We start from the raw sequence: 288,358 nt of genomic DNA, 5'->3' as shown, positions 1-288,358 counted from the left end.
TATTTTAGAGTGAATCATTGTACTAAGTTAGTTGAGGAAAAATACTAAACTACAAATATTTCACTTTTTAAAGGAACATTGACAAAAAACACGAAGGAATAGAAAATTACGCATCTTTCAATATAAAAAAGGGGATTTTGAAATTTTATTTTAATCTAATCTTAGACATGCATTAAGGTTTTTATTGACTATTATCAAAAAATTTTCCAGTTCTGAACATTTGAAAATAACAAACAATAGTCAAAGTACCAATGTAATCATTTCACAGTCCTTGTCAATTGATTTTTTTGCCATGTGCTCCCAAAAAAGCTGGACTCATGCAATTTTGTCGCGGAAAGGTAAAAAATCCTGGCCAATTTATAGCCTGGTTCATAGCTCGGACTCTCGGAGATTTCCGCCGGAGTTTATTTTGAATCGAGCCGAATTTCTAATTTTTCATAACGGAATCCATAAATCTCGTCCACACACATGGGGGCAAAATTTGCAGACAAGTTCCTAATGTGTGAACTAGCCTTATTTATAAATGAGGCGGATTTATAAATTATTTTTTTCATGCCGTCCTTTTTTTGTACAGTGGATAATTTCGAAATATTCAGAATTATTCAGAAAGACTTTGCATGATTCGAAAAGAATCAATTGATTGAACAACATGTGGAAACGCAGATTTGAAAAAAAATAGCACCTACTTCAGAAGGTAAAAAAAATGGAAAATAAACTTAATCTGAAAATTAGAATGTCTGTCCCTGCGCTTCATTTTATTGACGTCGACGTGTGACTTGATTGTAAGGAAGTACTTGTCCAGCATGTTACTAATTCCGGAATAAGCAGAAAAAATCATTGATTGTTGAAAAATCTCCCGGAAGAGTACCTGTTGTCATTAACTATTAAAAACCTTAAGAAAAGTCGATCAATGTAATATACAAAACGGTATAGATAGCATTCTTTTAGAAGCAACGCTAATAACATTACATCTCACACTTTTTTTAATGGTCCAATGGTTTAATTCGTCCACTTTTTTTGTTGAGAGATGAGCCACCCGAGGGCTGTAAATCTCTCTAAAAAGGACGCCAAAAAACACTTTCTATGCATGATCAATGTAGAATAATTGAAAAAACTAGGTTAAGGACAAAAGGTCGAAAAGACAAAAGGTCGAAAGACAAAAGGTCGAAGGGACAAATGGTCGAAAAGAACAAAAGGTCGAAAGGGACAAAAGGTCGCAAGGACAAAACTTCGAACGGGACAAAAGGTCGAAGGACAAAACGTCGAACAGGGCCAAAGGTTGAAAGGACAAAACGTCGAACGGGACAAAAGGTCGAAAGGGAGATAAATTTGAAATTGACAAGAAACTGAAACGGAGAGAATCAATCTCGCATCAGAGTTGCCCTACACAGTTAGCAAAAACTCTGCTCTTTTGTTTTTACAATTTTCAACAATTAAATAAAATTCATTCAATAAGTACCACTAATAGATGGATGTTTGAGTTTTCTAAATGTCACTTCGATCAAATACGTGTATTATACGGCGGTGTGTTTTCAATGTGTGCGCCTACGTGACTGCATCGTGCACTATTTTGACAGATCGAAGTGACATTCAGAAAACCTAGATATTCATGTATTATTGATTGGCACTCATTGGATGTATTTTATTTAATTGTTAAAAATAGTGAAAAATAAAAGAGCATTTTTGCCAACTGTATAGGACAACTCTGACTCGCGAAATACAAGATTTATTCATTTCTAATTAACAATTTTTTTCATCTCCTTCAGAACTATCTAGATATTTATAATATTGTCTTACAGTAATTACTCCTTTTTTTGAAAATTGCTCATTATTCAATTTTGATTGATTAGATGAGTGCGCTATTTCTTCTTGTTCTTGATTAGACCTTTTGTCCCTTTCGACCTTTTGTCCTTTTCGGCCTTTTGTCCCTTTTGACCTTTTGTCCTTTTCAACCTTTTGTCCCGTTCGACCTTCTGTGTTTTTAAACCTTTTGTCCTTTTGACCTCCTGTCTCTTTCGACGTTTTGTCTTTTCGACCGTCGCTTTTGTCCTTTCGACCTTTTGTCTTTCGACCTTTTGTCATAGTTTAGAAAAAACGAGACAAATTGAGGATTTTTCAGATTACGACGGAACAGCACAAAAGGGTCTAAAAAACGGGACTGTCCCGTTATTACCCGGACGGTTATGATTTTCCATCTCTAATCTTCATCACAAATCCTCCTCTTTTTTGTTCGGTGTTTTCTTTCCATATATCTCTTCTCCATCGCATTTTGTAATCATTTTTCTTATCTTATTGTTTTATCATTTTTCTGATGACCTTTCTGTTGTTCCTGTTGTTTCTGTTGTGTTTTTATTATTATTTGTTTATAAGCTCAATTTCAAGTTTTCGGGGTAATGACATTCGAGGTAACGCCGTTGAATCTTTCATCCGAATTGCTCTCGGTTTTCGTGAAGTTCTTCATTACGCTGACTTCTCCGTGATTTTTCGTCCGCGTAATCAATAAAACTTCCTCCGGTTTCAATCCTTTACATCCACCCTCCACCCGCACCGTTACCAATGGCTAGCGGACAAAGCTTTTGAGATGTAGAAACTTTTCGATTTTTATTGTTATTTCGAAGAGGAAATAAATACTCAAACGGTTGCTACCGGGGAATGAGTGGTTGGTGATGTTTGCGATGAAAGGATGCTTTGTGGCAATTGCAAAAAGGGAAGGTGGTCACAGGTAGACGGTCTTATTGAATAAAACAATATCGATGAACATTGTGGATTGTGCAACGGTTGGTTGAAGCCGGTGGCCACAAAGCGAAACTTTGCTTTGACGGAAAACTTCTTTCGCCGAATGCCGTTGATACTGATGAGGCAGAAAGGAGGGTTCAGTTACCTTCCGTTTGCAGTGCTTGGTTTGCCAAAGCAATTTTATCGATTTTTGTTTTTAATTAAAGAAACTGAGAGCCAATTAATTTCAAATCTATAAAAAATTAAATAAAAACAAATATGAATGTTTAATTTCCGGGTAATTGAAATTTCGGGTCATTCGTCCATGTATCGTTCTTTGTTTTCTATCAAAAGTCCAATAAATTGAAAACAGTCCAAATAATTCATCACCCATGTGTCACCATGACAAACCGCGTTGAGTAGCAAATCAGAGACTGAATTTGTGGACCTATCAAAACCAGACGATGGCATTTTTCTGCAAACCAACGTATGGGAATGTATATTTTTTCCTATCAATCCATTGCGCGGTGCCCCGTGGCTTTACGAGAAGTGACCAAATAGGCAGTTGACAGAGTGCATACAGAAACCGTGGCGTAGCTGGCGTGGGACCTCGTGTGAGCCTCAATCAGGCCCCGCGAGTAGAAACCTCCTTGCTACATCAATGATCGCTGGGTGCCCGTCAGACTGTACCTACAACGCATCGCTGCCATACCAATCGGATGGCCGTCAAATGGGCAGCGGCAAACAAACAAATAAACAAATAAAGGGACTCGTTCGTGATCGTCGTCGGACTCCTGTTCTGTTCCGGCCCGTTCCTTGCGCTGAATTTATGGTGGGTGCGGGCTCTGGTAACTGGATTTGACTGTCTGGTGCATTTTATGGTGATGACGTTTCGTTGCATCCTGACCACCGCAGGTGATAGTGGTTGAACATGTCGATTGGCGATTTTAATCGATAACCACTTTCCGGTTTCTGCTTGGGCCGATTTTTCCAACGGATGAGGTCCCGCTGTGATGATTCGAAATAATCGAACATGTTATTGTAGATAATTTTGAAAAATCGCATTTTAATATTTTAATCCATTTCAATTTAAAAAGAGCGTGTAACATCTGTTCGCTATTCACGATTTAGATTAATTGGCAATTCGATGAATAAATACTGTGTAGTGGAATAGTGGCTTATGGAAGAAAATGTATGAGCAGTTATGCTTAGATTTGTGAATGCAATTAGGTTGTAAGGTTGTCCATAAACCACGTAGATCGAAATTACACATTTTCAAAACCCCCTCCCCTTAGTAGACTTTTCACATACCCCCCCCCTCCCTTTTGGAGAGTCTACGTAGACTCTCCAAATTTCATTTCAACAAAATATCATATGTGATGTGCATTTAAACAATGATGACGCATTACGAAATACCAAGCGAAATTTATTATATGGTGATTAATCACGTGTTAAGTTATTTAAATTCATTTAAGTATAGAAATAACAAAACTAAATCTAACTAAACAAAATCTATCAAATTAAAATCAATTTAAAACAAAATCGAATAATTTCCCTGTCTGCGGCTGCTGAAACCAGATCTCGTAGTCAACTAATGAACTTTCTGGTGGATTCAATTCCTTCTAGAGCTAAGTGTGGACCTATTGATGAATATAGGCAAGCGGGAGTTTGCAGGAAAACTATCACTCCAGCCTGCGAAGGTTCACCACATACATTTGACTGGCGGCGAATTGTCAACGATTTCTTTGATTAACAATTTGGTGGCTCCCCGTTGTAGTTCATAAAAAGCCATACTTAGATGTTTTTAAATCTATTGGATATTGTTTCCAATGTTTTTTTTTTATTATTCACACCACTCGCTCAAATATTACACACTTGGTCAAATTGTTCAAAATAGTTTTGGAGTACGGAGAAAACTAGCAATATTCAATGGTTGATTGTTCTATCTATAAACTTTCAAAATTCTCTAAAAACGACACATTCTCGTATCATAAACTCGTTATCACATCCGAGCGAGTTGGCACTAAACAATTGTAGCAACAGAAGCACTTATTTTATCGAACTCAAATTCATTTCATAAAACAGGCCATAAAAAATAAACCACATGAAAGTCAACTTGCCACAAAGTAATTGGCTAAAAGGAGGATTTCCTTTAATCTTCCCTAATGGGCTAGCGAATGATGGTGATCATTCCATCATCGGGCCCATCCTGCTTCCTCTACGTCACCGTCACAAGATCGACTATCCACCAATTACCCTCTGTCAATATTTAATGCACTGCGCGAATTGTCATCGCTCAGTCCATAATTATCTGCGATATTGCACCAATTAGTTGCGATAAATAATGTACACGAAGGGAAACCGTACGCGGAAAGCTGGAACTTGGCACTGGCGATAGCCGGCTAGGCTACGAGGGATGTCATCAGAAAGCACAGCACACATCGATTGGAGCACCCTCCTGTGGATACGATGGTAGGAAAAAATGGCGCACCATCAAGGATAAAAGCTGCTGATTAGCAGCTAGTGACGTTGCCCCTCCCTAGACACTCAATGCTGCCTGTTCACATGTTTCCAAAGTAAACCAACTAAGTTTCACAGTAGGAACGCATTCACAAAAATGTGATGTATGTTGAAAATGATCAAAAAAGATACAATCAAGTGGTGGAATTAAATATGATAGTACTAACTCGTCGTATTTATTTCTTCAGATATTCAAAATTGATTGTAAAAAGATTTAAACTTTTCTGGCTTAACTTTTCAAAAGAAACCAAGTAAAAACTGTTTTCATGAATTAATCTGAGTACCGCAATAAAAAGCAAAAAAATATTGGTCTGTTGATTGCATTATTCAAATTAATATACTCATATACTTTTTGTTAACTGCCAAGCTTCAAATCTTTTGTTCATGGTTATATGATAAATCCTTGAAGTAAGGCCTAAGGGTCTACACGAGTAACCAAAACTCTATCGTCGTTTCAAATGTGATATATGCTCGTGATCCGAAAAATGCCGTCATGGTCTTTTTTCAAGAAAGGAATACTTTATTCGCTGACTCATCACACGTGCTATGAAGGTTGCAATTTTCTTCTTCGTTTGAGATAGATAGAATATTTATAAATTTGCAAACATTTCCACTGCCTACCGGTAGGAACCTGACGGCGTCCCGTCACATATCGTGCGGGACAAAGCCGAGCGCTACTACACTTAGACGCAAAGCCATACGGCTGTAAAAACAAACATGCTTCGATACTACACCAGAAAGCACATGATTGAAAAAAAAGTGTGATGAGTGTGATTGAACCGCAATTGCCTTAAGTGATTCTTCGAACTTCCTTAATTTTGAATCGGCGTGGAAAATTATAGTCAATGAGAAATTTTAAACGGGGGTGAGCCAAAAACTGTCGGCGGCGGGGCACACCTTTACTCGCAGATTCAGTTCTAAGTGATCAATTACTTTACTCATTTAAAACGTTCTTCCCTCAGCCCTCTAGAAATTGCTTCCTCTATTTTACTTTATGCTACCATTTTAAAACCACACCTCCACGAAAATTCTTCCTGATAAGCTAAATATTTTACACGGGAATGCCCAGAGCCTCTGTGCGCGCAACTTCGCGAAGCTTGATGAAGTACGTGACTTATTGTCTGCATCTAAAGTTGAGACAGCATGCTTTTCCGAATCTTGGCTTACGTCTAAGCACAGCGATCGTAGTATTAGCATCTCGAGCTACTCAATTGTGAGAAATGATAGGATATGTAGGGCTGTTGGAGGTATAGCTGTTTACTATAAAGAGCAACTAACCTGCCACAAGGTTTTCTGTACAACAGCGGTTCTCAACCTGGGGTACATGTACTCCTGGGGGTACCTTCGCTGCCCCTAGGGGGTACCTTGGACAAAAATGTGTAATTTCGATCATATTACAATTTCATTGATTCATTCATTCATTTATTTAGTTTACATCTAAACAGATAAAACTGAATCAACAATTTGACGCCACAATACACGGTTTGAGGCCGCATCTCTCCATTCTCGAATACGTCCCACGCTTGCCAAGTTATTTTGCACCTGGTCTGCCCATCTCGCTCGCTGCGCTCCACGCCATCTCGTACCTGCCGGATCGGAAGCGAACACCATCTTTGCAGGGTTGCTGTCTGGCATTCTTCCAACATGTCCTGCCCATCATTCCCTTCCGGCTTTAGCTAACTTCTGGATACTGGGTTCGCCGTAGAGTTGGGCGAGCTCGTGGTTCATTCTTCGCCGCCACACCCCGTCTTCTTGCACACCGCCAAAGATGGTAAAATTCATGGATACGGTTCTGATAATTGTGTATATTCTATTTCAAAAAATTATATTGTACATAATATGTAATGCGATCAATAAATTCCTAATGAATCCTGCCTTCCTTAACCAGCACAACGTATGAAAGGCTGCGGAACAAAAGATGAAACGAACAAAACGTCGAATGATAAAATTATATTTTTTTTCACTAAAACTCGGTTGCTTCGTTGCAAGAGGATTAGAAGCATCCTTTTACGCCTCTCGGAAGCCTTCTTCCAAGCAGCTCGAAGGCTTCCTTTCAAGAGGTTCGGAAGCCTCCTTTCAAGAGGTTCGGAAGCCTCCTTTCAAGAGGTTGGGAAGCCTTCTTTCAAGTGGTTAGGCCGCCTTTTTTCAAGAGGCTCAGAAGCCTCCTTTCAAGAGGTTCGGAAGCCTCCTCTCAAGAGGCTCGGAAGCCTCCTTTCAAGTGGTTAAACCGCCTTTTTTCAAAAGGCTCGGAAGCCTTCTCTCAAGAAGCTCGGAAGCCTCCTCTCAAGAGGCTAGGAAGCCTCCTTTCAAGAGCCTTTCTAGAGGCTCGAAATCCTCTTTTCAAGAGGCTCAAAAGCCTGCTTTCAAGAGCCCCCGAATCCTCTTTCAAGAGGCTCGGAAGCCTCCTTTCAAGAGGCTCGGAAGCCTCCTCTCAAGAGGCTCGGAAGCCTCCTCTCAAGAGGCTCGGAAGCCTCCTCTCAAGAGGCTCGGAAGCCTCCTCTCAAGAGGCTCGGAAGCCTTCTTTCAAGAGGCTCGGAAGCCTCCTTTCAAGAAGCTCAAACGCCTTCTTTTCTAGAGGCTCAAAAGCCTCCTTTTGTAGAGACTCAAAAACCTCCTTTCAAGATGCTCGGAAGCCATCTTGTAAAAGGCTCAAAAGCCTCCTTTCAAGAGGCTCTTAAGCCTTTTTCCAAGAGGATCGGAGGCTCGGAAGCCTCTTTTCAAGAGGTTCGGAAGCCTCCTTTCAAGTGGTTAGGTTGCCTTCTTTCAAGAGGCTCTTAATTCTGTTTTCAAGAGGCTCAGAAGTCTACTTTCAAGTGGTTCGGAAGCCTTCTTCCAAGAGGCTCGGCAGCCTCAATTCAAGAGGCTCGGAAGCCTGGCTTCAAGAAGCTCAGAATTCTTCTTTCAATAGGCTTGGAAGCATACTATCAAGAGGCTCAGAAGCGATCTAGCTAGAAAACTGCCTTCAAGAGGCTCGGAAGCCTACAATAAAGAGGCGCGAAGCCTACTCTAAAGGAACTCAAAAGCTCAACGGAGCTTCCATTCAAAGGGCTCGGAAATATGTTTTCAAGAGGACTGGAAGCCTACTTTTGAAAGGGGGTACCTCAAATCATGCAAAAGTTCGAAGGGGTACCTCTCAAGAAAAAGGTTGAGAACCGCTGCTGTACAACACTGATTCAGAGGATAATACAGAATGCTTAGCGTTAGAGTTTCGGGTTGGCGAAAACAAAATTCTGCTGATACCCATCTACAACCCCCCAAACAACGACTGCTCGAATTTCCTGACGGAAAAACTCACGGATTTCGTATTTCATTACCAGCATCTTATGCTGGTCAGTGACTACAACACCCTAGTAGCAGGAGTGCAACATTTATTTCGATGCTCCAAAATTTTCCTTGATCTTGACCTTGAGCTTGATCTCGTTCTCACCAATAACACAGACAGTATCTTGCGATTTGGACCGGTCAGTTTTCCGAAGTTGCTTGTCATGACCTAATTTTTGTCTCGATAGACTTCGACATATGTCGGACAAGCAGCTTACACTACTATAGGGACTATACCAAATTCGAACCACATGCTGTGGAGAATGCTATTCTATCTATTCCATGGAACGTTTTTTACCAAATCGAAAACCCCGATAAAGCAATGGAATTTTTTAATTTGCACGTTAAAAATACGCATGATTCATCCATCCCTCTCCGCAGAAGTAGCAGTCGCTGTTGGCACAACCCATGGTTTTCTGAAAGTGTGAAACTATCACTTTTAGAACGGGACTTGGCGTACAAGGACTGGTTGCAAGCACCAGTGCACTTGAAGGATGTCAAGCGCCGGGTGTACAAGACGTTTAGAAATAGAGCCAACGCAAAAATCGCTCTATCCAAGCGACAGTATCTGCATCGGTTACTGGACAGTAGGACACCACCAAATACTCTTGCATTTAAGGAGGCTAGGAGTCAGTAAGGATAAATCCTCACAGCCATGTGTGTTTGATCCGAACGAGATAAACGACACTTTCGCAGCAAAATTTTCAAACAACATGCCCAATAAAGCAAGGACTTTCAGAATACCAGCGCCATCATCGCATAGTTTTTCATTCCGCTCTGTGCAATTCTGGGAAATAGTTAACGCCATTCGGGATATCAAATCAAATGCTCATGGATTTGACGGATTACCGATTCTTTTCATCAAGATAATCCTTCCACTGATCGTGCAACACATAGAGCATTTATTCAACATGTTCATGAGAACGATCCAAGCTCGAAATGCTGTTCAACTTTTCTTCTACTGCCCTAAGCCTGATAAAATCGTATCTATATGAAAGAAAACAAACTGTTTTTTGTGGCGATCGATGCTCAAGGAATGCTGATGTGTTGTCCGGTGTACCTCAAGGTTCAGTGCTGGGTCCTCTTCTTTTCTGTTGTCATACAAACGATCTACCGATGGTGCTACGGTACTGTTCCATTCAAATGTTCGCCGATGATGTGCAGACGTACGTGTGTCGACATGGTCCTTGCACACGTGACCTAATCAGAATGATAAACCATGACCTGGAAAGTGTGGCAGATTGGTGCAGACGCAATATGCTCCATATAAATAAAACAAAGAGTTAAGCGATGTTTATTTCGAGTCGAGGCCAGAGAGTTAGCAGCTTCGCTCCACCCGAAGCAGAGATTGTGCTAGCAACATAGGATTCATCATTCATAACGACCTGCAGTGGAATGGATTAATAGCACAGCAATGTGGTAAAATTTACGCCATTTATTCCGTTGAACTGTTGTGTGCCTTATGTTTATGGTTTAGGGCGTTATGACTATGTGTGCCACCTCCCATCAACTCTCATTAGCTGTCCTCTTCAGCATTTTTAAGCATACCGTTCCTGCATTTTCCTGCGTAAATTGCTTTCAACAAAATCTGCAACTTCGCTACATCGGAGGCTAATACAAACTCGGGGCCGACGTCAACAGAATCTAGTTATCCCAGCAAACAACAGTCTATGCCAGTTCTTTGCTCGTTCGAGGTATGGTATATTGGAACTTATTACATCGGAGGCAGTATTCAAGAGTGGTTGCATTAATTTTTGGAACCGAGTGTGATAATAACCCAGTCAACATTTTGGTACCTATATCTCTTGATATAGGTTATTATTTAAGAACCAACTTAATCGTATATAATGCACAGATTGGCTATATTCGTACCAAAGTGGAGGCGATATAGGTACATACGAGTTTTATTATACGATTTTTCCTGATATCATGATAAAAGTATTACGATTATACATAAAAATATTAAAAATAAAAAAATCCTCACCAGCGCCAAGTCTCGAACATGTGATCTTTGAATATGCAGGCGGATACTCTACCACTGCACCATACTGCACATCTTTAACTGATTCGGATTTTGTCCAACATAAACTACACAATTTATATCTTTATACCTTTTTGAAACTTCAACGTTTGGACTGAAGTGGTTTCGATTGTATTACGATTCACATTCACATTCGCACTCATATAGGATATTGCAAGGAGTATAAGTCATTACGAGTTTTTATTCACACAATTACGATTGATTTTCACTACGGTAAAAAATATCGTATACGATGCATTCAGTACAACATCCTTTGACAATAATCTGACAAAGTTTGATATACAATACGATTCAGATTTTTGATGGACGTAAATGCGACTTTATTTGCTGTTTGTTATACGATATGTGGTTTACTGGGAATACGATATTGAAACAACCTTAAAATAATATAATAGTAAGTTGGTATTTGTGTCTATTGTGTTACCGTGGGTAGTAATTTAAAAAAAACTTGTATCTTACGCTACTGGGCAATAAACAAACAATGCCTTAAGCTAAGCTCTTTAGAACTACCGACGACCCGCATCCGTGGATGTCTATTACATTACCAACACTATTCTTTCACTTGGTCATCAAATTCATAGATCAACTCAAATCCTAAGCAGTGCCGAGATCGGTTCAAAGATTGGAGATAGCTTCCGTTCCATGGTGCCTCTATGACCCGAGGGTGGTACATTCGCAGGCCACGATCTACTCAACTAATACCCGGCAGTGGAACTAGCCTGCTCCGAATAACCGATCTCCCATGCCCTTGAGATATTAGATTTCCTGCTTTACCGTTGAGCCATTCAGCTCGTGCTTTGATCGCTGACTACTCGGATAGTCCTCGGCGGTGGATCAACACTAGTCGGATGGGGAGTTCCCCGACGTCGGAAGTTTCCTGGACCTGCCTCAATCGATGCGTTCGCACGAAACGATGTACTCAACTAGTCCCCAGCGGTTAATAAACTCCGATGACCGATTTCCAATGCCCTAGAGCAGCGGTTCTCAACCTGGGGTACATGTACCCCTGGGGGTACCTTTGCTAGCCCCAGGGGGTACCTCGGACAAAAATGCGTAATGGCGGACTTAGTACATTCAAATCAAAAATATTGCTAATGTTCTGATAATTGTGTATTTTTTTATTTCAAAACATTGTCTTGTACATAATATGCATAGCGAAGCCGATTGAATCCTGACCTCCTCAACCAAGGGCTACGGTTACAAAAGCTTGAACGAATGAACAAATTTAAAAAACTCTTCTATGCAGTTTACTTCGAAACCAAAACAAAATGTTGAAGAATATATTAGGAATATGCTTCTTAACTAAAATCTAGAATTTAAGAATTCGGAAGCCTTCGTTTGAGGGGCATGAAGGTTTTTTTCGTTGCAAGAGGATTGGCAGCATCTTTCTACGCTTCTCGGGAGCGTTCTTCCAAGCTACTCGAAGGCCGCCTTTCAAGAGGCTTGGACGACTCCTTTCAAGATGCCTGGAGGACTCCTTTCAAGCGGTCTGGAAGCACCGTTTTAAGGGGCGGGGTGCCTTCTTTCAAGAGGCTCGGAAGGTTCCTTTCAAAAGGCTCGAAGGCCTTTCTAAAAGCCTCCTTTCAATAGGCTCGAAAGCTTCCTTTTAAGAAGTCCGACAGCCTCCTTTCAAGAGACCCAGTTGCCTCGTTTTAAGGGGTCCGGATGCTTCCTTTCAAGAAACCCGAAAGCCTCCTTTCAAAAGGCCTGAAAGCCTCGTTTTAAGGGGCCCGGACGCTTCCTATCAAAAGGATTGGAAGCCCCCTTTCAAAGTATCCTTTCAAGATGGTCGGGAGGCTTCCTTCAAGAGGATTGGAATCCTCCCTTCAAGAGGCTCGGAAGCCTTCTCCAAGTTGTCCGTAAGCCTCCTTTCAAGAAGCCCGGAGGTCTACTTTCATGAGGCCCGGAAGCCTTCTTTCAAGAGGCCTGGAAGCCTCGTTTTAAGTGGCCTGGCTGCTTTTCTTCAAGAGGCTTGGTCGGTTGGAGGTTGGTTTTAGAGGTCGAAAGTCTTCTTGCAAAAAGCTCAAAAGGTTCTTTTCGAGAGGCTCGGGAGGTTCCTCTTAAGAGGCTCGGAAACTTCTTTTCAAGGGCTCGGAAACCTTCTTTTAAATGGATCGGAAGTCTCATTTCAAGAGGCTCGGAAGCCTCCCTTCAAAAGGTGCAGAAACCTACTTTCAAGTGGTTCGGGGCTCAGAAGCCTCCAATAGTTCTGTAGGAAGCTTGATGGTTAAACTTAATGTGAATTGAAAAGTTGCACAGAATAATAAAAATTTCAGCCAACTTTATGGATAGCCGTTAGGGATATATGATGTTAGTTAACTATCAGATATATGCCGTTAGTTTTCAGGTCCATTTTCAGTTACGCTTATTTTTATTCACACCAAAAAATTGGGGGTACCTCAATAAATGCAAAAGTTCGAAGGGGTACCTCCCATGAAAAAGGTTGAGAACCGCTGCCCTAGAGTCATTCAGCTAACATAGGCGTTGAGCCATTCAGCTCCCGCATCGCACTTGGGAATAGGTGGTGCATCCATCTGCCATTAGTCGAGTATGCGCTGCCGATTCTCAGGCATATTATCCTATGAGAACTCTGCAGCTTTTGAGCGTTACGGTTTGTGCGCAAAGCCTCAGATGCCTCGTACCGCAGTATTGAAACTAGAGGAGACCCTAGAGGGTGATGCACTGTTCTACTGTTCAATATAGCGCTCGAGGGAGCGATTAGGAGAGCTGGTATGCAATGAAGCGGTTCCATTATCACAAGATCGCATATGCTCCTGGGATTTGCGGACGATATCGATATTATCGGGATTGATCGCCGTGCCGTGGAAGAGGCTTTTGTGCCTTTTAAGAGGGAGACAGCGAGGATTGGACTCACGATCAATACCAGCAAAACGAAGTACATGGACGCTGGCGATCAACGTGGGTTCATTAGTAGTGGTGGTAGCGAAATGGTGCTAGATGGTGAAAAATTTGAAGTGGTGGAAGAATTTGTGTATCTTGGAACATTAGTGACGTGCGATAATGATGTTACCCGCGAGGTGAAGAGGCGTATTGCAGCTGCAAATAGGGCTTATTACGGACTTCGTAACCAGATTAAGTCCTGTAGTCTGCAAACGAAAGCAATACTCGCGCTGTATACTACTCTGATTCTTCCGGTGGCTTTATACGGCCATGAAACATGGACGTTAAAGGAGGCTGATCGGAGAGCTTTCAGAGTATTTGAGCGTAAGGTGCTGTGGACAATACTCGGCGGTAAACAGGAGAATGGTATCTGGCGGCGTCGCATGAACCACGAGTTGTACCAGGTGTATAAAGGGCTGGATATTATTAAGCTTATACAACACGGCAGACTACGTTGGGCTGGTCACGTTGTTTGTATGCCAGAAGAACGTCAAGCGAAGATAATATTTAGTAGAGAACCCGGAAGTGGCCGCAGGCTTCGTGGGAGGCCGCGTACACGATGGCTTTTTGCAGTTGAAGAGGACCTGAGGGCGCTCAATGTTCAGGGCGACTGGAAGCGATTGGCCCAAGATCGAGTCCAGTGGAGAAGGATACTCCATTCGGCGTAGGTTCATCGAAGAGCTGTAGCCCATCAAGTATCAAGTAAGTCCTTTTCCTACTGGCGGAAATACACTCATCGATGTAAAACTTTTTCACTAAAATACTTACTTGATGAGCTACAGCTCTTCCTCGATGAACCTACTCCACTGGACTCGATCATGGATCAATCGCTGCCAGTCGCCCTAAACGTTGAACGCCCGTAGGTCCTCTTAAACTGCAAAAAACCATCGTGTAGGCTAGAAGGAAGCTAGAAGATGTGAATAAGACAACCATGCAAGAATTGTGAAAATCGCTTAAAAGACGCCCGGGAACCTAATGTTTGAAATCATGATTCTAATGACTTCTTGATCGCAGTATTCGATATGTTAACCAAGAACATGTACTTCCCAACATGCATTTTGATTCAGGTTTCCCAGAATACAAGTTCCATACAAATGCAACGCATAAAATCGCGAATACAAATTTGCTGTCGACCAGTGTTATTATTTTGCTTTTCTTTGAGATCCAGATTAACAATAGTGTTTACTTTCATGAGCCTCGAATACTAAAAACGGACATTGAAACTCTATATTTTAATAACTTCCGACGAGTTTACCCCTCTGTGTGTCACTAGGCGAAATCCCAGTACCGGTCGGTTCCGAGCGAGCGGTGCGGTAACCCAAGTGATAGTCATCAATCAACTCCACGGAATCCTGCAATCGTGCTGCACGCTAGTCGATGTGAGCTCAGTGAGTCAAATCAACAAAGCTCAAACATATACATTCCCCACGCTACACCACTGTCCTGCCCGACTATTCTAACTGTTGGGTGGTCATTTGAACACTGCCACCAAGCAAGCACGGGGAACGCAGAGCTTTGATTGAGAGTTGCTCCCCACAACGGAGGACTTCCAACGCCGCGCCGGCCGGTCCGCCTGCCGACGAGACACTGCACTGGGGGAAATCCTACCGAGAGCAATTAGGAAATGGCTAATTGCTGCTTGAAGTTCAACTGAGCAATGTGTTTGAAATATTTATGCGATTTAGAAATGGCATTTAGTGTTATCAGGGCGACTCATGGTCGGAGGGAACTTTTCTGCGGCTAGTGCGCATGAAATTGCAACCTAGTTTTATTCCCCCCGGGTGGACCTCGACATCGTAACGTGTATTGCGTGATTGTGAACCGTGACGTGTGACTTACATGGAAAAATGGTTGGTTGTATGTCCGCAAGGAATAATTAGCAGAACAAGTGTGTTCGCAATCGACGCCAGTTTGCTGGATTGTGGGTTGTCATTTGAGTGAAGGTAATGAGTTTTTAAGAACTGAAGTGATTACGTTTAACCGCACCTAAGTGAAAACTTTGCTTGACGATATTTTCAAATGGGAGCAATTTTCCTTTCCTTTTTCAAACGAAAAGTTATACTATTTAGCGGTTTAAATACCTTAAAAATTGATATCATCAATACTAAAAAGCACATACAAAACATTTGTGAAAACGGTATAAAATGTATAAAAGATCGTGGGCTAAACACTGTTAGCGAAATTAAATAAATCGGTTCTCCTGATTAAATTTCCTGATTGATCCACCCAATGGTATATTTAACCAAGAAATAAACTTATATCTACACCCAGCCAGCGGATGTTAGTTTTTCCAACAATTCTGTATAAGAATCTACCAAAACCTGTATAGGAACTGGGCATATGCGAAAATCTTAGACTCTTATACAAGTATTGTATAAGAATCCAACAATTTTGAAAACTTTTCTAACAATATTTGTTTGAGAGCTTACATTTTTTGTATAAGAATCTAACAATTTCGCATATGCCCAGTTTTTATACAAGTTTTGTTAGATTCTTATTCAGAATTGCTAGACAATCTGACAACCGCCGGTTGGGTGTAATTATGCTATGAATTTCACCATGAAATTATAAGCTCGAACGGGTGCGTTAACCATATTTAACTCATGGCTGATTCGATGGTTATGATAATCGACATAAATTGCTTTGAAGCTATTATAAAAAAAAAAAAAACTAATGAAATAATGGTACTTTCGGACTATCAATCCCATTTTTATGCATAGGCGTACCTCTCCATACATGCACACACTTTTGCTACAACTCGTAACCATTCCGGGAACAAACTCGACTCAACTTATCGCCCGTTTGTTACACTCTTTTGGAATAAACATGCTACCTCTCAAGCCCAGAAGCTCGTTTCAATATCCACCGTTTGTGCATACAACTTTCCTACTGGCGGTGTTGCAAATGAATCGTCGGAACCTAAAAGTTAAACCAAAGCTCACCCAAACAGACGGGGAAATGTACGCTCATGCATGTTTGTTCCCGGAACGAAAGTGAAAATCGAAAGTATTTCTATTCTGGCGGACTCATCTCAACTCGAGATCGGCGGAAACAGAAGAAGTGGAAAGCATGTTGCCACTAGTAGGGCTGCCCCATGTTGGGAAGGGTGTTTCCAGATGTTTGTGAATAGGAATAGAAATGCCCCGAAGAAAAGCTGCGGTCGATCTGGTTGCAGCGATGCCAAATGTACTACCATGGAACCATAAAGTTGCATAATATTTATTATATCACTCATTTGAGTGCTTATATTTTACTTAACTGGGCTAGTTGAGTGGCCAAAAAGTGTGTCTCTGGCTTCGTGTAGTGTAGAATTGATTCTAAAATTCTTCAGCTTTCGTTTCATAGAGCTTTCAATTACCTTGCACATCTCGGGATCTAGGAAACGCAGATTATTCGGTATACCAATTTAATAATTAAGCATAAACGTAGCTTAAGTAGTTAAGATTGAAGCATTGTTGACTTAAATGATTGAATTGATATCAATTATTCGTCGTTGCCAAAGAAAACGTATGTGACTCGTTATAGATTCATCCTACCGTGGAACATCGAAATCCGTACATTTAAGCACCTCAGTATATTAAAAAGTCTCTAGAAAATAGGAATCGAATACAATTGAAACGTTTATTGTTGATACAGGAGCACGGAGGACTCTACTTTTAAAGTGTACAAAAAATATGATAGAATAATGTATTAAATCAACACCTGTCAAAGGATCAAAATCCATACAGAAATTTTTAACTAAATATTTAAATTGAAACAGACTAATTGACTAAACTACCACTGTAAATAGTATTTAGTAAATAGTAGATAAATTGTTTGTAATAAATTTATTGTTTTAAATCCCTTTTAATTTATTGATATCTCTTAAGGTGGACGGGTTTCGGTCCCCACGGTACCTGTGAATGATTTGATATCAGCCGAGCGGCTGTCACATGTCTTCAATACACGGTGGTCAGAAAAAGAAAAGAAAGTGAGGTCAGAGTCGCGGCCTACTGAGATGAATATATTCAAATGGCACTCCCGGCCGTACAGCTTCCTACTTAACTGGTACCAAATAGTTTTTCGTGGGAGTTTTTACTTTTAAGAAAACCAGCGTTAAATGTCTTCCGCCATACACATTTCTGGTGGTTAATTGTTATGTATTTATGATTAAGGAAGGGTCAAAATCCCACCGTAGGAGGATAAGTCCTGTTTTATTTTAAATCCGAACAACTCTGCACGCGTGATTTTGACCACTTCTTGATAAATACAGTTTTCAAATCCCGTAAAAAAGTTGGCATCACTGCGGTGGCAGCGGTTTGGCACATGTGAACGATGTTTGCTGGAATTTCACCGCTTCCAGACGACGTGTTTATGCATTTTGCCAAGCTTGTGGCTTGTCTGGCAAAGACGACGACGACGACGACGGCGGCAGTCTGCGGAACGGAGCCAGTCCCACGAGCTTGCGTATGTGTTTGTGTGTACGTAGGGTTCGTATGCATCCCCATCGGTCGGCTCAAGTCTTACTTTTTTCGGGTGGAAAATGGAAGTCAGGCACCGTACCACACAACAGGAAAAAGCGGAAAACAAGACTTGGCACATAATTTCAATACTCATTCTGGTATTTCTCATTCCTGTGGTTCCTGTGGAGGAAGAGCGTAAAAAGCTGCTATAGTTTTACGCTCGCATAGTGTACGTACACACGTGCTTGAGGCGGAGGGCGCAATCGAGGAAAGTTTGAAATTTTCCGCCTCTTTGTCGTTCGATGGGTAAGGGTGGTTGAAGTGAATGCCATTCCGGTGAGGTTAAATGTTTACTCGATGTTTGGCATATGCTTTACAATAAATTGTCTGTGCTTACTGAGGGAATATCAATGGTGATGGCGTACTTTTCATTATTGAGCTTTTTGGTCTCAATACATGAATGATAGTTTGTAAACTTGAAGATATTTTTATCATCATTATTCCATTTCAAAAGTACTGCTCTTGCTTAAAAATTAGCATGAAGACATTGCTGTAAATGGAATTATGGTTGGCCTTGCCAACTGGAGGGGATGTCTTCCGAAAGATTTAACCACCACAGGGAGTTAGCGGATAGTTGAAATTTCATTTAATATGAATCATGGTCAGTGTAGCAAAAAGAAATAAATCACATTCGCTTACGTTTAGTGCCTCCTATATCTTCTAGCACAACTCGGTTGTATCAAGCCTCCTGCTAACTTAGATTCAGCTGCATGTTTCAATTTAGGATAACAAATTTTATGATAGGTTTTTGATCAATTCCGGCTGTTCGGCCACATTGAGAGTTGACGTAAAGTCAATGTCAACTTCTCTTCCCGAACAGCCAAGATAGCTGTGTGGTGTCGGCAGCCAGTTATCTGGCTAAGAATAACGCTACAGATTGCCTGTTCCGGTGGTAGAAGTCCACCATACAGGTGACCCCAAATTCTTGGTGTGATGCGGCTTTATGCTTACCGTGCCTACGAATGAATGGTTAGGGGGGTCTAAAAAGAACCTAACCGCTAACGGAGCCTGTGAAGCACCAGGGCACCCTTCACAGTATCTAGCCCTTACTGCGCTAACCGGAGCTATGGCGTAGTTGACTTTTTGCTTCTCCGAAATAATCGGCTACTCTTATTCAATCTCAACTTGAGGTTAAATAAGGGTGGGATTATGAGCATGTTTTTATTTAGTTTTTCAACAAATTGTCACCTATATGGATTCGCTTTATGCGTTATACACATTGTACTCTGTGTTTCGTCTTTGACTTTCTTGATAAGATACCAATTTGGTTTCATCGTTACTGTTCATATTAATGCTGAAGTTGTGGAGTGCATTATCTTAATTTGCAATGGCTTCAGTTAAGATAGCTCAAATAAATCTTCAGCATAAAAGAACAGTAACGATTAATCTTTGTAGACTTATGCAAAATGGCAAATCCCAAGTGGCTTTGGTGCAGGAACCCTATTTTCGCAAGGGTAGCTTCTACCTAGGTAACCTAGTGAACCCGGTTTTTGCTGCTTTCAGTAAAGAAATGGCAAACTCTCGATCAATGCCGCGTGCATGTGTGCTTGTTAACAATGCTATTGTTGCTACACTTATCTCTGAACTAACAACCAGAGATGTATGTGCTGTCACAATTGATGCAACTGGCGGAACCCCCGTCAGGAAATACGTCTATTGTTCGGTTTATCTACCACATGATGAACCATCCCCTACGGATGCTTTTAAACGAGTTGTCATATATTGCACTTCAAAAGGCCTTCCGCTAATTGTCGGCAGTGATTCTAATGCTCATCACATCATCTGGAGTAGCTCGGATATCAATCTGAAAGGCTCCAGCTTGATGGAATACTTAAGTAGTACCGAACTTAGTTTACTTAACATAGGCAATCGCCCAACCTTTATGGTATCTAATAGAGCAGAGGTGTTAGACATAACCCTTTGCTCCAATAGAATCAGTCACGAGTTGACGAATTGGCATGTGTCAGATGAGGAATCGATATCTGACCATCGCTACATCTACTTTGATCATTTGAATGTTACTTCGCAGACCTTGCGTTTTAGAAATCCTCGTTCAACAAACTGGGATCTTTACACAGAGTTGCTCTCTACCAAATTTCATGGATATCTACCTTCTATGGAAACTCCTACCGACTTGGATGATGCAGTTGATACTGCAACGTTGCACATCGTGGAAGCTTTCGAAGAAGCTTGCCCTTTACGTTCTGTAAAAACCTCAAGAGGAACCCCTTGGTGGAATTCCGATTTGGCTAAACTAAGGAAGCAGTGCAGAAGGAGTTGGAACAGACGCCATTCAGCAGGGACGGATTCTTTCAAGTTGGCTCGCAAAGCTTACAAGAAGGCTCTACGATCTGCTGAACGATCCGGCTGGAAAAACCTTTGTGCAAATGTTTCCAATTTGAGTGAAGCCAGTCGGTTGAATAAAATTCTTGCGAGATCCAAGGATTTCCAAGTTGGCGAAATTCGCAAGCCAAATGGCGACTACACTTCTTCTGACGAAGAAGCGTTAGAGCACTTATTTGATACACACTTCCCTGGATGTGTAGATATTGCATCTTCGGATGTTCCTGATGTCTTTTCATGTAGCTATGGGTCTTGGGCTCAAGCACGTAGAATCATAACTACTGAATCGATTCAATGGGCACTTAACAGTTTTGCTCCCTACAAATCTCCAGGGGAGGATGGGATTTATCCCGTTCTACTTCAGAAAGGTTTTGAGCATATCAAACATGTTTTGAAAAAGCTTTTAGTATGCAGTTTTGCTACTGGGTATATTCCCATATCCTGGCGGGATGTCACTGTAAAGTTTATCCCAAAAGGAGGACGTGCTTCGTATGAAGAAGCAAAGAGTTTTAGACCCATCAGTCTGACCTCATTTCTTCTGAAATGCTTAGAACGTATTATCGATCATCACATTCGTGATGACTGTTTGGCAAACATGCCTCTTCATGTTAATCAACATGCTTACCAATCTGGAAAGTCCACCGTGACTCTCCTACACAAGGTTGTGTACGATATCGAGAAAGCATTCGCTCAAAAGCAATCGTGCTTGGGTGCTTTCTTAGATATTGAGGGTGCTTTCGACAACGTGTCTTTCGATGCAATATTGGAAGCCGCACGTTGTCATGGGCTACCTAATATTATTACCAAATGGATTCACCAGATGCTTAAAAACCGACATCTCTACTCGACATTACGTCAAGCAGCGATTAGGAAATTAAGTGTCTGCGGATGCCCTCAAGGGAGAGTATTATCACCACTTTTGTGGAATCTCGTTGCAGATACGCTATTGAGGTTACTCAATAATGGCGGTTTTCCTATGGATTTGCCGACGACTATCTTACATTGATAGTGGGTTTGTGCATTACTACCTTATTCGACCTGATGCAAAATGCTCTTCAGGTAGTTGAAAGTTGGTGTCGCCAATATGGCCTTTCGGTCAATCCGAATAAAACATCTATTGTTCTTTTCACGGAAAAACGTAATCGTAATGGTATTCGTCCATTACATCTTTTTGGCTCTGAAATCAATGTAACTGATCAGGTAAAGTATGTGGGACTAATTCTGGATTCAAAGCTTTCCTGGACTCCTAACATTGAGTTCAGAATCAAAAAGGCGTGTATGGCTTTCGGCCAATGCCGACGAACCTTTGGTAAAACTTGGGGTCTTAAACCCAAATATATCAAATGGATTTACAAAACAGTTGAACGACCAATTTTGGCTTATGGATGTCTTGTGTGGTGGCAAAAGGGGGAAGTGAGGACAATTCAGTCTAAATTAGGCCATCTTCAAAGGATGTGCCTAATGGCAATGACTGGTGCGTTCTCTTCAACTCCCACGGCTGCTCTCGAAGTTCTCTTCGACGTGGCCCCACTACACATACATCTCAAACAAGAAGCATTTTCTTGTACTTACCGACTATGGGTACTCGGTTTTATGGAAAAGAATCCTGTAAACCGCAGTTCTACACACACATTTCTTTGTTACCGCTTATGGTTAATTGGGACAAAATTTTCCTTGCTCCAAGTGATCTCACACACGTTAGTAGTTTTCCTTCTAGGACATTTTCAACACAATTCCCCTCGCGGGATGAGTGGACATCTGGCTATTTGGAGAGAAGTATGTCGGACAGCATTGTTTGTTACACTGACGGCTCCCTCCTCGAAGGTAGAGCAGGTGCAGGCGTCTATTCGCGTGAGCTGAGATTGGAACAGTCACACTCACTGGGTACACACTGCACTGTCTTTCAAGCGGAAATATTTGCCATCATGTGTGGAGTGCAATGTGCACTGCAGCAACGCATTATGGGCAAAGTAATATACTTCTGTTCAGATAGCCAAGCAGCTATTAAAGCTCTCGCCTCGGCCAACTCAAGGTCGAAGTTAGTAATCGCATGTCGAACTCAAATTGAGGAACTGAATTCAGTTAATACTTTACACCTTATATGGGTACCTGGCCATTCTTCCATAGCTGGAAACGAATTGGCTGATAAGTTAGCTCGTAATGGAGCATCGCATGACTTTATTGGTCCTGAGCCAGCTATTCCAATATCCAAGTGTTGGGTGAAGCTTTTGATCAACCCTTGGGCTGTCACTCAGCACAAATGGCATTGGAGTAGTCTGGATTTATGTCATCAAACAAAATTGTTCATCCGGGAGCCATCTCCAGTAGTAGCAAGCTATCTAGCTAATCTGTCTAAACAGAATTGCAGTGTCTTAGTCAAGGCCTTGACAGGTCACTGCCGACTGAACTATCACATGGCAAATATTCAACGCGTTGAATCATCTGTTTGTGATAGTTGTGAATCCGATTATGGAACTTCTTATCATCTAATATGTAACTGCCCAGTCTATGCACAATTGCGCTTCCAAATATTTGGTAAACACTTACTTAGTGAAATTGACTTCAGAAACCTGAACCTTCAGAGTATTTTGTTGTTCATAACCCGTTGTGGTAAGGAGTTATAAGCTCTTGTACGCTTATGCGTTGTATGCCCTCTTCAAGGGCCCTTTTCCAAACATTCCCTTTGTTCTCCCATCCACATTCCTTTTCTTTTTGTTCACTTCCTTTTCCGTCAGGTGTGTGATGAAAAAGGCTGTGAAGGCGATGGCACAAATCTCCCAAATTGAGGTGAACGTGCCCCTGGAGCCGACGTTCTGATACCTGATACCTGATACCACAGGGAGTTAGCGGATAGTTGAAATTTCATTTAATATGAATCATGGTCAGTGTAGCAAAAAGAAATAAATCACATTCGCTTACGTTTAGTGCCTCCTATATCTTCTAGCACAACTCGGTTGTATCAAGCATCCTGCTAACTTAGATTCAGCTGCATGTTTCAATTTAGGATAACAAATTTTATGATAGGTTTTTGATCAATTCATTGCATATGGTAAATTTTAGGGCTTACCCTTTCAAATTTTAAAAATCACTTCGTAGGATAGAAAATTGTGGAATGATCAATTCATGCAATCAATTCAATACAGCTTGTAAATCAGCGGTCTAAATGGCAATAGGAAATAGTTAAAAATTGGCAAATTCAATATTTATCAGCTCACTATTAACTTGTTCGGTGGAACAATTGATTAACCTATTATCTAAGAGTGGTAATAATATTCTAATATCAAGTTGATTTAGCACGATTTCGCAGCTAACAGTTCACATGTTGATGAATTCGCACTTTTTGCTAGCTGTCATCGCTGCTCTCTCTCCAGTAGATGCAAACATCATTCGTTAAAGCAATAGATCCGTACGTCAGTTGTATCGACGTTAGTCGTAGCAAGGTTTTGAGATGGTTGTATGACATTCGCCAGAAAGTCATTTGCCAAAAGGCTTTTTGCCAGAATCAATTTGCCAGAATGTACCATTCCCCAAAATTGGTCATCTCCTAATTGCCATTGGATGTGATCCCTTCGTTAGAAATAGACGTTTGCCAGGACTAAAGCAATGGTGGATATGGTTGGGGCTCAGCCAAACCGCACCAAGCGGCTTTTCGACTGACTTTTGATATTTTGTTCGTTCAAGAAAAGTTGTTTCATATCAATTTAGGCATACATTTGCAGTAGGATATCCTCAGTTATGGGGTTGAGGGATATCCAATACGATTTGCGATCAATTAAATCTGATAAACGAAAGTTTGAGCAGAAACATCGGTAATTTTTCGTTGGCGCTTGGTGTGCTTTGGCTGAACCCCGACAATATAATCCCTTCTTCAAAAGAAGGCGCTTGCCCGAATTAAGGCAATGGTGGATGTTACTCCTTCTTTAAAAGTAGGCGCTTGTCCGGATTAAGGCAACGGAGGATGTGACCCCTTCTTTGAAAGTAGGCGTTTGCCTGGATTAAGGTAATGGAAGATGTTATCCCTTCTTTTAAATTAGGCGCTTGTCCGGATTATGTGACTCCTTCTTTTAAAGCGGGCGCTTGGTCGGATCAAGACAATGGTGGATGTAATTCCTTCCTTAAAAGCAGGCGCTTGTCCGGATTAACCCTTTCAGGACGGATGTGTCATATATCCCCAGCGCGCTGGTGAAAGGGTTAAGGCAATGGTGAATGTGATCCCTTCTTTGGAAATAGTCGTTTCCCAGATATGAAGCAATGGTGGATATGATTCTTTTTGTTAAAAGAATGCGCTTGCTCTGCTTAAGACAAGGGTAGTGTTTGTGCCCGTGTTTGAATATGGCAATTGTGGATATGATTCCTTCTTTAGAAGTAGACATTTTGCCTAGACTACAAGATATAACTTCTTCAATGAGGGCAAATAGCTGTCTAGTATGAATTAAAGTGAAATTATCCAATTGTGGGTATGATTTAAATGAAGTCAGCGTCTGGAATGAGGCAATAAAATATGATATCCATTCGTAAACAGTTTGTTTGATACTAGACAAATATGGATATATTTTTCTTGATAAATAGTATCCATCTTTCTGAAAAATGTCAATATGTTAAATAATCACTATTATGAAAATAATTATGTATACTGAAAACCCTTCCATTAGTAAATAATGCAAAATTAACTTCTTTATATAATTCTTTTCTGTTCTATTAGCCATCACAAATGATCGGAATTTCCAGTTTTACTATTTCTGGGGAATGGTACTTTCTGGCAAATTTCATTCTGGCAAATGGTCTATTCTGGGAAATGGCTTTCTGGCAAAAACCATTCTGGCAAATTGGTTCTGGCAAATGTCATACAATCAATGCAGATTGTATGACATTTGGCAGAAAATCAATTTGCCAGAATGGTTTTTGCCAGAAGCCCATTTGCCAGAATGGACCAAATTCCAGAAAGCCATTCCCCAGAAGACCATTTGCCAGAATGCAGTTTTTCAGAATGTACCATTCCCCAGAAATAGTAAAACTGTAAATTCCAAATATAAATGGACTTGATTTATTGGCGCAAATGTCTTTTGTAGCGAAAACGAAAACGTAAGTGGTAACACCTCATTCTTATCAGCCAAAAAAGTAATAGGTATTATGGTTACACATTTTTATTTATGACGCGGAGGCCGTGAAAATTCCAACACTATTTTTCGTACAGTTTTACGTAAATTCTTACTTTACCTTCTTTTGTATAAAAACCTTTTTGGAGGACAACATCCTCAAAAATGGCCGAAATAAAGAAGAAATAAGCAGAATCAGAAATTAGAAGTAGCGTGAAACCAAACACAAATATATTTATTTGCAACGTTTGGTTTTCGCCCGCGATGTTAGCGTACGTGGCAAAGTAAGGATTGTGATGTCCCCGACTGAAAGCCAGTCGAGTGGCTTCAGCGGCCGATGAGCCATGTTAATTCCACGGTTAGAGAATCAAAGTCCATCCAACTGGGAACAACTATTCGACTTCTTGATTCAGTTGACCTCCGAGCAGTTTGCTCAATGTTAATAAAACGACACAAATTATTATGGCAAATACCATCAATTTCGAATAGCTACGTAGTCCTACGTCACCTTTGCGTACAACCCGATTGGGCTGCACCTTTGAGTTTTAGTTGAATTTTGCATCCATGTGCAATATTTATTTTCGCATAAACTTTCTGTATCCCAAAGAGTAATATATGGTAGGGTCTGTCCCGATTTAATGGACAAACAACCTAAAAAATGTCCCAATAATTGTAAAATAATTAAAATATATGAAAAAATCGATTTATTTTCCCACTCCCTTCACATCCCACCGAGATTTTATCTCGGATAGAATCTTTGGGTTGTAAAGAATGTAATGGAGGTAAATTTGGTTGCAGAAATTAGCCGTAACTCTCATTTGTTTCATTTGTTCAACTGAATGATTTTGCGCTAAATTGAATATACGCCACGAATTCCTTGAAAGCAGTCCTACCTTTGCTATCATTCATAGAGCCATGCAATAGAAATTTTATGCTGGTACTATACTTTTCTTAAAAAAATATTTATTTATCGTTGACATACCAACTGTTTATGCTGAACATAATATAAACACAAAATGTTCTGTTTTAATCATCAAAGAACTTAATCATCTTTTTTCAGAACAGCTGTTTCATAGTCTCCGGTGATGTTTCATGAGAGCCCATTTTCAACGATTTAGTGCTTGAATACGGAAAAAGAATATCGCCAAATATACTGATAGCAGATGGTATTTCTGACGAATCTTATAAAACACACATTTTATTTTTTTTATGATTTGCACACTCCTCGAATTAGACATAGATTTATGAACAACGTTATTTAATTTACGTTTTGATATGAACTAGTCAGAACCTGTTAAGAATATGGATAAAATAAAACCTTTCTGTTTCGAAATCCGTCCAGAGTGAACTAACTTTAACTTCAAGGGAACCAAATATGTAGTGCCATTTAGTGATTTCTCAGCTAAATTCCAGACCAACATGTTTTAAAACAATACTGCAATACAAAATAAACGAAGCTCAAACGCGACTCAGAAAGTTTATGTGCTCATTATAATATGAATTTTACGGCCTACTTTGATTGAATAAGTGACAGGTTTCCGTCAGACACATGCAGAACTCAATGAATAATTAGGCACTGTGGAAGATTTACGGCAAATTTCTGCAACGGAATTCACGTCCGTTACATTCTTCATAACCCAAAGATTCTATCCGAGATAAAATCTAAGCGGGAAGTGGAGGAAGTAGGAAAATAAATCGATTTTTCATCATATTTTTGAATATTTTACAATAATTAAGGCGTTCTCCAAGTTATTCCATTGTCGAATCGACTTAGACACTACTAAATATCGCTCTCCGCGATACAGAAAAATTATACGAAGATGAATGTTTCACATAGATACAAAATTAAACTAAAAATAATCTAATTTTGGATAAACTCACATTTTTTAAATGAAATGCATTGTATCTCAGAATCAAAAGTCTTTTCAAAGATAGTTCCTTCACAAGAGTTGCTCATAATACTGAATCCTGGATCTTTGCTGAAGATACCATCATCCTATCATGCTCATATAAAAAGTTAGCTGAAGCGCCGCCCTAGCGGGAGAGTTCCGAACTATATGTTTATCACCATACGAAGGCCTACTTATCATGCAAAAACTTTGTGGAAGACACCAAACTTCTATGATGCAACCCTAAGGAGTTATTCATTGATGCCATGATTTCATGATATCCGTCGACGGGCACAAGAAGGCGAGACGTCCAAATAGCTCTTTTTGATCATTTCCGATAAATAGCATGCTCTCAAATGACCTATTTGACCAACAGACCAGTTCGGTCAAACGACATGTTTGGCCAAATGTCGATTTCATTGAAATGACTTTCGCCCAGATGAGTTTCGGCATAATGGTTTGTTCGGCAAAATGATATGTTCGATCAAACAAATTTTGCCCAATAGGTTTCCAGCCAAAAAATGGCCAAAGTTCACTTACTTGTTCAAAGTGGCCAGGGGACAGAGTGTAAAATAGGTTTCTTCATGCAGTATTGGAGCACAACAAAATAAATCGTTTTGTCAACATACAAAATTTTAGGTGATTGTGTTTGTATTTTAATTTAGTAAGCGAAGGAACTGTTCTTACATGGCAGGTACAATGAATACCCTATGCCCAGGAAGTCAAGAATATTATCCACCCGAAAACATCCCAGACTGGACCAAGAATTGAGCCTGGCCTTCTACGAATTTACAATCCAACGCCTTTGCTCACAATGCTCACTGGAGAGCCCCGTAACTGATAGATGGCGAAAGTTATTTTAAAATAATCGTTAGTATTTTTCCGTATCATTTACAAGAAAAACTGGAAGAACTTTAAAAATTTTACATTGTGACAAAAACGGATGAAAAACGTGACAAATCTTCTGTTGGTTTAGTAAAACTGTTTTGGTTTGGAGCAAACCAAGCGCAAAACATTGCTATTCATTCTCATATCGAACAACCTCAAACCGATTGATAGTCACTCGATGTCCATTACAACCCTCATTCACATCGATGTTTATGGCCATGATGTGATCTGACCTACTTTCCCCCATGGTGCTTACTCTTCGCCACCATCTTACCACGTGTGCACCGTATTCTTCTCATCAACGATGTTTTGTTCTCGGCCCAACGCCTCTCCAATCTTGCTTCAATTATTAATAGTAATTATCTTCTATACCACAGCGGCGAAACGGTCCCATTTCCATCTGCCTGTATCAAGTCAGCATTTTCCGGCCCCAAATGGTAAGAACCATTTCAGTACTATTTTGGTTGCCATTCCCATCGGCTCATTACCCAATTGTTACATTACACGCATACAGACAAACCTACAAGTCGTAAGGCTCACGCCGAATAAGCAAGAAGTTCGGAAACCCACGGACTATTTCGTTATAGTACCTCAGGGGGGAAACCGGAAATTATCGACAGTCTTCGCCTTGGTAGGAAACATTATACCACCGAGCCATTATGGGTTTCTTGACTTTTCTTCCGTGATGCCGTGCGGTCGTTTTGACAAAATGCGTGCTACCTAGTTGGATACTTAACAGCCCGTGGATAAGATGGAACGGAGCAAATATCCCTAATCTAATGGAATCCTTCGTTAATTAGATAATGGGAGAAAACTAGTTCAGTGCGAGGCGATTTGATGTGTAGCTTGATGGGGGATGGGATTATTACGAAAATATAATTAATAGGTCATTGACTTGGAAAATACATTGATTCGGTTAGGTGGAAAGGCACTCAAGTATCATTTAGGTCTTGGGAAAACTTCTCGAATGAAACAAAATATGAACCAAGTTCAATCATCCTGCTCCGCACCGATACTCATGGTGGTAAATCACTTCAATCCACTTCAGCTTTCATCATTCTTCGCAATGTTGGGATGGAGTAGACTGGATGAACTTCTTCGCCATCTATCTAATTATATTATTCTGCTTGCTCGATTGGAAAAGTTCTTAACGCAATCGTTATCGGATTCACTGCTGCCAAGAGATGGATAGGTGCTTCTAAGATGAGGTAGCAGCATATTTTGGTTTTCGATATAAGACGTATGGGAATAGCATTGGTTTGGTAGTGGAAACAGTTGGCAAGGTGTCGAATCGTAATGCATTCATGCGCAAAGAATAAAATTATATGAGTGAGCAAACAAATAAGTTGAATTAGTAAAAAAATCAGATTTACGTGCATTTTAGCACGAAGCCAGTTCTTCACTGGAATGGATAAATATCTTCTAAACATTAAACGAATTCTCATATTCCTACAAAAATATCCACAGAGAAAAATCATTCAATTATTGAGACTAACTTTGGTTTCCCAGAGGCCTTTAAAAATTCTCAAATGAGTTTTCAGAAACCATAATGATCCACACAATTTCCAAAGCGATAACTACATCATACTTTTAGAGACAAGAACATGAAACTCAATCGTTCAATTCTCTACAAACGACTAATTAGGATGATGTTGGGAACTTTATTTGAGCTAAACACCCACAAAAACCACAAAAATTACGAAAGAAATCCCTCTTGTAACCCCTTGGCAACCAAAACGAACGAGAAGAAAAACACTCGTTAAAAAAAGTGAAAATGATCGCTTCCATCGGCTCGATTGGAGCTATGAATGCCCATCAACGAGTTAACCCAACTAGAGAAGACTGAATCTTACCGTCTGCATTTCCTCTCGACGGTACCCTTGGGAAATTAAAAGCAGAAGGAAGAGAGAGAGTTGGTACACACTTGAATCAAGCTAACCGACTGACTACCGACACTCCGATACTAAATGCAGCCCCGGCAAACACCGAGGCTACAAACGATGTGGTTTGAGGTTTCTTCTCCATTCAAATCGTTCGTTCGCGAATGGTTAGCCCTCCTACTCGTGGCCTTCATAGATGTGTCTGGACTGTTTTCGAATGGAAACAGATTTGTCCAATAAACACTTTACATCCATAGATTGTATAGCACTCTTGTTTCCTCGCTATGTCACATGAACTTTGCAGTTGCCAAAAAGGTGACAGGATAATATTTATGATTACAACTTGCGAAAGTTTCTTTTTAATTTGTAGAAATTCGGTGACTTGAGCAATTGCGTTTTCTGCCATTTTTTAAAGCTAATCTCATGTGAAGTTGGACATTGGATTTGATTATGATTATGCATGTGCGTCAGGAAAAAATTGCTCGGTTGAAATATTTCAAAGCACGATACAAACGAGTGCGGTCAGACAAAACTCGATTTTTCGAAGAAAAAAGTGCCAGCAGAAATATCGAGACTAAGAAGAGACGGAGCAATTTTACTACGCCAATAACTCACGGAAGTTCTGTGAGAAGTTGGATCGTTCACGTAAGGGCCCCATACATGTGTAATGACATAAACGGATATCTTCTCACGGACGAGTGTGAGGTGATCCAAAGGTGGTGGCTGCACTACGAAGAGCACCTGGATGGCGATGTGGCAGACAACGATGACTGCATGGTTGCAAACCTGAACGCACGCGCGCTAGACATACATTTTTCAGCTCCGAATCTTCAAGAAATCCAGGAGGAGATTGGCCGGCTGAAAAACAACAAAGGCCCTGGGGTTGACCAACCAACAGGAGAGCTATTTAAACAGGTTGATGAGGCACCGGCCACAGCGCTGCGCTGGGTGATTACCAACATTTGGGAGGATGAAGTTTTGCCGCAGGAGTGGATGGAAGGTGTCGTATGTCCCATCTACGAAAAGAACGATATGCTGAATTGTAGCTACTACCGTGCAATCACATTGCTGTACACCGCCTACAAGATACTCTCCCAAATTTTATGTCGTCTATTAACGCCAATTGCAAAAGATTTTGTGGAGGGATTCATGGGCGAACGCTCTACCACAGACCAGGTGCCGTACGCCAGATATTGCAGAAATGCCGCGAATAAATCGTGCCCACACATCATCTATTCATCGACTTCAAAGCCATGTTATTGGTTGGGACAGGCTATGGCAGCTAATGCAAGAATACGGATTTCTGGATGAACTGATACCGTAACCGGATCAAGGTGACGATGGATCGGTTGATGTGCGATCCAAATCAAGATTGCCTATTGCAAATTTCAATTTTGGTCAAAGCCAGTAAAAATTCCAGATGTAACCAATCCCGTTCGTGCATTCCCAATACGAACATCAGAATTATGTATCACGGGCCTTTTGATGCGTCGCTAGATTTTCTTTATGTACCTATAAAATAGGCAGTGCCTGCAGTGCGCGAGCCAATCACTACACGCGCGTCGAACCGAATGAACCGCACCGGACCGAAACAAAACGAAGCGAGGCAAACCGGAGGCATGGCACCAAAGCTGGTGGCGGCAAGGCAGCGAAAAAAAGACGGAGATGGTGATAGTTGCAGCAATGGCAGCGGGGTGACGCAGCAAGACCGGAGAACATCGTCAATCCGGACAACAGTCGAAGCGAAAACCACAGAGGGAGTTTACAACATCTTCGAGCGCATCTCATCCGAAGCACATCGTCTGACGCACTACAACACAAGCTCAACAATGACCAGTGCAAAATTCAGACCTGCGTCTGGTCTAGCACGCCGTCTGAGGGAATCAAAGTCGTCACTAAGTACAACTGCCACCAAGTACACCAGTCGGTATCTTCAAAGAATTTCCGTCGGAATCCTTAAAGGATTCCCGTAGGAATCGCCGATGTGTACATGTTGGAATCCCCAATGGATTCCCATGTTGGAGTAGAAAAATTCCATCGATTTCTCGAAAGGCTGCCCGTTGGAATTCCAAAAGGATTCCGGTCGGTATTTTAAACAGCTGCACAAGAACGTCGACGAAAGGTACACGAAAAACGGCTCTTTTCTGGGACACATCCACACTTGCAGAAGAGAGGGTTCTCGCACACGTACCACAAGCCAGATATGATATGCGGATATAAAGGTTATTTGTGTGTTGGTGATTTGTGACAAGTTGGTGAAGAGATTTTAGCGATGTGTTTTTCCTTAATGAAATTCCTATATTCCATCCTGTATTGATTGTACCTATATCTGTTTTTTTGCTGTTATTGATTCGAAAGGAGCATTATTGGAAATTAATCGGTTCTTTTCAGGACCACTATTCTAACAAGAGAGGGCGGAGCCGGGGGGAATTATTTTCAAATTGTAAATCAATCGCTTGGCGGCGGCAGTCAGTTGCCATTCGTAACAGAATCACGAACGGGCGTCGAAGGGAGGCACTGCAAAAATGTTTTCGAATGGATGGCTACAAGCGAAATTTTCTTTCAAGATTATTATTTGGGTTTTGTTGCTTGGAAAGGCGCTTTGTGGAAAATAAACCACATGTTTGTAGAAGAGAAAGTTGAGTAGAGAAAAGTTTTCATTATTGCGCAAATCATGATTGTTTGGCGACAGCGTGAAAAAGGTCTTCGGTAGCAGAATCACAAGTACACGTCAGAAGGAGCCCCTGCAAAAATGTATTCGCATGGATGGCGCCAAGTGAAATTTTCTCTCAAAATTCTGATTTTGGGTCTGTCGCTGACAGCGTAAATGGCAAGATTTGACAGAAACTATATGGGTTAACTGTCAAATCCTGTTGTTCCTGTCGACGTTCTGCTGCATTGCGTAGGGGGCTTTAGTGATTGGAAATTCGCATCAATTAAAATAAATCCATTCTTTACAAGACAATATAATCGATCCGAGTAGAAATTTATTTAAAATAACGCGTGGCGACGGCAGAAATGTCAATAGGAATGTCCTTACGTTGTCAAACGTTTACCTTGCTGTCGTGTCTTGTACATAACCCATCTGATTTTTTTTTTTCATTTTTTTATTTTAAGTTTCTTATCCCCCCCCCTTACGTTTCGGAGACCAGTAGGATATAATTTTAATTAAATATTTGTAACGGCCTTACTGTAAATTTTCACGTCGAACGCAATTTGTTGTAAGTAAATCCGATGAGTAGAAGTGCCAAAAAAGGGATTTTCCATATTTAGTATAGTAAAAGGAAGAGGAAAAACTCCTTTGAATGAATTTTTTGAAAATTATTTCCCAAAGGAGTCACAAATTCTATTAATCGTTAAAACGTTACAAAATAATGCTTAAAACTGAAGGCTCACTCAAATCTATTGAGGAGCCAGGTACCTCAAACGAGGATATTATAATGTTTCATCATTCTTCAATTCCAAAAATAATCCTGCCAAAATAGCTGTGATAGTGCTTTTCCAGTATATTATTAATTGTAACATAAAAATCACATATAATAGGTCAAAATTTCTTTCAATTTACATTAACCTTCTTCAACCGAACTTTTTGATTTCGCTCAAAATCAACATTTTGCTTTCTTAAATCGATCTAAACACGGTTTGCTCATTAAATTTTTTTAATTCATGATTTAATCAATTTCACATTTTGATTTTTTAGAATTTTGATTTGAAAGTTTTTTATACAATAACATCATTTCTTGAATCTATTATTTTTTTTTGATTTTTCATCATAATTAGAGTTTGAAAATTCCTATTAAATGCTGACTTATTGAAATTTTTCACTTTTTAGTGTTAACTTTTTATTTTCCGTACAAAGAGTTGGATAAATATTTTAGAGTGTAACATTCACCACTATAACATTCTATTGAATAAGGTTAGTTGTAGAAAAATACTAAACTACATATACTTCACTCTTCAAAGGTATACGAGCGAAAACAAGGAGGAACAAAATATTACTCAATTTTCAATATTTTGTTTATAAATGTGTAGAACTTTGAAAATTGTCTTTAAACCACATTTAAACATGAATTGAAGTTTATATTATTGATCAACATCAAAATCTTTCCAAAATCTGCTCAATTGAAAATTACAAAAAATAATCAAAATACCCCGTCTAAAGGCGGTCTTGGGCACTAGAGGGTTAATTTGCCGTAATTTGAATGCATTGCAGAAGTTTAAAAAAATCGATTTTGAAAAAAATATTTGCAAGGATCCTCGTGAGGAAAAAGGAAGGGAGGAAGCCAAAGTAGTCGGCCTCATTAACCCATTTCACAGTCGTGCCATTGAGGATGATTTTACAGTCCCAGGCGAAACATAGGGGATTTAAAGTGAGGAAAAATTTTGACCTGGGTCTTCGTCACGTTGATACATTTGTTTTTATACTTTATTTAAGTGTCGCGTTGATACAGATCTTCCAGCTGTCAGAGCATCCAGGACTTGTTGGAGTTTTGCCACTAGCGCTCTGATAATTCTACCTTGGTAGACGAAAGAGGTGTCATCTGCGAACAGAGACAGAATGCCGCCTTCAGGAGGTTCTGGCATGTCGGAGGTGAACAGATTGAAAATCAGGGGCCCGAGGGTAGTGCCCTGGAGGACGCCTGCGACGATGTTGACGCTCCGTTGATTGAGACACGGATTGCCTTGCTGATAGAACTGCTGATTTTAAACAGGTGGCTGGGAAGAATGTAGCGTTGTAGTTCGTACACCAGGCCATCATGTCATACATTGTCGAATGCGTTCTCGACATCGAGTAAGGCAATGGCGGATGTTTTTGAGACAAATTTGTTCCATCTGAGGACGTTGGTAACTCGGGTCAGTTGCAGTCCTGTAGTAGGGGGAGGTCACGGTTAGTCGATGACTAACAAGTTTGTCCGGGTGATTTTCTTTTTCAAGACACTACATTTTTACAAAAATACTTTTCTAGTTTCTCTCAGGTACTCTATTGGCGGAATTGAGAAGAGTACCTGAGAGGAGAAAACTGACGAGAAAAATTACGTAATCGATGGGTTGTGATTTGGGTGGTAGAGATTAGCGATAAAGGAAAGAAAGAAAAATAGTTTTGTTTACTAAATTAATGATTTCGTGTGTGTTACTTCTACGTGAAGTTAAACGATTTACAATGATATGGAAATGCTAATATCATCTTCCAAACTTGGACGTACATGTTCATGATAGCATTAGAGGCGAAAGTATAGAATTGATAGTTCCGTTAGGATACGGCAGGCATGAAGAATGTTTTTATAGAAGTCGATTTGAAAGCGAGCGGAGGGCAATATTTGTGGCCAGTGGAGATATATCAGCTTCCACACTGATATTCTTCCCTCCCCCTTCATACGGGAGCTTGGCAGAAGGAAGGTCGTGTGATATGTGCCATCACAAATATTGCCCTCCGCTCGCTTTCAAATCGACTTCTATAAAAACATTCTTCATGCCTGCCGTATCCTAACGGAACTATCAATTCTATACTTTCGCCTCTAATGCTATCATGGACATGTACGTCCAAGTTTGGAAGATGATATTAGCATTTCCATATCATAGTTTTGTTTGTCTGACTGAACAGCTAGGAGGTTGTCAGCTAGTAGTAGGGGAAGAAAGGGCAATATGCCCTAGCTAAGCAAACACTGCTTTATTGTCTTATTTGAAACGCTATTCATGGGTATTTTTACATTGTGCATCAGTTAAACAAGATAGCTAGTTGATGCCATTCAAAAATTGTCAAAAATCTCAATCATATTGATAATATTCACATTTCAAAAAAGTGGTGATATTCTGTTGCCGGAAAACTCATGAGGCGAAACGCCTTTCAGCTGGCAGCTCCTAGGGAACGAAGCACCACGCGTCGGCGAAACAGCATTCTGGTATGGATAGCGCGTGGAGACGCAAGTTCGTTGTAGGTTAGTGCCAATAGGGCGTTTTGCCTCGCCAAAATGTTAGATGTTTCTTCAAAATGTGAACATTTTCGGTTTTCCGACCTTCCCATACACTATTTTGAAACTTTTTTCACCTAACCTACATAATTTTAGATCTAGTTTTGTTACGCACATCTTAATGACGGTAAATATGAGGGAAACCACAAAAGGCCTCGGAGGGGTGTTTTGGGGCCTCTTCCCCTTAGTGTATTTTGTTTGAATTATTGTTTGATTGTGAAAATTGTAATAAATGTGATTTTAGGCGCCTATTGATGGCTGAAGCGTAGTAAGCCGAAACGCGTAACGCTGAGTTGCTGTTTTGATTCAATTGTCACCAAAAAAAAGCCAATTAAAACAACAAATAAGTGTCCACGGGATTAAACCCCAGTCAATTTCGAATAATTGGGAATGGTATAAAATTCGGGCCTGATGGCTTCACAACTGGAGATCAAATAACGAGCTCCATCGTCGGTGTCACCAGAGGCCGATACCAACGGAAATTCGGGATCGGAAGTGGGGCTGGATCGATTCAAAAATTTAACTGGAATTTTAAGCGCCTTTAGAAATTCTTTTAGAATTTACATGGAAAGCTCTTTTAAGAATTCTTTCAGGCATCTTTTTTAATCCAGATTTAAGAATTCCTTCGAAAATTACATATTGAAAATTCCTTTAGGATTTCCATAGAGTTTGTCGATGTGTAATGAATTTACGAAAAAACCCTTCCAAAAAATCCCGGATTTAATCCTGTAGGAATTGCGGAAATGATTTCTTAGGAAATGCTATATGGTTTACTAAAGGAATTTTCGAACGATTTTCTGGCGAGACTTACAAATGAATTTCCGAAGGAAACAATGCCCAAGTGATTGAAACAATGTCCAAGAGTGCAGAAGGAGACTCAAAAAATATTAAGTAAATTTCCGATAAAAATTCCCTGAAATCTTCAGGGACTACTTTAGAGATTTCTTCAGGAACTTGTTCAAGATTTTTTACAGAAAACTCTGTAAGATTTCCCAAAAAGAAGAAAACGACGGAGCGGAAATTCAAAATATCCAATTTGGTATAATAGGCAAATAAAAATTTAAAGAATCGCAAACAAAAATTACATAAAACTTACAAGCTAGACAAGACGAATGAAAATTTGGAAAAATATTTGAACATCTGCGATCAATTAAAATTAGCAATTGATGTAGCATTTGAAGAACACAACACGAAAACAGAAAACGAAATAAAGTCATGTCCAAAGAACTTCTGCCATTACGTAAAATCAAAATTAAAATCAGACAATTTTCCGTCATACATGTATTTAGATGATCTGTAATCTTTTCGGAGATTTCTTATATACACCATCTTTTCGGAACAAGATCGCGACCTAGATTTTTTTGCGCCTATCCCAGAGTTCGCTAGGGATATCGGTGTTAGTCAGATCACGAACGATATTCTAAACGCTTTAACTAACTTAGATGCATCTGAAGGCCCTGGTCCTGACGGTATTCCACCGATATTTAAGAAGAGTATGGCTAAAGAGCTGACTGCACCTTTGTTTTGGCTCTTCAGATTGTCATTGGAATCCGGAAATTTTCTCAGGGTATGGAAAAGCTCCTATCTTGTGCCTATCTTCAAATCAGGCAAAAAATCTGACATTCGTAATTACCGCGGAATAGCCATTATCTCTTGCATTCCCAAACTTTTTGAATCCATTATCAATGAAAAATTATTTTCACAACTTAAAAACAGAATTACGAATAAGCAGCATGGATTTTTCAAAGGTCGCTCTACCGCTACAAATTTAATAGAATTCATTGACTATTCTCTTAATGCAATGGATAATGGTAACTACGTGGAAGCTCTATACACCGACTTTAGCAAGGCGTTTGATCGCATTGACATTCCAATGTTACTCTTCAAATTGCAAAAAATTGGAATTGAGCCAGGACTCCTTAGATGGCTTGAATCTTATCTCACAGACCGGCAACAAATAATAAAATTTAACGGAAAGAAATCCAATCCCATTCAAGTCACTTCAGGAATTCCACAAGGCTCTCATCTTGGCCCTCTTTTATTTATATTATATGTAAAATGACATTACCTTCATTCTCAAAAATATAAAGATTTTAATTTATGCCGATGACATAAAGCTATTTATGGAAATAAAAATGAAGACGACATAATCATATTCCAGAATGAAATACACATGTTCTATACATGGTGCAGAAAAGCCTATTGCAACTGAATGTTAAGAAATGCAACATAATATCATTCAGCAGAAAAAGAATAACACCAAATACACAAATTGTATTAGGGAACAATACTGTAGAAAGACGCGAAAGAGTTAGGGCTTTAGGAGTGATTTTAGATTCGAAACTAACTCTTGTTGATCACTATAACACAATCATCCACAAAGCTAATAATATGCTAGGCTTTATCAAGCGTTTTTGCTTCAACTTTCAGGATCCCTACACAATCAAAACACTATATATTTCATATGTACGATCTATACTGGAATATTGTAGCATTGTATGGTCGCCTTATACAACCACACATGAAGAAAGAATAGAGTCAGTACAAAAACAATTTCTATTATACGCTCTTCGTAAATTAGGTTGGACGTCATTTCCTCTTCCATCTTATGAAGCACGTTGCATGCTTATAAATATACAAACTTTGAAAGAGCGTCGAGAATGTGCAACGGTTTCATTTGTTAACGATATAGTTTCTCAACGTGTTGATTCAACTGAAATTTTATCGAAATTTAACATTTACATACCTTCTCGGCTACTTCGACATAGAACATTATTTTTAACCAACCACTGCCGAACAAATTACGCCAAATTTGGGCCTCTCAACCGAATGCTGGCCGTTTACAATCAACACTGCGAAACTATTGACTTAACAATGTCTCGGCATAACAAAAAAATCAAAATTATACATCACTTTACTAAAAAAAAACCTATTATTTAATTATACTATAGCATTACAAAAACAAACATGTATATGTATATGTACTAGTCTACGTTGGTTGACGAAATAAAATAAATAAATAAATAAATTATGGATAATCATAATCTTTCCAGGAACATAATTTGCTATAGTACAAGCTATTTTTACCCCTTTTTGCCTTTCTCGTACAACTAAGTTGTACCGAAAGGCTATCATTTCACTCCGAAGTCGAACTTTTTATAGAAGCCTGAGACCCATAGTATTATATACCAATCGACTTAGATCGACGAGCTGAACACATGTCTGTCTGTCCGTGTGTATGTGTGTGTGTATGTGTGTGTGTATGTGTGTGCACAAAAGCTATAAAAAACATTAGACAACTTTTCGTATAGTAGTCCTTAACCGATTTTCTCGCAACAAGTTTCATTCGACAGGGGACAAAGCCTTGTTGATCACTATTGAATTTCATCACGATCGGTCAATCCGTTTAAAAGTTATGAAGAAAATGGTACATCGGACCATATAAACCCCATATAAGGTTGGTGTCTTAACTAAATGCGAGAAAGGCACCACCAACGCTAGGTGGATTAATCTGGGTTTTTTTTTATACACGAATGCAGCAATAGTAACTTGGCTTAGAAATCTCACAGTTAATAACTGTGGAAGTTCTTAATGAACATTGAGCTGCGAGACGACAATGTCCCAGAGCGGGATGTAATGCCAATGAAGAAGAAGAAGAAATGGCTATTGGAAGTAGGAATAATGGGGGAGGGCCGTTTGGCCGAAGCCACTAAGTCGAACCAACCATTAGGCCGAAACCCATCTGCCCGAAAGTCATTTGGCGAACAGTCGGTCATCTGGCCGAATAGGACATTTTTCCAATTTATTCGGAAAAATAACCTTTTCGGTCAAATAACCTATTCAGCCAAATGTCCTATTCGACCAAATGACCCTTTCGGCAAAATGACTTCCAGACCAATGTCGGTTCGGCCAAACAACTATCAGCCTAGTGGCCTTCGGCCAAATGGCATTCGGCCGAATGGTATTCAGCCAAACGGTCCTTCCCTCTTTTTATCAACTATTGTAGAAATGGAATAACACCTACGACCTCTATCACTATCGTGACAAGACAATCTCCAAGTATTTTAAGAATATTGTCCTAGTTTAACAAAATATTCAGAGAATAAAATATTACGATAAAAAACTACACCATAAAGAACACTCAATTAAGGGTATGCGATAACACATTTTTTCCTGACGAAACGAAACGAAACGAAATTAGAAATGCAATTCTCGCATAACTTTTCAAAAGGACCTAAGTAACATTTTTTTCATGAATTAATTTGAATAGCGCAATCAACAGAACAACATGAAAGCTTTTGATTGCAGTACTCAAATTAATTCATGAAAAAAATGTTACTTAGGACCTTTTGAAAAGTTAAGCGAGAATTGTTGGTTCGAAACGAAACGAAACGAAATTCAGATTTACTTCGAGACTTCGAAACGAAACGAATTTTCAGCGGAATTTTTATTGAATAGTTTTTTTTTTCATTGTATACATAATGCAAAAAACGACAAAAAAAATCCGAGTGGAAAGTTTTTGTTTAATATTTTTAAAGTGAAATATTGTTACCCAGATGCCATAGGGAGAATCTAACTTTATTTTTCAAAAGGTAACATATCAGTTTGGACCTGTTCACCGTTTTCAAAAGTATGCCTCACACCATAAACAACGTAAAAATATTCCTCGCTTAATATTTTCACCATATTGCAGTAGAAAACTCGACTATTTCTGAATATTTACTGAGGTATGTTATAATTATTAATCGAGCATTAGTTTGGTTATGGTGAGGGGCATTTTTTATCCTACACTTCTTTCTATGAAGTTAGTCAGAATTTTTCTGATTGTTTTCACAAAAAGTGAGTGAGAGGCGAAGCGATGAAACGAAAAAAGGTTTCCATCTAGCAGTCACAATTTTCGTTTATCTTTTGCATTAGCTAACGAAAATCGTGACTGCTAGATGAAAACCTTTTTCGTTTCATTGCTTCGCCTCTCACTCACTTTTTATGAAAACAATCAGAAAAACCTTAACAGTTTCACTAAAAGTACAAAAAAAAAACTTGGAAGTGGCAGTCAGCGCAGTTTCTAAGCATAGGAAAGTTACCACCGAATTCATCTGCTGAAGTCTCTCTCGAAGAAAACCGACATCCGATTGCATTCAAAAATCGTGCAGCATCAAACTTGCAGGAAGTCGAGTGCCTTGGAAGATCAGATTAAAAGGTCCTATATGTAGACAGTTAGTCGGTTCATGTCAGTTACAGGTAAGCAGCTTTAGGGCACATGGAAAGGTGAGTACACCTTCTATTTTACTATTACATAGCAAGTCAATTATATACGTATGCCAATTAAAACGCAGAAATCCGGTAAGGATATTTCTGCGTTCATATACAAATATACATCTCATAATATCCAATAATATCCCAGTTCCGGTTGACAAGAAGCAGTAGATGATTTTGTTCATGCAAATGGTGTGGCCGGATTATGTGTTTATAGAAGTATTTCCATACATTTTTATACATTCTGTGATAATAATAATTTTTCAAAGAACACCTTTTTCTTAATTTTTTATATATGTTGACTTTCAACAACCACTATTAAGGGGATTATACAATAAAGCCATGTTGTGAATTTCAAATTCACAACACGGTTTTCTACTCATATTATCAAAACTTCAAATCTAGCGTAACAATGTTCGTACAATGCTGAAATTAAAGTCGATTGTTTAGCATAAGTAAGCAAACGATCTACGGATGTTTCATCTCCATGGGCGTTGTGGTTCTTTCAATTCGTGCTCTTGAAAAATTACTAGAAAAAGCACGTGGTTTCCAAGATGGCCGATTTGTGGCTTTGTTGTATAACCACCTTAACTATATATCAAGGCAAAATATAATCAAGGTAGAAATCATAAATTTTGAATAAAAAAAATATTTTTTATATTAAAAGCATTTGATCATGGCTCAAGTTCGAATGAATCTTTTATTCTATCTTTCATCTCTTCAGAGACTAAAATACAGACGGGTATACTAGTGTAATTATCACATTTGGTTATTCTCATTTATTTTATTTATTAGTTTATTTTAGAGGTATTCATTCATCTCATTAATTTTATTCTTTATTTATCTTCATTATATTCATTATTTCCATTCAATGCAATATTATTGATAATAACAATTATAAAGTGAATTCATTATGTTCTTTAGCTAGATGAAAATTATGGTTGCTCTTATTGGTCTAATTTATATCCACCCTATTTGATGGTCCTTTTAATATTGAGTTATAGTGTATTCAGCGTATGAGCTGTGTCATGTAATGTAAAGAAATTTGATGGTAACGTTATATACCTTATTCCAACTAAAATAGAGTTGTTGGAATTTTACCTTCAAGTCTCTCTGTATTAGTAAATTCAGGATTCATTATATTCATTATATGTATTAAATATTTTCAGTTGATTCTTTATATTACTACTTTAATTTAAAAATATTCGTTGAGATTACTATTTCCATTTTTATTTGTATTTATTCAAATCATATTTATTTTATTATATTTCAATACATAATTATTTTATTATCAATGAAATAAAAATTCTGGATTTTCTAATCAAACTCATCAATTCCGGAATAGAAATATTAGGCCTTTGATTGCTTTTGGAGACATCATATTAGCTGTATACAATATATTCATCACCTATTCCCAGAGAAACAGTCGTCTCACTCAGCACATGTACCATCGTTCACCTTTTTAACGGTGGATTCAGTTATTTGTAGGTGGTCGATCGGCCACTGAGGCATTCCACGGGGGCATGTCAGTCGATCCTGAGCGACCATTTCGAAAATATTTGAAACTCTGCACAGTTTTTCAATTTCATCTAAATCGTCATTTTTCGATATCAAATCTTCATATTGAGTCACGACTAACTTTTCAAAAGGGTGTATGTGAAAATGGTTCAAAAATATTTAAAAAGCTGCACAGCAAAAACGGAATGTTCGATTGTTATGATTTTTTCAGCAAAGTTAGACAACTAAATGGCGATTCTTAAGAAAATGTGCACAGTAAAAAATTTTTTTGCCTTTAAAATATCATTTTTGTCACAAAACTCAAATATCTCAAAACCCTATCTTTTCGAACGTAATTTTTAGGAAAACGGTCCATTTTAGCTATCTACCATAAAAATTTGGTGATGGTAAACTAATAAACAAAAAGTTATGACATTTCAAACATTTCACAATTTTCACATTTAGTAAAAAAATTTTTTCTGTGTAAGTTATTTCGAGAATTGCAGTTTGATGCAGATTTTATTGTTAAGGGACGTGATTTAAACAAGTTGTTTTCATGATATTTTGATTTAATTATTCATAGCATCTATAAGAAACTTAGACACGATCCAGTGTTGTGATCAAAAGTATTAATAGTGTCATAATTTTCATTGCACGTGACTGGCGAAAAATTCTTTTAATAGTGTTGAAACCTGTTGATAATAACGTTGATAGAAACATATCAGAAATGTTATTTTTAAGACAAAAGCTGCAAAATCAAAGATTTATATACACGTGTACGTCTATAGTTCTAGACCAACATTTGAAAAGGGCGTAACAGCCAAAATTTGATCTCTCCAGCATTTTGTCTATGTATATAGCTATGTATGTAGATACGGAATCCGAAGGAATAAATTTTGGCTGTTACGCCCTTTTCAAATGTTGGTCTAGAGTTTACCTGCAAAAAATATACCTCTTAGAGAATAGACTTTATGATCGGGAGGAAACGGGTATCTTCAACAACAACAAATGCATGATAGGTACATACCATGACAATGCTCACGAAAAAGCAAAAAAATTACTACTACTAAGGTTGTTAAAGATCTTATAGTAATTTTTTTCTTCAGTCAAGCAAATGACACCAAACTAGTCAGTAAAAACTTAAAAGTGATTTTGTTTATTGAAATATTACGAACAACATGAGTAGCCGCTTTCTCAACTGTTGTAGGCCGTTTGATGGAAAAAAGTGTTCAAAAGAGTTACGAAATCTCACCGAAAGCACCATAGATAAACTGAAAGCGACTGGTTATGCTCCAATGTCCACATTGAATACAAATTTACGCATTTGCACGTCCTGCCGTCTAAACGTTGACAAAAGAGCAATCTGTATATCATCGGTTGAGCAGAGCGCAGGAAGTTCGAAAACGACAGCAACTGAGGAATTGCCAGATGTATCGACAACAACTGAGGAATTACCAGAAGTATTAAGTGCTGAGAGCCTTGCCACCGTACCATCAGCGAAATCTGTTTCAACAAATCAATCGGAAGATGAGTGTATCCAAAAGGTCAACATCGAACGCTTTAACGAGGGCATAGCTGGGATAAAAGTGACTTCGATTAAATGGAGTAAGATGGACTACGTTTGTTACCCGGAGAAAAATACCGTGAAATAAACGAAGCTGTACGAAGAAACCTCTTCAAATTAGGACCTGATGATGTGGAAAATACAGACTACGATGAGGTAATTATAAATATGAAGGAAAGGTTCTCGAATGCAGCCACGACAAGGAAAGAAAAATTATTGATTTTGTCGATGCTGCCAAGTTCGTGGTCTATTCAGGATGCCATTGATGAGTTCAAAACCAATAGAAATACAGTAAAAGAGGCAAAACAATTGAAGAATAACTGTCTTTCAACCAAAAATACTAGGTCTAGTACTGCATTAACAGATGAGACAAAAGAAATAGTAGTTCAATATTTTGAAGATGATGAAGTAAGTCGAGCTATGCCTGGTCAAAAAGATTATGTATCAGTAAAAAGATGGAAAGCGTCAAGCAATCCAAAAACGATTAATGATGACGACTTTGAAAGAAGCGTACACACGCTTCAAGGAAATTCACGATAATATTAAAATAGGTTTTTCCTCATTTGCAAGCCTTCGGTCAAGGCAATGTAAGCTTCTTTCCAATTCAGGAACACATAATGTGTGTGTGCACAACCCATGAGAATATTAATCTTATTTTACATAGTTTGAAAAGAATCAATTTAACAAAGGATATTAAAATGTTAACTGGTAGTCTTTTGTGTGAAAATACAACATCAAATTGCTATCTACCATCTTGTTCGGATTGTCCAGATTCTTCATCATTGGAAAATACTTTATTCGCTGAGTTTGAAGAAAAATATATTGATCAGTTATCATTCGAGCAATGGGTGACCACGGATAGGTGTGACATAGAAACTATTGTAAAACCTGTAGATGAGTTTGCGTCATATTTTTGCTTGAAATTAGAAAGTTTAATCCCTCACGATTTCATTAAAACAGAACAATCCAGCTTTTTAAAAAGTACGAAAAATACATTACAAAATGGTGAATTTTTAGTCATTTGTGATTTTTCTGAAAATTACAGCTTTGTATTGCAAGATGAAGTGCAGTCCCATCACTGGAACGTACAACAAGCTACAATTCATCCATTCGTTATTTATTTTAATGGAAGTACGCAAATTGAACACTTAAGTTTTATTATAATTTCCGAAGATTTAAGACACGATTCAGTATCCGTAAACTTGTTCATTGAAAAATGATTAACTTTTTACGCGTTGATAAGCATAAAGAAGTCAAAAAGATATATTTCATGTCTGATGGAGCAGCGTCGCAGTACAAAAATCGTAAGAATTTTTCGAGCCTATGTCAATTTAAATCAATGTACGGAATTGATGCAGAATGGCATTTTTTGCTACATCACATGGCAAAGGTCCTTGTGATGCTATTGGAGGAACAATAAAGCGCATGGCCACAAGAGCAAGTTTAGCCAAAGAACGTGAGCATCCAATTAAAACTGCGAAAGAACTTTTTGATTGGGCAAATCGTAGAAAAGAAAAAATTTAACCAAATTATCATTTTGTTTTACTACTACTGAAGAGTACGAAATAAAGGCTTCAGAGCTCAGCGAGCAATTTAATAACGCGAAAACGATCCAAGGAACCCAAAAATTTCACTGTTTCATTCCATTGTCGGAAAATAAAATTAAAGCAAAACTATACTCAAACTGTGCTGATAATAATTCAAAAGTGTTCGATATTTTTAAAAATTTGAATAAAAATAAAAAAAAATAAGTATTAATAAACTGTTTTCATGATATCATAACCCATACCAAAATTCAAACCCAAAACTCTTAGAGTTTCTATAACAACATTGTGTAACTGCCACATTTAATTTAATACTTAGGATAATATTAATTCATTTTTATTTATTTATACATATAATATTTATACATATAATATACATAATATCGATGAATACATAAATATGGAATATCATACAAACAACTTGTTTAACTCACGCAAGGCCCTTAACAATAAAATCAGCATCAAACTGCGATTCTTGAAAAAAATACACGGAAATTTTGTTTTGTTTACTATTTGTGAAAATTGTGAAATGTTTGAAATGTCATAACTTTTTTGTTTATTAGTTTACCATCACCAAATTTTTATGGTAGATAGCTTATATAATGGACCGTTTTCCCTAAAAAATACGTTCGAAAAAGATAGGGTTTTGAGATATTTGAGTTTTGTGAGAAAAATGATGTTTTACAAGGCAAAAAAATTTTTTTTTCTGTGCACATTTTCTTAAGAATCACCATTTAGTTGTCTAACTTTGCTGAAAAAATCATAACAATCGAACATTCCGTTTTGCTGTGCAGCTTTTTAAATATTTTTGAACCATTTTCACATACACCCTTTTGAAAAGTTAGTCGTGACTCAATATGAAGATTTGATATCGAAAAATGACGATTTAGATGAAATTGAAAAACTGTGCAAAGTTTCAACTCAATAGAAAATCATGAATTAAAAATTTTCCTAAATTTTGATGCTGTTGCTTGGAATCGCTCCACTGCACTGATGGCGCTTTCATATGATTTGCTAGTGTTTGCTCATTACAGCCATCTGGTCGCTGCTTGTCCAAACATCGTTCTTTTGTATTGGGCGATAATGTTTTCGTGGCGATGATTTTGATTGCATTTTGTTCTAGGTGCGACGTCTGTTTCTCTGTTACCTATTCATCATATTCCTTCCAATTATGTTCATAATACTCCGCGTAAACAAAGTAAGTACTTTTAAATTATTTTTTTTACACGGTTGGTATTAATTTTTTTTTGTTAACCTGAACTTTCACAGATTTTCAAATACCATCTCAAGGTCATGATCGACTAAAAACCAACCATGTAAAAAAGAACTGGGTGTATGCAGTTCACTAGTAATGTTTACTATACTATACTTTTTATCCATTTTGTCAGATGGAGGCGTTTTCAGCGAAGTAACCAATTCCTTGTTGGACTAATTGTAGTTATCAGTGTATTCGTTATATATATTGAATAAACTCATTTTGCAAATGTATTGCCTATATTCGTTGTGCAGTTACTCATAAAAAATCATTATTCATATTAAACTTCTAAATATCATTTGCAGTGGAAATATTCTTAGATTATATTTATTGTTACATGGTGCACAATGCGTTTTTGGTAGTTGAACCTAATATTTAAGTTTTACTCAGTATTATATTCCGAATTCTATTGGCAAACTCGATGATCCGCAAATTTGAAAAATAAATTCTTACTGATAATCGGACTTCCCGTAAAGCGAGCCGCACAAATGGTATTTTTTGTGTGCGCTAAACAAATGATATTAAACTTAACAATAATGGAACCCTGTTCTCACGTTTTTCGCATTGACTTTCATTCATTGCTCAAAGTTATTTTCAACATACGTTACATTCGTTAAATTCGTAATCTATTCATATTCGTTGGAAATCATATTTAACATTATAGAATGGAGTATAATTATTCATTCATTTATTTAGTTAACATCTAAACAGATAACACTGAATCAACAATTTGACGCCACAATACACGGTTCGAGGCCGCATCTCTCCATCCTCGGATACGCCCCACGCTCGCCAAGTCGTTTTGCACCTGGTCTACCCATCTCGCTCGCTGCGCTCCACGCCGTCTCGTACCTGCCGGATCGGAAGCAAACACCATCTTTGCAGGGTTGCTGTCCGGCATTCTTGCAACATGCCCTGCCCATCGTACCCTTCCGGAGTATAATTATGTACATTGTAAATAACATTTTTTTTTGTTGTGCTCACTTTTCATAAGTTTTCTAAATATTTACAATGGAACAATGAAATCTTAATTACATTTTGTCAGTTGAAACTTGGTGTACGAACTTTGATAGTCAATTGGTCATGCAAATCGTAACAGTGCTGTAGTTCTTGGTGTTCAATTTTTACCTGGGGAGCATACACTTGAAATTGTTCAAAAAATTGGTTATTGTAATGGCTTGAACATTGAGCACAGTGCAATTATATCAGCCTTCAGATTAGCTGGGAAAAACAATTCGAGACACTCTTTGGTTCCTATCCGTGTTATTTTCAAGGATAGTTATACAAAAGAAATAATATTTGCGAAGAAAAAGGAGTTTGACAAACTTCCTTCTACTTCAGTTGATTCGGAGCTTGTCATTAATGGAAACTGCACCACAATTACAATGCGTCTTTGGAATTGTTGAATGAAATGCGTTTAAATCAGCAGAAACTTGGAATAAAGCATGTGTGGGCTAGCAAAGAAGGGAATATTTTAGTTAAAAAATCTAAGCAATCGAAGCCACAATTAAAAAAAACTAGAAGTGATTTGCATGAAGTTTTGAACCGCTACAATAACCTACTCTCAAATAAATGCGCAACAAGTCCAACAAATGTTAGTGCAAACAGAAATATTAATGTTAAATAAGGTATTAATTGGCATCTCACATATTTGTTGTTCCTTTTAAATATATTTTCACAAATGGCTAATTCATTAAATTTTAATCATGATTGTATTGATGATTTCAATCTTAATTACACAGAAAATATAGCCAATCATTTTCGAATTGCTCAATGGAATATAAGAGGAATGAACGATTTGCAGAAATTTGATTCGAATTCCCTGTTTTTAGACAACATAAAGGTCCCTATTGAAGTGTTGGTAATTGGTGAAACGTGGCTAAGACTAAATAATTGTGCATTGTATGAAATACCAGGTTTTTAATTCAGTTTTCTCTTGTCGTGAAACGTCTTTTGGTGGTCTTGTTGTGTATGTAAAAGATGGATTAAATTTTAATGTGTTGAAAAATGTAACATTTGATGGGTTCCATCTAATTCATATTGAAATTGAAAGGAATGGATTATTTTATGAAATTGTTGGTTTATACAGACCGCCTTCTTTTGACTTTAACAATTTTATCAATGAATTAGAAAATATATTAATGATCCATTCTACACGCCCACGATTTTTTGTAGGTGATATGAACATTCCGATAAATTTGTGTAATAATTATATTGTCAAACGTTATATGTATTTCTTAGAGTCCTATAATTATTTTTGTTCAAATACGTGTGTTACTCGTCCACTTAGCAGTCATATTTTAGATCATTTTGTTTGCTCTAATGATGAATTTGATCGCGTCAGAAATGACACTATTTTTTCGGACATAAGTGATCACTTAATAATTCTTTATTTATTAAGAATAAATAATCCCAAAGAATTCATAATACTAACTTAAAAAAATATTGACAAAAACATACTAAATGAACTATTCACAAACTATTTGGATGATTTCGAGTGCAATGAAAAGATCAATGATTCTATCAGCAATATCACTAAAGCTTATGATAGAATAGCAACACAGTGTATTAAAATAAAAAGTTAAAAAATAATATGAAGTCTAAGCACCGTCTCTGGATCAACTACTATGTATGGCAATGGATAAAATCAAAGCATAAATACCTGGAAAAGTGAAAATGATCCCCACAATGTTGACTTGAGAAACATGTTCAAACATATATCTGCAAAAACAGATGAGGCCAAAAGAAGATGTAAATCCGATTATTATAAACAATTATTAGATAACACTTGCCATGCAAAAATGTGGAAAAATTTAAATGAGATTATGGGACGTTCTAAACCTAAAACTAGATTAGAGCTTAAAACTGATGGAGGTAAAACTTCTAATAACACAGCTGTTTGCGAAATTTTCATCGATTACTTTTCTCAAATTGGAATTAAACTTGCTGAAAAAATACCAAAAATTAATTTGAATCCTTTGAATAATATTTCTCAAATAGACCGTTCAATTTTTCTTAGACCAGCTAGTGAAAATGAGGTGGGTGAAATTATTAAAGAATTAAATATAAATAAAAGCAGCGGTCCAGATGGGTTTCCAAGTGTGGTAATTAAGTCCAATGTTGGAAAATTTTCGAATATCCTTACTTGTCTTTTCAATAGAATGTTGGAGCAAGGATCTTATCCGGATTGCCTAAAAATAGGGAGGATAACACCTGTGTTTAAAGGTGGTGATACGTCCGATGCCTGTAATTATCGACCTATTTCAACTATCTCTGTTTTAGCAAAATTTTAAAAAATTATTGGTTAACAGGTTGGTAAAATTTATGAGTAAACATAATATCCTATACAAATTTCAATACGGCTTCAGAAAAGGGTGTAGCACAACTACAGCGATAGTAGAACTTGTCGATTTCCTAATAAGTGAAATCGACAACAAAATGTCATAGGGGATCTATTTTAGACTTAAAAAGCATTTGACACACTGGACCATAATATACTTTTGAAAAAACTGGAATACTATGGGGTACGTGGTTTAGCAAACGACATAATCCGTAGTTATTTGAAAGACAGGCAACAGTTCGTATCTATTGAGAACTCACAAAGTCGAATGCGAACATTCAACATTGGTGTTCCACAAGGCAGTAATATCGGGCCTCTCTTATTTCTCATTTATATAAATGATCTTGGAAATTTGCCACTCCATGGAATACCAAGATTGTTTGCTGATGATACGGCTATTTTCTATCCTCATGGAAATACTTCTGCTGTTATTTGTAGCATGAATATGGATCTACGGCTTCTGATGGATTACTTTAATTCTAATTTATTGTCTTTGAATTTATCCAAGACAAAGTACATGTTGTTTCATTCCCCTCGGAAGAAAATTGATCCACTTGCGAATCTTTCAGTTGGGTCGACTGTTATAGACAAAGTTTTTAATTTCAAATATTTAGGACTAAATTTAGATCCTGTCCTTTCATGGATAAATCATCTAGATAGCGTGCAAAGAAAAATTTCGTCCCTGTGTGGCTTAATATATCGTGTGAGACAATTTGTTCCTAGAACTGCACTACTGAAATTTTATTTTGGGTGCATTCATTCCCAACTTCAATACCTCATTATTGCTTGGGGGCATGCTTGTAAATCTAAATTAAGGAAACTTCAAGTTCTACAAAACCGATGCATAAAACCATATTTTCTTTACCACCTTTGTTCACTACACTTCAACTATATACGCAGCTTCCACACAACATACTGCCGATTAAAGGGCTGTGCGACCTACAAGTTTGTTCGTTTATATTCGATGTTATGAAAAAACCTAACATGCATTGCAACTTGGTTTTACCTTCAAGGAGTCACGAGCACAATACAAGACAGTAATTTATTGAGATGTAGAGCTTTAAGTAGCTTCGGCCAAATGCGAATATCATTCTACGGGCCTTCTGTATACAATATAATTATAGAGCGATTTAAATTAATTAATAATAAATTATTGTTCAAAACCAATTTGAAACGTTATTACAGATCCAAAATCAGTTCATTTTTAATCTAAATTTTATATTGCCAGAATAATCTCCAAATAACTACCTTACCTTACCTAATCATATTAATGTAAAGTTTTGAATATGATTTTTTTTTGTAATTTTAAATATTGGGATCCCTTTAAAGGAACACAGTTCCACTGGGAATCCCTCGATTAGCTTATTTTTGTTCAGGTTCACCACTTCCGCACACACACTAATATTTCATGTTTATATGTAATTTGTAATTGTTTTGTTCTGTCCTAGAAGAGTCCACTGCCAGGGGGCTCAAAAAAAACGAAGAGCTTTTTGGTGTGGGGGTAGCGGTGGGCCATTAAAAAAAAATTGCTCTGAAGAACTGCTGAATAATCAATGCAATTGTACTGTAATCACTTTATACATTATTTAATTAAATATGTTCAATATATTCTTGTATTCACTTGATACACCATATTCATTTACTCTCCACATTCATTCATCAAATTTATTATATACATGACACTCAATAAATTTATGATATTTATAATTTTGTTTTTCAACAAATTATTATTAAACTAAGCAGCTGGGACCGGACCAAATATCAGCTTCTTATCATACATATATTCATTTTAGTAATAATACATATGCCATATGATATACATCTATAATTCTTTTTAGTGGATTGATGAACTTAGGCCGTCAGAGATATTTTTCCGAACAGGCCCAACGTCCAGTGATAGCGGTATTCTTCAACCAAATCACAACCATTCTACGTTGTGCTTACAGGAAGTAGTTATTTGTAACCAAAATTTACTATTCAATTGATGTTTCGGAGTAAAGTATAGGATCACAGTGGCTTTCCAAAATCTACCATATCACTATTGCATATATTCTATAAACGTGCCTATATTTCCACTATAATATTACTGATTTGACTGTATATATATATAAAATGGGGTTGGGAGGGTGCATCAGGGCATCAATGAAGTTACAACTGGACAATGAAGTGGTAGCCAATCGGAGTCAAGGAAGGAGAGTATTAGTCGTTCTCGCCTATTACTTTTATCTCCAACAGTTGTAAACCAGTTGACGCGCCTTTCTTTAAACAAACCATCCCGTGGAAAGCTTGGCAAGTATTGCAAATTTCATTATTCAATTTGTTGGATCATTCTGCTGGAAGGAGATTCTCATTTCCCCGTGGGTTTCGTGTAAGTGTCTCTGCTTACAGGTCCACCGCCCCCATTTTTGGCCCTTCATACAGCAATTTGTTGAATTCAAAATGATATTGAAATTTAATCTTACTGTCAAGTGGAACCGCATGCAGAGCAAGACTCTAGCCAGGATGGTGGCTTACTACATACATACATACATACATACAATCAGAAAAACCTTAACAATAATAGCCGTGGGGTGCGCTTACTCTAGCAACACCATTACGCTATTTGTATACAGGCATTAGGTAACAGTGGCCAAACGTCTCGGATTATGCGTGACAGTCCCGGGTTCAGCTTTCTTGCCTCACATTGCCTGGCACCCCGGAAAACATTCTGCCTTCCATGATAAATCTGTAAAAATCTGTAAACAATTTTCTCAATATTAAAGAATACACAGTCAGGTTTTATTTATACAGCCCAGCAAAATAAAGAACAATCTTCCGTGAAAAAATACGGTTATTTGCTGATTTTCAGTAAACTATTTGCTGTGTTTCAGCAATAAAGCGTCACAATTCTTGGAAAAATACCGTTTTGACTCAAATCCCGAACATGACTCATATTCCGAATACTGACGTTTAAGCGCCCTAAAACTAAAGTTTTCAACGGTGAGCATCAAGATTACAAAAGAATTGAAGCTCCTATCGAGAAAATTACATAAATAAGTCCAAAATGGCGAATATTCGAAATATTAGGCATGTTCGGAATTTGAGTCAAAACGGTACGTGTTTGCTGGAAGCCAGGAAATGCTTTGAAAATTCAAACGAGACTGCCTTGTTACTATTCTGTCGGTAGCTCTGACGAGGTGGTCGCCAGTGTAATCAAATTAATTTAGTACAGAAACTTCCTAACAATTTGTTTCAAAACTCAGGTTATCTTCCTTTCTATCCATTATTTATGTAAGAGAAGCAAAAGATTCAAACACAAAAAAAAGACAAACAATGAATATAATGCTTAAAATCAACAATTATGAATCTTTGCAGACCTTAATACATAAGTCTTGAGCTATTAAATATAAAATAATTGTATGCCATCAATCTCGAACGCAGGCATTTAAGTTTATTGATAAATATTAACTTTTAAATCCAGCAGCACGTCCAAACTAACAACAAACCGCCCTACGAAAAACGCGCCGCACCGGTACGATTGTGACAGAAAATTGATATTATTTTGAAGCATTTGAATAATCTTTATCTGCAGGATCTAGAAAATGTGGAAAATTCTAGCTTTCTATGATATACGGAATCAAAAATAACTGAAGGTAAAAGTTTAGGTCATGACAATGATCTCAATCGGAAGGATCTGAATCAGTTCCAAAATCTGAAATAAATGAGATTTCAGAGAATGCCTCAAATCTGAAGCATTCTTGAACCTTATTACTATTATTTATTCAGACTAAAGCCGCAGTGGCCTGTGCGGTATATAAGAGTCTTCTCCATTCGGCTCGGTACATGGCTACACGTCGCCAACCACGCAGTCTACGGAGGGTCCACAAGTCATCTTCCACCTGATCGATCCACCTTGCCCGCTGCGCACCTCGCCTTCTTGTGCCCGTCGGATCGTTGTCGAGAACCATTTTCACCGGGTTACTGTCCGACATTCGGGCTACATGCCCGGCCCACCGCAGTCGTCCGATTTTCGCGGTGTGAACGATGGATGGTTCTCCCAACAGCTGATGCAACTCGTGGTTCATTCGCCTCCTCCACGTATCATCCGCCATCTGCACCCCACCATAGATGGTACGCAGCACTTTCCTTTCGAAAACTCCAAGTGCGCGTTGGTCCTCCACGAGCATCGTCCAGGTCTCGTGTCCGTAGAGGACTACCGGTCTAATGAGCGTTCTGTAGATTGTCAGTTTGGTACGGCGGCGAACTCTATTCGATCGGAGCGTCTTGCGGAGTCCAAAGTATGTACGATTTCCAGCCACTATGCGTCTCCGAATTTCGCTCTGCTGGTATCATTTTCGGCAGTCACCAGTGAGCCCAAGTACACAAATTCTTCTATCACCTCGATGTCGTCACCACCGATGCAAACTCGAGGTTAGTGGCTCACATTGTCTTTTCTTGAACCTCTTCCTATCATGTACTTCGTCTTCGACGTGTTGATGACTAGTCTGATCCGCTTGGCTTCCCTCTTCAGTCTGATGTAGGCTTCCTCCATCTTCTCAAAGTTACGTGCCATAATATCTATGTCGTCGGCGAAGCCAAATAGCGGGACGGACTTATTGAAAACCTGCAAAGATCTAAAAATCTACTAATTCAGGAAAATTTCCGAAACATCACTATCTTCATTTCACTGTTTCAAAACGATGGTAGTTCAAACTGAATACTTTGAAAAGGCAACAGAAAACGGACAATACTCAGTAGACTAGTAAGGAATATTTCGCCTAATAATGTCGCCTCGTAATACATTACATATTACTTACACAACTCATTTAACTTGAATAAAAATAGAGCATACCAAAATGATGAGATGTACAAATTATGTTTACGTCACTTAACAATATTATTCAAATCCATATATGCCTTACGTTTTATACTTTATTCAGCGGCGCAGCCGAATTTTTTTATGATATGAAAATTTTAATTATTAAAAAATCATTTCGAAATTCCGCGAAATTTCGTTCAATTTCGTTAAACGTATGATTTTTCTGTCGAAATTTTTGAAACTTAACGATACGAAACGAAATCAGAATATCAGATTTCGCCTAACTCAAATTCCGCGGAATTTCGTTTCGAATGCCCTAAAACGATTTTTTTTCGAAATACCGCATATGCTTACACTCAATTTACCTTAACTATCGGCTTGTTTATTGCCGTAAATTTTACAATGACTAGGAACCCGAACGAGCTAGTTTATAAAACCTTCCAAATGTAAATTGACTTAAAATGTATAGACTTGATCGCATTAAGACAACTTAAATTAACAGAACATACTACAAAAAATATCTGGTGAACATTTCTTAATTACACTACATGCAAAAAATTAGGCAATTAGTCCAACAATAAATATAAAACATGGAGCTTGATCGAAGTTTGTAATATAAACCTCAAAACCTGCAATATCTAAAGTTAAAGACCCATCCGAGAGGTACAATTTAATGAAATTTAATCCAACAGAAGAGGTGCTTCATGAAGTGTTAACTCGGAATTCACGTGCTTCGGTTTGGGCCTGGGTTTTATGAATTTTTACCACACTCACACCGATATTCTGCAGCACACGAGCCAGTAGTCCACCACGTGAGGGTTCTTCCAAAGCTCGTATTTTCAATATCCGGCTTTCCCATCATTGTTTTTCACCGGGTCTGCTGCCGTTGAAACGTGAGAATAGGTTTGGAAGCTCGTTCGGACATGCTACTATTGTGGACCGTTGAGGTATGTAAACAGTTACAACATATTTAGATATGTTTACTGGCATCGCAAACCCTCTCAACTTAGTAGAAATTCATAAGGAAGAACTTAAGTCATTAGACGACATAAATTCATCCCTCTATGGCTGACGTATCGGTAAGAAAAATCTATTAAATGTGAAATTTATTCTATAATTCTCTCTTCTTGGTATAGCCCTTAAAATGTGGTGTCCAAAATTACCAAATAATACAAAACAATCATATGCTACATAAATTAATGCAAAAACGAACAGTGGGTAATGTCTGTGACATAACCGCTAAGTGGACGTAGGACTTGACTTGACCATGCCTTTAAGATACATAATATGTCCAAATTTCTCACATCAACTATTTTGGATAAATAATCGACGTTGCATACCATTTCTTGGCAAAATCTTCTCATCAAACCGACACAGAAATCAAATCTACCTCGAACAAGAATCATCAAAAACAATTCAGGATGTATCTGTCCGGTCCCGGAATATTAGCCTCGACAGTGGCAACCTTCCCACTGAAGGACTGCCTGAAATAAGCCACAAGTTGGCCCAACAGGGGATGTAGGGCCTCATAATCCGTGCGATAGCGACTGAAGGAGAACATTATTTTTAACTCTTAGAGCCTTGAAAAAGGCTGTTTGCTTCGGCTAAGTCCAAAAAGTAAGGAAACGATCTTTTCAAATAACCGCGAATTTCTAGTGGTGGTATAAAAAAGACTGAATGCTCTGCGAGCGAATGCACTTTTCTTTTATACCTTATTTTGAATCTTCTCTGCTTCCCAATTAGGTTCTGCAGCATGACGTCACGAATGAATTCGGTCCTCGTCGAATGAACTTTTTTGACAGTTCAGTAGTACTTTCGACTGACTCCGACAAGGGTCGAGTTCGTGATTGGTTGGCTGCCCCTGAGTCCATCAAGAAGTACTACTGACCTGTCACCAGATTGAGGTTACGTTCAGACGCTGCAGAACCTAATTGGTGGGCCAATCAGTGAGTGTCTTGTATCCCGCTTCTTTGTCAGCCAAAGCATCATCATCATCAACGCGTTCGAGAAGGGCTTCTTCGTTTTTACGCTTGTTGCTCGCTGCTGGCGTCTATTTCCTAACGGGACTTTTCGCTTGATACAGGCCAATAAGCCGGGCAAGCGAGCTTAGAATTGCAGTTCAGGTGAGAAGTACGTGTTCTTTTCTGAGACAACATTGTTAGTAGTAGATGGAAGGAAACACCCGGACATGGGATTTCGGGTGATAAGATTTAGAATTGGTAACATGGGACGATCATTCAGTCACGTTTGCTTTGTGTGCGGTCAGTATCAAACAATGTTTATCTAGATATTTCTTGATCAATGCCAAAAAATGCAACATTTGATGAAAAATCGATTGATGGTTTATTAATGTTTGAGCTGTTATCGGTTTTTTTTTTTTAATCCAAATATCCAAATATTATGTGAGAGATTAGGACATCTTATGTTTTTATTTAGGCATGGTCAAGCGAAGTCCTTCGTCCACTTTGCGGTTAAATCAGAAAAATTATCCGTTGTTAGTTTTGACGCTATTTATGAAAATCATGCATAAAATTTTATCACTAGAATATTAGATTTGTCACCAAGTACAATTTCTATCCCGAAGGGTATTGAAAGCTTTGATATTGATCTCTATTATTGGCTCTCTGAAGAACCGTTTGTTTTTAAGACATACATGCTGCATCATGTGGCTTTTCTTCAGCCTGTCTCGGCTCATCACCGATGCCGGCCGGTCTCGACTCTGCTGCTGCTGCCGGTATTGTTCAGCATTGCTGCTTTGTCGGGTCTGCAGGGTGGACTGCTGCTGTACTGGCTAGGTTTCGGCTGATGATGGTGGCTTCGATGGTGTCGAGCCGAAAAAGCGGCCGGTGCAGACTTCATTCCCTGCTAAAAGGTGTGAGTGCTGTTCAATCGATGATGCGGTTGCTTCGCTTGTCCCGGTCAGAATGAAAGGAAGGAAAAAATCGCGTTGCGCTATTTTATGACTTCTCGGCAGACCCAGCGGCTGCTAATTCGCTGGTGTCTGCACCAATGAGAACGTGGTAATGGAATGATGCAAGAATTATACGGTACCCATATTTATAGGTTCCTTTTTTTTGACGTTTTAACCCCTAACGGTCATTCACGTCTGCTTTTATTTAACAATCCAATACAGTTTCTTACAAAAGTTTAACTAAGTCTAGTTTTTTCACGAATTGTATTACCTTATCTTCTCGTTTTTCATCATTTTTCAAAATGCTTTTCAAATTACATTCCAACAATATGTGCGTGATGGTTAATACTTCATTACAGTTAGAGCATCGAGGACGATCCTGATATGGAGTTATAAGATAACTATGGGTTAACCTACTATGACCTATTCTCAACCGAGTAAGAATTTTTTGTTGGTACTGATCACGTCTGTCTTTCCATTTCCTAACATCTTCTTAAATTTTTCCTAACTGAGTGCCTGGGTTTGCCGAATTCCACTCCAACTGCCAAGCTTCCCAAATTTTTCTTTTGATGAAGTGATTAGCATCGCTTCTTCCTAATGTATCATATACAATATCTGAAGATATCCCTTTATTTGCTAATGAATCGGCGGCCTCATTCTCAGGGATTCCAGTTTGTCCTAGAACCCAGACATCTTTATCTGACAAGCATTTTCGCAAGCTTGAATCCATGGGTTTTTTGAACACCCAGATCCCAGGGCCTTAAGGGTGCTTGCACTGTCTAAAAAAATACAGCCTTGCGATTGTTTTCAATGTTTCGAATAGCCATGCATACTGCCATTATCTCAGAAGAGTACACTGAACATTCATCATTAATTTTGCCGCATATTTCGAAATCCCTGGAGTACACACCGTATCCTGTTCTTCCATGTCTCTTAGAGCCATCTGTGAATATATGTTGGTGTTGCGAATATTTGTCATTTAAAAGTTTTCTATAGAATACTGCTACTTTACTCGAGCAATCTCCAGCTCGAACTTTAGACTGAAGTGACCAGTCTATCTTCAAGCTATGTTGATTCCACCGAGGTGGTCCCATTCTCCAAGTGCGAGTGATTTTGGGGAAATCCGAATTTGCTATCATAGAGAACCATCTTCTTGTCCTTTTTACAATTGGCAACTCGTCAGATATTCTTTCCATTTCCAGTAATCGTGTGACTGTTCTGGCTTCGACCAGGTTTGCAAGATACTCCAGTGGTAATTGTCCTACTTCACACATTATTGCTTTGATAGGACTTGTGGCAAATGCTCCAGAAGATATTCGTATAGCTTTATTGTATATCGGACTAATAATTGGTAGTAATTTATCTCTGCTTCTAGCAGCTAAAGAAAAGCCGTATAGCAAACGAGGGACTAGGAGACTATGAACGAGTAATGCGACACGATTTCCACGTTTTTCCCCCGATATTATCTTCAGAAGATACAGTATTCCTATAGATGATTGTCTTCTGTTCTTTGCAAGGTTTTGGAAATACAGTTAACTGTCTAACACAACTCCGAGAATTTTCATTTGCCTTAAATACAATACGTTTTCAAGTTTTATATGTTCAATTGATCCACGATGTCGTCGATTGCGACATGCATGCAGCAGCTCACATTTGGGCACAGATACTTCGAACCCGACGCGTGACAACCATTGGAAGGCACAGCTAGCAGCACACTGAATTTTTGCACGTAAACATTTTCTATAAGACCCGTAAGCAACTAAAAGAATGTCATCAGCATAGACAAATATCTTCACATTTTTAGGAATAGTTGAAAATATCGGATTAATGGTAATCAGAAACAGTGTTACCGAGATGACTGAGCCCTGCGGGATTCCACGTGAAGTATGGCGAGTTGTAGATTCTACAGAACCAACCCTAACTTTAAAAGTTCTGTCACGCAAAAAGTCGGTGAGATAGTTGAGCATTCGCCGTCCAAGTTTTAATTTGCTCAGGTTGTCTATTACCACATTTCTATTCAAAGTGTCGTACGCTTTCGATATATCTATTGAAAGAAATTCACTATGGGAGTATCTATGTACGTTTCCAGTTCAGCAAAATAAACATCCGTTCCAAGACCTGCACGGAATGCAAATTGCATAGGATGTAAAAGTCCCCTCTCTTCTAAGTCGTATACTAACCACCTGTTAACCAGTCTTTCGAGTAGCTTAGCAATACAGCTTCTTAATGAGATTGGTCGGTAATCTTCTGGATTCTGTGCTCTCCGATTAGCCTTAGGAATCGGAATTATAGTTGCATTTTTCCAACTATGTGGGATTTCACCAGATTCCCATACCTTGTTTAGCGTTGCCAGCAAGGAGCATTTTCCTTTCAAATGCAAATTTGTTAGAAGGGGATATCCTATCTCATCTATTCCAGTTCCTTTACTTTTACATTTACCCAAGGCCCAATTAAATTCCTCTAGTGTAAACTCACGATTAATTTCAGATATATCATCGGATTCGGTTACAATAACCACCTGATCAACGCTGTTATATGGAGACTCACATGAGGGGCTGTGTTGGGGTGTATTAGGATTAGAGACAGACATGTAATGGTCGGCTAGAATCTCGGCTATTTCGCTTGGGTTGTCGGTGGCGGTGCCATCGGCATTAATGTGAAATTTATGCACTCTGTATCGGCCCTGTAAAGCACCAACTTTTCTCCAAATATCAGATGCTGAAGCATCACTATTTATACTTTCGACAAAATTTGTCCAACTTTCTTGTTTAGCTCGCTGAATTACTGCACGTGTTTTATTCCGTTCAGTCCTAAATGCTTCAAGTGCTGATGGAGTTCGAGGGTCATCCACGCCCATCCTACGTAAAGAACGTAAGGCCTTTCTACGTTTTTTTATCGCAGTAGCCACTTCATTGTTCCACCATGGAACCCTCTTCCCTGTTATTCTACCGGATGTTTGTGGAATGCAAGATAAAGCAACATTGTAAATCAGGTCTGTAATTTCCTCTCCCGAATAAGTTATATCAGGATTCAAAACCAATGAGATTCTGTTTTGATATTCTTTCCAATCAGCATCACGATATTTCCATTTACGAATTGTTCTCTGAGATATACTGGTAGAAGGTGTTTTCAATACAATAGGAAAATGATCACTTCCATGCTGATCATCCATAGCCTGCCACAGAGTGCTAGAGCAAGGTTCCGAGGAGATTGTCAAATCTACCGATGACTGTGCAGCATTAGACAAGCTAAGAAAAGTTGGTGACCCATCATTTAAAAGGTCTAGGTCATAATGACCCAACATGGAGACAACTATACGCCCCCTCATATCTGTTTTCGAACCTCCCCAAATTTCAGAATGCGCATTGAAATCACCCATAATAATAAACGGTTTAGGAAGTTGCTCAACCAATTTAAATAATTCTTCTTTCAAACAATCATTTTTGTAAGAAGGGTGTATATATAACGAAACAAAAGTCTTCGTAGTTGGAACTTCTACCGTTACATCGATCGCTTGGAGGTTAGTTTGTAGCGGTACTACCATGAACTGTAAGTCTTTCAGAAATCCAATACCTACTCCATCCCACCCAGTTTGCCGGGTGGTTTGCATATAAAGGTATAGTCAGGAGAGAAGCTTGGATAGTTGGCAGTGCATATTGTCTCTTGTAGACACACAACATTGGTGTATGCTAATTAGATGAGCTAGTTCGGCTTTTCTTGCACGGTACCTCCTTAGGTTCCATTGTAATGCGAGAGTTTTGGATGTTACTTGTGGTAGTTGAGAACATATTTGTAGTCTACCTGTTTCAAAACTGGAGTTAGATTGTTGATGTGAGGTGTTATTATTTTTTTTAAAAGTGGAGGGATCGAATGTGTGTTTTGTGAGGTAGGAAGGTAGACTTAGGATTAAGTTAGTGAAATTTAGCTTTAGTTAATATCACGAATAGGTGATATGTCTGTCCGTTCGAATTCCATCATCTTAGCCTGAGGCGGTGCGCCAGAGTCAATTTTGGTCGAGTTTATGCCGTGCTCAAGTAGTTTCTTTGTTGGCGGTGCCATACGGTTTGCATTTGGAGAGGTTGGGTTCGAATTAGATCGCCTTTTTGTGCTTTTTAAATCCTGTTTGACGTCGGTTTCCATTGCATTAGTCATATTTACTGCTTTTTCCTTCTTCAGGTCGGCGACTTCGTTAATCAGCTTCTCAAGTAGCTGCCTCAATTTTCCGATTTCTTCATCCTTCTGTTCTAGCATTTTCAGTAAATGGTCCACTTTAGGGTTGTCAAGTCTCTCTTGGACACATGAATTTTGCAGTCGCGAATCATAAAGTCTTCGAGCTTCTGGATATGATACATCTTCGTCAATCTTTATGCGTACTATACACATTTCCGCTTTTTTCACCGAACATTCCCTTGCTCGAGAGCTATGCGGTCCTTTACAGTTTATGCAATGGGCAACAGCCAGGCAAGGTGTTTTAGGCTCATGCTCTAGTGAGCATTCCGAGCAGATTTGCTTTTCTTTGCAGTTTCGCTTCGTGTGAGAGAATCGATGACAATTCGCACATTGTAGAGGGCTTGGATAAAACGGTCGAGTCCTGACCCTAATATAACCGAAGTGGAAGAACTCTGGAATCATAGTTCCTTGAACCGTAATGAGGCAAGTTGACGTAGGTATCAGGTTATCTTTATTTTTCAGATCCTTCCTTAGGAACCGTTTGAATTCGATCACGCGTTGAGATCGCAGTTCTTCCAACATTTCGTTGTCCGACATCGACAGTCCATACGGGCATGATACCGTGCATTTCCTTACGTTCAAAGTTTGGTGAAAGCCAACTGACACTTTCGTCCCGTCAACTAATTCGCTGAGGTTGAGTAACTTATGTACTTGCTTGGCTTGCCTAACCTTTAGGACGTATCTTGAACCTTTGGCTTCAGGCCGGGCGTCTTCGATGGGACCAACCGCTTTCTCAATGCTTCTGCTGATCAGCCATGGATTATCTGGTAGCGTATTTCCTTCAACCGGGGCCATAACCAATATGGACAGCTCTCCATTCACCGGGTCCATCCATTCTGGTAGACGCCTGCCCGCAAAACTGCCATCCACCGATTGATTTACGGCCATCCCGTGTTCCCATACAAATCCGGGGGAATATATCCATCTTCTGCCCCAGGAGACGATCCCGAGGCCATCACGCTGAATATGGCACCTAGATGCCTTCTATTATCTTTTTAGAACCACAAAAAAACAAGATCAACCACTTGTACTATTGTTCGTTCTTTGTTCCTCAACAATACAGTCCACTCTCTGGGCAGCTGGTTGAAATTGAAACAAAAGTTGCACTCACAACACCCGATAAAAGCAACACCGCGCGCGTCCTACCGGTAAGGTAGTCAGGAGTGAACTGATAGGTTCGCTTGATCGCAATGTTTTTCATTGAAAACAGTTTCATGCCTATTGAAACAAGTTTTTCGGGTCTTACCAAGCATGGACATGAAAGGCATACTTGAAATCTGTCGATTGAGGGGCTTATATCATAAATTCGTCCATTGAGACGATCGCTATTAACGTTTAAAATCTTTCAACACAGCGTAACGCGGTCGATTTGAATATTTTTGAATGACACCCGGTATAGTAAAGAGAGACGTAAGTCCTACGTCAAAAATTGAGCTCAATTTTTCCTTTTATAAAATACACATCACAGCGATGCATACAAATAACATTTGCTGGCACTAGGTCCAAGAAGTTTACTTTACATTTAACAACATTATTCCAGTCTGATTTTGTATGCACTCTGCATCGGCCTTGGTCTGGATTCGCTCTTGGCGCATTAGCAAAATTAGAATCCATAAAAATTCGAGAGCACGTCTCAAACGAAAGATGATGGGTGCTGTGCTGTGGTCAAGAGCAGCAAGAAGATTCCGACAAGGGAGCACGTGAAGCTTCTTTTTAACACCTCCGTGTCGGAATTCAACCGATTTGGCCAACCATCCTGCCAGGATGGTGCGGTTTTGCCCATCCAGCCTTGCGGCGACCCGACAACTTGTTGGTATGACAGCACCCACCAACCGAACGAGATGACATTCAGATTCCGTACCATGCCTTATTATTTATTTATGAGTGGCGTATATAAACACACATATATTACGTTTTTATGTATGACCGCACCGTGTACAACGACCGACGAGAAGATATTGCCGGAACACTCGTGCTTTTACACCGGCAAGGATCCCAGAAGCAGGATACTTTGCTACAGCCTCTACTGCTGCTCAGAGCAAAAAAAAAAATAAAAGCTGCGACCAAACGAAGGACGGAAGACATGTGATGTTCCTACCAAAATAGCCGACGAACGAATTGTACGTGCTGTGAAATTGTTACCTTTTGTGACTGCTCCATGCACACAAAGACACGGAATGAAGAATGGAAAACGGGACAGAAGAAAGCTCATTCAATAGTACTTACCATCCGTTCCATGTGGTGTGGCTCTGGGGAAAGGGGCAGAAATGTATCGTCCTTGCGCTTGCTAATGCTTAACCAAAACTGTCTCGTCTGTACACCTTCCCAGTCAGTCCCCGACAAAAGTTACTGCCAAGGAGACAGAAAATAACGTCGGTCCGACCTACCCATGTCGCTAGGTTTTACTTAAAGCTGAGTCAGACTCTTGAAGATCCGGAAGGGCCCGTATGAACTATTCGGGAGGGCTTTTCGTCTGAGTGGCACTTGAAACTTTCGTTTTCCGTTTTTTGACTTTGGATACCTTTAACATTTTCCATAGTTCATAACTTGTCTGTCAAGAATTTTTATTCTCTGCAGTTTTTGGAAATGATGATGAATTCCAAAATTTAACGGTTTAATAAGATTAATCAGCTAGCATGATTTTTGCTGTGACTTTATGTTGACTCTAGAAGTGTAATTTGAAAGGAAGATCAGGATAAATTTTTACTTATAACATTTGATTTGATTCCATATTGACTTCTATAGCATGATTTTTTTTCTAGACGCATCTCGAAAGTCGGTAACAGTATTTTGCAATTATCACACTGCATGTCCCTGATATGTCACTGTCTATTATCCCACGTCAAAGTGATCTACTCAGTGTTATCTATACGACTGCAAAAAATTTACAAATTTATTTAACAGATACATTTCCAAGTTTTCACTATTATAAATTTAGGACGACCAATCACTAGATATGAAAACTTCTTTGAAAACTATGTTTTAATCCAGAAATGGGCTTTCCTTGGCTAAATACAAGAAAGGTTGTATAACCACTAGGCAGATCGATCGTGTTTTGATCAATTCCGGCCACACATCTTCCTATTTATCTTCGATCAAAGTCAAACCGTCTCCTTCCAAACGTTCCCTGCTGTGCCATCCGTGCAAATGGTCAGTTCATTGATTTTTCCCGGCTCGACCTTTTCAGTGCAAAACAGTGTTGCTATTCACCAGATTTCAAGGGCTTGAACAAACATATCCTCCCGCATAGTGTGGGTCCACATGACACAGAAGTCGCTCATATTACAAACGACACACACTACCCGGGGCACGCCACGTTGACTGACGACGATGCATCTCGCAGGCGACGGATCGTCTCTGCCGGAGCGGAAAACGGCCACCGTTTTTGTACTACATTCAACATCAATCAGCAGCCGTCATCGTTGGGGTCGTTTTCTATGCTCGAAGTATGTATACATAGCCGGTTGGAAGTTATCCCACATGCACGCTTCGGTCTAATGTACTACAGAGAATAAATTGGGAAGGTTTTGTCCATGCCGGAAAAGGAGTCGGGCAGTCATCAGTGTCCAGCCGACCGGGTCAAGTCTACCGTCCGTCCGTCAGCGTCGGCGTCCCCACTTGATGGATTTCGTTTTAATTGACCGTCGACGTGAGGGCAAACAGAGAACCGGAATCGTCCCAGTTCCGAGAGCCATGAATGGAAATGAATGCATAAAAGGGGTCGGCGGCGATGGTCAAAGCGAATGAATGATGTCTAGTCGTAAAATACTTGAAATGTATACAAACACACGCAAACAGGTGGGGGCGAGGGCTGTACGAGTTAACGAGGCTACACTTCCGAGTGGTAGTTTCTGCGGAATCATTAGTCGGTAGTATTTGGAAAACGAACCTCTACCAAAGCACGAACTTGGTAGAAGTTAATTCTTAAAGCACCCTTTTTATAAAGAGAAATGAATTAAATACATCCCCAATTCCCAAGCCAAAAACAGGGACTAAGGTTTAAATTAGGTAAACATAGCGGGAGCTGCTAAGGAAGGTGGGTTGCTACAGCTTTGACTGACCAGTTCCGAGGGTAAAAAACGGTGCTAGGAGCGACTATCACGAAAGGGATGGAGGTCAAGCTTGTGCGTGAATGATTCCAGAAAAACCCAATTTATACGTCGTTTAATTAATGGCTCCCTGTTACTTGAAACGTAGGCAGGGCAATATGAAGTGGCAGTTTGTTGAAAATTGATGTGTTCGTGACTTTTAGCCATCCGGCAGAAGCCTGATTACTTTGTCCACTTAGTGGAGTCTTCTCTGCATTTTGCAATGAAAGATCAGTTGGTATTTGGGATTAATTAGTGTTTGGAACTCAAGGAATTTAATTATTTTATTTGCAGACTAATGTTTATCGTAACGTTTTGTACCCATATCTTCAATCAAAATCGTGAGCTAACCAAATGGATTTTCCCATCGATTGATGCGGATCGAATAAAAATTGATTGCGTCTTGTAATGTCCCACAAAAACAACGCAGAAGCACGAATAATTTAAGGGAACGACTTTTAGTTTGCTACTCTAACCTTAACCTTAACAAATCACGGTGTGCCTGTGACGGTTATTAACGAAAAAAAATGTCCATCCATTCTGAACTCGCCTTTCGAAAGATATAATATTCAGGCGTCCGCTATGAAAATTTCAAAATATTTCATCTAGGGAATCGAAAGTTATAGCAGTTACAAATTTAATGATTTTTGCGTTCGATATTTCACTAATATGCAACCATATATACCGTGAATTTCCTCCTGATTACATCCAAATAAATTATCATCAAATATGCAATTTGCAACCTCAACCAACTATAACCTAAAACCTATTCTTTGAATAATAGAAAAAAATAACAAAGGATGTTAGAGATAATATTGTTCTAATGTCAATGACAAAATAGACAATACAACCACAATACAGTATTCAAATTACAGAATTATTACACTTCAATCTCCTAATCATACCAAAGTGTGAATATTGTCTATGACAGACAAGTAACTACACTCTGTATGATGATTCTGCTTTTATTAAATATGATAATAGTTGGTAACATAGAATACCGCCCGGAAACAATTTTGTCTTCCATGGGTACTGGGTAGTTAGTAAGACTAGTATAACTAACAACAATGTGCATGATTTGTTGTCAGTTATACAACCATCATCCAGTTCGATTCAAGCAGTAGTACGAAAACGAGTTCCATTTGGAAAAAAAAATGGGAAAGGCTAGATCACACGAGGAAAACCGCCTTTTCCGAGAACGGTAGACGGAAAGAGCATATATGCTCCACTTCAGAACGTCTCAACAATTTAACTGACTTGTTGAGCTACGATGCATTTACTTCATAAATTAATGCATTTACTACATAAATTAACTGACGCAGGGAATACTAGTATCCGACTTAGAACTAGAAGAGAAAAACCAACGCGTTTCCATAAAGCCAGGTAAGAAAATGAGAGATTTCAGAAGACTGAAACTATTTAAGAAATATTTCACTGTCATGAGACGAGTTTACTACAATTCCATTTAATTCCACCAAATCGTATTACTTTTACATATATGTTTTTCGACCTCAACTGTAAGGTCGTCTTCAGTGTCTCGTACTTGACTCGACTCAAGTCTGTTGACTTGTAAAGTCGTCTTCAGTGTCTCGACGTGAGTCGAGTCAAGTACGAGACGATCTCACACACTTAATTTTTTTAACCGGGATCTCAGCAAAATGGTCAACTTTTACCGAGATTCGCACAGCTGTGCCCCAGCAAACATGTTGTTTGCCGATATTTCTGTCAAAAGTGCTGAAAATCAGCAAATGATTTGCCAAAAATCAGCTAATAAACATCATTTTTGCCGGAATATCAGCTTTTTATTTTGTTAGCGTACGGCTGTGCGGATTTTTGCCGAGCTGCAGAAATAAAAACTAAGTGTGTACAGTTAAGGTCGAAATACGTATATGTAAAAGTAATACGATTTGGTGGAATTGAATTGAATTGTACTAAACTCGTCTCATGACAGTGAAATATTTCTTAAATAGTTTCAGTCTTTTAAAATCTTTCATTTTCTTACCTGGCTTTATGGAAATGCGATGGTTTCCCTCTTCTAGTTCTAAGTCGGATACTAGTATTCTCTGTGTCAGTTAATTTATGTAGTAAATGCATTAATTTATGAAGTAAATGCATCGTAGCTCAACAAGTCAGTTAAATTGTTGAGACGTTCCGAAGTGGGGCATATATGCTCTTTTCGTTCTACCCTTCTCTGAAAAGGCGGTTTTCCTCGTGTGATCTAGCCTTTCCCATTTTTTTCCAAATGGAACTCGTTTTCGTACCACTGCTTGAATCGAACTGGATGACGGTTGTATAACTGACAACAAATCATGCACATTGTTGTTGGTTATACTAGTCTTACTAACTACCCAGTACCCATGAAAGACAAAATTGTTTCCGCGCGGTATTCTATGTTACCAACTATTGTCGGCGTAGCACCAAGTTAGAATTCTGAAATCGGGACTTCCGAACCGAACTTTCTTCCGAAGTTTTATTTGTCAAACTAATTGATGCGTTGTTTAGCGCATCTTTAGGCGAATCCAGCGCACTACTTCCGAAGTTGGGAAAGTTGCATGTATCTGGAGAAAAATCCAACTTCGGTATAAAAAGCGGTAAAAATTTATTCCGGATAGACAATATTATCATATTTAATAAAAGCAGAATCATCATACAGAGTGTCATCATATTTGATGATAATTTATTTGGATGTAATCAGGAGGAAATTCACGGTATATATGGTTGCATGCATATTAGTGAAATATCGAACGCAAAAATCATTAAATTTGTAACGGCTATAACTTTCGATTCCCTAGATGAAATATTTTGAAATTTTCATAGCAGACGCCTGGACATTATATCTTTCGAAAGGCGAGTTCAGAATGGATGGACATTTCTTTTCGTTAATAACCGTCACAGGCACACCGTGAAATATTATAATTTTACGATCGTTACAACCGAGTGAGTGCTTTCAATGTTCTTATTCATAATTTTATATCATCTATAACCAATAGTTTTCAAAGAAAATAATTATATGTATTGTGTTCTGCATTGCGCGGCCGGTAATAAAGTTAATCAATTCAGTGTGTGTTTTTTCAGAGTAGCCATCGAGCAAGCGTTGTGCAGTGCGTGCGTCAATCACGACTAGCAACTACGATGGGTACAGTCAATCAAGTTAAGCTAAGCTAAATGGCTGCAAATTTTTTTGGATCAATTTTCGTTTTATACAAATTGACAAAATTTTAATAAAATTACCAATTTCTGTGATTTTTTACATTTATTTTAATTAACGTACAAATAATATGGACATATTGCCGCAAGGCTTCAATACCAAGCAAATTTTTTTCTATAATCAATTCAAATTTGATCAAAATGTCACTTAAACCCCTATGCTTCTAAAATCTACACCTTCAGTTCAAAAAATAGAATTATTATTATTATTGTCTTTATTTTAGAGGCTTTCAGCCCTAAGCTGGCTCACCTCTTATTAATAGAAATTAAAAATCCCGGTTTTGTCATTTATCCTATCTATCACTCCAAAATTCACTTGCGGCTGAGAAAAACGAAATGTTACTGATGTAAGAGAAAGGAATTAAAAATCCTGCAATTATGATTATGACTGAGGATCTAGGCTCAAGATTGTTGTCATATTTTGGTAAATATTGGGGATGGAATCGATTTGTTGAATTCCGAAATAACGGTTTCGTTTTTATTTGGATGCCAAACCAAAATAGAACAGTGACGTAGTGACGGTTTCGTTTTTATTTGGATGCCAAACCAAAATAGAACAGTGACGTAGTATTATATAGAATTCAATATTTAAATCATGCAATATTAGCGTCTGTTAAACAAGTCCCGTGTGCAAAACCCGGAATCTGATGATACGTCAAATATCAAAATTATTACTCACTTTTTACAGGTTGATCGCTACTCAAACATTAAAACAAGTCAACAACATCCAATTTAATGTTTTAAGAACCCTAATAGCCATCCTTTTCCTAACGTATGTTTTCAATGTTTAATCTCGAGTCACCCGCGAGTACATCGGTTACCCAAACTAGTTTTATTCAGAGATGAGACGGCCTAGGGCTAAAAGTCTCTATAAGATATGAGGGAAGGGAATCTCTCTTTGTGAGCAAAAATCGCACTATTTGACCCACCAGAATGGAACTGTCAGTGACGCCGAAATTATTTCATCATTGCTTGAGAATTTGCAGTAAATGGAGACCAATAAGGACTAGCAACAATAGGGAATAAATGGTGTCAGGCCATTTGGCCGAATGGTCGTTGGGCCGAACGGGCATTAGACCGAATTAGCAAAGAGAAAATGAGTGAAAAGTGAAAAATGAGTGAAAAAGTGAAAAATGAAAAGTTCTTTCTGCACCTCACCCCTTCTTCCTTCTCCCTTCTTGCATCTTCCTTCTTCTGTCTGTCTTCTTCTTTCTTCCTTATTCCTTCTGCATTCTTCCTACTTCCTTCTTCTATCTTCCTCTTTCCTTCTTCCTTCTTCATTTTTCCTTCTTCCTTTTTCCTTCTTCCTTCTTCCATTTTCCTTCTTACTTCTTCTTTTTTCCTTCTTCCTTCTTTCATTTTCCTTCTCTCTCCCGTCTTTAAAGACAAGAACACTGTCTTCGATCAGAGGTCGTACAGACTGGACACTTAACACCTAGAAAACGGACAGGACACATAACACCCAGTGGACCGGTGGAGAATTTTGCGATCACGAAAAGTTTTCTCCTTACCGGGGCGGGAATCGCACCCACGCTCCATAACCCATGCGTCTAGATTATTGACGTCTTCCGGCTTCCTTCTTCCTTTTTTCTTCTTCCTTTCTCCTTCTTCCATATTATTTTTTCCTATTTCCTTCTTCCTTCTATTTCCTTCTTCCTTCTTTCTTTCTCCTCCTTCCTTCTTCCTTCTTTCTTTTTGATTTCCTTCCTCTTTCTTCCTTTTCCTTTCTTTTTTCTTCTTTCTACCTTCTTTTTCCCTCCTTCTTCCTTCTTCCGTTTTCCTTCTTTTTTCTTCCGTCTTCCTTCTTCCTTCTTCCTTCTTCCTTCTTCTTTTTCCTTCTTCATTCTTCCTTTTCCCTTCTTCTTATTTCTTATTTCTTCCTTCATTCTCCCGTCTTCCTTCTTCCTTTTTCCACTTCCTGCTTCCTTCTTGATTCTCCCTTCTTTCTTCTTCCTTCTTCCGTCTTCCTTCTTCCTTCTTGCTTCCTCCTGCTTCCTTCTTCCTTCTTGCTTCTTACTTCTTCCTCCTTCCTTCTTCTTTCTTGCTTCTTCCTCCTGAGACAAATAAGACAAATAAGACAATTAAGACAAATAAGACTAATAAGACAAATAAGACTAATAAGACAAATAAGACAAATAAGACAAATAAGACAAATGAGACAAATAAGACAAATAAGACAAATAAGAAAAATAAGACAAATAGGAATTCCACTAGATATTACTCTATGAATTCGCCCAGATATTCCTATTGATTTTCCTCCAAAAATTCCTTTGAATATTCCTCCGGATATTCCTTTCGGAATCCCTCCGGATTTGCCTTCAGGAATTTCTCTTGATATTTTGCAGGAATACCTCTGGATATTTCTTCAAAAATTCATCCGGATATTTCTTCACGAATTTCTTTGGATATTTCTCCACGAAGTTTTCCGGATATATCTCCAAAAATTCCTCTGGATGTTCCTCCAGAAATTTCTCTCCTTCTGGAATTCTTCCGGATATTCCGCCACATATTCCTGGACGGAATATCCGAGGGAAATCCTGGAAGAATATCCGGAGGAATTTGTGGAAAAATATCCGGACAAATTCCTGGACGAAAATCTGAAAGAATTTCGGGATGAACTTCTGAAGGAATATTCCGACAAATGCCTTGTGGAATATCCGGAAAAAAAAACCTGGTGGAATATCCGAAGAATTTCTGGAAGAATAAATCTGTGGAGTTATATCCGAAGGAATTTCTCGAAAAATAACTGAAGAAATTCCTGGAGTAATACCCAAAGGAATTTTTGGAGTTGTTCCTAAAGGAATATCCGGAAGAATTCATTGTGAAAAGTTCGGACGAATTCCTAGAGGAATATCTGGAAACACGGAGAAATTTCTGGAGCAATATCCAGACGAGTATTCAGAGGATTTTCTGGAGATGTATCCGAAGGAATTCGTGGAGGAATATAAGGAGGAACAGAGTGTAAAATAATCGAATTTTTTGGTGAAGACCACCTTTCGTCACTTGTCAGCTCACTTCCAGGCACATTCATTTTCGGCTCTGGACTGTCAATATTCAGTTGAATATTAGTCATTGAATATTTATGCACATTCTACAAATCGATAAATTATCTGAAATCTGAACACGTTTTTATTGAGTAAAGTAATTTATCACACAAAACTGAATCCGATTTGCATCCGCGAGGCCCTTTCAACGGTAAACATCAATATAAACAATGCTAATTTTGTTTTTTTCTGCACATAGTAAGCACACTCAGTGACAGTCGAATGAATGAGTTGGTGCAGCAGTCGTTTGACTATGTCATTCTATGTTTTGAATAATCATGCGATGTTTGTCAAAATTCGGACTGAAGTTGCTTCATGAAGATGAATATTTTATGCTCTGAGGAGGAATATCAGGAGGAATATGGGAAGGAATTCCTGGAGAATTATCCAAAGGAATTTCTGGAGAAATATCCCGAGGAGTTCTTGGAGGACAATCCAGAAAAAATCCTGGTGGAATGTCTAGACGAACTCCTAGAGGAATAGCAAGAGTAATATCTGGATATTTGGAAAAATATCAGGATGCACTCGTGGAGGAATATTCAATGGAATCCATGGAGGAATTTCCGGAATTTCTTAAGTAATATCTGGAGGAGTATTCGGAGGAATTCCTGGAGATATATTAGGAGGAATTCGTGGAAGAATATCCTAAAGGATTCCGGGAAAAACATCCGAAGGAATATTTGAAGGAATATTCGGAGGAAGTTCTGGAAGAATATCCGAGAGAATTCCTGGAGTCATATCCGAAGGAATATCCGGAAGAATATCCAGAGGCACACGTGGAGGAATATCCGGAGGAAATCCTGGAGGAATATCCGAAATTTTCTGGACATATAGCTGGAGGAATATCAGGAAATTATTTTTTAGTTTTTAGTTCTATTTGTCCAATTTGTCTTATTTGTTTTATTTGTCTTATTTGTCTCGCCCTTTCCTATATTAGATTTCAATTTATATACATATTTGTTAACTGAGTTTTTGCAAATGTGAATACGATATTTTTTAGTGTCACGCTAGACACAAAATTGATCGCTCTCATCGCCGTGCGCCTTCCCAATTTTAATACAAAAATAGCGCTCTACCCTCAGATCTTAAAAAGGACGCAAAAAAATATAAGAAGTTTTGGAAACTGTTATATCACCAAGACGCCGTGACGCCCAAAAGCGAATGAGTCAATTAAATGAACGAAAGGCAAAGTTCCCATTCATGTTTCTTCCCATCTCTTTCTTTATTCGACTTTAATTTCTTTTTACTGAGGCTTTTCATTTCTCATAATAAGAAATAAAAATTGTTATTTCAATAAGCTCCCAGTTTTTATTTATTTACTTTTATTTTATATTTTGCTACTAATGTCCTACTTTTTCTCACTTATCTAACTTTGCTCCTTTTATGTCTTATTTTCCTTTGTCTAGTGTTAAGTTTCCATTTTTGCGAACTTTTGTCGAAGACACTAAGTACTTTATAAGTTTCGTTTCTTATATGTCACTATTCATATTTGACTTCTTCTGCTTGCTAAGGCTGACCAACGCAAAACTGCCTCCAATTCATTGCCTTTTCGTTAAAAAAAATAAGTTAATGATACTACTCCAAATTGTACTTCGTAGATTCGACACTATGGTGCTACTCATGTTTTTCTTTCGAAATCCGTATTCAGATTGCTATCAGAAAACAAGATGGGTGTGGACCTTGATTTCAATCTAGGAAGGAAATCACAAAAGAATGAGAATTACTACTCCTGGCCACGCCCTTCATCACCGTCACTGAGAAGGAAAGGAAGTGTTGATGTAGTACTTACTTAATGAGACTCAGCGAAACCCTAATAAGTACCAAGAAGGAAGATATTGGGTCAGGATTTGCCTGTATCTTACATTATGACCATGGTAGATCTTACACCGTAATACACCAAGAAAAGGTGTATACTCAGCGTTACGGGGGGTTCAATACATCATGATTTCATTAAAGTCAGAAAGAAAAACCTCAGACAAACAGAGGTAGGTAATAGCTAGAACAATTTTCTAAAAAAATCCATGGCTCAGTTACTTTACCACCATCTTGCGTACATTTTGCACGAAATGTCGTTTAGCAACAGATGGCGCTAGTGTGGGATGTCGTTTAGCATAGAAGGCGCTCGTGTGGTATATCGAATGATAGAGGTTGAAGTCGTGTTTTTGGGTCAGTGACAGGAGATGTCATTTCGCTGTCATGGGACTAATTGGTTAATTTTTTTTCACATTTACAAATGGGTTTTTTTTAAATAAACATGTAGACCTAAAACTTTTCATATTAGGTCATTTATCTAAATATGAAATTGGTGGCGTGAGAGCCTAATTAGTGTCAAATGACATTAATGTCATTATGTACATTAGTAACAGCAATCTCATGACATTTTTTGACAATGTCTATCACTACTGCCTTGGGGCAGGCATCAGGCATCAGCTTCCAGGGCCACGTATCAAACTAAACGAAATTCCTATCCCTAACTGGAGGATAGTGCAGGTCCTTCAGGTGTCGATCGCCCGAGGCCTAATGTTCCTGCCCCACTTCCGGTCTGTTAAAGTTAATTGTTGTACTAGAGTCAATCTAATTAAGACATTCTCTAGACCAGACAATAGGGGTCTATTTCTACAACTTGGACAAGCAATATCTGATTCGTCCATCATATCCTGGTATACATCCTGTCAACGACCTTCAACCACTACGTTCCAACTGCTTCCGGTCTCCTCCCATCTACACCAGTCGACACTACTTCATTCGCCACACCAACATCAGAGGAATATATGATCCCTCTTTCTGTTGAAGAGGGTCGGATCATGCTCAGGGTGGCCGGCGTCGGTCTCCATCCAATGGCACGAGTCCACTGACATAGAGCAAGTAGCTGACACATCTCCGTTCCCCCAGAAATAACTCCATAGGTCCTTCAAATGTTATTGCCGATTTGTTCGGTACCAACCAACTCTACCATTGCAATCGTGGCTCTCCACAGCAACCACTTTTGGCTGGGGCGATCACCAAAGTACACGATTTGCCTAAACGAAACCTACGGAGAGCAGCACAAAACTGTTATCAAACAGAGTATTCTATTAGCAATTCCTCAGTTATTAATTAGAAGATTTTTTATGCCCACCATTATTGCATGAGTATGTATCTTGTTTGGCAAGTACAATGGACACAATGCCCAGGGTGTCGAGAAAGTTTCCAACCCGAAAACATCCTAGACCGACCCGAGAATCGAACTCGACATTTCCGGATTGGCAATCCTACGCGTTTGTTCGCAATGCTACTGGAGACCCAACACGAATTCATTTTTGCAGTGACCATAAAGTTTTTTCGTTACACCATGGTGGAAAAAATATTATGCCACTTTTCTAATCTCAGAATTAGTATTGTGGTAATGTTGAGTTCAGATATACGTGAATAGCATTTCTATAAACGTGGTTTCTGAATAAATATTACGGAAATAACGTACATATTCACATATGAGTTTCCATAACATTGTAAATTAACGTCCAAGTCGGGTGGTTTAATCCCCGGAAATAGGCAATTAACTTTGATTGAACTGAACTTGAGTTGCGTGCTCTTGCCTACGCAATGCGGTCGGGTCTGAGCTTGACGACCGACTGGCAAATGCTTACACAACCTCACTTGATCAGTACCGTTGCTGATGAAGAATGTGTATAGCCGCCAGACATTCTAAATACTCACGCTCCTCTAATGTGGACGTGTACAATACACATGTGGAAGTATTGGCTTGAGAAATGGATTGCGAGTGATTTGACTATGCGTCCAATTTGGGAATCTCGAGCTCGTTCAGTAGCCGCTAGGTTGCGAAGGCCGACGGAGGTCCTTCGTAGCTTAGTTGGTTAAAGCACCAGTCTAGCGTACTGTAGGGTCATGGGTTCGAGTCCCATCGAAGGGAAAGTGGTTACCTCCAATACATTTTTCAAATCAATATCTTCCACATAACGTACATATTCACATATGAGTTTCCATAACATTGTAAATTAACGTCCAAGTCGGGTGGTTTAATCCCCGGAAATAGGCAATTAACTTTGATTGAACATTACGGAAATTGCAAATAAAGATTATTGGCCTAAAACATTTTAAAAAAATCAAAGTTGAAAAAAAGGGTGGTACATAATCGTTTCCAATGCTCTTTTTCTGTCGCGAACATTGAACCTTTACTATTTCCAATCTTTCTCTCATTTCTATTCTATTCATGATTTTATGAATGGCGTTATCAGTTGCATTTTAAAATGTTTAGTAACAAGATTTTTTAGTAAACTATTCGTTAAATGGATTATTTTTCGGAAAATTATCATTCTGAATTTTATCCTTCGAGGTAACTGCCATTTCAAATTGTTCATGAAAGTGGCCCTTCCGTGAAACTCCTCCATTTGTATAGTTTTGTCTTTTCCGAGAGAACGCCTCACTTGAAAGATTTTCTAATCCTTCTCACATAAACACAGTTCTTCACTCTTAGCCCCCTTATAATAACCGCCCATTATCATCCAGTTTCGTCAACGACAGCTAAGACAGCTCAGCCAGAAGATTAGTGAAAGTTTATCTAGCTCCATCCGGCCCGGGTGCTGTGATAATAAATTAAAAGGTGATTTACATAATATTTTATGTTATAATTCATTTTCATTGCCTGCACCCTCAGCAAAGCCAGCCGTCATCGCCCTCATAATCATTGCCAACGCTCTGCTAACAATCTGTTCTGCACCATCCAGAAATAGAAATTACTTCTATGTGGGCGGGAGGCGCGCTGCACAAACCGGTTCTTACCGAGTTGAGTTCCCTCTTTGGCTCGTGGTTAGAGAAAGGTAAAACGCTAATGAAAATCCAATAAATCTTGCAAACATGCAAACCGGTACAATTCAAATTAATATTCATCGTGCGTCTCCACCGACCGTCGTGACTTTTTTGCCCGCGTTTTCATTTCCCTCTTGGCCGCATTTGGCACGCTAAAGCTTCAGCTGACTAGAAAAAATAGTGTTGCCACCGGCTTTCTCGTAGACACTTGGACTTTATAGACGAGAATCATTTAAAATTACTTGACATATGTGGTTAATTACAAATTATTTATAAGCATAGAATCTGGGGAAGTGCTCAATTGTTTGATCGGATCTTAGTCCGACCAGTCATGGTCGATTATTTACCGTTTACAAATGTTGAATTACGACGTCTCAAACTGTATGGTTTTGAAAGATCATCTTTATGAGAAAATGTACTTTAAAAAATTGGTCTAATTATAATTAGAAATTGGGTTTATTTAAAAAAAATCGATTAGGCGGCGGCAATAAATTATTATTGTTTTCTATAAAAATGATTTTATTTCTCACCAGTACCTTTTTAAATTTCAAATGGGAGCACTGAAAGCAAATTGCCTCACTGTGGCAGAACGAGACTAATAATCATTCCCGACGAGTGCTGGCAATAAAAATGAAAATTGTTTTAGAATTTCACTTAAAATCTCCTCTCGAATGTTTATTCTACTGGGTTCCGGACGAAGCGAGTCGGCGTGATGTCCTTCACGGAAACGTCCCGCCTCAACAGTTGGTCTTGGCGGTGGCGGCGGCGGTGGTGGCGATTTCGTCTGTCTCTGTGTGGGCAATATATTTGTGCCCGAAAGGGAACGTGCTGTTTCGTCGGATGCTACTTCGGTGATTTATTATCCTTCTCTTTAGAGTTGCCGAGTCGTCGGTAGCGGTTGACTGGTGGCGCGTTCGCAAGGAATTGATCTTCTCGGATTCACATGGTACCTACACCTAAAACCCACAACGTAACGTCGCCGAATGCTGACTTTTCCTTTTGACTGGTCGAGCCGAACGTGATGACATAATTAGAATCAGGAACGTGATTTATTTTCTTGGTGTACTCCTGGCTTCGGTTTCCAGGACATACCTTGGAGGCGGTTTGGTCAGCAGTGATTTGTGCTGATTATGAGATGTTGATCACGGGGTCGGAAAGCTGCGTTCTTGCTGCAGAAGATAGTCCACTCTGTTCCGTTCGGTATTCTATGCGGAGTGCTAAGTACAGAAACTGCTAATTTATTTCGATCACAAACTCTTCGTGACTTTTTTCTCAAAGCGAACCGTTTGATCTAGCATTTCTTGGTGGAAATTTGAACTAATAAAAACGATGTGAATTGTTGTTTAATGAGTCAAAGCAGTGTGATTAAGTTCCAGGAATTTAGGTTCACTGTAAAAACTTTCAAGTAAATGCTTAACTTCCTATCTTATGCAACATTCTTTTTGCGGAATTTTCTCCATCTCTATTAAATGAACACCCAATGGGAATTCGCTACCTAACAGTGAAACAGTTGCAAACAACGCGACAGTGCAGGCTTTAGCTAAAGTCTTTTGAATATAGAAGATGTTAGAGCACAACCCCGCCATACACAACGGCGAAGGGCTGTGTACAAGACACGAGCGCAAGGTAAACGTTGGACAACGTAAGTTCATTGTTCCGTTTGATTTTTCCGCTGTCGCCAAGCGTTTGTGTTTTATACTTTGCAGCAGTTTTTACTCGGCTATGTTTTGTATATAATAATAGTTTTAAAAAAAAGGATTTATTTTCATTGACGTGAACTTCCAATCAAAAAAGCCCCCTACGCAATGCAGAAGAACGACGACGGAAACGACAAGATTTGACAGTTAATCAAAATAGTTTTTGTCAAGTCTTGCCGTTTACACTGACAGCGACACACCCAATACAGAGTCTTGAGAGAAAATTTCACTAGCTGCCACTGACGCCAGATCAATGCGAATACATTTTTGAAGAGGCTCCTTCTGACGTGCACTTGTGATTCTACTGCCGAAGGCATTTTCGCACTTTCGCTAAGCGATCATAATTTGCACTTTAAAGAAAATTTGTCTCTACTCAGCCTGCTTTTCTACAAACATGTGATTCTGAGAAGAACCGATTTATTTTCCTTAATGCGCCTTTCCAAGAAACAAAACCCAAATTATAATCTTGAGAGAAAATTGCACGTTACTTCTACTGATGTCATCCATTAGAAAACATTTTTGCAGTGTCTTCCTCCGACGCCCGCTCGCGATTCTGTTATGAATGGCAACTTTCTGCCGCTGCCTAGCGATTGGTTTAAGGCTTCCCCAGACCTAAGCGATTTCATCGCCGCGACGGCGACAACTAGTCGTCGCGAATCAATCGTTGTGTCGCTGCAAGCAATGTTCTATTTACGTTTCCATACCAATGGCGACAGAATCGCTGTCGCCAAGCGATAGAATCGCGTCGCGACTGTCGCATCGCGTGTGTTTGGGGGAACCTTTACACTTTGAAGAAAACTCTCCCCGGCTCAACCCTCTCTTGTATAGACTAATGGTTCTGAAAAGAACCGACTACCTAATATCCAATAATGCGCTTTTCGAATCAATAACATAACAGCAACAAAATCAGAGAAAGAATAAGTAGAGAATGAAATTTAGGAATTTCATTTAAGAACGACACACCACTAAAACATACGTGTACGAAAACCCTTTCTTCTGCAAATGTGGTTGTGACCCTGAAAAGAGCCGTTTTCGTGTATCTTTCGTCTTAATTCTTGTTCAGTTGTTTAAAGCCGACCGGAATCCTTTAGAAATTCCAACGGGAAGCCTTTAGAGATACCGTCGGAATTCATTTAGGTGCCCCATGGGAATCCATTGGGGATTCCGACATGAATCCATCTGTGATTCCTACTTGAAGATACCGACTGGTGTACTTGGCAGTTTTACTTAGTGACGGCTTCGATTCCCTCGGACGGCGTGCTTGACCAGACGCTAATCTGAATCTTGCACTGGTCAACGTTGAGCTTGTATTGTAGTGTGTCAGACGGTTATGCGCTCGTTTTCGGGCTTGATTATGTTCTTCGGCCTTGCTGTGTCGCCCCCGCTGCCATTGCTACAGGCATCATCATTGTCGTCAGCTTTGGAGCCATGCCTCCTGTTTGCCACGCGTGTAGTGATTGACTTTGCGCACTTTATATTATTAACTTAAATTCGTTTGTTTCTGATTTTTGTTTGTTACATCATTTTCAACATTTCAAGTGGTTGGCCACTCGGCCCTTCATCTTTGATTTTGTTTCATAGTAATAGTTGGAATTCAAAAGTAATTTATAGTATCTAATGTATCAGAATAACCTTATGGATGTATTGATTATTTTGGAAAATTTGATAACCAAACTACTATGTACACTAATATTTACAATAAAAATTTGATAGCCTAGATTGGAACTAGCGCCCTAATTGGAGCCAGATCCGAATACTTTTCTTTACACTCACCGAAGCGTTCATGTCAGGTTTTTATCCCGGCCAGACGGTGGACCACGGATTTTTTTGTCCTAGGAGGGGTGTAGAGGATCATCCTCAGGAATTTGTTTGGGATCCGTTGAAGTTTGAGGTGGTGGGTTTTAGCGCAGCTCTCCCAGACCGGCATGCCATATTCGATCACAGGGAGGATGATATGCTTGTAGACAGCAAGCTTATTTTTCAGGTATAATGACGATCGACGGTTGATCGAAGGGTACAGTAGTTTCAACAAAACGCTACTTTTCGTCACCGTCTTGTCAACCTGTTGCCTGAAAATAAGCTTGCTGTCGAGGGTCAAGCCAAGGTAGTCGGCCTCATTGGCCCATTCCACAGTCCATTGAGGATGATTTTACAGTCCCCAGGCGTCACATGTTTAGGGGATTTGGAGTGGGGGAAAATGATGACCTGGGTCTTCGCCGCGTTGATACAAATCTTCCAGCTGGTGAGGTACTCTGTCAGGGCAACCAGGCCTCGTTGGAGTTTTGCCACTAGCGCTCTGATCACCTTACCATTGTAAACGATGGAGGTATCATCTGCGAACAGAGACAGAATGCCGCCCTCTGGAGGTTCTGGCATGTCGGAGGTGAACAGACTGAAAAGCAGGGTCCCGAGAATACTGCCTTTGGGGACGCCTGCGACGATGTTGTGCGCATTGGAACTCGCTCCGCAAGGTTACAATCTCAACAAATGACAGTCATTCGTCTTGAATGTGGCTGTTTCGTCTTCATGGAAATTGTTACTTTCCTACGATGGAAAATGTTACTATACGTAACAGTTGTAAATAATAGTGGAACACGGCGGAACAAAACAAAACATTAGGGGTATTCTCTTAACAGCATAGGTTGCTGCGTATCTGATTATAGAAATGTTTCACGCACAATCACAAGGAACATATTTCAAATCGCCTATGAAACATTTCTATAAACAGATACGCAGCAACCTACGCTGTTTAGTGAATACCCCTATTGTGTATTTGGTAGCTTAAAGCCTAATCTTCCAGATGGTGGCTGTTTGGCTTGCCGCCTCTTGCCACTTTTCATGGTGTTTTGATGTGAAAATTGACTATTTTTTCTAAAGATTTCTAAATAACTTTGACAGGTTCCAAGATAGATCAAAGTAATCTTCTAGACAAACATGTTTTTTTGTCAAGGGGCAAGAAACTCTAAACTTTACGATAATATCACTTATTAGGGGTATTCACTAAACGGCGTAGGTTGCTGCGTATCTGATTATAGAAATGTTTCACGCACAATCATAAGGGACATATTTCAAATCGCCTATGAAACATTTCTATAAACAGATACGCAGCAACCTACGCCGTTTAGTGAAAACCCCTATTGTCTCGCAATATTATTTCGTGATATTTCTAGTATCCACGATTTTCGTCAAACAATGAAACGGTTGCTAGTTCGGTTGCTATGGCGTTTGTCAGTGAGGATGAAAAACAGTGCTCCCCCGTATAGGAAACACCTGATTTATACCTTCCACAGATTCTAGAAAACTTTAAAACCGCATTTTATGTTTCTAATACCATCAATCCAAAACGTGGGTCCTAAAGATTGCTCAAAAAATAATAGTAATAGAATTAGTTTTTCAGTGATTTTTTAAGAATTTAACGGAGACTGAAATCACGTGTTGCCTAAAACTGAGTGGACTGTATCGACTGGGTGACATTGTGTTTCATGCTTTCCCAACCAGGGCTGTTTGATCAATTTACCGTAGATAGGACGTAGTTTTTTGCTAGTATTTGTTAGTATTTTTGGATACTGTCGAAAGTTTAGAGTTAGTTGCCCCTTGTTTTTTGTCATTATGCACAACTTTCTAGAACAAACCATTCTGTCAAAACCATTTTCAAAAAGTTATGCTCAAAATATGTTTTTGGGGGTCATTCATACAAAACGTGCTCTAACTCGTTACCAAACCGTTATTCGAATATGGTGTCTTCAGAAAAGATGTTTCAATTCACATTCTCTATAACATTGCAGAGGACAACCCAAGTAACATTTTAAGTTTTATTCCGCTCTAAGAATGGTTTTCAAGATCAATTTATAAGATCTAACAATAAAACAGAGTAATACACGGCAACCTTTTGATCACCACTATAAGAGTAAGATATTGCCAAGTGGCCCTGTCCAGATAACCACTATAAACCTATTATAAGAGCATTTAGAAACCCTTTTTAAACCACCCGCAAAAAAGGGAATTTGGCTGCGGCAGCTGTCAAAATGTTGCATTAAAAACCCAGATTAATCCACCTACAGTGAGATTTTGACCCTTCCTTAATTAAAAGGAAATATTTTCAGACTCCAGTATTTAAAACGAGATAAAACTACTCAACCTCCCACGGCGATTGAAAGTGTAAAGACAAATTAATTGCCTACCAAAAGGCGGATTCCATGGGTTGAGTGACAACAAAACAAATGATTCCGTACTGTACGTCAGGTTGCCTATCTATCAGGCGCTCGTCGGATTGAATAGCTATTGTAACATGTGGTAACATGGTTGGTTAGATACTATCGTAACGCTGGCAGCATGTATACTCGTAATTTCCAAAGACCTTGATATTAATTAATCCAGAACTAACTTAATCAGTCATTGATCTGAACGAAACTCAATAGCGTTCAATAATAACATATATTTTGCCTTATGGCTGCCTAATTTTGTAAAACTAATGATGTTTAATACCTTAAAAATGAGCGAGATTTATATGGTAGTAAATTTTGGAATTTGCACTCATACGCACACATACATGCATATAAGTGGTCTATTAGTATCTCAAAACATGCTCACATTTGTTACCTAGCTTCCACTAAAGAAATTTTTGAAATCCCTTCAAATTTTTACGTTTTTGCTTTTCTGAGAAGGTTTTGTGGTACATGCTTCTATCTGTTCCTCAATTAAAATCAATTGTTTCTTTGAAACAAATCCGAAAAATAAGCATATTTTCATATCATATCACTTGTTGTAATTATATTTTCAATATTAAAGTGAATTTGTTTCAAATGCCATACATTTTATTTCATAATTCATTAAATTTATTAATAAATTAATACCTAACACGCCTGCGTAACGCATACAAAATAAAATTATAGACACTTCCGAAGGAAGGGTCAAAAAGAGAAACAAATCTTTGCAGAAAAATAATAACAAAATGGATTGTTGATTAAAATTATGAGGATGACAACAAAATAATATTTTATTTCAGGTTGTATTTTCGATTCAGTACCATTGAAAAGAAGTGCGCTTCCGATTTTATGGTCCAATGTTGTGAAAAAAAACCCAGATTAATTAACCTAGCGGTGATGGCGCCTTTCTCGCGTAAAAAGGTAATAAATGTAGCCTTTACGCTTACACCTCGATGATGTACAAGAAAGGCAAAACAGTTACACCGTCTAATGTTATGATAGAAAATTTACACTAGTAGACGACAGATGGCGCTGCCAAAAGTTTCTCGAATTTCCTATGTTCGAATTTTGACTTTCGGACAATTTCATGGTACTATGAAACTGAACGAAGAGCATACTTACGCCTAAATGCGTGCAACACGAGCATCTTTATAGTACGATGAAACTCTTAATGGGAGCAAGCCACGGATAAACTTCATAAATATTCATAGATGCAAGGCATTTTTCATAACACATTATTGTTCTATGTGACTATGTCTCATCATTATTTTAATATTATCTATTTTTTGCAATTTGCAATTATTATGAAATTCAATAGTGATCAACAGCGTTTTAGTCTCTGTCGGATGCAACTTGTTGCAAGAAAATCGGTTAAGAGTTTCTATGTGAAAATTTGGCTAATGTTTTTTATGGCATTTTGTGCACACACACACGCACACACATACACACACACACGCACACACGGACAGACAGACATTTGTTCAGATCATCGAGCTGAGTCGAATGGTATATAACACTATGGGTCTCCGGGACTTCTATCAAAAGTTCGAATTTGGAGTGAAATGATAGCCTTTCGGTACAACTTTGTTGTACGAGAAAGGCAAAAAGGTTTAGCACCACGCGCCGGTCATATAACGTAGTTCAGGGAAATAAATCGAAAATATTGATTACCAACACATCTAGGATATCCACTAAATCGATTAGTTTTTTTGCCCAAACTATTAATTAATAAAATTATTTATCGGAAAAAGTATGATAAGCGGTGAAAATTTCGTTAAATCATGCATTTCAGTGATATATTTCACTGACTGCGAAATGCTTTTCCGTTTTCAATATGGCCATCATGGAATTTGATCAGAAAAATTTTGCTTTTATAAAACACCGTCCTAAACTCTTCGCAATACAAACATTCTTATGGGGGTAATTCATTTGACCACATTATGACCAAAAATTGTAGCTTTATTCGAGCGTTGAAAATTGGATTTATTACGCTCTTCATCACTACAATAGATCTGTTCATATGGTTAATATGCATTTGACGTTTGAAGCATTTTTCAGCAGATTTATGGGAAGTTTATTGATAGCAATAAGAGCGCCAATAAAACTGAGCAATCAGCTTCGTGATTGCTGTCATAAGTCCGCAATAAGAATTAGATAAATCCAAGAAGCATGGAAATTGTTACTTGGGAACCACTGCTTTTGTACATCTGCGTAATTTTTTATTTCACACCGCCCTTTCAGGTGGATAAATCGTTGATGTTTTCTTATCAATGAAAGCCCAAGAAATATCCTTCAACTCTTCTGAAGACATCATGACTCTAAAATGTAGTGTTCAGGTCGAAAACTAAAAAACGCACGTTTTGGGGGCTTTTGAACCAGTGTGCGCTGGTTGAGACCCGGAATGTCCTTGCCGACAGGTAATTGTTAATGATTTTCACCAGGTAGCTGGCAAGATTGTAGCGTTGTAGTTTGTACATCAGGTCATCATACATTGTCAAATGCCTTCTTGACATCGAGTAAGGCCATGGCGGATGTTTTTGAGACAAACTTGTTCAGTATGAGGACGTTGGTAACTCGAGTCAGTTGGTGTACAGTTGACCGACCGCGTCGGAAACCAAACTGTTCCTCGAGCAAGATGTTGAGATTTTCGGCAGACTCAAGTAACCGGCGATGAATAGCTTTTTCGAATAGCTTGGATAACCCTGAGAGGCTGATGGGACGATAACTTTTGGGGGAGGAAGAATTCTTCCCAGGCTTCCAGATGGGGATGACTTTCGCTGACATCCAGGACGATGGGAAGTAGCTGAGCCGGAGACACTGATTAGAGATCAGCGAAAGATGCTCAAAGAACGGAGCACTTATGTGTTTGAGCTCGAGATTCAGGATGCTGGGGCCTTCATGTTCTTCGATGATTTGATATAGGCCGTCAATTCGCCTGCTGAGATCTCCAACTCCTCCGAGAAGTCGTTGGGAATAAAATGGATGTTGTTTGCATACTCGTTGACGGCTGCTTCGTGTGGACTGACGATGTTCTGCCCAATATTGTGTGAGCTGACGAAGTGACGACCTATTTAAGCGGCCTTCTCTGCAGGAGTTATCAATCGATCCTTAGAACCATTAGTGTCTAGTGGGATCAAATGTGGAATGAGCTGAGGCTTGGATTTTAGTGTTTTGGTCATTTTCCAGAACGGCTTTGCATAATCTGGGAAAGTGCGGATCTTATTCGAGAAATCGTTATTTTTGAGGTCCACCATTCTGGCCTTGATAATTTTAGTGATTCGATTGCAACGTGCCTTAAGGTCAGGCAGTCGAGTACGCTGAAACTGCCTGCGAGTGACATTTCGCAATCGATTCAAATCTTTGGTGAGTGTATCGATGTTTAGGGAGTTGCTTACCTGCCTAACCGTCGGTACAGGTTGTTCCAGGACCACCGAAATGGCCTCCTCGATGGAACGTAGCTGCCGATCGATTACTTCAGCAGTTACCGGCCGCGCCTCGTTCTCGACGTTGTTGTCCACGTACCTTTAGAACCGGTCCCACTCGGCTCGGTGGTAGTTTCTCCGGAACTGCTGATGCCGATTGACCGAGGAGACCACTTCCGTCACCACCGAGTAATGATCCAAGCTGAGCTACTGGTAGACGACCGGCTGGGAGATATGGTCGTTCATATTTGTGATGTATAGGTCGACTGTGGAATGGGCGCCGGACCGACTCAGCCGAGTGGGGGAATCCGGTCTCAGGATCGTATAGTGACCTTCGTCCATGTTGTTGCTCCAAATGGTTCCGTTTTGATTGCAGCGACTGTTGTCCCAGGCTTGGTGCTTGGAATTCAGGTCGCCGGCAATGATGAACTAACCTTTTCTCCGCGTAAGCTTGATGATGTCCCTCCGAAGGGCGGCCGATGATCCATCGCCGGATTTGGCTAGCGTTGTCAGAGGCGTAACTAGAGTCTCGGTCTAGGGGGGGGGCATGGCACCAACTGGTGGGATGTAATTTTCAAAGGCGATTTAAAGCACTGTGCGCATGGATTGCAATAGAAATTGTTTGACTAAGTTCATCGCTCATTCGTCCTAGAGCTAACATAAAAAAACGCGAATAATACAATTGATTTCCAATGAAGCTGTGATTTCTTCAAAACGCTGTGTCTGTGTCAACTTGTCTTCTCCATGTTACTAAATGTGGATAAGTGTGAAATCTAAGATTCAAGAATTTTCTTCGAATTATCTATAAATGAAATTCGATATGAGTATATTTCTGAAAGTTTTCAAGCATTTCCATGATTACTTAATGCATAAAGATCTCGATTTTTTTGAAACTTGAAATTTTTGAAACTCTTTAGATGTGGAACAAATTCCACGAAATTTTGTCATAATCGATTTAAGTATTCATGCAATTTCAAAATGTATGTTATGTGCTGAAATAGTGAAGTACCGATGAACACAAATTTGGAATCCTTAAGTGTTTTTTATGAGTCATAAATTCCATGAGTCATAAAATTATGAGTCATAAATCAAATTCCAGAATAACATAGGGTTTTTGTATTGTCTATCCGGAACAAATTTATACCGCTTTTTATTCCGAAGTTGGAATTTTCTCCAGATATGCAACTTTCCCAACTTCGGAAGTAGTGCGTTGGATTCGCCTAAAGATGCGCTAAACAACGCATCAACTAGTTTGACGAATAAAACTTCGGTTCGGAAGTCCCGACTTTCGAATTCTGACTCGGTGCTACGCCGATTATGGTTTTCTGAAAAGGTGAGAGATTTCTCTGCAAAAATCAAAGAGACTTGAGAAGCAACCAAATCGATCTGAATTGTGCTGCAAAAGAAATCTTTTCTGATACGAACTGATTTCTAAATCTAATTTTTTTTATCCTAAAAACAAATTCTAACTAATGCAGGCACAAAAGAGTTTTCCGATGATCCTTATGAAATCGACAAAAAAATAAATGGAACAAGATCCCCCCGGCCCCCCTTATTGACGCCAATGTGCGTTGTACAGTACGCCGCGATGAGAGTGATTGTGTGATGCTCAGCTGGAAGCTTGGAAGCAGGCATCAGTTGATCTTATAATGAAGTGCGATGGCCACACCACCTCCCCTGGACGGCCGGTCGAGTCGCACGATGCGGAAGTTCGGGATGTGGACGCACACCTCCGGTTTAAGGTGCGTTTCAGTGATGAACGCCACGTCGATCTCCTTCTCCTCGAGGAGAAGGAGCCAGTTCTATGATTTTGATAAGAAAATTATTTTGAGCTTTTTAGTGGAATGTTTTCACCTGTCATAAGACGAGTTTAAACAATCCCATTGAATTCCACCACTTAATTGTATCCTGACAGATACGTATTTCGACCTCAACAGTAAGGCCGTCTTCAGTGTCTTGTACTTGACTCGACTTGAAGAAAATGATCGCAGCTTACACTATTTATACTGTGCGTAGGTATAATAATTTATCTAGGTACTTATCTTACTACGGTGCTTATTTCTACTCGCTTGATGCGCTTAATGCTTAGGTATAAACTTGAAGAGCCAGGAGCTACCATTTCCTTGATCTTTATTCAACAACCGCGTTTGTACCTGTCGGTAGATTGGAGGACAACCTAGAGGAACAAGGAGTACTACCCGAGAAGTGGTGGAGATACGTGGACGACATTTTCAGCATCATCAACCGGAAAGATCTACCCAGGATTTTGGAAGCGATAAACAACGTGCATAAAGACATCAAATTCACCCACGAGGAGGAAAAGGAAGGTAAATTACCTTTCTTGGATCTACTGGTTATCAAGGGAACAAATGCAACATTAGACTTCGAAATCTACAGGAAGCCCACCAACACCATGAGAGTCATCCCATACACATCAAATCATTCGTATCAGCACAAAATGGCAGCTTTTCATCACATGATCCACAGGATGCAGACGATTCCCCTGAGCGAAGAAGGAAAACGAAGGAGCTACAACACATCTTGGAAACAGCGAGGATCAATGGATACAAGGAAAGAACAATACAAGCAATCATCAACAAGAAGCAGAGGAACCTACGGAAAAACGAACTGACAACACTAACACCGATCGATGAACCGCTGAAGAGGGTATCGGTCCCCTATGATCGACACATCACCCACCAGCTACGCCATCGACTGAGGAAATTCGGCATCGATTTAGTATTCTCCAGCAGAAGCAATCAACTGAAGACACTGTTGGGCTCCACAAAGGATAGAGTAGAAATGTTAAATAAGGCCGGGGTTTATCAAATTAATTGTTCACAGTGTGATAAAGTATATGTAGGTCAAACAAAAGATCGTTAGATGTAAGGTTCAAAGAACATATTGCAGAAGTAAGTAAGGCTAAGAGGGAAACTGATAAGGGATTAAATTATGAGTTTAGGTCTAAGGTAGCTGAACATGTATATCAGGAAAATCATTCAATTACGACATCAAACATTAAAATTTTAAGAAATGTCTCTTCTCCGTGGAAACTTGATGTTGCTGAGAGCTTGGAAATCTACCGACAGGTACAAACGCGGTTGTTGAATAAAGATCAAGGAAATGGTAGCTCCTGGCTCTTCAAGTTTATACCTAAGCATTAAGCGCATCAAGCGAGTAGAAATAAGCACCGTAGTAAGATAAGTACCTAGATAAATTATTATACCTACGCATAGTATACATAGTGTAAGCTGCGATCATTTTCTTCAAGTCGAGTCAAGTACAAGACACTGAAGACGGCCTTACTGTTGAGGTCGAAATACGTATCTGTCAGGATACAATTAAGTGGTGGAATTCAATGGGATTGTTTAAACTCGTCTATGATTTTGCTTTTGAGCGAACAAGCATTCCAGTTGACCAGCCTAGCAGCCATTTTCAATAATGAACATGCCAAGCGGACAGGATTGGTTACATCTGAAATTGTTTAGTGGGGGTTTGACAGGCCGCAGCAAACTGCCAAAATACTCAGTCTACAACCCATAAAAATCTAAATATTTGAAAATTGAACTTGCGCCAAAAAACCATTTTGGTTTCACCGCAATATTTTTCCTCCTTTGAATCAATATGGGCGAAATCTAGGCATGGTGTAATTAAATTAACATCTGAACAATGGTAAAATTTCCAGCAGAATCGGTGCACGAGCAACCGAGAACGAGATCTTAAATGTTGGTAACTTTATATGAATATGAGAGAAATCCTAGAACTAGGCCAATGTGGCCAGCTTAAGCCAAATCGATTCCTGGTGGTCACTTTCGAGCTCCTAATCGCAAAATTATTACATATTATGTGTCGCAAGTCATATTTGGAATTTCCTTTCCAATTTAGCCATCACGGGATATAGGGTCACAGCTATCACAGTATATTAGGTAATATTGACAGCATAGACTAACGATTCAGTCGGCCAGACTCAGTAGAAATTCTAGACGCCAGTAAAAAATAACTACCCCAGTACAATCTGGAATAACTCCGGGACCAAGTGGCTAATTCTAATTTTGAGAAATAATCTAGAAACCTATCTGGTTCTTCTGCGAAAAAAAAAACAAATTGGTTAAAAAACGCCAGAGATATTCAATTTTAAACCTAATTTTTACCCCTACCGTCAGATGCAGAACGTTAACGTATACCTTATACGTTGATAAACGTTAACAATCCTGGATGGAACCCATATTTACATCCAGTTACAAGTTTTCTTCGTTTCAGATGATTGTGAGCACTTTATCAGCGGAGAAAAGGTCTACCATCAACATCGCCTTGCTTCTACGCTGCAAAATAGAGGCGTGTATCGAGGAACATGATGATGATTCACTTGCCGTACTGCAAGTCAAACATGGCATGAAGGATCAATTGAATAAGAGGTTCCCGATTACAGACATCTTGCTTGCGGTGGTTTTACTTGATCCTCGTTTCATCAAATTGAAATGCGTTCAGAGTGCCCTAGACGAGAAATCTATCAGGAAAGCAAAATTTCTAGCGCAAATAATCAAAAGTGATCTAGGGGAAATCGATATTGCCCGGCCATCTTCCTCAACCGTGTTCACCAACAATAAAGTTTACTAGCCAGGAGGAAGAACTTAATTGCTAGCATCAGCTGTGAAGCACTCTAACGTTACTGACACAACTGATTTCATCATTGACTAGGAATATCAAGCACATTTATCCATGATATCCTGTCATTTTGGAAGGAAGGTCGTGTGCAGTTTTCGTAGCTATCGATGGCGATGCCTTTCTCGATTCAATCGTTTGGTTTCGCCTTAGGGTGAAACACATAATAAATAATTGCCTACATTACGGCTTTTGTAAACGCTGTAAAGCGAATCAACCAACACACCATTTCTCGCTTAACTTTTCAAAAGGACCTAAGTAACATTTTTTGATGAATTAATTTTAATACTGCAATCATTAGCTTTCATATTGTTCTGTTGATTGCGCTATTCAAATTAATTCATGAAAAAAATGATACTTAGGTCCTTTTGAAAAGTTAAGCGAGATTTTCTTCATAACTTTCAAACGCAATGACCGATAGTGATTTTATGCATTAGTGATGAACTAGGATTTATCCCCGGAATGCAACTTGTTGCGAGAAAATCGGTTAAAAAGTTCTATATGAAATAGTGGTAAATGTTTTTCAGTTTGCGTGCACACACGCGTCCATAAAAAGGAAGTGGCCCTATTTATGTGGAGATACAAGCTACAGCTAGTAGAATCATCCAACTCTTACTAGTGTTTAGAGTTCTTCAAAAAATTGTGATGGCGTTTCCGACTGGGTTTAGTTAACTCTATGAACTTGGCTTTCCCACAGATTCAAGAACGATTTTATGGTTACATTCCCGACGTTTCGGCCAACTGGTTTTGCCCTCTCTCGAGGGTCGCAAGATCTATCGCCCATCATAATTTTTGGTTCTCCACATCAGTTGCTCGGAGAGCTTTCCTATTATGCCCGCAATTTTTCAATAATTATGTTTGTGAAAATCGGAGACCGTCATGGAAATATGATAGACTTTGAACGTTAATATTAGGGGCCATCCAGAAACCACGTGGTCATATTTTTAAAGATTTTTAACCCCCCCTCCCCCCATGTGGTTTATCGTGTTCATTTGGCAGACCACCCCCCTCCCCTCGTTGACCACGTGGTTTTTTTTCAAGTATTTTTTTTTAAAAACCTTATATAACTAAAACATATGGTTAATCCGATCAATTTTGAAGATGGACAATTTTAACTGATTCAAAATCAAACTAAACCCAGCATGGAAATTATAAATTTTCATGAATTCGAACATTTTGATTATGTTATCAAGTTGTAATGTGTATCAGGTATTAGTATATCTAGAACTCGCACACCTTCGATGCATCAGGAGGAAACAAAAAAATGTGGACTCGCGAATATGTTATAAAAATTTGTAATGGTTTAGAAATATTCCAAAATATCCCTATATATTTTTTTTTATGTCTTTATTGGTGATTTTTTTAAAATAATTCAAGTTCAACACTCAATATCCCTAAGAGTATTTAGGACATTCCGTAGCTCTGGAGGTACTGGAAATTCTTAAGATATATTAACCTCAGCGAAGCATCTGAACTGAACTGAAGGTTTTTCTAAGGGCATACAAGTTTTATTCAGAAAAAAAACTCTCTTCATTATGCCAAGATTCTATGATTCTAATCAGAACCGTAACACAGTGTCCTTAATATTCCTTTGCCTGAATTATACAGTTTTGGCTTAAAATGCAAGTTTTCATTTTAAATCTACAGTCTTTAAGATCTTTGGGTTCCTTTTGGTATTCTAGAATTTATTGTCATATTTTGGTATTTAACCCTCTCAGGACGATTTTTAATTTTAGATTTAACGTACATATTTAGGGTTTCCACTCGATCTTGCCAAAACTAGTATAGAAAGAACTAAAAGTCGTACTTTTTCGGGTGTCATAGGCCAAACTGCTCTGAAGTACATATCCTCGAAAGTATCAAAATCATGACAAGAAACAAAATGTCCTAAGACATGATATTATGGAGTTTTGAAACGACCGATCAACCAAGTCCTGAACGATGTATCCGTGCATCGCTAAGCATCCAAGCAGGTCCATTGAGCCAATGCGATTTCATTTATTACTTTCAAGACCTTCCATGAGTCGATGTTCTAAGATACAATATCGACTAAAATGAAAACTCAGCCTAAAAATTTTTAAAAAATTTCCATAACAATTAGGAAATTTCCAATAAAGAAATCATGGAATTAGCAATAAAAAATATCAAATTTTCTACAAATAATGCAAAATTTCCATAAACAATTAAGAATTTTCCACAAAACAAAAATAAATTAACACTTTTAAAACCAAAAATTACAAACATAAAAGAAGAATTTTCCATAAAGAAATCAAAATGTTCCACGGAAAAAATACAAACATTCCATAAATAAATCAATATTAGAAAAAAAATATTACAAAATTTTCAACAAAATAAATATTTTTTAACCAAAAATTAAAACCTTCCCACGAAAAATCAATAATGAGCATTGAAAAAAAGGAAATTTTCTATCAAAGAATATAAAAAGCAATAAAATTAAGCATTTTTCCATAGATTAACCCTTCTTTAAAAGCGTTTGAAGTTCATGGAAAATTTTATCAATTTGGTTGCTTTTCTTTCTTATTTGCTTATTTTTTATTGCTCTTTATTGATGCGAAAGAAACCCAGCATTGCCCAGGTGTTGCAAATGTCACAATGAACTATTTGCAGCACCGCACTCTAGATCAATTTCCGTGCGTTTGTTTTCTTTTCCTCAACAGCTGACCAAAAATTGTATTTTAATGACTTTTCACATTTCCCCGTAAAATTCACTAACTTTTTGTATATACAAACATTGCGGATCCCAAAATGAATCAATTAGGGGAAAATCTTGCAAATCGGTCAACCGGTTCGCGAGTTAAATCGTCAAGAAGGAAATCTCAACTCATTTTTATTATATAGAGATTATGTGTAGATAAAAATATTTATTTTGTGAAATTTTTTGTAATTGTTTATTGCTAATATTGATTTATTCATGAAAATTTTGTATTTTTCCGTGGAACATTTTGATTTCTTAATGGAAAATTCTTATTTTACAATTGCAGTTTTGCTCTCAAAAGTGCTAATTTATTATAGTTGAATTTTTTTCGGAATTTACGCTGGAGTTGTTTTGTTTTTCATTAACAATTTGTAGCAAAATTTTCAAGCAAAATTTTTCACAGAGAATTGTTCAAAAATCATTCGGAATGCCAGCACTTTATCAGGATTGTATGAAGTAAAGTCAAAGTTTTTACATGGAATTTCTTTACTGGATTTTTTTGAATATCCACAAGAAATTCTTTTGAAGTTTTTTTCTTGGATTATTGTAAAAACATGAACATTTTTCAAAATTGTAGCTGCAGTCCGCTAATGCAAAAGTGTCAGCGGCGTGATGCCAAAAACCATCTGCGGCGGTGGCGCGGCGGATTTTTTCTTTATATTTTCCCATTTTTTCTTTCCAATTTTTTTTTGTGGAAATTGAGACTGAATCGCAACCTGTTTTTTCGTTTATTTTTTTTTATGGGAATGGGCTAAGGCTAAGATGGTCAAATAACGCAGATACGCATCGACGTTGCGACCGACGCTGCGTTACCGGTTATTTTCGATGCACACCTACGTCTTTTCAACGCTGAGTTGAAAAGACGCTACTTGGGCATCGGTTCTAAGATACGCTTTGCGTTAATGATTTGTATTTTTTACATCGCTATTGTTAATCACCAAAAACTTTCCGTATAAAAAAAGACCACGTGGTTCGAGAGCAACACCCCCCCTCCCCCCATGTGGCTTATCGTGGTCATTTTGCAAACCCCCCCTCCCCCCATATATGACCACGTGGTTTCTGGACGGCCCCTTACAACCGTTTGCCGATGGATTTACATTTTTTTTTTATTATTCGATGAAGGACGAGTCAACGCTTCTTTGTTCTGAAAATACTGATTAATTATGGATTGTATCGATTATCGATTAGTATCGATATAGTAAAAAGTTTAAATCCCGCACCACCAGTGGCGATGCTGAAAATTCATTCCATATCCTTGCGTTGCCACTCGACTATTTTGGTTTGGATTCAGTAAGGAAAGGCGCATTGGGGAAAGAAAATTAGTTCCTCTAAGGACCAGCATTTTCTAATAAGAAAGGGTTGATGAACTGTTTCGGTGGCATCGGCGTGGTAGCTTGGTTGCTGTTAGAGATTCCATCCATTCAAACAAAATTATTGCATCATCTACCTCCGACGTGCGCTTGTGACTCTGCATCGAAGGGCAACTTTCTTTCTGGAAATTGGCAAAAAAAAATTGGAATTCGCTTGCGAAAATGTCAGCCGAAATAGGACGTCATTTTGTCAGCTAGTACAACCTAGGACGCAATATTGTCTTACTTATTTACTTATGGGTCCTGTATACCTCTGGTGGTGCAAAACGCCGATTTGAAAGATCTCTGAGATCCTGAGCGATGTCCAGCTATCGCTTCAACCTGTTGCCAAGTTATATTTCGGTCGACTTCTTTTATTTCTTCATTGAGGATTCGCCGCCATGAGCCTCTGGGTCTGCCTCGCTGCGATGTCCCGCTGCCACGGTGGAGTAGCTAGAACAAATGGCTGGCCAAAAACCTTTTCTCGTTTTTCGAACTTTTGCATAGTATTATATTTTTAGAATATTCTTCAATATTATCTCCATTATGTGTCATTGAAATTTTTACGTTTGTTTCTTATTAGTATTAATGACAACCTATCAAAAATCATGTTAATTTGATGGTTTTTAGCGTGCCGTAAGACAAAGATCAGTTACCACTGCTGACTAATCTAAACAACACATATAATGTTAGGTTTATAGTACACAAAACATCATTTATAGACTGCACTTGGACCTCCATGAGTTGAAATGAATTATATTGAACATTAAGATATTATTTCATAAACATAAATAACATGGAGTTTTTGACATTTTTTAACAAACTTCATTATTAAAAAAGTAGAAGTACTCCCTCGTATTCCGCTACGAGATTGTACACACATGAAAATATAGGCTTTCATCTTTCCATTGCGGGTTAAAGATCATCCGCACTCGTCCGCAAACGAATTTGCGAGTAACTTCAAAATAGGTTGTTTTCATATTTTCCGCCATTGTTTTCAACAGTATATATGCAGAAAAATTCCGCAGATAACTTTTTCTGGTTTTCGAGGCGTTTGACACATAGACATGATTGAATACAACAGTAACATACTCTGTTTTTTGTTATTCATTCGTTCATTTGGCAGGCTCAAATGCTGTAGAGCGTTACGGAGCCGATTAAAAAAAAACTTTTTAATACAATTTTGTAACCTAACCCTCAAATAATAATGTTAGTTTGGGGCATCTGCTGCTCATTTAAATCTCTACAAAGCATAGCGCATGCTCTATTATCTTTCATCTCCTTCCCACTAACCAATCTTATGAAAAATCTAAATATCAATTGTATTGAATTTGGCGATTGCATTGACAACAGATATATAAATCTCGATATAATTTAAATACATCATAGTTGATATTATGTAGACAAGTTGAAGCAAAGAAATAATATGGGGTAGGGGATAAAACGGACAAGTGCCACTTCAAGCTAAATAGAAATAATTCGAATAAGCAGTCTACTTGGTCTTAAGTGAAGTAACCACTTGAGGCAACCTTGTACATAGGACCAAAACAGGAAATAGAAAGAAACATTTCCTCTCCAAAAATAATCGATCCTATGTTATTGTAAGATGAAGATGTTTTAAGCAAAAAGTTTATGAACGACCCATAAGGGTGCAAAAACAATAGCCAGACAAACAAAAGTCAATTTCAAATTTTCCGATGCAACTAATGTTATGCGTGAGTAATCAGTGTTGATTGTACGTTCTGGGTAGCTTTCGCTGCTAAAAATATAATAAACTTGTGAAATGGGAGCTGAAAATCTAATGTTTTGTTTTGAATCGATTAATGTTTACCTTTCTGTAATAGGCCCTTATCAAATGCTACGCGAGATTTTTTATTTTCCACGTTTCCCACGCGAATTAAGGACAAAAGTGTGTGAAAAAATGAACTGTCATGGAGATGTCGCTTCTGTATCAGTTTATAATTTAATTTTTGAACATATCAAGAAAGGTCATTTCTCACTGGTAGGTGAATTTGCATCTGTAAAAATGTTCGAAAATCGATTGTTACTATGTTTTTGCATCATAAATGCAAAACCTACCAGAAAACGCCGAAATATAATTTTGGCCAGGATTTTGGTCCAGTTACCCCTTAGTGCGCTGGGTTCCATTCTAATACTTGTTTACAGATTTCGTTTCCGCCCCTACGTAGAGTGTCGCTGACCCAGCCCAACTTCCGATCCCGAATTTCTGTTGCTTTCGGCCTCTTGTGATAACGATGATGGAGCTCGTTGTTTGAGATCCAGTAGTGAGGCCATCAGGCCCGAAATTATATACCGCACCTGCAGACGTTGAGTGTTCTCCACTGATACACACCATGTTTCGCTAGCGTATTACAGCACAGATTTCACCGTGCGGTGTCCCAGATATTATGAAATAAACGATGCAGTAGTTGAGTGGATGTCAGTCAGCTTTAAGCATCTCGCCTTATATGTAATCGACCCCGGGGCTTTATTCGCTATTATGCTTTGGATGGCTGTTTGAATCTCTAGCCGTGATGGAGCTTCGGTATTAACGCGTGTTATTCGTCGGATCCTAGGCAGATCATGCCGAGGTGGGGGTGGCCTGGCCGGCACTTGAGAAAGTTGTTCGAAGTGCTTCGCGTTTCAGCTGGTCAGTTGGGTCGGTCAATAACTGATCATTCGCGTCTTTCACAGGCATCGTTGCATTCATCTACGTCCCGCTTAAGCGTAGCGTAGCTTAATCGTAGAGGAGGCGAATGTCCTCGGTTGCTGCGGCTCCTTCTCCTTCGTCGGCCAGAGAGTGCGCCTACGCTCGCTTGTCCCATCGACATGAGCGTTTTACTTCCTTCTCCAGAGCCGAGTATCGTTGACGGGCTAAGACTTTGGCTCCTCTGGTTTTGATCGCTCTATCGCGGTTTTTGCTTCTCTTCACTCCTTTATCTTCCTCCAGATCTCATCGGTGATCCATTGTTTTCTCTGGGTGCGCAGTTCGCCCAGATTATTCTCGCTGGTGGCGATGATGGCGGTCCATTGGTCTTCCACGCTGCCACCTTCCGGAAAACCTGCAGCACGCGTCTCCAGTTCTTCAACGAAGGACCGTTTCACCGTGGTATCTTCCAGTCGGCGTGTGTTGAACCGTCGTCCAACTCTCTCCTCCTGCCGACGAATCCGCGCAATGCGCAGGCGTATTTTGCCGATGAGGAGGTGATGATCAGACGCGATATTGGCACTACGTTTATTCCGTACATCAAGAAGGCTTCGTTTCCATTTTTGGCTGACGCAGATATTTTCGATTTTATTTTCTGTAAAGTGGTCACGGGATACCCACGTGACCTTATGAACCGGTCGATGAGGGAAGAGCGATCACACGATCACCATGTCATTATTACCACAGAATTCAGCGAACAGCTCTTCGTTTTCGCTCATTTCTCCGAGACCATGGCGTCCCATAATGCGCTCATGGTTCTTGTTGTCAGATCCGATCTTCGCATTTTTGGGCATGTGAAGCTTCATATGAATCCCAACGACAGTGGAGTTTTAGATTTCAGCTACTGACCTGTCGACCTATATTGAATCATCAAAAGAGTTGAACGCCCAGGCTTCGGCAACATCTAAAAATCAGGTTGGCATCCAGAAGCCTTAGAAAAACCCGTTCTCTCTTAAAAGCTATTTTCCCCTCTGCATTTTCAGGGTTACCCAAGCTGTATGAAAAAGGGATTCTTGAGTCTGCTTACGATCATCTTTATCGAGGAACAGTTAGGTGTACGAACTGACCCGAGTTACCAGCATTCTCATATGGAACAAGTTTGACTTCAAAATATCCACATGGTCTTACTCGATGTCGAAAAAGCATTCAACTGTGTTTGGTAATATGGTCCAAAGTACAAAATATAGTTCTACAATCTTCTCAGTTATTTGGTGAAAATCATCCACGTTAGTCTTAAGGACAATAATATATTACTACTCAGTGACGGGAAATGTCATATCGATGTCATGGGACTAATTTGTTAATAACTTTTTTCACAAGTAATTTACAATCGTCTGTTTTATATAAACATAAAGCACTCAAAGGATACTAAAACTTTTTCTAATAGGTCATTGCTCTAAAACTGAAATTGGCGGCGTGAGAGCCGAATTAGTGTCAAATGACATTAATGTCATGACATTCCGTGACATTTTTTTAAATTCGTTATCATGCCTCGCACGGTATATTTAGAACAATGACCTGTTTGGCAAAGTTGTAGGATCCTTTAAGCATTACATGTTAATAAAAAATCCGAGTTGTAAAAGACTTTTGAAAAAAGTTATTAGCAAATTAGTAATAGCAACCCCATGACATTTTTTTGACATTTCCCATCACTGATTACTACTGCCTCAGAAGTTCGTAAACTGAGATGAGTGTTCATGATCATCCTCAGGAACTTGTTGTGAGCCCGTTGGATTTGTAGGTCATGATGTTTTGCGCAGCTCTCCCATGATGCCTTATTCGAGCACGAAGGTGATAAGTTGTTTGTAGACGGCAAGCTTATTATTCACGTTGTTGATCAGCTGATCAGAGGAAACAGCTACACTAGTCACTGTTTCATTGTTGTTTCAATATGTTGCCTGAAAAAAGCTTGCTTTCTAGGGTTGAACTAAAAAGTCGGTATTGTTATCCTTTTCCGATTTACGCCATAATGGATCATTTTTCAATCCTCAACTGGCAAAAACAGCAGCTTTAGAGGGATGTTCCCAGCATGTAACATATATCGAAACATCACAAATTACAATAGATGTTCAATGAGCAAAGAATCGGTACCATTATCACAAAATCACATATGCTCCTGGAATTTGCAGACGATATCGATGTTATCGGGATTGATAGCCGTGCCGTGGAAGAGGCTTTTGTGTCTTTTAAGAGGAAGACAGCGAGGATTGGACTCACGATCAATTCCAGCAAAACGAAGTACATATATGGTCGCTGGCAATCAACGTGGGTTCATTAGTGGTGGTGGTAGCGAAATGGTGCTGGATGGTGGAAAGTTTGAAGTGGTAGAAGAATTTGTGTATCTTGGAACATTAGTGACGTGCGATAATGATGTTACCCGCGAGGTGAAAAGGCGTATTGCAGCTGCAAATAGAGCTTATTACGGACTTCGTAACCAGCTTAAGTCCCGTAGTCTGCAAACGAAAACTAAACTCGCGCTGTATACTACTCTGATTCTTCCGGTGGCTTTATACGGCCATGAAACAAAGACGTTAAAGGAGGCTGATCGGAGAGCTTTAGGAGTGTTTGAGCATAAGGTGCTGCGGACAATACTCGGCGGTAAACTGGAGAACGGTATCTGGCGGTGCCGCATGAATCACGAATTGTACCAGGTGTATAAAGGGCTGGATATTATTAAGCTTATTCAACACGGCAGACTACGGTGGGCTAGTCATGTTGTTCGCATGCCGGAAGAACGTCAAGCGAAGATGATATTTAGTAGAGAACCCGGAAGAGGCCGCAGGCTTCGTGGAAGGCCGCGTACACGATGGCTTTTTGCAGTTGTAGAGGACCTGAGGGCGCTCAATGTTCAGGGCGACTGGAAGCGTTTGGCCCAGGGTCGAGTTCAGTGGAGAAGGATACTCCATTCGGCGTAGGTTCATCGAAGAGCTGTATCCCATCAAGTATCAAGTAAGTTCAATGAGCATCTTAAGCTGTTCGGCCACATTGAGAGTTGACGTAAAGTCAATGTCAACTTCTCTCCCCGAACAGCCAAGATAGCTGTGTAGTGTCGGCAGCCAGTTATCTGGCTAAGAATAACGCTACGGATTGCCTGTTCCGGTGGTAGAAGTCCACCATACAGGTGACCCCAAATTCTTGGTGTAAAGCGGCTTTATGCTTACCGTGCCTATGAATGAATGGTTAGGGGGGTCTAAAAAGAACCTAACCGCTAACGGAGCCTGTGAAGCACCAGGGCACCCTTCACAGTATCTAGCCCTTACTGCGCTAAACGGAGCTATGGCGTAGTTGACTTTTTGCTTCTCCGAAATAATCGGCTACTCTTATTCAATCTCAACTTGAGGTTAAATAAGGGTGGGATTATGAGCATGTTTTTATTTAGTTTTTCAACAAATTGTCACCTATATGGATTCGCTTTATGCGTTATACACATTGTACTCTGTGTTTCGTCTTTGACTTTCTCGATAAGATACCAATTTGGTTTCATCGTTGCTGTTCATATTAATGCTGAAGTTGTGGAGTGCATTATCTTAATTTGCAATGGCTTCAGTTAAGATAGCTCAAATCAATCTTCAGCATAAAAGAACAGCAACGATTAATCTTTGTAGACTCATGCAAAATGGCAAATCCCAAGTGGCTTTGGTGCAGGAACCCTATTTTCGCAAGGGTAGCTTCTACCTAGGTAACCTAGTGAACCCGGTTTTTGCTGCTTTCAGTAAAGAAATGGCAAACTCTCAATCAATGCCGCGTGCATGTGTGCTTGTTAACAATGCTATTGTTGCTACACTTATATCTGAACTAACAACCAGAGATGTATGTGCTGTCACAATTGATGCAACTGGCGGAACCCCCGTCAGGAAATACGTCTATTGTTCGGTTTATTTACCACATGATGAACCATCCCCTACGGATGCTTTCAAACGAGTTGTCATATATTGCACTTCAAAAGGCCTTCCGCTAATTGTCGGCAGTGATGCTAATGCTCATCACATCATCTGGGGTAGCTCGGATATCAATCTGAGAGGCTCCAGCTTGATGGAATACTTAAGTAGTACCGAACTTAGTTTACTCAACATAGGCAATCGCCCAACCTTTATGGTATCTAATAGAGCAGAGGTGTTAGACATAACCCTTTGCTCCAATAGAATCAGTCACGAGTTGACGAATTGGCATGTGTCAGATGAGGAATCGATATCTGACCATCGCTACATCTACTTTGATCATTTGAATGTTACTTCGCAGACCTTGCGTTTTAGAAATCCTCGTTCAACAAACTGGGATCTTTACACAGAGTTGCTCTCTACCAAATTTCATGGATATCTACCTTCTATAGAAACTCCTACCGACTTGAATGATGCAGTTGATACTACAACGTTGCACATCGTGGAAGCTTTCGAAGAAGCTTGCCCTTTACGTTCTGTAAGAACCTCAAGAGGAACCCCTTGGTGGAATTCCGATTTGGCTAAGCTAAGGAAGCAGTGCAGAAGGAGTTGGAACAGACGCCATTCAGCAGGGACGGATTCTTTCAAGTTGGCTCGCAAAGCTTACAAGAAGGCTCTACGATCTGCTGAACGATCCGGCTGGAAAAACCTTTGTGCAAATGTTTCCAATTTGAGTGAAGCCAGTCGATTGAATAAAATTCTTGCGAGATCCAAGGATTTCCAAGTTGGCGAAATTCGCAAGCCAAATGGCGACTACACTTCTTCTGATGAAGAATCGTTAGAGCACTTATTTGATACGCACTTCCCTGGATGTGTCGATATAACATCTTCGGATGATCCCGATGTCTTTTCATGTAGCTATGGGTCTTGGGCTCAAGCACGTAGAATCATAACTACTGAATCGATTCAATGGGCACTTAACAGTTTTGCTCCCTACAAATCTCCAGGGGAGGATGGGATTTATCCCGTTCTACTTCAGAGAGGTTTTGAGCATATCAAACATGTTTTGAAAAAGCTTTTAGTATGCAGTTTTACTACTGGGTATATTCCCATATCCTGGCGGGATGTCACTGTAAAGTTTATCCCAAAAGGAGGACGTGCTTCGTATGAAGAAGCAAAGAGTTTTAGACCCATCAGTCTGACCTCATTTATTCTGAAATCCTTAGAACGTATTATCGATCATCACATTCGTGATGACTGTTTGGCAAACATGCCTCTTCATGTTAATCAACATGCTTACCAATCTGGAAAGTCCACCGTGACTCTTCTACACAAGGTTGTGTACGATATCGAGAAAGCATTCGCTCAAAAGCAATCGTGCTTGGGTGCTTTCTTAGATATTGAAGGTGCTTTCGACAACGTGTCTTTCGATGCAATATTGGAAGCCGCACGTTGTCATGGGCTACCTAATATTATTACCAAATGGATTCACCAGATGCTTAAAACCCGACATCTCTACTCGACATTACGTCAAGCAGCGATTAGGAAATTAAGTGTCTGCGGATGCCCTCAAGGGGAGTATTATCTCCACTTTTGTGGAATCTCGTTGCAGATACGCTATTGAGGTTACTCAATAATGGCGGTTTTCCTACCTATGGATTTGCCGACGACTATCTTACATTGATAGTGGGTTTGTGCATTACTACCTTATTCGACCTGATGCAAAATGCTCTTCAGGTAGTTGAAAGTTGGTGTCGCCAATATGGCCTTTCGGTCAATCCGAATAAAACATCTATTGTTCTTTTCACGGAAAAACGTAATCGTAATGGTATTCGTCCATTACATCTTTTTGGTTCTGAAATCAATGTAACTGATCAAGTAAAGTACGTGGGTCTAATTTTGGATTCAAAGCTTTCCTGGACTCCTAACATTGAGTTCAGAATCAAAAAGGAGTGTATGGCTTTCGGCCAATGCTGACGAACCTTTGGTAAAACTTGGGGTCTTAAACCCAAATATATCAAATGGATTTACAAAACAGTTGTACGACCAATTTTGGCTTATGGATGTCTTGTGTGGTGGCAAAAGGGGGAAGTGAAGACAATCCAGTCTAAATTAGGCCATCTTCAAAGGATGTGCCTAATGGCAATGACTGGTGCGTTCACTTCAACTCCCACGGCTGCTCTCGATGTTCTCTTCGACGTGGCCCCACTACACATACATCTCAAACAAGAAGCATTTTCTTGTACTTACCTGTAGTATCCTATTAGAATCGTTAGTTGGCCATGGGTTTCTGGTACGTTCTAGTTAGGAGTTGGAAACAGAATACTGTAGAAGACAGTTCAATATATGGTGTTGGTAAAGAGTTGCTCTTTGGCGTTCATTAAGGAAGATATCCGAATTCTCTGAATTTAACCAATTATTACATTGGCGACGAGGAGAAAATGTGAGTATTCAGTAATAATTTGAAGTGAATTATCGGTGCAATTATTTAAACAAAAGTGCTACACATCATCAAAAAAAAAAATAAAAAATTTTGCAAACTGTTATTTTGAAAACGAAAATTCACCTTGGCAACCTCGGTGAAATGTTTCATTCAACCCTCGGAGCTTCGGAAAAAGCTCTTCTATGTCAAAAATCTAAACGTCAAAAAAAAAGGAGAACAAAAATATTGATTTGTCAACAGAAAAAGTAAAAGTGAAACGTTGGTGAACTAGTGATTGCGGAAAATTATCTACGGCACGGAAATTGTGTGTGCTATTACGGGCTATATTCTGGTAAGTAAATCGAATTACGATGGTGACGGGTTGTGAAAACGAGAAAATATTGAGTATTGAGTGAATAAAGAGAAAATCTAAAAATACATGCAACGTACATTGTTTCTTAAGAAAACAGCTGTTCTTTAGAGATTTGTGAATTACAACAAAACTATTTTTACAAATAAGAATGTGTTTGTGTTTATAAAAAAAAGAGGAACGATCAAAATTTGCAAGAGGATTTCGAAAATGCAAATGTTAAGAAAATGTTGGAAATATATGTTGGAATATTTTTTAGAATAGGCTGGTACATAAAAAAAAAACTTTATGATTATCTTTACAGAAAGTGCGGGTTCGCAATAATTTTGGTTAAAAAAAACTATAGAGAATGTTCATTGGTGGGTTCGCTATAAATAATTGTCGAGAATGCCAAAGCGGGTTCGCTAGGATCTAATGAAAACATGAACAAGCGGGTTCGCCAAAACAAGTTTTATAAGCGGGTTCGCTTAAACAATTTCCATACAAAGAACAAGCGGGTTCGCTTAGAGAGTATGAAAGATTCTAATACGAATGAATGTATAAGCGGGTTCGCTAAAACATAATGTAAATAAATGAACAAGCGGGTTCGCTTACTGTAAAACAAGAAGTGAATAAACTAAAATTGAGAAATCACATATTATATTTGATGATGGAGATTGATTTATAATGGACGAGTTTGTCATAAAATTTATATGAAAGAAACAAAAATTAAATGATATAGGATTGATGTGTAGCCAATGTTTAAATAATTAACACATTTTTGAATTGTGATCATTGACTTTTTTACATTTGAATGGCTGATTAATTCAAAATAGGGCCAGCGGTGAAATACGAATCAAGACTTTTCAAACCAATCTGGATTCGTCACAACTTCCGTTAGCATGGGCTAAGTGGAAAAGGGACTTGGAATGTTATTTCGAGTCTGAGAAAATTTGTTCTCAATACGATAAACGATCAAAACTTCTATATCTCGGTGGCTCGGATCTCCGTGATATTTATGACAACCTACCAGAGGTCGAGAACATTTCATATGCTTTGAAAGATCCACCTTATTACAATACAGCAATTGCCAAACTAGATGCTCATTTTGAACCATACCGGCGACGTACGTACGAGCGACACCTGTTTCGGCAGATAGCTCAACAACCATCGGAACGATTTACGGATTTTGTTTTGCGATTAAGGACACAGGTAAAGCGATGCGAATACGACAAGCCAGAAGAAATGATTTTGGATCAAATAGTGGAGAAATGTACGTCAGAAAAACTCAAGCAGAAGATGTTGAAAAGGGATATGCCGTTAAGTGAAGTTGAAGGATTGGGAACAAGCCTGGAGGAAAGTCAGCGCAAAGTAAAGGAGTTTCGAAACGTGTCTCAAGGTGATCAGATCGGTAGCGTGACGAAAAAAATAGTGGATGGAAATTACAACAACATAAATAGAAACCGTATCAACTTCAAAGGAGTCGTGAACCGTCAACAATTTGAAGGAAGGTACCAAAAGTTCGTCCATAAGGGTGGCTCTGTCGCTGTTTGTTTTTCATGTGGCAAACGAGGCCATGTGAAGGGAGCCGATATTTGTCCAGCAAAGAATAAATCATGTCTGAAATGCGGTGGAGTGGGACATTTTGCGAAGCAGTGTATGAAGCGAGCAAACACTGAAGAGAGAGCTGCGGTAGCTCCTAAGCGGATTCGAGCTGTACATGAGGATTTGGAACCTGATACAGAAGAGGATTACATATTCTATGCTATGGGAAAGAATACGTTCCTATTCAAAGTAGGAACTGTGGAAATCCCAATGATTATTGACTCGGGTGCAGCAGCAAACATTATTAGCCAAAAGGCTTGGGAACGAATGAAACAACTGAAAGCACATGTTTGGGATATGTCCACTGTAGTGGATCGAAATTTCACTTGTTATGCATCAAACAAGCCTATGGAAATAACGGGCTGTTTCATGGCGGAAGTAGAAGCCGGTGGAAGAAAAGTAGATGCTAAATTCTACGTTGCTAAGGAAGGGCAACAGTGTTTGCTAGGTGATCAGACTGCAAAGTCACTCAATGTGCTGATGGTAGGATTTGATATCGCAAGAGTCACACACGCCGCTCGAACTGAATTTCCCAAATTCAAAGGGGTAACGGTTGAGATCCCAATTGATGACAAGCCGGTTCAGCCGGTACAGCAGGCGTATCGTCGGGTTCCGTACGCTCTAGAGAGGAAGATAGATGAGAAGCTACAGATGCTACTAGATCAAGGAATCATTGAGAAGGTTACGGGATCATCGCCATGGGTGTCTCCAATGGTACCCGTGCTCAAAGACTCAGGAGATGTTCGTTTATGTGTGGACATGCGACGAGCAAATCAAGCTGTGATTCGTGAAACTCATCCGTTGCCGTTGGTTGACGAAATCCTGGGGTCAGTAAATGGGGCGAAGTTCTTCTCCAAAGTGGACGTAAAGGACGCTTACCATCAACTCGAGTTATCTGAAAGATCTCGGCCAATCACAACGTTTGTTACCAAAAATGGTCTATTCAGGTAATAAAATTAATTTGAATTTCAATAAAAAAAATTGCTGATGAATACTTGTGTTTTTATGATGATAACGTTCTAGATACAGTAGGCTTATGTTTGGAGTTAGCTGCGCTCCAGAAATTTTTCAAAAAATTATGGAAACTGTGCTAGCTGGTCTGGAGGGAGTCATTGTGTATCTAGATGACGTAGTCGTTTTTGGTTCAACAAAAGAAGAGCATGACAGAAGGCTGGAAGCGCTCATGAGACGTATGGAAGAATATGGAATTTTATTGAATTATGAAAAATGTACTTTTGGCACCGAGGAGATAGAATTTCTGGGTCACGTGATGAATGAGAACGGTATTCGTCCAACAGAAAGTCGGATTGCAGCAGTGAAGAATTTCAGAGAACCGAAAACTATAGCAGAGTTGCGGAGTTTTCTTGGACTTATCACGTATGTTGGTCGCTTCATTCCAAACCTGGCCGCGAAGACAGAACCGTTAAGAAGATTACTTCGTAATGGATCAAGTTTTCAGTGGAAAAAGGAAGAAAAAGAAGCATTTAATTCCATCAAGGACACTATCTCTGACACCAAATATTTAGGTTTTTTTGATCGTAAAGATAAAACCAAGTTGATTGTCGATGCTAGTCCGGAAGGTTTGGGAGCTGTTTTACTACAGGAGGGCAAGCAGTGTTGTCCTACACTCAGTACAAAAAATTCTGCTCTTTGATTTTACTCCATCTAAACGATTGTATAATTGCAACTAAGTAAGTGTAACTAATAGAGGGATATTTGAATTTTCTAAATGTCATGTCAAACTATTGAAAAAATGCACACCAGAGCCTCAGGAGCGCGCGCACTGAAAATACACTGGAGTGTTTTCACTGGAGTGTATTTTCAGCGCGCGCGCTCCTGTTGCTCTGGCGTGCATTTTTTTGACAGTTTGACATGACATTTAGAAAATTCAAATATCCTTCTATTAGTTACACTTACTAAGTAGAGACTATAAAATCGTTTAGATGGAGTAAAATCAAAGAGCAGATTTTTTCGCACTGAGTGTAGGACAACACTGAAGGCAAGGATGGTCAACATAGAATTATCTCATTCGCCAGCAAATCGCTTACGGATTTGGAACGTAAATATTGTCAGACAGAGCGTGAAGCATTGGCAATAGTATGGGTAGTAGAGAAATTTAATTTATAAATTCTTGGATCGAAATTTCAACTCATCACCGACTGTAAAGCATTGAAGTTTTTGTTTAAGCCGCGATCTCGCCCATGTCCGAGAATTGAGCGTTGGGTGCTGAGAATCCAGTCGTATAGCTACGATATCAAGTACGAACCAGGAGTCACAAACCTAGCGGATGCTCTATCTCGGCTATCGATATCTGAAGCTTACGATTTTGACATACCAGTAAATCGTTACATCAATCAACTTTTGGATCATTCGATACCCAAAGCAGTTACTCTAGCTCAAGTGTATGAAGCCACGAAACATGACGATACCTTACTAGAACTTGAAAATTCTCTCCTGACCGGGTCGTGGACGGATGGATTGAAAGATTTTAGGCCGTTTAAGTACGAAATTTATTTAGCTAATGGTGTTTTGATGAGAGGAGATCGGCTGATTATTCCTGAATCACTCCAACACACTGTTCTCCAGTGTGCTCACGATGGACACCCAGGCATGAGTTTGATGAAGCGACGGTTGCGACAAAAGGTTTGGTGGCCACGAATGGATAATCAAGTCGAGAAGTATGTCAAAAGTTGTGGTTCATGCATCTTAGTTTCAGCAGTAGGGCCTCCAGAACAAATGCAACGTACAAAGATGCCAGAAAAACCTTGGACGGACGTGGCTATCGATTTTCTTGGACCGCTACCTTCAGGACACTTCTTGCTTGTATTAGTTGATTATTTCAGTAGATTTACTGAAGTAATAGTATTGAAACAAACAACATCCGAATTGACTATCAATGGACATTTTTAAACCTTCAGTCGGTTTGGAGTTCCAGAAACATTAAGATCAGATAACGGACCACAGTTCATCAGCGAACAGTTCAAGGCTTTTTGTGAGGAATACGGGATAAATCATCAGAGGACAACTCCATATTGGCCACAGGCGAACGGTGAGGTAGAACGTATGAACAGCACAATTCTGAAACGACTGCGAATCAGTCAAGAAGAGAAGAACAGACACTGGAAGTGGGACTTAAGGAGCTTTTTATTAATGTATAACTCGACTCCACATACTTTGACTGGAATGGCACCGTCGGCTTTGATGTTCGGACGGGTTTTGAGGGACAAAGTACCAAGCGCAAATCTTTCAACAAACGTTCTATCAGAAGGAATAAGGGATCGTGATTGGGAGAAGAAATTGTTAACAGCAGAAACATCCGACGCTCGAAGACATGCCTCGAAAAATGAACTGCAAGAAGGAGATGTCGTGGTAGCTAAACGTGTCAACAAGGAAAATAAATTGGCTACCAATTATGGATCGGAGCTATTTGATATTGTGAACAGGAACGGATCAGAAGCAGAAATTCGGTCAAAAGAATCAGGAAAGGTGTATTACCGAAATGTTGCCCATCTGAAGAAATACATTAAACAAATAGATGAGAGTGCGGAGACAAGTGAAGTAACCAACCAAGCAGAAATTAACGGTAAGGAACCTTCGACTGATACAAGACATACAGGGGATGAAGAATCGCCAGTAGTTCGTCGAACTCGTCGTGAAATGAAGGCTCCACATTATCTTAAACACTATGTAACTTGATTAGAAAATAATGATTTGTTTAAGAATAAGTAAAGGGGGGATGTAGTATCCTATTAGAATCGTTAGTTGGCCATGGGTTTCTGGTACGTTCTAGTTAGGAGTTGGAAACAGAATACTGTAGAAGACAGTTCAATATATGGTGTTGGTAAAGAGTTGCTCTTTGGCGTTCATTAAGGAAGATATCCGAATTCTCTGAATTTAACCAATTATTACATTACCGACTATGGGTACTCGGTTTTATGGAAGAGAATCCTGTAAACCGCAGTTCTACACACACTTCGTTGTTACCGCTTATGGTTAATTGGGACAAAACTTTTCTTGCTCCAAGTGATCTCACACACGTTAGTAGTTTTCCTTATAGGACATTTTCAACACAATTCCCCTCGCGGGATGAGTGGACATCTGGCTATTTGGAGAGAAGTATGTCGGACAGCATTGTTTGTTACACTGACGGCTCCCTCCTCGAAGGTAGAGCAGGTGCAGGCGTCTATTCGCGTGAGCTGAGATTGGAACAGTCACACTCACTGGGTACACACTGCACTGTCTTTCAAGCGGAAATATTTGCCATCATGGAGTGCAATCTGCACTGCAGCAACGCATTATGGGCAAAGTAATATACTTCTGTTCAGATAGCCAAGCAGCTATTAAAGCTCTCGCCTCGGCCAACTCAAGGTCGAAGTTAGTAATCGCATGTCGAACTCAAATTGAGGAACTGAATTCAGTTAATACTTTACACCTTATATGGGTACCTGGACATTCTTCCATAGCTGGAAACGAATTGGCTGATGAGTTAGCTCGTAATGGAGCATCGCATGACTTTATTGGTCCTGAGCCAGCTATTCCAATATCCAAGTGTTGGGTGAAGCTTTTGATCAACTCTTGGGCTGTCACTCAGCACAAATGGCATTGGAGTAGTCTGGATTCATGTCATCAAACAAAATTGTACATCCGGGAGCCATCTCCGGTAGTAGCAAGCTATCTAGCTAATCTGTCTAAACAGAATTGCAGTGTCTTAGTCAAGGCCTTGACAGGTCACTGCCGACTGAACTATCACATGGCAAATATTCAACGCGTTGAATCATCTGTTTGTGATAGTTGAGAATCCGATTATGGAACTTCTTATCATCTAACATGTAACTGTCCAGTCTATGCACAATTGCGCTTCCAAATATTTGGTAAACACTTACTTAGTGTAATTGACTTCAGAAACCTGAACCTTCAGAGTATTTTGTTGTTCATAACCCGTTGTGGTAAGGAGCTATAAGCTCTTGTACGCTTATGCGTTGTATGCCCTCTTCAAGGGCCCTTTTCCAAACATTCCCTTTGTTCTCCCATCCACATTCCTTTCCTTTTGTTCACTTCCTTTTCCGTCAGGTGTGTGATGAAAAAGGCTGTGAAGGCGATGGCACAAATCTCCCAAATTGAGGTGAACGTGCCCCTGGAGCCGACGTTCTGATACCTGATACCTGATACGGTGGGCTGGTCACGTTGTTCGTATGCCGGAAGAACGTCAAGCGAAGATAATATTTAGTAGAGAACCCGGAAGAGGCCGCAGGCTTCGTGGAAGGCCGCGTACACGATGGCTTTTTGCAGTTGTAGAGGACCTGAGGGCGCTCAATGTTCAGGGCGACTGGAAGCGTTTGGCCCAGGGTCGAGTTCAGTGGAGAAGGATACTCCATTCGGCGTAGGTTCATCGAAGAGCTGTATCCCATCAAGTATCAAGTAAGTTCAATGAGCATCTTAAGTGGTATTTGATACAGGTGTGACTGCTGTAAGCTTTGCACAAAATTTTAAATTGAAGAAAGACAAACATTTTGATACTTCCATAGAAGAAACAGATTAGGTGAGGATGTCGAGTATCTATTAGTCAAGTCGTAAAACTACTTAGTGAAGTAGTATTAACTCGTGTTATAGACCAATTTATGTATTATCTAGTACCGATTGATCGCTGGAAAATAGTGTCGTCATCTTTAATACTCGTTTTCAACAAAGGGTATTCAATATTCAAACAAAAACTTCTTTTCCAGTACCAGAGAAATAAAAATGAATTTTCCCGCACCAGAGAAAAATAAATGAATAAATCTATGATAGTTGCTTTATTCCCGTGAAAGACGACGGAAAGTTGATAAATTATTCCTGTCAATCGTGACTGAGACGAGCATGACATGATACTGCAGCATTCACCGAGAAGACTTTCCGGCCGAAATATGAAAGCTAGACAGTGATACGCTTTTCAAGCAACTACATCCTGCCGGTGCGGTGCTGGTGTCGAGCATGTACCGTTGACTACTCCAAGGTTGGAAAGAAATGAAAGCACATCCTGGTCGTTTACGACGGTTGTCAAAAGGGGAAACTTTTATGTTGAACAAAACGTAAAACTTTGACAACTGCATGTTCATTTATCTGTCTGGCCAAGCTAATGGATACTTCGCTTTTTAAGGTGCTCCACGAGAGTAATGGATGGGAATTGAGAATGGTGAGAAAATAGGATGGTGCATCTGGCGAGGAAATTTTATTTGAATTTTAGAAAGATTATTAAAATATCTAGTGATACGCATTTTTACGGGTATCTTTACGTCATTCATCAATATAGCTATCTGATGTCATCTTAACATTGTAGAAAATCTCAACCGTTTTGATGATACCGTGGGGCATCAACATCCGTACAGTGAACCATCTTACTATATGAAAAAGTCACTAGAAAATAGAAATCGAATGCAAATGAACCGTTTGTCATTGACACTGAAGGATGAAGGCTTCTACTTTTGAAGTGTTTCACATTTACACATAAAAAACTACGCACCTTAAGAAGCGCATCCTTCGGTTTGTATTCCCCTTATCTTATTAATGATTCGCAATTAGCAATTGAAACACAGTTACTTTTGGTGCAATTATGCTCTTCCCGCAAAAAAATGGCGGCACAAACTCCGCCCTTAGTGGGTGGCGATATGTTTTTAATTTTTGTTGTTTTAATTTCAAAGCCAGCTTTCCATTTCAATGCCCTAAAAGCTTGCTGTCAAGCATCTGAACAGGATAAGATAAATTATTTCTAAATTAATTACATTTACCTTCCTTTAATTTATTGATATCTCATGAGATGGACGGATTTCGGTCCCACACGATATTAACATTTCCAAAAAGTGGTGATATTTAGTTGCCGGAAAACACATGTGATGAAATGCCTTTCAGCTAGCAGCTCCTAGGAACAACGCACCACACGTCGGCGAATCAGAATTCTGGTATGGAAAGTTCGTGGAGACGAGTGGTACATTGTGGGATAGTACAACTAGAGCGGTTGTTTCTTACCTTCCTTTCGATTATTTTGACACTTTTTTCGCCCAACCTACTTATTTTTGGGTCTTGTTTTGTTACCAACATCTCAAACACAGGAAAGATGAAGGAACACCAAAAAGGCGTTTTGCATCGGAGAGCGTTTTGGGTCCTTTTGCCCTACACGATGATCTTTCAAAATCGTCATCCAGGCTATTCCCTTATGAAGGACAACTAATGGTCACTTCGGTAATGACCATGGCTGAGTTTACTTTCGGATTTATGTAGCTTATCATCAATTATAATTTAACATAGTTTAACTACACCACATTTTAATTTCAAAATTCACATAGAAGTATGGATTAGGCTTTTGGAATACAAATTAGGTCAGTCTCCATTTTTCAAACACACATTTCAAAAACATTACATATTTGAATCATTATCGGTCAGGCAACTATTAATCGAACAGTTCAATTATCGATTGAATGATTCTATACATAGTGAGCGATACATGATTGTGAGATCAGTGTACATTTGCTTTGCTTTTATCCGTTTTTTATGGGATAAACGATGGTGCACTGGTTCATAGCTTCACGAAAACATAACACAAAGCTTAAAACAAAACTGATAACATTTTCCAGGATTTTTACTCATGCTGAAAACAGTTCCTGCATTTATGTTTATAGATCCATAAAAATTCAATCTGGGCATTCATTTAAATTAGCAAACTTGTAGTTCGGATATCCCGTACTTGAAATCCGTCCACAAACATCCCGCAGTCAAAACCCCAAATCTGCTATTCTCGTCCCTCGGCATCGACGGGTTCTCGAAATTATTCGCTTAATCGCTACTCCGGGCGGCAATAAAAACTGGGAGAGGAGCACATCGCATATCTCTTTTTCCATTCCAATGGGTTCTCAAAATCACCACTTAAAACTAATGGATTAAAATAAATCCCCCACTTTTTCGACAATCATCGTCGTCGCTTCCTCTTCACACGGCGACCACGGGAGGGGCATGGAAATCGTTTTGGTGTCGGCAAGAGTGGTACTCCTGATACAGGATAGTTTTCTATTGAGGCCAAAAATCTCACTCACCAGCTCCGGCTGGGTTGAGCTGGTCTCAGCACTTTGCTGTGCGGTCTTCTTTGCTACCGGAAGTTGCCCGGAATGTGTGCGGATAGAAATGCTTTACGTTTATTGCGAGACGACACACCAGAACTTTGTAGACAACTTCCGAGCCGATGCGTATGTGAGACATGCCTCCACTGGAGTAGAACAAGCCAAGATATATAAATCTCATTGGCATTTTACAAATGGGCCATTGCTTTTTGGAAAGATGTATGTCTATTCTTTCCTTAACTATCTGGCTGATTTTTTAGTGGAAAGGTTTCGATGAAAATATGTTTTTAAGCATATGATCTTAAAAATCATTGTTACAGTAAACTAGCTCTTATAAGACGCATTTTGCTACACCTCAATGATTTCGAATTGAAATACTTAATCTACTGTGTTTGTATCACAAAACAAATTAGAATAATTCCAAAACACATACACTTTGTCACAATTATGGAACACTTTTCCCAAAAACAATAATTTCACGATCAAATTCACTATTTCTAATGGTAAATGAATGTCTATCAGCAAAATTAGTTAACTATCTGTTAACCCATCAAAGTTTTGACTAATTTTAATGCTTAAATTGCTTTACATTTGATTTATTTGATTAAATACTATTTGATCAGGGTTTCATAATTGTGACCACGACAATATTGTCCCACAGTTATGGAACAGTTAAGACTTTCCAGGGCACCTAGCAGGGCACTTGACTCAACCTTTTTCGGTTACCTGACCAGTTACCCGACCAGTAGATAGTAACAGATTTATATCAGACCTTGTTATTCTGTTACAGCAGTTTTTTATAACAGCGGTTGTTATAAAACATGTACCATTAGTAGTTAAAATAACAAAAATTGTAACAAAATCTCTTCTAGTTTTAACAAAATTATTACTAAATATGTTATCAATTGAACAAAAATATAACTCGTTGTGTTACATAAAAAGGGGTGAAAATAGCTTGTACTATAGCAAATTATGTTCCTGGAAAGATTATGATTATCCATAATGTAGGCAATTAAGTTTGTCCAGCTGGTTCAACTTTGGATGTAGATTCAAGTTATACTGTTGGTGGTACCTCACATTTTCCAATTCCTATCTACCAAAATGTAGGCAATTTTTTTAGGTAGAAATAAACATATTATGTTATAATCATGTTATGACGATCATGAAACTTTCTTTCCTCCATCTTTGGCAGAGAATTTATAACAAAATAATTGCAAGTTTTGTTATTTGTAACACATATTGATATAATTGTGATAAAATTTTGTTATGACTAACCGACCCGTTAGTCATAACCCGACCAGTTAGTCATAACAAAATTTTATCACAATTATATCAATATGTGTTACAAATAACAAAACTTGTAATAATTTTGTTATAAAATCTCTGTCCTAGATGGAGGAAAGAGAATTTCATGATCGTCATAACATGATTATAACATAATGTGTTATGTTTATTTTCGCCGAAAAAATAAATTGCCTACATTTTTGGTAGATATGAATTGGGAAACAAAACGAAGGTACCACCTTCAGTATAGAGTAAATGATGTATCTTGGACAAGCGTAGGACATTCATTAGAAAATATATCGGGATTGAATAGTATAAAACAATTGAAAACCACTAGGTTCATCCAAATACATAACCTATGATTGGTCTTGCGTCTCCATTGCCCAATTTTTGAGTAAATTACGTTTACTAGGTGTAAACTGTGATATACTGCGAACCGAAATATTTTCTTTTTGGACATCAAATATATAATTTCGACATGGAAAATGCATATATTTTGGACAGAGTCATTTTCTCCTAATTTAAAAATGGCCACCTACAGATCTCAATGGTATGACTTACCTACACGTATCCACATTCATTTAAATGCATTTATTTGCTTAACTGACATAGATTAAACCAGAAATTAACATTGTTTCGCAATCTTATCGATATCATTGAAAACAGCCTGAAAGTTGGCAATTAATGGTTCATCCATGTACTGTACATGGGGTGACCAATAAATGTCTGATGCATAAAAACATAACTTCATTTTGGTCACTCCTTTTTCATCCGTCTCAAGTTCATGTTAAGCGATTGGAATATGTTAGTATCTGAATTACAATTAAACTTTGGCCGCAGGACCTCAAGATTGCCGTTTGGACCAATTTAAACGTGTTTCAGGTGCATGTTATGAAGAGTCCTATAATGCATATTCTCCTGCATACTGGCGTCCAGCAGGCACTTTGGTGGAAAGCTTTACATTTTAGGTAATTTTAAAGATAAATAATAGTTGATTTGTGAATTCTCATCAGGAGCCGCTAGAGTTGAGGTAAAAGTATACAATGATCATATTTTCGATAAAAATTTTCCTACACATTATCTAAAATTGATCGAAGAAGCTCAGGCTTGTCCAAAATATGTACATGTCCAAAATATATCATTTACCCTAAACCTACATTCAAAGTTGAACCAGCTGAACAAAGTTAATTGCCTACATTAAGGATAATCATAATCTTTTCAAGAACATAATTTGTTATAGTATAAGCAATTTTCATCTCTATTTATGTAACACAACGAGTTATATTTTTGTTCAATAAATAACACCTTTAGTAATATTTTTGTTAAAACTAGAAGAGATTTTGTTACAATTTTTGTTATTTTAACTACTAATGGTACATGTTTTATAACAACCGCTGTTATAAAAAATTGCTGTAACAGAATAACAAGCTCTGATATAAATCTGTTACCATCTACTGGTCGGGTAATATATGGCTGGGGTTCTGCCAAATCGCACCAAGCGCCAACAAAAAAATTACCAATTTTTCTGGTCAAGATTTCGCTTAGCAGATTTAATTGATTAAAAGTCGTATTGGATTTCCCACCACCCAGTAACAAAGGATATCCTACAGCAGATGTGTGGATCAAATTATATGAAATGATTTCCGTTTTACTTTCAGGATCAAAATATCACAAGTCAGTCAATAAGCCACTTGGTGCGTTTTGGCAGAATCCCGACCATATGGGTTTTGGGGTGTTGGTTCATTCGTTCTGAAATGTTGCCTTTTCAGCAACAGAATTCGCTCCCCCTGAAATATGTCTTAAAATGTCTCAAACACAAAAATATAATTTTTACTGACTCAGATTATGCCCAGAATTAATATAACATCGGTTCATGTATTCTTGACCGATGTACTATCGTTTGTAACCATAAACGAAATAGGACTTTAGGACGCCATTCTTGAGCTTGAGCTTGAGCTTGATTGACTGCTCGTAGTTGCTACTCCATTATGACCAGATCAGCTGTTCTTGCACAGGGAACCAACAGATGTTTGCTTGGGACTAGCACACATCTTCAATGTACAAGTACTGGTGATCTCATTTGTTAGGTCATACTGGCGCCTGCCACGTCAGAATGCAAGTCAATGTAGGGAAGGGGAGGAAATGATGATGCAATCACTCGCCCACTGCAAGCCGAATATACCTCTGCACTTGCCACGAGTTCATGCGGAATTTGTTGGAATTTCTGGGTTATGTTGGAGAGGCAGAGGTCCGTCTTGGTTAACGAGCTGCCAATGTGATAGATAGGAGAAGGTAACTGATGGAATTTCTAATTGGATGTAGGAAACGAGCTCTATAAGTTCATTTCCAATTCTAGCAGATTACTGTTAGAATACTCAAATTGAAGGTATAGGAATAGTAATCGAAACGGTATGGAAGTCCATTTCCAGTTCTAGCGATTGCTAGAACATGAGAAATAAAGAGAAAGATACAAAGTAGGAGAATGGAACGGACCTAGGATTGAACCCACGACCTCCTTCGTATGAGGCAGATGCAGTAGCCATATGACCACCAAGCCCGCCTCGAAACAAGAGAGATCACGCACTGAACTGATTAATTTTATTACCGGCCGCGCAATGCAGAACACAATAATTCGGCCGACCACTCGATCGTTCTGCTGTCCGAAACATGAGAGATCACGCACTGAACTGATTAATTTTATTACCGGCCGCGCAATGCAGAACACAATAATTCGTCCGACCACGCGATCGTTCTGCTGTCCGAAACAAGAGAGATCACGCACTGAACTGATTAATTTTATTACCGGCCGCGCAATGCAGAACACAATAATTCGTCCGACCGCGCGATCGTTCTGCTGTCCGAAACATGAGAGATCACGCACTGAACTGATTAATTTTATTACCGGCCGCGCAATGCAGAACACAATAATTCGTCCGACCGCGCGATCGTTCTGCTGTCCGAAACAAGAGAGATCACGCACTGAACTGATTAATTTTATTACCGGACACGCAATGCAGAACACAATAATTCGGCCGACCGCGCGATCGTTCTGCTGTCCGAAACAAGAGAGATCACGCACTCAATAGGACTTTAGGACGCCATTCTGATCAAAATCTCAAAAATGATCATTCCGAGAGTACAAAAAAATTCCGATTGGAAACCCAAATATTTCCGATCGAGCGGAGCGGACTTTTTTAGGGCTTACGAACGGCGATCTTTTGGGATTCCGAATGGAATCCTTTTTGAGTTTTTGAAAGAATTCCGTTCGAAGGACCAATAGAACGGAATGGACTTCTTTTGGACTTATAGACGGAGATTTTTTGGGCTTCCAAACGGGATTCTTGTGGTCATCTTAGATGGAAATCGCAGATGGATTCCGTTTGGAATATCACCGGAATTGAGATAGAAAGACCAAATAAGAATCCCAAACCAGGATTCCATTCGGAAGCTCACAAAAATTAACACCAGGAGCCGAAAACAGTTACATTCGAAAGCCCGGCCTTAAACGGAGCGGATTTTTTAAAATGACATTCCTTTGGAATTCATTCGAGTGCCCTGTTGTCAGGGCCTTGCGGTTAACAGCGTCAGTCGTCTGGGCGTATTTGCGTACTGTGGGGTGTGGGTTCTTTTCCCGCGCACCTGACAAGGAAACTTTTCGTAAAGCGGAAAATTCTCCAATAGTCCACTGGGTGTTGGGTAAATGTTTCATCCGTTGTCTAATACTAGGTACAATTCATTTAGTCTGTGCGACCTCTGGTCGAAGACGGTGATTCTGTTTTTTAAGAAATTCTGAAAGGATTATGATCGAGAGCTCAAATAGAAGCCCATTACAATTGAACCGTTTGTTTGATAAACTGCATGTGTAACATTTTTATATATTCTGAATCCTCGTCCAAAAATACGTATTCTGGCAGAAAATACGAAAAAAAAATTTTGTTCAGGAATGTATGGAAAATTTTTCGTTTGTTTGAGAAACTACATATGTCCACGTACTTTGAAGAGCAAATGTGGAGTACTGCTTAGATTTTTTGCACTGAAAATGCCTCAGGGTGTTAAGTTTTGCCAAAACTATTGATCTGTATCGAAGAAATCGAAAGATTCGGTGCAAATTTGTTCAAAATACAGTTTTTTGTTGTTTTTTTTCGAAATAGTGTAAAATGGACTTATGCAGTTTCTCAAACAAATGATTCAATTTCGTTCGAAAGCATAAAAGTATTCTGTTGAAGAATTTAATTCAAGTCTAAAAATATTCCGTTCAGAAGCCTATTGTAATCATTTTTGGCTATCGAATTCCGAATTCTAATGATAATCTTTTTGGGCTATCGAACAGAAATGTCTGGGCTTTCGAATGAAATTCTTTTGGTCTTCTAAGCGGAGTATTTCTAAACAAACAATTTAAGCCGAATAAGCTAGTTTTTAGCTGAAGAAGATTACTTTTAGCTGTACAAGCGCGTAGACCGTCCTCAATGTTTGTTGGGTGTTTAGGTTTCCGAAAGTCCCAGAGTCCCAAAGGATTCTGATTTGAGAACAAATGGATTCCGTTAAGAAACCCAAAAGGCTCCACTCAAAAATCCGAAAGGATTTCTTTCGGAAGCTCAAAAATTTCCATTTTTGAAGCCCAAGTATTCCGTTCAAATACTCAAGAACTATTTTTTTATATTTTCTAATAATTCCGCTCGAAAGCTCAAAGGAACGAAGGGTCGTTTGGCCGAAACCCAAAGTCATTTGGTCAAAAAGGTAATTTGGCCGAAAAGATAATTTGACCGAAAAGTTAATTTGGCCGAAAAGGTAATTTGGCCGAAAAGGTCATTTGGCCGAAAGGGTCATTTGGCCAAAAGGGTAATTTGGCAGAATAGGACATTTGGTCGAATTGGTCCTTTGGCCGAATAAGACATCTGGCCGAATAGGACGTTCGGCAGAATAGATCATTTGAAAAGTGAGAAATGAGGAGTGAGAAGTGATGCGTCTCACTACTCACCCCTCATTTCTCACTTCTCACTGTATAAAATGAGAAGCATGAAATGAGACGTCTCACTTTCCCCTCTTAATTTCTCACTTCTCACTGTGAAAAGTGAATAGTGCGAGGTGGGTAGTAAGACGTCTCACTATGTACTCACTTAGCACTTGACACTTTTTACAGTGAGAAATGAGAAATGAGGAGTGAGAATGGAGACGTCTCACTTCTCACCCCTAATTTCTAACTCCTAACTGTGAAAAATGAGAAGTGAGAAGTGAGTAGCTAGGCGAAGTGGGAAATAAGTAGTGAGAAGAAGTCTCACTTTTGAAATGGCCTATTCTTTCAAATTACCCTTCCGGCCGAACAACCCTTTCGGCCAAATAACCCTTTAGGTCAAATGACTCTTTCGGCCAAATGACCCTTTTGGCCAAATTACCCTTCGGCTAAATGTCCCTTTCGGCAAAGTGACCCTTTCGGCCAAACGATCAATTCGGGAAAATAACCCTTTCGGCCGAATGGTCTGTTCGGTCAAATGACCCTTTCGGCCAAATGGCATTCGGCCAAACGGTCCTTCCCTAAAGAACGGAACGATTGGGATACCGAATGTAATCCTTTTGGGCGATCGGAAGGAATCTTTTAGGACCTCCGAAAGGATTTTTTTGGGCTTCTGGGCGAAATATTGTTTAGGTTTCTGGAGGGAATCTAAAAAGTATCTTGTTTGGAAATTCAATGGAAACCAAATAGATTTCGTTAAGAAGCCCAGAAGGCTTCAAATAAAGATCCAGATTCCTTAAGAAAGCTCAAAAAGTTTCCGTTTGGAAGCCTAGAGTATTTCATTCGAAAACTGAAAACAATTTCGTTTGAGAGCACAACAGATTCCGATGAAAAGTTCAAAAGAATTAGGAAGCCAGAAATGATTCCGTTCGTAAGCCTTAATAGTATCGTTCGAAAACTCAAAAGGATTGGAATGGTCTTCTTTTGGAATAAGAAGGGTAGATCTTTTGGGCTTCCGAGCGGATTATTTTTGGACTAAGGAACGAAATTGTTTTGGACTTGTGAATTTATAGCTTATGATTGGGATCCTTCTGGGCTTCCGAAAGAAACCCTACCAGGCATACAAACGGAATTCTGTTCAGCTGCATAACGGAATAATTTTCTGCCTCCGAAAGGAATCCTTCAGAGCTTTTGAACAGATTCTTGAAATTTTAAACTATGAAATGGCGAAGACTTCCGATTCCGTTCGGAATCCTTCTAGCTTCTGCACGAAATACTTTCAGGCTTTCAAACGAAATCTTTTTGGATTTTCGAATGGAATCTTTTTGGGTTTCCGTACAAAATCCTTTTGGATTTCCGAATGAATTTTTTTAGGCATCCGATCAGATAACGTTTGTGATTCCAAACGGAGTTCTTTTGAGCTTAAGAAATGGTTCGCTTGTGCTGGGAATCGAAAAGCAATCCTCGAGGGATGATGTTCGGAATAATATATGAGTTTTTTTTTCGCAATCTCAAAGTTTATTTCGGAACTCCAAGATTCTCATCGGTACAGACTAGAATAATAAATTTATAATACAGCAAAAAGAAAAACAATTGTTTAACAAATAATTTTATTGTTTCGATAAAAAAAAGGTTTAACAGTTCAAAAACAATATAAAATATTGTTTTATGTTTCAACAGGTATGACAAAAATTGAAGCTCCTTACTGTAACGGTGATTACCAAGGTTTGGGAGGATGAGGTTCTGCCGTAGGAGTGGATAGAAGGTGTCGTGTGTCCCATCTACAAAAAGGACGAAAAGCTGGATTGTAGCAACTACCGTTCACATTGCTGAACGCCGCCTACAAGGTGCTCTCCCAAATTTTATGCCGCCGAATAACACCAATTACAAGAGAGTTCGTGGGGCTGTACCGGACGGGATTTATGGGTAAACACTCTACCACAGATCAGATGTTCGCCATACGTCAGGTATTGCAGAAATGCCGCGAATACAACGTGCCCACACATCATCTATTCATTGACTTCAAAGCCGCATATGATACAATCGATCGGGACCAGCTATGGCAGCTAATGCACGAAAACGGATTTCCGGATAAACTGATACGGTTGTTCAAGGCGACGATGGATCGGGTGATGTGCGTAGTTCGAGTTTCAGGGGCATTCTCGAGTCCCTTGGAAACGCGTAGAGGGTTACGGCAAGGTGATGGTCTTTCGTGTCTGCTATTCAACATCGCTTTGGAGGGAGTAATACGAAGGGCAGGGATTGACACGAGTGGTACGATTTTCACGAAGTCCGTCCAGTTATTTGGTTTCGCCGACGACATTGATATCATGGCACGTAACTTTGAGAGGATGGAGGAAGCCTACATCAGACTGAAAAGCGAAGCTAAACGGATTGGACTAGTCATCAACACGTTGAAGACGAAGTACATGATAGGAAGAGGCTCAAGAGAGGTCAATGTGAGCCACCCACCACGAGTTTCTATCGGTGGTGACGAAATCGAGGTGGTTGAAGAATTCGTGTACTTGGGCTCACTGGTGACCGCCGATAACGATACCAGCAGAGAAATTCGGAGACGCATAGTGGCTGGAAATCGTACGTACTTTGGATTCCGCAAGACGCTCCGATCGAATAGAGTTCGCCGCCGTACCAAACTGACTATCTACAAAACGCTTATAAGACCGGTAGTTCTCTACGGACACGAGACCTGGACGATGCTCGTGGAGGACCAACGCGCACTGGGAGTTTTCGAAAGGAAAGTGTTGCGTACCATCTATGGTGGGGTGCAGATGGCGGACGGTACGTGGAGGAGGCGAATGAACCACGAGTTGTATCAGCTGTTGGGAGAACCATCCATCGTTCACACCGCGAAAATCGGAAGACTGCGGTGGGCCGGGCACGTAGCTAGAATGTCGGACAGTAATCCGGTGAAATGGTTCTCGACAACGATCCGACGGGAATTAGAAGGCGAGGTGCACAGCGGGTAAGGTGGATCGATCAGGTGGAGGACGACTTGCGGACCCTCCGCAGACTGCGTGGTTGGCGAAGTGCAGCCATGGACCGAGCTGAATGGAGAAGTCTTTTATGTGCAGCACAGGCCACTCCGGCCTTAGTCTGATTATAAATAAATAAATACTGTAACGGTCAGCGACGACAGGGTACAAGTGGAACTTTTGGCATTACCTGAGTTGCAATGAATTGCATTTTTCGGTGAATGACATTTGATCCCAACCAACATCGAACTACAAACTATGTATCATGTCCAGGTGTGATACTTTAGGTACCCAAAAAGGCCCCTTAATCACGTGCCTATAATTTATTTCCAGATGAGGAACATTTAACAAAAGGGTAAAATCGGAATAACCCATTTTCGGAGTGACCTACAAGGTAGGAACCATAAAGTTGAAAAATGGCATACTTTCCAAGAGTACCATTTTTTTCCTGCTCCACAAAATTGCAACAGCAGGTGTCACGAACCAAGTAATTAACTGCGGCATGCCGTTTTCTCAAGGGAAAACGCTTTTTTTTTTGAGTGTGCACTAGTAGGTACTTTATTCGCTTTCTCTCAAATTTTCCGGCAGGCGACGTAATAAATGATGTTGCCTTCCCAAGTACCCTTCCCAACGGTTATGTTGAAGGAAGGTATGCTACATTAATCCTGGCATACCTATTTGGCAAGCAAGCGAATTATTGTTTACGTTGGGTTTAAAAGTGTTCCACTGGAATTGGCATTCCCAGCAAACAAAACTGTTGGTATAACAGACTTTCAAACAGACAATACAGTATAATATACCAATGAATGAATCGTAGATGTTGCTCAAAAAAGCTATATACATACCAAAGTGGAGGCCATATCCATGCTCTAATTCGATAACGACAATAATATTCTACATTTAATACGACTTATGAAGGAATAAGAAATTCAACCGATTTCTTTTGACTATATAAACGATAACGTTGAATAAATCAATTACGACTTTCAGAATCGATATACGACACTTTGTAAAATGAAGCAAATTTAAAGAGAAATGCTATATCTATTTTACAATTCATGATTGTATTATTTAAATCGATTGATAACAACACGTTCTAATATTAACTATACTGCGCATCAATCTTTTTTTTTACCACTCTAAATGAGATTTGAACTCCTGACGTCGGCATTCAGAGGCACGCACGGTTACACAACACTGTAGCTGTAGAACTAGAAAAACATATTTTTATCCCTTTCATGTTAAGCAGATCTTTTTCGCTTCAGCTATAATCATTTGTATACTTAATAAGGTCAAAAGTAACGATTACACTGATATCGGAATCGTAAATACAAAGATTAATTCAACAAAGTTGATTAAAATACGATTACGTTGATCATGCTCATCACTATTACGTTGATCGGTGAATCACTTACGATTATTTTGACTTGTAGTACACTAAAACGACATCAAATGAAAACAAGCCATCAATTATCAGTGTTGTCGATTCTATAAAATGTAATCCTATAAATGTCTATTTCTAACTTTCATGCTTAGATGCTAAGTTTTTTTTTATTATTCAGCCATACAACTCAATACAATTAATACTGGTACTTATTCTATATTGAAATGTACAGGAAATGTACTATGTCAAACCATTGGGTTGATTCCATAAACAAAAGATTATTTATTCAACACCTGCTACAGTATATTTGGCACCACTGTTTCTGAACGCAATAAAAATATTCCTACGCGTCGTGATATTTCATTTTCCGGTTAAGCAATCGAATTCAAATAGTTTCGAAACAAAGATGTTCGCGGTAATTCAGTTTATCGAAAACAACAAATTTCAAGTGCTCGCTGTGCCAGTTTCGTGGATTAAAGGCGGAATTTTACAGTGGCCGAAAATTTCAAACGAAAAAATTGAAAGCTTGCGAGTAAATGGGGCAGAATTCCACGGGTCGGCTAAACGGATTCCCATTATAATATGGAAAAAGTTCCGCAGCTTTGAAGCGGCCGAAAAGGCGGCAGATGAGCTGGCAATGAAAGAGGTTTCGGATGTGGAGGGAAAAAAGAAAAGGCTTAAGCCGCAGAAGCAACCAGCTCCGGGAAAATCCACCGATTACAACTCAATGTTTGCAGGTAGGTAAACAAAAAAAATATCTTTCTAAAATACTGATTTGTTTTCGTTCACTACTTACAGCTCTACAGAAATCATCTGTCGAAAAACAAACAGTTTCATCAAAATACTCAGGAGCAGCGCCAACCGGTTTAACATCCGATCCCGTTCTATCGGCAGCCCAAACCGGAAACGGACATTTTTTCAATCAACCTGTGGCAATTCACCCATCTCAACAAGTCGAATCACAGTTATTCTTGACTCGAAAAAACCCTACAGCATCGTCGCAAGATGCAAAAGATACTGTAGCAGAAACAACACTGAAACTGACGTCAGACTGCAGCAATAATCCTGGAATATCAACTCGTCAAACGCTACTGGGATCACAAGTTGTCCAGTTAAAGTCGCCACAAACAATCACGACCCAACAACCATCAATACAGGGACAAGTACCTGAGAGCTCTGTCATGGCATCAACATCCGCTCCATATCATTTTAAACACAATTCCGGCGCTTCCGTGTTGTCCCCGATGATTCAACCACTTCCAAAACTATTCAGTGAGGCAGCTATCAACGCAATGCCTATCGGTAAGTTATTAAAACTTATAAGAGCCACGCACAATGAATACGTTTACGTAAGTTCTGGCAGTTTTCCCAAGGGCAATGTGTCAAACACAACGCAAACGTATCATATGAGCGGGGCTCTTTACTGGTTAAATTAAATATGCCGCAGATAAAAATACGCAACATGTAGTACACCGCATGTAACTGTCAGTAGCATAAAAAATACATATTGTATATACTTGAATATAGTAAATTTGTATGTGTTTATTTCGATATATGCATCGTCATTCTAATCAGCTCAATTTGTTATCATTTTAGAGACCCTACCTTCCCGTGAAATTCATCAGCAGTCGGATGCCATGTATTGCGATACGGATGAGATAATTTACCTAACTCAAAGGGAGCCAGATCAAGCCAATTTCGAAAACCATCTTATCACAGGTGAAGACATATATAATCCAGTTAGCATCATATTACACTGAACAGGTTTCAACTGAAAATAACGTCACATCGCACTTGATTCAGGTAGAGGTGGGGTGGTCGCGACCCTCTTCCATAAGATTTATACAGGCTGGGGGGTCGCGACCCACTACTTTGGGAAACTATGAGCTAGGCAATAGTATTCAAACTAAACCGTCGCAGTCTTATATCAAAAACCCAAAAACGGTAAATAATGATTTGGTTTCACTTTGTATTTTTTGTTTGCATTTGAATTATTGTTCTGGATTGCTTAGATGCATATTTGAATATTATGACGACTACTCAAACAGGATCGATTCCCCTTACAATCGGGTTTCTTATAGAACCAGCACTGTAGGAATCCCGTAACATTTTGCAATAAGTCGTCAAGTAGATTATTAAACTACACTCCCTCAAGATATTGTATACCACAGTGGGCTCGAACGGTTGAAAACATGTCGACATTCTTTTATTGAATAAGGGGTTAAAAACAATGCATGGTATGCATGGTACGAGTGTTTCAATAATTCTGAAAAATAACGCCTATTCACCTATCAGTGATATTTTGTACTTCTCTCATATATATATATTTTTTCATGAGATGAGCAATGAGCATTACTGGGTAAATTTTTCAGGGATTTTTCACTAATGAACAAGTGAGGCTTCATTACTGCTAATTTATTTAATCTGGGTTCTTTTTCCAATAATAATATCAATGACATAGTGATTTAAATTGTGTTTATTCTCTTGTGCAGACACCACCGGGACTGTGAGGTATGATGAACTAAAGCGAGACCTGCAGACTTTCATCCGAACAACAGTGGAGGATGTGGTAAAAAAATGCTTCCAAGAGCATTTCTCACGGCTGGCTGCCTTGACAGAAATGAATTCGAAGGCTTCCGGTAAAGCTGTTCCTACCGTTGCGGACGATCCGGTGGAAAATCATACGCGTATTGACAACGAAGTTCAATTGCACGACTGGAACGTAAAGCTTGGAAACGATGACCTCTGCGCACAATATGTATTATTCAAAAGTTATACTTAAACTTCTTTTTAAAACTGTTTTTTTTTTATATTGTAGCTTATTTACTTCACACGAATCATCCCTCCGAATTCCTATGTGAACAATGGAGATAACGCCTGTTATACCATCGTCGACTGCTTGTTCACTAGAGAATTCTGGACACGATTCACGTGGACAGGAATTAGCCGTGGGCAAAAGTCTAAACGAGGCTTTAGAGAGTTCGGCAATGTGTTGCAGCTCCTTGTTAAATTGGTTTGCATCGGAGATCCTAATTATAGTACACAGAAATTGGAGGAGTTTTGCAGAACTCGCCTTTTTCGCTATAGCAAATCACGTAGCGCCAATAAACAGTTGCGGAAGTCAGCATGTCGCCCAGGACGTAAGGTCAAAAGAGACGGAGTTCGTGATATTCTACACAATGATAATGTCACCCATGGAAATCCAATAGAGCTGGTAGATGTACTTCACAGCGACAGTGATGAAGATAGTGAGTATCGTGATGATACAATGGATCGAGAGGCGAATGAGGGTGACATCGATCAAGATGACGATGAGGAAGAGAACTTTAATTGAAACAACGATTGGATTTATATGACGATGAGGAGGAGACCTTTTAATGAAATGACGTAAATTAATATTACATAAAATATACTTAACCTACATTTCAAATGTGTTAAACTTTTTGAATTTGAAAACAATATATGAATCATATAAACTGAATTGAGTTTACAATCATTCCAACGTTATTTGAAACAGAAGAAAATAAGCTTTTTACATTAAATCAGAGTATGCATCAATGGCGTGTACACCACACCTTCTTTCCTCGTGATTGCGACTAATTTACATAAAATACAATCAACATCGATAAGCAGCTCCTCTTCGAAAATGGGTTCAGCAATGAAAATGTGCAAGTATGATGAATTAAAAGGCTTTTCGAAATAGCTTTGCTTCTTTGAAATGATTTGACCTTTTACAAAATATTTTGTTTCTATTTTAACCATCTTAGAAAAAGCAATAATTGATTGGTTCTGAGTTAGTATCCATTTATCTTTGAAGCTATCGGTTAATATGAAATTAGAAAATACCAGTTTACTTTCGGAAGTTTTCCCCGTATCTACAGTACTTTGTCTTTGGTTAGTTACATTGGACGGTATGTATTGTTGTAATTTTATGACGGATTCATAAGTTTGCATGTTTTCGGTCACACGTCCTGCTATCTGAGCCAAAGGGTTTGGTCCAGTCTTAATCATCTTCTTCAGCGAGTGTAAACAGTTCTCAAACGGGTACGCAGAAATCGTTTGCAGAGGACCAAACTTATTTACTTCATCTACAACATGACATATGTTGTGCACGTTACTTGTCATGAATTCAATACCATACAATGATTTAAATTCTCGAAGGAAATCGTTGAACAGTGAACGGGCAATTTCTATCAAATTTATGTACTTATGAACTGAACAAATTCGAACCGCACAGAAGAGATAAAGAAAGTGGATGAAATATTTTTCCGGGAGATAGTCTTTCATTAAAACTATGCCAGCATAGTTTAAAAAATTTCTATACTCTAGCCCTTTCCAGAGGGAAACAAAATCTAGCGATCTCATCCTTCGATGAATTTCTATGGGAAACCGTATGGCAAACCAATAGTTCCGATATTTCCTTTTCTGTAAAGTGCTCCATTTAGTATTCATTGACATGCAGCCAGTTCGCCATCCAGTAAGCAATTTCTTCATGACTCCTAGTTCCAACAAATGTAATGAGTCAGCGACAATGATGTCTTCAATCATATCTATTGGTAATCTCATAAGAGGTGAGTAACAACGTTGATGATTTGAATATTCGTTGGCTCTGAATAATTCGTCAGTCCTTTTCGATGCACTGCAGTCGGGAAACACCATTGTTCTGGACAGTTGTGAAAATGTTCCTTTCGTGGTACATTTTATGCAACCGTATTTACCATTAAAATTGATGACTCCTTTAATAAATGCCCGCGCCGGCGTGTCGCATATAAAGCATCTTATTTTGATCAAAATGCGATGATCATTAATATTCAGACCAGACCCTAATAGTAGCAGTAGCTCATCTATAAAGGGACTTAGATATGTAGAGGCATTTTTCGGCTTACTCACACCATAATATATTCCGATGATTAGTGGTTTAATTTCGGGAAATTCCTGTATATTAAACAATATAGGCCAGAAGTTTTTTGTCGAACTTTTGTATACCGGCAAGCCATCAATATTGAAATTGAGCGATACGGTAGTAGAATATGTGATGTGTTGTAATGCTTTTCTGAGGCAGAACTCCAATCCTTGATGCCAGTATGAACCATTGTCATCAATTGTTTCGATGATCAAATTCCGGGGTGTGGCCAAAAGGGTTCGTGGATCTTTTGGAAGGTTTAAATTCAAGTTTGCATTCAAAACAGCGGTGAGCGCCTGCAAAGCGGAATGCGATATTTGGTAATTGGTTGCCCATTGTCTGATTGAGTTGAGTAACGTCGCTCTTTGATCTGAAGAATTTTTTGAATAAATAATTAAAAAATAATTAATAAAAAAAACATAGAGAAAATCTTACCATTGCGTTCTTGAAAATCTGTGGAGTAGTTTGATGGATTACTCAAATGATCTGTGTCATCCAAAATAATCGGTTCCGGAGATTCTCGCTCCAAGGACAAAGTTATGCTCTTCACTTCAGTTTTGTGTGTACCAGCAGGAGCTTTGTAATTTTGACTAAACTTTTTTCGTAATCGACTGTATGTTCCACTTTTTCTCATAATTTTCAGTTTGTTTTTCAGTAAAATATCTTTCATTTCGAGAACTTTTATGTTGACGAGCAAACTGACGTAAAACAAATTGTGTTGTTCATTACGATGCAAAATAATTCAATACGATACATATTACGAGCTTGTGTGAGCATATATACGATTTAAAGCAAGAAAATTCGAATAGCCGTATATTGAGCGTAGTAATCACAATATAGGATTTAATCTGATTAGGTCAACATACATACACATTAATATACATATTATCGTAAATAAATCGATGGAATCGATATCATGCGACTTGTTCTTTACATACAGCGACTATGAATAATCAAATTTACGATTGTGATTACATTCACACAAATATACGATTTGTTTTGACTATTGATATACAACTTGTGGTTTGCTGGGTTGTTGCAATGAATGATCTGAAAAGTTATGCTACGGGATCAAACATCAGATTGGCTTAGGAGTGTAATAAAAAATGAAGGGGTCGAACCGCTCTTCTGTGTTCATCTACTAAATGATGCTGAAAGACGCAATTTGCATATTAATTATACGCCTATTGACATCGATCATTAGCCACCATCGCTGATGAGAAATGATATCGAGCCGAGTTAAGCAATGGATAATAGTGCCGATATAGCGCTGTGTGAAGCTTTGGTCCAATTAATCTATGCATTTGATGATGAAATGCGTCAAATTATCATTGAACCAGAATGGAGCTTGGCAGTTTCGGGAATTTAAGCATAGGTGCAGATTATTGAAGTGTCATTTAACATTGAATATTCAATTCCACTAAAATACAATTAATGAATTGATTTCAATAGCGAAAGAAAACAAGTTGAAAACTCAATAAAAGCGAGCAGCATCCGAGGTTTTTATCCCATGTTGACACAATGAAAAGTTTCGACCGTATTATTGGAACCTAAAAGACCAGAAAACTAGAAAATACGTAGACAAAAATTTAACCCAAAACCACAAATTTAATAAGCAGACATAAAGGCCAACAATTTTCTGAAAAACTCATCGCTGAGTAACTTTACCACAACCTTGTGTGTATGTTCAATGTTTCAAGAAATAAGGTTAAATACGATAGTAGAGTAGAAGGTGCAATTAATTGTATTTGAAACGACTGTTGAACTCGACGGAAGCTTCATTAGTGTTGCACCGGTTTGTCTGTGAAAGGCGTAGGAATTTCGATGCGTAAATTTAACTTGAAGCATAATAGTAAATCCAAGAACGTTCGATATGTAATGATTGTGCATGCCTGTTTCGGTGAGGAAAACCATGTTCTTCATCCGCTGGTGGATTGACTGAAATTACGGAATGAGCCACAGTGCCACCATTCCAAACGTTAAACCTACGTTCAACATTTTCGGCACATCAGCGTTCGTTGGTAGGGTGAGACGATTGCAAGCCGCGGCTAGGTGTAAAGCATCGCTTATGTCGTAGAACAGCGTTGGAATTAAATTGAGTGACATAACAAGCGGTAATGAGTTGAGCTGATAATCATTTTGCATTTTCGATGGCAGAAACAAAAGGCGATAATCATCTGAGCACCTCTGGAAAACAAACCGCACCAACGAACAGGATTCAAGTTGAAAATAAATCTGTATTGATGAAGCATTGTTGCCTCGTTGGTGCGATCCATTGTTTAGACATAATTAGTGAGAGGGACGAACGTTAGTGCCTTATTGTTTCTTAAGCAAGAAATGGATTTTCTTAATTTCGGTCAACTCGGATGGCGAAGTTGTTTTTCACACCTCAACGACATTTTGATTTATTTTATTGATTCTAGAAACAAATAAAGCAGCAGACAATGAAATCTTTATTAATAGGATCATGATCAACATTATCGGATTTGATTTTCTTGCTTATCGTTTTTCAACATAACAGTCCTAACTGGGATATACTGCATCACAGTTTATTGTTAATATTGTTAATTAGACCCCAAATGTCCGTATGCAAATCATGTAGATTAGTGGAAGTATTCGAAAAAAATATTGAAGGCAATCACTATTCATCGGTAGGTCTTGAACCAACATACTCAGAAAGAACAACTCAGAACGCTAGACGAAATAAAGAAGAACTTATTCATTCCTAACATAGCGACAAAGCATTCGTATGCACAATTTACATACCTACACAACAGTCCATAATCTGAATTCATCGAATTGATGTGACTTTACAGTTTATCCTCCAAAATGATATATTCAGTAATCAATATGAACTAGAGATCAGGTATCAGAACGTCGGCTCCAGGGGCACGTTCACCTCAATTTGGGAGATTTGTGCCATATTCCAGGCGCATATGGCATCACACCCCTTAGTATTTTCATTGCACTCGACGTTTGGAGATACGTTTGACAGTTCGTTTGGAGACAGAGGATTTATGTCCGCTCATATATATATTCCACTATCCACCACTTGTATTATGAGAAAAACTAAAAATGCCATTAGAAGAAAAACTATTCAAAATATTAAACCTATTATCAGTTTAGTTCAACTTCTTTCATTCCGCACCGAGCAATTAGTAAATTGGATCTCACAGAAAAGCCAGCTAAATCAATTACTCGAGCGAAAACAACACTGGTTTGATGAACTTCTTCCTTGAAGTAGCCATTAAATTGAAATAAGTCTTACTACTGCAGCCCCATCCACCAACAACTGACTCATAACCCTCTTGAAAGCATCAAATATTCGATGCTCCGTCGAATCGAAACTAGACCTCGACTGTGGTGATAACACTTAAACCATTAAACATCCCTTCGTTTGATCGCATTCCTCTTTGTCACCGGCTGCCCCTATCGGATGGAAAGCCGTCACATACGAGCGCAGCAGCGATACACCTCCTACAAAATGTCACTTCTTGACCATTATCAGGAACAATAAACCAATCAAAATCAAATCAAATTTTATTTCCGACCTGGCCCGAACACGATCCGCCGAATTGACTTCCTTATTGTGAAAGGGATGCTATCGACCTTCGACCGTCGGTCGTTCTCATGAGTCCGGGACCGGGTCGGTTCATTCTGGCGAGGAGGGTGTAATACGATTATATTGTCTCTTTTTCATTTGATATACATTATGGGGGTGAGTAGGAATCTATCAAGAAGGCTGCAGAGCTCTCTACTGCTATGGCGACCTGCGAACATGAACAGTAGACTGGTCCAGTTTCGAATGGAATTTTCAACTCCCTGATAAGGGGGAAATAGTACTAATCCATTTTTAATCCACTTGATTACAAATTTACTGACCATATAATGAACACTTAAACTGCTTCTAAATATTATATTTTAGAAGTCTTAAAATATAAAACACATGTTCATTTTTTTTAATAATATCATCAAAATAATAATATCCTAAAAATTCAATATTAAGATTATATCGATTTTATATACATATTTATATCACAAAGAACCATGGCTCCGTAAAGTGTTATAAAGGCCTGAGCCTGATGCTGTTATGCTGTGTAGAAAATATTATATTCACGGGACTGCCTAATACACAGAAAAGGGTATTCGAATATAGATTCAACATGCACAGTTTTGCGAATTTCCTAGTGGCGATGTAGTCATTTAAATTATTTTGCCAAATTATGCTTCAGCAAGCTTCAATTGGCCATAATTTATTCATCATGTTGTAGTGCATGTTTGGTTTCATCACCAACATCAGTTTGACATTTGTAGTACCGGTGCATTGGCTGCCAGGTCAAAGTAACCTAGATGTTAGGTATGCGAACAGGAACGACATGAGCAATCTTATATGTACTTTTGGATCAAATCTTTTTCTAGCCTAACAGTAAGATACGTGGTAAGAATTACCCTGCTGAAGGTGGCTGGGTTCGACTCCCGGTCCGGTCCAGAAGATTTGCGGGCTGGAAGTTGTCTCTACTTCCCTGAGCATAAAAGTTCAATCGTGTTGGTCGATTTGTTTAGAAAACTCGCGGTAAGAGAAGTGCCCAATGAAAACTAAGCTGCCATGCGACAATATACCAGTGGGGGATGTAAGGCCAATGAAGAGAACAGTAGATGAGACTGGGTAGACTTGATTCCCTTTTTTCATTTCCGATTAATCACAGCAAAAACTATATACATATTTTCTGAGAAATATATAATTTATCTTTACTGATTTGATTCATTTAATTTATTCAGACTAAATCCGAAGTGGCCTGTGCGGTATATAAGAGTCTTCTCCATTCGGCTCGGTCCATGGCTACACATCGCCAACCACGCAGTCTACGGAGGGTCCGCAAGTCATCTTCCACCTGATCGATCCACCTTTCCTACTGCGCACCTCGCCTTCTTGTGCCCGTCGGATCGTTGCCAAGAACCATTTACACCGGGTTATTGTCCGACATTCTGGCTACGTGCCTGACCCATCGCAGTCTTCCGATTTTCGCGGTGTGAACGATGGATTGTTCTCCCAACAGCTGATGCAACTCGTGGTTCATTCGCCTCCTCCACGTACCGTCCGCCATCTGCACCCCACCATAGATGATACGCAGCACTTTCCTTTCGAAAACTCCGAGTGCGCGTTGATCCTCCACGAGCATCGTCCAGGTCTCGTGTCCGTAGAGGACTACCGGTTTAATGAGCGTTTTGTAGATTGTCAGTTTGGTACGGCAGCGAACTCTATTCGATCGTCTTACGGCCATTTCCAGCCACTATGTGCCTCCGAATTTCTCTGCTGGTATCGTTATCGGCGGTCACCAGTGAGCCCAAGTACACGAATTCTTCAACCACCTCGATTTCGTCACCACCGATAGAAACTCGTGGTGGGTGGCTTACATTGACCTCTCTTGAGCCTCTTCCTATCATGTACTTCGGCTTCGACGTGTTGATGACTAGTCCAATCCGTTTAGCTTCGCTTTTCTGTCTGATGTAGGCTTCCTCCATCCTCTCAAAGTTACGTGCCATGATATCAATGTCGTCGGCGAAACCAAATAGCTGGACGGACTTCGTGAAAATCGTACCACTCGTGTCAATCCCTGCCCTTCGTATTACTCCCTCCAAAGCGATGTTGAATAGCAGACATGAAAGACCATCACCTTGCCGTAACCCTCTACGCGTTTCGAAGGGACTCGAGAATGCCCCTGAAACTCGAACTACGCACATCACCCGATCCATCGTCGCCTTGATCAACCGTATCAGTTTATCCGGAAATCCGTTTTCGTGCATTAGCTGCCATAGCTGGTCCCGATCGATTGTATCATATGCGGCTTTGAAGTCGATAAATAGTGGGCACGTTGTATTCGCGGCATTTCTGCAACACCTGACGTATGGCGAACACCTGGTCTGTGTGGTAGAGCGTTCACCCATAAATCCCGCCTGGTACTGCCCCACGAACTCTCTTGCAATTGGTGTTAGTCGGCGGCATAAAATTTGGGAGGGTACCTTGTAGGCGGCGTTCAGCAATGTGATTGCGCGGCAGTTGCCACAATCCAGCTTATCGCCCTTTTTGTAGATGGGACACACGACACCTTCCATCCACTCCTTCGGCAGAACCTCATCCTCCCAAACCTTGGTAATCAACCAGTGCAGCGCGCTAGCCAGTGCTTCACCACCGTGTTTAAACAGCTCTCCTGGTAGTTGGTCAACTTCAGGGACTTTGTTGTTCTTCAGCCGTCCGATCTCCTCCTGGATTTCCTGGAGATTCGGAGCCGTAAGTCGCATGTCCTGCGCGCGTGCTCCAAGGTTCATTACCATACCGCCACCGTTGTCTGCCATATCGCCATTCAGGTGCTCTTCGTAGTGCTGCCTCCACCTTTGAATCACCTCACGCTCGTTTGTAAGAAGGTTCCCGTTTATGTACTTGCACATATCGGGCTGTGGCACGTGGCCCTTACGTGAACGGTTCAACTTCTCATAGAACTTGCGTTTCTCTGATCCGGAGCCACCGTGCCTAGTGCGGCGGTTGCGGTGCTTGCAATGGCGGATCGAATATCTCTCCAGTCATCTTCAAGAGATGCTGCGCCTAGTTGCTCTTCTGTTGGGAGTGCCACTTCCAGCTGCTGCGCATAGTCTTGGGCTAGTCAACCGTCGTGCAGCCACTCAATGTTTAGCCGCGGCGGACGACTCCGACACCGTCGAGAGTTTTGAGCGCAGACATACTGCAACGAGGTAGTGGTCGGATTCAATATTCGCACTGCGGTAAGTGTGTACGTTTGTGATGCGCTACGACATCGAAGTTGCGGGGATGTAATTCATCGTAGATTATCCTATCGCAACCTGCGACCTGTGATCCTTTATTCGTCGCCTAGGTCGTTGCCGATTGCATCGAGTCGTATTATCTTCTATGTCGTTCGTAACAGATGTTTTTAAAGGCGGATTATTGGGCCTGCGCAAACCTCCTGTCTCGTCGGAGGGCCGTCGTGTCAGGGCTGTTCAGCGTCCCACCTAACACCAGGACTTGGGCTTGTGCGCTTTGAGCGGCACACGGTCGCTTTGGCGGAGCCTACTTGCGGATTCATGCAGCTTTTTATAGAGGTTTAACAGGGCCCACTGTCAAACCCCACTACATCCTAGGCAGGCGCCACAACTCGCAGATGGCCTGGGGAGGGATCGTCAAGCCCTTGGACATAGTCCCTGCTGCCCCCTTTTCATAATATGATTCAGATAATCACAAGTTTGACAGAACCAATTAAACTTATTGAATCGAAATTTCGGAGTACAGTGACATTCGTGATACAGTGAATTTCGCGGAATTTAAGCATGGCGAAATCTGATTTCTTGATTTCGTTTCGTTTCGTTAAGTTCCAAAAATTTCGCTTGAAAAAACTAGCTTCTAACGAAATTTTACGGAATTTCGCGGAATTTCGAAACAAATTTAAACTTATACCATACTTTATATTATCAAAATTTTCGGCTGCGCCGCTGAACTAACAAAAAAACCTGTTTTCAAAACTTTACGTTATGTAAATTTTTCTACTAACGCCTACTACATAACCCCATTCTGGATTGAGAAATACATATTTAGTTTTCTTCTCTAAAACGTCTTCAGTGTTTTGTTAGAAATACTTGACAGAAAATAAGACGTATCTCCTTCTTTGATGGCTCTACATTCCAAATAGGACCTGGCCTGATTTTCAACTTATTATTCTATTAGCATTTCCTCAGTTATTAATTGAAGGCTTTTCTATGCCCGCCATAGCATGAGTATGTATCTTGTATTGCAAGTACAATGGATACACTATTCCCAGGGCGTCGAAAAAGTTTCCAACCCGAAAGCATCCTAGACCGTACTGAGAATCGAACACGCCATTCCCGGATTGACAATTCTACGCCTTTGCTCGCAAGGCTACTGGAGATCCCAAAAAGTATCTTTAACTCAATTTTTAGGATATGGGCCTAATATTTGAGACATCAGGCTTAGAGTGTAAATGTAATAAGATACGAATTCTTTTTCTAGCGCCTCTTTCCTTTTAAAGGCCGATTTGTTCACCTCCGATTAGGCCGCAAACCAGGTTTAAGTTAAGAAGGCTTTTAGGAAAACAAAAAGCAAAATTGGAGCCTCCCGCACTATTCTATTGGCAGTGTTTTATGGAACAATCAGGTTTTTTTTACGAATCTTTATCATTTTTTCATGGATCTTTCTTCATTGTTTATATGCAAAAATATGTTTTGCCTCTACCTCATACTGTTCATAGCAGCTGTTTCTTGCACTGAATTGAAAGCGTACTTTAGAGCGAAACCCGCTAGAATCCAACTTCAAATCTACCCCACGCTTTCGGGGGCACACATCTCAAAATACATGATGCTTGAAACACGAAAGACAATTTTTCATGTTCGCTGCGTTGTAGAATGCATTAAGATTTGTTGGTCATCTATTTACATAATAAAAGTTTGGTCAGCTGGTGCTTCAGCTTTGGTTTTAAGTTTCACGCTAGTGTGCCAACAAAATTTCAACTATCGTAATCATCTTCCAAGGGTCTCATAGATAAGCAAAATTAATCCGCAGTACAAATATCACGTGCTATCAAAGCATTCACTGCCACAATCGACCCCGTGCCTGCCAAATTAGGTATAGACCCCCAGAAATCACCCTCCCCCCAGTTTGCGCCGCCCAATTTCCAAATCTACATTTCTCAAAAACTAGTTGTTGGAAACAGATAAAGTTCTATTTTTTTCCACACAATTATCAATCAATTATAATAACACTTGAACTTTAACTGTTTCCAACAACTAGTTGTCGAGAAATGAATATTTTTAAATTGGTGGGCAAAAACTGGGGTGAGGCGATTTCTGGGTGTCTTACCTATGATTTTCAAAAATATCAAAGTAGCTTTTTTCTGAAGATATGTCCTTCTTAGGCGACTAACTGGCTCTTATTTTTGGTTGCGATTGAAAATAAGCGCAGGAATAGATTTTTTACACGCGATACAATATATGAAGGCTGGGTGGTGCGAATAGAATCGATTTGGTTGTCAAACTGAAGCCAAAGCTTTCTATTGTGCCGGAGCCAAACGTTTTAGATCTTATATTGTGATTTTTTGTTATTATTTGGGGAAAAAATAAAAATAAACTTAGTTTGAGTTGTGTATTATTTGTAACAAATATTTTCACATTATATTTCGAGTGGAAAATTAGTAGGAATGCAACTAAAAATCACTCGTTACGAATTTTTACGAGATTCAGCAGCTGATTGGAGCAGGAATAAATGTAAACCATCGTAAAATCATGTAGAGTCTCGCACATTTGTGCGACCTCATACAGCATGGAAAGAGAAATTCTGCAAAATAATTTTGCTTATAGGAGTGATTTCAAAATATCCCTCTACTCGCTTGAGAGCAGAAAAGCGGAAAAGCTCATAAGATGGTTCAAGACCTCCCCTATTTGGAAAAGTGGGTTTCCATACAAATGAAACACAAATATTTTCATAAGTCAGGAACTAATCAAGCAAATGGAACCAAATCCGGCATGTGGAGCTTTTTAAAGATAAGAAATGGTTATATAATGGTTCGAGACTCCTTCCCGCTCTAGAAGTTTTGACGTTTGTTCTGTCTTTCTAATCGTAGAGCAAACATTCAAACTTATATTGTGAAAACAAAATAAAAGTTTGTGCTAACTAATCCATTGTGGGCAAGACGAAGTTCGACGGGTCTGCTAGTGATATATAAACGGAAACGATGCAGTTCATCACAGCCTGCTTCTTCTGTTACTATAACGCTATTGGTCACAAAACGGTTTTTCACTTGAAAAAATGAAATCATATAATCTATAACCAATTCAATAAAAAATCCTCGGAAAAAAATTGAATTCGTTTCGTTCCGTAAAATTTCGAATTAAATGGACCTTGATTTCGTATCGTTTCGAAGTCTCGAAAGTAAATCAATTTTTCGTTTCGTTCCGTTTCGAATCAACATAGACATTTTGATAAGATAATTATTTTGAGCTTGACATTTTATATTTCGTTTCGTTTTGTTTCGTTAGATAAAAGTGTGTTGACATTTTATATTTCGTTTCGTTTCGTTCGTTAGATAAAAGTGTGTTATCGCATACCCTTAATTAATTGGTTTGACTAATCCAGCAACAAACCACGTTGTAGTGATATCGATATTTTTAAGCACTCAACCCCGTAGTGCTTGAGTATATACGAGCCTATATCAAAATAACTAATGAGTAATGCAATTGTGTTATTAACAATAATAAAAAAATAAAATTAGTTTTATCTCTAACCTTTTACGCCATATACGAGAAATGCTCCCGATATAAGTAAGTTTGGCGGAACCACCTGAACCAATTTTTCGGGGTACACTGACAATGTACTGGAGCCGTCAAGTTGCTTACGGGTTGGTCGGGTCATCTAGTATTCAATAAATATCGTGGAAAAAAACACATTTTTTGTGGGCTTTTGGAAAAAAAAATCAAACACAACAATGCTGTCCAACGAGCACCTTTAATTAGGTTGAAGTTATTTCCACCCTGTGATAATTTTGTTCGTACAAAGAAAACGTAGATCGTTTAGTACCAATTCATACGTACTTTTGGTGTAGGATATCCTCAGGTATGGGGTTGAGCGATACACGAAACGATTTGTGATTAAATACATCTTCAAAGATGAGTCTTCATAGGTAAAACTTGTAATGAATTTGGTGAGCATCTACATTGCTATCAGAAACTTATGTGAACTAACAAATTCCTTTTTCTCCAAATCTTTTTCTACCAAGATAAAACTAATTCCAAATAATTGATTATATTTTTTCAATGTTCCCATTGATTTCCCGACCACTGTCTAGCTAAAAGGGTTTATTGCGCTCAAAACAAATCTGAGGCTCAGGATACGCTACAACAAACAGCAGAGTTAGCGCATTAGTCAAGACAATTTGCTTTAATACATGTGGCTTTGTAATCCTTTGAAACAGAGAAGCATAACTTTAAACAAATTCATTAGACTGAGTCAGTCGAAGTAATAAAGCTGGATATTGTTATTGCATCTCTGCAATTACGAGTATGGTTTCAATCAAGCTTACAATTGCGAGTAAGAGCGTACTCGAGATGACAATGACAGCATTGACAAGTTCCTTTAACATTGCTCTATCGTATATTGCTTTTTACTCATACATAAATAGGGTAACTGTTCCGTTTTCTCATATGGGACTATTTTCTTCATTTAAAAATGGAAAGCAAAATTAATAAATAAGGAGCGGATTTATTCATTATTAGGATTTTTCTCAATTCAGTTGCGTGTTCATGTTATCTAAAAAAAAATCTTGATTATTCCTTTGTTTCTAGTTAAGAAAAAGCTGGAAGCGTAAGATGAAAAACGGAACTGTCCCCCTATACGTACATACGTGCAACCACACATCATCCAGTCATAAGAAGAGAAACCCAACTTTTCCTTGAGCTGAAGCGCTTGCTGCCGTGCCGGCAGGTCGGAAGGAAAATGAAGAATGGTTGCAACTGCTATAAAACAACCATCAGCATAGCATTTCCGGATCGAGTTTTTGCCCCTCAGCAGCCAGCACACTGCCGTCGATGTCTTCGGTGGAGGAATGCTGCCACCACGCGGCGCTGTTTGGTTTTTCTAACTCTTGCTCATTTCTGATAAATGTTGCCTCACATAATAAAGCGAACAAGTAGGTATTGCCCGTTGCTGTGCTCCTGTCGAGTGAAAGCGCGGTATGGAGTTCTTCAGCATTCTCATCAAATATTTAGACATGTTGTGAGGAGGTTTTTCGCGAAAAAGACCGTCAAAGAAACGTCGACTCGGCTGTTGCAGTGTAACAACAACAACAACAACAACAGCGAATGGGGCAAACTCATCTTCAACTAGCGTTTCCGGAAGTCTATATGCATGACTCGATGCTTTCTTGTGCTTCTTCGGAGAAAGTACCTTGCCATCCGGTAAGGAAACAAACGATCACTAGTTTGCGGCAGAAGTGAGGAATGGGTTAGTGGGGAATAGTTTACGATTTTTATGTCTGCGAATGATGGTTCCCTCTCGGTGTTATAAATAATATTAGTTTTATAGTTTTGAAGCTTTTTCTCGAGCTGCCTTGAGGCTTACCTCAACCTCACGCTTCTGAATGTTTATGGATGCGGTGACATTGAATGAAAAGCGGGAAAGCGGGAAAAGGTGTTTATACCTTTTCAATAAAGGAGAATAAAACGTAAGGTGATTTTGTAAAGAACGTATTAACTATGTTACAACTGTAATTCCTATATATGTTCAGATGTTCATTCAATTAGCAACTCAGTAACTTCTAGTAGAAAAAAAAACTTTGCCAACACATTCTGCTGCGTAAAAAAATGTGGTAGATTGTATTAGCTTAGATTGATTGTAGTTGCTAGTGATTGGCCTAGAAACAAAAAATAAGCACAGCTCACCAATTGAATAGTCTTCTTGAGATTAAAAAGCTACTGTACATGCCTTGGAGATTCATTAATTCAAGACCAATAACGATGACGCCATAGCAGCACAATTCGGACCGATTTGGTTGCTGGAACTCAAATGTGACCGAAATCAGTCGTATAAAGGTAATAGCAACCTATATAGAACAAATGTTCTGCTCGGGCGGCCACGTTTTTACAGTCAAATCATGATTAGGATAGGAACATTAGTTCGATGGTAAATCATAAAAAAATCGCCAAAACCGCGAATTCTTTTGAAGTAATAAATTAAATATGCAACTTTGTTGTATTTATTTATCACAAGACAAACTTGCGTAGGGGTTAAGAAATAAGACAATACAGCTCCATTTTTTAAACAAACAAATAATACATAGTTGCTCAAGCTCCGTTGCAAGTCATAATTCTGAGTTTGAAGCGTAACTTCCTTAGGAAATTTCAGAGAAATATTTTCAGAAATTTCAACAGAAATGTCTTTGGGAATTTGGTAAAATAATCTGCGTAGTCTCTAGTAAAAATTAGTCCATTATTTTGGCGTTATTTTTCCTTCAGTATAGTAACAAGTTTCTCAAGAAGTTCATTCAGAAATTCCGACCACATTTTTAGTGGAAGTTAGTTCAAAATTTTTGGCAGTTTTTACTGGAATTTCAGCAAAAATCTCCGAGAATATCTGCAAAAGAGCCTCCGAGAACTCCAGCACTGCCAATGATCTCATATTTGTTACTTTGTAACACTCGCATTATTGTTAATTTTGTAGACGGCCTGTGAATCGTTCAGAAAGCTCAATTTACTGCATCTAATCCCACAACAGCGAAATAGTCTTTACTATCTTGTTTATCTGTGGTAAGCTGGAAATGATTAAATTTGTAAGGAGGATTGACAAACGATTTACAAAATCAATTAAAATGCAAATGTTAGAAAAATACGCTCATGGGCAGTGCAGAAAATCATTACTTGCGGGCAGATTCATTGCAGAAAATCCTGCGGTTAGTCCTCCGAGAACTCTCTTGGCAATTTTCCTGAAAACGTTTGTAGAAATCCAACTATTTTTGGATCTGCCGCTCCAGAATTGTCTGTGGAAATTCTTCCGAGACCATCTGACAAAATTCCTCCGGACATTCTTACAAATGTTCCTCTGGGAAATTATGTGGAAATTGATTTGGGAATTTTGTCGTAAGTTCAAGTAAATTCTTAAAAAACAACCTGCGGAAAACCTCCAGTGCCTACTTGCGGAAATCCTTTCATGAATTCCTGCGGAAATCGCTTTAAAAGTTTTTGCAGATTTTGATCGATGACTTCCGGCGGAAACACTTCTGGTGCAGGATTTTTCCAGAAACTCTTGTGAGCGCTATTATCAGATAACCTTCTTGAAATTCTTTTGTAAATTCAAGGCGGCATTCTTGCGGATTTTTTTACAGCAGGAGTCATTGCCACAAGAAATGCTGCGGAAATTTCTGCAAAAGTTTCTTTATAATTTTTCGGATTTTAAATGCTGCAGAAATCCTTTTTTGGCTGTAGATTTTTTGCCTTTCTCGTATACTAAGTATACGGTAAAGGCTATATGATCGCTCCAAAAACAAACTTTTTATAGAAGGCCCGGAGACCCATAGTGTTATATACCAATCGACTCAGTTCGACGAATCGAGGTGATGTCTGTGTGTGTGTGTGTGTGTGTGTGTGTATGTGTGTGTGTATGTGTGTGTGTGTGTGTGTGTGCGCAAAACTACTCAAAAAATGTCACTCATTTTTCGGGCACTTATCCTCAACCGATTTGCTCGCAACAAGTTGCATTCGACGCAGAATCCTGTCCTATTGTTTCCTATTTGAAATTGGTCAGATCGGACTATGGGATCAGAAGTTATGGCCAAAATACAAATTCATACGAAAAAATCGCGTAAAAAATATCACTCATTTTCGGGCACTTATCCTTAACCGATGTGCTCACAACAAGTTGCATTCGATGTAGAATCCTGTCCCGTTGTTTCCTATTGAAAATTGGCCATATCGGACTATGGGACCAGAAGTTATGACCAAAATACAAATTCATACGAAAAAATCGCGCAACAAATGTCACTCATTTTTCGGGAACTTATTCTCAACCGATTTGCTCGCAACAAGTTGCATTCGATGCAGAATCCTGTCCCATTGTTTCCTATTTCAAATTGGCCAGATCGAACTATGGGATCAGAAGCTATGGCCAAAATACAAATTCATACGAAAAATCGCGTAAAAATGTCACTCATTTTTCGGGAACTTATTCTCAACTGATTTGCTCGCAACAAGTTGCATTCGATGCAGAATCCTGTCCTATTGTTTCCTATTTGAAATTGGCCAGATCGGACTATGGGATCAGAAGTTATGGCCAAAATACAAATTCATACGAAAAAATCGCGTAAAAAATGTCACTCATTTTTCGGGAACTTATTCTCAACCGATTTGCTCGCAACAAATTGCATTCGACGTAGAATCCTGTCCTGTTGTTTCCTATTGAAAATTGGCCATATCGGACTATGAGAATGAAAATTATACCATTTTTTTCATGGAAAAATCGCTAAAAAAAACTCATTCATTTTTCAGGCACTTTTCCTCAACCGATTTGCTCGCATTTGCATTCGACGCAGAATGTCTCATATTTTTTAATTGAAAATTAGCCAGATCGGACTATGGGCTTAGATGTTATGGTCAAATTACTGTTTATTGTGAAAAAGAGTTCAAAAAAGTCTAGCTCACTTTCTTAGCACTTATACTTCATCTATTCCCAAGCAACACAATTTCAACAAATCTGGTTGCAGTAACCATATTGTGACTGAATCCGGTCATATATAAGTTACTGTGATTGATGTGCAATATGTGTGCTTCTCAGGTCGCTCGCAACAGATTGCATTCGACGCAGAATCTTGTCCCATTATTTCCTATAGAAACTTGGCCGGATCGTACAATTGGGTCAGTTAAGTTGGGTCATGTTATGGCGAAAATACTAATTTTAAAACTACTAAATAAAATGCCATTTTTTGCTCTTATGCTCATCCGATTTGTTTGCAACAAATTGCGTTTGGCGAGAATTTTTTTATGCATATAAACAAATATGAAAAATAAGACCAATCCACATATTGGTGTTATTTGAGATTTTTCCAAACCTTTTGAACGAACGAGAAAGGCACCATCACCGCTAGGTGGATTAATCTGGGTTTTTACAAGGAATTTCCTTCTTTTCTGTTGGTAATCCTGTAAAAACACCATCGTTATTAGCCGTAAATATAAGGTACACTGGGAGAAGTGGAAAATTATATTCGATAGTTCAAGTTTTCATTATTGTAAAACCAATTTAAATGTTGTAAATGCAATCAATCATTGTGGGGTATCAAAAACAGTCAATTATGCACCAACTGTGTGGTAATTCATACCATTTTGGTCATTTGAAATTTATGAAAATAGATTTGAAAGTTTAGAGCTGTTTTTCCACTTACCCCTGTTGAATGCAGAAATTATATTACTTCGCGTTTTTCTGTCTTATAGATTGCTTGTACATATTAACCTCTTCCACACATGCTGGTAATCCGTTAATATAATTTCACAAGCACGATCCGATCTCTCTAGATCCTCGTTTGGCTCTATTTTCATCCGTTTGTTTGTTTGTTCAGTTCACAAAGTTAATTGCCTACATTCTGGATGGAGTGGTTCTGATCAGTAGTTCAAATCAAGTGATAGGTACGCTCCGTAGGGTATTTCTTGATTCACTCCTAGCTAAGTGTTCCGCTTCTAGCTAAAGTCACTAGATATATCTAGTGACTTTACTTCCAGCTGGTATGCATTGTTTCTTATTAGAATCTCATCACGCTTCGTTTTGTTATTACTATCGGTAGCTCTACTTTAAGGACAAGCTTCCCGGACCCCAACACTAAATGCACCCCTGGTTTCATGAGCACACCACTCAATACGGGAGCAAAGCACACCTATCATTTTCATTATTCCAGCTTTGCTGCGTGAAATAATAAAAATTACAGTTGTGCGTTGCTTCCGTTTTGAATGATGTGCCCTTGAAAACTGGATTTAGTTTTGGGTTCCGGGAGGCTTGTCCTTAAACATACCACATGTGTTGCATGTATCGATCTTAGGCTTTCGAAACTTTATGTTTGGAGACTTGAGAGCCAGCTTTTACGTGTTGTAATGAACTGAGATAATATTATCCACGTCACGCTGGTCTTGATAAAGCTCGAACATGCGATAAATTGTAAAATCAGAAGTTAAGTAAAGACAGGACGACTTTTCCCGGTTGAAATGGCTTTCTTCAGCTGGAAGCGACTTAGTATGTCCGGAGGCGAGCCAGCCTGGGGCTGCAAGTCTCCTTAATAAAGCTAATAAAAAAAAAAAAAAGACTTAGTATGTTTGATTATGTATTATATTATGTACGTCGGGAAATAAGAACCTAAACAAAAACATAATATAACAATGATCAGCCGATTTCTATGAATATGGAAAATGCCAAAAAATACCATATTTGACAATCATTGTTTTTGTCCCGATTAAGTGAGTCTTGTATTGTTAGTAATTTTTGACGTAGAACTACGTCTGTCTTTTCTATATTGGGGTACACTTTACGATTGCAAAAAAATGAAAATCGTCACGAAAATATGATAGACTTTGATCGTTAATATCTCAGCCGTTTCTCGATGGATTTTCAATTTTCTTGGTCCATTCGATCGAGGAAGAATCAACGCTTCATACCCGATATACACTGAAGTCGTTTGTTACGCGGTTATTTTTACAGAAATGGTTTTTTATGCGATTTTTTTTCACGCGAATTTCTGGATTTCCTCGGTTCCTTTAGACATACTTTGGGATTTACGCGGTTTTTTACGTTGTTTTAATTTACGCGGCCCATATCTTCCGCGAAAAAACCGACTCTAGTGTGTTACAATATCTATGTATGATAATAACTACTATTAAAAACTTGTTAACAGTTTAACATTTGGTTTCGGTGAATCGAGTCAATCTCGTAAGTGCATCGCAAGCTTCTTCTTCCTTAGCACTACGCTCCAACTAGAACTTGGCCTGCTTTTCAACTTAGTATTTATTATGCTAACTTAAACGTGCGTTTTCCTTGGAAAGCTTGGAGGCGTTTGACGGTAGCTTCTTGCTTACGTCTGTTGATGCCAATAGAGGTGCTCGGAATCTTCTTCGCTGCTGCAGTGAATGCGTTCTGGTAAACTTTCTTTGGCTCGTTTCTGCCCCATCTTTCGCAATGGGTTTTTCTGTAATGAGCCACCAGGGGTTTAGACTGACTTAGCGAAGGGTGGTAAGTCTCTATAGCGTCGGTAATGGTTGCAGCTGTACACTATCAGCCAGGCTTGTGCTTTTCAAATTGTGTAATCGATTATCATTTAAATCTAGACCAACATTTGAAAAGGGCGTGACAGCCAAAATTCATTCCTTCTGATTCTTTGTCCACATATATAGCTATATATGCAGACGAAGAAAAAGGAGGAATAAATTTTGGCTGTTACGCCCTTTTCAAATGTTGGTCTAGAAATGTAAACCTAATTAATACCAATTCAATACGCGAGGAGAAGTGGATGAACGCTGTCATCAGAAGAAAAGTAGAATCACTGAAATTTAAGACGGCAAGGTATAACCAATGGAATTGAAAATAATTTTAAAAATTACAAACAAGACTTTTTTGAAAATGATTTATTAGGCGGGATTAGAAATTTAATAAACATTAAAAGTAGTACCATCTCCGGAATCATTTCAAGAAAAAACTTCATTATCATTAACAATCAAATTAATATATGTATGATGTAGAAAATCAAAATTCTAATCTCATGCTATAAATTATTTGTAAATAAATATTATTTTTAAATTTTGAAAATTATTTTGAGAGCTGCATCTAATACCTCGCTGTGACATTTTTTCTTGATTCTACTTTTTCTTTTGATGACAGAATTCAGTCTTTTCCTAGCGTATGTCAACAATGAAGTTCAATCGGATGTTTGGCATTGTTACCAATGTTGGCAATTTTAATCGAGATACAATTATCGAACGATTCTTACTCTCTAGCGAGTTTTTATCAATTGGTAATTTGGATATGTGAACGCTTGAGAGTGTTGTTCATCCTCGATTATTTGAAATTTTTATTTTTATCTTCATTTTCAAATGTTAGTCCAAAAATTATATACATCACCAGTTATGCTCACTCAATCTCAGGAGCATAGGATAAACAACGAAAGCAGATTCAGGCTGGGCTTAAAAAACGCTTGCTTTGGTCTCATTGCACAGAATAGCCGAAAACCTGTACATTACATACAGCTACGTAGTTCAACGTCACCTTTACGTACAACCCGATTGGGCTGAACCTTTGAGTTTTTGACGTAAACTACGTCTAAGGGGAAGACTCTGATACAGGGTGTCAAATGAGAATTTAAAAACTGGAGACCGTCACGAAATCATGTAAGATTTGTAACATTAATAGGTCCTTTATCTTTCAATGGATTTTAATGATTTATATATCAATCGATTCGTAAACTTTCCACCAATTTGCCAGTAGTATTAAAACTATTGATTATCAACGCTGAACTATTGAAAATTTTAGTTTTTTCATGCATTAAGCATCCCTTATAAAGCGCGTTCCAATCCTTGGTAAGGGCCTACTTTTAGGGTATTATCTATTATTGAACTGGGTTGTATGAATGGGGTGGCCCAGCCGCTAGAAAATGGAGTCCCTACTCCTTTTTAGAGTGGGAGATGCAGCTAAAGCTGGGTAGTATTGTCGTGGGATGGTTCCTTCTCTTCTATATAGAGCGGAATAGTTGGTTCAGTGTACTATATTTGGTTTTACGTAGTTTACGTCGAGCGGTCGTGTCTTGTATACAACCCCAATTTTTTTGCATCCAAAGCTCCATGTAATAGCTTTCACTCGCCTCGTTGAAACAACAGTTCCATTTGCTTTATTGTACGCCTCCTTCTTTCTTTGAGATTTTTATTCCTCTTCCATAAATGAAGTTTGCTTCACTTTTGCTGTGGTTCTCCGTGATTTGTTTGAACGCAATCCGCAGCTTTGTGACCTTCGAATTGGATAAATTGTCATTCTTGAACTTCTCGAAGTATTCGTAATTCGATAACGGTTTAACTCAAATCCCGAACATGACTCATATTCCGAACACTCGTCATTCTTAACTAATTGTTTAAACTTGTTTTTTGGTTTTACTGTTTTGTTCTAAGCTAGTATAGAACAAAACAGTAAAACCAAAAAACAAGTTTAATTATAACTAATAATTAATTAGAAACACCAAGATGCAGCTATAAGCAATTTACTAATCTTTTTATTTACACATGAAGTTCTAGATGAATGACATTAAACAATGTTTATCTTTACGTTAGTGGCTTACATATTAACCGCTATATCCTTTCTTTAAACCTTTAAAAATACGTGATTGTGTACATCTTACCGAAGACACGGCATACAAAAACAAGGCAGGTTCAGCAGATATGTAGGGGAAATTGAACACACGTGATCCCCGGAAACACATGATCCCCCCCTGTTTTCACGAAAACTTAAGACATTTTTATTCCATTGATGTTATTTACTTTATTTATAAAGGTTTTAGAGAGGTTTTATGATTTTAGCGCTCTTGATTATTTTTTTCTCTAAAGGAGAAAAGTTAAATAACTTTGAATATATCCTACTTGTCAAATTTTTACTGAACATGGTTTTATTTTTGTAGAAATGAATAAACTCATTCAATTAATCATCGCTTATTTTCCATTAAATAGAAAAAAAAAACACTACAAGATAAATACCCAACATGGACACACTTGATCCCCCATAGTTTGGTCACACTTGATCCCGTTATTGCATAATGCATAATTTGCATATATTAAGGCTTTTGTTGTACACAATCGCATATTATTGTATTTCATGTAACTAATTGATCCAAGTGAAGGAATCCAAAGTAAACTTTAGCATTTGACGAAGCTTTTAAAATACTTAACAAATCACTAAGCATAAAATCAGTACTGTTCAATCTGGTATTTAATTGTACTTTTCCTTTTATTTAGGGGAGGTTTACTCACAATCACTATTTTCATTGAATTTTATCGCAAGGACACTTTCTAAAGAATTTTAGTCAGTATTATAAGAGAAATCGCATTTGAGTAATAATAACGCGCACTACAGAAAAAAGTGATGATGTTTCAGGAATGCGTGACAGCACCACATTGATGGATGAATTCACCATCCTGGTATGATCACTGGTCTGGTATTGGGAGTAGTTTGGCTTCTTCTTCTCACAGACTTCTTTTGATGGTTCCAAAATAGGTAATCAGGAATATTTATCACTAGTCATGGCATTTGCGGTGCGGCCAATTTTCAATTTAGAGACAGGATAATAAGATCAAAAAATAACAGAGATATATCAATCACAAAGATAAACTCTCTTGCAAACATCATGGTTGTTGTAATATAACTACTGTCTTTCAGTTGAGTGAAAGGTTTGAAGATAAATCATCTTCAGCATGCCAACTTTGTTGACTCTATTCGAGAACTAAAATTCTTACATACATTGCTTAATACCAACAATATTTCAATTTCGCACGACTGCTTTACGATAGACTATGAAGAATTGTTAATATTTGAGAATAAATCAATCTGGTCTATCATTATGCTTGTAAGAACCTAAATATGTTCAGCTCGTAAAGGGATCAATTTAGACCTATGCGCCGCCGCCGCCGGTGGTTTTACTCACGCCGCCACTGCCGGCGATTTTGGGTGGACGCGCCGCCGATCATAATTCTGCCACGCCGATGACTAATCGCAATAAAAAAATCAATTAACTTGAGTCGAGTCGAGTAAAACATGAGACACTGAAGATGGCCTTACAGAGACGAAATGCGTATTTGTAAGACAATACAACGTGGTGGAATTGATTGGAATAGTACTAAACTCGTGTTATGATTGTTGTTGTTAGTTAGTTGTTAGAATGTTGTTGAGGTGGAACTCGTCAGAATTCAATTTCAAATCTACCTCAAGTGATGGTGCCTAAGACAGTGTGGTGACAAACATTGAATAATGAATTGGTTGGTTGATTAGTTGTGAATTTGAATTAGTCTGTATCTAGTAGATTTAATCTAATAAGTAGAATAATACAAAAAATGTTGAAATGGTCTTTGGAATTCGTCTAAGCCAAAACCTCATTCAGTCGGGCACCTAAATCTGTAGGCAGTGTTGTCCTACACTCTGTGCAAAAAATTCTGCTCTATGATTTTACTCCATCCAAACGATTTTACAATCTTAACTAAGTAAGTGCAACTAATAGAAGGCTATTTGAATTTTCTAAATGTCCATCGTTTAGATGGAGTAAAATCAAAGAGCAGAATTTCTTGCACAGAGTGTAAGACAACACTGCCTGTAGGTGACTCGCAAATTATGTTTGTTGTGGCACATAAGCTTTTGTGAAGGCTTGAATACATCCCTAAAGCGCCAAAACCACTTGGTATATTTCCTAGTAAAATCCTCCAGATAATCCTCCGAAAAGTTTCAATAAAAAACCTTGGAAAATTACTTCATGTATTCTTCCGGAAATGTCTTACAAAATTTCTCCGAAAATTCTTTCAGAAATTCCATTACGGATTTCTTCAGAAAATCCTTCACGAATTTCTTCAGGAAATTCTTTATGAAATGCATACAAAAAAAAATGTTTCAGTAATTTCTACGAAAATGTTGTTAGGAATTCCTTAGGAGAATCGTTAAAGGATTCCTTCGGAAGTTTCTTTAGCGATTCCTCGGATATTTCTTAATAAATTTCTCAAGAAATTCCATTTGGAGTTTCTCAAAAACTGTTTGGCAACTCTTCAATTTTTTAAAGGAATACCTCCTCATGAATTTCTTCGGCAATTATTCTATTAATTCTTCAAATAAATTCTTCCAGAGATTGCATAAGGGATTTCTTCCAAATTTTCCTAAGGAATTTCTTCAGAGCTTCTGCCAGCAATTTAAAATCTTTAAAACATTCTTCGAGAATTCTTCCAGAACTTCCTGCAGGAATTTTATCGAAAATGCCTCTATGGGTTCTTTACGAAATTCTTTCAGTAATACCTTCGGATTTTTTCAGTGTTAGTTGTTTAATTTATTTATTTTATTTTTTTCAAAAATTCAATTAGCAACTCCACCGAAAACTATTTCATTATCTAATTAACTTTCAATGGATTTCCTGGAAGAAATCTAAGAAGGAATTCGGGAGGCTTTTCGAAGAAATTTTTGAGGAAATCCCTGGTGAAATATCCAAAAGAATTCTTGGTGGAATTTTTTTAGATTATTCAGGGAAAATTTTTTGAGGAACACTTAAAATAATTTTTGGAGAAGTTTTTGAAGAAATTCCTGGGAGGGTTTTGTGCAGGAATTTCTAAATATATTTCCGAAGGCATTTTTAAAAGAGAGCCTGAATGGATTTTCGAAAATAATTCCCGATTGAACTACTTTAAGAGATTTTGAAAGTATTTCAAAACAACTCTCCACAAACCACGTAGGCCGAATTTTCACATTTTCAAACCCACCCCCCTTTCCACCCTAGTGGACTTTTCCGAAACCCCTTCCCCAACCCCTTGAAGTCTAAGTAGACTTTTTCAAATTTAATCAAATGTCATAAATGATTGGAAAAAAATTGGAAATCAACCACGTTTTCAGCAATTCAGATCTACAAATTTCAAACCCAACAAAATCAAACTGAATAAAATCCAACTCAATATCAATTAAAAATTCAAAACGAAATCAAATTCAATTTTCTGTCCATATCACGTGAAACCAAATCTCGAAGCCAATTAATTTAATTTCTGTTGGATTTGATTCCTCCTAGAAGTGTGCGCCACCGCCACCAGCACTTGCATAGGCGCGCCACTGCTTAAAATCTGTCACGCAACTGAATTATAATTCTGCATGCCGGTTCAAATTTGTAGAAAACCCAAGAATTTTCAGAATTTCGAGTTGAAATTCCGAGAACGTCATGTCTACATTCCAAAAAGTTTGTCGTAGAAATTCCGTAATAATAATGAAAATTGCGAAATTTTTCTTGAAAATTCCATTCCGTTGAAATCTCAAGTTTTTTTTTTCTAAATTCCAAAAGTTTTCCCGTTAAAATGTCGAGTAATTTTCCGTGAAAATTTTGAATTATTTCCCGTTGAAACTAAAGGTTAAAGGTTTCCTACGATATTTTGACATTTCTCTTGCAAAGTAGAAGCGATTTCCTGAAGAAATTTAAAAAAAATCCTATGGACAAAGTAGAAGCGATTTCCTGAAGAAATTTAAAAAAAATCCTGTGGACATTCCAAAGAGTTTTCCAGATAATTTTCAGAGGAAATTATGGAGGATTTCAGTTGAATTTGTGGTGAATTAATCGTAAAAAACCCAGATTAATCCACCTACAGTGAGGTTTTGACCCTTCCTTAGTTATGAGGTTTTTTTTTCCAGACTCCAATATTTAAAACGAGATAAAACTACTCAGCTTCCCACGGCGATTGACCGTAACAGTGATAAAATAATTGCCTACCCAAAGGCGGATGTCATGGGTTGAGTGACAACTCAACGAATGATAACGTACTGTACTTCATGCTGCCTATCTATAAGGCGCTCGTCGGATTGCATAACTATTGTGACATGGTTAGTAACTATCGTAACGCTGGTTGTAGGAATGGGCGATACCGATACGATATATCGGGAATCGATATTTTTGCTCCGATTAATCGATATTTCGTATCGATTTTTTTAAGTTCGATATTTGACTGTATCGATTTTTTCTAGCGGATATCGGATTTCGATTTTTTGAATTCCAAAAATATAGCACATTAGGCACAATCTGTTAAAAACTGCGAAACAGCGAAACTTTGATGTGCGATTCGATGACCTGAAATGAAAAATCTAAACTATCCCTGTTTTTTTTTTTTTTTTTTTGCTCGTGCTTTTAATTTTTTGGGCGTATCGATATATCGGAATATCGATGTTTCAACGCCGATATTTTTCGGCATCGATTTTTCGACAATATAAACATCGATTCGGCAGTATCGATATTTTTCCGAAAAACGCCCATTCCTAGCTGGTTGCATATATTGTAATTGTAATTTCCAGAGACTTCGATATTAATTAATCCAGAACTAACTAAATCAGTCATTGATCTGAGCGAAACTCAATAGCGTTCAATAATAACATATATTTCGCCTTATGGATACCTAATTTGGTAAAACTAAACTTGTTCAATACCTTGAAAATGAGCGAGATTTTATGGTAGTAAATTTCAGAATTTGCACACATACGCACATATACATGCATACATGTGGTCTATTAGTGTCTCAAAACATGCTTACATTTGTTATCTAGCTTCCACTGAAAAAAAATTTAAAATCGCTTCCAATTTTTACGTTTTTGCTTTTCTGAGAAGATTTTTTTGTACATGCTTCTACATGTTCCTCAATTAAAATCATTTGTTTCTTTGAAACAAATCAGAAAAATAGGCATATTACCATATCATATCATTTGTTATAATTATATTTTCAATATCAAAGTGAATTTGTTTCAAATAGGGCAAATGATCCGATAGTCGTGGGTGTACCTATAGTTGCGGTAGTGTTGTTTTCACAAAATCTACGTATTTAACGCAGCAACCCATACAGTCAATCAAACAGTTGTCCTGTCATTAGATGAAATAACGGAAAACGGTTTGGATTTCCCTCAAAATCGGTAAATTATCGCTGAAATACATTATCTTTTTCTCGTCTTTGCTCCAATAGTTGCGGTAGTGTTCCCATAGTTGCGAGTCCCATATAAAAGCAATGGGATTCGCAACTATAGGAACACGAATTAAAAAATACCGCAACTATTGGAACACTGCACCAATAATTGGAGGCATCATTTTAGGCAACAACGATGGATGGTGCTGCAATTGCGAAACTTATCTTTTGAAGCATAATCAGTGACTATTCGTTTGCATATTTGAGGTAGGTGAAATGAAGTATAGGCTTGGTGTAAACCAAAAAATAGTGGGAGAACGTGCTTAGTTCCTCCACTATTGGGTCTTTTACCCTATCATACATTTTATTTGATAATTCACGAGATTTCTTAATAGATTAATACGTAACACACCGGCGTAACGCATACAAAGTGAAATTATAGACACTTCCGAAGGAAGGGTCAAAAACAGAATAAATTTTCTTAAAAATTACTAATGCTTTCTTACAAGAATTGCAATATTTTTTTTTGTGAAAACTCAAAGAGTTTTTGGTGGGAGTTCAGTGCGTGTTGGCTCTTGTTTCGGACGGCAGAACGATCGCGCGATTTGCTGAAATTTTGTGTTCTGCATTACGCGGCCGGTAATAAAGTTGATTAGGGTAGAGAACCATTTGGGCAGTACCCCCTATTCCCGTCCGCAACGTTCATTACTCGATCGCATTACAACCGAATTACTTGTTTTTCAGTACATGGTTAGTTTCTGTCGATATCTAGTGATGTACAAAAAATCAAGCCATTTGGTTGGAACGCGGTCGAGTTATTAACGTTGCGGACGGGAATAGGGGGTGCTGCCCAAATGGTCCCGCTCCCTAGTTCAGTGCGTGTTGGCTCTTGGTTCAGCGTCAGAATTATTGAGCAGAGGTAAGGTTTTGATAAACTGTAAATTTATTTAAATACGCACGCACCCACACAAAAGCACACACACACACACATTCACTATACATATAAACCCACAAACACATGCATATATACACACATAAAAAACTTATATACATCATACATAAATACGCACACGATTTTTATTATATATTAGGTATCTATATTATTGGAAGCGTTTGGTACGGGAGGTCCACGCTTTCTTCCTTTCCCTTCGATTCCAAGCTATTGAGTGACTTTAGGTATTCCTGAAGTCGCTCAATATCTAGGAGTCATCTCTGCGGTACATACTGCGTAGTTGGCCTGGCCATATGAAAAGAAAAATGACGGAATTCAGAAACCGTCATTTTCCAGGATGCTTTCAAGTATTGGCTACGCAAGTATGAGATTAGATTAGATTAGATTAGAAAACTCAAAGAGTTTTTGGTGGGAAATTAAAATAATTTCTCGTGAAAGTTTTCAAACATTTCTTTTTCCATCGATAATTTCAAAGAATTTTCATTAGAACTGCCGACGAAATTGCCGTTAAATTTCGAAGAATTTCGCTTACATGTATGTCCAAAGAATACCTCGCGAAAATTCCAAGAATTTCAGAAATTAAGAAAAATTTTCGGGGACTTCCCAGAAAATCTTCAGTGGAAATTCTGAAGAATTTCTCACGGAAATTTCGGAGAATTCCCCTTGAAAGTTTCAAAAAATGTCTTTTGGAAATTCCAATGTAATCAATGTAATCCAAGTGGAAATTTTGAATTTTTTTCGAAATCTTTTATAGAATACTTGCTCGACACAGAAGAATTTGCTTTTAAAATCATGATATTTTTAAGCCGTAGTTCAGACTATTACTTCAGTGAAATCCATAAGAGTTTCGAGAGATTATTTCGGTAAAGTCTTGCAAAAAAAAAACAGAAAAATAGGAAAAAAAAGTCAAACAAGTGAACTTCGCACAAAGCTGCCGTAAGAAATGTTTTCCGAAAAAAAAAAAAAAATTTTCGTATACCCCGCCACCCTTCGTAGACTGACGTATGGGCCAAACACAATGAATACGTTTGCGTGCGGTTTGACAGTTTTCCCATGGGAAAACTGTCAAAATGCACTCGAACGTATGCATTGTGTTTGGCCCAGTAGACTTTTTCGAATCCCCTCTCCCTCAAGAGTCTACGTGGTTTATGGACACCCCTAAAGAAATTTCTGAAGGAACATTTGAAGGAATTCCCGGAGGAAAGAAATTTCTAATAGAATTTCAGAGGAAATGCCTACTGGTATTTCTGAAGTCATTCCTAAAATTCTCCAGGATTTTTTTTTTGTAATTCTCCAAAAAATCCTATGGAGATTCGTCCAGGAATTCCCTCGGATATTACCTCAAGAAGTTCTACAAAAACTCCTCCGGAAACGAATTCCAGAAAGTCTTTCGAAAATTCTCTCAACTATATTCGGAAATTTCTCTCAGGAATTAGTTCGGAAAAAGTTCCTTCAGAAATTTGTTTAAGAAAACCTTGGGAAAATCGTTGAGGTGTTTTCCCGAAAATTCCTCAAGAAATTCTTCTAAGAACTCTTTTGGAATTCCTTGAAAAGTTCTAGGGCGAAATTTCCTTAAGAATTCCTGAACAAGTTCCTGAAGGAATATCCGTAGAAGTCCCTGCAGGTTTTTTTTTTCAAAGTAACTCCTGAAGAAACTTCTGACAGTCTTAGATACATCCGAAAATTCCTTTGGACATTCTGTCCAGACTTTCTTTTTGAAATATCTACAGAGAATGTTTTAGGAGTTCCTCAGGAAATTATTTCAAAATTCCAAATCTCTAAAAACTCCAGAAATTTATTAACGGATTACTTCGGAAATTTCTGTCAGCTTCGGAATTTTGCTTTGAAATTTCTTTGAAAATCAATTTGATATTCCTTCGGAATTTTTTTTTGTAATTCTTCTAGGAGTTCCTTTGCAAGTTCCTTGTTAATAATTGTTCCTGAAATTCCCATAGGAACTCTTCCAAAACTACTTTAAGCAATTTAATATGGAATTTTTCAGGGTAATCCTTTGAAAATTACTCCGGAAAATTATTTTGTAACTTCATGACGCTACCTACAGACACTGACAAAACTAGCTCTGTGCACATCGTTGATTCGTCCAGTCGTCCTGTACGGCCATGAATCATGGACGTTAAAAGATGCAGATTATCAAATTCTCAAAGTATTTGAGTTGAAAATACTGTGCTCAATACTTGGCAGCGTGGTTGAAAATGGTAAATGGAGCAGACGAATGAATAAACCACGAGCTAAACCAAGTATACAAAATGCAGACATAGGCAGGTTGATAAAATAAGGCAGATTACAGTGGATTGGACATGTAGTGTGTATGCAGGAAGAGAGACCAGCAAAGGAACTTGCAGAGAACCTGGAACAGGACGTTGGCGCTGGGGTGTGCAATCGAGGAAGATGCGGAAGCAGCCGCAGATGCATTTTGGAAATACTGTTAGGAATTCCTTCGAAATGTCTGTGGGGATTTGCTCAAAATTTTCTCATAAGATTCCTACTACACTTTCCAACACTACTTCAGGAAATTTCTCGGAAAGTTCTTTAGAAAATTCTCTTAGGAATTCCATCAGAAAATAGTTCATTCTTTAATAAATTTCAGAATGAATTCCTGCAGGAATATTTTATGTTTTACTAAAGGAATTTCCCAAAGAGACCCTGAATGGATTATTCTTTCTGAAATAGAAAAATTCTGCAGACATTGTCATAGAATTTTACGAAGGAATTCCTAATGAAATTTACTGAGAAATTCCTGTAGAAATTTAAAAGAAATTTATTCAGAAACTTCACCAAGAGCTTTGTTGGCATATGTAGGCAAATTTCAGGAAAATTTTAGTTTTTTTCTGAAACTTAGTTATTTTGAGATCAAAACGACTGAAATGTATCTAAATCCTAAATTGGAAATAACTTTTGAAAAAAGTTATTACCAATTTGTTCTATGACACCAAAATCTAATTCTTAACACTTTGGGGTCACGAATAAATGTATTGTTAATATTTGATTAATCAAAATCAAAGAGTAACAAAATAGTGGTAATTCAAATAACATTTTGAAATCATGTATTGATTAGTATCGCCGGCAATTGACTATTTTGAATGTGCTGTTTGATGATCGGCAAACGCAGAATATTGCAATTTTAATTCACTGAAGACGATTTTTATACGGGCGATTCTTACCGTGTGAATCAAACGGCGTTAATCCAAAAATCCACGGTAAAATTGATTTTTTCAACCATTGATTTTTTCATCCACGCCGATTCACGCCGCCGCCACCGCCGCCGATAAAAGTCAACGGCGCGCCGCCGTGACGCTGCCGTGACGCCGCCGCCGCCGGGGCAAAAGTGACCACCACGCCGCCGCCGATGATATGACCGGCGCACAGGTCTAGATCAATTCCCCCTTATATGGGGATCAAGTCTCCCGCAAGTTTTGAAAATGACAAATTTTCTATCTTTCGGAAAATTGATATTTTGATAACTTTCATGAGAAAATTATTGCTTCCAAAGATGTTTTTAAATAACTAATTAAATGTTTTATCAAGTTCATCTAAAATTGTATAAATTTACGCATGTTACATCGAGAAATATCTGAAACAAAAAATGGGGATCATGTGTGTCCAGTTTCCCCTAAACATTCAGTTTGAATGTAAATATGTGACGTCACTACTGTCTTTGTGAAAGCTGAATCAAGACGATGCTCTACGGTCTCAGCATGCTTACTTTTGTACTCTAACATGTGGCGATGAAATATGCGTTACTCTTGAAATGTCATATTTCTTACGAGCCTACCTTGTTGTCTGTATACCGTGACTGAATATTACAGTCTCCGTTCGTAGAGTTGGACAATTCGAAATGTCCTTGTAAGGAACAGGATAAACTACTGTATTTAACATAGTCTTTCGGAAAGCGTTTTGACGATTTGAGGCTTTGAGAACAACCTGAAACAATTTGAAATTGATTATCTAGTACAGTGTTTGCTTAAAATGTTCAGTTTACTTTTACAGTTTACATTTTGTCATTCGACCTTTTGTCTTTCGACCTTTGGTCCCTAACCCATTTCAGCAAGCTGTGTTGCACCAAAAGCTTGGTATTAAATTTCAGTATATGTTTGAGGTATTTATTGGATATTACGCTTGTTTGGGATATTATAAAACTCGGATCAATATGCTCATCCTTCATTTATTTCGGCATACATATGAAGTTTCGTTATTTATTTGTGAACTTATAACTAGGTTCTCAATAAAGATGAGTATTACAAAGTTGCAAACAAAATAAAAAATCGAGCGTAATGAAGAAAGCATATGCCAATAAGCCTTGTCAGCTAGCTAGTAAAATAAATATCCAAAGAATGTTGAGCCATGTTCCGAAAACCGAGATTGAAAGCTGAACTTTCTTTCTTCTATAGCTACCGATAAACTTTTGCAGCTTTTGAGCAATTTATTTTTATTTGGTGTTAGGTCGTGTGTGTTAGGCGGCAAGCCTCTTCGATAACTTTGATTTCCTTTTCTTCTTTGTGGCCATCTCTAGAGATCAACAAAGCGACAGTTTTCTGTAAAAGCCGTCTGCCCCGCTTTGTACTTAGGGATGACCCAACTTTCTCTTTATTCTAGGTTATACAATTTCCATTTGAATGTTTTATCTTATCAACCAACGCATTATCGTGCATCATATGATTCTGTAAAGTTCATAAACGCATGTCTATTAGGACATCCCCAATTCGCAGCATCATATTCGCTCTTATGCCTCGGAGTGTCAATTTCTTCCAAATTGGTGCGGAGCGTGGGGACCTCCGAGGGAAACTCCCATACGAGGCGCAAAGGCAGCCCAATCGCAATATGACAAGTTGGAAACGAGCCGGGTGGGATCAGTATCGAATAAAACAAGCTCATTCGAGATTTCCACCATATCGAGGGTACGGCTGTGTGGAGCTTCCAGCTTCCATATGTTGCTTCACGGCGCTCGACTCGACTCGGTGCGTGGAACCGGAAAGAGGAGCTTAGGCAGAAAAGTCTCACAAACGTAAACGACTTCGGCTGACTGCTAACTGACAGGCAACTTGACTCCATATAAAAGAAATTTAGCGAATCTTTCGGTGGGATCTCCACTCCATTCCCCACATGGGCAGCGAGCATTCATAAAAGGCAACTGGTAGCAGAGGGGGCCAATGCGCAACTGTTGGGTGTTAGGACTGGAGAAAAGTTGTTCGCCATTGTCTTGTTTTGTCGCACACCAGCCAGCGCAGCCACTTGACATCAATCAAAACGGCGTTTTTCCCGGCCTTATTTTTATTGGAAAACAAAATACTTCCTTTTGTTCGAGAACTTTCTGACGATTCCGTTCCTTTGTGAGTTATGTGCCAAATTGATTTGGGGCGTGAATTGTTCTCGGTGCTGGAGATCAAATAGATTTTGATTGCGGAAATTGATTGATTTTGATTGATCGTGTGAATCTAGGAAGCCTTACGTTTTACATCCCTTTCAAAAATGATTTTTGGCAGTACCGTGCAAAAAAGGCTCCAGAGTGTTGAGTTTTGCCAAAAGCTATTGATCTGTATCGAAGAAATCGAAAGATTCGGTGCCAATTTGTTCAAAAACAATTTTTTTTGTTGTTTTCTCGATATTGTGTAAATTGTTTCTCATGATTCACCTCATTTGAATTGCCATTTGTTTTTTTTTCTTTGAATTATTTAAGACTATTTGAAACATGCATCAAAAACGTTGGTGCCAAAGTGAAGTCACGCGATCAAAAATACGAGCGAAACAAAAAATCGTGTAAAAACTAAAACAGAATTCTGGTACACCATTTTGGTAACCGTTATAGCCTTCAAGAATAATAAGTTATGATGAAAGAAGAGTGATTTGCTTATAGTTGAATACCTAACCGATATTTATTTTGAAAATTGTCTACCAACAGTCTATGTTTAAAAAAACGAGGGACGATTAAATTGAACTCAAATGAATTGCTTCCAGAAGCCCAAACGAATACCTTCCAGAAATTCAGACCAATTCCTTAAAGAAATTCAGACGAATTCCTTTCAGGAATACAGATGAGTTTCTTCCAAGACGAATTATTTGCAGAAATTCAGACGATTTTTTTCAAGAATACTGACGAATTCCTACCAGTATTTCAAACAAATTTCTTCCAGAAGTTTGAACGAATTCCTGCCAGGAACACGGAAAAAATCCGTCAAAAAATGCCGATGCAAAAATCGGATGAATTCCTTTCAATTTTTTTGATATACTCCTTTCAAAAATTCAAATGAATTCCATTCAAAATTCAAATAAATTTCTTTCAGGAATTCAAAGGAGTTTGAATGAATTCCTTTCAAGAATTCAAATAAATTTCTTCCAAGAATTCGGATGATTTTTTTTAGAGGAATTAGAAAGAATTCCTTCCGGAAATTCGAGTCAATTGATTCCAGGAATTAGGATGAATTCCTTTTCGGATGGATTCGTTCCAGGAATTTGGGTGAATTCCTTTATGGATTTGATTGAATTCCTTCCTAGAATTCAATAAAATTACTGTCAAGAATTCAAACGAATCTCTATCAAGAATTTGGATAATTTTTTACTGGAATTCGAATGAACCTCTTCCAGAAATTCGAATGAGTTCCTACTAATTCGAATGAATTCCTTCCAGGAATTCGAAAACATTCGTTCCAGGAATTTAATTGAATTCCTTCCTGGAATTCGAATGAATTTCTTCCGGAATTTCGGATGCAATCCTTTCATTAATTCGGATGAGTTTCTTCCAGGATTTCGGATGAATTCCTTCCAGAAATTCGGATGAATTACCTTCAGGAATTCGAATGAGTTACCTTCAAGAATTTGGATGAATTGATTCCAGAAAATTGGGTGATTTTTTTTCTCCATAAATTCTGATGAATTCCCTTCAGGAATTATTCGAATGAATTGCCGTCAGGAATACGGATGAATTACTGTCAGGAATTCGGTTAAATTACCTTCAGGAATTCGGATGAATTACCTTCAGGAATTGGGATGAATTATCTTCAAGAATTCGGATGAATTGCATCCAGGAATTGAAGTGAAAAATCTCCAGAAATTCGGATAAATTCCCTACAGGACTTCGGATGGCTTGTTTCCAGGAATTTGGGTGAATTGCTTCAATCTATATGAATCCACTTCAGAAATTCGGATGTATTCATTCCATGAATTCGGATGATATTTTTTCCAGGAATTTGTATGAATGTCCTTCAGAAATTTGGATAAATTCCTTTCAGGAATGTGAATAAAGTCCTTTCAGGAATTTGAATGAATTGCTTTCAGGAATTTGGATGAATTTCCTTCAGGAATTTTGATGAATTCCTATCAGAAATTTGGATGATTTCCTTTCAATAATTCGGATGAATTCCTTTCCGGAATATGGATGAATTTCTTATAGCAATGAAAATGGATGTTGTCAGGAATTCAGGAATTCAATTTCTTCTAATTCTAATGAATTTCTTACAGATATTCGAATGCATTCCTTTCAGGAATTCAACTGAATTATTCCAAAAAATTCGGATGAATTCCTTTCAGAATTTCGAATGAATTACTTTCATCAATTCGGATGAGTTTCTTCTAGATTCGAATGAATTCCTTCTTGGAATTCGCATGAATTACCTTCAGAAATTCGGATGAATTGCATCCAGTAATTTGGGTGAATTGATTCCAGAAAATCGGATGTTTTTTTTCCAGAAATTGGGATGAATTCCTTCCTGAAAATCTGATGAATTCCCGTCAGGAATTCGGATGAATTACCGTCAAGAATTCAGATGATTTACCGTCAGAAATTTGGATGAATTCCCGACAGTACTTCGGATAGATTGTTTCCAAGAATTTGGGTGAATTGCTTCCAAGAACTCAGATGAATGTTTTTCAGGAATTTGGATGTATTCATTCCAAGAACGGATGATTTTTTTCCCAGGAATTTGGATGAATACCTTTCAGAAATTTGGATGAATTCCTTTCCGGAATTTGAATGAATTCATTTCAGGAATTTGAATGAATTCTTTTCAGGAATTGAGATGAATTTCTTTTAGGAATTTGGATGAATTTCTTTCAGGAATTTGGATGAACTCCTTTCAGGAATTTGGGTGAACTCTTTTCAGGAATTCGGATATGTTCGTTTAAAGAATTCGGATGAATTCCTTTCAAGAATTCGGATGAATTCCTTCCTGGAATTCGGATGAACTTCTTATAGGAATTAAAATGGACTACAATTCAAACGAATTTCTTACAGGAATTCGAATGCATTACTTTCAGGAATTTGATTGAATTATGCTAGAATTCGGATGAATTCCTGCCCGAATTTGGGATGAATTCCTTTCATTAAGTCGGATGAGTTCCTTCCAGGAATTCGGATGATTTTTTTTCCTGAAATACGGATGAATTCCTTCTAGGAACTCACATGAATTATCTTCAAGAAATCGAACGAATTACCCTCAGGTATTCGGATGAATTGATTCCAAAAATTGAATTGAATGATTTTTTTTCCAGAAATTCGGATGAATTCCTTCTTGGAATTCGCAAAAATTCCTTCTTGGAATTGTGATGAATTCCCGTCAGAAATTCAGATGAATTATCGTCAGTACTTCGGATGATTTATCGCCAAGAACTCGGATGAATTACCTTTCAGAATTCAGATGAATTAATTTCAGGAATTCGAACGAATTCGGAATTCGGATTAGACCTTCGGGAATTCGGATGGATTGCATCCAGGAATTTGGGTGAATTGCTTCCTGGAATTCAGATAAATGCATTTCAGGAATTCGGATGTATTCATTCCAAGAATTCGGATAATTTTTTTCCAGGAATTTGGAAGAACGCCTTTCAGGAATTTAGATGAATTCCTTTCAGGACTTTGAATGAATTTCTTTCAAGAATTTGGATGAATTCCTTCTATGAATTTTAATGCATTCTTTCTATACATTTTGATGAATTCCTTTTAGAAATTTAGGTGAATTCCGTTCAGGAATTTCAATGATTTCCTTTCAGAAATTCGGAAGAGTTTCTTTTGAGAATTCGGATGAATTCCTTTCAATAATTCGGATGAATTCCATTCAATAATTCGGATAAATTCCTTTCAAGAATTCGGATGAATACCCTCAGGAATGCGGATGATTCCTTCCAGGAATGCAGATTAATTCCCTCCAGGAATGTGGATAAATTCCCCCTTTCAGGAATTTGGATCAGTGGCGTTTCCCTAACATCAATCCACCTGTGCACTGGATTTAAATTTAAGTAATTGGTCTGCGGAAATGCATAGAATAACTAGATTTTGATTAGTTTAAACAACTCTGGTAATTTTATTATCCCAAATGGCTGTCAAAATATATTTTTTGGGCCAGTGCACAGGTAAAAAGTTAGGTTACGCGACACCACTGATTTGGATGAATTACTTTTAGAAATTTTGATGTATTTCTTTTAGGAATATTGATGAATTCCGTTTGGGAATTTTGATGAATTCCTTTCAGGAATAGGGATGAATTCTTTTCAGAAATTGAGATAAATTTATTTCAGAAATTGGGATGAATTCCTTTTAGGAAATCGGATGAATTCCTTTCAGGAATTTTGATGAATGCGTTTCAGGAATTTGGATGAATTCCTTTCAGGAATTTGGATGAATTTCTTTCATGAATTCGGACGAATTCCTTTCATGAATTCGGATGAATTCCTTCTAAGAATTCGGTTGAATTCCTTCCGAAAATTCGGATGAATTCCTTCCAAGAATTCGGATGAATTCCTTCCAGAAATTGGGATGAATTCCTTCAAGGAATTTGGTTGGATTCCTTCCAGGAATTTGATTGAATTCCATTCAGAAATTCAGATGAATTCTTTTCAGGAATTCGGATGAATTCTTTTCAGGAATTCGGATAAATTCTTCCAAGGAATTTGGTTGGATTCCTTCCATGAATTTGATTGAATTCCATTCAGAAATTCGGATGAATTCTTTTCAGGAATTCGGATGAAGTCCTTCCAGGAACTCGGATGAATTCCTTGCTTAAATTCGGATGAATTCCTTCCAGGAATTCGGAAGATTTTTTTCAGGAACTCAGATGAAAATTTTCAAGGAATTCGGATGAATTCCTTTCAGGAATTCGGATGAATTCCTTTCAGGTATTCGGATGAATTCCTTTCAGAAATTCGGATGAATTCCTTTCAGAAATTGGGATGAATTCTTCCAAGGAATTTGGTTGGATTCCTTCCAGGAATTTGATTGAATTCCCTTCAGCAATTCGGATGAATTCTTTTCAGGAATTCGGATGAATTACCTTCGGGAATTCAGATGAATTAATTTCAGGAATTCGAATGAATTACCTTCAGGAATTCGGATTAGTTACCTTCGGGAATTCGGATGGATTGCATCCAGGAATCTGAGTGAATTGATTCCTGGAATTCAGATGAATGCATTTCAGGAATTCGGATGTATTCATTCCAAGCATTCGGATGATTTTTTTCAGGAATTTGGAAGAACGCCTTTCAGGAGTTTAGATGAATTCCTTTCAGTACTTTGAATGAATTTCTTTCAAAAATTTGGATGAATTCCTTTTATTAATTTTAATGAATTCTTTCTATAAATTTTGATGAATTCCTTTTAGGAATTTTGGTGAATTCCGTTCAGGAATTTCAATGATTTCCTTTCAGAAATTCGGATGAGTTTCTTTTGAGAATTCGGATAAATTCCTTTTAAAAATTCGGATGAATTCCTTTCAATAATTCGGATAAATTCCTTTTAAAAATTCGGATGAATACCCTCAGGAATGCGGATGATTCCTTCCAGGAATGCAGATGAATTCCCTTCAGGAATGTGGATAAATTCCCTCCTTTCAGGAATTTGGAATTTGGCGTTTCCCTAACATCAACCTACCTGTGCACTGGATTTAAATTCAAGTAATTGATGTGCGGAAATGCATAGAATAACTAGATTTTGATTAGTTTAAACGACTCTGATAATTTTATTATCACAAATGGCTGTCAAAATATCAAAATTTTCATTTTTTGGGTCAGTAAAGTCAGTAAAAAGTTAGGTTACGCGATGCCGCTGATTTGGATGAATTCCTTTTAGAAATTTTGATGAATTTCTTTCAGGAATATTGATGAATTCCGTTTGGGAATTTTGATGATTTCCTTTCAGGAATCGGGATGAATTCCTTCCAGAAATTTAGATAAATTTATTTCATAAATTGGGATGAATTGGGATGAATTCCTCTCAGGAATTGGGATGAATTCCTTTTAGGAAATGGGATGAATTCCTTCCAGGAATTTTGATGAAGTCGTTTCAGGAATTTGGATTAATTCCTTTCATGAATTCGGATGTACCCGTAACGCTGGGTAGACACCTTTACGTGGTGTGTTACGGGGTAAGATCTACCACGGTCACATTGCCAGCTACAGGCAAATCCTGACCCAACGAATACCTTCCCAATATCCAACTCCGTGGTACTTATGAGGGTGCTGAGGGAAGAGCCTCTCTTTAAGTATCACATCAACATTTCCTTTCCCTCCCCTAGTTGCGGTACAGATGGGCGTAGTACGGAATAGTAATCCTCACGCTTTTGTAATTTTTGTCCTAGATTGAAATCAAGGACTACACCTACCTTGATTTCTGATAGCAATCTGGACAGTAATTTCAAAAGAAACATGAGTTTTACTCCACTTTCATTTTTTCATTAATTTGGAATTTGAATAATTTCTTATTTTCGAATAATTATTTCCTCACTTTTCCATATTTATATGCTCTATATTTAATTAATTTCATAATGTCATATTTTTATACACCCATATTTTCAAATTTTGCTATTTTTTTATCTCCATATATTTTTTTATGTTTATGCTTTCATAATTTCATTATGTTGTATTTTTATGCTGCCATACACTGCTGACTTATACTGACTGCCATACACTATTTTTGACTTATATATTTTCATATTTGTATTTATATATTTTTCAAATATGTATTCATACTATCACGTTCTCATTTTATCATTTATTCATATTTTCCTATGTTCAAATTTTTATATTTCCATTTTATCTTGTTTTCACATTTTCGTTTCTTCGTGCGTTCATATTTTTATATGTTTATGTTTTCATTTATTTATATTCTCATATATCTTTATTTTCATATATTTTTATTTTCATATATTATTTTTTCATATACAATTATATTTTCATACTTTCGTTTTCTCATATTTTCTTTTTAATAGCATGTGAATATAATAGTGTGAAAGTGTGAAGTTATTTTCATATTTCACACGTTTTTAATTCTTATGCTTTCATGTGTTATATTCTCATAATTTTGCTTGTTTCAATGTTTACTTCTTATATTTCATATTTCAGTTATATAACATATTTCCATATATTCATGATTTATATTTTCATATATCCATATTGTCATATTTTGATATTTTTATTTACTATCATATTCATTATTATTTATATTATCAAATGTTCATATTTATTTTTTTAAATATTTTCATATTCTCATATTTTCATATATACATATTTTGATCCCTTCATATTGTCACATTTTCTAATATCTATTTTTCCCCATTTTCATTAAAATATTTATTAAAAATTTACTAAAAAATACGGGAAGATCGAGAGGGCATCATTTGCCTAAGACGTTATTATCTGACAAAATTTTAATACGTTCGATGATCAAACTTTAGAAAAACGGGAGGAACTGACAAGATACAAAGGAAAGGTAACATTTCCATTACAATAGAAGAAACATATTTATTTAAATAATTTTTGCCATTTGTATTTTTATAATTTTCGACACACGGTGATCTAGTGACGCTGATTTCTTGAAGCTGAGGTCCTTCGGTCAGGGACACTGTGAACTATTTTTCAAATATTGTAATCCTAATCTAAATATTTATATTTCCTTTTCAGCTGAAACAAGTGTTGCTGGTGAAGTTTGTTTCACACCAAGGATCAATTTGCTCTCCTTTGATTTTCATAACTTTCTACGTTTTTTATACACTTATTCTTAATATTCTATACATTTTCTCAAATTACCATGGAGCTCCATATATTTTAAATAATCTCGCATAAACATTTATAAACAATCTTCTTTTCATAATTTACCTTGATTTACCTAACCAAATGACAATTATCTTCACTTTCAGAAACATTAGGTGCTGACGTAGATTCTGAAGACGCATAACATTACATCACACTCTAATATTACTGCAATTTATTATTTCAGTTATATGCTGCAGAATGCAAAATCAATGGAATTGTTTTGCCAAAATCTATTCATTCATATTACATTTAAGAACAAAACATCACCTTTTACAATATCAATACCAATAAAAATATAATCACGCTTTTTCGCCAAGAAAAGCACCCCTTAATAACCCATCCAAATTCCAACTCCAGATACCTATGAAGGTCGCGCGAGTTCTCCGCATCTTCTTAAGTAGGTATCTAATCAACACTTCCCACCCAAATCCCCACTGATCGTAAGGACCTGGCCAGGTGTTGAACAAAGGGATCGTTGAATGAAAAACATGCCAAGCCCCAGGCTGTTTTTCTGGCGCATCTAACGTCCCTATCGACAGCCAACCCAGGATAGTGTGCGGTCAGATATGCTATGCTATGCTATGCTACCGTGCAAAAAAAGCTTTTAAAAGAACTTTCCTACACCATTTATATTGTTTACTAAACTTTGTCCTTTGTTCTAGATTATTCCTTATACCAATCCTAATTCTGTTAACGTCGTTTTTTTCCACGAGTTCGTCATATGTACCTACTAGCCGATATTTGCTCATACAACAATGCCCATTCGTGGGATAGCTTTCATAGGCTGAAAAAATCAAAAGAAATGTACCGTTTTAGACGACCACAAGAACTAACTAAAGCCTGGTTCGATTTTAATTAACAACGAAAGACCATCAGATGATGGCAGCACCACAGACAAATAACGATACTTTTTAACGAATAGTTCTCGCCTTATAACGGTCAATTTTAAAGGCAACAGCCGTGTTGCTTTTTGATAAGCTTCATTGTGTGGTTGTAAGAACATATGCTTTCGGAAATTTCGAAGCAACAGATTTTTTTTACACTTTATTCATATAATTTTTCAAGGAACAGAAATGTATCCATGTCGATATTTCTTAAACAGACTTTAGTACACATTTGAAAACATTTGTCTTGTAATGAAAACTAAAAGTGTGGTGCGCTCTTTTTTGGGCCTTATCGTTTTTCCCATATGCCAATGGATTTCTCGCTTAACTTTTCAAAAGGTCCTAAGTAACTTTTTTTTCATGATTTAATTTGAATAGCGCAATCAACAGAACAACATGAAAGCTTTTGATTCCAGTACTCAAATTAATTCATGAAAAAAATGTTACTTAGGACCTTTTGAAAAGTTAAGCGAGATTTGATTTCGTGCCCAGTCCTATAAATTATTTTGTAAGAGACTAATCTCAACATTTCTGCAGCTATTACTTCGAGAATAATTTTCAGTTGGGGTCGGGCCACAGAACCCCCAGACCATTAAAGTTCATAGTTAACATCCTTGCTTCATGGCTCTTATTTATGTTATACGCATCCCATTCCACTTACCACAATGAAACGCTGCATAATTCTCATTTACGATCCAAAGTCCTTCGAGCTCCTATGCCTTTATTTTTATTTGCCCGCTACTTGACTAACAAATCACACACGCATTTGTCGTTATGAAGTGGAAATCTGTTTGAATTAAACCTTAATACCATTTGCTTTACGACCGAGAGCTCGACCCAAGTTTTATTACAAAGTACCGCGGACCCCCATAAAGCCATCAACCGCACATCGCATGTATAATCATGTTTGTACGATGGTTGTTCCTAAAGGCAAACAGTGCAGTCGTAGTTGTCTTCCGTGTCTGCTCCGAAAATGATGCAGGCAGGACTGAAGCGACACACTTGCGAGCAATACCCATTCCGAAATGAGTCGTCCGATACTTGACGCTCATGTCGTCGTTTGTCAACTTTCTCCAGCTACTAGCACCGCCAATCACAAGTGGAAACGACTCCTTACTAAGCTCTCCATCCATCTGTGATTTTGGTAAACGTCTAGCGAAGAAACACCTTATGTATGATTCCGTCGCGAGACAGACAATGTTTCCTATTTTGCTGGGGCCTTCATTCCAAAGCTACCACGTTTGGCGTAATTAGAAGCTCAGGTTCATTATTAATACCGGGTTTACCTCCCTTGCCGAACTTTGGAGTGGTATTGTGAGTAATTAAAATTGCCTTCATTATTTTGAAAGCTGAAAACAATAACCCTTACCTTTGAGTGCTGTAAGCATCTTCGACTTCACATCAGCAGCCCCAATTTAAAACAAACATTGTGCAGATCGGCAGGTTTTATCTTTGAGCATGTGGTTTGATCTGCGGGCAAAAAGCACAGAGGTAATCAGTTTTACGTAATAATTTTCTTTGTTTTGCGTACAGCGTACAGTATGGTTATAATTTTTGTGAATATTTTTTAGACAAGTATGATTCTTTAGGCAACGAGTAAAGGCTCACTATTGAAAGAGCTTAGAACCTGGCTGCGAAAAGATAATTCACATCTCCACTACTTCGACATCGTGGCGGCGCTGCATGAAATGTACTGGACAGGATAGGATAGAAAGTGAAGAAAAGTAAACAACGAGTGGCTATCTTCTACCAAAGCTGTGGCACCCCCAACGAACTGGAAACAGGCTTCATTGTGCTGTACAAAATGCGTCAACGTGTGATTGGGTGGCAGCCAATTAGTGTGCAAGGTATTAAGCTCAAATGTATGTTTGTTATACCGTGGACCCCCGGTAATATGACCGCTTTTAATCTGAACACTTTTTAATTTGAACCCCGTTGGTTTGAACATCGTTCAAATTAAAAATGGTTCAAACTAGCAACCCTATAACCAGAGACCGGCGGAGTGAAAAACTGACGAAATGGCAACGTATGAAAATGCATGAAATCGGTTAAATTATACTGGCAACACTTGGACTTTTTGCTTGCTTCTTATGGATGCAAAAAGTAAACAAGTCGAAATGGAACCGCTTTTGACGGTTCGATTGGAAACAAGATGGCGTCTTCGCCGATCTCTTATTCTAGTATTTCTAGTTCAAACGTCATTTAGCACGTGGAATCGAGAGAAGATAAATGAAACATCGTGAAACGGAACGCAGAATCAAAACAAACCAGTAAAGAGAGCGACTAGAAACCAGTTTTTCTGATGCAAATAGAGTAACCAGAAGTTCAAATTAAAAATGTACCCCGTTAATTTGAATGAGGTACCGTTCAAATTATCGGGGGTCCACGGTATACATTAAACAGTTTGGATTCAAAAATGTGTGGCAATATAGTTGGCACTGCCTTGCAAGTGGGAAAACATTGGTGGCAATATTGTTTACGTTTTGGAAAAAACATTCTTTAAGAGTATCGCACTGCGAGAGCAACACACGGGACCGATTTGCGATTTGGACGTAACTTATTTTGTAAGCAAACATTAATTTATAAACTCCGTAGACAACAAGCGCTTTTCTTAACAACTTAACATTTGACATTATAAACAACCACGTGGACTGCCCTGAGCTCTTGCAGCAAGTTAACTTTCATGTCCCAGCCCGTCGCTCCCGCCAACGTCAGCTCTTCCAGTATGTCCGACACTCCGCAATGTTTGGGCAAAATCACCCGCTTGAACGTTGCTTCAACCTCCTCAACAACATTGATTGGTTCGATTTTAATTGTAGCAAAACGATATTCAAAACTAGATTAAGGCAAATTTTAAGTTAGCATATAAGTTTTAAACCAGTCTGTGCAGTGAACACTGAAGATGAAGATAAATAAATAAATAAATAAACTAGTTCCGTTATCTGATAGAAGAAAGCTTATTCTATCGGATACATATCGTGGTTTGCCAAGATAATGTCTGCTTAAGCAGGAATTTGTCCTCCAATGTTTGTTTACAAAACAAGTTACGCCTAAATCGCAAATTAGTCCCGAACTGCCATGGTTTCAGCTAGCAATAAATCTAGTGGCTGAAAAATCATCCACCTTATAGGGACAATGTGTCAACATTTTGTCCATTTTGCTCGAGACTTTCGCTGGTTGAAAGGAGATATTGTGAACATTAATTGTCGTTTTTTTGCAATTTGGCGCCAAAACCAAAAGTAAGTAAGCTGGTTGGAGGAATAATTCTGATAGGAAATGCAATATATGAATATTTATAACGATAAATGTGCTCTACCATAGCATACTGGGGCCCTCCTTAGCCGTGCGGTAAGATGCGCGGCTACAAAGCAAGACCATGCTGAGTGTGGCTGGGTTCGATTCCCGGTGCCGGTTTTAGAATTTTGGTCATTTTCCAGAACGGCTTAGCATAATCTGGGAGAGTGCGGATCTTATTCGAGAAGTCGTTATTTTTGAGGTCCACCATTCTGGCCTTGATAGTTTTTGTGATTCGATTGCAGCGTGCCTTAAGCTCAGGCAGTCCAGTACGCTGAAACTGCCTGCGAGTGACATTTCGCAATCGAATCAAATCTTTGGTGAGTGTATCGATGTTTAAGGAGTTGCTTACCTGCCGAGCCGTCGGTACGTGTTGCTCTCGGGCCGCCGTGATCGCCTTTTCGATAGCGCACAGCTGGCGGTCGGTACTTTCCGGCGTCTCCGGACGCACCTCGTAGTCGACGGTGTTATCGACGCACTACTGGAACCGCTGCCAGTTCACTCGGTGGTAGTTCCGCCGTAACTGCTGGTGCCGATTGACCGAGGAGCCCAGTTCCGCCACCACCGGATAGTGATCCGAACTGAGCTCCTGGCAGCCATTTTCGATGATGAACATGCCAAGAGTGAAGACCTGGTCGAAGCGGGTTTTGCAGCCGCGCAGTCGAGTGGCGAGCTGCGCGAAGATCGGTATCAGTTGTTCCGGAGTGTACAGCGGAGCAGATTCTTCCGATGGGACGGCTTCGTTCTCCGACTGCCGACGGAACCCAGGAGGAGGGAGCGGGGGCCATTCGCTGGTGGATGGTGCCGACGATGTTGGAGCTTGGACCGATGCAGCTGCCGCTGCCAGTCGCTTGTGCGGCTGTAGCGGTGGGAGTATTGGAATCACACGACGGGGAGCCGGGATGGCTGGAAAGTTCACCTCGTTGATTACGGGAACACGGTTCTTCTTCGGAATAGTTCTGGTGGAAGCTCGCTTTTGGCAGCCCTTTGTGGTGGTGCGATACATATTGAACTAGGGTGTATGAATGGGGTGGTACAGCTGCAAGACAGTGGGGATTCTACTCCGTCATAGAATGGGAGGCGCTGCTAAAGCTAGGTAGTAGTGTCGGTGGAATGATACCTCTCTTCTATATAGAGCTGAATAGTTGCTTCAGTGTACTAAGGCTCGCTTCAGACACGCATTCCAGTTTGAGACAGCAGCACGTACGGACGTGTTTTTTGCTCGCACATTTTTTCCAAGTGTTTTTTCTCGTTCATGGGAGACTCGGTGGCCGATTCGGTCGCAGGAAAAGTGCCTAAGCGCACTGCTCTTGGAGGCGCGGGTAACCCCTCCAAGCAGCTTTTGCAGAGCAACGTGTTCTCGCCGTTGCCGTTGCCGCAATCCGCCAAAAAAAGAGGAAGAAGCAGCAATCGCAGCTGCCGCAGGTGCAACCGGAGTGGAAGGAGAAGAGCCCGCCCGTGTTTTTTTTTACAAGGGAGAATGCATTTACACACTAACCCAGTACACGTGCATTGTAGTTGCCAAACTACCACACGGAAGTGTACTGGAGTGTCGGACTCGACCATACCGGTAATACCGACTAAACTCCCTTGGGCTCCACCATCGTTTCCCCAGGAACTACCTCCCAGTACTACTTCTGGGGGATGGCAGTACTAAACGTACTCGCTCGTTCTCGCTCACACAGGCACCCGTCCCGTGCGAGACTGACTTGGGTGCTCGCTCTATCGCACCCTCTCAAACACACCCTACATACTCTGTTGCACCTCTGTCATGCCGTGCGGGTCTAACTTGTGTGCCCACCCTTCTCATGCCATGTGGGTCTAACTTGTATGCCCACCCAAACCCTTGATTCATGCTCATACACTCCATGCTTGCACACACGCTAACGCTCCTATGGGTCTGACTTGTGTGCCCACCCTTCTCATGCCGTGCGGGACTAACTTTTGTGCCCACCCTTCTCATGCCGTGTGGGACTAACTTGTATGCCCACCTTTATCGTACCATGTGAGACTGCTCACCTCTTTCATTCAGTTCGCGCTGACACATACTACTCGAGTCATTCGACCTAACACTCCCTCTGGCATCCCTTGTGGGACTCTTCGCTTAGGTTCCCACTTCTGACATACCATGTGAGCCTGACTCACCTCATTCATGCCATATGAGACTAGCTCAACACGACTCAACTCATTCCTTTCGTACCATGTGAGACTGACTTGGATGCTCCCCCACACTCCTCTGCCACGCCGCGGGGTATCAGTAGTCGTAGGAACCAACATTCCTGCGCTACTCCCAGCGCGGCGTGTGCAGTCCATACATACACCCAGGCATGGGAAAAATCAAATTTTCAAATAATCGAGGATGAGCAACACTCTCATGCGATCACAAATCCAAATTATCAATTGATAAAAACTCGCTAGCGAGTGAGAATCGTTCGACAATTGTATCTCGATTTAAGCACTTACCGTTACTTTTTGAACTTATTTCTCTACCTAACAATAAAACACAATGCCAAGCATCAGAATGACCTTCATTGTTGACATTAAATTTGTATTGAAAGGTTTAAATTTAATTGATAATTTTGTGTTTATTATCAATTGATTCCAAAATTTGAAAAGTTATCGCCAAGGAAAACTCGCCTACTTTTCACACCTGAGATGTTATCAAATGATAACTCCAATCATTATCATGTGAGAATGATTCAACACAACCCTGCATACACCTATTCATTCACCCTTCTGCCATGCTTCGAGGTGACGATCTCGGTTGCCACCCGCTGCGCCATTACCTCTGCATGGGCAGACCATTCACACACTTCTTCGCGTTCGGCACTTTCGCTCTAACTTACCAATCACAAGTTAGTCATGCTTGTCGATTGTTGCTCGGCGCGCCAGATTCTCTGCAAGCTGCAGGCAATCTGAGTGGTTGCAGTCGAGACTGCGTTCCACTTCTCCACCGCTTGACACATCCTTTGGATAAGATTATCCGGAGTTGTGTCCCGGCCGCAAACGTCTAGAATTGCTCTTCTTTCGACGTCGAAACGAGGACATACGAGCAGTATGTGCTCTGCAGTTTCGTCAACACCTGGGCAGTCAGGGCAGACGGGGACCTCCGCGTGCCCAAACCTGTGGTGGTACTGTTGGAAACAGCCATGGCCTGACAAGAATTGTGTCAGATGGAAGTAAACCTCCCCATGGGGTCTCCCCACCCAGCTTGATACGTTAGGAATCAGCCGGTGGGTCCACCTACCTTTCGAGGAGTTATCCCACTCGCGCTGCCATCTGGCAACCGAAGTCACCCTGGTACGCTCGCGGGCTCCTCTGATGCCACGTAGGTCAAAACACTCCTCGTCTTCCCGGATGACCAGCCCGACTGGCATCATACTCGCTATCACGCAGGATGCGTCGTGCGGTAGGCCGATATCACCCTGAGACACATCAAGCGGTAGGTGCTCTCCAGTTTCTGCAGCTAGCTGGTTACCTTCAGTGTTTTTGCCCAGGACGGGCCGCCGTACCTAAGGATAGATGCGGCAACGCCTGCCAGTAGCATACGTCTACTGGCGCACACCATGGAGCTGTTGGACATCATCCTCGAAGCCTTCTTGCACGCATATTCGACATGGCTACCGAAGGTAAGCTTGTCGTCTATGATGACCTCAAGAAGCTTTGAAGTGATCGCGACGTCTCCCACGTGGACAACTGAATGGTGTGCCGACTTACGGTTACTGACGATAACCACCTCCGTCTTATGTTGAGCGAGCTCAAGGCCTCTCGCACTCATCCAGTCCGCCACAGTGCTGATCGCGTGTTCTGCGGTTAGCTCTACTTCGGGGATTGACTCCCCGTAGACCTCTAGGGTTACATCGTCAGCAAAGCCGACGATCTTCACACCAGCTTCAGAACCCCGTCATACATCAGGTTCCATAGTACCGGGCCCAGGATTGACCCTTGCGGGACTCCTGCGGTAATAGGAACACTTTTCTGACCGGCATCGGTCTCGTATAGCAGCACACGGTTCTGGAAGTAGCATTCCAAGATCCGGTACAGTCCCACCGGCAGGCTAAGCCGGTGTAACGAGAGCGCGATGGCATCCCAGCTTGCGCTGTTGAATGCGTTCTTCACGTCCAGTGTCACCAACGCACAGTATCGAATTCCTCGCCTTTTCCGTTGGATCGCTACCTCTGCAGTCTTGAGGACTGAATTGATAGCGTCCACCGTGGACTTACCCTTCCGAAAACCAAACTGGTTACTCGACAGGCCATCCGTACCCTCTGCGTACGGAGTGAGCCTATTGATGATGATCCTCTCGAGCAGTTTACCCGTCGTGTCGATCAGGCAAATTGGTCTGTACGCCGATGGGTCACCCGGAGGCTTCCCGGCCTTCGGCAGCAGTACCAACTTCTGCCTTTTCCATCTCTCAGAGAAACAACACTCATCCAGGCATCTCTGCATAGCTAGCCTGAACATGTTCGGGTTCGCTATGATCGCTGCCTTAAGTGCACTGTTTGGAACTCCATCGGGGCCTGGAGCTTTGTTCATCGCAAGGGTGTTAGCCACTGCGAGTAACTCTTCGTTCGTCACCGGAGCCACCATTTCGGCCACACTTCCAGCGCCTTGCAGCGCAGGAGGAGGCCAGGGACTTGTGGCTCGGGACGGGAAGAGTACTTCGATAATCCTCGCCAACCGGTCCGGTGACCGTTCGGGGGGTGAAGAGCCCCCTTTGGTCTTGGCCATCACGATCCTATAGGCGTCACCCCACGGATTCGCGTTGGCACCCTCGCACAGGTTGTCGAAGCACGCTCTCTTGCTGCTCTTGATGGCCTTGTTAAGGGCCAGTCTCGCAGCTTGAAACACTTCCCGGCGGACCGCTCTTTCCTCCTCGGTGCGGGCTCGTTGCGTCCTACGTCTAGCCTTGAAGCAGGCTGATCGTAGGGCTGCAATTTCGGCACTCCACCAGTATACCGGGCGTCTGCCATTTCTTGGCAGGGCTTTCCTCGGCATAGTAGCGTCGCACGCGCGTGATAGGACAGGTATCAGCGCATCCCCGCTTAGCCTCCAGTCCCAGGGCCGCGGTGAAAACTTCGCTGTCGAAGTGATTCGTCTTCCACCCACGGACCTGACAAGGATCACCCGCCCTCGGACGCTGCACACCATAGTTGATCTTGAAGCGAATTGCTAGGTGATCACTATGGGTGTAGCCCTCGTCTACACTCCAGTCCTGGTCCGAGACCAGGCTGGGGCTGACAAACGTTACATCTATCCATGACTCGGCCCCATTCCTACGGAATGTGCTACTGGCTCCGTCATTGACAAGCACTGCGTCGAGTTTTGCAAGTGCCTCGAGTAACGCTTGTCCCCTCTGATTGTTGCAGCGGCTGCCCCATTCCACTGCCCAAGCATTGAAGTCTCCCGATATAACGAAGGGGCTCCGACCTACTAGGTCAGCCGATAGCCTGTCGATCATCTGGTTGAACTGTTCCATTGGCCACCTTGGTGGGGCGTAGCAGCTACAATAGAACACCCCATTGATCTTGGCTATCGCGACACCCTCCGCGGAGGAGTGTCCAACCTCTTGAACGGGGTACCTTCCCGTTGTGCAGATTGCCGCCGACCTAGACCCGTCCGCCACCCAGTTGATGGGCGATCTGCCGGATTTACGCCCAAAAACTCAAAGGTGCAGCCCAATCGGGTTGTACGCAAAAGTGACGTAGGACTACGTAGCTATTCGAAATTGATGGTATTTTTACCATAATAATTTGTGTCGTTTTATTAACATTGAGCAAACTGCTCGGAGGCCAACTGAATCAAGAAGTCGAATAGTTGTTCCCAGTTGGATGGACTTTGATTCTCTAACCGTGGAATTAACATGACTCATCGGCCGCTGAAGCCACTCGACTGGCTTTCAGTCGGGACATCACAATCCTTACTTTGCCACGTACGCTTACATCGCGGGCGAAAACCAAACGTTGCAAATAAATATATTTGTGTTTGGTTTCACGCCACTTCTGGTTCTGCTTATTTCGGCCATTTTTGAGGATGGTGTCCTCCAAAAAGGTTTTTATACAAAACAAGGTTGATCCGACAATCCGATATGAACTTTCTTCAAAGTACAATACTCAAACGTAACTAGCAAATTTGATAGCGCGGCGGAGGGAGATGATGTAATTAATTTGAACGGATGGAATCATTAACAGCAACCAAGCTACCACGCTAAACCCGATGCCGCCGAAACAATTAATTTTCGCAATTAACTCTTCCTTTCCATAATATGCTGGTCCTGAGAAGAACCAATTTTCTTTTCCCAATGCGTCTTTCCAATAACTAACTGCATCCAAACGCTTGTCAGCACCTTGCGTTGAAATTGTCCGACCGCCACTTGATGATTTTTCGCTAAACCTCCACCATTTGGAAAAAAATTAAGCATTGCCACTGCTACCCACGCCTTCGTGCTGCTGTGTCCGCTCCGCTGCATCAAATTTTGTCGAACCGCTCATTCCGCGGAATCCCGATCAAAATGGCTCGCGCGCGCCGGAAAGCAGCAGACAACGGACCGTTCGGAGAATGACAAATTCTAAGAATCTTATGAAATTTTCTCGCAAGATTCTGAATTTGGTTATGATATGTTGGTTATCTAAGATGCATATTGTTGCGAGGAATAACAACAGAAATTTGACTCAAGACGAAGTTTCTTCATGTTACAAAACATTATCTCTTGGCATCTGTCTGTCCGAGCGACGTTTACTGATGGGTGGTTACTGTAGATAGTTTTCACTGAGGTGGCGTCTTCATTGATTTTATACAAAAGAAGGTTGATCCGACTATCCGAAATAAACTCAATCGTAAATAGCGAATTTGATAGCGCGTCGGAGGGAGATGATGCAGTAAATTTTAATGGATGAAATCACTAACAGCAACCAAGCTACCACGCCAAACCCGATGCCACCGAAACAGTCCATTTTCGCAATTAACTCTTTCTTTTCATAAAATGTTGGTCCTGAGAAGAACCAATTTTTCTTTTCCCAATTTTCCAACTAACTGACACCACAATTTGTAATAAATTTTCAGCATCGTCACTGGCGGTGCGGGATCGCCACAGTGCTATTTTTATGGTCAACCCTTTCTTCATATGAAATGCTGGTTCGTTGAGGTTGAATGCAGCAACGCACCGAGCACCACCACCTATGCGATGGATTTCTTTTGAAAATGTTATAAGCGCCTCCGTGATGCTGTGTCCGCTCCGCTGCGATCGCTTTGATGCGTCTGCTCTGCGTGAAACCTTGTTCAAACGATTAGATCCAAACCCGCAAGTGATTGATTTTTGATGTCTGTGCTAGTGATGCATGTACGTGATTGGTTGGTTGACCCATTTCTTAACTGTTTATCAATTATCGATAATAAATAGTAAAGAAGCAGTATTTTCAAATAAATACAAAGAAACGTTGACTCATCCTTGATCGAATGGTCCAAAAAATTGAAAATCCATCGAGAAACGGCTTAGATATTAAAGTTTAAAGTCTATCATATTTTCGTGACGGTCCCCGATTTTCGCAATCGTAAAGTGTACCCCAATATAGAAAACACAGACGTAGTCCTACGTCAAAATTCGCCAGCTGATCGCTAAGGGGCTGAAATGTACTTTTCGGCTCTGAAGCGAGGGCGTGAAAGTTATGCCGGCAAACAAGGACCATCATCAACCCGTCGTGGAGTTCTTTGAGATCCACAAGTATAAGTACTACAGTCATGATCAGCCCGAAACGAAGCAGCTCAAGTTTTTGCTGCGAAGGCTCCACGACATGAAGGAGGAAGAGCTTCAAGCAGAGCTTGAAAGTTGCGGACTGAAGCCAGTAGCCGTGCACAAGATCGCTCGTCACGACAAGGCGAGGAGATATCGCGACCAGCCTTACCTGATCCATCTGGAGCACGGCTTCACTACCTGTAAGGACCTGAAGCTGGTCGGCGTTATAAATTACACCGTCGTTGACTGGGAGCGATATCGGCCAGTGCACCGCGATGTCACGCAATGTACCAACTGCTTCAATTTCGGGCACGGTACCAGGAACTGCCGCATGAAGCCGCGCTGCAACAAGTGTGGCGAACCCCATCCGACTGACGAGTGTGACAAAATGGAGGTGGCCGATCCCAAGTGCGCCAACTGTGGCGACAAACATCGGGCCACCACAAAGGACAGCCCAAAGCGAGCCGAGTTCCTGGAAATCCGGAAGAAGGCTTCCACCAGGACCATTCCGAAGAAGAACCGTGTTCCCGTAATCAACGAGGTGAACTTTCCAGCCATCCCGGCTCCCCGTCGTGTGATTCCAATACTCCCACCGCTACAGCCGCACAAGCGACTGGCAGCGGCAGCTGCATCGGTCCAAGCTCCAGCATCGTCGCCACCATCCACCAGCGAATGGCCCCCGCTCCCTTCTCCTGGGTTCCGTCGGCAGTCGGAGAACGAAGCCGTCCCACCGGAAGAATCTGCCCCGCTGTATACTCCGGAGCAACTGATGCCGATCTTCGCGCAGCTCGCCACTCGGCTGCGCGGTTGCAAAACCCGCTTCGACCAGGTCTTCACTCTTGGCATGTTCATCATTGAAAATGGCTGCTAGGGTGGGCCTGGTCAACTGGAACGCTTGCTCGCTAAAGAGTAAAATTATTGAGCTGAAGGACTTCCTTGAGGAGAAGGAAATAGACGTGGCGTTCATCACCGAAACGCACCTAAAACCGGAGGTGAACGTCAACATCCCGAACTTCCCCATCGTGCGACTCGACCGGCCGACCAGGGGAGGCGGTGTGGGCGTGTGGCCATCGCTCTTCGCTACAACATCAACTGTCGTATGCTTCCAAGCTTCCAGCTCAGTGTCATCGAGGCGATCGGTGTCGAAATTACCACTTCGGTCGGCACAATCGCGCTCATCGCGGCATACTGTCCAACGCAAGCCAAAGCCGGCGATGGATCATCGGCTGCCCTTCGGAGGGACATCGTCAAGCTTACGCGGAGGCAAGGTCAGTTTATCATTGCCGGCGACCTCAATGCCAAACATCAAGCCTGGGGCAACAGTCGCGGCAATCAAAACGGCACCATCTGGAGCAACGACATGGAGGAAGGCCACTACACGATTTTGAGCCCGGATTCCCCCACTCGACTGAGTCGGTTTGGTGTCCACGCAATCCTCGACCTGTACATAGCAAACCTGAGTGACCACGTCTCGCAGCCGGTCGTCTACCAGGAGCTCAGTTCGGATCACTATCCGGTGGTGGCGGAACTAGGCTCCTCGGTTAATCGGCACCAGCTGTTACGGCGAAACTACCACTGAGTGAACTGGCAGCGGTTCCAGCAGTGCGTCGATAACACCGTCGATTACGAGGTGCGTCCGGAGACGCCGGAAAGTATCGACCGCCAGCTTTGCGCTATCGAGGAGGCGATCACGGCGGCCCGGGAGCAACACGTACCTACGGCTCGGCAGGTAAGCAACTCCTCAAACATTGATACACTCACCAAAGATTTGATTCGATTGCGGAATGTCACTCGCAGGCAGTTCCAGCGTACTGGAATCACAAAAATTATCAAAGCCAGAATGGTGGACCTCAAAAATAACAACTTCTCGAATAAGATCCGCACTCTCCCAGATTATGCTAAGCCGTTCTGGAAAATGACCAAAATACTAAAATCCAAGCCTCGGCCCATTCCACCTTTATTCCCACTAGACAATAATGGCTCTAAGGATCGCTTGATAACTCCTGCAGAGAAGGTCGCTGAAATAGGTCGTCACTTCGTCAGCTCACACAATCTTGGGCAGAACATCGTCAGTTCACACGAAGCAGCCGTCAACGAGCATGCTAACAACATCCATTTGATTCCCAACGACTTCTCGGAGGAATTGGAGATCTCAGCTGGCGAATTGACGGCCTATATCAAATCATCGAAGAACATGAAGGCCCCAGGCTTCGATAGCATCCTGAATCTCGAGCTCAAACACGTGAGTGCTCCGTTCTTTGAGCACCTCTCGCTGATCTTTAATCAGTGTCTCCGGCTCAGCTACTTCCCATCGTCTTGGAAGTCAGCGAAAGTCATTCCCATCCGGAAGCCTGGGAAGGGATCCTTCCTCCCCCAGAAGTTATTGTCCCATCAGCCTTCTCTCACGGTTATCCAAGCTATTCAAAAAGCTATTCATCACCGGTTACTTGAGTCTGCCGAAAATCTCAACATCTTGCTCGAGGAACCGTTTGGTTTCCGACGCGGTCAATCCACTGTGCACCAACTGACCCGAGTTTCCAACGTCCTCAGACGGAACAAGTTTGTCTCAAAAACATCCGCCATGGCCTTACTCGATGTCGAGAAGGCATTTGACAATGTATGGCAAGATGGCCTGGTGTACAAACTACAACGCTACAATCTTCCCAGCTACCTGGTGAAAATCATCAACAATTACCTGTCGGCAAGGACATTCCGGGTCTCAATCAGCGGAGCGAGTTCCAATGCGCACAACATCGTCGCAGGCGTTCCCCAGGGCAGTATCCTCGGGCCCCTGCTTTTCAATCTGTTCACCTCCGACATGCCAGAACCTCCAGAAGGCGGCATTCTGTCTCTGTTTGCAGATGACACCTCCATCGTCTACAACGGTAGAGTGATCAGAGCGATGGGGGCAAAACTCCAACGAGGCCTGGATGCCCTGACAGAGTACCTCACCAGCTGGAAGATCTGTATCAACGCAACGAAGACCCCATTCATCATTTTCCCCCAAACTAAATCCTCTAAACATGTTCCACCTGAGGATTGTAAAATGATACAATGGCACGACCGTGTAATGGGCCAATGAGACCTACTACTTTGGCTTGACTCTCGGCTGCAAGCTAATTTTTCGACAACAGGTTGACAAGACGATGACAAAGTGTAATATTTTGTTGAAGCCTGTTGAAACTACTGTACCCTTTGATCAATCGCCGGTCGTCATTGTCCCTGAAAAATAAGCTTGCTGTTTACAAGCAAATCATCCTCCCTGTGATCGAATACGGCATGCCGGTCTGGGAGAGCTGCGCTAAAACCCACCACCTCAAACTTCAACGGGTCCAAAACAAATTCCTGAGGATGATCCTCAACACCCCTCTCAGGACAAGAACATCCGAAGTCCACCATCTGGCAGGGATAAAAACCTTACATGAACGCTTTGGTGAGTGTAAAGAAAAGTTTAGGGTCCGTTGCATGCATTCGGATCAGACTTCAATTAGGGCGCTAGTTTCAATCTAGGATAACATTTTTTTATTGTAAATTTTTTTATTGTAGCTAGGTTATCAAATTTTAAAAACACACTAGCGCCTCATAAAGGCCGTCATGATATATCATATCTTAAAACTTGAATAACTATATAAACAAAAAAAAATCAAATTGAAGTTGGAGGGCCAAGCCGGCCAAGCACTGTACATGTAAAAAATAATTGTAGAACTGAAAATGAATCAATAAAGAAGAATTTTACTACTACTATTCAGTGTACTACAGTCAATCGCAAAATTGAGCATAAACCTTGGATTAGATAAATGTATTAACAATTCCAAAGGCAATTAAATTTTTCTCAAATTTTCTTCTTATGTAGGATCTGTTCCATTATTAATAACATTCGCAAAACAGGCTATTAAGGTTTAATTTGTGTCCTGTTCTGTTGTTATCTGGCGTGGCCAATGCCAGAGCATTAGTGATTAATCATAGATTTAATCATGATTAATGAATAATGGGATATTTAATAATATTCAATAATCATAATCGCACAAAAAATGCGATTCAATCATTACTCAATAGTCGTTAATCATAGATTTTTGCATTTAATCAATAATCACTAATCGTATTCATGACTGTTTTGAGTTTATTCATTAACTTTTGCATCCCCAACCTCTTTTGTGCATCAAAATTTTAGTCATGTTTTTTCTCTAATTCATTCAATTTGTGACCGATTTGTTTGAAATTTTCAGACATGAACCAGAAATTATCATAGATTCAGAGGATCGATCGATTGGACATGTTGGTCCACCAGTTACGGATTTATACCGAATCCCAGTGGGGTCTGTCGGGTGGCCATTTAGGACATTTTGACTTGTTTGTTTGTTATTCGTACCAATATCGTCTTTTATACCCGTATCATGAAGACAACTTATTTGCGATGCTTCTGAACAAATTTGGATGCATGATGGCCACATTGGAACCGGTTCCGGGGCTCTAACTGGGGACATATATCAGAATACTTCGAAATGTATCATGAGGCATATCAATTATCGGTATTTTTTGGCGAAAGATATTTTGAAACTAATTTAGATTTCTACTATCAATTCTGAACCTTTTGATCCAGTTGATCCAAACATCCCGGAACACCTGGAACCAATTCCGGGGACCCTGTGGAAGAATTATATCCGGTTTTTGAAAAAAAAAACATAGCATGCGACATATCAAACTTCATGATTCACCATGAAAAAAATGTAGGATAACATTTTTTAGATCTTGATTCTACTTCTGGCCACTTCCGGGAAAATCCGGAAGTCGAAGGAAGCGGTTTTGAAGTTTGTTTCATAAGTTGAAGTTCGTTACTAAAGCTGTTAGTTGTATGCACATTTCGACTTTTCGAAATCAGTCAAGAAAAAAACAGACATAGGAATGCCTCTAATATAATTTTGAACCTAATTGGCCATGTTTCAGGCATCTGGAACCGGTTCCGGGATAGACCTGTGCGCCGATTGCAATTTAATTGGCGGCGGCGTGATAAATAATTTTAAGTAAGCGATGGCGGCGTGCCGACGTCCCACCATTGGTGATCGGAAGAAGCGGTGCGGAATTTACTGCATCATTTCGATTGGAAGTTCCTTCAAGAATTAATTCCTCTGCAAGTTCCTTCAGCATTTCCTCCATAAGTTCCTTCAACAACTCCTGCAGATGTTCCTCAAGGAATTCTTCCGGAAAATCCTTCAGTAATTCCTCTGGAATCGCCTTCAGGAATACATCCAAAAATTCCTCCAGCAATTGCTCCAAAAATACCTTGAAGAACTCCTCCGGAAGTTCCTTCAGTATTTCTTTCGAAAGTTTTATCAGGAATACCTCCGACAGTTCCATCTAATATCCACCGAAAGTTCCTCCAGGAATTCATCCGAAAATTCCACCAGCAGTTCCTTCAGCTACTTACCCGGAAGTTCTGGCAGCAATTCTTCGGAGAGTTCCTTCAAAAATTCCCCCGGAAGTTCATTCAAAGATATCTCCGGAAGTTCAAGAATACCTCCAGACGGTCTTTCAGGAATGCTTTCAGAATTTCCTTCAGGAATTCTTCCGGAAGTTCCTTCAGGTATTCCTCCGGATGTTCTATCGGAAATTCTAATGAAAGTTCCTTCAGAAATTCCTCTAGAAGCAAATTTCGTAATTCCTCCGGAAGTTCCCTCAGGAATTCCTCTGGAAGTTCCTTCAAGAATTTCTCCCGGACGTTACTTCAGAAATTTCAGGGATTGCTGAAGAAACTTCAGGAGCAATTTCTTGAAGGAACTCTCCGATGAAATTCTGGAAAGAACCTTCGGAAAAATTCTTGAAGGAACTTCCGAAGAAATTGCTGAAGGAACTTCAGGAGGAATTGCTTGGGTATTTTCCGGATGAATTCCTGAAAGAACTTCTGGAGGTATTCCTTAAAGAACTTCCTGGAGAATTCCTGAATTTCGGAAGGATCTTCCGAAAAAAAACTTCCGGAGGAATTCCTGGAGGAACTTCCGGATGGATTCCTGGAGGAACTTCCGGATGGATTCCTGGAGGAACTTCCGGATGGATTCCTGGAGGAACTTCCGGATGGATTCCTGGAGGAACTTCCGGATGGATTCCTGGAGGAACTTCCGGATGGATTCCTGGAGGAACTTCCGGATGGATTCCTGGAGGAACTTCCGGATGGATTCCTGGAGGAACTTCCGGATGGATTCCTGGAGGAACTTCCGGATGGATTCCTGGAGGAACTTCCGGATGGATTCCTGGAGGAACTTCCGGATGGATTCCTGGAGGAACTTCCGGATGGATTCCTGGAGGAACTTCCGGATGGATTCCTGGAGGAACTTCCGGATGGATTCCTGGAGGAACTTCCGGATGGATTCCTTGAGGAACTTCCGGAGGAATTCCTGGAGGAACTTCCGGAGGAATTCCTGGAGGAACTTCGGGAGGAATTCCTGGAGGAACTTCCGGAGGAATTCCTGGAGGAACTTCCGGAGGAATTCCTGGAGGAACTTCCGGAGGAATTCCTGGAGGAACTTCCGGAGGAATTCCTGGAGGAACTTCCGGAGGAATTCCTGGAGGAACTTCCGGAGGAATTCCTGGAGGAACTTCCGGAGGAATTCCTGGAGGAACTTCCGGAGGAATTCCTGGAGGAATTCCTGGAGGAACTTCCGGAGGAATTCCTGGAGAAACTTCCGGAGGAATTCCTGGAGAAACTTCCGGAGGAATTCCTGGAGGAACTTCCGGAGGAATTCCTGGAGGAACTTCCGGAGGAATTCCTGGAGGAACTTCCGGAGGAATTCCTGGAGGATTTTCCGGAGGAATTCCTGGAGAAACTTCCGGAGGAATTCCTGGAGGAACTTCCGGAGGAATTCCTAGAGGAACTTCCGGATGGATTCCTGGAGGAACTTCCGGATGGATTCCTGGAGGAACTTCCGGATGGATTCCTGGAGGAACTTCCGGATGGATTCCTGGAGAAACTTCCGGATGGATTCCTGGAGGAACTTCCGGATGGATTCCTGGAGGAACTTCCGGATGGATTCCTGGAGGAACTTCCGGATGGATTCCTGGAGGAACTTCCGGATGGATTCCTGGAGGAACTTCCGGATGAATTCCTGCAGGAACTTCCGGATGGATTCCTGCAGGAACTTCCGGATGGATTCCTGCAGGAACTTCCGGATGGATTCCTGCAGGAACTTCCGGATGGATTCCTGGAGGAACTACCGGATGGATTCCTGGAGGAACTTCCAGAAGTTCTTTCAGAAATACCTTCGGAAGTTCTTTCAGGAATACCTCCAAAAGTTCCTCCAGGAATTCCTCCGGAAAATCCACGAGCAATTCCTCCTGAAGTTCCTTCGGCAATTTCTTCGGGAGATCCTTCAAGAACTTTTCCCGAGGTTCTTACCAGAATTTCTCCAGAAGTTCCTTCAGGAGTTCTTCTGGCAGTTCCTTCAGGATTTCCTTTGGAAGTTCCTTCAAGAAATTGCTCCTCAAGTTTCTTCAGGAATCCCTGAAGTAACTTCCGGAGGAACTACCGGAGTAAATGCTTTAGAAATTTCCGTAAAAAATGCTTAAGGAGCTTCCGGAGGATTTGATGAATGAACTTTCGGATGATTTTCTGAAGGAACTTTCAGAGAAATGTCTGAAGTAACGTCAGAAGAAATTTCTGAAGGAGCTTTCGTAGGTGTTTTTGAAGGAACTTCCAGAGGAATTCCTGAGGGAACTTCTAATTCCTTCTAGGAACTTCTAGAGGAATTCCTAAATTACCTTCTAGAGAAATTTCTGAAGGAAGTTCTGAAGGATATTCCGGAGGTATTCCTGAAGGAATGTCCGGAGGTATTCTTGAAAAAACTTCTGGAGATAATCTTGAAGGAACTTCCGGAAGAATTCCTGAAGGATCTTCCAGAGGAATCGCCAAAGGAACTTTCCAAAGAATTCCTGGAGGAACTTCCGGAAGAGTTGCTGAAAGAACTTCTGTTGGCATTGCTGAAGGAACTTGCAGAGGAATTGCTGGAGGAATGTCTGGAGCAATTGCTGAAGGATCTTCCGGAGGAATTCCTGAAGGAGCTTCAGGAGAAATTTTGAAGGAACTTCCGGAGAAATTCATAAAAGAACTTTCGGAGGAATGTCTGAAAGAACTTTCGGAGGAATTTCTGAAAGAACTTCCTAAAAGAACTTCGGGTGGAATTCTTGAAGGAACTTCCGAACGAAATGATGCAGTAAATTCCGCACCGCTTCCTCCGATCACCAATGGTAGGACGTCGGCACGCCGCCACCGCTTACTCAAAATTGTCCATCACGCCGCCGCCAATTAAATTGCAATCGGCGCACAGATCTATCCCGGAACCGGTTCCGGGTGCTTGAAACATGAACAATAAGGTTCAAAATTATATTAGAGACATTTCTATGATTGTTTTTTTCTTGATCTGATTTCGAAAAGTCGAAATGTGCGTACAACTAACAGCTTTGGTAACGAACTTCAACTAACGAACTTTCATGATGAATCATGAAGTTTGATATGTCGCATGCTATGTTTTTTTCAAAAACCGGATATAAGTCTTCCACAGGGTCCCCGGAATTGGTTCCAGGTGTTCCGGGATGTTTGGATCAACTGGATCAAAAGGATCAAAATTGATAGTAGAAATCTAAAATTAGTTTCAAAATTTCTTTCGCCAAAAAATACCGATGATTGATATGCCTTATGATACATTTCGAAGTATTCTGGTATATGTCCCCAGTTAGAGCCCCGGAACCGGTTCCAATGTGGCCATCATGCATCCAAATTTGTTCAGAAGCATCGCAAATAAGTTGTCTTCATGATACGGGTATAAAAAGACGATATTGGTACGAATAACAAACATAAAAGTCAAAAATGTCCTAAATGGCCACCCGACAGACCCCACTGGGATTCGGTATAAATCCGTAACTGGTGGACCAACATGTCCAATCGATCGATCCTCTGAATCTATGATAATTTCTGGTTCATGTCTGAAAATTTCAAACAAATCGGTCAAAAGTTGAATGAATTAGAGCAAAAACATCATCAAAATTTTGATGCACAAAAGAGGTTGGGGATGCAAAGGTTAATCATCAATTTTAATCATTGCATACATCGCTTTTATTCATTACTAGCAGACCCGACGAATTTCGTCTCACCAAATAAATATTTATTCTCTGATTAGATCTCGAGTTATGAAGAAATTTGTGTTTCATTTGTACGGGAGTCCCCCTTTTCAAAGCAGGGAGAGGTCTTGAACCATCTTATAAACCTTCCCCGGCCCCTAAAAGCTCTTCATACAAATTTTCGCGCCGATCGGTTCAGTAGTTTCCGAGTCTATAAGGTTCAGACAGACAGAAATTCATTTTCATGTATATAGATTCTTTAATCATAATCATACAATTTTTATGCCTTTAATATCATAGTTTGGTAGAAAGGTTACTTGATTATTGATCACTATGCAAATCATTCAATTTGATTATTCATAATCATTAATCATTAATCATATCGATAGTTAATCATTAATCATACACATATTGTATCAACATTTAATCACGATCGGTAATCGTTAATTATACTTCAAACGTTTTATTCATCAATCATAATCGTTAATCATTTTTTAAATTAATTTAATCGTTAATCATAATCATTAATCATTGTCAAAAATGAATAAATCATTAATCATAATCTTTAATCATAGAGTTAAATGATTTAATCATAACAAATTTAATCATTCATTGGAAGCTTTATTCATTAACGCTCTACACTGCACACAAATATGAAAAACAAAACTATTTGCGCTCCAATTCTTTGTTTTCGAATGTTATTGATTGGAGTAGATGGTATGGAATCATGAAATAGTTCCCCCATATCACAAATAAACGCTGAAGAAATGCATTGTCGGGGTGTTACATAAAGCAGGGTTTGTCGAGTTACAAAAAATGATGTCCGGAAACCGAGGAAATCTTATTCAAATGCTTTCTCCAGCTTATATTTTATTGGCAACTAAAAATGTATAAATCATAAGTTTGTTTTAAAGAAATAATTAGAAAATCAGAGACATCTTTGCATTTCAGGCATAATTATGACAGATTAATGTTTACTCAGAAATTTTAACACACCACAGATTGCTGAAAAAAAAAATATATTTAAAAAATATAAAAGGGTGCACACCTCAATTGTCAAGAGGGGTAATTCAAAGTATTATGGCATCCTCGCTGGCGACTTTGCTACATAGCTTAAAATATTCATCTTCATGAAGCAACTTCGGTCCGAATTTTGACAAACATCGCATGAATATTCAAAACATAGAATGACATAGTCAGATGACTACTCCACGAACTCATTCATTCTACTGTCACTGAGTGTGTTCACTATGTGCAGAAAAAAACTTAATTAGCATTGTTTATGTTGATGTTTACCGTTGAAAGTGCCTCGCGGATGAAAATCGGATTCAGTCCTGTGTGATAAATCACTTTACTCATTTGAAACGTGTTCAGATTTCAGATAATTTATCAATTTGTAAAATATGCATAAATATTCAATGACTAATATTCAACTGAATATTGACTGTCCAGAGGCGACTATGAATGTGTCGGAAGTGAAATGACAAGTGAAGAAAAATGGACTTCACTAAAAATTTTCGATTATTTTACACTCTGCTTTGCTACATCCAGTTTAATTTACTACTTTCGGGTAATTTGGTGTTAAGAATTTTTTAAATCATATTATGATAGAATCTTGTTACACCATTTGAAAAAATGGCGATTAAGAACAAAATTCCATCAAAATAAGTTATAAATATCACTGTTACTTGAGAATGGAATTGTGAGCCCCTGGTTCTGAGTAGAAATTGAAATGTGTTTGATTTGTGTGTGAATTCATCTTCGGTGGTCTTGAGCTAGGATTATTATACAAATTATTATATAAATTATTATACAAAAACATTATTTGTTGAGAAGATAATAGTAAAAGCATGTGCAGACACTGCTTTCCATGGCTGCTGTGGTTTTGTTTTTCTTTGACTGCATGGCAGAATGAATAGCAAAAATAAATGTCAACCATTTTCATCCCTGCATGCAGGCATGAGTTAAACGAATTACTATCCTAAATCTATTTTTAAAAAATAACTTTATTCACTTATTAATCCTACTGTCCTAATCCTAAGCTAATCACAAACTGACTGTTCGCATTCCGATGGCTGCTGATATTTATAGATGGTGAAAAGTGTTTTCTTTTGACTCCTTATTTTGATTCGATAATGATAATTATCGATTGTTGATGTTTGGTCTCCGTGTGGCTCGGTGATATCGTTGACTTGATCGTGTGTCGGGTCGACGTGTTTTGGATTGGCGGTAACTCATGGACCGAGCTGAATGGAAACGATTTTTATGTACTACTAAATCTACCCCGGCCTTAGTTTGAATAAATAATAATAAGGAGCTAAAATGCAAATTTTTACGTTTTCCATACAAATTTCAAACACGTTACAGAAAGTGAAGACACAACTAATCGAGCCAATTTCCCTCACAGCTGAATGTAGTCCAAAATTTAAAACTATTCAGAAAAACCATTATCTCTCTTGATTGAATAAAATTTGCGTCGTCCCATAAAACTGTACCCGACTCTTAAAAGCCGTTCTTGCATTGACATATTCTTTAAAGATTAACGTTGGTTAAATTGTCGAAAATTCAGAAAAAGACAACAAATTTGAATTTGAATATCCAACCTAGTTACATAATGTGATTGCTCCTATTCATTTTCCCTTTTCGCCTTTTTGAGTTAACTGCCCAAAGCTCATGTCTTCTGGTGATTCTATTTTGAGAACTCCCTCATTTCTTTTCCATGTTGAGCATCTCAACCGTGTAGAAACGCCTGAATACATATTTATTTTGGACTAAATTAAATTTCACCTTTTCATAACTTACCTCTTCCGATCTTGATAGCAAACAGCCCTTCCAAAAGAACAACCCTTTCTCAGACGATAACTGGAATTAGGAAACCGTACCGGGACTCGTAAATAGGTCAACGCCCTGATGATGGAAGAGACTCAACAAAATTACATTAGGACACGCTACGAGGTGTCGCAATAATAATAAAAATATTTTTCACCATGCTTTCCGATCCATTTTCCACCATCACCATAATAGTCATCGTCTGCCGCCTACGCAGAGCGAAACTCCCAATGCCTACCTTATCTGATGATGGATGAAAGTAGGTAGGCACTAGAGAGTCCCGAGAAGGAAAGTCCTTATCGCTGCGTCCACGGTCGGATAGTTCGATATCCCATTTAACCGGAAGCGAAAAGGGTCATCGTTTCGACTGTTGTGCTGCCACACTACTATACACAACAAAGACGGCGACAACGAAGAACGACCGAGCAAACCTTCATAAAGCATGTAGTGAGGTGGGAAATGTGAATTTCTTCACCGCCGGGCAGTGAACGATCGAAGGAATAGATTTTTATTTGATGATTTTAAATTGTGTTTTAGATAATTTTGAATCATCATCAAACAACTTTTTGTACTATGAACATCTTCAGATGAGGATTTTCACAACGTAGATGTTTTCATTTTCCTTAAAAGTGCCCTAACACGCCACTGCACTGGAGGGAAAAGGGTTCGACATTTCATTTGTATACCCTTTTCTCGTGGCTTAAACTAGTTCGAGCATTTACGATTAGATTTTCCACTCCTTTCTAGTGAGAAAATGGTGAATGGCTGTCGTTGATAGAACTTTTCACCCACACACAACTTTTTAATAATCTATGCAAGAAAACCCAAGACTATTCGCTCTGGAAGTGATGGTGCGTTTCTTGTGCAATATGGATGTTTATAGGAAGGCTTTCGTTCTCACGCGTTCGGCAATTTGAGAATTTTTGAGATAAATGCCAAATAGCGCACATTTGGTAGTAACCAAACAAGTGCGATAAATTTACCTTATTGGCGTTCAAAAAAGAGGTCGAGATATTTTAAAACTGGAATCAATATTTAGGCTTACTTCAATTGCATGAAACAAAACAAGGTGTTTTAAAACATTTTTTTTCGATTTTATTCGCCAGGCGAAACCATACGAGTGTAAATACATTGATCGATTCCTCTTCATCGATGTTGTTTGTCACCAATAACTATGCTGGAAGAAATATTATAACAGTGATTGTTGCTTCTGTCTTCTGATGTTAAAACGGCATTTGATCCAGAGGATATTTCGTAGGTAAGCTATGAATTAGTAAACAAAGATTCAAACGTCGATTTGTCGAATTTATTAGCACAGTATCATCGGGTGATAATTTGTCAGCATTCAATCCAAATTACACTCAAACATAAATAAAGCGACTGGACGACTGAACGATAAACTATGAATATCTTTGAAAGCATAAAAAGATAATTAACATATTGTAGGGAATAAAAAGATTCAGCAGAATAACGATTATAGAAAGCATACAGTGAATGGTAAGAATAAAGAAAATTGCGACCATGAGATTAATGACAATAATGTCACGAGATGAGCCGGCCAAGGGTCAAAAGTCTCGGTGATAAAGACGATAATAATAATAATAACAATAATTGCGGGAGTAAAAAGAATAAGGAGCATTAAGAAAATGATAATACTGAGGAAAACTAGACAATCAAGACAATGTGGAAATCGAATTAAATGAAGATAAGGAAGAGCAGGGAAAGCCTGACAAGAATGAAAATAACGAAGAAACTGTAGAAAATTCAGAAACTGGTGAGAATGAAAGAACGGGAAGAATTAAGGAGCGAAGAAAATAAGGATATGGCCAGCAAAAAAGTGAAGAAAATTTGAAGAATTGGAGAGAATAGAATAAACGCACATTCACATTTATTCGCATATGCATTTCTGCTGTTTGGAAAAAAAATGCTCAGATACAGATTTTTTTATCTAAGCAATGCCCGACTTCATCGCAATTCATAAAGAGGCTGAGTCTGATAAAAAACGTGTATCAATGAAAAAGTTTTTTTTTTATTTTAGTTCTTATATTGACATTGTATACCTTTTAGTTATTTCCATTCCATTTTCATTTATGGTAGATTTGAAATTTCTTTGGAAATATTCAATTCTTGTTGTTGAAAATTGATTTAGGCTCTTATTGAATTTCTTTGGAATTTTAGGAATCCAACCACATTTCAAAGGTTCTAATGGATTTTCAAGAGACTTATATCGTTTACGAATGTGAACGCTCAGTCAAGCTCATTTAATAATATTGGGAAAATACCGTCAACTGAGGTGACAATACAATGGGTCTGGGGATGATCGCTCTTATGAACAGACTCTAGTCCTTCTTCTTCTTCTTCACTGGCATTACATCCCCCACTGGGACATTGCCGCCTCGCAGCTTAGTGTTCAATTAGCACTTCCACAGTTATTAACGGCGAGGTTTCTAAGCCAAGGTACCATTTCTGCATTCGTATATCATGAGGCTAACACGATGGTACTTGTATGCCCAAGGAAGTCGAGACAATTTTCAATCCGAAAATTGTCTAGACCGGCACCGGGAATCGAACCCAGCCACCCTCAGCATGGTCTTGCTTTGTAGCCGCGCGTCTTACCGCACGGCTAAGGAGGGCCCTAGTCCTGTAGTCCTGTAGACTCTAGTCCTGTAGGTCCGATAACTACATCGTTCAAAAAGGTCTCCTATATTTTAGTTTTCTTGTCCGAAGATACATTAGTTCCATAATACAGATATTCTATGGTGTTGAAACAGTAATCCATTCTCACCGTCATTTGGCCTATTTTTACGATCGTTGAATAAAAACTGAGTTTTTAGCTCAATCGAATAGAAATGGATAGATCTTTTCAAAACGAAAATCGGGAATCAGTTATGACACATTTAACACATATTCGGCATCAAACGTTGAGATTAACATTCAGATATTAAAATATGTTGAAATAAACTTAGCATCAACACAAGGAGCGGAACCTTTTTACACCATTTCCAACCGTGATACGAAAATTGAAGAAAAACTGCTACATCCCCTGACCACCATTCATCTGAATATCTGCACCGCAACGCCGGTGCCTTGTGTGAAAACCTCGGCACCAGCTTTGTCATCGGGGTTACGCTCGACATAATCTGGACAAAAGCACTGTCTCTCACACAACACTTTAGAGACATTCCCACACTGTGACTACACACAAAAAGAGCTTCCCCGGAAAAGGACCAACCCGTCTCGTTGTAAACCCATCGCCCGGAGGTGTGTCGGCGGGTTATGCTAAAAATGTTAATACCAAATTGAACGACTATGACAACGACTAAATTCACTTCCTCGTTTTTGTCATGTCGACACCAGCAAACCGTCAGTTTCGGGAACCCCAGTCAGTGACGACACGTACCTAAAGTATGTTCCGAAAATGTGCTTTGGGCGATGCTGATGACGATGATCATGATAAGACCGCTACAATTGCTGCCACTCTTGATGATGGCTGAATGCTGGGTGCCGGAGATGATGGTGCAAAACAGGAGGATATTTTCCATTACACGCCTTTTAATTATAAATCCTTTGACAGGGTGAAGGAAGAGGATGTTGAAAAGGATTTCAAATCCGGAGAAAATACAAACAGTTCGACGCAGTATTGGGTGGATGAGTGGGGTCGGGAATTAGGTGCCGAAAAACAACGTTGACGACGTCGTTGGCAGGCTGCGGATTGGGACAAAATGGAGTGTAACATTAGCATTAGGAGCTGATTATGTGGATGATTTTGATGGATTATGTACTCAACAGTAGCGGAATGTAATACACACTTTGTTTCATCCATACGTGAATCTGTGGAAAATGGGTGATGTTTGTAGAAATGGAAAATATTGACACCATACTAATTTAATTCCGTTAAGGAACATTCTTATTTCAATTATTAATTATCGATAATTGGTCAAAGATTTAGAAATAGGTAAGGGAGATAACGAATTTCCGGGGAATCCTATCCCATTTTTTTTTATTACGTTATTAACGTGTTTTTTAATGGAACATCAAGTTCAACAAAGGACCTGTCCTATTGTTTCCTATTGAAAATTGGCCGGATCGCAGTGTGGGATGTTATGGCAAAATAGATGTTTTCACGCCGAAAACGCTTGAAAAAGTCTCGTCTGTTTATGAGATACTTAGCCTTGATTGATTTGCTCACAAAAAATTGTATTCAACGGGGAATCTTATTCCATTGTTGCCTATTGAAATATTGTTGGATTGGATTATAGGATCAAAAGTTTTAGTCAAAACAACAATTTCAAATGCATACAACAAAAATAACTTTTTTTGGCACTTATACTCATCACAGTCATCAGATTTGCTCGCAATAAGTTACGCTTGACCTACTGAAAATCGGCCTGATCGCACTATGGGATCAAAAGTTATGACCAAAATACATTTTCTACAAACCCCGTGCAGAAACTAACTCATTTTCGGGCACTTAACACTAACTGATTTGCTCGCGGCAGGATGCATTCAATGAAGAATCCTGTTAACTAATTATTTTGTGCGAGATGATGAAAGAGTGGTTAGGGATACTCTTTGGAAAAGAGGGAGGGTGTAGGGGGAGGTGTTTTGTTTAGTTATCGATCAACTCAATGTAACTCCTGAATCCCATGATCGATTTCAATCAAATTTTGATCAAATATAGGAAACGATTTTATTGGATGTGGGTAGGTTATTTTACACCTTTAAACCTTAATTAACAATGTAGGCACTATTGTTAATTTTGGTTCCTTATTTAGTAAATCCCATTGTTTTCATATGGGATCGTTCAAATTGGGACCACTAGTGCGACAACTGGTGCAAAGGACGTCAAAAATTGAGCAAAATTAATTTTTACAATTATGCTTTGCTTGTTTTGGAGGAGATCAAAGGTGTTATCGTATCATATGAATACGCTTTATCGATATTAACTTGTTTTGCGATGAGGGACGATTCAAATATGACGTCCACTACTTTTTGAGATTTCCAGACCCCCCTCCCCCCTCTGTCTCGCTTTTTTGTATACCTAGTATATGCAGTGTCACAAAATCTTAGACCCCCTCCCCCTCTAAAACATGTGACATCATTGTTGAACGACCCCTGATTTGATTGGCCATTGAGCATATAAAGCACTAGTGCGATAACTGGTGCCATAGCCACGACTGGTACATCTAGCATAGTGCCCTTTGAATATGAAGTTAAAAGATCACGAATTTATAAAACACAAACTAAAAAAATGCTCCACTAAACCTTATCGAATTTCCTTCTTTTTTTACTTTATTAAAGTGTTTTTTAATCTACAGATTAAGTTCAACACCGCTCGAATTTTCTTCCTAGATGAGACAATGAGGAGACGGATCTAAATGGGGGAAAGCGCAAGACGAAAAAGCTTTTGTATTTGGGATCGCGCGACTCAGTATCTGTATCTGGGTATAATCACTTTATTGAAGATTGGAAAAAACCATAAGAGGTGCATAGAAAGTGGTCTGACAAGTTTGTAGAAAATATTTTAACAAGTAATTCAAAATTGCTAGAAATGGTAAACAGAATTTGTGGGATCTCCACATTTATATTTGTGAGTATGTGAGACAGGTGAGAACCGTTGAGCTTTGATCTCCCTCGTAAAGTGTACCCTAATATAGAAAATACAGACGTAGTTCTACATCAAAACTCTAATTATTCCACCTAGCGGTGTTAGTGCATTTCTTGTGCGATATGAAAGGTTAATTCCGTATATGAAAAGTCTTAAACAACACTGTTAGGTGAACAGTTTCATTATCCACTAATTTGTTATGCTCGTTTCAAGAATGCTCGTCGAACGCAACTTGTTGCAAAAAAAAGGTAGAACAAATTTTTAACTAAGTTCTCAATAACGAAAAACTAATTAGAACACGTTGCGCAGGTTAAAACCGCGTTACAGTGGGTTTTTGGTTGGAGTTTGGAAACCACATACCAACCACGTGACTCTACCATACGTTGGTGGGCCTCTCAGGAGATAAACCAATCCACGTGTGAGTAAAGATTGGCGGTGACAACGGTCCACTCTAACACGGCCGACAGAGTGCCATCTGGGGATTGGCTCAAGAAATCAGACGTTTGAAGTTACCGCAATCTGAAGCAACTTCGTACCGAGAAAAGTGTTCGAGAGTCGATTCATCAGAAAACAGGTCAGATCCACCAAATGTATTTAGAATTAGTTGAAGCTAGGAAGAATCTGGTCCCGGACCTTAGGCGTTTCCGCAAACGTGACATTTAAGTTGTCTTGTTGTGTAGGGGTTATCCCGCCTATCTAAAGAGTAGGAAGTTGAGGGTTTGAGCCCCTCCAAGACACGTGGATTCTTTTTCACAAATTTCATATCAATTAGTCCATTTCAAAACATATGCAAGAAGTACGCAGAACAATTGTACGATCATCCGAAATAATATGTTCAGCTTTGAGCGGCTGGTAAATGAATTAAGTAGTGCGTGGGTTTTCATTTCGAGAAGTGAGCAGAACGACCACGCGATCATTCGGAATAATTTGTTCTGCTTTGTGCGGCCATGCAATTATTAACTAGTGCGCGTATGGTCGTATTTTAGGTTACACGCCGGTTTGATAGGTAGAAACGTGAATAGAGTATTTTTAATGTGCGTATTTATATCCCATCCCATAGATCGCATCGCATACCAAAGTGAATACGAATGAAATATCCTTCAAGAGCAACACAATTCCATATCCCAAGACAATCGTGGAGATGCAGAGGTGTTCTCGGCGAAAGCCATTTGGCCGAATTCCACTAGGCCGAACAATCCAAAAGGCCAAAACCCATCTGGCCAAAAGTCATTTGGCCGAAAGGGTCATTTGGCCGAAAGAGTCATTTGGCCAAAAGCGTCGTTTGGCCGAAAGGGCCATTAGGCTGAAAGGTCATTTGGCCGAAAGGGTCATTTGGCCAAAAAGGTCGTTTGGCCGAAAAGGTCATTTGGCCGAATAGGTCATTTGAAAAGTGAGAAATTAGGAATGAGAAGACAGATGTTTCACACCTCACTCTTCATTTTTCTCTTCTCACTGAAACGTTTCACTACCAACTTCGCACTACTCACTTTCCACAGTGAGAAGTGATAAATGAGAAGTGAGACGTGTCACTCCTCATTTATCACTTCTCGCTGTTAAAAGTGAGAAGCGCGAAGTGAGTAGTGAGACATTTGGCCGAATAGGTCATTTGAAAAGTGAGAAATTAGGAGTAAGAAGAGAGACATCTCATCATTCATTCCTCATTTTTCACTTCCCACTGTAAAAAATAGAAGCGCGAAGTGAGTAGTGAGACGTCTCATTACTCGCTACGCGCTCCTCTTTATTGATTTATTGATTTATTGTTGCTACATCAACAGACTAATTTGTCCCAATGATGGTGTGATAAAAAAAACTATTTGGGCTAATATAAAACAAAACTAAAAGTTATACATTTAAAACAATTTACAAAAACATATCAGTCTTCACGTAGTCTACTGTGCTGAAAAGAACTGGTAGAAACGGCGGCGCTGCGTCTGTCGGGGAATGTTAAAGTCGAACAAGACTGAGACACGATTGAAGTTTCTCTTCAATCCGCTGATAGCACCATGCATGCTGTAGTTAGTTCGGCTGAAAGGCAATCTTAGCATTGCGCCGATTCGTAGTGCCTTGGGACGGAAGTTGATGCTAATTTGATCCAGAATAGAGCTACAGTCAATTCGGCCTTGCAAGATGTCAGCAATTAGAAGAGCTCGAGTTGTCTCCCTACGGTGTCGAACGGTTCCAAATGTATCAACTGACATGTTGACGTTGTGGATCCCTCCATGCAAGTTTACGTAGTGCGAAACGTAGGAATCGGCGTTGCACCGACTCGATTCTGTCGGAACCGTTGCCGGCGTCCAGTCATGTATGTACGGAGCCATTCTAAAAAAAAACACATATTCCAAGCTTTTGGAATTTTGCTATAGCGATAGAGTGGTTCAGCTTGTCGAAGGTGGCGGATAAGTCGGTATATATTACGTCCGTTTGCGCCCTGTCATTCATGCATTCCGTAATATATGAAGTGAGGCACAACAAGTTAGAAATGGTGGAGCGGCCGATCGTAAGCCCATGTTGGTTTTCGGACAAATAATGTTTGCAGTGAGAAAGCAGAGGTTCCATGATTACAAGTTCGAACAGCTTTGAAATGGAGCTCAGAGACGTTATTCCTCTATAGTTATCCACGTCTCGTCTATTTCCCTTTTTGTGAACAGGAAACATGTTAGCAGTCTTCCAGCATGAAGGAAAGTGGCCATTGGAGATAGATAGCCTAAACAGAGCAAGCAGAGGTGTTAGCAAACTAGAAATGTGTTTCTTCAGGAATGCAGAGGGGACACCATCGGGGCCGGGGTTAAATGAAAGCTTGAGTCGTGAAGCTGCAGTCGAGATCATTTCGGCGTCGATGTCGATATTGCTCAGTGCTTGGCCAAATTCGGCCGAATTGACCGAACTTCGGCGTCGGACAGCTGCTCGACGTTTTCATCAGAGAACTTCAACGAAAAAAGACAGCAAATGTCCTTAGTCGTGGTCGGCTTTCCGGTAGTCGTACGCTACGGGAACAGGAAAATCGTCAAAGTCGTTTTCCAAGTTCTCCGGAATAGAGAAAACTAAAGGTGGATGATGCGGGACGAGTTTGACCAAAGGAGCAGGGGTCATGTAGATGCATGGAGCGACGTCTCTGGCACTCGCAAAACATAGGTCCAAACTGCGTAGATTTTCGTTTACGTCGTGATTAACTTGAACTAGCGTCGCCGCGCAGTAGCTGTCGATTACCTTCAATGCCCCGGAATGGAATGTGAAATGTTCGCCGTCGGGATAAAGAAACCCATTGTGAGATGGTTTCCATGAAACACCGTGTAAATTGAAATCTCCTAAAACAATAACTTCGTCGCTTGAGGCCATATTTTCCACTATAGATGAAACAGAGTGGCAATGAGTATCGATGTAAACCAGATCTCTAGTTCTGTCAGGAAGAATGTAAACAGCGCAAATATGAAGGAGGCGATCTTGCAGGACGATGGTCACCCAGATCTGCTCCAAGCTTTCCCATTCACGACTTTCGACTTTCGACTAGACTTCAAACCACATCTTACTGCGATTAAAACACCACCGCCGGAAGACTTTCTGCTGTTTCGTGAACAACGATCGCAGCGGTGTACCTCGTAACCAGAATCGAATACTTGATTAGAGAGTGAGCGACTATCGAGTCAGGTTTCCGTTAACACGATCACGTCATAACATCACGATCACGTCATTAACATTCTTTCTACAGTGAGAAGTGAGAAATGAGGAGTGAGATATGAGAAGTCTCACTTCTCACTGTGAAAAGTGAGAAGCGCGTAGTGAGTATTGTTTTGCAAAGGAGACTTCTCACCTCTCACTTCGAGCTCCTCATTTTACAGTGAGAAGTGAGAAATGAGGAACGAGAATTGAGATGTCTCTCTTCTTACTCCTAATTTCTTACTTTTCAAATGACCTATTCGGCCAATTGTCTTATTCAGCCAAATGTCCAATTCGGCCTGATGACTCTTTCGGCCAAATGACTTTCAGCCAAACGACCCTTTCGGCCAAACAACCCTTTCGGCCAAATTACGGCCTAGTGGCATTCGGCCAAATGGATATCGGCCGAATTGGTTTCGGCCAAACGACCCTTCTCCATTCTCGGCCTCTGGTAGTAACGAGAGTTTAACTAAAAATCCTTCCTTCCCTTTATGACCGTAAGGGCGTCGCCAGCGTCGTTATTGACTAAAAATATTTGAGCTTCCGAAGTGTGTAAATTGAGAATGGGTAGATAACCATTTAATTCTCTGTGCAATTTCGCAAGTTCTGGTCAATCACGGAGTAGGAACTACGAATTGTACGGCCATAATGCCCATGGTCATTAGTTGAAAGCATGTGCAATTTTTATGACCGGGTAGTTTTTTATTTTATTTTTTACTGTAACTTTTAAGTTCAATTCGATTCTAATTCGAGAGATGAGACACATACCAATCAATTATTTAATTTGCAGACATTTCACGATTTGAACTTACTTGATTGCCATACACTAGACAGCGATCCGGCAGATTCAACTGCGCGCGTCGAGAATGATTAGCAACTAGCGCGCTAACTCCGTTATTAGTTGAATTCTAAAAACGAACCATTAGGCAAAGTTGTAGAAAAAGACTAAAATATATACGTGCACTTTTAATTAAAGATATAGCAAAAAAAAAGTCAAAACAGCCAATAAAAGAAGCAGTGGTGTGCCAATAAAAAATGGCAAATCGCACTAAAAATGAAGAAAATAGCAATAAAAAAGTGCAAAAGTGCTTTTATTAACTCTTTATTAACCGGTGAAACTGATGAAAAAGACAACAGTAAACCGCATAAATGCAATCAAAAATAAATATTTTCACATCAAATAAAGCCATTTTAGCACTAAACAAAACACAAGAAGCAATAAAACTTTCCATATTTTCCACTAGAAATAAAATAATTAGCAATATAATAATAATTAGTAGCAATAAAAATAACTGAAAGTGTGCTTTGTTTCGAGCGTATTTTATTGTCATTTGAGCTCAACCTCCAATTATCATTTCGCCCTCTATCCAAGCCTTCTCTTTAGACGTAGTTTACGTCAAAACACGTTAATAAAGAGAAAAAAATCGATCAAGAGGCCTTCCAACTTCCCTTTGCAGAATAAGGAACTGTTTATCCTTATCGTTTTTAATCAAATTTAATGCATTTCGTCGAGCAATGTCAAACAAAATATCCAAATCCAAATCTCCAAATTCCAAATTATTAATGAAACTAGACTCTTGCTCTTTCTGTTTATCTCCCGCGTGAGAAGATTTTTTTGATAATTGCTCGCATTTTGTTAAATGATTTTAGGAGCTTAACAACAGAATTGTAGTGTTGCATTAGAGGAATTCTATATTTCTCCCAAAAAAATTGAAGTTCAGTTACTATAGTTTTAGCAGCTGGTTTTATGGTTGGTTAGTGTTGATTTTTCATTATAAAACGCATCCGACCAAGCACATCACCGTTTGAAGGCAACTTTACACCTTTAAAACTTTCAATTGGGACAACAAATTCCATGCTTAATTCTTCCTTAGATTTTGAATCCATTTTATGTATTCCAAGATCAAATATCACTTCACAAAAGCAAGAAGTACATTTTTCTTGCAGGACCAGTTGTTTTGGAGATACAACGATTTGAAGAGAGAAAAATTAGTTACGTTATATCGAGGTATACCTGTAGAAATAAAGAGCTTTTATTTGATTTGTTAATACAACAAATAGGCCTAGGGGAAGTGCACCGTTTTTGGCCAACTTAGTGCCTATTTTGGCCAACCCTGAAAAATACACATTTTTCCAAAATAATCGATCTGTTAAAAGCAGCGTTGAATCGTGAGGGATTTATCTCTTGTTGGAACTAATAAAACCCTTATGAATTGCTTTATTTTTTGAGTTATTCGCAAAATTGGCCAAATTAGGAACATGGCCAAAACCGGTACAGTCCCCCTAATGATTTGGAAGTTGCAATTTTATGAAAAATTCAAATTCCTGAAATGATCGATTTTTCTGAATACCCTATATTGACATTGGTCACCATATAGGGGAAATAATAAAATGGGTCCAATATTGTTCTATAAGGAACGATCCTACCAAATAAAAGGTAATTTTGAGGGATCATATCAATAATGTTGGAAATGGATGGCTGTATATTTTTATTTGAGGCTAACAAAATAAATGGAAGAAGTACTTAATTTATTTCGTGTATTTACATTCACGCTTCGAAAATTGAGCTCTAAACTATAGCATAAACCAAACTTGGCCAAATTTTGAGTTCTTCAATTTATGTCAATTTTGAGTAAATTTTTTTAGCGTGTTAGCTCGAAGATAAAACGACGCCAGAAAATTGCGAGACTAAACATCGAACAATATCCCGGATGTGTTTTTCTACTAAAAAAAAAACCCCTTGCCCCCCTTATTCACCCCTTCCCTCTCTAGCTATACTACTGTACAGAGTACGGAAAGTATTTACCAATCGGATAAAAATTCGCGAGATTGCGTGATAATCATGCATTTAATTTCGCACGGCACCGAATACGCCTGCATCGCCGCCGCAATGGTCGGTGGTACGTTGCTCTCATTTTAAACACCCCTGGGGGACACGCTCGAAACCCTCGACTTTGGATGCTTATAACTTGGCCAATTTCAAAGGGATTTACATCCGGTCTTCACCAGTCGCTTCCTTATATAAAAAAGGTTCTACATTTTGTCCACAACAGGAATCCGTCGACTACAGCGCCACCTAGAAGCAAAAAACTGAAACGGTTGCGTTTCCCCATACATTTGGATCACTTTTCCCATACACATCACATACGTCCTTTTGAATAAGTACCGGATAAATAATCTGTTTTAATGATAGAACTTTACAAATGTTACTCTGGTTGTTAAATATTGGGAAAGCGCCCATCTCTAATCATCATGACATAATGATGACATACACAGATGTCAAATATGATTTACGTTCGTTGACACGTACACATTTATGGATACACTACTTGTATACTCTCGCACGCCACGCACAATTTTCATGCTTAGTTGAGCTGCCATATTAGTTGAGCTGCCATTTACGGTTTTACTGGGCTGCAGGCGGACAGATAATGGAAGGACACCCGAATTGTCGTATGCTCGGATACGACAAAAGTAAGGAATACCATCTTAGCAGGTAATTCAGAATAGTGATGAAATAATTATACCTACTAACCTTCAATTTACATCAAGGTCACGTCCGAGTGCGTCCGTCCGTCCAGATAGCGAACCAACAAAACTGTCCGAAACTACCAGCAAGGATATGGCCAACCAGCGAGGTTTCCCAAGTAGGTAGGTAGGATCAAATATCTGATATTAATTTCGATTATAATTTTGTTTTACGTTGTACAGGATGTTTTTTACCGCCGGACCAACACATCCCCGGTGATGGGGTGCGGGGCCTGCCCATTACCGTTGTTTTCGGATTGACGAAACTCCAACAAAATAATAGCATATTCAGAGATGTGCCAAGGAATTTCTTCAATAGAAGCTCATCAGTACGGCGAGTGCGGTCAGGCCGGTTAGGCTATGAGCTGCGATTCGGAACAAAGTCCGTAAGTACTAGAACAATAAGGAGTTAACCGGCAAGAAAAAAGTTATCAAAATAATACAGTATTGAATAATGCTTATTGGAAAAAAAATGCCGATTTAATTCTTAAACGTACTTGTCAAAAGACGAGTTTGTACAATCCCATTGAAATTCCACCACTTAATTGTATCTTGACAGATACGTATTTCTAACTCAGCAGTAAGGCCGTCTTCAGTGTCTCGAGACGGCCTGACTGTTGAGGTCGAAATACGTATCTGTCAAGATACAATTAAGTGGTGGAATTCAATGGGATTGTACAAACTCGTCTTATGACAAGTGAAGACATTCCACTAAAAAGCTCAAAATAATTTTCTTAATCTTAAACGTAGATAAAGTGTAATCGTCTGTATTTTTAATGATTATCCATACATTTCCAATTTTCCTAGGGAAACCGTCGAATAGAAATAGTCTGCCTATGATAGCATGTCAGTCCCTTCTCTGCTGAGTTTTCTATTTATATGTGACTTATATGCCATTATAGACAGTAGTAAAGCAAGTACATGGCGGTGCAAATGTATGAATGATACAAGGAACATGGATGATATGTTGTTGTAGTAGTTATCTTAGAAAAATATATAAAATGTACCAAAAATTGAGAGATTTTTAAACTTCAAAATATGGTAGCTCAACTTTTAGTACATTTAGATATCAGATGGATTTAATTCGATAAGACAATAAGGAATAAACTGATATGGTTCATTGGTAGTTTTTTTATTTAAAATACTATGTCTTTCAGGTAGTAATTTGTTTTTCGTAATATCCTCTCAGTTTACTCATTAGTGGCTTATTGAAAAATAGTAGTATATCGGTTTTTGTTGGAATTGTGAGGTTCTTAATGCTGCAATCATAGTCACGCTCGCTGTAATAATCACTCAGTGACTCGTCTTTCACAAATCAGCGACTATATCAGTGGTCTAACAACTCTCAGCGCGCTAATAGCATAGTTCTCCTGCCGCACACAGAGTTGCCACAATGGTTTTAGTTTAGCTAAGGTCAGTTACCTGACTGGTTGAGGACGAGAGCTTAAGCAATGACTATAATGTAAGTACATATTTCCAAACTATGATCCAACAAATTCTGATTCACTGAGTAAGAGCAAATTAGATCTTTTTGGTTGTTGATCATCTATATTTGCACTCCCATATACATACGTTACTATTTAATTTGAATTATTATTGTGAAAGACTGAACTTGTTATCAAAATTCACACTACAAATCTAATCTAATTGATCATACTACAAGACAATTATATGGAAACCGCTCCCATTTCCATCTCGCCGCTTCTTCTTGCATACATGGGTGATCACACCTAAAAAACAAGAAACAAAGCATATTCCTTTTAATTGCTTTGTTTTTGATATACATGGCAGCTATGATATGAATTACGAAGCAGTAACCATATATAAAACAAATAAAAAATATGAAAGTTTTACCCAAATCCTGCTAATTTGCATTTTTTTTTTCATATTTACATTTATTTATTTTTCAGAAATATTCTAATACTGTGTAAAATTTATCCATAATCGATCATTTATTTTTTCTATATAAACAGGAAAACGACGTCTGGTAAATATTACATTCGGATGCAAGTACCGGCACCAGATTTCTGTAACTAATCTTTCAGACATACTGATAAACAAATAAAATGAAGTATTTAACTCTTCTGAAAATAAAATTGCTTTTCATTCATTTTTGCATTCGTGTCACATTGTCTTTAACATATCCGATTCTTTTTTTTTAATGTAAGTAATTTATAGCTGGATCTAGTGCTATTATTATCAGAAGATCTATATCGATAATTTTTCAAATATTATCGTTGAATGCTACGTTACACTATTGAATCCTTAGTGTAACGTAGCATTCAACGATAATATTTGAAAAATTATCGATATAGATCTTCCAGATGATTTTGATTTATTTATTTATTTTCAAAAAGCGTGTAAGTTAATGCTATTTAATCTGGGCTTGTACAGAAAGACTATCATTTCACTCAAAATTTGAAATTTTTATAGAAGGCTCCGAGACCCCAATTGACTCAGCTCGACGATTAGAACAAATGCCTGTCTGTCCGTGAAAGTAATCCTTGATCAGGGAAAGGGCTAGTTCATCACTTTTGAATTTGTTAACGACTGGCTATTACGTTCAAAAGTTATGAAGAAATTGGTGTTACGAATCATACAAGGTTGGTGTCTTGACACATAACATCTTTTTAAATGATAAATTTTCATTTGCTATAACAATTTTTCATAATTTTCCTTAGAACATTTGAATTTTTTATTGCTATTTTGGTGTATTTAGTTGGATTTGTTTTACAAAATCACAGAGTTTTCAGCTCAAATGACAATAAAATACGCTCGAAACAAAGCACACTTTCAGTTATTTTTATTGCTACTAATTATTATTATATTGCTAATTATTTTATTTCTAGTGGAAAATATGGCAAATTTTATTGCTACTTGTGTTTTGTTTAGTGCTAAAATGGCTTTATTTGATGTGAAAATATTTATTTTTGATTGCATTTATGCGGTTTACTGTTGTCTTTTTCATCAGTTTCACCGGTTAATAAAGAGTTAATAAAAGCACTTTTGCACTTTTTTATTGCTATTTTCTTCATTTTTAGTGCGATTTGCCATTTTTTTATTGGCACACCTCCGCTTCTTTTATTGGCTGTTTTGACTTTTTTTATTGCTAATTCATATTTTTTTATTGATATTTTATTAGGCTGCCGTAGAAAAACCTTCGCACTAGAAGTCCACCATACAAAATATTTTGAAATTCAGCTTCTGGAATGTGTTATTGACAAACTACTAAATGATCGAATGCAAATTACTGAATGATCATTAGCATCCTTGCACCCGGAAAACTCACAATGGCTTGGTTTGTGTTTGGATTGCTACATTGTCGCTAACTATCGGAACTTTGGTAGTCCAGTAAAGGACAGTGGACAGGTTATTGGTTACTTGTTACTTAGTAGCTACTTGCTATACGGAAGTGGAGATTGTATGGCTGGGGTTTATCACGGTCTGCTGTAGAGACGTACGATTACAATCTCTTCGGTGATACCGCTAGCTCCAGCTGCGTTCGTCTGGATGGTAATTTTTTATTCAATAAGCAATAGTGATGCAAATACTAGAAAAAGTTAGGATTTTGTTTCTGTCCTGTACAATAATATAACCATCAAGTATAGAATAACGGAATTACCCACATATTGTGATATCTGCGCCACCAAAAAGTTAACGGACAACACTCTGGACAAAATGATATTAAAAACTCAATTACGATCCAACATTTTCCTCCCTCATACGTTTCTACGACTGTTTTATTACGTTTTCAAATCTAATGTTTTCTTTGTAGGTACATGTGGCCAAGAGGAAGGCCCCCTTTTCACCGAGGGAGTTTATTCCTGGGAGAGATTTCCTTGTATGGCGTTGGGGAAAACATACACACGAAGCAAAAATACAATAATTTGGCCATACTTTGCAACATTTTGGTACATTTCGTCTACGAATGGCGATTCCCAGGTGTCACATTTGGCACGAGCCTAGATATGCGATTTATCCTTCGCTTTGGATAGTCAACATTCAGCAAGGAGGACCTGAAAATGCGGAAGAATAAAGCATGGAAGGAGATTTTGTTAGCAACTAGGGTGGTAGTCAATTGTGGCGCTCAATGCTGTTTTTCATTCAACACAAAGAAGGAAAGTCCCTTTAACGATGTAAGAAAAGGTTGATACCCTAAGCAACGTGCCGTCCGTCGTCGTCAGCCGGCAACGAATAACGTGACATTAAACATTTAAAAGCCAGTAACGACATCGAGGGTGAGATAAAAGGTGATGGAAAAATAATTTAGCAAATTGCGTGCACACTCCCAAATCATTACAGTTTACGGTGAAAGATCGCTTTTTCCACTTGCGGCCATCCTAAGAGGCCATCGCGCGTCACGTTACGTGCCTACCTGTATGTGGGCCTCGTAGGAAGTAAGAAAGAAAGCGCGTCTTCACAGATAAGGAAAAAAAACACTGGCCTCCAGAAGGGACCGGCCGTTTATTTTGCCTCTGTCCGTCAAAGCGTTTTACTTTATTGCTCTAATCCTGACGCTCTCTTGAGAGCCATAGATAAACAAGCTAAACAGCAGCGACAGACGTTTGGGCAAAAAGAAAAAAAGTTTTCTTAGATACATCTACCGCTTATTAGTCTTCCGGATCGCTCGTGGAGGAGATTTTAATTGAAATTTATGACAAATTTGTCTAGAAAATTGACATAAATGTGGCAGGGTGATATGTCATCAATGTTTTGTGATATTAGGCTCAAGAAAAAAAAGTTGGCTTGTAGTGAAGTTTTATATGTCTTGAGTTATCTTTTTACAACTAACACAACTTCTTTCAAACATATCGAGAATCAGCTAAGTAATTGCAAACATTTTGCACATTCCTCCAAATTGCTTAGATTACTATCAAATTAGTTCAAGGCCATCGCTCCAGTAGTTGTTACACAACGAAGCTGCTGTTGCTGTTGACGCATCCTTAAACAAGATACAGACTTCCCTATCGTGAATAATTGAAGAAAGGCAACATTAAATCCAAAGAAGCCGGATGAAAATGGTGAAATATTTATTTCAATTTGCGTGCTGGCTTGACATTTTTTTTTTGCTTTGGGGAACCTATTTTGGGGCAGCAGTACATCTATTTTTCCCACCAGTCGCCTTTTGAAGGTCTTATCTTACTCTGACAGACATTGAATTTCACTGACACTTACTCCTCAACAAAAACTCTTATCCCCGTGGTCGCTAGCGACCCGCCGTCTTCGGCCGCGCATTTGCTGCTTTATTTGGAACCATTATCTTACGGAAGAGATTCTGACTTTTGTTTTTGCTCTTCAGCAATTTTCTTTGCGCTCTCCCCCGCATTCATGACCAGATTCAAAGCTCAGTGAAAAAAAAAAGAAGTCAGGAAGCCGCCACTCAACTTACCGAGAGTTGGATCACCAAGGCGAAGAAGCGAAAAAATAAATTACGTGAAATTAAGAAAAATATCCAATTCATTAACGGATGACATTAACATATTTTTGCTTTATAGCCTTGGTTCGTGCCACGATCTGATGCCGGTTGCTCGGGTGATGGCAAAAGATTTTCCGCCTTTTGGCTTGCCCCCCACCCAACTGTGGAGTTTGCCACTTAGAGCTTGCAAGAAAAGAGGAACAGCAAGTCTGCTAATTGAATAATTGAATTGGATTTGCAGCCCAAGCAGAGTGACACTTGTTCTAGGCGAATGACGATGAACTTAAATCACTAATCTAAGCGCAGCTGTTGGAGCTAGGACTAAATTGAATTTGATTTCCTTCAGCTGAGGTGCAATTCAAATTGATCTTTAGTAAGATAATGGGCATTAAATGTAATAAATAGTGATTGAGTTGAGGGTAGGAGTGTCCTAGATTATTGAAACTTTAAAAGTTTTGCACGTTTATCTAATGCAAATAAATTTGAAATCTCATACTAAAGAGTTTATAACCCTTATTAAAACTTCTTTTCCGCATTCAGACTAATGCCGGAATTTCAATAAGATTTATACAGACTTCTGGAAATTGTATCTGGCATTCCTGGTTTCGAAAGCTGCAGTGGGTGTTCTTGGAAAGAACGTTCTATGGCTACACGATGAGAGTTAGCCGTGCGGTAAGATAGACGGCTACAAAGCAAGACCATGCTGAGGGTGGCTGGGCTCGGTTTTCGGTGCCGGTCTAGGCAAATTTCGGGTTGGAAATTGTCTCTACTTCCCTGGACATAAAAGTATCATCGTGTTAGCTTCAAGATATACGAATGCAGAAATGTTAACTTGTCTTAGAAACCTCGTAGTGAATAACTGTGGAAGTGCTCAATGAACACTAAGCTGCGAGGCGGCAATGTCCCAGTGGGGTATGTAATGCCAGTGAAGAGAGAAGGGGATGACAAGCTACACCATCTTTGTCACAACTCTTCTGAGTCTCCAATACGAGTGCACTGCGAATGCAACATAAACATTACGTTCCAGAGTTATTAAAAAACAAACCGAGATGCGAGCAAATCGGTGCCTGAAAAATGAGCTCCACTTTTTGCGAACTTTTGGGCACATACACACACACATGCACTGCCTATGCTCGCATATCAGTCCCATCTTTGCTGGATTTCCTACTCATATGGGACAAATATGCGATTGTGGGCAGTACAGACATCACCTCAATTCGTCGAGCTGAGTCGATCGGTATATAACACTCCGTGCCTCCTATAAAAAGTTTGTTTTTGGAGCGAACATCACATCCGTATATGGAGGCCCATATACAGATGTGCTCGACTTGCGGTTAGCGGCAGTATAGCCTTTACGTATACTTTGTATACGAGAAAGGAAAAAAAAGTAAACAGATACTCTTTTAGTCTTTTAGTAACAGTGCATACATGTATGCTTATTGCAATAAGCGTTATTAAGACTCTAAATAAATATACCACCTTAGTAATTTTATTCCAAATTTATATTTTCCCCCACATTTGCCTCGAAACACAGCACCAGTAAATCATCCTAACACTATCCGATTACTGAACCCAATGGGTAGCAACCCGCTCGTCGAAATTTATGTGTTCCCCAAGCCAAAGAAAAATCATCGCCGTATTTCATGCTACACCATCGCCGCCCTCGCTCTCGTCTGTGCAAAACAGCGAACGGGCGACTATCCTCGAGTATCCAGTTCACGCCGCACTTTCGATATGTTTGCGGTCAGTCCGTGAGGTCATCGGAGAGTATATTGAATTAAACATAGGCAGCGAAAGAGCAAGTGGGAAGATTAACAGGTGAACCCATCGCAGACATCGCCATCACCATCGGAAGAAGCTTAGGCGCGCAACCCTTGCCTTGCTCGCTATAAGCTGCCATCGGTCTAATACCTCCGGCGAAAAGTGGCCGGGGCTCTCAACGGTGCGGTCGTTGGCCGTTATGATACTGCCGTTGTTCAATGGCGTGAGTTGGATATTGTTTCGTGAAGATTAAATGTGGCTAAATGTTGTCACAATATGTTTATTGATACAAAATTAATAATATGAGGTATTTCAAAGTTCTATCTATATACGAATGGAAAAATCCAATTAGTCTTAAACATTTTTGTCATATTCCAGTTGAAGCATCAATAAAAGATGTTTGGAATACTTTCAATCTTATAAAAATGATATTAAACTTTGCCGATGTAAACCTGTCTTGAAAGGTTTTCGTTCTGCTTGGCTTATAGCTATCGATTAACCTGTTCACAGGTCAAGTTTTGGTCGACATATTTTATTTCGTTGTCGAGACGTTGCTGGGTGTCAACCTAACGCTTTATTGTATATTTCGGATCCGCCTCTACGTAAGGTGTGGCTGATCCAGAGCCACTTCCGTTCCGAATTTCGTTGGTTTTTAAGTTTTCATTGTGGGACCACCAGGTTCAAATCATGTACCTTATTATGTCTTTCCATATGTTGAATTAACTCGAAAAGGCAGCCCTTGCCAATTAGATCTGTTCAATTATGTCGATCTTGATACCTTGAATGATGCCATTTGGTGGCCAAGTAGCTTCTATACAACTTAACGATTTAGTTTTATTGATGCTGACCTGTCGATAGATAGCTTACTCTGTCGTAGTGTTTTATTTCATCATTTTCACGATCGAAATACTGAATCGCAAAAAGTATTAATTTTGGATATAGGGTCTATTCGCAGAAGTTTCTAGATGTCTAGAGGCGCATTTTTTTGATAAAAACATTTTGATTATTAATTCCCCTAAGCCCTCCTTAGCCGTGCGGTAAGACGCGCGGCTACAAAGCAGTGCCATGCTGAGGGTGGCTGGGTTCGATTCCCGGTGCCGGTCTAGGCAATTTTCGAATTGGAATTTGTCTCGACTTCCCTGGGTATAAAAGTATCATCGTGCTAGCCTCATGAGAATACGAATGCAAAAATGGTAACTTGGCTTAGAAACCTCGCAGTTAATAACTGTGGAAGTGCTTAATGAACACTAAGCTGCGAGGCAGCTCTGACCAAGTGGGATGTAATGCCAATAAGAAGAAGAAGAAGAATTCCCCTAAGTGAGTTGAGAAAATTAATTTTTCCACCAGAATGAGAAAGACACCTGGTGTCTTCAGCGAAGTTGTAGCAAATACTAATACAAACAACTTTGTTGAACAAACTTAATACTTTTTATATAAAAACCACTTCATTATCATATTTTTTAAAATAATTATTTTCAATGATTTTTCACATTTTCCGTCTCTTCTGAAAAGTTGTTTAATTAGCATAAATACATGATCTCATGAAAATTGTAACATTAAATCTCACGTACAACAATAGTTATCTCTAAATTATCCATATTTTTGGAGGTGTTTCCACTTGTAATTACTCCCTTAATTGCAAAAACTCTCACATTTCGCTACGACGAGCTGAAAGCTGCTGAGTTGTCTCGTAAGCTGTGTTAAAAACTGGAAACGAAATGGAAAATGATAATATTTGAAACTTTTGTTTTATAGGAGATGGAAGGTTACAATATGTAACGAGTACGTCTGTTGTATTAAATGGTTTTGTATTGTATTACATACGAATGCAAAAATGGTAACTTGGCTTAGGAAACCTCGCGGTTAATAACTGTGGAAATGCTGAATGAACACTAAGCAACGAGGCGCAATGTCCCAGTGGGGAATGTAATGTCAATAAGAAGAAGAAGAAAATATCCGGAAAGCTTAGTTACTCGTTTTCTTTTTAACACTGCTGCCAACTTTGAAGCAATTGTGCAACAACATATTTGAAACAAGATGTTATTTGCCATTACAAGCTATTAACTTCTCCAAATAAAGCCCCATGGGACATTATTACACCAGTATATACAAAACACAACATTCCCAGAATATCTACGGTACCGTCGTGCGGGGCTTCTTTTGACAAATCGGGGGCTACTTTGGACATTTTGAAACAAGAATTGTAACGTAAATTACTATCAAATCGCCATTACTACCATTCGAGTGTCTTGTTAATAGTTGGATGCTAACTTTCTGTTTCAAATTTGGCATTTTTTTCGCCTCATTTTTTCAGAAAATCCAAAATCCAAAGTAGCCCCTGAAATCAAAAGAAGCCCCGCACGACGGTACTCCAAACAATTCTCGAGTTCAGATCTTGGAGGTCTACAAGACCAACAGAGTGATTGATAGGTTCCTGAGTTTGTGTGTTAGTTGAAGAAGCCTCGTGGGACATCATTACATCAGTATTTAAAAAAAAATCAACACTACCAGAATAACTATGATACTCCAAACCATTCTTTAGTTCAGATATTGAAAGTCTACAACACCGATAGAATGATTCATACGGTCCTGAGTTTGTGTGTTAGTTGGAGCAACCCATTGGGACATCATTACATCAGTATATACAAATCATCATTCCCAGAGTTCCTGCGGTACTCCAAATCATTCTTGAGTTCAGATATTGGAGATCTTCAAGACCATATTGATTCATAGGTTTTCGAGCTTGTGTGTTAGTTGGTGAAGCCCCATGGGACATTATTACATGAGTATATAAAAAAATCAACATTCTCAGAATATCTAAGGTACTCCAAACCATTCTTGAGTTCAGATCTTGAAGGTGTACAAGATCAACAGAGTAATTCGAAAGGTTCCCGAGCTTGTGTGTTAGTTGGAGAAGCCCCACAGAACATCATTACATCAGTATATAAGAAATTTGAAATTCCCAGAATAGCTACGGTACTCCAAACCATTCTTAAGTTCAGATATTGGAGGTCTACAACACAAACAGTGTGATTCATAGGGTCCTGAACTTGTGTGATAGTTGGAGCAACCCCACAGGACATCATTACACCAGTATGCACAAATCACAACATTCTCAGAGTTTCTACGGTACTCCAAATCATTCTTAAGTTCAGATATTGGAGGTCTACAAGACCAACAGAGTGATTCATGAGTTTCCGAGCTTGTGTGTTAGTTGGTGAAAAGACGGGACATCAATACACCAGTATATACACAATACAATTTTTCCAGAATATTTACGGTACTCCAAACCATTTTTGAATTCAGATCTTGGGGGTCATAAGTTCATAGGTTCTAAAGCTTGCTTGTTAGTTGGAATTGCTCCAATGGACATCATTACACAGTACTTACGTACGTACGAAAAAAAAGAATGTTGTTATGATCACAAACATTGCATCCAATTTTTTGTTCTTTCGTTTCGCTTGGTCTACGGGAACCACGCCGTATCTTGATGACCGGATGTACATGTGAATTGTTGTACTCCATAATCGATCAGAATTAGAGTAAGTTGCACCCCGAAGACCTTGACACTCTCATACTTACTTGCTTCAAACTTATTATACATATTATATATTTTATACATATTACAGTATTCTCAGTCAGAACTGCAATTGAATCTTGAGCTTGAGGTTCTATATGATCACGTACATTGTACGATATGTTTAACATTTCTATAAGCATTGAAACCACCAATGAGATGATGAGGGTATCATGAGATGATAGTCTAACCAATAAATGAGGATTGCGTACCTAGAACCGAATAAAGCTCGCAACACATTCAATCGACAATATAATTGGTTTCAGTATCGCACGAAAGTGGTTGTTACTAAGACTAACATTTATAAGTAAGAGTAAAGTAATTTACGTGTGAATAATTTCACTTCAAACGCTTTTCACCATACTTATCCCCATGAATTAAATTTAATATCTAAAACATGTTGTGAAAAAATATATTTCTCAGCTCTTCTGCAACCATTTGATGTGATTCTGGGAGGCGAAGAAGGCGCTTCAGTAAAACATCATTTTAGTTTTTTTTTTTTTTTTATCTTTCGTTTATTTGGAAGGCTCATTTGCCGTGAAGCGTTACGGAGCCGAAATCAAGTTTAACAATACATTTCTTGATTCTTATACATAGTGTTAGTTTTGGGGAACCGAAAGACTCGCGGTTTAGTCGAGGTTAGGGAATACAATAATACAGTAGGAAAGGAAAGGATTTTATTTTAGTTCTGAAATCATCAAAAACAATCAGATTCGAATCGACAGGTTAAGTTCTGGTACACTGCTGAAAACATGCAGCACACTAGGGGTAAACTTTTTGGAAGCAGTGTATTAATGATTACGTTTCTCAATAATAATCTTCTTCATCGAAAAAAATACTTAGTAGACTGGTAACCATTCACAAAGTGCGTCCTTACTGGGACGGGGGAGTATGAGCAGCGTGACGAATAAAAAAACTGGAGGTTCATTACAAGAAGTGCGACGAAGGGGAGACGGGTGTTGAAAATGATAATTGTTTTGCTTGGCGTACTTTATGGATCTTTCCAAGATATCCTTCGCCATAAACATTTTTTGGCGGTAAATTCATGCTATACCATCGTAGATCTTCTTGTTGATAGATTTGAATATAAAGAATTGAACTCATGGACAGTTTGGAGTGTCATAGATGTTCAACGAATTCTATCATATGTCTATAATGGTGCAACGAAATCCCGTGGAGCTATTCCAGCTCATAAACATAGTTGAGACATCGAAGATCGTCTTGTTGATTGATTTGAATATTAAGATCTGAGCTCAAGGACAATTTGAAGTGTAGTAGATGTTCAACGAATTCTGTATTGTGTTTGTAATGTTGTAATGACGTACCGTGGAGCTATTCCAACTTATAAAACTAGTCGGGACATCGAAGATCTTCATGTTAATTGATTTGAATATTAAGATCTGAGCTCAAGGACAGTTTGGAGTGTCGTAGATGTTCAACAAATTCTGTATTGCGTTTGTAATGTTGTAATGACGTACTGTGGAGCTATTCCAACTCATACAACTAGTGGGGTATCGAAGATCTTCATGTTGATTGATTTGAATATTAAGATCTGAGCTCAAGGACAGTTTGGAGTGTCGTAGTTGTCGAACGAACTCTGTAGTTTGTCTATAATGGTGTAACAAAGTCCCGTGGAGCTATTCCAACTCATAAAACTAGTGGGGACATCGAAGATCTTCATGTTGATCGATTTGAATATTAGGATCTCAAGGACAGTTTGGTGTATCGTAAATATTGAAAAAGTTATGTTATACCACTGGACAGGTGCAGAATTTTATCATAAAACATTTCACTTTCAATTATTCAACCAGAATATGTTAAAGTATGGTGTTGATTCCTTAGAACATCAAAATTACAACTCAAGGATAGTTTGGATGCTCTAGATCATCCTAGCGCCCGTAACCTGACCTGTGCAATATTTTTTTCCTGAATGGAACAGTTAATTATAAACATTTTTGCTGAAGAAAGCAAGGCTCTATCTCTTAAGACTGATTTTTGACAGCTGATTTTCGTCTTGGGTCATATATGACCCATCCGTATTGAATCGGTTAAGGTGAAACGTTGTGACACTGAAAATTTAATGTAATTGTGTCATAAAAACCATAAACCCTGGATTAGTAACTTCCGATACCAATTCAGTATTAACCCTTGTGTGGCCGGCTGGGTACCCGGGTACCTTTTTGGAATTCAATTCGCGATATCTAAATGAATTTTCATAGTAGGAGGTTGAAACTCTGTCATATCCACAATAATTACGGCCAAAATCGATTGTACGGGTTAACTGAAATTTTGATTCAGGAGGTGTGGAGGGAGGGGTTCCGACATTTTTTTACCCTTTAAATGGCCGGCAGGGTACCCGGGTACCCACGAAACTAAAATGCTTATATCTTAGGCAATTTTTAACCGTTTTTAACCGTTTTGGGCTCTTTCGCTTCAGAATTTTGTCCTTTATCATGCTGTTTTAGGATTGGACCGGTCCGGACCCTCGGATCACCGGGAAATCCGGATTTCTAGGGACATGTCCTCCATAGATTATACTGATTGTGGATTTCGATAGGTAAATAGTAATATGGGTATCAAACTTCTTGATATTTCATCAGCAGGTTCATTTTTATTGATTTAAGTCCATCAGACGTGCAGATCTTCAATTGGCCATTCCAGAACAGGTTCCTCGAGGGATCATAGGTGGCCATGGACACTTTTCAATGGAACATCAACAATATGGGTATCAAACTTCTTGAAATTATTTCTAACGTGTGTTCTTGACAAGTTGAGTCCGGAGTGGCCATTTTGGAACAAGTTTCCTGGGTGGGGAGGGGAAGGGGGGGGGGTTGGTCAATGTTGGCCAAAAACATTTCTCATTGGATTCCCAACAATATGGATGTCAAAATTCTTGAAACTTCCACAGCAGGCTGTTGTTTATTATCTTGGTTCCAACAGATGTGTGAAAATTTGAGTGGCTATTTCGGAACAGGTTTCCAGTGGGGCCAAGAATGGTCATAAGCATTTTTCAATGGAACCTCAACAATATGGGCATCAAACTTCTTGAAATTGCCTCAGCAGTGTGTTTCTGATTGTTTTAGAGCCACCAGACGTGCTGACTTTATAGTTTCCATTGCAGAACAGGTCCCCGTAGGGTGTTAAGTGGCCATAAATACTTTTCAATATAAATAAATATAAATAAAAGATAGAAAGCTGCAGTTTAGGCTTCCGAGCCTCTTGAAAGGAGGCTTTTTTAATCCATGTGTTGAGAGCCAAATCATTGCAAGGACCACACTTTGACACCAGAAGGCAACTAAGTGGGCCACCGAAAGCTCCGAAACATCCGGATAAGTTGCCGATTCTAAAAGTTTGATGCGAAGCAATGAGCGAACAAAATCAATACAAAGACTACTCATTCATCCCGGATGGCCACTAAGTGGTTTTAGAAAGTTCTGGAACATCAGGAGAAATGACCAGGTGTAGACGATTATATTTTGAAGTTTTTTATAAATCTATTGTTGGCGTAATGCCAATTCTGGGAATCCTAAAAACTTTTACTTGTTGTAGCATTGTGAGAGTAAAATCATTGCATGACCAACGCATTGACCACCATTGGTCATCTGGCGCTGAATGTCCGGAACACCCATAGTAAAAACAAATTCTTGAAAATCGTCCTAGAATACAGTGGTTTGTTATGAATGTGAGAGCAAAACTCCGATAAATGGTCCTCCGGGAACTCCGGAACATTCTGAGAAAAGGGCCAATTTTTAAATGTATTCTCATAAACCGTACTGTTTCACAAAACTATGAGCAAAAAATGAGAGCAATATCATTTCAAGAACCACACGTTGACCCCGGGAGGGCACTAGATTCTAGAAACTCACCCTAGAAAGCTGCTACTTTTTTATAGTTGTGTGCGATCAAACTCAATTCGAGGATCATTCATTGACACCGTGTGGCCGTTAGGTGAGCATCTGGAAGCTTCGGAACTTTCGAAGATGTACCAATTTTTAAGTCGTCCTAGAAAGTTGTGAGTTTTTAGAAATCGCTTGTTGAGAAATGTGAGAGCATAATTGATGCAATCTAAACGGATAGCCACAATACATCCAATAATGCTGCGACTTTCACTAAATCGTTCGTTCATTTCAAGTGGTGGAATAAAATGGGATAGTTCGAAACCGCCTTATTACATTTAGAAGCTCTAAACAACCTTTGACTGACGTATTGTAGAGCTCTATAATTGTCAATCTTGGGTGATGTTCCTCCAGTTAGCATAAACGTTTAGGGTTCCCAGGTCCGATTCCACCGCGTGCAGCAGCCACGAAGTCGCTGGCCTCTATCCGGATCTCTGGTGAATATTGTTTTTGCTATTCTTTCTTCCGACGTTCGCACTAAGTGACCGGCCCTCTGGAGTTTGCCGTATTTTATACGATTCACAATATTTTCTTCTTTACACTTGATACACACAATTTTTTTTCTAATTTCCCATCGAGAATTGTACGTAGCACTTTTCGCTCGAAAACCCCAAAAGCTTTCCGGTCCACCTCTTTTTACATCCTAACGAATCAGAGCAAATTTCGTTTCCAATATTCGACGAAGCCCCTATTCGCAGCAGCAATACGTCTTTTCACTTCACAGGAAACGTCATTGTCACATGTCATGTGTTAAAGATAAACAAATTCTTCAACATCTTCCCCATCAAGCACTACCTCAGCACTAACACCAATAGGCCTACCTTTATCTTTTCCCGCAACCATGTACTCCGTCTTGGTAGAGTCGATGATTTACCCTATCTTCGCCTGCTCCCTCTTCATTAGGGCAAAAGCCTCCACTACTGCCCTGTGATCGTTACCAATGTAGTCAATGTCATCCGCAAAGATCAGGAGCATATGCGACCATGTGATGATAGTGTCCTTCTTCTGCACACCAGATCTCCTGATCACCCCCAATATATTTGAAAGCGCATCACTCTGCTTCAATCTCTCCACGGTCACAAACGCGGTTGATACGTCGTCTGCAACCCGAATACTTTATTTCGAGCCATCAAGCGTTGCACGTATCATCGTAATCAGCTTCGCCGTAGAATCGTACGCTGCTTTGAAATCAATAGACAGATGGTGAGTCTGCAAGTTGTACTCCAGAAATTCATAAAGGATCATCTTCTGGCTAAACATCTCATCCGTCGACATCTCATCGGCCTTCACGGCCAGACAGGTAGATTTTGAAACTGGAACGACGAAACTGATTAGACTAGCCAGTTTCTTCATCTACTGAGGGAGCGCATCTAGTTACAGATTTTTGTTTCACACAGATTATCAGTGGACTCAGAATGCAAGTCAATGTAGGGAAGGGGGTGGAAATGATGATGCAATCACTCGCCCACTGCAAGCCGAATATACCTCTGTTCGTACGGAATTTATTGGAATTGTTGGGTTAAGGTTCGAGAGGCAGAGGTCCGTCTTGGTTAACGAACTGTCAATGTTATAGCTGGAAAGCAACTGATGTAATTTCTAATTTGATGTAGGAAACGAGCTCTTTAGTTCATTTCTAATTCTAGCAGAAACGGCTAGAATAGTCAAGTTGAAGGTATAGGAAAAGAAATGGAAATGGTATGGAAGTCCATTTCCAGTTCGGGCGATTGCTAGAGATAAATATAAAGAAAGATACAAAGTAGGAGAATGGAACGGACTTTGGATTGAACCCACGACCTCCTGCGTATGAGGCAGAAGCAGTAGCCTTATGACTACCAAGCCCGCTATCTTATCCTTCTTTTTTACTTTGTTACAAAAATTGTTCACGATAACGCAAATTGTTGAAAACAAAATGTAAGAAATGACGATTGCTTCGGGAATTCCGGTATTTCAGGAGGACTTCTTGGTGACCACTCGGGATCAATGAATGATATTCGCAATCTCGCGCTTAGAATCATAAGGGCGTAACTGTATTGATCGATTTATCTTAGACGATATTTTCCTTTTATCAATGTAGTGAATTGCGGTAGTTTGCCGAAAGTTCATGGTTGTAATGAAGGATGATTGCATCTTCTACCTGAAGCAAATAAAAAATCGATGAAGAGAAATCGTTCAATACAGTTACGCCCCTATGATTCTAAGCGCGAGCAAAGACTCTGCTTCTATACTGCTATTACAAACGATTTTCGAAAGTTTCTAGAACGAACTGCAATAATTGACCACTGCTCTGGATGCCTCTGCACTTCTGGAGCACCATTTGGGGGGCTCTCACAACAAATGACGAATTTCAAGAATTAACCACTGCTCCAGATTCGGAGCTTCCCAAGGATAACTTAGTGTCCACCTGGAGTCAATTAATGGCCCTGGACATTACTTTACAACAGATTGTTTATAAGAAAAGGCGCAAATTTCTAGAACAAACTTTCGTAGTATCAGATAGAGGTCACCTAGGATCGAAGAGTAGTGCACGTATTGATTTTGATGTGACAATGTTAAAACAAACGGTTTATGAAAAGTCACATCTGTTTAGAAGAATTTCTGGAATCGATCATATCTCCGAGTGTCCGGAATCTTATGGTGGGTCTCCTGCTGGTCACCCGGCATCAATGAGTGGTCCTTACATTGATTTTGCACTCACATTGCTAGTTAAATTGATTTAAAACAATGAGCTCTGAAAATGTTAATGAACATTCTTGATTCCTCAGGGAACCTATTTCGGAATTGAATATCCGGGGTGAACTTGTTTGATGAACCTTAATAGATCAGAAATAAACGCTTGAGACAATTTCAAGAAGTTTGACACCCATATTGTTGGGGTTCCAATGAGAAATAATTTTGGGCACCCCCGGCTCCCGGGGAACCTGTTCCAGAATGGCCACTCCTGAGTCAACTTGTTTGGTGAGCCTAGGATCATTAAGGACATACACAAGAGTTAATTTCATGAAGTTTGATACCCATATTGTTGATGTTCCATTGAACAATGTTCATGGCCACCTATGACCCCTCGAGGAACCTGTTCTGGAATGGCCAATCGAAAATCTGCACTTCTGATGGACCCAAATCGATAAGAATCAATCTACTGATGAAATTTCTAGAAGTTTGATACCCGTATAGCTGATTAGGTATCGAAATCCACGATCAGTATCGTTTATGCAGGACATGTTCCTGGAAATCCGGATTTTCCAGGAATCGAATTGACCGGATCGATTCATCCTGGTAACATCTTTATAGAAGAGAAAATTCTGAATCGAATAAGCCCAAAATTGTTGAAATCGGTTGTAAATTTCCAGAGATATAAGCATTTTAGTTTCGTGGGTACCCGGGTACCCTGCCGGCCTGTTAAGGGTGTTTTTTTTGCCGGTCACACAACGGTTAAGCATACACAATTGATTCATTCTATTCATTCTAACACACATCCGGTTAGACTAAACATTGCATGCTTTTGAAATAATTCAGCCCGATTTAGACGCAGGATTAGTCAAGACAGTCTAAGTAGTTAAGCTTTGACTGACTACACATATTTATGGTTGCTACTCCGTGATTGATCAAAATCTTCTTAATGCGACATAAACAAAAAAAATAATGTGCCACGACAACGTGATGCCAGATGGTATTATTCATAATAATTTTTATTTGTTAGGGAAGATATATATTTACTGAACCTATTAATGTTTTCAAAAAGTATTCAGCCGGTCATCCCAGAATCACAATTCTAATGCTAAAATAAGCCTTTTGTCAAATTTTCAGCTAATTCGGATAAAATTTTGAGGTGGCTCAAGTCAATTTAGTGATTTTGGGCTATTTTCAATATTGAAAAAATCTAAAAAGAGATATAAACGCCAAAAATCATCATACAAGTTTCTTGAATTCATAACAAATCATTGCTTATTTATTATATTATCATTCGTCTTTTTTTCCTGGACATTCAAGTAATATAATTGCCAATGTGCGATTTACCGTTGAATTCTTAAAAATCAGAAGCTAAACATTTGTCATAAATTTGCAAAACATAAATCATATCATATGAATTTTGAGGCTTACAACAAACGACTTCGAAATTTGGTTCATTGCACCATATGTCTGTATCCAGCTTTTTACGCTAGCTATAATCTTGTGGAGGGGTTATTCAATCATGACAGATGCTGTGTACACTAACTGTACAGCTTTTGTTTTCTGTATCAAAGTAGCCTTGAACTAAAATTTGTGTTTTTAATCTGTCATAAATGTTCACTCTCTTGTTGATAAATGTTTCCATTTCAAGGTAAATTTAGTATTTTTCATTCTAATTATTATTTTTATTCTAGATTATGGCAGATGGAAATTAAATTAAAAAAAAACTGAGAGTTGAAGCCGGTATAAAATTACTGCTAGTGATCTCTTTGCTTATCTTCCGGGGATTGCTATTGAGAATGCGCGAAACAATCGAAGCCTCACGAATTAGTTATCTGACGGCATCCAACGGACCATCGAGATAGGGAGAGATCGAGGAATAGAAGGAAAATTTAAATGGGTACTAGATCCAAAGAAGCTCGTTGCTATGAAAAACGACAACAAAACAAATGTCGTTTCCTGTTGTTTATGTGTTTGTTATTGTCCAAAGATGGTCTAGTAGCCTAAAAATTTGAACATATCGACATAAGGAGAGTGAATCCTGAACAAAATATGATCAGAACACATCGAGATACGGAGGTTATTGAGATATAGAAAGCTCAAATGTGTGTAGACTGAAGGGACTGAGGAAACCATCGAGATGTAGAGAGTCGACTGTAGAAGGATTTTTTTAAGTTTCTCGAGGCGCAAGAATTGAAAGTGTTCGTTTTTTGGACAACTGATTGAATGTCAGATTAAGGATCTTGGATCTCGAAAGAGGTAGCACATGATATACGTTATTACTCGAAATCTACTTACTTAAAGGTGAAACATCGCAAATACAACTATTTATTTCGATCTCAAATGCTGAACATTATTTAACATGGGGTTCAACCATCTTCCATCTGCAACCTCGCCTGCAACCTGAATGGCCGAATACCGTTCGGCCGAATGCCATTTGGCCGAAGGACACTAGGCCGAAAGTTGTTTGGCCGAATATAATATTTTGCCGAACAGTCCATTAGACCGAAAGTTATTTGGCTGAAAGGGTCATTTTGCCGAAAAGGAATTTTGGCCGAAAGGGCCATTTAGCTGAAAGGGTCATTTGGCCGAAAAGGTAATTTGACGGAAAGGGTCCTTTGACCGAAATCGTCATTTGGCCTAAAGGGTCATATGGCCGAATAGGACGTTTGGCCGAACAGTACATTTGGCCGAATAGATCATTTGACCGAACATGGGGCCCTCCTTAGCCGTGCGGTAAGACGCGCGGTTACAAAGCAAGACCATGCTGAGGGTGGCTGGGTTCAATTCCCGGTGCCGGTCTAGGCAGTTTTCGGATTGGAAATTGTCTCGACTTCCCTGGGCATAAAAGTATCATCGTGTTAGCCTCATGATATACGAATGCAAAAATGGTAACTTGGCTTAAAAACCTCGCAGTTAATAACTGTGGAAGTGCTTAATGAACACTAAGCTGCAAGGCGGCTCTGTCCCAGTGTGGGGATGTAATGCCAATAATAAGAAGAAGATGTCATTTGAAAAATGAGAAATGAGGAGTGAGAAATGAGACGACTTACTACTCACTTCTCATTTCTCACTGCTCACTGTAAAAAGTCAGAATTGACAATTGTGAGTAATGAGAAGTCGCATCTCTTACATCGCACAGACGTCTCACTTCTCACTACTCATTTCTCACTCCTTGCTGTTAAAGTTAGAAGCGTGAAGTGATTAGTAGGACGTCTCACTACTCACTTCGCGCTTCTCACTTTTTACAGTAAAAAGTAAGTAATTATAAGTGAGAAGTGAAGCGTCTCACTTCTCAATCCTCGATTCATACTTCTCGCTGTAAAAATGAGTGAGTCGTCTCATTACTCACTTGTCACTTATCACTTTTTACTTGATTAGTGAGAAATGAGAAGTGAGAAGTGGGACGTCTCATTTCTCACTCCTTTTTTCTCACGTTTCAAATGACATGTTCGGCCAAATATCCTATTCGGCCAATTGTCCTATTCGACCAAATCTCCTATTCGGTCAATAATGTCCTATTCGGCCAGGGTATACCGCGTTAGGCATAAGTACGTTAGGCATAAAGACGTTAGGCATAAGTACGTTAGGCATAATGAACGTTAGGCATAACGGACATTAGGCATAATATACGTTAGGCATAGAATGACCCACAGAACAGCCTATGACATAAATAAGGCAGAATTATGCCAAACGTCCATTATGCCTAACGTACATTATGCCTAACGTCCATTATGCCTAACGTCGCGGACCCTTCGGCCAAATGTCCCTTTCGGCCAAATGACCCTTTCGGTCAAATGACCCTTTCGGCCGAATGAACCTTTCGGCCGAATGAACCTTTCGGCCGAATGACCCTTTCGGCCTAATGATGTTTTCGGTCAATTGACCCTTTCGGCCGAATGATCCTTTCGGCCAAATGATACTTTCGGCCAGATGGGTTTCGGCATAATGGTTTGTTGGACCTAGTGGCTTTCGGCCAAACGACTCTTCCCCAAAATTTTCATATGCCATAATTTTATACAGATTTTGTGAAGTTCTAATGAGGAACTGTATTAAAATCTACCATCCACTGTTCAGGTGTAGGGGAGAGTGTTCCCAAACCGACCGTCGGTCCTAAACCGACCCCCCGGTCTATTTCATAGATGGTGCTTTCGGCGAATATGCCTGTATTATCAGTAGAACACTGCAGCAGCACTACTTTGAACGTAGGCAGCCAATCCAAGGTTGTGTTTTCTGAGTTTCGGAACGATATTGTGTTTGACTACGCCATATTGTGTTTTAATTGATTTTTTGACTGCAAGAGATATCGGTAAAAAAATGTAGCCTGTATTGAGACATTGAACGATACGTTATCCTTATTGCTTATGGTCTTAGCTATGTTCCACGTACTTAGAGGGGGAGGGGGTTCCCTGATACAAAATTTTCAGATATTTCATACAAAAAATGTGACAGAGAGGATGGGAGGATGAAAATGACGGATTATTACGATATATAGTTTGAGGCTATCCACAGAGTACGTCACGCTTCTAGGAGGAGGGGGGTTCCGAGCAGCGTGACGATCCATACAAAATATTAAGGATTAATACAAAAAAAATCACCAAGTGGGGGAGGGGGCGATTGAAATTCGCCAAATTTTGTCTGACGTATTTATGTCGATGTGTCGTGTTATGTCGATCTTCCCTTTATGGATCTTCCCTTATTTACTGAGATGGAACAAAAGGGGAAAGAGAATTTTTATCAAGCTAGGTGAAAACGGTATAATATGAGTAGGGCAATACTTAGATGACTTATTACTTTTCAACATAATTTCATATTGTTTCATATTGTGTTTATCTCTTATAGAGGAACTGAGAGGGATGGAGATCGATCCCACTGAACATATATATTCATCTCATCATCAAACAAAGAGATACGGCACCAATTGCATCGCTTCATTTGATAAACATGCGAGCTAACTGCTGAAAAAAATCACAAAAATGAGAATTAAATCTAATATCTTTTCATTGATTTCTTTTTGATGGAATGCACATCGGAGCCATGTGATGAAATCCAGGAGAAGCTCCCCTATATCATATTTACTACTGAGGAAAGTTACTTTTTTTGCCCATCTAAGTGCTTCAGTGCAAATTTGTTTTAAATTTTGCAATTATGTTCATGCAACACAAATACTTCCACATTCGCATAGTATGATGGTCTTACAAATATTTAAAGGTACCAACTGATTATAGACCTTAGTAAGTTCTAGTTTTTTAGAAATCTCACAGGGGCGTCTTGGCCAGGGGGCAATTTTAAAATCTCTCTGCAAACTTTTGAAATCACTCATTGATTTGAGAGCACGTAGCTACCTAAAATATAATTGCTCTCTTCCCTAGCAACGCTAGTGTTGCCAGTGAAAGAGTTTCCATCTCCAACCGGCAGCCAACCCCCATCGGTTTCCAGCAAACGAACCGTGGTTTGTTTGTTCATTGAAGCAGACAATCAAGAATAATTCTGTTATGGCCCCCATCCGAACGAAACCGTCAATGGAGTGGGCCTGTGCCAGTTTAGACGTGCTCAAGTATGGCGCGCTTAATGTATGGCTCCTTCGAGATTCATAAACGCAATTGTTTTACCGGATCGATCCGGAAGCGAGCATATATTTATTATCCGTCGTGCGAGCGCGAAAGCGGGTGAAGTAGGGTGGAAACCTACGGAAGCTGAGCTTCAAAGTTCGCCCGATGCCCGCCACAGGTCACAAGCCATGGTGCATGAAGTCCGCCTTCTATCTGCCTTCGTTGAAAGAGTTACGATACTCTTCTGAGCAGTTTAGAAACGGGTCTGCAAACGAGCTGACCGGCTGGCCATCGTTACGCCAACCGAAGCCGCGGGCTATTTCTCACTGGCCTCTCAAGTGTAACGAGGTTTAACAACCTGAGTGATGCTACCTGGTCGGCTGTCTGCGGAACCGTGGCTCGGATATGTGGATGGTTTAAGCCTTCGGACATGTGCGGGCACTCCAACGAGAGGCTTCCTGGTGCGCTTGGGTTGCACCAGTCTTGTCCATTCTAATGGGACATAGTCGAGTGGGAAAAAGGATTTTACGGAAAGGCTCCGAGTAGATGTGCAAGAAACTCTATGGGTGGGGAAGGTTTGTAACGTGCATGACTTCAACATGAAGGAAATCAATATTCCATATTGAAAATATGTCACTTCTAAAATGTGTCTATTTTGAATATTTTATTTTGTAGCTTCAATTGTCAACAAAATTTTGTATTCTGAGATAAAGTCCATAGATATGAATGCCACACTTCAATAATGGCTGAACCTTGGTTTTCTTGTCACACAAATCTGATAAATTTGATCACATTGTCATTTCAATCAACTTGATTCAGTCATACACGAGGCAAAGATCCATGTCTATAGCAGGTGTATATTTTAGTGGAAAAGAAAATACGTGTTTAAGTACATCCATGTTCATGTGCATATGCAAGATATGCGAATGAGTTTCAAATTCACCATTTATTGGTAGTGAGAATTACTGAGTTCAACCATTGCTGTTACCTTCGAAGGACTTTTATATGATTCACTGAAATCGCACATTTGATCTCAACAAATAATTTACTCACTCATGGAACATACTGTTATGGCAGAACTCCACAGTCTCAGCCGACACTTGACAGATAATCTGTTTTAAATCCACCCAGACAAAGGCACATCTTCGCTAATCTAGCACAATCTTGTCTTAATTTTACGATAACCATAAACCACATTTCGTCCCGCTCGATTTCCCACTTGGCAGTGCTTCCCTTCCCCCTCGAAGCAAACCCCAACAGCTTGACGGTTCATATAATTGACTTGATTTTATCGCGAACCGGAAGCTGCCTCCTAAGAAATGTGTCCGTCCATTTGCACACCCTCAGTTCCGCTCGAAGTATTCCCTCAAAACCCCAACCCGGCGGCGTTACTTGTTGGCTACGTGCGGGATGGGACGACGATATTGATTTCCTCACCCTTCTCGTTTTCCGATTTACTTTTGGGTTAGCATAGTGAATCAAGGTTTAAAATTTTATGGATTCAGCAAATCGACCGGCTCAGAGGCAAACTTTGTCAGAATGATGACAACAACAAAGTCTGAAGTTGAATTTGTATGTTTTATCGGCACACCCGATATCGATCTGGTGCACGTTTTCTAACGACCGATTGGAAACCGAAGGAGCCTCCAGCTTGAGGTGTGCTCTCCAGCCGGCATATTGCAAAACGGACAAGGCAAAGTAATTATAACTTTTTGATTATTGCTATTACTGCTACTGCTGATGCTACATCAATTTTCCATTCTTTGTTGTGAATATTTGATTCCATTACGTGCTGATTCTGCAATAAAAATAAGGAGAAAAAACCGAAATAGCTCATAGTCCAATGTCAATCTGATGTTTCTGACCCTCGATTCTTCAGCGGAAAGCCCCCACACTGCTAGGACTGGGACAATTCAATTAAAATTTGCAAAATTGAATTACGCACGTCAAAACAATAAATCTTGCTACCGTTTGCCACACCGGTAGCAACGGTGGGTGCAAGATAGGTGCCTAATATCATACTCAAGGGGGAAACGTTCATTTCGTATCGAGAAGTAATAAAGAAATAATGTGTCTGAGGATGAGGGTGGGTTTTGGTGTTCGATTCGGAGCGAATAAGCTGTAAAATATCCGTATTTGATGAAGAAAATTGTGCAATAGGCACGTGCTACTGACATACTCACTTATGCTTGTTTCTGATTTTAAGACATGATCAATCACTGCTTATTGAACAGGCTCTGGTTTTTGCCTTCCTCATACACCACTGTCAAACGATGAACTGTAAGATCTTTACAATATGTAACAAGAATTTGATTGTGTTATATCATTAGACTCAGTTCGTCGGAACAACTTTCTGACTGATGGCCTTCAGCCAAATAGCTTTCGGCCAAACGGCCATTACCCGTTTAAAATTTGATGTCAACCAAAAAATTTCGGACACTTTCGGCCGTATGTCCATTTCAGCCAAACGGCCGTTTCTTCCAAATGACCATTTCGGCCAAACATATTTTACGACCAAATGACCTACTGCGACAAAATTATTGGGTCCGCTGAACGACATTTTTGGTCCGGTCGATCGACATTTTCGGTTCGGCCGAACGACATTTTCGGTTCGGTCGAACGACATTTTCGACCATTTGTCCATTTTTGCCAAATAACTTCCGGTCAGAGAGTTCCAGCTTAATGGTTTGTTCGCCCAATTGACATATTCGGCGAAGCTTTTGGGCTTGAGGTTTTTGACCAAATAACTTTCGAATAAACGACGGTTCCACGTTCAAAAGATTGATTTCAACAAGTTGCTTGAAATTTACACAAATATTTAATTTATTAAAACATGGTAATTTAAGATTACCATGGCAAATCCTCTATGATGCCAAAATCTGTCGGTAGCGCACACCTTTAATCACCATAGCAGAAAAAATCATAAACCGGCCACGTTGTAATTGATGGGCAACACTTTTCCGGCATTATCGATTTCGAGACCTATTGTGGTGCTGACATCGGTTCTTACCAATATCTGGTGATGGTTAAACTGTCCCTCATCAACAATGATCGGCGGCTTCGGCTTCGTTAGTACGTCCTAGAGTAGCTGAAGCAATCGAATATGGCCAGCTTCTTGAGGCAGCATTTCCGTAAGTGAGTGAGCTTTTTATTAGGAATCTATGACAAAATGTCAAAAGGACAAAAGGTCGAAAGACACTAGGTCAAAATGACAAAAGGTCGAAGGGACAAAACGTCGAAAGCGAGAGAAAGTCGAAAGGTGCAAACGGTCGAAAGGGACAAAAGGTCTAGAGGAACAAAATGTCGAGAGGGACAAAAGGTCAAAAGGGACTAAAGGTCGATCAAGAACAAGTTGATAACAAGTTAAGTGTATTCTACAAAAAAATGTGAAATGCATTTGGCTTCAAGCAGAAGCAATACACTCATCTCATCAATCAAAGTTGAAGAATGAGCAATTTTCAAGTAAGGAGTAATTACTATGAAACAATATTAAAATGTTGTAGATAAAAAAAGATTGTTTATTTAAGAAATATATACACAACCAGTTCTTCACCCTTCTAGAAATACGAAAGTCAAAACATATTCAGCGGAAGACGAGAAAGCCAAATTTGGAACACCCTAGTCCAGCAGTTCTTAACCTTCTTCTTATGCGGTACTCCTCAATTCCACAGTGTCGTGACCCGAACGAGATATCTAGTCTCGATCGTTCGTTTTAACAATTTTCACCAAACTGAATCTCACTCTGTTTTGACACTCTAATTCCGAACTGTTTCCATGGAGGCTAGAATCAAAATATCTTTAAGTCTAAGCGCGCTACACGCTTGAAAGAAATAACACAAGTGATTATTTTATTTCCGATATTTCATAGACCTGATCTTATCTACTATATCCTTCTCCTCCTCTACTCTGCAGGCATATAAGAAACAAAAATTTACTTTGTTGCTATGTAATGTTGATCCATTCAAAACCCAATTCTAACTCAAATTCAATCCATCCAATCGAAATTCAAACTAAATCCAATCCAAATGTTATTCAAAATCCAAACCATATTCAAAACCAATAAAAATCCAATCCAAATCCATTCCAAGTCCAATCCAAGTCCAATCCAAATCCAATCCAAATCCAATCCAAATCCAATCCAAATCCAATCCAAATCCAATCCAAATCCAAACGAAATCCCATCCAAACCAACTGAACCAACCAAACCAACCAAACCAATCCAAACCAATCCAAACCAATCCAAACCAATCCAAACCAATCCAAACCAACCAAACCAATCCAAACCAACCAAATCCAATCCAAACCAATCCAAACCAACCAAACCAATCCAAATCCAATCCAAACCCAATCCAAACCAATCCAAACCAACCAAACCAATCCAAACCAATCCAACCAATCCAAACCAATCCAAACCAACCAAACCAATCCAAACCAACCAAACCAATCCAAACCAATCCAAACCAATCCAAATCCAACCAAACCAATCCAAACCAACCAAACCAATCCAAACCAACCAAACCAATCCAAACCAATCCAAACCAATCCAAACCAATCCAAACCAATCCAAACCAATCCAAACCAATCCAAACCAACCAAACCAATCCAAACCAATCCAAACCAACCAAACCAATCCAAACCAAACCAAACCAAACCAATCCAAACCAATCCAAACCAACCAAACCAATCCAAACCAACCAAACCAATCCAACCAACCCAAACCAACCAAACCAATCCAAACCAATCCAACCAATCCAAACCAATCCAAACCAATCCAAACCAATCCAAACCAATCCAAACCAACCAAACCAATCCAAACCAATCCAAACCAACCAAACCAATCCAAACCAACCAAACCAATCCAACCAATCCAAACCAATCCAAACCAATCCAAACCAATCCAAATCCAACCAAACCAATCCAAACCAATCCAAATCCAATCCAAACCAACCAAACCAATCCAAACCAATCCAAACCAATCCAACCAAACCAATCCAAACCAATCCAAACCAATCCAAACCAATCCAAACCAACCAAACCAATCCAAACCAATCCAAACCAATCCAAACCGCCAAATCCAATCCAAACCAACCAAACCAATCCAAACCAATCCAAACCAACCCAAACCAATCCAAACCAACCAAACCAACCAAACCAATCCAAACCAACCAAACCAATCCAAACCAATCCAAACCAATCCAAACCAATCCAAACCAATCCAAACCAATCCAAACCAATCCAAACCAATCCAACCAATCCAACCACCAATCCAAACCAATCCAAACCAACCAAACCAACCAAACCAATCCAAACCAACCAAACCAATCCAAACCAACCAAACCAATCCAAACCAATCCAAACCAACCAAACCAATCCAAACCAATCCAAACCAATCCAAACCAACCAAACCAATCCAATCCAAACCAAATCCAACCAACCATCCAAACCAACCAAACCAATCCAAACCAATCCAAACCAATCCAAACCAATCCAAACCAATCCAAACCAACCAAACCAATCCAAACCAATCCAAACCAACCAAACCAATCCAAACCAATCCCAACCAATCCAAACCAACCAAACCAATCCAAACCAATCCAAACCAATCCAAACCAATCCAAACCAATCCAAACCAACCAAACCAATCCAAACCAACCAAACCAATCCAAACCAACCAAACCAAACCAATCCAACCAATCCAAACCAATCCAAACCAATCCAAACCAATCCAAACCAATCCAAACCAATCCAAACCAATCCAAACCAATCCAAACCAATCCAAACCAACCAAACCAACCAAACCAATCCAAACCAATCCAAACCAACCAAACCAATCCAAACCAATCCAAACCAACCAAACCAACCAAACCAATCCAAACCAATCCAAACCAACCAAACCAATCCAAACCAAACCAACCAAACCAACCAAACCAATCCAAACCAACCAAACCAATCCAAACCAATCCAAACCAATCCAAACCAACCAAACCAATCCAAACCAATCCAAACCAATCCAAACCAACCAAACCAATCCAAACCAATCCAACCAATCCAAACCAATCCAAACCAATCCAAACCAACCAAACCAATCCAAACCAATCCAAACCAACCAAACCAATCCAAACCAACCAAACCAACCAAACCAATCCAAACCAACCAAACCAACCAAACCAATCCAAATCCAATCCAAACCAATCCAAACCAATCCAAACCAATCCAAACCAATCCCAAACCAATCCAAACCAATCCAAACCAATCCAACCAATCCAAACCAACCAAACCAATCCAAACCAATCCAAACCAATCCAAACCAATCCAAACCAATCCAAACCAATCCAAACCAACCAAAACCAATCCAAACCAATCCAAACCAATCCAAACCAATCCAAACCAATCCAAACCAACCAAACCAATCCAAACCAATCCAAACCAATCCAAACCAATCCAAACCAATCCAAACCAACCAAACCAATCCAACCAACCAAACCAATCCAAACCAATCCAAACCAATCCAAACCAACCAAACCAATCCAAACCAATCCAAACCAACCAAACCAATCCAAACCAATCCAAACCAATCCAAACCAACCAAACCAATCCAAACCAACCAAACCAATCCAAACCAACCAAACCAATCCAAACCAACCAAACCAATCCAAACCAATCCAAACCAATCCAAACCAACCAAACCAATCCCAAACCAATCCAAACCAACCAAACCAACCAAACCAATCCAAACCAATCCAACCAACCAAACCAATCCAAACCAATCCAAACCAACCAAACCAATCCAAACCAATCCAAACCAATCCAAACCAACCAAACCAACCAAACCAATCCAAACCAACCAAACCAACCAAACCAATCCAACCAATCCAAACCAATCCAAACCAATCCAAACCAATCCAAACCAATCCAAACCAATCCAAACCAATCCAAACCAATCCAAACCAATCCAAACCAACCAACCAAACCAATCCAAACCAATCCAAACCAATCCAAACCAATCCAAACCAACCAAACCAATCCAAACCAATCCAAACCAATCCAAACCAATCCAAACCAATCCAAACCAACCAAACCAATCCAAACCAACCAAACCAACCAAACCAACCAAACCAACCAAACCAATCCAAACCAACCAAACCAATCCAAACCAACCAAACCAACCAAACCAACCAAACCAATCCAAACCAATCCAACCAATCCAAACCAATCCAAACCAATCCAAACCAATCCAAACCAACCAAACCAATCCAAACCAATCCAAACCAATCCAAACCAATCCAAACCAATCCAAACCAATCCAAACCAATCCAAACCAATCCAAACCAATCCAAACCAATCCAAACCAATCCAAACCAATCCAAACCAATCCAAACCAATCCAAACCAACCAAACCAATCCAAACCAACCAAACCAATCCAAACCAATCCAAACCAACCAAACCAACCAAACCAATCCAAACCAACCAAACCAATCCAAACCAATCCAAACCAACCAAACCAATCCAAACCAACCAAACCAATCCAAACCAATCCAAACCAATCCAAACCAATCCAAACCAATCCCAAACCAATCCAAACCAATCCAAACCAACCAAATCCAACCAAACCAACCCAAACCAACCAAACCAATCCAAACCAATCCAAACCAATCCAAACCAACCAAACCAACCAAACCAATCCAACCAATCCAAACCAACCAAACCAATCCAAACCAATCCAAACCAATCCAAACCAATCCAACCAATCCAAACCAATCCAAACCAATCCAAACCAATCCAAACCAATCCAAACCAATCCCAAACCAATCCAAACCAATCCAAACCAACCAAACCAACCAAACCAATCCAAACCAATCCAAACCAACCAAACCAATCCAAACCAATCCAAACCAATCCAAACCAATCCAAACCAATCCAAACCAATCCAAACCAATCCAAACCAATCCAAACCAACCAAACCAATCCAAACCAATCCAAACCAATCCAACCAATCCAAACCAATCCAAACCAATCCAAACCAACCAAACCAACCAAACCAACCAAACCAATCCAAACCAATCCAAACCAATCCAACCAATCCAAACCAATCCAACCAATCCAAACCAATCCAACCAATCCAAACCAATCCAAACCAACCAAACCAATCCAAACCAATCCAAACCAATCCAAACCAATCCAAACCAATCCAAACCAATCCAAACCAATCCAAACCAATCCAAACCAACCAAACCAACCAAACCAATCCAAACCAATCCAAACCAACCAATCCAATCCAACCAAACCAATCCAAACCAATCCAAACCAATCCAAACCAATCCAAACCAATCCAAACCAATCCAAACCAAACCAAACCAACCAAACCAATCCAAACCAATCCAAACCAATCCAAACCAATCCAAACCAATCCAAACCAACCAATCCAACCAATCCAACCAATCCCAAACCAATCCAAACCAATCCAAACCAATCCAAACCAACCAAACCAATCCCAAACCAACCAAACCAATCCAAACCAACCAAACCAATCCAAACCAATCCAAACCAATCCAAACCAATCCAAACCAACCAAACCAATCCAAACCAATCCCAAACCAACCAAACCAATCCCAAACCAATCCAAACCAATCCAAACCAATCCAAACCAATCCAAACCAATCCAAACCAATCCAAACCAATCCAAACCAACCAAACCAACCAAACCAATCCAAACCAATCCAAACCAATCCAACCAACCAAACCAATCCAAACCAATCCAAACCAATCCAAACCAATCCAAACCAATCCAAACCAATCCAAACCAATCCAAACCAACCAAATCCAATCCCAAATCCAACCAAACCAATCCAAACCAATCCAAACCAACCAAACCAATCCAAACCAATCCAAACCAACCAAACCAATCCAAACCAATCCAAACCAACCAAACCAATCCAAACCAATCCAAACCAATCCAAACCAATCCAAACCAATCCAAACCAACCAAACCAATCCCAAACCAATCCAAACCAATCCAAACCAACCAAACCAATCCAAACCAATCCAAACCAATCCAAACCAATCCAAACCAATCCAAACCAATCCAAACCAATCCAAACCAACCAAACCAATCCAAACCAATCCAAACCAATCCAAACCAATCCAACCAATCCAACCAACCAAACCAACCAAACCAACCAACCAAACCAACCAAACCAATCCAAATCCAACCAAACCAACCAAACCAACCAAACCAACCAAACCAATCCAAACCAATCCAAACCAACCAAACCAATCCAAACCAATCCAAATCCAACCAAACCAATCCAAACCAATCCCAAATCCAATCCAAACCAATCCAAACCAATCCAAACCAAATCCAAACCAATCCAAACCAATCCAAACCAATCCAAACCAATCCAAACCAACCAAACCAATCCAAACCAATCCAAATCCAACCAAACCAATCCAAACCAATCCAAACCAACCCAAACCAATCCAAATCCAATCCAAACCAATCCAAACCAATCCAAACCAATCCAAACCAATCCAAACCAATCCAAACCAATCCAAACCAATCCAAACCAATCCAAACCAACCCAAACCAACCAAACCAATCCAAACCAATCCAAACCAATCCAAACCAATCCAAACCAACCAAACCAATCCAAACCAATCCAAACCAATCCAAACCAATCCAAACCAACCAAACCAATCCAAACCAATCCAAACCAACCAAACCAATCCAAACCAATCCAAACCAATCCAAACCAATCCAAACCAACCAAACCAATCCAAACCAATCCAAACCAACCAAACCAATCCAAACCAATCCAAACCAATCCAAACCAATCCAAACCAATCCAAACCAATCCAAATCCAATCCAACCAACCAACCAAACCAATCCAAACCAATCCAAACCAATCCAAACCAACCAAACCAATCCAAACCAACCAAACCAATCCAAACCAACCAAACCAATCCAAACCAATCCAAACCAATCCAAACCAACCAAACCAATCCAAACCAATCCAAACCAATCCAAACCAATCCAAACCAACCAAACCAATCCAAACCAATCCAAACCAACCAAACCAATCCAAACCAATCCAAACCAATCCAAACCAATCCAAACCAACCAAACCAACCAAACCAATCCAAACCAATCCAAACCAACCAAACCAACCAAACCAATCCAAACCAATCCAAACCAATCCAAATCCAATCCAAACCAATCCAAACCAACCAAACCAATCCAAACCAACCAAACCAACCAAACCAACCCAAACCAATCCCAAACCAATCCAAACCAATCCAAACCAATCCAAACCAATCCAAACCAACCAAACCAATCCAAACCAATCCAACCAAACCAACCAATCCAAACCAATCCAAACCAATCCAAACCAATCCAAACCAATCCAAACCAACCAAACCAATCCAAACCAATCCAAACCAATCCAAACCAACCAAACCAATCCAAACCAATCCAAACCAATCCAAACCAATCCAAACCAACCAAACCAATCCAAACCAATCCAAACCAATCCAAACCAACCAAACCAACCAAACCAATCCAAACCAACCAAACCAATCCAAACCAATCCAAACCAATCCAAACCAATCCAAACCAATCCCAAACCAATCCAAACCAACCAAACCAATCCAAACCAATCCAAATCCAATCCAAACCAATCCAAACCAATCCCAAACCAATCCAACCAAACCAACCAAACCAATCCAAACCAATCCAAACCAACCAAACCAATCCAAACCAATCCAAACCAACCAAACCAATCCAAACCAACCAAACCAATCCAAACCAATCCAAACCAACCAAACCAATCCAAACCAATCCCAAACCAATCCAAACCAATCCAAACCAATCCAAACCAACCAAACCAATCCAAACCAATCCAACCAATCCAAACCAATCCAAACCAACCAAACCAATCCAACCAACCAAACCAACCAACCAATCCAAACCAACCAAACCAATCCAAACCAATCCAAACCAACCAAACCAACCAAACCAACCAAACCAATCCAAACCAACCAAACCAATCCAAACCAATCCAAACCAATCCAAACCAATCCAAACCAATCCAAACCAATCCAAACCAACCAAACCAATCCAAACCAATCCAAACCAACCAAACCAATCCAAACCAATCCAAACCAATCCAAACCAATCCAAACCAATCCAACCAATCCAAACCAATCCCAAACCAATCCAAACCAATCCAAACCAACCAAACCAATCCAAACCAACCAAACCAATCCAAACCAATCCAAATCCAATCCAAACCAATCCAAACCAATCCAAACCAATCCAAACCAATCCAAACCAATCCAAACCAATCCAAACCAACCAAACCAATCCAAACCAATCCAAACCAATCCAAACCAATCCAAACCAATCCAAACCAATCCAAACCAATCCAAACCAACCAAACCAATCCAAACCAACCAAACCAACCAAACCAATCCAAACCAATCCAAACCAATCCAAACCAACCAATCCAAACCAATCCAAACCAATCCCAATCCAAACCAACCAAACCAACCAAACCAATCCAAACCAATCCAAACCAATCCAAACCAATCCAAACCAATCCAAACCAACCAAACCAACCAAACCAATCCAAACCAACCAAACCAATCCAAACCAACCAAACCAATCCAAACCAACCAAACCAACCAAACCAATCCAAACCAATCCAAACCAATCCAAACCAATCCAAACCAATCCAAACCAATCCAAACCAACCAAACCAATCCAAACCAACCAAACCAATCCAAACCAATCCAAACCAAACCAAACCAATCCAAACCAATCCAAACCAATCCAAACCAATCCAAACCAATCCAAACCAATCCAAACCAATCCAAACCAATCCAAACCAATCCAAACCAATCCAACCAATCCAAACCAATCCAAACCAATCCAAACCAATCCAAACCAATCCAACCAATCTAAATCCAATCCAAATCAAATCCAAATCCAATCCAAATCCAATGCAAATCCAATTCAAATCCAAATCCAATCCAAATCCAATCCAAATCCGATGCCCGGAATTGAGGCAAGAGCATTAGGCCCCTGTGAATGGCCACTCCTTTAGCACGTAAACAATCTTCCAATTGGAAATTGAATGGTTGCCTAGCTGAATATTTGCACCTCTCAGCCTGCCTCCACTGACGTGGCCACGAACACACTCAGTGCCTGTAAGCATAATTGATTGAGGTGGTCGTAGCCCAATGGACTGACTGCCAATTGTTTCCTAATTTAGGTGCGGCCAGGGGTATCCCCGGTAACCTCTAATATCATTGGCTTATACGAAGGTGTAGATGTTGGCAGGCAGATGGCAGAAGAGTAAAGAAGAGTGTGACGGACCTTCACAGATAAAAATGTGTTGTGATTTTAAATGTATTTTCATGCACATATTTGGAGCTTGCTTGTAAAACTCAGTCAAATTTAATTGAATATCGAATGTTAATTCGTTTGATTGGTTAAGCTGCAATATATCACGGCTATGTTCAAAAATCGGGACCTAGCTGACAGTGTGAATTTTCTCAGCATACCCTATATCTCATCTGGTCCTGATATTATTTCTATGGCGGAGAAAGGCTAGTTCAGCGGAGAACCAAAGTAATCTGGGGGAATCGGGACGTTTTCTGAGGTTGAGTTATTGGTGTAGATGAAAGAACGGAATCCAGCAGAGTACCTATTTACTAAGATCAAGGAGACAAAGTACTTTCCATCTGTGGCTTCTGGAGCGAACGAAATAGTACGGTTTGCTGGTCAAAGTGGATAGGAGAAGACCTCTTCTTCCCGCTGAGGGCGTTGATTTTCCTTCATAGTTCAGCTACCGATTGTGAAGAACTAACGGGGTCTAGAAATTTTTCCCACGCTTAATTCTTAGCTGACGATTTGACACTGACCATGTTTCTCCCTGTAAAACTACAGGGCATTAACCTAAGAGCTTAGAGGGCCTTCCTCCTGGCTCTTCATGTCTCTTCGGACCACCATCAAAGGACACCGCGCTCTGGAAGAGGTCTGATTTGTGGTGTGTATGAGTGGGCAGTCTCTATGATAGCTCCGTTAGGTAGACGGGAGCATGTGTGTCTAACCAGTGAGTCGGCATCGTCATAGCGCCATTAGTGTCGTATGGTTGGAGACCGAATGAAGGAGTTTGGAGAAGTGGTTATTCACGTACACGTGGGTGCGTGCTTCCTACATAAGGATTGGGAGTATGAACCTGTTTACCGCGATGACGCCGATAGCGGTTGCAGAGTAACCGTTAAAGAAGGTGGCAGATACGTTGTTGAAGGTATCAAGTCTGCTTCCTCGGAGGTAGAAAGATCCTCGCTAAACTGTAGGATATCAAAGGGGATGTACTGTAGAACCCTTATCGCTACAGAGGACTAGAATTTTTTCCTACCTTTGTTATCTATTTATATCTTTATCCTAGAGAGAGTTGAAGCTCAGTTGGGCAGGAGGTTCTAGTAGCCATTTATATTCCACTGGATGCAGAGCTTCGCCTCGCCAAAGGTTAGGGAAGAAACTGTAAATAGCGAGACTGCAATATCTGAAGAGGAGTTCGTTTGTGACAGGGAGAAGAGATTCCAGTTGTGGATCGCATTTTGATTTCCAGATTGGTCTGCAGAGCTGCTTTTTATATCTTTACTAACCTGATTTTAATTGGTATTATAAGTCCATCACTACTTCTAGCATCCACTTAACAGGGATTAAAGTAATCAGAAGCCTGGAGAGAAGAGTTGGCCTTACCTCCCAAGTTGGAGTGTCCGAGAGGCCCAGGGTTGCAGAAACGGGTTAGTGTCTACATTGAGTGCGAAAAGCGGCCAAGAGGGGTTGAACTTACCATCCGAACAATAAGGTCTGGAAAGCCCGAACTGGTTTGCAGTACTCACGAGTTTACTTGATGGTAATGTATTATATTGTGCTTTCATGAAATAAAAATCCATGAAAATTTGGCGAAATTCCTTTATTTATGTTTTCTATGAAAGCGAGAGAGAGTGAAATCTCAATATCGCGTGACTCTCAATGAAAATGAAAATTTCAGTAGTGTTAGTCCCTCGCTAAAAAAGTTAACCACACAACCAAATAAATCGAATATTCAAATAAATCTGATAACTGATTTGAAAGTTCATTCTGTTCTGATTCTTGTTGAGTTTTTTTTTTAAATAAAATGTAATACGAGATTTAAAGTACTGTTACCCGCACATGTATAGAGAGTAAGTGCATAGCTCAATCGATCTTTTATGTTTCTAAATAAGCGGATAGACTCGAATTGATTTGTAGAAAAGTAAGAATAGTAATTTTTATTTTCTTCGTAAAATTTACACTATGAACTGTTCCCAGCTTTCTTTCGTCTGAATAAGGAATGAACGAAACTGAAAACGGATCGCGTCCATAGCTCATCCGGAAGCACCACTCGCAATTCCGCACCCTAATCAAATTACACGTGAATCTATCATTTCGCTCACGTTGTCGGGATAAAAACTCCGGAAATCTATTTGTACGCGGTAGCAATGTGAAGCTGAAACGACTGCCACACGAGCAACATATCGCCCGCACTATAATAATAAGTCGAACCAAGCAAAACAGCCAGACCCAACGTGCCATCGCCAGCAGCCACCACCGCAGCATTAGAGAATCAAGCAGTTGGAGGTAAAATTACATCCTGTTATCGAAAACCAAAACCACTCGGCACTACCGCACAGGCAATTTTTGGGCTGGAGTGATGAGCTCGAACCGTACTCCTGAGTCCTCCTTAGTTCGCTTCGATATGTGCGATTGTGTGCAGCAGCAGAGGACCACTTCGGCTGTACGCTTTATGAATTATTTATTCGGCAGTGGCTTTTATGCTTTTCTTTGTTCCTCACCTTAGTTTTCCTCTAGCCACTAAAAAATTTTGTTTTCCCAAAACTCAGCAACAAGCTACACAAGGATATGAGAAAGTAATCTCTACAATTATGCGTATGAATCCTAAATATCGGGATGTTGTGAAAACCTTGCAATTGAAGACAAATATCCAACGAAGATTTTAAAATCTGAATCTGTTAATCGAAATACCGTAAAATGCTTCGTCAAGAGAATGAGATACATTAATCATTGTTCAATACAGGTGTACGAATAAACTGAAGAACCTCTTTCTAAAATTCACCACAACAGCGTGCCACACTTTACGAACTACAGCTGTAGTTTTCTTCCACTTTTCTGTGCCGTCGGAAAATGGCAACCCGCAGGGTGTCTATCGGTCTGGTTGAGATCGGCCCCAGTCAGTATTGGGGTAGCATCTTCATTTGTATTATTTATAAAATATTTATTAGCTGTAATATATCTGAACAGGAGCCTGGGGTTTTGCTGCTAGGGGTTTTTCCCCTCTCGCAAACCAGACAACCAGCGTCGAGCCCAATAGCGACGGGCGGTGTCTTATCACACGAGGGAAATCTGATGATCCTATCTGACAGCTGTTGTCTCGGTGTGATACCGCACTTTTGTCGATTTTCGACGTTTCTTTCATGGGAGGAAGATTGAAATTCTGAAACATGGTGATATTTTTGCTTTTGCTCATTGGTTTGACGTTATTTAATATTACCATTCGAACTTTTTCAACTTCAGTGTCTGTTTGCAAAGAAAAGTTTCATATTGGAACACCGCATTTGGTAACATCCATCTGTTGTTTTATATTTTAACGTTCCTGATTTATTTTCACATTACCGACCATCATCCTGCTCTACACACAGTCAGTAGTCACCTATTCGTGGTACGTTTTCTACACTGTCTGGTTGAAGGGCGGTATGAGGATGATTTGTGAGAATGACTTCGATTTCCTACGTTTGATATTATCATTCAGCAAGCGTGTTTTGGGCGTAATAGATACCAACCCATCTAATAGTTGGCCTAAATGGTTATAGCTTTTACTGCCCGTACATGTCACAACGGTTTGGTTTTCGATTGCCAAAGAATATGCTACGGGAAGATAGGTTTGCGTGGAAAATCAGACCTCATTATGTGCTGCAATTAAGGTGTCCTGTCGGTGGTATGTTTGGTACTGAGAAGGTTGGTTGAAACAATTACCTGGGCGTGTATGTTCTATGGAGTCAAAGCCAAGAGATAACTACCCTAGACCACGTTTGGAGAAAAAGCTCCCCATATGTTGTAGGATATTTGATCCAAGGGCCATGAGCTACCGAAACTGCGACAGTACGTGACGTGTTGGGGGACTATGTTGTAGACAACAGTCCGGTCATATTACACCAACCACAGAACGTATATGTACCAATTATTTAAACATAGATAATTGGAACTGTCATCTGATGAAGACAATTAGTTACTGAACGTCGGTGTAGGTTGTTGTGTACGCGACTGTACACATATTTTTAATACGTCATATTTCGAGTAGGGCGACTAACGGCTATGGCCACAGTTTCAACTTTAGTTACTTTTATAACTGTGACTATTGGAACTGATCAATTGTTTTTGGAAAACAGATATTTTTCTAACGAGGCCAAACTAGGAACTGAACTGGCTAAAACCGGAGAATCAATATCTTGGTAACCAAATGGCGTCAGACAGCGGTAACAATATCAACATAGGCGAACGGATAAAGAAGGTAACAAAATCTGTGGTGGCTTAGCCTCCATAAGGGCTGCGAAATGGTGAGTTGACATCCGGGAAGGGGCGCCTAACATAGCTCTGGTCCTCACAAGTTCCAATACTCACGCTTCCACGGGTCTTCCGATGACAATTGACCGCCAGCTAAGGGTTGCGTACTTAGCTGGTAGTGCAGCCTGGGCACTGTTGTCCTTCTGACATCAGCTAGAGTGAGAGGGTGCGTCCTGTGGGGTCTGCCTAGGATGTGGTGGGGTTCGACAGTGGGCTCTGTTGAACTTCTATAAAAAGCTGCATGTGTCCCCAAGCAGGCCCTATCAAAGCGACCGTGTGCCGCTCAAAGCGCACTAGCCTAGTCCTGGTGTTGGGTAGGACTTTAAACAAATTTGACCCGACTGATCGAGCGTCTGTCCACCAAGGAGGTGCGGCTCCAACAGCGTCTGTTCTGGCATCCAGCGGCTGAGTATGAAATGCTATTCCCGGAAGCTATACCTAAGATGGCAGCCCCATCCCGGTGGATAGGGAACCTTGGGCCAACAACCTACTGTTCCCGAAACATCAATTTGTTCGAGAATCCGATAATGAAAGAATACGGACTGATTTTACGGCGACGACTCTTAGCGCGAAACAACGGACACGAATAGGAACATGGAACGTTTTAACCCTAGCCCAGCAGGGTAAATTGGCACAACTTGCCAATGAGGCACGCCGCATGAAGCTTGAGATCCTGGGACTGAGTGAAGTCCGTTGGCCAAACTTTGGAGAACACAGAACGCCGTCGGGACAAGTTCTGCTATACTCTGGTTTACGAGGTGAACACGCTCCCCGGCAACGCGGAGTTGGCTTCCTACTAAGCGCTCAGGCACACTCTGCGCTTATGAAGTGGGAACCTATAAGTGAAAGGATAATCGTTGCCAGATTTAGAACACGGGTCCGAAACCTTACTATAATCCAATGTTATGCGCCAACCGATGCTGCCGATCTGCAAGACAAAGAGAACTTTACAGTCAACTCAATGCCGTCGTAGATAGAATTCCGAAGGGTGATATCAAGATCTGTTTGGGCGACTTCAATGCGAAGATCGGATCCGATAACTCGAACCATGAGGGCATTATGGGACGCCATGGTCTCGGAGAAATGAGCGAAAACGGAGAGCTGTTCGCAGAATTTTGTGGTAATAACGACATGGTGATCGGGGGATCGCTCTTCCCTCATCGACCGGTTCACAAGGTCACGTGGGTCTCCCGTGACGGCTTTACAGAAAATCAAATCGACCACATCTGCATCAGCCGAAAATGGAAACGGAGCCTTCTTGATGTACGGAATAAACGTAGTGCCGATATCGCGTCTGATCATCACCTCCTCATCGGCGAAATACGCCTGCGCATTGCGCGGATTCGTCGGCAGGAGGACAGAGTTGGACGACGATTCAACACACGCCGACTGGAAGATGCCACGGTGAAACGGTCCTTCGTTGAAGAACTGGAGACGCGTGCTGCAGATATTCCGGAAGGTGGCAGCGTGGAAGACCAATGGACCGCCATCAAGAATGCCTTCATCGCCACCAGCGAGAACAATCTGGGTGAACTACGCACCCAGAGAAAACAATGGATCACCGATGAGACCTGGAGGAAGATAGAGGAGCGAAGAGAAGCCAAAGCCGCGATAGAGCGATCAAAAACCAGAGGAGCCAAAGTTGCCGGTTTCAAAGCTTTTCGGAAATTCGAATCTATTATGCGTAGCCTAACCAGGTTAGTCTGGATTTATTGATATCTCTGCGAAATTTAAGATAAATGTCATTCTCCTCGCAATTGTTCAGGAGGTGATACACGAGGATAAAAGTTGGATTAAAAGGATGGAATCAGATATTTGGAATAATTCCAAAATCTATAATGTTTTATGATAGTACATTGTCATAACACCAAATACTGTGTGGCATTGCACAGGCCTATTATCATGAACAGGACTAGCATGCATGTGTCAAATGACACATCCTGTCAGTCATCGTGATTATACACATTCGCAGTCAGTCGATCCCATTCTCCTCGCGAGTGCAAGTAGTGCAAACATGATGGGTGATTAATATGCGCGATGTTAAATTGCACAAATACCAATTTAGTTTCATATTCAAATGATCAAATTTATTGATTTCTATGTCGATGTTCTGGGATTGAAAACCCCGATGATCAGTCAAGTTTACTTTGGAGCTCAGTTTTCAAAGGAATAACTCGGTTTCTCATATGCAACATTCATTTCATTTCATTTTCATTTATTTAGTTTACATCTAAACAGATAACACTGAATCAACAATTTGACGCCACAATACACGGTTCGAGGCCGCATCTCTCCATCCTCGGATACGCCCCACGCTCGCCAAGTCGTTTTGCACCTGGTCTGCCCATCTCGCTCGCTGCGCTCCACGCCGTCTCGTACCTGCCGGATCGGAAGCGAACACCATCTTTGCAGGGTTGCTGTCCGGCATTCTTGCAACATGTCCTGCCCAGTGCCCATCGTACCCTTCCGGCTTTAGCTACCTTCTGGATACTGGGTTCGCCGTAGAGTTGGGCGAGCTCATGGTTCATTCTTCGCCGCCACACACCGTCTTCTTGCACACCGCCAAAGATGGTCCTAAGCACCCGTCTCTCGAATACTCCGAGTGCTTGCAAGTCCTCCTCGAGCATTGTCCATGTTTCATGTCCGTAGAGGACAACCGGTCTTATAAGCGTCTTGTACATGACACATTTGGTGCGGTGTCGAATCTTTTTCGACCGCAGTTTCTTCTGGAGCCCGTAGTAGGCCCGACTTCCACAGATGATGCACCTTCGTATTCCACGACTAACGTTGTTGTCAGCCGTTAGCAAGGATCCGAGGTAGACGAATTCCTCGACCACCTCGAAGGTATCCCCGTCTATCGTAACACTGCTTCCCATGCGGGCCCTGTCGCGCTCTGTTCCGCCCACAAGCATGTACTTCGGCTTTGACGCATTCACCACCAGTCCAACTTTTGTTGCTTCACGTTTCAGGCGGGTGTATAGTTCTGCCACCTTTGCAAGTGTTCGGCCGACAATGTCCATGTCATCCGCGAAGCAAATAAATTGACTGGATCTGTTGAAAATCGTACCCTGGCTGTTACACCCGGCTCTCCGCATGACACCTTCTAGCGCAATGTTGAACAACAGGCACGAAAGTCCATCACCTTGTCTTAGTCCCCGGCGCGATTCGAACGAACTGGAGTGTTCGCCCGAAATCTTCACACAGTTTTGTACACCATCCACCGTTGCTTTGATCAGTCTGGTAAGCTTCCCAGGAAAGCTGTTCTCGTCCATAATTTTCCATAGCTCTACGCGGTCTATACTGTCGTATGCCGCCTTGAAATCAACGAACAGATGGTGCGTTGGGACCTGGTATTCACGGCATTCTTGAAGGATTTGCCGTACAGTAAAGATCTGGTCCGTTGTCGAGCGGCCGTCAACGAAGCCGGCTTGATAACTTCCCACGAACTCGTTCACTAATGGTGACAGACGACGGAAGATGATCTGGGATATAACTTTGTAGACGGCATTAAGGATGGTGATCGCTCGAAAGTTCTCACACTCCAGCTTGTCGCCTTTCTTGTAGATGGGGCATATAACCCCTTCCTTTCACTCCTCCGGTAGCTGTTCGGTTTCCCAGATTCTGACTATCGGTTTGGGCAGGCAAGTGGCCAGCTTTTCCGGGCCCATCTTGATGAGCTCAGCTCCGATACCATCCTTACCAGCCGCTTTATTGGTCTTTAGCTGTTGAATGGCATCCTTAAATTCCCTCAAGGTAGGGGCTGGTTGGCTTCCATCGTCAACTGAACTGACGTAGTCATCTGCTCCGCTGCCTTGACTTTCACTACATGTACTCTCAGCGCCATTCAGATGTTCCTCGTAGTGCTGCTTCCACCTTTCGATCACCACACGTCGTCCGTCAAGATGCTCCCATCCTTATCCCGCCACATTTCGGCTCGCGGCACGAAGCCTTTGCGGGATGCGTTGAGCTTCTGATAGAACTTGCGTGTATCTTGAGAACGGCACAGCTGTTCCATCTCCTCGCACTCCGCTTCTTCCAGGCGGCGTTTCTTCTCCTGAAAAACGCGGGTCTGCTGTCTCCGCTTCCGTCTATAACGTTCCACGTTCTGTCGGGTATCTTGCAACATTGCGTCCTGCAAATGCAGGACGAAAATCAACTTGACTCGAGAAGTCGAGTCAAGTAGAGACACTGAAGACGACCTTACAGTAGAGGTCGAAAAATGTCTATGTAAAAAGTAATACGAGGTGGTGGAATTAGATGGAATTGTACTAAACTCGTCTTATGACAGTGAAAACATTCCACTAAAAAGAGCTAAATAATTTTCTTAAACCTAAATTTGTTCAGCTCATAAAGGGATCAATTCCCCCCGATATGGAAAGCAAGTTTCCGGCATGTTTTGAAAATGCCAAATTTTCTATCTATTAGAAAAATCGAATTTTTGATTACTTCCATGAAAAAATAATTTCTTCCAATGATGTTTTTGAATAACTAATTAAATTGCAGAAGCAGAAATTATAAAATGTCTTGGGAATCCGAAATGATATCTATACATAATTTGATAAGTATGAAATAAAACACAATAAAACAAAACAAATTATCAAGTGCATGTCTAAAAGATTGTCATCGGTAACTCTCCTTTAAAAATGTACGTGCGTTCCTTATGAATGCCGATTGACTGGCCCATCATAAATTTCAAGTGCATATGTAATGAAAAAGTAACAACTTCGCACTTAAAACATATGATGATTCGATTAACAAGAATCGATTAGCGTCGCACTTGTTTTACAAATGCAAAACCAACTGGTCAAAAAATAAGTGCATGGCACATGTAAACAATATGCATTTTATTATCAGTGTATGGGTGCCCCCAAATAAGCCAAAGATGTATGGTTACCCGGGCAGAAGCCATGAACAGAATAACAAAACATGATATGGACTTGATTGATATAAGAGATAAAAAAAACAGGCAACAATCTATATATATAAAAATCAATCTATGTATGTATGTTCGCTAACTACTTCTGAACCACTTGGCCGAATTCAACCAAATTTGGTACACACGTTCTCTATCCTCAGGGGAAGTTGACAAAGGGGGTGGGAGGGTCATTTAGAAAAGGGGAGGGTTTTGTTTAGAAAACGAACAATTATGTGTAACTTGCATCTCCTAGGGCCGATTTCAATCAAATTTTGTACACATATTCAATATAAGGAGACAACCATATGAGAGTGTAATCTTTGAAAGGGGAGGGTCTGAGGGAGGGGTATGGTTCAGAAAACGGGTAATTCAGAGTAAATTCTGAACCCCTGCACCGATTTCAACCAAATTTGATACAAACATTCTCTACCCTAAACAAAAGATAACAAAGCGGGTGGGGCGGTCATTGTAAAAAGGGAGGGTATGGGGGAGGGTTGTCTTTATAAAACGAGCAATTCAGTGTAACTCCCAACCCCAGTACCCATATCAACCAAATTTTGTACACATATTCACTAAGAGTAGTCGATCATATGGAAGTGTAATTTGGTAAAGAGGGAGGGGCTGGGGAGGGGTATTGTTCAGAAAACAAGCAATTCAGTGTATCTTTTGAACCCCTGGACCGATTTCATCCAAATTTGGTACACACATTCTCTATCCTAAGGAGAAAATAACAAAGGGTGGTATGATCATTGGGAAAAAGGGATGGTAAGGGGAAGGGTTGTATTTAGAAAAGAGCAATTCAGTGTAACACCTAACTCCCAGGACCGATTTCAACCAAAATTGGTGTACACATTTTCTATCCCAAGGAGAAGATAACAAAGGAGGTGGGAGGGTCATGGGGGAAAAAGTGAAGTTATGGGCGAACGGGTTGACTTTACAAACTGAGCAATTCAGTGTAACTCCCAGGATAAATTACAACCAGATTTGGTACACTTATTCTCTATTTTTGGAAGATGTTTATTGAAAAGGTAGAAGGGCCAAACAAATATATAAAAATAGATTGATACAAAGGAACAATTCTATGAGCGGTAGATCTACCTCTGTGGGTTTTGTGCTACAGCATTGGACATTTTAATTGAATAATTTACTTTTCAGTCCCTAGCAAAGCCGAATACATATAGCTATTAGCTATCTATATATCTCGGATACTTATTCAACGTATGTGACGTATGTGATTTTGTAAACAAAAATTTAAACGTTGATTTCTGCAATCTGATAGCACTCCCACGCAAACCATCGCCACATACAGGTAGGGGGAGGTTTCGGCTACATGTTCGTTGTGTTGGTTTGCGTAGGAGTGCCATCATATTTGACAAATCGACGTATGCATCTTTGTTTACAAAATCACATACGTCCTTTTGAATAAGTACCCGAGATATATAAAACTCAATGTTTGTATGTTTGTGTGTATGCTCCAGCCTAACTTCTGAACCCATTATTGTATTGTTTAGTTATCGATCAATTTAACCATTTATCGAAATTATGGTTGCCCAGTGACAAGCAATGATTAATGTGTTTCCTTCTGGATGGTGAATGTGATCCCTTCTTTAAAAATAGACGTTTGCCCGGAATAAGGCATCGGTGGATGTTTTCCTTCTTTAGAAATAAACGTTTGCCCGGAATATGGCGATTATGGGTTTGCTCCTTCTTCAAAACCAGTCAATGTTTTCAAATGAAATCTGCCTTCTTCTGATCAAATGATGAAGTATCGATAAGAAAACGCAATTATCCTGTTGACCAATTGGTTTATTCATTTTCCGATTGTGAAAAAAAACTGCGAATCAAACTGGCAATTCCGAGCAAGGCCGGGTACATAAAGCTAGTATCAAATATTAGCACCGAAATATCATTTAAATATCAATATATGCTATGAATAAGAACAAACTAATGGCACATGATATTGATCACTTATTACAAATAGCATAACTTGATCTTCCCATGATATTTTAGTGGAAAATTTTGATATTATCGTCTGATCTTTTATCTCTTATATCAGCGGTTCTCAACCTTTTTCTTGAGTGGTACCCCTTCAGACCTTGGCACAGCTTAAGGTACCCCCTAGTTTTTTTATTTACCGTTAAGCTCAAATGTAAAACTGGGTAATCGATTTTCACTTAATTTTATCAAACCTAACCAAACCATTTAATTTGATTGAATTTTCAAAAAAAAAAAACAATTTTGGGCTTCCGGCGAATTTACGTACATTAATTATTAGAGTGAGTTAACTCCAACTTGTTTCGATTTTATTATAATTACGGATGCGCTGCGAAAACAAAGTGAAATTTAGGATACTTCCACAGAAAGGATAAAAAAAAAAATATTGGATGTTTCCGAAAAATAAAACAGTTCCTGAAACTTTTAGTCTTCTGATGCAAGACCATGATGAGGCTAGGTTCGATTCCCGACTAGATTTAGAAAGTTTTCTTCATTGGGTAGTTTCATCGTGCCAGCAATGCAAAAATAACAACAAAGCTCCGATCCATCGTAGTTAATAATATAATACCAAGGAAAAATTGATAGAACTTTAAAAACTATACGAGGATTTTGAAATTTTTACTCGTTTTAGAAAATATCTTTAAAATACGGAAGCCTGAGTATAATTTGAAAAATGAATTCTTATCAAAATTCTAGAAATGAAAGACCTACTGCGTAGAAAGAAAACAGAATTGTACAGAAAATATTAGTTTTGTACGCTTTTGAATTACATTAGTTTTTTTTTTTTCTCAAGAATTTTTAGCCGTTCTGGAGAAATGAAGAAAAGAAAACATTTGTTATTTTGAAAATATTAGCATTAGCATTAGCATTAGCATTGAGCAATTCGCACAAATTCGTAGGTGGTACAAGCCAAGACTATTGTATGAGAGTAGCATCACTTTCATCCGTTACCACAGATATTGATTTGGTACTAATCACTATCTCTTAGATGGAAGTAATGCACTCTCCAATAGTCAAGATCTGTCCTGGCCACGTCCTTGCGAATGCTGAGGAAGGGGAAGGATGGTTAGTTGGACACCTACTTAAGAAAGATGCAGAGAACTCTACGACCTCTCATAGGTGCCACGGGAGGTTTGGGATTGTGTGGAAGGTTATAACAGTAGGAATTGTTTTGGTAGAACGTGAAACACAGAAAGAACTAAGATAGAAATACAAAGTAGGAAAGGGACGAGCCTGGAATTGAACCCACGACCTCCTGCTTATGAGGCAGAAGTGGTAGCCACTAGACCACCGAGCTCGTCACATTCATTATTTTCAAAATATATAAAAAAAATGTGCCAAATATTTTCTGGCAAGCCAGCGAGTTATAATTCTGAAAATTGACCCGTAGCTTGAAAAGGTTGGGGAGGCCTGTATGTAATTAGTTTTTGGCCTCTATGAACTCTGAGACTACCCAGGATTTTTTGAAAACTGACAAAATATGCCGATGTTTCAATTTTAAAGAAAACTCACGCTACACTCCTTTCTAATAGTATGTCAAAATGGATGCCGAGTTTGTCACAAGAAACCTCGTCGGTAGTTCCGTTTCCTTTTGCCCATAAGGACATGATGCGTGTTATAGAACCTGTCACAAACTTCATAGAACTAGCTCTGGACAGTTACGAAATAGGAATTATGATTTCGTTAACATGTAGTGTTGTGTTTGATAATTAATTTTCACTATATCAATAGACTTTTTCCAAATGGGTCTAATAGATTTTACCCTTGGGCTTTGAGCAGCGATTGTAAAATCTCACCAATTCGCGAGCCTCATAAGAGTTGTGCTCTTTATGCAGGACAATAAATGTGCTCAACAGGAACAAATCCTTTCTCTCTGGTAGTAACGTCATATGAAATTTTCAAGATCAATCCCAAAATAAGTATTTTTTCGCAATTACATAATCTAACATCCGCCATTACGCATTTTTGTCTCAGGTACCCCCAGAGACCAGCAAAGGTACCCCCAGGGGTACATGTACCCCAGGTTGAGAACCGCTGTCTTATATCAATCATGTCCATATCTCATTTTGCTATCTTATCAACATTTGATATTGATGAGCTATTTTCGTCTACTCGGGTAATCCTTTCTTTCCCATGGTAGCTGTAGAGCTCCTTCAAATTTTGCACCATTTTGCAAATTTGTTTCAACAACAGAAAGCAATACTTTACACAACTTCATGGTTTCATTGGATAGTTTATACAATAAATGTTTTTGTAAAAATAGTGAAACTGTTGAAACAATCAAGTAACTATTGATTTACAACCAAAAGCTTTGTTTTTGTTTTCCTCTAATTTCAGCTATGCCAAATAACTTTTGTTCTAGCATTTTTCCCAAAAGTGATTCCTTTCTATTGAAATCTTTGAAAAAAGTCGTGGAAAGTAGAGGGTTAATGCTCTATCCATTCTGGTCTGGCGCTACTCTAGCCAAGGTCATGACATACAGTGACAGACCATTGGTGAAGAAAGGATATGGAAAATGGCGGCCAGAGGATGGAGGTGATGACGGATATCACAAACGTGATCATAACTCGAGTAGGGCAAAACAAGATTATAACACAATCATAACTGATTCAGTTGGCAAAAGGAAGGTGGTTTGACTTGCTCATAAACTGTGCAATAAAAATCCTATTCGACTAAATGCTGATGTCATATTAGAAATTTGGAGACAGTACTCGTCGATAGCAAATCCTTCCGCACGCGATGGCATATGAGCAAGTCAAACCACCTTCCTTTTGCCAGTGGAGATATATCAGCTTCCACACTGATATTCTTCCCTCCCCCTTCATACGGGAGCTTGGCAGAAGGAAGGTCGTGTGATATGTGCCACCACAAATATTGCCCTCCGCTCGTTTTCAAATCGACTTCTATAAAAACATTCTTCATGCCTGCCGTATCCTAACGGAACTATCAATTCTATACTTTCGCCTCTAATTCTATCATGAACATGTACGTCCAAGTTTGGAAGATGATATTAGCATTTCCATATCATTCTGAACCTTGTTTATAACAGCCTATGTTAGAAAACTGTTGAACTCAGTTACACAACATGTTATAAATTTGTAATTCTCTCCGGTTTAGGAACCTGGAGTCAGTTAAGGAGGCGGAACGCAGGGTTGGCCTCCTTACTGAAGAATTGGAGTTAGCAGTAAGTCAAGCGGTGAGGTGGTCGAATCTAAGATACGTCTCCTTCTAAGAAGAAAAGCAGCTGGCAGAATGCCAGATTTCGGAGCTTCGCAAACATATAGTCATTGGCGGTGTAACTCCTAAGCTTAGTAAAGTCTTGCCGACCTGAAGGAAGCCTAGGAAAAACCAGTACCTCCGAAACGGAAGGCTATTGAAATCCGCCGAGATTACTGACCATAAGAAGCAGCGGAGATTAGTAACTAGGAGGGTAAGTTGAGCTCGCTAGGAGGAAGGCATGTGTTGGACGCAGGTTGAACGAAGAAAAAGACCGAACGACACAGATCCTAGTCAGCAGTCGATTGGAGTGTTAGCAGGTGTTCCACAGGTATTGTTCCTCGGACTGGTACTGTGGAATGTCATGTACGACAGACTATTATCATGTATTACGCTTAAATCTTCGGTCTGGTGTGAAAAAATAAGGCTGGTGGATGGACGTTATACTATAGATAGCTGGAGACACAAAGAATTGAACTAAAAGCTTCTTATTTAGAGATGAGCCAGTAGACTGGCCCAAAATGCATGAAATACTGAATTTCAAACCTTGCACCCTTAAATGACAGTTTGGGGGTCCCAGAACCCCCCCTGAAAATTTCAGCTCATTCGGTCCAGTGGTTGGCGTGCGCAAATGGCTCAAAGTTTGTATGGGAAAAGTGATCCAAATGTATGGGGAAACGCAACCGTTTCAGTTTTTTGCTTCTAGGTGGCGCTGTAGTCGACGGATTCCTGTTGTGGACAAAATGTAGAACCTTTTTTATATAAGAAAGCGACTGGTGCAGACCGGATGTAAATCCCTTTGAAATTGGCCAAGTTATAAGCATCCAAAGTCGAGGGTGTCGAGCGTGTCCCCCAGGGGTGTTTAAAATGAGAGCAACGTACCACCGACCATTGCGGCGGCGATGCAGGCGTATTCGGTGTCGTACGAAATTAAATGCATGATTATCACGCAATCTCGCGAATTTTTTTATCCGATTGGTAAATACTTTCCGTGCTCTGTACAGTAGTGTAGCTAGAGAGGGAGGGGGTGACTTACCACTGAAGCCAACGAGCTAAAGTTTTTAAGGGGAGACAAAATTCATGAAATATTTGTAACGAGTTGTTTTCGGACATCGTGATGCCCGTTGCATCAATTTTAGATCGATATGACATAATCGTTACAGACAGAAGGACAGAAGGACAGAAAGACAGAGAGACCTGGGATATTATATAAGTTATATATTTTTCAAACAACAGTTTTAATGTTTAAAGCATAATTTATTAACTGTAACAACACTTATACCTATATTAATTATTTATTTCAACTGCTAGGCCTTCCTTTATAACAGAGCAAGTGCAACCTGGAAAATTTTGCCTATGCTTTTGAACAACTTTGAGAAGATATTGAAGCTGTTCTTCATTTTTTGTCAGTTTTGCACAAAAATCTTGAACTAGTTTAACTATAGAAATATAGAATTCCTCTAATGCAACACTACAATGCTGTTGTTAAGCTCCTAAAATTATTTAACAAAATGCGAGCAATTATCAAAAAGTCTTCTCACGCGGCAGATAAACAGAAAGAGCAAGAGTCTAGTTCCATTAATAATTTGGATCGATTGTTTGACATTGCTCGACGAAATGCATTAAATTTGATTAAAAACGATAAGGATAAACAGTTCCTTATTCTGCAAAGCGAAGTTGGAAGGCCTGGAGCTGCCTTTGCGAGAGTTAAAAAAGGTAAAATCGAAGAAGAACCAACAACGGAACCAGAGCCTTCCTTGGAATCTCAATCAGCTACCAGCGTTTTTACTATTGATGGAGGAGGTAAGAATATAATCAAATAAGATGGTAACTTCTACTATATGTCAATATTTTTATGTCTTGCTTTCAGATAAGAAACCCTCCACTAGTAGAGCGTTTTCCGAGCGAAGTAAATCAAAAATAATGACTCCTATACTAGCTGCCACCCTAGACCCTATTGGACTAAGCAACCGAAATGCAATGTATATTATTTCTGCGGTTTCAACAAGTGCTGGACTAAACTTAGGTAAGTTCTCCTTAACAGTACTTTTATTGTATTGTTCTTTCTTCTTGAGTTTAATTTTATTATATTGATAGTATCTTGTAGCTAAAACAAAATCTTTATCAACTTTATCTATTTTTCAGACGATTTTACCGTTAGCAGACAAACAATCTCAAGGGCCCGTGCAGAATATCGCGAAGAGATTGCTCAAAATATCCAAAGCAATTTTGATCTAGATGGACCACTTGTTGTACATTGGGATGAAAAGCTGCTTCAAGATCTCACAGGTAATATATTTGAGTATTTTTTATAGCATTGAAATGTGTTATTCTGTGTTATGATTTTTGGATATCTTCTAACTAAGCATAATTTGAAGTAATCGATAGGTTTTTTTGTTATTTGAAATTTCTTTCCTACAATTTTAGATTACATTTGGTAATATTTGTTTTTTTTAAAGAAGCTATTTGTAACATATTTTTAACTTTTTTTTTCTGTTCCAGAGATGAGCCAGCCTAGGGCTGCAAGCCCCTTAATAAAGAAATAAAAAAAAAACTTTTTTTTTAAAGAATCTACCTGATTTTTTTCTTTTCAGGTACTGACAAAGTAGAAAGATTGCCAGTTTTGGTATCTTCTGGAGCAAATGTTCAGCTGCTTGGAGTCCCAAAATTGTCTTCTGGAACTGGTGAAAGACAGGCAAACGAAGTTTGCAAATTTATGAATGCATGGGAACTAAGCGATCGCATCTGTGCAATGGGATTTGATACAACAGGAGCAAATACAGGAATCAAAAAAGGCGCTTGTACCCTAATCGAGAAGCGGATTGGCAGAGATCTTTTATGGCTGGCGTGTAGGCATCATATTGCCGAAGTTTTGATGACAGCAGCTTGGGAAAAACTATTTCCTTCAAAAGCCCTTCTTTAAGTATTTAAAACAAAAAATTAAATCGGCATGGCCTACTATGGATCAATCCTTTGATGAAAATATGGTAGACGAAAACATTATTGAGATCCTTGGTGATGAAACACAACATTCGATTGAATTTTTGAAAAACCAACTCAATATTAAACAGCAACGACAAGAATATAAAGAGTTGCTAAATTTATCTTTAGCATTTCTTGGTGTGAAAAGAATTAAATTTTCGCCACCAGGAGCACATAGCAATGCCAGATGGGGAACGCAACCGTTTCAGTTTTTTGTTTCTAGGTGGCGCTGTAGTCGACGGATTCCTGTTGAGGACAAAATGTAGAACCTTTTTCATATAAGGAAGCGACTGGTGAAGAACGGATGAAATCCCTTTGAAATTGGCCAAGTTATAAGCATCCAAAGTCGAGGGTGTCGAGCGTGTCCCCCAGGGGTGTTTAAAATGATCAATTTTTTGCCAGGTTTAGATCATTTCGTACTGCTGATGAGGGTAAACAGCCATATTTTAAGACAATATATTGCTTTCGCCATCCATCTGGCATTGCTATGTGCTCCTGGTGGCGAGAATTTAATTCTTTTCACACCAAGAAATGCTAAAGATAAATTTAGCAACTCTTTATATTCTTGTCGTTGCTGTTTAATATGGCAAAAAAATTGATCATTTTAAACACCCCTGGGGGACACGCTCGACACCCTCGACTTTGGATGCTTATAACTTGGCCAATTTCAAAGGGATTTCATCCGTTCTTCACCAGTCGCTTCCTTATATGAAAAAGGTTCTACATTTTGTCCTCAACAGGAATCCGTCGACTACAGCGCCACCTAGAAGCAAAAAACTGAAACGGGTGCGTTCCCCATACATTTGGGTCACTTTTCCCATACAAACTTTGAGCCATTTGCGCACGTCAACCACTGGACCGAATGAGCTGAAAATTTCAGGGGAGCTTCTGGGAGCCCCAAACTGTCATTTAAGGGTGCAAGGCTTGAAATTCCAGACTTTCAACTTTTTCCATATAAGCTTGGGCCACTCTGAGCCAGCCTAGGAATGCAAATATCTTGAATAAATATAATAATAATAATAGTTTCCTAAGCGATTAGTGGGAGAAAATAATGGCTCAATTTCCAGTTCTAACGATTGCTAGAACAAGAGAAATATAGGGAAAGATACAAAATAGCAAATTGGAACGAGCCTGGGATTGAATCCACGACTTCCTGAGTATGACGCAGAAGCGGTAACCATATGACCACCAAGCTTGTTCCACCTGGGATAACTTTGTAAGAACTACTAGAAGAGAATAGCTATCCATGAGTTCCTTCTTTGATGCTTGTATTCTAGATGGTATCTGAAAATTCTTTCAGGGATTGATCTAGGCGTTCTGATTCCATGAGAAACTTCCCAGCCAACACAAAGTCACATATGCTAGCGAATAAGTATACATGGTGGAGGCGATATAGGCGCATACCCCCATTTGACTGCATGCAAAATGTACCTATATGGCCTCCACTTTGTACACTTATTCGCTATGATATACGATCTTGTGTTTGCTCGGTTACTGAGGAATTCCAAAAGAAACTTCAGGAAGATTTCCCAGAGAAACTTTTGAAAAATAACCAAATTGAACTTCTGAAGGAATTTTAGGAGGAGCTTTTGGAGGAGTCCTATAAGGAACATCTGGATAATCTCCAAAAGAAACTCTAAGAGCATGTTCTAAAAAACTCTCAGTAACCCCTTAAAAAAATTACAGAAAGTTCTCCGCGAGGATCTTATTGAGAAGCTTCAAGAGGATTTCCTTACGTAACTACAGGTAGAGCTCTTCATCAAACTCCAAGAGAAGCTTGTGGATAGTTTCCTGGTTGAACTTCAGGAGAACTTAATGGAGAACAGAAAGAAAAATCGCGAAGCAATTCCCGGAGAAATTTCCCCTTTTTTTCAGGATACAGCTCCAAAAAAATTATGGGGAAATTTATAAAACACTAGCAGACCCGACGAATTTCGTTTCGCCTAAAATTGATTTATTCTCTGATATACTATGCAGAAATTTCTGTTTCATTTGTATGGAAGCCTCCTTGCCAGAAGGGGGGGAGGCTCGAATCACCACACAAACATATCCCATCCAAAACCTTCTTGGTTCCAATTTGCTTGATTAATTCTCGAGTTATGACGAAATTGGTGTTTCATTTGTATGGAAGCCCGCCTTTCTAAAAAGGGGGGCTCCCATACAAATGTTCAATAAAGTTGTTTTCTATGCGGTTTTTACATGATATTTTGAGATTAAGGCAGTTTCAATTTACGCGGAACGCATTCCCCGCAATAAAATGAACTTAGTATGATTGCTTTTAAGATTTTGAGGAAACTTGTAAATCAATTTTACCGAAAGATAGAGTATACTTGTTTTTTGCTGGTAATTTTATAAATATGCGAATTACCGTCAGTTCAAGACCTCATATGAAGAATTGCACACAATCTTCAAATTTTTCATTTCAGTGAAACAAATTATCACTGTTGGATGATGGTGTAATACCAATTCCCCTGGCTTCAAACTCCATCACTCAACACCGAACAATCAAATAAATTTATGTTTCCATCCAGATTACCGCACACTCGTACTCGTATACCCGTTTATCATTACAATTTCATGCACTGATGAGCTCCGAGACATTGCAACAGAACAACACCGCAAATTACCGCATTCATACGAGCAGGTGGCCAATCAATCCCACAATATTGCTCGTATATTCCCGAGCTAAGCGCTTCGCCAAAGTATTCGGATCCAGACGGACCGAAAGCCACATTTCACTGCACCAGCCAACAACAATATATCTTCCGTGCTCAATCTGTCCCGTATCGATAAATCTGCCCGTCACTGACGTTGCTGGCCGGGTGCAAGCGTTGATTTCCCTGAAGTAGCCACACGAACCCTGCCTGAATGATTCAGCTGGTCGCCGTCCACCCCAAAACCAACCCATTATTGGATCGGTTCCAATCCGGAAGCACTAGAGCCGTTGTTGTAGTACGTCTGTCGGATGGACTGTCTGTTCAGCATCATCCTCCGTGGACTTAAGCATTTTACAATTATCTAAACGCGAAAGCATTTCAAACATTTCGGTTTGTTTTGCTGTTTACTCCCATCAGCGCATGGTGCCCCATCGTCACCGCACTCCGCCAGCCGCAACGAGATGCAATGCATTGTCCAGGTCCATCCTTTTGTTCGGTTCTAAAACTATTCAACAATTGAATGCAATTCCGTATGTCCTCTGATGTGTCCTCTAAAGGTGATGGTGGGTGGGCAACGGGGATGCTAGATTTAATTTCGTGTCCCTCCGCATACGGCTCCCATATCTTTGCCCAGCAGTCGACCTGGATGTTTGGCATTTCATAAGCATTACGAAAGAGATTCTCAAATGTTGTATTATTGCGCAAACATGTAAGATACGTTTGAAGTCATTATCAACCTATATTGATTGAATATGTTGCAAATATTCAATTTGTTTTTGATTCAAACGGTGACGGTGGTGCGGTGAATCAAGTAAAATGTGAATAACATTAATCAATATTATTCACATAAACCCATTTGTGAATAAAAACCTATTTTAATTCACCGAGTAGTGAATGCTGCCTTTCTCGCATTTAGTCAAGGCACCAATCTTATATGGGGCTGATATGGTTCGATGTACCATTTTTTCATAACTTTTAAAAGCAACGGTCGATCGTTATCAAATTCAATAGTGATCAACAAGGCATTGTCCCCTGCCGAACAAAACTTGTCACGAGAAAATCGGTTGAAGATTACAATACGAAAAGTTGTCTAATGTTTTCCTTAGCTTTTCTGCATACACATACACACATACATACACACGGACAGCGAAATGGTGAGTTGACATCTGGGAAGGAGCGACCTACACAGCTCTGGTCCTCACAAGTTCCAATCTCACGCTTCCACGGGTCTTCCGATGACAGTTGCCGCCAGTTAAGGGTTTTGTACTTAGCTGGTAGTGCAGCCTGGGCACTGTTGTCCTTCTGACGTCAGCTAGAGTGAGTGGGTGCGACCAAGGCGTTAAGCGACCCGTGCCGAGGGATGCATGGCCGGGGGGTGAACTAATGAGCTAGGCCTTTAACGGAGCCTGTGGGGTACCTGGGCACCCTCCACAGTAATTCTCCCATACCGCGTCATGCTGGGCTCTGGCGTGGTGGACCTCTTTTCCCGAGCAACTCGTGGGAACAAAATTTAAAACCAAGTCAATTCTTCAATTAGTGGTAGTAGTGTAGGCGACAACCCCTTCACAAGAGGTGGGTTGTTCAGGTCTCCGCCTAGGAGGCCAGAGGTAATAGTCGGCAGCTCAGTGCGCAGCGCCAGCGTGGGTCACTTAACCATCTCCCAGGCTCCGCCAGTAGAGGTTATACCTAGACGGCCCATGGCTTGTGAAAGCGATGAACCGCAAACGCGATGGGCTTTCGGCATTCGAGATGGCGACGGAGCAGCAGGACGCCATCATCGACTTTGCGTCATCGAAGCATAATATCAGTAAGGAACTCAAGAGGAGCTTGCTAAAACTTCGAAAGTCGATGTTAGACGGCAAGCTGGAAACGGCGGTCGGGACGGCCAAGTGCGAACACGTGAAATCCGTGGAGTCGAGGTCTACCCAGACTGAGGCCCAAGAATTCTCGGGCACTTCGGGGGTGACTGCTCCAACGGAGCAGACACAAAAACGGGGGAGACAGTCTCCAAGGGCCGAAAAGAAGGCTCAGGCGAATGAGGGTAGCAAGAAGTCTAGGGTAGACGCCAATCGCTCCAGGGGCGATGTCCTAGTCATCAAAACGGACGAGGCTAAGTACTCGGACGTCTTGAAGGCGATGAGGAGTGACGTCAAGCTCGGTGAACTCGGCGCCAACGTACGTCGAATAAGACGTACCCGGATGGGCGAGATAATCCTCGAGCTAAAGCGGGGCGTCTCGCAAAAGGGCGCCGCCTACAAGAAGTTGGCGGAGGAAGTCCTAGGCGAGACGGTCAAGGTGAGGGCACTCACGACGGAGGTGAATCTAAGGGTTAAATTCCTGGAGGAGATCACCGAAGTCGAAGAGCTCGTCACGGCACTGCGGCGACAGTGTGAAGTGGAGACGCCCACCGCAGCCGTTCGGCTACGGAAAGGTCCGGCAGGGACACAGGTAGCATTGGTTCGCCTATCTGCAGCGGACGCCTCCAAGGTAGTCAAGTTAGGGAGCGTCAAGGTGGGGTGGTCGGTATGCCCTGTGGGCATATATGAGCAACCCGAAATTTGCTTCAAGTGCCTGGAACCGGGGCACAAGCAATGGGACTGCAAAGGCCCTGACAGAATCAAGCTCTGTCGACGCTGCGGATTGGAGGGACATAAGGCACAATGCTGCACGAACCCTCCCAACTGCTTGATCTGTTCCAGCAAAGCTGCGATCAGCAAGCACTCCATGGGAGATTCGAAGTGCCCGACGTTGGCGTATCCATTTGACCATTCTAACCCAACATTGTAGCTTTACTCGAGCGTTTAAAATAAGATCTATTACGATCTTAAGCAAAACCGTAGATCTGTTCATAAGGTTAATAGGCATTTGCTGTTTGAAGCTTTTTCGGCAGATCTATGAGAGGTTTGATGATAGCATTATGAACGTCGATAAAACTGAGTACTATGCTTTGGCGATTGTTTTCATTTATCCGCAATTAAAATCAAATACAGTCGACTCTCTACATCTCGATATTCTATATCTTGATATCTCTCCTTGTGTCGATAGTTTTCTCGGTTTCTTCGATCTACATAAATGTATGTATGTATGCTTTGTTGTGCTCTGGTCGTACACCCAGGTTTTTACACGGTTTGGTTTTAGTCGTTTAAGACCTTCAGCGTCAACGAAACAATGAGTTAACCCCACGAAAAAATTCACAAAAAAAATCAAAGAAAATTCAGGGGGTATTTAAAAAGTTGTGAAAGTTCCGGTTTACCGGTTTACCGTGTAAAAAAAACCTGGGTGTATTATGTTCAGAATTCTCCTCCGTATGTCGATATATTCAAATTTTTCTAGGCTAGTAGACCATCTCTGAACAATAAAAAGCACATTAAAAACAATAGTTGGCACAGTTGACATTTTTTTATTCTCATTTTTTTTCATAACAATGAGCTCTTTCTGATCTAGTACCCACTTCAATTTTCCTTCCGTTCCTCGATCTCTCCGTATCTCGATGGTCCCTTTAATATCGAGATGTAGAGAGGCGACTGTAAATCCAAAAAGTATAAAAAAAATTATTTGTCCTTGATTAGCGTGTTTTTCATGTAAACGTGTTTCGTGTTTCGATGTAAACAGAGTTTTTCTTAAGACTCTTTTTAAGGAAGAAGTCCATTTTGGGGATGTTTCTCCGCCAGCTTCTTGGTCCTAAGTGGCGGAGGCCAGCGTTCCTGGGTAGACGTTTCGGCAAAGGTTGCTGAGAGCGTTGTCGGGTTAACAGTAGGGTCGGTGTACCAGTGGTCGCCATACATAAGAACAACTATTTTTAAAAAAATAAGTGAAAGGCATGTGGGTAGACTTCATATATCAAGCGAAAGGTTTTACTTCCTGCTCCTTAGAACAGCTGAGAAAACCACAATAAAATTTGTTATTATCCTCAAAATTGATTAATCCATAATAGGAACGCATGCACCAGTTGTGGCACTATTCTTAATTTTGGTTCCTTATTTGGCAAATCCCATTGTTTTCTTATGGGACTGGCCAAATTGAGACCACTAGTGCGACAACTGGTGCAAAGGACGTTAAAATTTAAGCAAAATCAATTTTTACAATTATGCTTTGCTTGTTTTGGAGGAGATCAAAAGTGTTATCGTATCATATAAATACGTTTTATCGATATGAACTTGGTTTGCGATGATTTGATTGGCCATTTGTCATATAAAGCACTAGTGCGACAACTGGTGCTATAGCCATAACTGGTACACCTAGCCTAGCTGTTTTTTGTTCTTTCATCTGATTGTTTTGCTGCATAGGGCAGCATTTGCCTTGGTCTCTGAATGGCAGCACGTCTTCTTCGGCCGGTTCGATGGTTTGATATTTTGGTTCGATGGTTCGATATTTTGGTTTATATTGGTGAAAATATCGAAAATACTTGAGGGATAAATAGGGGAACTGTTCCGATCTCCATCTCACTGTACATATATCCATCTCATCGCTAAACAAAGAAATACGGGACCAAATACGTCGCTTCTTTTTGTCAACTTGCGTGCTCACTGCTGAAAAAATCACAAAAATAATAAACAAAACAAATTCCTTTCCATTGCTTTGTTTTTTTATGGGATGGAAATAGGAGCTATGAGATGAAGTGGCAAACCGTTCCCCTAGGTAAAACCGTTCCCCTAGGTATTGACACAATCCAGTTTTTGACTATTTTTATCCTTTTGAGCCTGCATATGCAAATACTGTCACATAACTCACCAAGCTGCTAACGACCATTTACTAGCGGATCAGTTTTATTTGAAAATTGATGTACAATGCCAGCATATTGTAGAACCTCTGTTTAACTACAGTTTAGAAAGGACTTTCGCATCGTGCGTCGTCGTTCCATTCCAGAACTCCAATATGCGAACATGCGGTATGAACGGGTGGACACAGGCGACAGAAGGTGTTTTCATACACACATGGGGATGTAAACACAAATGTAATAATAACGTTCGCATATTTCACCTTGAAAACAGTGGGATATCGTGAGTGATTTTCGACAAAAACCAAAAAGTTAGACGGTCACTGTTGTGTGAACACTGTTTAGATGGAAGCTTTTATGGAAAGATTTCGATGTTTTCTAACCATCTGAATTATCCAGACAGTGGCTGCCCCAATCACACAGTCACACATCAACCTGGTTTGGGCATTATCGTGCCAGCAGATGAAAACCTCCACCCAGCGGAAAACGCCAGCCGACCAACGCTCATAATTCAATTTATATTTATGCATTCACATTATGTAAATGTATGCATTTTGCAGTTTTAACAGTCCGATTTATATGAAGTGATTATTTAATGTGATTTCCGCAATCCTGCCTCTTACGGACTGGCCGCCATCGCTGGCTGCATCGAATGCATTGGAGCGAATCAAAGTCAGGAGAGACATAAATCGTACTAAAGTGCAGCCTGCAACTGGAACTGCGTTCTGTACGCTCTACCACTGATGGGAAGAGTAATCTCCCCGGTTCCACCAAACAGCAATCGGCAGCATATTGGTAGCAAACCGTTTGGAGCCTCGGGTAGATAATCTGAACTTGGCAGCACGAAAAACTGGAAACATGTTTCGTACCTCTGCTGGTACGGTCCGCCACGGTACCAAAGGGGGGCGGGAAATCCAAATAGCATCCCGTCCCGTCGCGTTGCATATGCAAACAAATGGGAATTTATGCTATCGGGAAATGATAATTGTTGCACATCGTTTACTTCGGTGAGTGTTGATTTTATGATTGTAACGTGTTTAATCGAAAATTTCAAAACAGCAAGCTGGCAATATTTATGCAACAAAATAAACGAATGGTTGGTCAGCGATATGGCTGGAACTAAGCTGGACTTGTTTTTACGAACAGGGAATCGACTATTGAATATTATGACGTTTCGATTCCATATTGCTTATCAATTGCTGGATACCCAACTGCTAGAAATAGATTGTGATCATCTGCTTAACACCATTATAAACATGGCATGGATGAAACTGACTGTCATATTGCGTTGGTTTGCCTAAACATTGATCTACCCACGACCGCATATATGTAACATATCCATTCTGGCTAATTTTATGAAATCTCGCTTAACTTTTCAAAAGGACCTAAGTAACATTTTTTTCATGATTTAATTTGAGTACTGCAATCAAAAGCTTTCATGTTTTTCTGTTGATTGCGCTATTCAAATTAATTCATGAAAAAAATGTTACTTAGGACCTTTTGAAAAGTTAAGCGAGAAATGTTTGTGAATTATCTCCACAAATCCAAAAACTGTCAGTTTAACACTCAAAATAGAAATGCCTATTTTTCAGTCTTGGGGTTAACTAAGCGCTTATTTATGCCTGCTTTTATTCAACAATCCGATAATATTTATTACTAGCAGACCCACCGAACTTCGTTTCGTCCAAAATTGATTTATCCTCTGATTAGTTTCCAAGTTTTGCAGAAATTTGAGTTCAATTAGTATGAGAGCCCCCTTTCAGAATGGGAAGGGGTCTTGAATCATCTTAGGAACCTACCCCGACCCAGAAAACCCCTGTCTATAAGGGTTAGACAGACAGAATTTCTTTTTTATGTATAGGGGAGGAGGTTCGGTTGTGGGCACCCCTACGTATCTTTTGTCAGATAACAGATGCTGTCATTCTGGCTACCGTTATTAGTTAGCTATTGTGACATGATGTTTTGTGCTCAATATCAAACCGGATGGGGATCTCTACTTTGTATTAGGAACAAATCAATTTTTTTTACCAAAAATCCAACACGAAAGTTTTTTTTGCCTTTTTCAAGGTGTCAGAAATTGAATTGATTTAATTCAAAAAGTGAGTTCCAATGCATATTTCCAATGTAAATTTAATCTATTTGGAGTCTCAATGACGATTGCCATTAAAATTTCAGCCGGACATTTTCTTTTCTTCATTTTCCAAAATGGCTGCGAAATTCGGTTGTGGGCACCTTCATTGGTTCGGTTATGGGCACCCTTATTTTATTGACAAATTATTCAATATCCGGGTGGCTTAATACCCGGCATATAGGCAATTAACTTTGAATGTACTGATCTCGAGTGGCGATCTCTCTTCGCTTGTGTGGTCGTGTTGGGATCTGACGACCAAACTGGCACAACCTCACACAACCCTACTTCATTGAGCGCCGTTGCTGATGAAGCAAGTGTGTAGGAGCCGGACAATACTAAATACTCATCCTACTTGGTTGTACATTTGAGAGAGTTAGTTCTGAAAATGTATTGCGAGAGATCGGCTGGTACCTGGTGCTGGGAATTTGGTTTCATCAGTACCCGCTAAGCTGCGGTGGACGACGTAGGTCCTTCGTAGCTTAGTAGGGAAAGCACCTGTCATGCGAACTGGGGTCGTGGGATCAAACCCCACCGAAGGGGCGGTTACCCTCCAATACCTTTTCCGAACTAAATCTATCACATGTTGTACATATGCATAATCAAGTTTCAGACATAGTAATTAATTTCCACTCCGGGTGGCTTAATACCCGGCATATAGGCAATTAACTTTGAATGTACTATTCAATATCGTTTTAGTTCTTCCCTAACTTATTTCAAATGACGTTTTCATGCAGTTTTTATAATTAATTAGACATAATTGATTGAAATAATGAGTTTGATTCATATTTTTGTTCTTTGGATATGTCTAGTTATTATATCCACACTTTTTGGAACAAATCGTTGACTGATTTGCTTGCAACAAGTTGCAAAAAACAATTGCATTCGACGGAGAATCCTGTCCTATTGTTTCCTATTGAAAATTGGTCAGATCGGACCAATCGGTAGTGAACGAGAAACACGCTGTAAGGCACAGGATGAATTCATGGAGGAATTGAGGATGAATTCCTGGAGGAATTCCGGATGAATTCCTGGAGGAATTCCGGATGAATTCCTGGAGGAATTCCGAATGAACTCCTTGAGGAATTCCGGATGAATTCCTGGAGGAATTCCGGATGAATTCCTGGAGGAATTCCGGATGAATTCCTGGAGGAATTCCGGATGAATTCCTGGAGAATTCGGATGAATTCCTGGAGGAATTCCGGATGAATTCCTGGAGGAATTCCGGATGAATTCCTGGAGGAATTCCGGATGAATTCCTGGAGGAATTCCGGATGAATTCCTGGAGGAATTCCGGATGAATTCCTGGAGGAATTCCGGATGAATTCCTGGAGGAATTTCGGATGAATTCCTGGAGGAATTCCGGATGAATTCCTGGAGGAATTCCGGATGAATTCCTGGAGGAATTCCGGATGAATTCCTGGAGGAATTCCGGATGAATTCCTGGAGGAATTCCGGATGAATTCCTGGAGGAATTCCGGATGAATTCCTGGAGGAATTCCGGATGAATTCCTGGAGGAATTGCGGATGAATTCCTGAAGGAATTCCGGATGAATTCCTGGAGGAATTCCGGATGAATTCCTGGAGGAATTCCGGATGAATTCCTGGAGGAATTCCGGATGAATTCCTGGAGGAATTCCGGATGAATTCCTGGAGGAATTCCGGATGAATTCCTGGAGGAATTCCGGATGAATTCCTGGAGGAATTCCGGATGAATTCCTGGAGGAATTCCGGATGAATTCCTGGAGGAATTCCGGATGAATTCCTGGAGGAATTCCGGATGAATTCCTGGAGGAATTCCGGATGAATTCCTGGAGGAATTCCGGATGAATTCCTGGAGGAATTCCGGATGAATTCCTGGAGGAATTCCGGATGAATTCCTGGAGGAATTCCGGATGAATTCCTGGAGAAATTCCGGATGAATTCCTGGAGGAATTCCGGATGAATTCCTGGAGGAATTCCGGATGAATTCCTGGAGGAATTCCGGATGAATTCCTGGAGGAATTCCGGATGAATTGCTGGAGGAATTCCGGATGAATTCCTGGAGGAATTCCGGATGAATTCCTGGAGGAATTCCGGATGAATTCCTGGAGGAATTCCGGATGAATTCCTGGAGGAATTCAGGATGAATTCCTGGAGGAATTCCGGATGAATTCCTGGAGGAATTCCGGATGAATTCCTGGAGGAATTCCGGATGAATTCCTGGAGGAATTCCGGATGAATTCCTGGAGGAATTCCGGATGAATTCCTGGAGGAATTCCGGATGAATTCCTGGAGGAATTCCGGATGAATTCCTGGAGGAATTCCGGATGAATTCCTGGAGGAATTCCGGATGAATTCCTGGAGGAATTCCGGATGAAATCCTGGAGGAATTCCGGATGAATTCCTGGAGGAATTCCGGATGAATTCCTGGAGGAATTCCGGATGAATTCCTGGAGGAATTCCGGATGAATTCCTGGAGGAATTCCGGATGAATTCCTGGAGGAATTCCGGATGAATTCCTGGAGGAATTCCGGATGAATTCCTGGAGGAATTCAGGATGAATTCCGGATGAATTCCTGGAGGAATTCCGGATGAATTCCTGGAGGAATTCCGGATGAATTCCTGGAGGAATTCCGGATGAATTCCTGGAGGAATTCCGGATGAATTCCTGGAGGAATTCCGGATGAATTCCTGGAGGAATTCCGGATGAATTCCTGGAGGAATTCTGGATGAATTCCTGGAGGAATTCTGGATGAATTCCTGGAGGAATTCTGGATGAATTCCTGGAGGAATTCTGGATGAATTCCTGGAGGAATTCCGGATGAATTCCTGGAGGAATTCCGGATGAATTCCTGAAGGAATTCCGGGTGTATTCCTGAAGCAATTCCGGGTGAATTCCTGGAGGAATTCCGGATGAATTCCTGGAGGAATTACGAATGAATTCCTGGAGATACTCTTAATGAATTCCTGGAGGAATTCCAAATTAATTCCTGGATAAATTCAGAATGAATTGTTGGATTATTTCCAGAAGGAATTCCGAATGAATTCCTGGATGAATTCCGGAATGAATTCCTGGATGAATTCCGGAATGAATTCCTGGATGAATTCCGGAATGAATTCCTGGAGTAATTCCGAATAAATTCCTGGAGGAATTCCGAATGAATTTCTGGAGGAATTCGGAATGAATTCCTAGAGGAATTCCAAATGAGGAACTCTGAATGAATTCCTGGAGGAATTTCAAATGAATTCCTGGAGAAATTCACAATGAATTCCTGGAAGAATACAAAATGAATTCTAAGATAAATTCAAAATGAATCTTATGTGATTCTTTCAGGAGTTCTTCAAAGAATTCTACGGACTTCCTTCAGAATTCTACTTGAAGTTCCTCCGGGATTCCTTACTGGAGTTTTTCCGAAAATTCTTTTTTGAGCCTGAAATTACTCCTGTTGTTCCACTTATAGTTTCTCTGTAGTCAGGAGCTCTTCCGGGATTTCCTTTTAAAGTTCTTTAAGGTTTTTGCATTGGAGTTCCTTCAAGAATTTTTCCTGGAGCTCCTCCAGCATTCCTCCAACATTGCCGTGAGAATGTCAAAGAATCTCGCTTGTATATTCCATGGAAGAAATTCAAAAGAATATTCCTTCGAGAACTCCGAAGAATTTTCTAAAGAATCTGAGGAATTTCTGAAGTAAAGCTTGACCAGGACGACAAACGAAAATTTTATCAAACTTATAAACACTTACGACTTGGCGATCGTGGGGCGCATTCGAGGATGGAGAGATGCGGCCTCGAACCGTGTATTGTGGCGTCAAATTGTTGATTTAGTGTTATATGTTTAGGTGTAGACTAAATAAATTAAATGAAAAATGGAGAAAGTGCCACTGCCAAGCAAAATCACCACAAACACCGCTGCCTACGTTTTTTAGACCTGTGCGTCGGTCTTTAAGGTCACTCCTGACGGAATCCAAGATTAAAAGTGCTCGCGTTTTCGGGGGCACACCACTCGATACGGAAGCAACGCACAACTGTCATTCTTATTATTTCACGCATGCTGCGACGCAGCAAAGCTAAATTAACAAAAATGACAGTTGTGCGCCGCCTCTGAATCGAGTGGTGTGCCCCTGAAAACGCGAGCACTTTTGATCTTGGATTCCGTCAGGAGTGACCTTAACTCCAGAGGGAATTCCCGTAGAAACACGAAGAGGAACTCCAGAAGAAATTAGTGGACTAACTTCAGATCAATCTATGGAGTTTTTGAAGCAACTACAGGAAAAAATCCTGGAGCAATTCATGAATGATTCGCTTATTGAACTTAAGCATGGATTCCTAGAAGAGCTTCCGGAGATATTTCTAAATGGTACCGAGGAGAAATTTCTGATGGAACCGAAAAAGAAATCACTGGAGGAGTTCCAGGAAGATTTCCTGAAGGAACTCTCAAAAATCTTCTGGTGGAATTCGAGAATGAATTCTTGGATGAATTTCATGATACATTTGTGGAAGAATTTCAGGGTGGAATTGTGCTGGAACTCTAGGAGGAATTGCTATAGGCTCCTCAGGAAGAATTCCTAACTTCATAAGAAATTTTTGGAAGAATTGCTGGAATTTCTGGCGGATCTTCAGGAGATATTCTTGGAGGAACTGCAGAAGGAATTTCTGGAGAAACTCTCTAAGACTTCTTGGTATAGTTACTTGAGCAGCTCCAGGAGAAATTCATGGAAGAACTGCAGGAGTAATGCCTGTAGAGTTTGCCTGAATTGAATCCAGGAGGAACTCCACGATGGGTTCCTGGAAGGCTTCAGGTTGGATTCCTAAACGAGCTTCTTTAAGAGTTTCTGGAAGAACTCTAGGAGGTATTCAATGAGGATTCTCAAATTTGCAAATTCCTAACTTCTTTAACTCATAAATTCCCAAATTCCTAAATTCTTAAATCCATAACTTACCAAATGCCTATGTTCAAAAATTTCTAAATTCTGAAATTGCTGAAGTCCTAGATTCCCAAATTTTAAACCAATAAATTCCTGAATCCCCAATCTCATGAATTGCGAAATTGACAAATTTCTAAATTTCTAAAATCGTTAAGTTCCAAGTTCCTGAATCCCTCAATTGTCAAATCCCTGAATTCCCAAATTCTTAAATTCCAAAAATTCAGAGATTCCTTCCTGAAGGAATTCCGGATGAATTCCTGGAGGAATTCCGGATGAATTCCGGATGAATTCCTGGAGGAATTCCGGATGAATTCCCGGAGGAATTCTGGTTGAATTCCCGGAGGAATTCTGGATGAATTCCTGGAGGAATTATGGATGAATTCCTGGAGGAATTCCGGATGAATTCCTGGAGGAATTCCGGATGAATTCCTGGAGGAATTCCGGATGAATTCCTGGAGGAATTCAGGATGAATTCCTGGAGGAATTCAGGATGAATTCCTGGAGGAGGATAAATTCCTGGAGTAATTCCGGATGAATTCAGGAAGAATTCCGGATAAATTCCTGGAGTAATTCCGGATGAATTCCTGGAGGAATTCCGGATGAATTCCCGGAGGAAATCAGGATGAATTCCTGGAGGAATTCCGGATGCATTCCTGGAGGAATTCAGAATGAACTCCTGGAGGAATTCCGGATGAATTCCTGGAGGAATTCCGGATGAATTCCTGGAGGAATTCCGGATGAATTCCTGGAGGAATTCCGGATGAATTCCTGGAGGAATTCCGGATGAATTCCTGGAGGAATTCCGGATGAATTCCTGGAGGAATTCCGGATGAATTCCTGGATGAATTCCTGGAGGAATTCCGGATGAATTCCTGGAGGAATTCCGGATGAATTCCTGGAGGAATTCCGGATGAATTCCTGGAGGAATTCCGGATGAATTCCTGGAGGAATTCCGGATGAATTCCTGGAGGAATTCCGGATGAATTCCTGGAGGAATTCCGGATGAATTCCTGGAGGAATTCCGGATGAATTCCTGGAGGAATTCCTGGAGGAATTCCGGATGAATTCCTGGAGGAATTCCGGATGAATTCCTGAAGGAATTCCGGGTGAATTCCTGAAGCAATTCCGGGTGAATTCCTGGAGGAATTCCGGATAAATTCCTGGAGAAATTACGAATGAATTCCTGGAGATACTCTTAATGAATTCCTGGAGGAATTCCAAATTAATTCCTGGATAAATTCAGAATGAATTCTTGGATTATTTCCTGAAGGAATTCCGAATGAATTCCTGGATGAATTCCGAATGAATTCCTGGATGAATTCCGAATGAATTCCTGGAGGAATTCCGAATGAATTCCTGGAGGAATTCCGAATGAATTCCTGGAGGAATTCCGAATGAATTTCTGGAGGAATTCCGAATGAATTTCTGGAGGAATTCCAAATGAATTTGTGGAGGAACTCTGAATGAATTCCTGCAGGAATTTCAAATGAATTCCTGGAAGAATACAAAATGAATTCTAAGATAAATTCAAAATGAATCTTATGTGATTCTTTTAGGAGTTCTTCAAAAAATTCTACTCGGACTTCTTCAGGAATTCTACTTGAAGTTCCTCCGGAATTCCTTACTGGATTTTTTCCGAAAATTCTGAGCCAAAAATTACTCCTGTTGTTCCACTTGTAGTTTCTCTGTAGTCATTAGCTCTTCCGGGATTTCCTTTTAAAGTTCTTTAAGGTTTTTGTATTGGAGTTCCTTCAAGAATTCGTCCTGGAGCTCCTCCAGCATTCCTCCAACATTGCCGTGAAAATTTCAATGAATCTCGCTTGTATATTCCATGGAAGAAATTCAAAAGAAAATTCCTTCGAGAACTCCGAAGAATTTCCTAAAGAATCTGAGGAATTTCTGAAGTAAAGCTTGACCAGGACGACAAACGAAAATTTTATCAAACTTATAAACACTTACGACTTGGCGATCGTGGGGCGCATTCGAGGATGGAGAGATGCGGCCTCGAACCGTGTATTGTGGCGTCAAATTGTTGATTTAGTGTTATATGTTTAGATGTAGACTAAATAAATTAAATGAAAAATGGAGAAAGTGCCACTGCCAAGCAAAATCACCACAAACTCCGCTGCCTACGTTTTTTAGACCTGTGCGTCGGTCTTTAAGGTCACTCCTGACGGAATCCAAGATTAAAAGTGCTCGCGTTTTCGGGGGCACACCACTCGATACGGAAGCAACGCACAACTGTCATTCTTATTATTTCACGCATGCTGCGACGCAGCAAAGCTAAATTAACAAAATGACAGTTGTGCGCCGCCTCTGAATCGAGTGGTGTGCCCTGAAAACGCGAGCACTTTTGATCTTGGATTCCGTCAGAGGACCTTAACTCCAGAGGGAATTCCCGTAGAAACACGAAGAGGAACTCCAGAAGAAATTAGTGGACTAACTTCAGATGAATTCATGGAGTAACTGAAGCAACCACAGGAAAAAAATCCTGGAGCAAATCAAGAAGGATTCGCTTATTGAACTTAAGCATGGATTCCTAGAAGAGCTTCAGGAGATATTCCCAAATGGTCTCGAAGAGAAATTTCTGATGGAACCGAAAAAGGAATCACTGGAGGAGTTCCAGGAAGATTTCCTGAAGGAACTCTCAAAAATCTTCTGGTGGAATTCGAGAATGAATTCTTTGAGGAATTTCATGATACATTTGTAGAAAAATTTCAGGGTGGAATTGTGTAAGAACTTCAGGAGGAATTGCTATGGGCTCCTTAAGGGAAATTCCTAACTCCATGCGAAATTTTTGGAAGAATTTCTGAAATTTCTGGCGGAATATTCTTGGAGGAACTGTAGAAGGAATTTCTTGAGAAACTCTTTAAGATCTCTTGGTATAGTTCATTGAGGAACATCAGGAGAAATTCATGGAAGAATAGCAGGAGTAATTCCTGTAGGGTTGTCCTGAATCGAATCCTGAAGGGAATCTACGATGGATTTCTGGAAGGTTTCAGGTAGAACTCCTAAACGAGCTTCATTAGGACTTTCTGGAAGAACTCTAGGAGGTATCCAATGAGGATTCACAAATTTGCAAATTTCTAAATTCTTCAACTCATAAATTCCCAAATTCCTAAATTCTTAAATCCATAACTTCCCAAATTCCTATGTTCAAAATTCTCAAATTGTTGAATTCCTAAATTCCCAAATTTTAAACCAATAAATTCCTGAATCCCCAATCTCATGAATTGCGAAATTGACAAATTTCTAAATTTCTAAAATCGTTAAGTTCCAAGTTCCTGAATCCCTCAATTGTCAAATCCCTGAATTCCCAAATTCTTAAATTCCAAAAATTCAGAGATTCCTCAATTACCAAGTTCCCAAATTCCGGTGTTTCTAAACTCCTGAAATCCTAAATTACTAATTTCCCAAATTCTGAGAATCATGAATTCCTAAATTCTAATTTGAAACAGATTTCACGATCGTGATGACGATTAAGTTGTTTATCGGCTACGGAAGGCCTGCCTTGCCATAGTAGTTTCTATCAGGCTTGTCATTGATCACCGTTCATAGTCATAGTCAAACAATAAAGATCAACGTTTCACTTGCAGGGTCATTCAATCGCAATTTTAATTACAAATCCGCGTTGTCAGGACGGGAACATTATTTTGTTTGTCTCTAGTTTACTTACGTCCCAGCCCATGTGCGGTAAGACTCTTCATTGAATGAGCCCATCTCGTTACCATGGATGACGAGAACGATGTTTTTCAGGGAACGACCCTCTCTGGATATATAAAGGACGGTCGCGAACAAGATGAATACACCACTAGGTGTTCCAATCTGCCAAATTCACGATTCAGCCATCTTGGATTTTAGTATGGGAGAGCCAGCCGATTTGTTTATGTTTTGCACCGAAAATGAATTTTTCACCCCCGCCTTCTTCTCGTCTATAAATTGAGCAGATTGAAACACCTAGCTGTGTATTCATCTTGGTCGCGAAGCTCAATGCAGTGAAAAAGTAATCTATGGCATGTAGGCAAAGTTACCTGTGATTTATTTATCATATCATAGCTTTATAGCGCATAACCTTCACGGATCTAAATTGGTACAAATGCTAGCGTTTAAGCCAGCAGATCTTGAGGTTCTGAGTGCGATTCTCCAGTGTTGTAATTATTTTGTTGTAATTATTTTGATTTTTTATTGATCCTGATCTTGGTATATATTAGTTCTAGTTTATATTGATTAGTTTCTTGACGAATTGAACTAGTGTTTACGTAGGTTATAAATAGATTGATAAAAGGTGGAGAACATATTGGTCACGACCATCAAACTAACAACGGTCAGAGCCACTGAAGGTCAAGGAATGAAAAAACTTATTATGGTTACCAGTGGTTTCTTGGTCGCGATGTTATGGCTTTTGGGTATGAGATATGGTTGCTAACGTTGCGTTTGGTGACGACGATCAATAGGAGGAAAAACTAAGCATACCAATGACTGTCATGACCAATGCCAAGCCTGGTTTCTATACCACTAACCAAGCCGCCCACAGCCAGAACGTTAGGCAAGAAGATTCTCACTTCGATTGTGTGCTATTCAATAGATGGTCTCTATGCCTCCCTTCCACATTCTGTCGCTTCATACCTGCTCGCACCCTAGCGAACTGCATTCAATATGTTGTTTTTCAAAGAATTACTTTCGTTTATCAATTATCCTTCATACTTTGTGTAGGGCTGATCGATGAAGCCGATAAATAAATCAATCGAAATCCCTGAATAAATCCTGAATACTAAATTCCTTAATTCCTATATTCTAAAATTTGATATATCGTCATTACTTATCATTGTTTATCAGTATTCGGCCTGGTCAGCGTACTTGCGCCGCGATCCAATTTCGTTTCCCCCAGTAACTTGGCTTCAATCAACTGCGCAAACCTGGATCGGATTTTTCCGGCTGGTTCTCAGCGGCCAACGCATGGATTTCCAATCTGTTGCCGCTTACAAAATCCTGATATTCCACAGATTGTAACTGGAAAGAAGCATGACAATTGGACACCTCAGATATATCGGGGCAAAGTTGTTCCACGCTTTGTTCTGGGGTTGATATTTGCAGTGGTAATATATTTTCCGATAAAAAATAGAAAATCGTCCAAATCTGAAAGTCAGAATTGAAATTATTACTTATTAGAATTAGAACTAGTTTAGAAGAAAACCATCAAGCTCGAACTTAAATCGATCTAGAGTGCGATGCTTCTTCTTCTTCTTCTTCTTATTGGCATTACATCCCCACACTGGGACAGAGCCGCCTCGCAGCTTAGTGTTCATTGAGGTTTCTGCAAGGTTTCTAAGCCAGGTTACCATTTTTGCATTCGTATATCATGAGGCTAACACGATGATACTTTTATGCCCAGGGAAGTCGAGACAATTTCCAATCAGAAAATTGCCTAGACCGGCACCGGGAATCGAACCCAGCCACCCTCAGCATGGTCTTGCTTTGTAGCAGCGCCTCTTACTGCACGGCTGAGGAGGGAGGATTGAATTCGTTTGCAATCTTGATTCTCCGTACTTAAGACCTATGGAAATATTAGTTTAAGGGTACAAAATCGCCAGTGTTCGGAATATGAGTAATGATCGTGACATATTAGGAGTGTGACTCAACAAGTAATTGAAATAAGCTTTTCCCACACTTGCGGCCATGTTCAGCCTATTGAAATCTGTCGAATTTCTAAATGTTCTTCGCTTCCTTCGGTTTTTTCTTTATAATTTGGTGCTAACAATGTGAAAACGGTATTTATTCCATAGCTTCCAGCTTTTTTCAATTTGTATAGCATATGATGTCAAAGTTACCAATTCTTTGAAACCCGATGCAAAAACAATTAGAAACCCTAAAGTCACGAGTAATATGAATAGAAAATATTACGCTGGTCTTCCGACAGCATTTCAAACTGTGAACACTTACCTTGATTGAACAAGATTCTATTTTGGAACTTCTTTCACTCATTCATCGGACTTTATCCAATCTCGTACTATTTATCCAACAAAATAAATAGCTCATTGCAAAGCTGTGGTTAACTCCCGGCACATGTCCGGCTTGATCCCACTTTATGTCCATCTCCAACGAGCATCATAAATAAAACACATCATAGAACTGCATCGCTCATAAATGCATCCGAAAATTTTCCCCCAGACCAAGATGGGTCCGAAGTTTTCCTGAACTTGCAGTCAGGTCCTTTAGAATCGGTAGGTTAGTTAAACATCACCCCCCTGTCGAGTGTCGGTGATGATGTCGTCAACAAAACCATAAAACTGCATCCATCTCCCGGCGATCTGGTTGCTCCTTGGTGTGCAGTCAGAGTCAAATCGGAGTGGAGCACCTGAAAGGTGACGGACTTTGTCGGCCAGAGGCCATTTTTTCGGCAACACTGTTTAACACATACATCTTACTTAACTGGTAGATTAATCAAACTGCATAACGATTTTTTGCGATTATGTGATATCAGTTGCTTCCACAAGTTTTAGAACGTATGACAAAAATCGACATCTGGTACCCTACCAGCAACGAAAACCAAAAGGGGAAAAGTCATAAAGTGAGACCGACCGACGACAACACTCTACCCAACAAGCACGTTGCATCTTGATCCGAGTCAGACAACATCGTAATAAAAACAAACTAATTTATTTGAGCCATCATTTTTCCTACATAAATAACGGATAAATCCTTCAGTACGACAGCTTATCCTTGGACCAGCTAGCGCTGCTGGTTGTCGTATTTGTTTTGGGGCTAAGGGAACTATTCAATGCAATGGACTTTGGCTCTCGTGCAGCAAGGCTTTGTTCGTCCGGTAAAAAGTGGATTATCGACCGACATCATGAGGTGATCCTTTCGAGAGGGCTATCTTTCCTGCCGAATGGATGCACCACAAAGCCTTCTTCGTGTTTTATTCTGTTCTTCACAGAAGAGATGAAAACAGTGCGTTTTAAGTCGTGATTAGGTTTGTCCGACAGTGTGGAGGTTAACATAATAAAACAACAAAAAATTCAAAATGATAATGCAAATGTTTGCATCGCCACATGCATCAGTTTGTGCTCGTGGTCGTCGTTATCGAAGGTCTTGCAAAAACAGGATCTTCAATTTTTCTACACCTTATACGCTCGTTGCACTACGCTCCCCAATGTATCTAAAAAGCTTCTGCCATAATACTTCCGTATAATGAAATCTTCATGCATTCTAATTTAAGGAAAAAAAAAAAGCGAAAAATGAACAAGAATATACTAACTTTTTATTCAGATATCTTCTAAGGAAGAGAGAAAACACCCAAGCACATATTCTCAACTTCATCAGAGCCGGAAGCAGATAAAGATCCCCACCAGCGAGATATGAAAAGTTATGGCCATTATCACATTTTGGTGGTTGTTTACATTTTTACGACAAGCAAGCCGGAAACATGCTACATACAGGAAATCCATAATCATTAATTATGGCAACGTTCTGCACGAGGGAAATTTTCCTTAATTGGATGTAGAAACGGAATCCTCTTCAGCAAAATCTCATCTACGACATACTCAATAGAGAAAATGTATCACAAATATCACCCATCTGAGGCACCCAGTCGCACCAACACCTCCCCTCCCGGATCAGGGAAAAGTTTGACAATCCATTGGATGAGCACGTTTTGTCGCTTTCGAAAATTTCCAACCCAGTGAGTTCGGTTCGAGTTGTGTTCGAGCTAGCCATGAGTAAGTAAGTGAATTATCGAATATCAAATTGATAACTTTTTTATGTGACTCAACCTCAAGGAAGAAGAGACTGGGATTCGGCACAGTAGCTAGTTGGGATGGAGAACTTTTCAATCAGATATAAAAGTTGAACTCGTTTCACAGTTCTGCGCATCAACATATAATAATGCTGATATTCAATGGCGGTGGGTTAATTTATTGCTTGGATTGATTACCAGAATGAAAAGTTTTGCGTTTCCGGACGTGATGATTGGGTATTGGGTATTATGTTTTATGGTCTAGATACGATTTCTGTAAATACACTTCAAATAAATTGTAAGTCATATAGTGTAGAAATAAAATCAGCTTTTCCAGATTAAAGTTTCGAGATAAAATGGTTTCTGCATTATGGGTTTTTTTTATTTATTTGAAGTCTATTGAAAATTTTACTAACACGTTTAGTGTTGAAGCGATTTAGTTGAATTTTAAATAAATATTATTTTACATTCGAATTATGCTTGTAAATTATACCCAAATAGTTATTTTTTGATCCCACTCTCCATGTTGCCCAATTTGCATAACCGTTCATTTTTTCACTTGGTGTACGAGAAAGACAAAAAGGGTTCAAAATTTAAGATACGACCGATCTGTATATGCATCACCTCGAAATCGAAATCGATGAACCCCAGAAATTTATTCTATTATTGCCCTTCATTCAAACGCAGTCGTTCATAGAAAAGCAATTTATTATTCATGAACGACATGCAGTGAAACCAATTGCAGTTATGGGAAAGTGGCTCAAAATGCGTCGAGGAGGTTTATGAAGAATTACTATTCAGAGCAGCGGCAACACACACGAGCTGGGAACAGCTTTCAGAGTGGTGGGCGATATGCAATCGGCTTTTGGAGGATCAATGAGAGAACGTGCTGGTTGAGGATCAAATGCCGGTTCTTCAACTTTAGCAAAATCAACGAAGAAAAGTTCTTGGTCACAAATTTTGGTCAGCGGCCCTTTGCGGTCCGAAAAATTCTACATTTTCGCGAAGCAGCGGAGAACAACGTCGGGTATGTGGGACGAAAACGGCGGAACGAAAGGTTCGACGAAGAGTGCAGACAGATTCTGGAGAATAATGGCGCTGGCGGGCGGTCGCGCTGCAGCAAGGGACCCTAATCGAAAGGCGGAGGCAGCACTTCGAGGAACACTTAAATGGCACTGAGAGCATAGATAGTGAGGCAACAGAGAAGATGGCTTTCCCCGTTGACACTCAACCACCTGATCCTGCGGGCGTTGATGTTTGACTTACCGCAAAGAAGCATACGGTCAGCTCCTTAACCACACACAAAAGAGCATCGCAGTACTAATATAGCGTTTCGTGCTCATTAGCCAAATCAGAGTCGTCAAACAATAAACTGGCAAATCAGCTCAAGGTTTAGTACACGGTCAATCGCACCCACCAAGATATTTTCGATTACGCTGTGAAGTAACAGTGCAGCAGTGAAATGCATCCTTGCCTCACATTAGCGACTACCCGAATGAGTTCAGACAAAGCTCTGACCCTATTTGAAAATCCTGTGCATCCCTGGGCGCCAAACAGATTTTTGTGCTTCAGACAGACATCACAGACAGTATAGGGTCACCTCCACCGACTACTGATCGACCTTGGGGGGCCACTTTAGATTTCCTGCTTCGGATGGCTGCTTTTTGAAGAACGCTGCTCGAAGTGATTGAACTAATATTTCAGCTTTCCAAGTCAGTGAGTTATTGAGGCGATAATCTTCGGTTTTTGCAGCCATATGTTTCATCGGCCAGGATGTCCATCCACGCCAGCCTGTCCTGTCTGCAGTAACGCTCGACTCCCACTCCACCCTAGACGGGACTCGTACTCTACTCCTCTGTTTTTTCCCGTTCCTCAGCCTTTGATTCTATACGTTTCTCAATCTCCAGTTGGGTTACATCTGTAATCCATTCTATTCGCTGAGTGCGCAGTTCATCCAAGTTGATCTCACCGGTTTCGATAAAAGCATTCTTCGCCGCCCACTTCTATTCTACGCTGCCACCTTCCAGAACATCCACTACCTGAGTTCCATATTCTTCAACAAACGATCTCTTCATAGCTGGATCTTCTAGTCGGTCTATGGTGAATCGACACCCGAGTGAATTCTCCCGCCGCTGAATTCTGGAAATGCGTGGTCGGATCTTGCCAATTATAAGATGATAGTCAAATGCGATGTCATCGCTGCGTTTATTACGGACTCAAGAAGGCACCGTCTCCATTTTCAGCAGATCCATTTCCATAGAAGCCAAATACTAGTCCTGACAATTAAAAAAGGACTCTAGAGAAGTAAGTCAAACGCTGTTGGCTGCAGACGGGAGAAGCGGGTGCGGGTGGAAAGCCGCAGCAAACGGCGAAATAGCCTCCTCTACGATATTTCACGACGCCTGATTGAAGCAAGAACAAATCCGTGGGTGCCAGAGAAAGACGCGACATGTCAGTCACTCACCGATCCAATTGATCAGCTGAAACATTGGTTCGACCACTCAGAACAACTTCTTCAAGTTTTGACGATCTAATTCCTAGTTCAGATATAGGGAAAGCTTGACAATTCTCCGATGGCAGCAGGCAAGATTCCGCCCGGATGATCATGTGAGAATCATACCCTCATGCTTTGAATCATCCTGGAGCAGGTCAATGAATTTCAAGAGTCCCTCTACTTGGTACTGATTGACCACGGAAAAGCCTTTGATCGTCTGAATTACGAACAACTGTGGGGCGTCCTTAGAAGCAAGGGAGGTCTAGACAAAATCCAAAGTCTAGCACAATATAATCGCTAAAGTGAGGCAAGGCTGGATGTGTTATATCTCTGTTGATGTTGCCCATAATAATCGGTGAAATAATGGGCCGCTCTGACAGCCACCACCATAGAGCAATCGTACTACCTACCTCGACCCAGATGACGATACTGCAGTACTAACGCAACAGTGGAGTAAACTGAATGACCTGGTTGAACGCTCCCCTCATCAACATCAACAACACCTAATCATTGGATGTGTACAACTCCAACTCTACGGTAGCCAGACAAACAGTGGAGAAGGTAGAAAACCAAAGCCAGCCAACGTTGGGCGGCGGTCTAGGCAATGCACCAAGCCCCGAATACTCAACTCTAACGTGGAATCTGCGATGTTATACGCCAGTGGTACTTGGTGAGTATTAGCAGAGATCATATAGATTTGTAAGTATTCATCAACCGATGTCAACGTTTTACAGCTCAGACCTGGTGACCTTAAAACTGGAATCTGAATGTTGAGTCCCATCGACGATGCCATCGAAATCCGATATCAACAGGAACTCCACAGTGTAAGAGCGGCGACGAAATCTGCAAACAAGCGCTGGAATCCGGCAGGACATCGCAGCAGGGGCAGACCTGCTTGGAGTAAGGTAAACGAAAATCTGCCACCAGGTACCTGAAAAGACATCTCAGATCGTGTGTGGGTCGGGAAGTGCCCAGACAGCAATCGCCGCCCTTGAATCGAAATGACCTCCTCACCACTAAGGGTATGCGATAACACACTTTTTCCTAACGAAACGAAATTTTAATGTCTTTTTAATTGTCTTTGTTGATTCGGATCGAATCGAAACGAAATATGGATTTACTTTCGAAACTTCGAAACGAAACGAAATCAAGGTTCATTTGATTCGAAATTTTTCGAAACGAAACGAAATTTTATTTTTTTTCCGCGGAATTTTGATTAAATTGGTTTTACGTACGCAATTCGGATTTCACTTTTTCAAAGTCAAATAACTGTTTTACCATATACAGATGTGCTCGACTTGCGGTTAGCAATCAGCTCGACGAACTGAGCTATTGTCTGTGTGTCCTTGGCATATGAGAACAGCTGTTATGGTCAGTATGAGCTAAAAGCAGAAAGGAGGCTTCCGAGCCTCTTGAAAGGAGGCTTCCGAGCTTCTTGAAAGCAGGCCTCCGAGGCTTTCGAGAGGGCTTCGAAGCTCTTGAAAGAGGCCTTCCGAGCCTTTTGAAAAGAGCTTTCCGAGCCTTTTAAAAGAAGGAGAAAAGAAAAAAAAGGAAGTTTACAGAAGAAAGCTTAAAAGAAGATTTCCGGGCCTCTAGAAAGGAGGATTCCAACCCTCTTTAGAGTAGGCTTCCGAGCCTTTTAAAATGTCGAGCCTGTTCAAAAATCCCTTCCGAGCCCCTTGAAAAGATCCGAGGCTTTTAAAAGAAGCAGAAAAAAAGGAAATTTCTAGAAAAACAGCTTGGCTTCCGGGCCTCTTAAAAGAAAGTGTTCGAACCTCTTGAAATGATGCTTCCGTGTCACTTGAAAGCCGGCTTCCGAGCTGCTTGGAAGGAGGCTTCCGAGAAGCGTAGAAGGATGCATCCAATTATCTTGCAACAAAGCAACTGAATCATATTCTTCACATATTCTTGACATATTATTCAACATTATAAATTTCTTCAACCTGGAAGATTGCATAGAAGATTTTTAAAATTTGTTCATTCGAGGTTTTGCCCTTTTGATCTTTTGTTCCACATCTCTTGTACTCCAATTGTACTGATTGTAGAGGACAGGATTCAACAGGCCATGATTTACTGATCGCCATGCATAGGGTAAGGGAGGTATTTTGGACCACCAGTTCGACGCCTTATATTTTGGACCACTGAGAGCAAATTCCTCTTGGTTCAAAATAAGAGCCCCGTAAGGGTGGTCCAAAATACATCCTTTACCTTATTATGTACAAGACAAAGTTTAGAAATAAAAAAAATACAAAGCTTTATCAATAAGTTTGGATTAAAATTGTAATTCATCCGCCATTAAGCATTTCGTCCGAGGTACCCCTGGGCCCGGCGAAAGTAACCCCAGCGGTTCATGTACCCCAGGTTGAGAATCCCTGTTATAAAAGACCGAGAAATGCTCTGCATCTCCGTGAGCGCTACGGGAAAATAATCGTTGGTTAGTAGAAAAGGTAATTCATGTGAAGCCCCTTGGTAAGCGACTAAATATTCATTGTAAACTTGTTTTGAAAACAAGAAGACGAAAACTGTGTCAACACAATTCAATGTGCTTCGTTTATTAAGCTTCTACAATACGATCGATTCCGCACTAAATAATTATGTGCTCTTCGATGCAGACATTAGTTTCATCACTTCGCGTTCTCCCACACTAGCTGGCGTGATCAGCATCTACAAGATCGATTCTACGCTGGTTAAACAAATTTTTGCTACGCGAGGTAGATTTTTTTTCACTTCGCGTTCTCCCGGACTAGCTGCCACGATAGATTCCGCATTCACATTGAACAAATAGTAAAAATATCACAAAATATAAATTTGAAATTTGGAAACACTGAAGACGTTTTACAGAAGAAAACTACATACGTATTTGTCGAATAAGAATGGGGTTACGTAGTAAGCGTTAATAGAATAAATTATATAACCTAAAGTTTTTAAAACAACTTATCGATTTTGTTCAGCGGCGCAGCCAAAATTTTTGATAATATAAAGAATAGTTTAAGTTTAAATTTGTTTCGAAATTCCGCGGAATTCCGTTTTTCGAAATACCGCATATGCTTACTCACCACTATACAGAAACCCCCGCAGCTCATCCGCGCATATTTTCTGTATGGGTGAGTTTAGCGAAATGGACGCTCTCTACAGGTTTGGCCGAGGCCGTATATATGCCGCTAACAAGTAGCATGGCATTCCAATAATTTTAGGATCGTGGGCACGCTGATATGGCGTGCTCCACCGATTCTACCTCAGACGTCACCTAAGTATTCCGTACAGTCCGGAAAGTTTGCAATACCGAGCCTGCACAAGAACGTCATGAAACGGCCATGTTCAAACAACACATCTGTGATTTCAAAAGTACATTGCCCCATTTTGAGTTTCATACTTGACTTAAACAAAAGCTTTTAATTCTAGCAGTACTGTGGTGTTATGGATTATGGAAAATTTTGGTGTTATGCATTCAACAGTTTACTTAGAGTTCATCAACAAGAACAGCCTTTTTATAGAAAGAAAAACAAGAATTTCTACGAAAATAAGTTCCAGTATTTGTTTAATTATATAAAGTTTGAGCCAAATTCACTACTGGATAAATATTAAATATGTTGCAAAATATCATATTCTTTGCTATCATTTCCCATTTAAATTTAAAACTTTCCATGGAATAATTGCATTTTGGACTTTTTTGTTTCCTTGTTATTTTTTTTACCTCCTCCCCCTCCTCGTACATTCCAAAAGCTGTCGGACATAAAATTAGTTTAATGTTTGCAACGGCCTAATAGCAATAAACAATACTTTGTGTTGTTTTTTGCTAATATTGATTTATTTATGAAAATTTTATATTTTTTCCGTAGAACATTACGATTTCTTCACGGAAAATTCTTCTTTTAAAATTGCAAATTTTGCTTTCAAAAGTACTAATTTATTGTTGTTGTGTACTTACTTTACTTATGGATCCTGTACACCTCCGGTGGTGCAAAGGGCCGACTTGAAAGATCTCAATCCTGAGCGTAGCCCGGCTATCGCTTTAACCTGTTGCCAGGTTAGATTTCGGTCGACTTCTTTTATTGAGGCATCGCCGCCATGAGCCTCTGGGTCTGCCTCTGCTGCGATGTCCCGCTGGGTTCCAGTATAATACTTGTTTACAGATTTCGTTTCCGCCCCTACGTAGAGTATGGCCAACCCAGCCCCACTTTCGATCCCGAATTTCTGTTGCTATTGGCCTCTGGTGACAACGACAATGGAGCTCGTTGTTTGAGATCCAGTTGTGAGGCCACCAGGCCCGAATTATATACCGCAGGCATCTGCTAATGAGCACCTGCAGCCGTTGAGTGTTCTCCACTGATACACACCATGTTTCGCTAGCGTATAACAGCACAGATTTCACGTTAGAGCTGAAAATTCGTATTTTGGTGCGTTCACTTATCTGCCTGTTTTTCCAGATATTTCTTAAACTCGCAAAGGCAGCCCTTGCTTTCTTGATCCGTGCGCCTATGTCGATCTTGGTACCTCCGTCTGACGCCATTTGGCTACCAAGATATTGGAAGCTTTCAACATTCTCCACTGGTTACCCGGCTACTGTGTAACTGGAAGGTTACGTTGATCTTACTCTGCATATCAAAGCTCCGTTGCGCGAGGAGTGCAACGTCATCAGCCAATTCGAAGTCGTTTAGGTGCACCATGGTTATAGGCTGCCATAACAGCCTGTGGTTTGGTTCACGGTCAATCGCATCTACCATAATCGATTACGATGAGGAACAGTAACGGTGATAGAATGCATCCTTGCCTCACACCAGCTACGACCCGGATAGGGTCGGACAGGACCCCCCTTGCGTCTCAGGGCGCCCCACGTTTCGAAAGCTTGAAAAGCGTTTCAGCTGGTCAGTTGGGTCGATCAATAACTGATCATTCGCGTCTTTCACAGGCATCGTTGCATTCATATTCGCCCCGCTTAAGCGTCGTGAGATATCGTAGAGGAGGCGAATGTCCCAGGTTGCGGCGGCTCTCTCTCCTTCGTCGGCCAGAGAGTCTGCCCACGCTCGCTTGTCCCGTCGACATGAGCGTT

The 288,358-nt window shown here is 39.7% G+C and overlaps 2 protein-coding genes across 3 annotated transcripts; both read left to right on the top strand.

Annotated features, from left to right (window-relative positions):
• Positions 1-31,667: 31,667 nt before the first annotated feature.
• Positions 31,668-32,069, top strand: LOC134209265 (histone H2B-like). Its single transcript, XM_062685244.1, has one exon. The coding sequence runs from the start codon at positions 31,668-31,670 to the stop codon at positions 32,067-32,069; it is 402 nt and encodes a 133-aa protein (XP_062541228.1).
• Positions 32,070-60,830: 28,761 nt separating this feature from the next.
• On the top strand, positions 60,831-208,113 carry LOC134215169 (uncharacterized). Of its 2 annotated transcripts, XM_062694411.1 has the most exons (5): positions 60,831-60,838; positions 205,892-205,990; positions 206,047-206,141; positions 206,206-206,408; positions 207,996-208,113. In XM_062694411.1, exons 2-5 carry the CDS (start codon positions 205,926-205,928, stop codon positions 208,011-208,013), a joined length of 381 nt encoding a protein of 126 aa, XP_062550395.1. In that variant the 5' UTR covers positions 60,831-60,838; positions 205,892-205,925; the 3' UTR covers positions 208,014-208,113. The 2 variants fall into 2 exon arrangements, 1 of the variants encoding a protein (XP_062550395.1); XR_009980054.1 differs by lacking the exon at positions 60,831-60,838 and having other exon boundaries at positions 206,047-206,145.
• The last annotated feature ends 80,245 nt before the right edge of the window (positions 208,114-288,358 follow it).

The sequence above is a fragment of the Armigeres subalbatus genome, chromosome 2 (assembly GCF_024139115.2).
Source record: "Armigeres subalbatus isolate Guangzhou_Male chromosome 2, GZ_Asu_2, whole genome shotgun sequence".
NCBI lineage: Eukaryota > Metazoa > Arthropoda > Insecta > Diptera > Culicidae > Armigeres > Armigeres subalbatus.
Note: the sequence above shows the minus strand (reverse complement) of the source record. Positions and strands in the feature narration are given on the sequence as shown.

What these genes read in the sequence shown, in the direction of transcription:
- LOC134209265 (XM_062685244.1), top strand. Translation starts at nt 31,668, where the DNA reads ATGAACCGCACCGGACCGAAACAAAACGAAGCGAGGCAAACCGGAGGC.
- LOC134215169 (XM_062694411.1), top strand. Translation starts at nt 205,926, where the DNA reads ATGGAAGGACACCCGAATTGTCGTATGCTCGGATACGACAAAAGTAAG. An exon ending in AAGGAATACCATCTTAGCAG is followed by an intron (nt 205,991 to 206,046) that starts GTAATTCAGAAT and finishes ATTTACATCAAG; the next exon opens with GTCACGTCCGAGTGCGTCCG. An exon ending in CAACCAGCGAGGTTTCCCAA is followed by an intron (nt 206,142 to 206,205) that starts GTAGGTAGGTAG and finishes TACGTTGTACAG; the next exon opens with GATGTTTTTTACCGCCGGAC.